At 33.0% G+C, this 218954-nt stretch overlaps 5 protein-coding genes and 1 long non-coding RNA gene across 9 annotated transcripts; 4 read left to right on the forward strand and 2 right to left on the reverse strand.

Moving 5' to 3' along the window:
- Positions 1-7731: 7731 nt before the first annotated feature.
- On the forward strand, positions 7732-13188 carry LOC114324887 (protein MIX23). Its single transcript, XM_028272785.2, has 3 exons — positions 7732-7878; positions 9164-9430; positions 12981-13188. The coding sequence occupies exons 1-3, from the start codon at positions 7834-7836 to the stop codon at positions 13080-13082; spliced, it is 414 nt and encodes a 137-aa protein (XP_028128586.1). The 5' UTR covers positions 7732-7833; the 3' UTR covers positions 13083-13188.
- Positions 13189-22624: 9436 nt separating this feature from the next.
- Positions 22625-141435, reverse strand: LOC114324884 (phosphoinositide 3-kinase adapter protein 1). 3 transcript variants are annotated; one of them, XM_028272781.2, is made up of 17 exons: positions 141248-141435; positions 88425-88544; positions 76159-76303; positions 70501-70737; positions 69104-69318; positions 52726-52861; positions 46736-46974; positions 44265-44443; positions 42890-43186; positions 39186-39330; positions 37541-37731; positions 32434-32506; positions 31535-31690; positions 30091-30653; positions 27283-27417; positions 26480-26558; positions 22625-22850 (listed from the first exon to the last, which is right to left on the reverse strand). In XM_028272781.2, exons 2-17 carry the CDS (start codon positions 88432-88434, stop codon positions 22723-22725), a joined length of 2928 nt encoding a protein of 975 aa, XP_028128582.2. In that variant the 5' UTR covers positions 88435-88544; positions 141248-141435; the 3' UTR covers positions 22625-22722. The 3 variants fall into 3 exon arrangements, with proteins under 3 accessions (XP_028128582.2, XP_028128583.2, XP_028128584.2); XM_028272782.2 differs by lacking the exon at positions 141248-141435 and adding an exon at positions 137509-137639; XM_028272783.2 differs by lacking the exons at positions 69104-69318; positions 70501-70737; positions 76159-76303; positions 88425-88544; positions 141248-141435 and adding an exon at positions 65269-65287.
- Positions 76791-78834, forward strand: LOC126892935 (uncharacterized). Its single transcript, XR_007701047.1, has 2 exons — positions 76791-77108; positions 78671-78834. It is a non-coding gene; the product is annotated as an uncharacterized LOC126892935 (long non-coding RNA).
- Positions 141436-150238: 8803 nt separating the features above from the next.
- On the reverse strand, positions 150239-150505 carry LOC114324882 (60S ribosomal protein L23-like). The gene has a single exon (XM_028272779.2). The coding sequence runs from the start codon at positions 150476-150478 to the stop codon at positions 150239-150241; it is 240 nt and encodes a 79-aa protein (XP_028128580.1). The 5' UTR covers positions 150479-150505.
- A 12144-nt stretch (positions 150506-162649) lies between these two features.
- LOC126892706 (zinc finger MYM-type protein 1-like) lies at positions 162650-163588 on the forward strand. Its single transcript, XM_050662338.1, has one exon. It carries the CDS (start codon positions 162650-162652, stop codon positions 163586-163588), a length of 939 nt encoding a protein of 312 aa, XP_050518295.1.
- Positions 163589-169625: 6037 nt separating this feature from the next.
- Positions 169626-215217, forward strand: LOC114324888 (J domain-containing protein). 2 transcript variants are annotated; one of them, XM_028272786.2, is made up of 4 exons: positions 169635-170008; positions 187254-187355; positions 198446-198562; positions 207568-215217. In XM_028272786.2, the coding sequence occupies exons 1-4, from the start codon at positions 169922-169924 to the stop codon at positions 207784-207786; spliced, it is 525 nt and encodes a 174-aa protein (XP_028128587.1). In that variant the 5' UTR covers positions 169635-169921; the 3' UTR covers positions 207787-215217. The 2 variants fall into 2 exon arrangements, with proteins under 2 accessions (XP_028128588.1, XP_028128587.1); XM_028272787.2 differs by lacking the exon at positions 187254-187355 and having other exon boundaries at positions 169626-170008.
- Positions 215218-218954: the final 3737 nt, after the last annotated feature.

Here is a 218954-nt window from a genome sequence, read left to right on the forward strand (position 1 = left end):
GGTATTTAAATTTATATAATTACATAAATAAGGACTTTAACAAAATTACCTGATGTGAAATTTATAAACGTATCTCAGATTACCGTCATATATGGATATTCCACCCATAGGCGCCCATACACACGGGCAGGGGGGGGCCGTGGCCACCCCCTAGCTTTTCGGGAAAGAACAAAAATTAAATTTATATTACATAAACGTATTTTTGTCAAAAAATTATTGGATAATTTTGAGAGATAAATTGGAAACAACATATTTATTAATAAAAAAAAATTCTTATATTGGGTAGTTATTAATAGTTTAAGAAAATCTTTGTGTCTGCGACAGTGGTCTATATAGAATGTGCATAATACACATTTCCCACAATCACGGTATGCTATTAACGAAAACATTGAAAGAGATTAGAGGCGTGGGAAACATATATACACTGTAATCGACACCCAAAATTATCAATTAAATGAATCATTTATAATACTGCAAAAAAAAACCATATCAGCAAGAAATCAGATCTCTGACCGATAATCTTTGAGAACTGGTATAAAGTACTAATTATATTTTATATTTCGAAATAAATTCATACTGAAAAATAATTTTTTCAAAATTTATTGAACATAGTCAAATTTTAGTTTGCATAAGTATTTTTTTAGTAAGTAGATTATTTTTAAAGTGTGCATTATGATGAACAGAACAATTTTATTTAAATGAAAAACAGGTGATCTTTCATGATTAATGAGTGTTATATACATGGTGTCCCAAAAGTAGCGGAAAGGTCGAATAATTCGCGAAATGAACATCGGATCGAAAAACTGAAAAATACGTATTCAATAATTTTCAAAAATCTATGCGATGACACTAAACAAGTCCACCACTTCAACCCTTGGGTGTGGAGCGGGGGGTAACTTTAAAATCTTAAATGGAACCCCTAATTTTTGTTGCAGATTTGGATTTTCCTTGTAAAAATAAGCAAATTTTATTCGAGCCATTTTGAGAATTGTGGATACATAGCGCTATAATCGGAAAAAACGGTATATCGTGATACCATAGCAAAATTATAGAAACGGTATAATATCTCGAAAAATATACTTCCAAATAAAAACTAAAAACACGTGTTTAATATTTTTCAAAAATCTATAGAATGACACCAAACAGGATTTTTCATTCCACACTCTGGAGGTGGGGTGAGAGTTAACTTTAAAATCTTAAATAGGAACCCCCGTTTTTTCTTGCAGATTGAGTTTCCTCCTCAAAAATAAGTAACATTTATTCGAACTTTTTTAGAATTGTTGACGGATGGCGCTATATTCGGAAAATGCGATTTATTTGCGCCATCTATCAACGATTCTAAAAATGTTTGGAATATGTGTGCCTTATTTTTCATAAGGATTCTAAATCTGCAAAAATAAAGGGGGCTCCTTTTTAAGATTTTAAAGTAAAAAGTTGGTTCGACACATACTCATGGTTAGTCTGCTCGCCAAAGTTGAAGGGAAGGCTTTGCAAGCATTGTATTCTTTTCAAACGTGTTTTAAAGAGAGGTGCAGCTTTTGAGGTACCCATGACATTTCCATTTAAAAACTTGGTCTAGTGTTTAAATGTACGAATAATTTCTCACAACAGGGTTCAAACTAGGTTTTTTAGGTGGTTTAAACTACAGTAGACTCCCTCTATAACGAGAACTGAAATGGTGGATTAATTATCTCGTTATAAGTAGATCTCGTTATATCAAACAATAATAATATTGAAATGTTTTGATGCCTCTTACGTAGTTTATTAGATGTCGATGGTCAACCTGAACAGTGAACAATATGAGACTTTGCCGCCATAAATTGTAAATTTCCTGTAGTATTCAATATCGGTCGATAAACAGGCAGATGTTTATTACAGGTGGCCGAGTTTATTACGGCACTGGCCTCGATAATAAGACAGATGTTGGGCATTTCTATGTACAGGTAGTTGGGGCATTTATTTATTTATGACCATTACAACGCTAAAAACAGGTAAAAACAAGTATTCTTCGATTTAAATTTTCCTTGTTATAACCAAATATGCCTCGTTATAGAGCGTTATAGTTCAATAGGAATTTCATGGGACACCTAATGTACCTCGTTATAAGCGAAACCTCGCTATATCCGTGTTCGTTATAGAGAGCGTCTACTGTATATATTGTCATCCGAAAAATACAAAATGTAATGTGCAACATCTTCACGTTTGGCCCCCCCCTAAAAATTTTTATATGGGCGCCCTTGATTCCACCTTTAAAAAACACACGCGCTCATTTTTTATCACCTTTGTAACAAAAAATATGTAAATTTAAAAAATCTAATTTTAATATAAAAGCCAGAATTTATGTTAAAGATGTTTTGTATAAATTTAATGTATTGATGGTGCTTTTAAAGGTATTAGAAAATGCCTGCATTTTTTATATTTTGTGTTTTTATTTTCTTTACATCCCAAAAAAACCAAAATGGTGCATTAAACAACATTACCAATATTACTTAAAATATACCTTATTACCAACCATAGACGGATGACACAACCGAGAAGTCCAATCGCCGACCAAACACGGCCTGGACCGACTATCCCAACCACTTTAGAACGCACTCTCTTATTGGGTGACAGAGGTCATGTGACCAGTGCAATGAAGTGCATCATTCTCCTTAACAGCGTTGCCACATTTAGTAGATATCTACTGTTTTGGTATATTTTTGATATTATTTAAAACATTCTAGTAGGCAATGTTTTTTATTAGATGTTTGGTATATTTCAATATTTTGTTATCACTAAAATAAAATTTGCTTTTTAATAGTATTCACCCCATTTCTAAATTAATTTTCAGACATTTTGTTACAATTTCCCAATGTCATTCCGAATGACACCGACAATAAGATTCAGGACGTATGTGTGTGTGTGTGTGTGTGTGTGTGTGTGTGTGTGTGTGTGTGTGTGTGTGTGTGTGTGTGTGTGTGTGTGTGTGTGTGTGTGTGTGTGTGTGTGTGTGTGTGTGTGTGTGTGTGTGTGTGTGTGTGTGTGTGTGTGTGTGTGTGTGTGTGTGTGTGTGTGTGTGTGTGTGTGTGTGTGTGTGTGTGTGTGTGTGTGTGTGTGTGTGTGTGTGTGTGTGTGTGTGTGTGTGTGTGTGTGTGTGTGTGTGTGTGTGTGTGTGTGTGTGTGTGTGTGTGTGTGTGTGTGTGTGTGTGTGTGTGTGTGTGTGTGTGTGTGTGTGTGTGTGTGTGTGTGTGTGTGTGTGTGTGTGTGTGTGTGTGTGTGTGTGTGTGTGTGTGTGTGTGTGTGTGTGTGTGTGTGTGTGTGTGTGTGTGTGTGTGTGTGTGTGTGTGTGTGTGTGTGTGTGTGTGTGTGTGTGTGTGTGTGTGTGTGTGTGTGTGTGTGTGTGTGTGTGTGTGTGTGTGTGTGTGTGTGTGTGTGTGTGTGTGTGTGTGTGTGTGTGTGTGTGTGTGTGTGTGTGTGTGTGTGTGTGTGTGTGTGTGTGTGTGTGTGTGTGTGTGTGTGTGTGTGTGTGTGTGTGTGTGTGTGTGTGTGTGTGTGTGTGTGTGTGTGTGTGTGTGTGTGTGTGTGTGTGTGTGTGTGTGTGTGTGTGTGTGTGTGTGTGTGTGTGTGTGTGTGTGTGTGTGTGTGTGTGTGTGTGTGTGTGTGTGTGTGTGTGTGTGTGTGTGTGTGTGTGTGTGTGTGTGTGTGTGTGTGTGTGTGTGTGTGTGTGTGTGTGTGTGTGTGTGTGTGTGTGTGTGTGTGTGTGTGTGTGTGTGTGTGTGTGTGTGTGTGTGTGTGTGTGTGTGTGTGTGTGTGTGTGTGTGTGTGTGTGTGTGTGTGTGTGTGTGTGTGTGTGTGTGTGTGTGTGTGTGTGTGTGTGTGTGTGTGTGTGTGTGTGTGTGTGTGTGTGTGTGTGTGTGTGTGTGTGTGTGTGTGTGTGTGTGTGTGTGTGTGTGTGTGTGTGTGTGTGTGTGTGTGTGTGTGTGTGTGTGTGTGTGTGTGTGTGTGTGTGTGTGTGTGTGTGTGTGTGTGTGTGTGTGTGTGTGTGTGTGTGTGTGTGTGTGTGTGTGTGTGTGTGTGTGTGTGTGTGTGTGTGTGTGTGTGTGTGTGTGTGTGTGTGTGTGTGTGTGTGTGTGTGTGTGTGTGTGTGTGTGTGTGTGTGTGTGTGTGTGTGTGTGTGTGTGTGTGTGTGTGTGTGTGTGTGTGTGTGTGTGTGTGTGTGTGTGTGTGTGTGTGTGTGTGTGTGTGTGTGTGTGTGTGTGTGTGTGTGTGTGTGTGTGTGTGTGTGTGTGTGTGTGTGTGTGTGTGTGTGTGTGTGTGTGTGTGTGTGTGTGTGTGTGTGTGTGTGTGTGTGTGTGTGTGTGTGTGTGTGTGTATGTGTGTGTGTGTGTGTGTGTGTGTGTATGTGTGAAAAAATGGCTTGGATGCGAGTCCGTTAGCCACAGATTTTTATTTTATTTTTACCTCAATTTATTAGTTTTGTTATATTTATACGTAATCATTTAAGTGAAATATCATTTCACTTTAATATAATCATTTAAGTAAAATACGTATAAATATAACAAAACTAATAAATTGAGGTAAAAATAAAATAAAAATCTGTGGCTAACGGACTCGCATCCAAGCCATTTTTTCACACACACACACACACACACACACAAACGTCCTGAATCTTATTTTCGGTAATGACATTGGGAAATTGTAACAAAATGTCTGAAAATTAATTTAGAAATGGGGTGAATACTATTAAAAAGCAAAAATGGGGTGAATACTATTAAAAAGCAAATTCTATTTTAGTGATAACAAAATATTGAAATATAGGTACCAAACATCTAATAAAAAACATTGCCTACTAGAATTTTTTAAATAATATCAAAAATATACCATTTAAATTTAAATTTAAATTTAAATTTAAATTTAAATTTAAATTTAAATTTAAATTTAAATTTAAATTTAAATTTAAATTTAAATTTAAATTTAAATAATATCAAAAATATATATTCAGGACGTAGATGATGATAATAGATGGAGAGAGAATAGACAAGGCGGAAACGGCGGGTTCGTTGGGAAAATATTCCCATGAGATATTTTTGCATAATCACATTCGTGAGACATCCCAGAATAAGGTTCAAGAAGTCGCCCACGAGAAAAGTGGGCCAATTTTTTTTTAACAATTTTTTTTTAATCAAATTGCAAAAATAAATATTTTGGCCCGGACTAATTTTTTTTTAGATTTTTTGGACCATTCTGGACAAAAAAGGTCTCTTATAATTTTTCTCTAAAGTTGATCTTTTTCGAGTTAGAAGCAAGTTAAAATTTGAAAAACGCGAAAATGGTCATTTTTATGGCCTAATAAGTCGGTCAAAAATTATTATTTTTAAAGTCAGAAAGTGACTAAATCAAAGTTTAAAGTCACCGTTACATGATCCCGAAGAAATCTGTTTCATTAATTTACTACTAAGCTGTTATTTTTAATTAATAACAATGAGTGGTTGTATCGTATTGACGCTGCTGTAAATGTGAGTGCGAGGACTGCTGGAATAGCTTCTCTCTCGCACTCAGCATTTACAGCCCCGCACACGTGAATGGCGCTTATTATTATTACTTAAAAATAACAGCTTAGTAATAAAATAATGACGAAAATTTCTTCAGGATCTTGTAGGGGGGGCTTCAAACTTTGATTTAGTCATATATTGACTTTCATAATAATAACTTTTAACCGAGTTATTAAGCCTTGAAAATCGCCATTTTTCGTTTTTTTCAATTTTAAATTGCTTATAAGTCGAAAACGATCAACTTTAGAGAAAAATTATTAGAGACCTTTTTTGTCCAGAATGGTCCAAAAAATTAAAGGAAAAATTGCTCGGGCCAACAATATTGATTCTGGCAATTTGATTAAAAAAAATTGTTAAAAAAAAATTGGCCCACTTTTCACTTGGGCGACTTCTTGAACCTTATTCTGGGATGTCTCACGAATGTAATTATGCAAAAAAATTTCATGGGAATATTTTTCCCTTCGAACCCGCCGTTTTCGCCTTGTCTAGAAATGAAACTGGTAAATACCAGATCTAAATAAGGAAATCTTCATATAATTGGTTTGGAGAATTTTCAAAATGATTGTAACGCTCGGTTTCATAATCAGTTTTTTAAATTTTAAGTAAGTTGGTACCTCTACCTTTATCACAATTCATATATGGGTAAATGTCAACTTTAAAGTGAACTTTACTTAATGTTTACTTTAAGTTGATTATGAAATCGGGCGATTTTGACAGGTAACCGTTAACACAGATTTTACTGTACCTATTTACAGGGCCTAAAAAGAATCTACTGATTTCTATTGATTTTTTGAAAGCAAAACTACTATCCGCTGCAAGATAATTCGGATGGAATTCAGACAAAATATGTACAAAAAGTACATATTTTGTCGGAGTTTCAGCCAAATTATCTTGCAACGGATAGTACTGAAAGAGTAAGAACTGGCCTGGCAACCCTGTCTAGCAAAGCTGATACAAATCTTATCAAATCTACTGATAAAACAATGGACAATGGAGAAACCAGCTAATAAAAAACAAATAAACAGGTTGTTAAATAAATCGAAAATTTCCAGCAAAATAAAATATAAAATAATAAGAAAAAAGTAAGGTTATAAAGTAAATTCTTTTTTTGCTCCTGAAGTTGCCGTAAACGTGTCACATATCTATAGAACTATACGTAAAGGCCCTGTGGTCGTGAGAGACAACTACCTAGTCGGCCAGAAAACCCATGGGCGTAAATTAGTTTAGCATTATAACGTTTTTAAGTAGTTGCGATTGTTGAAAAAACTTGACTGTGATATGTAGTTGTCACAATAGTAATAACTTAGTTGCCCATATAACTAAAGATATTACTTAATGTTGTAACATCGTAATGTCAGTCGGGTTAGGGGTCGTTGGCCGAAACAACTGAAAATTCTCTCGGGCAACGTTATATACAGTGCATTTGTTTGTACTGACAACCAATGCGTCGAAAAATTGCTACTTGGGTTATAATTAAAACAATATAATAACTGATTAAACTTAGTTTGACGACCAAACTCCTATATGTTGCTGCTTTTTTGCAATAGGTTTTAAGAAATTATATCAAAACAAATTTTGGTTTCTAAATATTATAGAAGGTTTTTAGGATTATATGTATCAATACAAATACATTATTACGCCCTATTCAAAAAATGTTTCTTCACATAATTTCATTTATTATTGTCATATAGTCAGGTAGGTATATTAGAACAAAAAAATATTTTTTCATATGTAATCACCGGGGGACTGCAGACGTTCGGATGCAATTAGTGTCTTTTTTCCAAAGTAACAATTAATAAACTACCTACCTATATTATAACTATCTCACTACACACACTACAGGTACTATTCCCCTGAGCTCGTTATAAGTTTATGTAATTAGTAATTACGTGAATAAAGATTCAACACCAAGACCAGAAAACAAACAAAAAAAATTATTTTTTACCAATTTTTTTACACAACTTTTTTAAGTTTGGATTGCCGCTGGATAACTTTCGGGAGTGTCTACTCAAACAAAAATCCGGCAGAATTCGTAACGAAATTGAAGTTATTATACATTTATTCAATTTTATACAATAAATATATTACAGTATTTGTTGTTTAACCTTTTTGTTCGTAAAACTATTATTTAATCCCCTTTTTTATCTTAATGTTGGATAATTCACTACCTAGTAATTTTAATTATGACATTTCAAAAAAAGAAGACGAAAATTGATATGTTTTGAGGTTGAGGTTAGATAACCATTTTTGGTTAAGTTAAATCCTTTAAATCTTAAATTATTTTTAACTCAAGAAGTGTACTATGCCCTCTGCTATAATGGAATGCCCAGATATTGGTGAATTTGAGGTAGTTTTTCTATCGTATAATATCGTATTAGTAGTTCATTCACTAGGCCTGAAATAACAGTACAATTTTGTTTCCCAAAAAAAGGATCAAATACTTCCTGTAACATAATGTGTAGTACATAATATTCTTAAATGAAAAAGTAGGACATTTTTAAGTATATGTTAAATTCAGGATATTTTGTATTATTTCTACAAATGAATGTTAAGGAAACCAAGTTCATGATTATTTTAAGCAACATTCAGTGGGAAGGCTAGATAACCAGGGAAAACAATTCTTCTTCTACGGCACTATAGCCCAAAAGCTTTGGCCTCCTTTATTTGTTGCCTCCATACACAGATTCCTAAAAGGGCTTGTGCGTCGCTGTTTACCGTGTCTTCCCAGCGCTTTCTTGGCTTTCCAACCGGTCTCTTTCCCTGCATTCTATCATTCAGTGCTCTTTTTGGTAGCCTATCCTCTCCCATTCTTATCACATGCAATGTTGTATTCTAATGAAGTCTGACAGGGGTGTTTCCTTATAAAGTTGATAAAGCTTGTTGTTGGCTCGCCAATAAGGGAAAACAATTAGAAAGAGTGAATAACTACAAATATTTGGGAACCTGGGTAAATGAAAACAATGACCAAGGTAGAGAAATCAGGACAAGAATTGAAATTGCAAGACAAGCATTTATAAAAATGAAAAAAATGTTTGGTAAGCAAGACCTTCCTCTGGAGCTGAGGATAAGAGCTTTAAGATGCTACGTGTTCTAGTTGTTCTTATGTTCTGTTGTATGGATGGAAAGCTGGACACTAAAAGTTAATAATATAAAGAAGTTAGAAACATTTGAGATGTGGTGCTATAGAAGTATTTTGCTACAAATGAAGAAGTGTTAGAAGGCTACAAAAGGACTGTGAGGTCATAAAGAGCATCAAAACAAGAAAGCTGGAATATTTAGGCCACATTACTAGAGGTACGAAATATGAGACATTAAGGCTCATAATGCAAGGTAGAATTAAGGGTAAACGATCTATAGGAAGACGAAAAATTTCCTGGCTGAGGAACCTAAGAGATTGGAATAGTTGCAACTCGATAGATCATTTCAGAGCAGACTCCAATAAGGTATGAATAGCTGATGATAGCCAACATCTGATAGGAGAAGGAAATACAAGAAGAAGTATTATTTTTTCTTATCTCCGTCTTGTTTTCTTCTTAAAGTGCTTGTTTTGATACCTACGGTAATAGTTGTTCCTACTGTTATAAAGAAGTTCATTATTTCATAATGTAATATCTTATTTTGTTTTGTTTTAGGATGCTTTAAAAGCTATGAGAAAACCACATGATTTGATCATAAACACAATAAATACCGTAGTCCCCACAGATTCGTTCCATGTAGATCCTGTTGAGTCTTGTAAAAAACTGTACGAGAGCTTAGAGACTGGTAATAAACAAAGAGAGGATTTCATAAAAAATTGTATTACAGTAACATCAGAACGAGTTAGAAAGATGAAGGAGCAGAGAGATAGTAATGCTAATGATATACAATTATCAAAACAACTTCGAACCGAACAAACTACAGTAAGTTCATGAAAGAGTAGGTTGTACAATTAGTACAGTTTTCTCTTGTTTTTATTGTTTATTTTTCTTGTGTTTATCAAATAAGAAGGACCTCAGTCTTTTACACATCTGTTCTTGGTCTAGGAAAGTTGTGTAGAATCATCATCAATCAGCCAATGATGTCCACTGCTGGACATAGACCTCCCTCAGTTCTTTACACTGGGCCACTTGTAGCCAATTTCCCGCTACTCTTTTTATGTTCTTGGTCCATCTAGTTGGTGGTCGTCCTCAGCTTTTATACTTTCTGGGCCTCCATTCCATGATTCGTCGTGTCGATCGTCCATCTTGTGTTCTAGCTAAGTGCCCTGCCCAATTCTACTTCAGCGTTGTAGCCCTTTCACTAACGGCTTATGTGGAATGATGAAAGCAATTTCCAATGTACCTAAGGTGATTGCTTAACATCTGTAAGACTTTATAGATGAGCGGAACACCCCCAAAAAACACTTATTTCTCGAGATACTGACCATGGACAGGTGAATGGCCAATTTTAGTCATACTGTAAGTTTTTTATGGTGCTGAAAAACGAAAATGAGGTTTGTTTTGAATTTCATGTGGGGGAACATTGTCAAAATCGCAATTTTACCCCAAAAATAAAAAAAATAAAATCACGTTTTTTGCGTTTACCTCGCTACAACTCTGTTCCATTTTAATATTTTTTTCTGAAATTTTTACAATATATAGCTCTAACATTTCTGAAGACAACGGTACCTATTTCAAGCTTTTATTCTTATTCTGATAAAGGTTATGAATTTTTCAAAGGAAAAGGTGCGGATTTGTGCATTGCAAAGTTTAATCACAAAAGTTGTGTGACGAAGTTTAAAATTTAGCTTCTTTATATTTATTCTAAATATTTATGTTAAAATAGAGAGTACAAAGAAGTTTTCTGGTAAGTTTTAGATCAAAATGTTTTATAGAAAAAAAATAGTGCAACTTTTAATGTCGACATTAGAAATCCCTAATATAACGCTTATTTTTCGAGATACTGACCATGGGTGGTGAATGGCTAATTTTGGTCTTAGATTATGTTTTTTACCATTTTACGGTGATGAAAACGAAAATGAAATTTATTTTAAATTTTAGGTGGGGAATATCGTCAAAATTGCAATTTACCCTAAAAATAAAAAAATGAAATTACGTTTTTTTGCGTTTACCTCGCTACAACTCTGGTCCGTTTTAATATTTTTTTCTAAAGTTTGTACACTATATAGGGTGAGGCAGATAACTGGCGTATTAGAATTATCTCGAGAACTAAAGGCAACAGAATCATGAAAATTGGATTAAAGCGGTTTTAAAGGATGATCTATTAAATGAAAATATTTTCATCTCTTCTCAACTTCCGGTTATACTGGAAGTTGCTTATAACTTAGTTTTTTTAAATAGGACACCCTGTATATTTTTACATTTTTAAATTCTCCTCAATATCTTCTTTTTTAAAATATGTGGTTTTGTAATATTATACAGGATATTTTAAAAGATATTTACGTTTTTTTATTAATTTCGTAGCATATTCACACCCTGTAAAATTGTAATAATTTGACATTAAAAACTCTGCTTACGTTCAAGTGATTTTTAATATAGTCTACTATTGTTAAGAATCATTAGTATAGCTAATTTTAAAATTTTAGTCTTAAATGGAACACCCTGTATTTTAGTATTGTAATAAAATGATATTTTATGGTACTTTTTTATTTTATAAGTATTCCCTATACCTAATTGCTTTAATTTGTAAGTTATTGGTGATTCAAGCTAAACATTAATTGCAACAAAAAATACGTAAAATTTTATTAGGTTGGCCGTGAAAAAATTCAGTCACAAATAATTTTTCGGAAATAAATACATATTAATCTAGTCTAGACCGATCCTTAAAATTACCAATAATGATTGAGCTATCAAAATACCTACGTAGTTAAGATTGTTGGTGTGATTAACAATTAAGCACAAATTAAAGCAGTTATGTAAAGGGAATGCTTAAGAAATAAAAAAGTACCATAAAATATCATTTCATTACAATACTAAAATACAGGGTGTTCCATTTAAGATAACTCAGAAAATACTCATTCCAAGTTTCGACCAACCCTGTATACTGAAATTAAAAATTTAGCTATACTAATGATTCTTAACAATAGTAGACTATATTAAAAATCATTTGAACGTAAGTAGAGTTTTAGATGTCAAACTACTACAATTCTACAGGGTGTGAATGTTGCTACGAAATTAATAAATAAACGCAATTATCTTTTAAAATACCCTGTATAACATTACAAAACCTCATATTTTAAGAAAGAAGACATCGAAGAGAATCCAAAAATCTAAAAATATACAGGGTGTCCTATTTAAAAAGACGAAGTTATAAGCAACTTCCGGTATAACCGGAAGTAGCAAATAGATGAAAATATTTTCATTAAATAGATGACTCTTCAAAACCCCTTAATTCAAATTTTCATTATTCTGTTGCCTTTAGTTCTCGAGATATTTCTAATAGGCCCTTTATTTGCCTCACCCTGTATATCGCTTACTTTTTTGAAGACAATGGTTTCTGCTTTAAACTTTTAGTCTTATTCTAGTAAAAGTTATGAATCTTTTAAAGTACAAGGTGCAGATTCGTGAATTGCAAAGTTTAATCGCACAATTTGACTGACAAAATTTGAAATATAGATTTTAAATTGAATTCTTTTTTAAAACATGAGTACAAAGAAGTTATCTGTTTGTCATTATGTGCGAAGATCGTCTAACTAAACAGATTAACCTTTTGACATTTTTAACTATGTAAATCAAATTATTTTGATTTTGAATTGAAATGATTTAGAATTGAAAAAATACAACAAAACATAGAGTAAGAAAACAATATATTAGGTGAATATTGATAGAAATTTTGATGGTAATCAAATTATGTAAATAAAAGTATTACATACTACTTATGTATTTTGGTAGGTTCAAGGTAGGTATCGGAGCCCGTATAACGACTAATAAATTTCGCAATCACTTGCGTCGTGCAAAGTGGCTATGTTCAAATATCATAACAAAATTTGATCAACTATTTATAAAACACTTACCAGTGAAAGATTCTTTAGCTTTGAATAAGCGAGATCTGCGGCACTCATATCTACTAGTCACAGTTTGATGAGCTTTATAATATGAAAACTATTTAAAAAGGCAGTATAACCATTAACTAACTTTTTGTTTGTTGTTTCTCTTCCTACAAATTTTAAAACGCAACAAGCATACATTATAACCAAACCACAGTCCCACAGCTGTCATATTGGATAATTTTTGTCATGTCATTTGAACATCCAATCAGAACAAAGTTATAATGCGCATGCGCCCGGTCGCTAGGTTTTACCATATAAAATTTCACCGTCATTACGCCCGTAAAGAAGTATAACTTCAAAAAAAAAATAAACTGTATCCTATGCCTTTTTGATATAAAATTCAATAGTATCATTTACATAGCTAATTATCAGTTATTTCTTTCTTAGTGATTGTTTTTAATGTTTTTCTTTGATTTTTTTAGCTCAGAGTCCTTCAAGTAGAGTTAACAGTAGAAGATTTAATAAGACAGCGAACTGCCAAAGTATTTAACGAAAAATGCAGGAAGTACTATAAACCATTGTGATGTTTATATAGGATTCAAAAACCTCATAAAAGTAGTTTTCATATTTGCGATTTAGATTGTCTTTTCAATTTTATACAATAGTTGTTAAATAAATGATGAAATTGTTTTTATCTATGAGGCTATCAGAGCAACAGTAGCCTAAGCACAAAAACGAAGTTTTGGGATAAATGCAATTTTTACATTCGTATTTCCATTATGTTAATGGGATGGCGCTACAAATTATGTATTGTCAATGCTCAATTTGTGTCTTAGGCCACTTTTGCTCTGAAAGCCTCATTTTTTTTGTGGAAAATTTTCTTAGTCTCTACAAATCAACTGCTCAGTTTCTACTCAATTTGGTGTTATTGTGGAAACTATTTTTTATGTGGGATCACGGTAGACAGAGACCGGTATGCCTAAACGCACACTAGCTAAGGAGTGACGTCACGTGAGAAGCAAAGTTTCTATTAGAATACTAACGCTTGCCCTGTTAGTCGGTTAATCTATATAAATAAAAATGAATGTTTGTATGTATGTATGTATGTTCCGTATAGACTCGCAAACTATGCATTTGATCGTATGATGACCTTAATCAAAGTTGTTGTGCATGAACCCGGGATGGTTTCTGAAGTGGTACGGTCTACCTAAGTGAAAAGGGGGCTTGCCCCCCCCCCCATTTTTTTTTAAATTTTTTTTTCTTAATTTTATACGACGTAGAACCAAAATGTACATACAATCCTAAATTTTCACTTTTTTATCTTCAACCGTTATTTTTTAATAGCCATTTAAATATTTATACATCTATATATACAAAATTCTCTTTCGCAGTGTTTGTTGCCATACTGCTCCGAAACTACTTTGCCGATTTTTATGAAATTTGGCAATTATACTCCTTGCTGAATTCGCTAACCAACGGTATATAAATCGTCTCTAGCTCAATTAGTTTCCGAGATAACAAAACGAGCCCGTAGGACAACACGAGAGCACGAGAGACGACATTATAAGCACACGAGAAGAATGAGCTAGAATTGTACTAACACCCGTGAAATTATGAAGTTTTTAATTTTTCGATTACTATTTTTAATGTACAAAAAATATTTCAAAATTTTGCCGAAGTACCATGTCTCTGGTATAATAATCAAAATTTTGTCGGAGGCGCATATCTGGTATAATCAAAATTTTGGCGGATGCTTTTGGTGGAGGCGTATCTCTGGTATAATAATCAAAATTTTGGCGAAGGCGTGTATCTCTGCTACAATAATAATTTTTTCCCCAAAAAACTGGCGCAAGAACACTTCGCTCTCTGTCTCAATAGGTCCGTCCGTCAGTTTACTCTTCTTAATGCTTTTAAAATTTTATCAAAATACAGAAGCATAAAATCAAAAGCTATTGTTGATCAAAAAATTTTTCTATAAAATATTTTGTAGAACACCTACGTTTTTTAGAGTTATACAATTATTACAGAGAAAAGCAACTGCCGAAAGGCCACATTTACTCGAAGTCAATTGCTCGAATAAAAAAGAAAATTGTATATCTAAAATATTTATTCACAATAGTAGAAAATATAGACATAAGAAAGATAGTATAATAGAACAAATTATATGATATTCCACGTATATAATCGTATATTAATTTATGCTGAAAACATCTTTATTATAAATCTTAAATATGTTTGAGCTTTGGAAATATAAGAAAAATAACGGCAGAAATTTATTTCCGCTCTAGAACAAGAACAAAAATTAAATGAACTAAAAATTGAACAGTGTGGTCCTTCTCAGAGGCATTTTTCAGTATGTCACAAGTGACCGCAAAAAAGGTCCGTGATAATACACATTTATAACATTTATTATAATCTGACATTTAAGTTAATTGTGACAGTTGTCAGAATCGTAATCAGCCAAATATGAAAAGGGTATTGCAGTTTAACCCTTTAATTTGCAATTTGGTATAAAAACAAATCAATTGTGTTTATTGCATTTATAAAATGGTATTTTCTTTTTCTATTCGTAAATCATTATTTGTTCGATTATAGCGCCATCTATCAACAATTAGAATAAATGTTATAACAAACTGTGATCACGAACGTACCCTTTTTTCTGTCACTTCCAACTTAATGCGTTAGAAAGAAATCGCAAAACTGTGATGCACTGAAAGATGCCTCTGAGAACGAGTATCCATAAAGTGGCAAACAACCTCAAAATGGTCATAGAAGATATAGAGATAGTGTTGATAGGTTATTGCGTTTAATAAACAATTACATATTATGAACCACAAATTAATATCTGTGATTATATACGTGGAATATCACATAATTTGTCCTATTAAATGTACCTCTCTTATATACCTACAAATTTTGCATTATTGTGAATAAATATTTGAACATATAATTTTCTTTTTTATTCGAGCAATTCATTTTCGAGCAGTTGATTTTGAGTTATTGATCTCTAGCAATTGCGTTCGACCAATTGATCTAGAATTAAAATTATGACACATTATCTAATTATGACACATTATCTAAGGTGCAACGAAGTTCACCGGGTCAGCTAGTATTAAATATAAGCATGAATATTTGGTATTTTATTTTATATGGTGTGTAGTTTACAATTTTTAACATTTTTTTAGGTATAGGTTTTCTGATTAATGAAAAATAAAACAACTATTTTAGACATTTCAACGCTACATAAAGTATGTATATTCATATTAATGTAGGAATATAATAATGTTTTTTCAATTAATAAGCATGTAAATGAATTCTATTTTATACATATTTCGATGGTCGGATTCATTACTAGAATATTTCGAAAATCGTGTATTTTGAACAAAGTAGGTAGAATGGTTAAATATTAAAAACACTTTACGAATTACTTAACTAACGTTTACAATAATTAGAGGTTACAAAATATCTTCAAACGTTCATTTGCATTTTCTAACATTAGCTTACTTTACAATGTTCCAATATAATCAGAGATGTAACCAGGATGATCCTAAGGGGGGTTACAACTACTTGATGGTCTCTAAGGGATATGGAATAGTAATGGTGTTAAGCGTATTGAGCTCAAAGTACGTTCAAATGAGGGGGTTATAGCTCCCAAATCCCCCCCTGGTTACTCCTATGCCAATAATGGATCCGGCCGACAATTTATAATGCAGATTTAGTGCACATTTATTGAATACCTATTTATTCATTATTAAAATTTATTTCTTGTAGTTAACAAACTTTGATATTTTTTTGTCGAGTTTTCTTTGATAGTTACTCAAACTAATCTTTCTGTTCATTTCTCTTAATCTTATAAATATACGGATCCTACTGAGGCATAGAAGTACCTCAAATGGTATCGTGATATTCACAAGTCGAGCCAAAGTTTTCTGTGCCAGCCTTAAAAGATTTTAGTTTTTTTTGACACAGAGCTTCCATGGATTGTACAAAACAGTGATTCCATTTTTAGTGCAGCTTTCCACAATTCTTCGTTTGGGTACATAAGAGAACCTCTTGAGACTGTCTGTAGCCAATCTGGTTCCATATGTGTCTCATAGGTTTTTGTAGAGTCTCCTAAACTATATTTATGCTTGAATTTGTATGCCACAAAACCAGCAACATACTTCAAAAATGAATTTTTTCTTTCACCTCATAATTTTCTGCGACTTTCAAAATGTCATCGTCAGTTCCTCCAGGATCCTCCTCCAAGTAGTGAGCTTCTATAAATTTATTTTGAAGTATTTTGTCCTATTCAGACTGAGATTGTTTCGAACCTTCAGTTTTTTCTATCAAATTAGACAGAATTTTTTGTGTCAAGCAAATATCTTCTGATACCGAAATATCGCTTGGCAATTGGGGACTATCTATTGAGCTGTTACTTACGCAAGATTCAGTAGTTTCAATAGTATTGTGACATTCTGTAAAGATCGCCGCCGAATTTTTTCCTAAAATATACCACCTTAATCTATATTTAAAATCTATTGGCGAAGGATGATCGTTTGCACCACCCATTCCTCGAATATAAGAAAAACAGTTTTCTAGCACGTCCTGATTCAGCTTCGATGTAAAAATATAATCAACGTTGTATTTTGCTTGTAGGTAAGGAAGTAACTCTTTCAGAAATCTATTAGTAAGCAATATCCCTTTTTGAAATTGAATAAGTCCTTTATGACTTTATGATGTCATCTTGGCGCCGGCATGCAACCACCCATTGCTTTACAAACTCTTCATTTTGAGGACATCGAAAGTATTTTATGTCTGATCCTTTCGTCACCCGATTATAATTCTTACAATTAGCTGCGGCACAACCCGGCATGTCTTTGTAAATACATAAAAACTGAACAAAACAGACTTAAATAATAGAAAAAGATAGAAAACGAGAACCTTTGTAAAAACAGTTCATCTACCGTACGATACACAAATAGATCAACCGGGACACGGGTGGTTCCTACATCTGGAACCTGTATTGTTGCTTCGTAGGTAACATCATGCGCGTCGGGGTACACATTTTGATTTATTAACGAGCATACCGGTCTCTGTTTACCGTGTGTGGGATATATATTTTCTCCCTTCCAATTTTTGCATTCAGGCCTCTCTATTACTATCTTAACCTTCAGCCGGGTGCTCCGCAGTAATTTGCTGGGTAAATTCAATTTTTGAAGATATTCTTCTTTAGCGGCGAATCGATTGAGGGTAGAATTTGATTGATCTCCGCGCATGCGCACACCGACAGTATGGTATTAGTGGTTATACAGGCTCTGATTGGGTGTTGAAATTTTGAAATGATCTGTCAATAATTGTTCAATATGGAGATTATCGGTAAACAAAAATATTGTATATTAGTTTTTATTGATGTGTGGACAGAAATAAAATCAAATTTATAATTATAGTGACTTTTTAAATAGTTTTGAAAAGCCGCAGGTACGTAATTCTAAATGTTTCAGTTGGAAATACCTAATAGTTTCAATACCTATCTATTTGGAAAATGTAAACAAAATAATGTAGTTACCTATCAGTAGGCAATGCTTTAATTTACATAATCTGATTACGAACAAACTTTCTACAAATCTTCATCTCATATATTGTTTTCTTACTCTATATTTTGTTGTATTTTATTTCGACAAAAATCAAACTAATAATTTTATTAAATTCATATAAATTTATGGTGTAAACGTTTAGTTTGTGTATATTCCCACATGACGTACACGCGAATGTGGTCTAGTTTGAAATGCCGTCAGCTTTCGTACGGCGCGGTAGACGTGAAGTGGGTTCGAGCCCCAAGCAAGTTATTATTTTTTTATTTTTTTTTATAGATTTTATGATTGTAAGTATATTATTATATAATTTTTGAAGATATTCTTCTTTTTTGAAAGTGGTAGATAAGAAAGTTAGTTTGATTTTTAAATAAATAAATACAAATAACCTTTTAAGTATATTTACTTCGTTTAAATTACCTATTAAATAATAGAAGAATATCTTCTTACATGCGTAGAAAGTACACACACATTCTTTTTTTCAGGTAAAATGTCAACGGGATATGATATGTACGTGATCTTTTTAAAATTCCCTTATTTTGATTAATCCTCAGTGGGTAGCCATCATCGTCTCGTGAAATTCAAGTACAATTAGTTATTTATCGCACTTTGTTGTGAATAGTGCATACTTGCACGTGATATACAGTCGGAAAAATGAAAGAATACCCATGAACGAACATATAAAACACGCTGTATTTTCCTGTCACCGTGTCACAAAGAAAATTGCCCAGCGCAAGTCCATGTAATAATAATTATTACATGGACTTGCGCTGGCCAATTTTTTGTATGACACGGTGACAGGAAAATACAGCGTGTTTTATATGTTCTTTCATGGGTATTCTTTCATTTTTCCTACTGTAACCGAGTTCCTGTTCAGGATGTTTCCTAAGCAACCAGTTCCTCAGCAATGAGACGAAAATCCTGCTAAACGTGGTAGGTATATGCTGCAATTGTCACAGGGAATAACAAATTACGTCATATGCGTTTGTGAAATGTACAAAATGTAGTGAAATTGTAAACTTGTAAACGATATTCTAAGGCCCGGTCTTTTTACCTCCGAATAACTAGTTATTCGGAGGTGAAAAGACCGGGCCTAAATCTAATATTGTATGTTCAGATTGTAATGATCAAATAAATTAAAGTTTTTTTTGTACAATTTAGTTAAATTAATAAAGATTTTTTATTTTTTGACAAAATAAATAACGATAGAGATAATCAATAATAAAAAAAGTGTCGAAATAATAAGGAACTACATGGCAGCAAACTGCTGCTGCGCGCCCGACGTTGTAATTTTTTAAGGCGCGACCGGCCGAAGGTTAATGTTATTTCTTCTTCTTTGGATGCCGTCTTCTTAGCGAAGGTTGGCGATGACTTCTGCAAAGTCTTCTCTCTTTTGGGATTTCCTTATTAGACTTTGAAAGTCTAATCCTGTCCATTATTTGATGTTGCGCAGCCAGGTCATTTGTCGTCTACCCGGGCCGCATCTTCTTTCTATTTTCCCTTCTATAATAAGTTGAAGGAAGTTATACCTGTCGTGTCTATGTTATTTCTAAGATATCATAATAATATGTGCTCTCCAGTGCATTGTATAATGGGTTTTTTACTTTCCATAGAGTATGGAATATTCCAAAAATTGGATGAGCTTGCAATGTATTTGGAGGTGAACAATGTTTTAAGAGGGGAGAAAAGAAAACTAAGAAAAATATATGTCAACAAAAAACTCCTAAGGCGCAAAATATTGATCCAGTGCTATTTAAATGCATTCTTTTTTTTTGAAGTTATACTTCTTTACGCGCGATATGAGGGTGAATTTTTATATGTTAAAACCTACGATCCCGGCGCATGCGCATTATAACTTTGTTCTGATTGGATGTTCAAATGACATGTCAAAAATTATCCAATATGGCAGCTGTAGCGCAGCTGTGGTTTGGACGGTTGACGGTTTGGTTATGTATGGTTGTTGCGTTTTAAAATTTGTGGGAAGAGAAACAACAAAGGTTAGTTAATAGTTATACTGCCTTTTTAAATAGTTTTCATATTACATTTTTGAAGTTATACTTCAAAATGTTTTAATTTATGTATGTATCAGTCCAGAAAAGGTGTGGAAAGAATATATTAGTGTTTTTAAATATATTTTTCTACAAACGTGTTAAAAATGCAATTTTTAGGACTCCATAGGAGCGTTAAAAATGCTACTTTAAGGCACTAGTGCTTTAAAAATTTTAGGGCACTGCAGTTAAAAGTGAATTGTCAAATTGTGACACGTCAAAATATTTATATTTCATTTATTAACATTAATATTAATAATACAACTTGCGCAATTTGAAAAAGGTGGTTTAAAAGGTTTTTTATTATAATTTTGTGTCTTTGGATTTGTCTTCCTTGATCGTAATATAAGAAAAACATCTATTTTCATATATCACTTGTCACCGTGATGTATAATTATGTATATCTGAAAGGTAACTAGCATGCGGCTTGATGGCCTTGTTGGTAGAGCATTGGACCAGAGATCAAAAAATCGCGAGATTGCGAGTTCAAATCCCGGACGATTCATATTTTTTCTTTTTTTTTTTTAATATTTGGCATTGTTAAGTTTTGGTTCATTTTTGGTAATTATTGTTAATTTTTTGTATTGTAACTGTTAAGTAGGTATATTTATTTCGTTGACATTATATTATAATAGAAGTATAACTTCTTACGTGCGTACAAAGTACACACACATTCTTTTTTTCGAATCCTAAGAAAACTAATAAATATTTTTGGAAAATTTAAACGCAGAATGAAGGATTACATATTACCGAGGGCCGAAAATCCAAACGAAAAATTTCTTTTAATTGAAATATTTAAAATTAAAAATCGCACTAAATTTTTTCTTTTTTTTTTCACCCCTGCTGTAACTTATTAAAATAAACATTATATATAGAAGTTTTCGGTGACTTTCGGCCTTCGGTAATAATGTAATCTTTCATTCTTAGTTTCAATTTTTCAAACATACTTGTCAGTTTTCTAAGAATTCGAAAAAAATGAATGCATTTAAATAGCATTGGACCAAGATTTTTCGCCTACCCCCCAAGAGCAGAGAATTGAGAAGGTTTTGTCAATTTTGTCCTTGAGACAAAAATCAAATCTTCACCCCGAGGGACAAAAAGAAGAATTGTGATGGAAGTGGGATACTCTACAATTTTACATATGGCACCGGTGTGGCATAAAGTAACGAACAAACTAATAAAGAGAAGGCTCAAAGAAAAGCCCTATTAATGGTCGTATACACTTATAGAACGACCTCGACGGTAGCCCTACAAGTTATAACCGTGGTACCACCAATTAAATACACACCTGGAGGTAAAAGTGGGTAAACGAGTGGAGGGCTGCATGGACAAAGATTCTTATCCAAATCGTTGGGGAGTGGGTGGAGTGTAAATATAAAAACGAGAACTACTTCTTCACACAATTTCTTAGGGACACGGGTCATTTAGAGAGTACATCGAGACGATAGGCTAGGGAATAGATGGTAGCTGCGTGACTGCGGAATAAGAACGTAGCAAAACACTGTATGTTCAAATGCAGCAAGTTTCCTTTCCACTGTAGAGTAATACGAGTTTAAAGAAGTGCTAGGAGAGAGACAACAGAGGTCTATATAGTTCATGAAAAACAAAGAGAAAATCGAAGAAAAGAGGAAGAGTGGCTGCGCTCGCGAGTGTACGATCTTGAAAGACGCGATAATACATGCAATGACAAAACGCAAGTCCGGCTTTGTATATAAATAAATGAGCAGAGCGTTATAACACATGAATAATATCCATCCCCAGAGACCAAGGGGAAGCAAGAGGGAAAGAACCGGCGACAATACATATCCGGGAGAACAACACGTATTTCAAAAAAGTAAAATAATTACTAATTAGATCACCTCAAAGAGAGAGAACACATAACCAAATAATAATAATTAATATGGATGAAATAAAGGTAAAATTGCGTGAATTTAATAAAACTCTTAAAGAGGAAATGGCAGAAATAAAACGAGAAATTAAAAACGATATTAAGGAAATCCGAGTGGATATAAAGGACCTGAAAAAAGAGATACAAAAAAGCAAAGAAGAAATGGGATCTATGGTGGAAGATATCACCCAAATAGAGGCGGAATGGGATAAAGAAAAAGAAGCATTACATAGCAGAATCAAAGAAGCTGAAGACAAAATGGAAAAAATAGAAAAACAAAAAATTCGAAACAACTTCTTAATTAATAACTGGAATCATCATGGGTCCTCAAAATGAGAGTGTACTTAAAGAAGCTATGGAAAAAATGATAGTACAAGAACTGATGCTGAAAACCAAGATACAGAAGGCCCATAAAATCGACCAAGAAAGATGCGTAGTCGAAATGGTTGAATGGGGGGACAAAGTGAAGGTACTAAAAGAGAAAGCAAAGTTAAAGGGGAAAGAGTAAGAACAGTAAATTGAAAGTGATTTAGAAGATAGGCAGAGTACCACAGGGGAGAAGATCGCCCAAGGGGGAATTGAGAATAAAATAAATGTTAAAAAAAAGAAACAACAAATATATCCTAATTTGTTTATAAATAAAGTACATACACATATTTTCTTATAAAAAACAATTACGAAACAATAATAATAATTAATACGATATAAATACTGGCTATAATGGTTTTGATAATGTCGGAACTTTAAAGTTCATATATTCGTGAGTAGTTTGTGTGGTCTTTGAAGCTTCAATGTTGGTGTATTCATTGCCGAAGCTTTCTTGTCTTTGGTAGTCCTCAAATCCTATAAAATAAATAGTTTGTTTTTATAAATATGAAATATATGGAAACAATTTGTGTATTGTGTGCAACAAAAAAGGTTATTTTTATTTCAAAATCATTACGTTAATTATCATTTACGATTATTTATATGTAAAATACTAATTATTTCGACAGTTTTCACTGTCTTCCTTCACTCGATCATCCTCTCCAGTTCTTTCTCTTTTGCCAGTCCCCTTCCTGTAGATATATTCTTTCCATTGCTTCGTCTACTTCATCTCTGAAAGATCTTCGGGGTCTGCCTCTTTTCTTTCTTCCTATCGGGCTCCACTCTGTTATTTTATTTATCCAACGGTTTTGGTCTGCGCTTCCGACATGTCCGTACCGGGTTTATCTTGTGACGATAATATAATTTTATCGTCTAGAGTACGCCAATGAATTAAGTAAAACACGTTTTTGTACTGTTTCGAACGATATAAAAATCGGCTCGAAAAGCCTAGTTGATTATTATTCTTGGAGCGTGATCGAAGAATAATAGACAACAATGAGGTACAAGAGGTGAGTTTATGTAGGTAGTATTTCCCGATTATTTTCCGCTGTCGTTTTGGCGAGCTGAGCGAATCCGACAATTTTCTTCTTACCTATCCTTTTACCTATCCTTATATGAGCGGTGATCGTATATCCTTTAGACGTCTTTCCAATCCGGCGAGGTGAGCGGGATCTCCTTTCTCCCCTTTCCTTATACATTCATGTCGTATTAATAAAAGTAATTCCTTTTTCGCGCGATCGTCAGAATCATTCATTCATGTACAAAATATCGTCACATCGGCTCGAACAGAAAGCTCGATGCGTAGAAATTATAAATATATTTTATTAACGAACTTAATGAGTAATTAAGGCTAATTATCGTATCTTCTGTTTATTTTAATTCCGAATAAAAATGTTTTAAAAAGCGAACTCTTTTTCTTCGACTGATAGTTACCTGGAGCAACGAAACGCAACGACCTCGTTACAATCTCTTCTATTCGATGTAGTCTATTATATCTGAGTTCATTCTCATTCTTTTCTTAATCTTTATGTTATTTATTTATTGTATTTCTTCTTATTACTCTGCAGCTTCTCTTTAGGAATTTCATCTCGGTTGCTCTTATTTTGTTTTTGGTTTTATTATTTATTGTCCAATTTTCACACTCACAAAGGAGGATACTTCTTGTCATGGTATTATGAATATATTCTTATTTTTGTTTTTGTGCTGATGTTCTTAACTCACAGTACCGGGTTCAATTTTCGTATGCAGTTTCTTGTTTGTCCTAGTCTATTTTTTATATCTGCTTCCGTTGTTTCTTTGTTTGATATTATGAAATCTAAATACTTGTCTGTTCCTTTGAATTGTTACCTTCGTGTATTTTATTTCTGTATTCTCCGTTGTTAGGTATTCAGTTTTCTTTAGGTTTATTTCCATCTCATTCTTTGTATATTCCTGTTCCAGTTTTCTCGTCATAAAACTGAGGTCATCTTCGCCTTGTACGATTACTATTTGGTCGTTAGCAAAACTTTAGACCAGGGCGCATCTGTAAAAATATTAGTACATTTGGACGTTGAGAGGTGACTCAAATTTTTTTGCAGAAATTGCTTGAAAATAACTCATATAATAATATTTGAGTTAGCCTACCTCTAAAAAAAAAGGTCCGGATTGTTTAAATAATCAAAATGTCAAAAAATGAAGGAAAAATTCGATTTTTTTCTTCGTTTTTGTTGATTATAACTTTAAAAGTATTCATTTCAGAGAAAAGTTGTATTGACGTAAAAGTTGAGTAATTAAATTTCCTACAATATAGAATTAGTTAAAAATTTAAAAAAATAGTCACCCTTGTTGCAAAATAGCAAAAATTGCGAAAAAAACCATACAAAAAGTATTCGCACTTTACGTTTTTCAACCATTTATGCTACACTTAGGACCTTCATATTTCAACTAGAAAAACTTTATGATACAGTAAAACAACACTGTAAATTTCATTAAGATCGGTGTAACAGATTTTGCAAAATAAATTTTGCAATCCAGGTTTCGCAAAAAAAAATCATTTTTTCAAAATGTTACAGGACTGAAAATAAAGCAGATAGCAAGCTGAAATTTTTTTGCGTATAGAAGTGTACTGTACATTTCATTTGCAATTTTCAAAATTAAAATCGATTAACTACCACGGCGTCAGGAATTTTTTTAAATAAACATTAATTTTATTGGTGCTACGCGCAGGACAGCGGATAGTTTGCTCTGATTGGGCATTCCAATGACCTTTGATAATTATTGATACATTTTAATTTTTATTGCATTTCGATATAAATAAATAAATTTGTTTATTGCAAAATAAGAACACATACTCTATCCTTCGATATAACACTTTTTTTAGCAAAAACTTTGTTCATATTTTAACTTAGAGAATAAAAGTTTATTGTTTTTAAACATATGCAATTGTTTAAACAATATTTCACAAACAATAATAAAGTTAGTTTGATTTTTGTGGAATTAAAATATTAAAATACAACAAAATGTAGAGTAAGAAAAAAATATATTAGATAAAGATTGGAAGAAATTTTGGTGGAAATCAACTTGTGTGAATCGAACACCGCTGTCCTGCGCGTGGCACCAAAAATTAACGTTTATTTAAAAAATTTCCTGACGCCGCGCCGTGGTAATTAATCGATTTTAATTTTGCAAATTGCAAATGAAAGGTACAGTACATTTCTATAAGTTAAAAAAAATTCAACTTGCTATATTCTTTATTTTAAGTCCTGCAACATTTTAAAAAAAATTAATTTTTTTTGCGAAAGCTAGATTGCAAAATCTATTAAACCGATTTTAATGAAATTTACAGTGTTGTTTTACTATATCATAAAGTTTTTGTGGGTAAAATATGAAGACCCTAAGTGTAGCATAAATGGTTGAAAAACGTAAAATGCGAATACTTGTTTTTGTATGAATTTTTTCGCAATTATTGTTATTTTGCAACAAGGGTGACTATTTTTTTTTTAATTTTTTACCAATTCTATATTGTAGGAAATTACGCAACTTTTATGTCAGTACAACTTTTCTCAGAAATGAATAGTTTTAAAGTTATAATAAAAAAACCAATAAAAAAATCGAATTTTTCCTTCATATTATGACATTTTGATCATTTAAACAATGTTCCGGACCATTTTAAGTGGGAGGATAACTCAAATATTATTATTTGAGTTATTTTTAAGCAATTTCTGCAAAAAAAATTGAGTCCCCTCTCAACGTCCATCTCAAAGCAGATGCGCCCTGGACTACTTAGGGTATATAGATATTCGTTCCTCACTGGTACAGGTATCCATTCCTTCGCACTTTCTTTTCCATGGTTTCAGGGTTTTTTCCAAAAATATTTTGAACAGGGTAGGGGATGTGAAGCAGCCTTGTAGTAGTCCCGTTGTCGTCATAAACAGACTGCATAACCTATTGCCCGTTTTGATAGATACTGTGTTATTCTTCTAGAGTGCCTTTGCTTTAAGTACTGCTTTTATTAATATTCGTGGTCTTCGATGTCTTCCATTGCTTCCCATAGCTTATTAGTTCTAGGTATCGAGTCATATGCCTTAAGATCTATTTATACTAGGTAGGTATATTATTGTTATTACCTGGAATTGGTAATCCTGATGGAGGATATTGTATATAAAAGTCATCTGGAGAATCTAGGGAGCCCACAAGAGATGATTCCTGTAACAGAAATATCACTTTAGTGCTTTTTAACGTAAAAAGTTGTATTCTCTTAATAATATAAGCCAAATATTATGTTTGTTGAAAATAAATTAAGAAATTAAATATTTTATATGAGATTAAAGTTAAGTGGAAGGCAGAAGAAAATATTAAACAGAAAAATTACACCATATTATACTGTAGACTCTAGAGACAACAAGCAAGGGGGAAACGGTACAACATTTATGGTCAACAACAAGATAAGGGACAAAGTTATAGAATTTAAAGATATAAATGTACGAATTTCATACGTAGAAAACAAACAAGCCAATATAATAATAATTATAAACCTATATCCACTAACAGAAAATGCTCAAGAAACCGATAAAATTGAATTTTATAAAAAAACTGGAAGAATTATATGAAAGATTACCTAGAAATGACAAGGTACTAATGATTGATCAATTCAATGCAAATAAGGCAGGTAAAGAAAACTCAAATCAGAAAGTAGTAGGGAAAAAATTGTTCATGAGGACACAAACGATAATGAAAGAGTAGCAGCAATAACGCAGAGGAAATATGGACAAATATAAAAGAATCAATTTTAAATTCAGCAGAAGATGTGCTAGAGCAGAGAGAAATAAAAAAAGGAGAGAATGATTCGATATACGAAACCAAAATCAAACAGAAAAACCAAGCAGAAAATAATTGCCTGTAAAAAATTTTAAGCAACGTTTAGACTTACCTCTATTAATTGGTAACTGTGATCTATGGGTAACTTCTTAGGTTTAGGTATCGGCAGTGTATTATAATTTAGCTCCATTACTGCCTTATTGAGATCATTTCGAATTTCTTCTTCAGAATGTTTTCCCAACATTAACTAAAAAAGAAAAAAAATAGTATATACAAAAAGTAATAAAGAATTAAAGCAAAATACTTTTTATTTTCCTAAATATGCATGTGAGTTGGTGTGTGTATGAATAGGGTCGTATACGATTTGGCACGTATGCGTTTTGGGTGTATAGGAATTGGGACTCGTTGAATTGGCTATCGACGAGTTGGATACAACGACTGATGTCGTCAGGTTGTCTAAGTTTTATGGCGATCGCTAATACCGACCACTGTGTTGTAGCTTTTTTGAAATAGGTGTCGCCAAATGAAAAGCTAATAATTACTTTTTTTAACTTTAAAATATATTTTAATCAACGCTTTAAATAAGTAATTTTTATCTTATATAAAACAATGAATTGTTTTATAAATTAATTTACAGAGGTTTTAAAAGAAAAACTTTAAATCAATAAATTGATTTTTGTTATCGAAAGTTCTAATAATTAGGCAATCCATCATACATATTTTTGCAATTTACTACTGAAATAATTAAAAACAAAAAAAAAATAAATCCTTTGACCAGGAAACAAGCAAAATAGGAAGAGGATATCCGAAAAATAACTCATACGTGAAAAATGATGAAGTGAATAAATGAACCGAATGAAATAAATGAGAAATGGGCAATCTAATTGTAGAACAAAAAGGGAGAAGAAATGAAAACAATCCATGAAATTGAATGTGATCATATAGTAGTAGAAATACATACAAAGGAAGAAATAGAAAATGGAATAACGGAAGTAGAAATCCACAAAGAAAAGCCCAGCAGTAAGAGAAATATCGGCGGGAATGATAAAAGCAGAAGAAAAAAGGCTACATAAAGAGATACATAATCTGACATATGGGAAACAGAAAAATGCCAAGAGAGTGGGCCACACTAAGAATATTTTTAATGTTTTTAAGATTTGCCAAGAATACAACAGAAAATCAAAGGCTATAGTCCATGAAAAAATTTTGGTATATAATTTTTTTTAGAAAATCTATTTTTTTTTAGTTTATATGATTCATCAAATGAATATCAATTGCGGCGACGCTACAGTTCATAAAAAAATGTTGGATTAACATTGAGAATTTACAGTTTTAAATGTGTTTAGATTTGCCAAAAATACAACAGAAAATGAAAGACTATAGTCGATGCAAAAATTATGGTATAAAATTTTTTGTAGAAAATCTACGATTTTTAGAGTTTATACGCTTCACCAACAAACAAAGAAACAACGCAGGGTATTCTTTACCACTGACAGTTGAAGCTTTTTGCCGAACGTCAAGAGAAAAACAAGATATCGATGTATTCCTAGACTCAACTTTTCCTGTGATGACAGATTCTGATTTTTGAAAAAACGCTCAAACCGATGCGAAGCAATGGCCCGACCAGAGGGCAACACCAATTCTCGATTCCTCGCGGACTGTCTGAGGTCTGCTTCGCGGGTTTATGTCAGGCTTCGGGTTTGCGATGTTTTCTGAGTCGTGGGATTAAGTTATGGTTGTCAATCGATGATTAACTGGACCTATTCACAGGAATAAGGATTGTTATCAGAATTTCTTTGTGGACGCTAGGTGTGGTTATTATCTCACCCAGGGTTCAATGAGATTAAGAACCTCAGAAAACGAATACGATAGTATACGATACTCATACTACTGGAAGGCTCACAAAATGAAAACGTATATAAAAAGACAGACTTATATGTCTAGGGTTAATTTCTGAGAAATCTTTTTATACCAGTAGCTACATTTGAATTACTGAAAAATGCTAGGAAAATTATGTTCTTGAGAAAACTTCAATTTAAATTTTAACTATTTAGAATGGGAAATAAGCCACAATATTATTAAAAAATGATTTTTATTAACGTTTCGACGCCCAAATCGGGTGCCGTTGTCAAAATACAAAATACTATTAATATAAACAAAAATGTTGTTGCTTAGTAAAAAAATTCTTCTAATAATTTATTTAATTTGACTCATTTACATCGGCAATTCAGATACATATGATACATTTTAAAGTAGAAGACTTTAAAATGACATTGCCAATATTTATGAGTTGCGTTCCTGGGACGACTTTACTGAAAGATAGTTCATTCGATTACATGAAATCAACCCCAACTCAAGAATATCCGTCACAAAAAAATCATAGCATGTGATCTGTCTTTAAAAAGACAACCACATGCAACGGTGACATTAAAATTCTCGCGTTAGAGATGTAGATTTATAATATAGATTCCGTTGCATGTGGTTGTCTTTTTAAAGACAGATCACATGCTATGATTTTTTTGTGACGGATATTCTTGAGTTGGGGTTGATTTCATGTAATCGAATGAACTATCTTTCAGTAAAGTCGTCCCAGGAACGCAACTCATAAATATTGGCAATATCATTTTAAAGTCTTCTACTTTAAAATGTATCATATGTATCTGAATTGCCGATGTAAATGAGTCAAATTAAATAAATTATTAGAAGAATTTTTTTACTAAGCAACAACATTTTTGTTTATATTAATAGTATTTTGTATTTTGACAACGGCACCCGATTTGGGCGTCGAAACGTTAATAAAAATCATTTTTTAATAATATTGTGGCTTATTTCCCATTCTAAATAGTTAAAATTGTAAAGATGCCACAAGAAAATAGCTTCAGAACAACTTCAATTTAAATGAAATTTAAACTTTACTTACCGCTCTTTCCTCATTATCTGATAGCGTTCCACTATCTCCTAAGCTACACGCGCTGATAGAACTAACCCTTCCCGAAGATCCCGAACTCGAGGTACTCAAGCTCCTAAGAGGTCTATTATTGAGAGAAGAAGAATCTGAGTTAGCGGAAGAATTGATCTGCTGATGGTCGTGCTTAGGTTTAGAGAACAACTTTCTCATCCTTTCAAACGGTGTGGGTTTCTTCATGGCAGTCTTCATTTTGCTTTGGATTTGATCGTACTTTATCCTCATCTCCGTCAGTTGTTCCTGTTTTTCCTTGAAGGACTTTTGTACGTCATTCCTGTTCTTCCATTCTTCGACAAGTCTCTCAGCTTGAGTTATGGAGTGGATGTTGTTCTTGAAGTCGTTTATTATTTCGGCGAGTTCTTTTTGGACGCGATCCTCGACATCTTCAGACTTTTTATTTTTTCTCATACTCTTATTCATGGCATCGATAGATTCTTCGCAAATCGTTATTATTGGTTCTTCTTTATTCACGGAGTTATTTCGTTGTAGTAATGGTTGCTCCTCTTTTGGAACTGAAACTGTAAATGAATAAATATGAAATCAATGGGAAAAACCCAATAGTTGGCTGTATACCATAGTTTAAAAAACTCATACAGAAGTAAAAACTTCAACTTATATTCTGGTATAACATCGTTTATTTAAAAACTATCTAAAAAGTCATCCAATTGGATTGCAAAACGTTTTCGTTCTAATTCAGAACATCTTCAGTGCATTCTGCAGAGTAGTTTGAACCAGAATACAAGTTGAAGTTTTTACTTCTGTATGAGTTGAATAAATATGAATATTTTACAAAATGAAAAAGACTATGAAAATGAAAGACCGTTAGTATTCCATTCTGTTTCAGAGCCATCCTCTTAGGTACGTTTCACTCTATTTTGATCATCAGAGAGGCCTGTGGTTTGCTCTGAATCAAATCGAAAACCAACTGTCTTACTAAGCAAAATTATACAATGTAATTTGCTTGTAGACCCTAAAGCGACATCTATTTAACACAATGAGAAGTCCTAGATCCGAAATGTTTTTCGTTGGAACCAACATTTCGGTGACAACCTAAATCCTAACTTTCTAAAATGTACAAAGCGAACGAAAGATAAAGAAGCATACTAAGGGGAATCTAAGATTGCATTCCACAATCCGTCAATTTATCTAGGTAAAATTTCATCGAATGTTGATTAGATAAATTGGCGGGTTGTGGAATGCAATACTAGATTCCCCCTAGTCTGCTTTATTTATCGTTCGTTTGCTTTGCAAATTTTAGAAGGCACGAATTCAGGTTGTTGCCACAATGTTGGTTCCAGCGAGAGAAATTTTTGATTTTTTGATCTAAGACTTCTCATTGTGTTAAATATGTTACATTTTGTAAGTTAAATAATATGAGAGAACTGAAGATGTAATTTACCTGGGGTATGCATGGGAATATATTCTAAATTTGGTTGCCATTCATTACTAGAAGTGGACGGGAAATTTAGATTATCATCTTTTATAACTGGTCGTGGAGCAGGGCAGATTTTGTAGAATTGCTGCATACTTTTTGGTACCATATATCCGTCGCATTCTGCAAGAATCAATTGTTAGATAAAAATCCACGAGACAAATAAAATTCCTGTAGCTAAATGTATACCATAAATCACAAAAATACTAGATACTTTGTAAAAGGTATATTCAAAAGTCCTTAAATATGGGTTACATTACATCACAAAACGTATTCGCATTAAGGAATCCATCATCAGTGTTAAAAAAGCCAATAATGTGCATGCATGAGCCACCAAAATATTTTGGGTAAAAACCCTTTTTGAAAAATATTATTATATGCTACATTATTTTTAATAATATTTTGTGATGTTGCAAATATTCCTGGATGTTACCCAGGGCAACACAGAACCCTTCCCACGTGGTTGGAATTTAAGGAGGATTGAAACTTCCTCTCATATTGGAGTTAAAACCTCCTTCTTAAATTCTAACCACTTGGTAAGAGTCCCGTGTTGTCCTGGGTAATATCCAGGAATATTTACAACATCACAAAATATTATTAATAATATGTAGGTAGTATGTATATAATAACACTTTTCAGCATTTAAAGGGTTTTTACTCAAAACATTTTGGTGATTCAGACCGGGCATGCACATTATTGGCTTTTTTAACATTGATGATGGACTTTTTTAATCCTAAAACGTTCTGTAATGTAATGTAACCCTTTTTAGGGACTTTTAAATATACCTTTTACAAAGTATCTCGTATTTTTGTATAAATCAAGTGTTAGATAATCTCAGAGTTTGACAAAATGGCGTTCTAGCTTACCTCTGTCTCCTGGTTTTGGCGTTAGGCTCATTTCCATGAGTTTGGCATATATACTTGTGAATTCATTTATATTCTGAAAGAAGAAGATAAACGTTTAAAATATATCAGTAATATATTCAATATTAATATTGTTTTCTGTTTTGAATAAAGGTAATTAAAAGAAGTGTAATATTGGTGGCAGAATTGGGATTAAAAGAGATACTAGGTAATTGTTCTTCTTGTAGTGCCTATCCGGTTCGGATGTTGGCGACTATCATAGTAATATATACTTTGCACAGTGCAACTCTGAAAAGGTTTGCTTTGTTGTGTTGAACCACGTACGTAGATTTTTCAGCCAGGAAATCCTTCGCCTTCCTGGTTCACGTTTTCCTTCTACTTTTCCCTGTAAGGTTCTTCTGGTCTAAAGTAATTCTGTTCTAATTTTATTGCAATATTTTTGAAGTTATACTTCTTTACGATCGAGAGTGAAATTTTATAATGCCGGGCGCATGCGCACGCAGACAGTATGTAGTTCGTTGCTAATCTTTCAAGATATGTATGTATTAGCGCTGTCAGCGCAAAGAAGTCACTAAAAGGATATATTACTGTTTTTTATAGTATTATAGTATTTATTATAATTTTTGTGTCTTTGGATTTGTCTTCCTCGGGAATAAGATATTTTATAATAATAGTAAGTATATTTAAAGTATTTTTGTATACTTCACTTTTGGTCTATTAAATTTGTCAGTATGTATGAGAAATCTTGTAACATGTCAAAGCAAAGGGGGCATAGCGCAGTGGTAGAGCGTGCGACCGGAGATCGAGAGGTCCGGGTTCAAATCCCGGACGTTTCATATTTTTTTTTATTATTATTTTTGGTATCGTTTTAATAAAATTTTTTAAAAAAGTGGTACGTAAGAAAGTTAGTTTAATATTTAAATAAAATACAAATAACCTGTTAAGTATATTAATTTCGTTGAAATCATATAACAGAAGTATAACTTCTTACGTGTGGACAAAGTTCACACATATTCTTTTTTGTTCTTTGGAATAATAACAATGTTGTAACAATGTGTTGTAACATGTATTGTAACATGTGTGTAACAATGTCAAATGTCAATAATGTATTCTATACCTATATATTATTATAACAAATTCTTATTGATAGTCATTAGATAATACGTAAACCACACCACATTTATTTATATCATCTAACACGGCTATTAAAACTGCTTTAATTAAGCAACTATAACAATGTTCTCCAAAATCGATACATCAGCGCAGAATTAGGTCAAATAGTGAATCCATGCTATCAGATATCAGTCACAAAGGCTCTATTAAAGGACTTTTTAATTTAATCTTGATTAGAATCTCTGAAACTATCCCTCACTGATTATCGATCCAAATTAAAAGGCGGGAGGAGATGAACTCTTAGATATATGCAAAAGCGACTCAGTTTAAAATTGGCACTGGAATGTAATGTGTTACTGTTATCTATGAGTTGGAATTATTGTTTACTATTTTCAACAAAAACTTTTCGTTTATAAATTCGCAAAAGTGTGTGTGTTATTGCGTTGCCGTTCCTGAAATATCTAGAGGCCACCTAGCGATGGATTCCTATGTAGTTTTGTCTTCTGAATCCAAATTTGAAAACGGCATTTCGCTATCTCTAACCATCTTCGAGATATCCTACCTCAAAGTCGTCATTGTGACGTCACAAGCCTCCTTTAAATTGTCATTTTCTTCCGACATAGAAACGTCAACTCTACTTTGTTTTCATTTGACGCAACTAAACGTCAACATAAAATTGAAATGTCAGATAAACAAATTTTATTTATTTATGTTAATGTAATGTTAAATTACACTTCACTATTTTCAAGGAAAACTGTTAGTCCATTGAAATGTTACATTTAGTGTGCATTTCTTAGAGGAGTCAATTTTATTTTTTTAATGTGTAGGGGGGTTCAGTAGAAGCTTAAGTTCAAGTTTTTGGGGTTGAGGCCCTTGTACCCCGGCCGCCATCTTGGAAAAAGAGGTGCAAAGGGCTTTCGCGCTGTATCTCGTAAACTAGCTACCCTACAGAAAATTTAATTTTACATAAAATGAAGCAAATTAAATTTTCCACAATTTTATATCTATTACTTTTTATCGTAAAATGACCAACAAAAAAGTTATAAACAAAAATAAGAGAAAATTTTGTAAAAAATTTCCTTTTATAGGTTATAACTTTTTTTACGTTCATTTCACAATAACATCATGTAGCGATTTTGTAGAGGATTTTTCAATAAACAATTTTCACTATAAAGTTGTTTAATTTTATTTATTATCTAGGTTTTACAGCGCTCCAAACTTGACCAGATTCTCGAATTCTCGTAGAAAAATAATGCTTTTCTATCTATATATTAGACGAGCGGCATTAACCGTTATGCCAACCACGAAAATCAAATTTAAGGTGAATGATCAATTTTGGTCTATTTTTATGTTTTCGAGGTCGCTGAATCCGAATATGAAGTTTATTTTTATCTGGAGTTGGTGGAACATGTTAAAAAAATAAATTGTATACAAAAATGCCAAAAATCAATTTTGATGATTTTTCAAATTTACCTCGCTGTATCTTTGGTCGCTGTAAATATTTCCTTTTAAAAATTTTACTGTGTCATCTTTGAAGTATGTAGATAGCAATGAAATTTGTCCAAAATGTTTAAACACATTAAAAAAGGAGTTGTTAATTTATTAACATTTTGTCATCATATTTCGTTAGTTTCATGTTTACTTAAAAAAGTTGAGTGACAAACTTTTTAGTTTATAATTTTAACCAACACAACAATAAAATATAGTTCATGAAGAAGTTTTTTGGGAAATTTTAAGTCAAAATATATAATAGGAAAAAAGTTATGTTACTTCATATACAAGCGGCACACCCAAAAAACGCTTATATCTCGAGATCCTGACCACGGTGTGGTGAATGGCTAATTTTTATCATACTTTATCATTTTGATATCAAAAATCGTTTTTTTTTGCTCTGATTAAGAATTTTGCATTTTGCGGTTGCGTCATTCTTCTTCTGAAGCGGCGAATTTGTCCTCAAACAACTTCTTGGGCCTTTTCTATATATGCTTAGAGTTATAAGTTTTATAGTGGGAAGTAAGGTCAAAAACAGATTAATAATAGCATAGGAATGTTAAAATCATAATAAATTGTATGAATAAAAAATATATATAGATAGAAAAGTAAGCCTAACTTTTGTTTTTATTGTATTCCTATGAGCATTCGAGAATCTGGTCAAGTTTGGAGCGCTGTAAAACCTATATAAATAAATATAATTAAACAACTTTATAGTGGAAATTGTTCGCTGAAAAATCCTCTACAAAATTGCTAAAATGTTATTTTAAAATGAACTGAAAAAAAGTTATAACATTCAAAAGGAAACTTGTTAAAAAAAATTTACATATTTTTGGTTATATCTTTTTTGTTGGTCACTTGACGATAAAAAGTAATAGAAACAAAATTGTGGAAAATTTAATTTGCTATATTTTATGTTTAATTAGATTTTCCGTAGGGTTGGTAGTTTACGAGATATAGCGCGAAACCCCTTTGCACCCCATTTCCAAGATGGCGACCGGGGGACAAGGATGGCGACCCCAAAAACTTGAACTTAAGCTTCTACTGATCCCCCCTACACACCAAAGAAATAAAATTGACTCCTCTAAGAAATGCAAGGTACGGCCTAAAAAATGTAACATTTTAATGGACTATGTTTATTTTGTATTTATTTATTTTTATTAGATATCAAATCTATATTATACGAGGTATGTCAAAAAATATGAAGTTCGATCAAGATTAAAGTGTCTTTATTTTTCACAATATTGAAAAGTGTTATTATAAAAAGTTGTTTGGAGTTAAAAACTATGTTGTAATATGCAATTACTTGTATATCCTTCTAAAGATAAAAAAAAAATATTTTAAAATTTTTCTCAAATTACGAATACCAATATCATTTTCATTCATAACTCTTTTATTATTAATTTTACGGAGAAAAGTTATTCTTCATAAAAATATTTGCATGGTCTAAAATCTAAAATGCAATCATCATATATCAAATTTTATCAATTTTATTCGAGGTATGTAAAAAAATATGAATTTCGCTCGAGAGTAGAGTACCTTTATAGTTCATAATATTTAAATTAGGATATAATTGCATATTAAAACATAGCATTTAATACTAAACAACTTTTCACAATAGAAATTTTCTATATTATGAATTTAAATACGTAAATAAACAAAGTTTTCGTTATGATAATGCTCGCATTTTCAGCTTGTTTTTTATTTAATTCACTTATTCTGAGTTCAATTATTATTATTACATTGTCATGTTCGTCTGTCTCGTGCTACTTAATTCAGTTATCTTCGTTAGTCTTCAGAATTTTTCTCTTAAAGTTTTTTCGTATGTTCTTTATATCTTACTTTAGATTATTACACCATAATGTCAATGATTACTTAGAGTGTCTCTATGATGGAGCTTGCTGGGCATATCCTAAGAGATGATTCTTAAAATACGAGGGAAAATAAAAAGTTATTATGATAAGATATGACGCGAAAGTAAACAACAAAAATGAATTTATTAAACAATTAATTAATTAGCAATTGCCTTACAATTAATTAATTAACAATTATATGTCGACTTTCACTAATACTACCACCAATACTAATAATCAAAAACCGCTTCAGTGGGCTTATATAACGAGAACAAATGTTCGCGAAACATCTATAGAGCGTTTCACGTTAAGAATAGAACATTGCGGAGATAGCCCCACGTAGTTCTTATGAATGATAGAAGCGCGCCGATGCCACGCTGTACTGATTAGAATGAATCGTATATCGGCGGTCGAGTAGCTACCCGTGCCCGAGAGGTTTGGCAACACTGATCTCCATAAATGTAACGTTGTATTCTTAATGCGAAACAAAGTATAGTGGAGGGACAACGGCCAAATCCATACAAAAATACGAAATTCCAGAAAATCACCTTTTTATCTCTCTTTCGCACAGGAGAGGTTTCTCGACTTTCTCTAACGCATAGGGTCGCAATGAGGGATTTGTGACTCACTACAATATTTTTAACAATACTTACGATTACTCCTCTAAGCATAGTTGCCATTTCAGAGAATCCATTGGCTTCCGCCATCTCCAGAGGTGTTAAATCATAAATGTTCCTGATCTCGTACGCCACGTCAGCACCGGGACATTCTAGCAGTTGCAAGGTTAGTTTTTCCAATCCAAATTTGGCAGAAAAGTGAAGAAGAGTGGGGAATTCTTCGTGACCTAAAATATAGCGATACATATGTATTTTTATAATTATCTTGCAACAAAAAAACACTAAATCTACTGAATAAATCTACTTTTTATTACATCAATTAATGCAAGACGAAATGAAATATTAATTTAGGTGTTGGATTACGTTGATTAGTTGTAGTTTAATATTATAACACAAAGGAGAATAGAGAACAGCAGGGAGATACTGGATTCCATCAAAATAAGAAAACTTCAATACTTGGTTTATGTAACACGTGGTGACAGATATGAACTTCTAAAATTAATTATTTAAGGAAAGATTCAAGGAAGGCGCAGCATAGGTAGGAGAAAAATATCCTGGCTGAGAAATCTCAGAGAATGGTTTGGATGCAGCTCAACTGAACTCTTTCGGACTGTAGTGTCGAAAGTGAGAATAGCAATGATGATTGCCAACCTTCGTCGCGGAGATAGCACGTAAAGAAGGAGAAGAATTTTAACACTCAGTATAACACATATTTAAACCTCACGTTAAACTCTACTCAATGTCAATAATCAAGTAAATATGAACTCGATTGGCATTGACCGGAGCAGTGCGTGATTAAGCAAGAGTTTATTGAATATAAAAAGAAGCTCCTGTGATATAGTTTAGGTATTATTATATTTGTTGTAAGTAGTATTGCAACATGCCTTGGGGCAGGTTGATACATTGTTGTTGTTTGTATTAATAGTTCGAAGACCGGATAAATAAAGTATAACATAATCAGATGGAGTAGTATTTATTATACCAAATAATTAATTAAGGACTAAAAGGCACTGCACCTAACCACCAACATATTTATTTATGACAGAAGATCGAAATCAGAAATCAGAAATTCGATATATATTCGATATAATTAGAATAGAGCAATCAAGAGCAGCCTTTTAAAGATGAGGAAATTTCTGAGTAATCAAAGATTCAATCTGCAAATCCGATATGGGATTGTAAAATGTTATCTCCACTCTATTCTTCTTTATGGTGCCGAAGCTTGGACTATTAGTGTTGACTTAATGAGAAAGCTAGAAGCTTTTGAGACGTAGGTTTTTAGGAGAATTTTAAAAATACCGTGGACCGATCACATTACGAAATGGTGTTGCGCAGAATGCGAAGAGATAGATAACTTTTGACCACCATTAAAAGGAGAAAAACGGCATATTTCGAGCACATACTTAGAAATGATAAGTAGGAGTTGTTACAGCTAATTACGAAGGGTAAAATCGAAGGAAAAAGAGGTCCTGGTAGACGATACTAAATATCCAGGCTGACAAACATTCGCGACTGGACCGGGTTAAACACAGACGCTTTTAAGAAAAGCAAAAGATAGAGACAAATTTGCAATGGATCTAGTCAACCTTCATTCGTGGAGTCGACACTAGAAGAAGAAACATGCATGACATATTGAATCCGATTCCAGTGGCGTAAGCCTGCCGTTAATATATTTACTTACTTCTTTTATACCCTTGGGTTGCTCCATTGACATGTCGCTGCTCGTAATGGCCCAATATATTAAAATGTGGGGGTAAATTCCTTTGAAAGTTGTGTACCAACCAGTTATCAATGTTATCTCTCTCTGACGGACTAAATCCTATCGACTGAAAATTTACAAACAATAATATGTAATATGTAATAGAAAAGCAAATTTACAAACATTTCATTTACAAAAAATATTGAGGGTCTTTCTACTTAATCAATCCCGAATCTTAGTTTATTTGCCAAATTTGAGTATTTTATAACTGTATCTTTTTCTTAAGTTGCCGTCTTTTTTCGAAAGTTGGCGATCTTCTTCTTCAGATGTAAATCCACCAATGGATGTTAGCGATCACATTTTCCATTAACTCTCTGTTTCTTGGAATGTGTATCAGAGATTTTATTTCGTTAATCCCTGTCCATTGCCTTATGTTTCGGAGCCAGGACATTTTCTAGCGTCCTATTCCCTTCTTGCCTTCAATTTTACCCTCGATTATAAGTTGAAGGAACTGGCATTTTTCGTTTCGTATGATGTGACCCAAATACGCCGTTTTTATTTTCTTGATAATTTCGAAAAGTTGGCGTTCTTGGTTGATTCTCTTAGTACCGGCGCAAATTGATCCTAAGCGAACACAACCTGGCACCGGCGAGGTGCGTAGAGAGTTCTGCGCATCCTAATATCAATGAATACCGTGCCAGGTCTACACATGCGAACGTTTGTCATCGAAACACAGTTTTCTGGTGTCGTGGGACGCGTGACTCAATTCTCAGTTGCGGTTTTGTTTGCGAGATGGACGTTGAAAAGCTAATAGAACTCGTTCGGAATTACTCTTATTATAAACAACACTGATTGTGATTGGATTGTCGTTGCAAAAACTGCTTACCTATTACATATATTTATATCTTGTCTACATATTTTATTTTTAAGCATGAACAAGCCCGGTATGATGACACATTTTATTTGAGGGTTGTGCGATATTCACAGATATGCTTAACGGTTTTTAATGATAATGTTGTGTAGATTTAAGAAATGAATGATATTTACAAAATTTTTATACCTATAGAAAAGGGATTACGCCATCATTTGTGACATTGTATTTCTAGGCCTGGATCCCGCGTACCAACAAAAAGTTGATTAATAGCAAGCTGAAAATTTGTTAATAGCTTAACGGTGTCTCGTCAGACAAACTTTGAGGTACGGGAACACTGAAACAGGGGAAGTTTTAATTGTGGAACAGGTTAAAAATTTGGAACGTCAGACTACAAAAACGTTCCATATATTTTGTCGGACAGAACTTCCAATTGATTTGTTACCATTTCATTAAACTCTCATGGAAAAATTAGACTGGTGTTTATCACTAACTAGGCATTTTAATGAGTGAAACAGGAAGAACATGTCAAATAACAGGAATCATGTTGGTTAGTAATAGCAGTCTGATTTTTGAATGAGAGTTTAATGATAGGGTAACAAATCGATTGGTTGTTCTGTCCGACAAAATACATGGGACGTTTTCGTAATGTGACGTTCCAAATTTTTAAACTGTTCCACTATTAAACCTTCCCCTGTTCCAGTGTTCCTGTACATCAAAGTTTGTCCGAATAGACACTGTTAAGCTACTAACAAATTTTCAGTTTGCCGGATCCAGGTCTATAAAGTATGTTTTGCTTTTAAAATAAAAGGTGTCCTTCATTTTGTGTAGGTTCATTTAATAAAAATAAAAGTTAAGTTTCTGTAATACTTAAGAGGCGGCATTTCGAAGACCTGCATCATATTGAAAAGATGTACCGCACGGCTCTGTAGTTAGTGTGGCTTTTGCCAATAAATCAAAGTTATGCGTTTACAAGAGCATATTATTTGAAAAATAAGGAGTACCATAATGTGTCATAATTACAATCTCCTTTATACAGATCAAAAAATATATATTAATGACACTGTTATCGACAAAGTCGATCAATTTTAAACTTGTCATCATATATTTATTAGACTTTTGTTTATCGTTAAAAATTAAATGATGGTTGTGAATTGTATTTTTTGTGTTATTTAATATTTTAGCAAAAACATAATCAGCAAAAATCTTATTTAAAACATGCGAACCGTTTTTGCAATCACAATCAATGCAGTGTTTAACTTATGCTTGTTATTATAAAGGTATGTAGAAATAGAATACTCAGTGTAAGATATCTTTTTATGCACCCGCTTATGATCAAATTCGATGTTTTCGAAAGTCATACCGCTACGACTACTAGGGACGTGTAAGATATTTTTAAAACGTTACTAGTTACATGTACGGAACTACCGTTTTTTAGTTGCCTACTCAATTCAGTACAAGGATCAGATACATCAGTATTTTGTAATCAGTATTTGTACTCAGTACCACTGAGAACCGGTATCAATAGTAACCGTTACACGTTTGCACTTATTTTGCCCGTCTCTATTCGTTACGGCGACAGTCGATGGTCGGGTTAGCTTGTGTTTAATATGCGGCACGCTAGAAAAATAACTGCACAGGTCACCGGTCCCACCGGCGCAGGTTGTGACTCGCTTAGGTTCAATATGCGCCGGGACTTAAGGACATCTACATTTGTGACTTTCGCCGTCCATGGTATCTTTAGGATACGACGATAAAGCCACATTTCGAAGGCTTCTAATCTGTTTATAACTCTCGTTTTGAGTGTCCAGCTCTCTACGCCATATAGCAGCACCGAACATAGGTAGCACTTACTAACGTTAGTCTCGTTGAAGATCGAACTCTGAACAGGTCAGTACCTTGCTGAATTTTACGAAAGCTTGTCGAGCTTGTTTTGCTTCCCTGTCCGATGCCCACTCTTCAAAAAGCCACGCTCTCAGGTATTTAAATTTGCTCACTCTTTCAATGGACTTGGCATTCAGTATTATGGTGGGGTTTTTAAGTGAATCCAAGTTTCTGGGGATGATCATGAATTTGGTCTTTTTGGTATTTCCCATTCGCTTACTGTATTCTCCGATTATAGTGACAAGTTGTTGAAGAACGACTATGTTGTCACAAATTAAGAGACCATCATCAGCATATCGTATGCGTTGTTGATCAATACTCCATTCCCTTGGATTCTCATCTCTGCATCTTCCAAACACTCTTGAAATATGGCTTCTAAATAAATGTTAAATAAAAGAGGGGAAATCACACATCCCTGTCGAACACCTTATAATAAAATAATGTGGGGAGAGCTACCCTGGTGATGGTGTTGATTAACTTGAAGACACTATTTGCTCATACTATATTTATTTAATCACTGCTAAATATATCAGTAACGATTTGGTGTGCAACGTCTATCTGCTCACTAACTTGTCTCAATATTGAATGAATAAGGATTGATTAACGAATAATCTGTAATACTTTCTCCGTATCTATAAATAAACTTGTAATTATTTTTATTATGATTGCTGACACGATTCGACCATGAAATATTCATATCAAAATAGCTGACAAGAGCGTTCTCGAAACAAGTGCATTATATTGGGAAATCTGTGTCACCTTGTTATTTTACAACAAATAGTAATGTTTGTTTTTAGACCTTTAAAAAGTAAATGGATATGAATTGCTCTTGTTTTGGAATGCTAATATAATTCCTGTACAACCGCTCCTTACGTTTTTGGCTAAGCCACAAAAAAGGTTTTTTACTAGTAAAAACATGAGAATTACTTACCTGGCACATAAAATCTATCGGATTATTTACATTCCTGAGAATTTCTTCCAGTTCTCTCAGTCTGCTTTCGCATTTCATAGGTCTGCTGCCGATGATGTTTCCATTTTTTTCCACTAGGATATTAACGATAGCAGTGATTTCTGTAAGCGATTCAGGCATCCAGAACTTTAACAGGTACGGGTTACGTTTCTTTACATTATTTATAACGAAAAGTTCTCCATTTTTTTCAACGGAAATTTTTACCACGTCATCTTTTTGAAGCGGGAAAGTTAGTATGACCAATACGCTGTTTTGGCCCTAGAAATAATCAAAAATATATTAAATATAAATTTAATATAAAATTTCCTTTATAAGAGATATATTTATTTAAAAACCATTGAAGGGCTACAATTATCACAGAACGTTTTCGCTCTCTAAAAAGAGCATCATCAGTGTGTGTTGTTCAGTCATGACATGCTGAGCCACCAAAAATATATAGGTTAAAATCAGTATGTCATGCCTGAACAACACACTCTGATGGTGCTCTTTTTAGAGAGCGAAAACGTTCTGTGATAATTGTAGCCCTTTAAAGGCTTTTAAATAAATATAGTACCTTTTATAAAGGAAATTTTTCATTACATTTATATGTAGTTAATGGTATACAGCCAGCAACAGAAATTTTCTTTGTGGATTTCAAAAATATATTGTGATTTTTTGGAAAAAAAATAACTTTAGAAGCTGTTACCTATATTTATTCAACTGAGTCAAGTGTTATTGGTAACCAAAATGGAATTTGTCAGAAGGTGCACCAAAAAGAAAATGAAAACGAAAATGAGAAAAATGTACAACAGGGAAAAAATTACAATTAAAAATTGACATAATAGCAGATTGATCCTCGTATTCTATTCAGAAGAACATTGTCTTTCATTAATGAAATTCAACGGGCAGATGGAGGATTTATATTCAAAATGGCTCAGCCTGCCATATAGTGAAATACCAAATATGTAACATCATGGTTGAGGAAAATAAATATTTCTGTTTTGAAATGGCCTGCAAATAGTCCTGATCTATCATTCATCGACATTCTTTGGCATCAGATGAAAAAAGAGCTTTGAACTATACCAGTTCGCACAATTTCTGTATTAAAGGGCAATGTTTACGGAATTTAGCACAACTTTCAACCAGATTATTGCCAAACATTAAGAGACTTAATGCCGTTTTAAATTGTAAGATAATGGTAACACTGAAAAATATAGCGAGGACTACATAGCAAAATAAATTGAAACTTGATATAAAAAAAAGAACCCAGAACGGTCAACAAACCCAGCAGCCATTCATGTGTTAGACCAACAAAGTTTTTTTACCCCACGTATAAATAAATGATACATCTACTTACTTGACGAATCTTCTTGGGACTAATGGAAAAATACGATTTATCTTGCGAAATTATAGACATCTGTTGTTTCCAAACTTTCGACAAAATTGTCATTGCTTGTCCTAAAAATTCTTTGGTAAAGTTCTCATCTTGATCATGTCCCACGCATTTTCGATGCCATTGGAAATATGTTGGCAATACTGGAAAATAAATTAAGTACAAAGTATTAGTAGGCTATAACATAAATTATCAATAGACAAAATAAAGAAATCAGTACGTTAATATCGTATACGATTTTTTGTTTATCTGTAGTATCTTTATAGTAGGGGAGGAAAGTATGCTAAATTTGCAGGTAGGTACTCGAGCGTTATTGGGTTGTGAAGAGTAGATCCTTAAAAGTTAAGTTGTCCATAAAGTGGGAGACTTTCCATTTTTTAATTTAATTTTCCATTTCCAAAAATCGTTTTTCCGGTTATCGCGTCATCTATCCATAATTCGAAAAAATCTCTCGAATAAAAGTTGCTTATTTTTTTAGAAAGCATCCAAATATGCAATAAAAATTAGGAGCTCCTATTTAAGATTTTAAAGTAAACCCCCGCCCCACCTTTGTGGAGGGTCTAGTTTGGTACCATTCGATAGATTTTTGAAAAATATTGAATACAGACATGTATTTTGCAATTTTTCGACCTGATGTTCATTTCGCGGGGTTCGTATTTAAAATTTTAAATTTACCCCCCACCCCTCTCTGTGGGGGGGGGGGGTCGTGTTTGGTACCATTCGATAGATTTTTAAAAAATATTGAACACGTATTTTTTAGTTTTTCGATCTGATGTTCATTCCGCGAAATATTCGCTTTTTTTGGTAAAACCTTGTGATGCCCCCATTTCCTTCCTCAAATCCGTCAGATTTTTAAAATATACACTGTTTTGCATGTTCTTAACTTACCTTAGCTTAATCTGACGATTTTGAGTTTTTCTGAGAATAGATTTTTTCGGATCCCCCTTAACGAACTCCTCTGTATTAAGAGCCAATATATCGTAGATGTACATTTACAGGGTACAAGGTTTCTCCCCATGTGATAATCTGACGTGCTCGAGTAACTACAAAAATCCCCGCTTGTGCTCCCCTACCATAAATTAAGATTCAAAATGATGCAAGAAACAATACCCGAGATAGAGAAATAATACAATCAACAAAAGAAAAAAACTCAATACTAACGAAAAAGTTAAAGATGTGAACAAAAGAGGAAATATAGAAAGAAGTTAACGAAATACATAAAAAAAAACGAAAGTTTATATGTAACACAAAAAACAAATAAAAACATCTAAATCATAATAGAGAAAAACTAATAACTTAAATGTGTTAAGTAACTGGTGAAAACGGCAATGAAAGAAAAATCAATGTTGAGGTAATTACATAAATACCTATTTTTGATTACTATTGATTATGCCACCAGTAATACAGCACCGTTCTCTATACCTGGCTCCTTCGCCAAACTTTCAAAAAAAAATTATGTGAAAAGTAGACCAGAGAAGAAATTTCCGGATTTAATGCAAAAAATGTAAAAACAAGTAATCAAATTATATTTATTATTTAATTAAAAACTTCCAATAGCTTATATTGAATTATAAACTGTATAAATGTAGGTAACGTTGAGAGAGACATTTCTAAGTAGGTATATTTTAAAATTATTTTAGTCTTTCCAATGTACTTTTCACGCGTTTTATGGTAAAATTTAAGCAAGATGTAGATCCTTATCAATAAATATAAGTGTGGGGGTTCAAACAAATAATCCTGGACAAAAAATTTCCACAAATTATCCCTGGACAAAAAATCCCCAGACAAATAATCCCCGGACAAAAAATCCCGGACAAATGATTCCACAATTTTTTTTTGGATAATGGCAATGTTTTGAACATAGTTATTCAAAGCAGAGTTAGCAAAAGATTTAAGCGAATAATATTACAACATGATTTCCACAGCCTTAGCTCATTCCCCATATCTTCCACGATTTTTGAAAAAACTGACACTCTTTTGTTATGTAAAATTTGAAGTTTTCGACATGGAATTGGAATTCAAAATTTGATAATCGAAATATCAATTCATGCTTAATATTAACTGCTAATCAATATTTTCGTGCGGTTTCATTGCTATAACTTTATGCATTGAGGCTGAAAGCATTTGAGTCGAAGCGTTCACGGGAAAAATTTTAGAAGACTTTTCGGCAGCAAATATTTTTTGAGAATTTTTTGTCCGGAATTTTTTGTGGGGATTTTTTGCCCGGGGATTTTTTGTCCAGGGATAATTTGTGGGGATTTTTTGTCCGGGATTATTTGTCCTAGCTTCATAAGTGTGTGTCTTCTTTTTACATTATACATCACTAAATCTAAACATTTTTGGGCAGCAATCGTAAGTCTCCTTAAAATATAAAGATCTTTTACTATAGACCACGATCACTTTCTACTACCTACGTTATAAGAGTTAAAACTTACCTTTTTTGTGGACTTCATTGAAATCATCGTCAGTTACACCCAAGAGTAAAGCAAGCGTTTTCTCAGCTAGCAGTATTTTTTCAAGAAGCATACACTCCTCCGAACGATCTGCTACGATTTCTAAAAAGCTCGGGCACATTACCACGAGTTGAAGTTTAACTGAAGTCGCTCTGGAAATGAAGTCAGCATGTTCTTCTTCAGTCTTTGAGATTATTTCTTCTAGTGATGAATGCTGTATCCTGAAAACATTAAAGACTATGTAGATTCCAGCATATATCACTGGAAAACACATGACGGTTGAAAGGTAAAAGGTGGTAACCCGCAAATCAACTTTTTTCAGGAAGTATAAAAGACGCTTTCCGTTTAAGTAATTTCATGAGGAATTAACCTAATAATTTTTTTCATTAATTTATAGATGAATTATTGATCTACAAATTAATAAAAAAAATACTGGGCTAATTCCTCATAAAATTACTTAAATGGAACGTTTTTCCTACTTCGTAGAAGAATTAAAATATGCAATTAAAAATAGTTTATCACATAAGCTGTTCTTTAAAAACTTTTGTTTACTTACTTTAAAAAAAAAACTATTGTCATTTTTAGATTCAGTGTAAAAAATACTATAATAATGAGTCAATAAACCTTATATTTTGGCAAACATTTATTTTTTGGCCAATGGATTCAGCGATCTATTAAAATACTTACTATAGAAACATTTATGGATGAACCAATATGTGAAGAGACAGAAAAATTTGAAATTATTTTTTTACTAAAACCGTATATTCTTCTTCTTACTATTTATAAGTAATTCTGCTTGTTCATTGGCGGATTGATACCTCTATGGAAGGTTGTCACTCCATCTTTTGCGCGGTCGCGACACTTCTACTGATTGGTTTATCTCTTGATATTTTGACCACAGGTGTCTTCCCTGTTCTGCTTATGTGGTTATTCCATTCTTTTTTTCTATTTAGTGTCCATTCCTTTATACACTGTACGTTACATTGTCTTCTAATGTCTTCACTCCTATTTCGATCTCTCAGCGTATTTCCTGAAAATCTTCTCAGTCCACTCATCTCTGCCGTTTCCAGTAGTCTTTGTGTTGTAGCTGTATCGGGTCTTGTTTCTGATGCATATGTCATTATTGGCCGTACACTGGCTTTATAAATTCTTGACTTCATCTCAGTGTTAATAATATGTCGGTTTCGCAATCTATTAAGACATCCTGCCAGTCTATTTGCTTTTTGTACTTGATTTCTCACTTCTTTGTCCAGTCTTCCGTATATTGACAATTCCAAGGTATTATATTTCCATTCCTTGTTCAATACTGATCAATTTCTATTTTACTTCTGATTGGTTCATTATTGATTACTATTGTCTTAGTTTTCTGAAATGAAATTGTCATATTTAATTCTTTTGTTATGTTAAATCTGTGGACTTACATTTGTAGACTATCTTCATCTTAGGCTATCAGTATTGCGTCGTCTGCGCAACAGAATATATTTACTTCTTTGTTTCCCATTCTGTATTCTCTTCCTTTGTTGACGCTTTTGATGATTTCATCCATAATTAAGGCTACGGGTACATAATTCGCAAATATTTTACGTGTATCCCTACTTTTTCTGTCTTTACACGGCAAATTACGTGTAGTAAAATTCACACTGGTATGGATATGTAAAAATTACTAGAATGTCATTCTACTTGAAAATGTCATCATTAATTTAAAGAGGTGGGTTTTGAATGTTCTTGGATAACTGTTATTTTTATAATTGCGAATTATTAATTCAGTTAATAAATGTGATAATTTTTTCACTAACTATGTATTCGGTGATTGTAATAATTTATTTGTACAACAAAGACTAATACTCAATCGAGAAAAGAGGAAAAGTGTTAAAATGATTTTTTAATAATTATATTGTTATGGAACGCTTACAATTTTGAACATCTTTAACAACAAAATACTTGGATCACAGAATATATTATCCTGATGTATTCTCTGCCTGGATCTTCCACAAATAATACACAATAAATAACTTTTTATTAAGTTCACGTCTTAAATCAATTATTTATCAAATACACTATATATTAATAGTAGAAAGGGAAAGAATAGTAGAAAAAATATGTTGGAACATGAAAGGAAGCCCTAACACAATTTGGAGAAAAATGGCCAATATTATTAGAGAGACGGCTATTGAAATACTTGGGAAAACGTCAGGAAAGAAGTTTGAAGATAAAGAGACTTGGTGGTGGTCAAATGAAGTACAAGGAAACATAAAAGAGAAGAGAAAATTATATAAAAAGTGGCAAGAAACCAGATCGGACATAGATCTTCAAAACTATATGGTCGCCAAAAAGAAAGCGAAAGTAGCAGTAGCAAAAGCTAAAGCAGAAGCGTATTCAAACCTATACGATCAACTTGATACCAGGGAAGGCGAAACGAAGATATATAAAATAGCCAAACAGAGAGCAAAGAAAGCAAAAGATTTTAATCAGATTAGATGTATCCGAGATGAAAATAATAAAATACTAGTTCACGAAAGGGATGTCAAAAAGAGATGGAGAAAGTACTTTGACAGCTTATTAAATGAAGAATTTGACAGACAGCCTGTAGAGTCAACGGAGACAGTAGCAGCAATGGTCACCAAAATAACCAACGAGGAAGTGGCTCAAGCGCTTCAAAAAATAAAGAAAGGAAAAGCGGTAGGACCAGATGATATTCCTGGGGAAGTATGGAGAGCATTGGGAGAGACAGGAACAAGGTGGCTAGCAGGTCTATTTAATAGAATTATGGAAGTTGGACAAATGCCAGACGAATGGAGAAGCAGTATACTGGTACCTGTTTACAAAAACAAGGGAGATATACAACAATGTACAAACTACAGGGCTATAAAACTGCTTAGCCACACCATGAAAATATGGGAAAGAGTAATTGATAGACGGATACGTGAAGAAACCGAAATATCCGAGAATCAATTTGGCTTTATGCAGGGTAGATCAACAACAGATGCAATTTTCATTATAAGGCAGTTGATGGAAAAATACAGGAGTAAAGAAACAAACGCTCATATGGTATTCATTGATCTTGAGAAAGCATATGATAGAGTTCCTCGAGAGATTCTGTGGTGGGCACTCAATAAGAAAGGAGTCCCTGGTGAATATGTAAAGATTGTGAGGGATATGTATGAGGGAGTAACGACTAGTGTTAGGACAGGTGTGGGAGAGACTGATAAATTTCATGTGAAAGTAGGATTGCATCAAGGTTCTGTGCTTAGTCCGTATTTATTCTCATTAGTTTTGGACCAGATAACAGCGAAAATACAGGGTAACATTCCATGGTGCTTAATGCATGCTGATGATGTCGTGTTAGTAGGAAATAGTGAAAGAGACTTAGAACAAAAACTGGAACAGTGGAGACAAGCTCTGGAGGAAAAAGGTTTAAAACTTAGTAGGACAAAAACAGAGTATTTGGAATGTTCATTTAAAGATGGAGCTACTACAAATAAAATGGTATCTTTGGATGGTGAAATGATTGTAAAAAGCAATAGTTTTAAGTACCTAGGATCGGTATTACAGAGTAATGGAGAAATAGATGGAGATGCATGCAGTAGAATTAGGGCTGGATGGATGAAGTGGAAAGAAGCGAGTGGTGTGTTGTGTGACAGAAAAATTCCAATGAAGCTGAAGGGAAAATTCTATAAAACAGCCATAAGACCAGCTATGATGTACGGAACTGAATGTTGGGCAGTGAAAAAGAAAGAGGAACAGCGAATGCATGTGGCGGAAATGAGAATGCTTAGATGGATGAGTGGAGTGACAAAGAAGGATAAAATTAGAAATGAGTATATTAGGGGAAGTCTAGGTGTGGCACCAATTGATGCCAAAATGAGAGAGCATAGGTTAAGATGGTTTGGTCATGTTCAACGTCGAGACGTTAACCACCCAATACGAAGAATAGCTGAAGTGCAGATTCCTGGAAGGAGTAGGAGAGGAAGACCAAAGAAGAGCTGGGGGGAGACGATAAGGCAGGACATGTTGGTAAAGGGGATTAACATTGATATGGCCCAAGATAGAATTGTGTGGAGAAATGCAATTAGGGAAGCCGACCCCGCATAGGGATAAGGCAAAGAGAATGATGATGACTATATATTAATAATATTTAATCAATAACTCAACATATTCCCGATGCAATGTCAAATATTTAAAATTGTCACTGATTGTCAGTGTCTGACTGACAATATATGCTGACAATATTATATTCGGCTCAGTGCGTTGTAAGACAAAGATAGATTTGGAAAATATTACCACGGCATTGTGTTCATTTTTTTCGAATCCTGAAAAAACCAATAAATATTTTTGAAAAATTTAAACGCAGAATGAAAGACTAAATTATTACCGAGGGCCGAAAGTCCCTTAGAATAAACAAAAAGTATATTTTGAATGATATATTTGAAATTAAAAATCACACTAAATTTTCTCTTAGTTTTTCACCCCTGTAACTTATTAAAATAAACATTATAGAAGTTCTCAGGGACTTTCGGCCCTCGCTAATAACGTAATCTTTCATTCTGCGTTTAAATTTTTCAAAAATACTTATTAGTTTTCTCAGGATTCGAAAAAAATGAATTCCCATTTGAATAGCATTGCAGCCAAAAATACGTACCGATCCTCTTAAATTGAAAAGCATAGGACTTAATGAATCTCCCTGTCTTATTCCGCTGCCTATGTCTATAGGTTCTGGAAGTTGTCAATAGTTGTTATATCTAGGGGGACTTCTCTACGACAGAAGATGGACTACATCTTTGTGTCTTACTCTGTCAAATGCTTTCTTCAAGTCAATCAGACATAGAAATGCTGGTCTATACTCTAGTGATATCTCAGTAATTTGATTTATATTATAATATTGCGAAATATAGGATCTTGTGAAACAGAAATACGTAGGAGAATAGGCATGGCCAAAAACGCTATGAGTCGATTATCGAAAATCTGGAAAAATCGCTCCTTGTCGAAGAACACCAAAATAAGATTAGTACGTGCCTTAATTTTTCCCATATTTAATTACGGATCCTAAACATGGACAATGAAATCGGACGACAGAAAAAGGATTGACGCCTTTGAAATGTGGTGCTGGAGAAGAATGCTTCGGATCTCATGGACGGAACAGAGAACAAATCACTCAATCCTCCAAAAGCTTAATATTCAGACTCGACTTTCCTCTATTTGCCTCTCCACCGTCTTAAAATTTTTCGGCCATATTACAAGAAGAACTGATGATATTCTTGAGAGACTTATAATTTCGGGAAACGTTGAAGGGCGCAGAAGTAGAGGTCGCTCACCTACTCGATGGACGGATCAAGTACAGAAAGCCAGTGGAAAAACATTCTCTGAATCCAGGAGGGAAGCTCAGGACAGAAGCCGATGGAAAGAGATAGTTGCTCGTATTATAGGGAATCACGATACTCAGCAATGAGAAAACAACTGAGGAGGAGGAGAGGATAATATTGCATCTGTACACGATCTTCCAGTACGAAGACCCTGTTGTTCATCTGCTAAACAAGATCTTCTGATTCATTAGTTCTTGTAAAGTTTTAGGGTAGTATTTAACAAGTTGATCCCTCTGTAGTTTTCTGTCTGCTTTTTGTCTCCTTTTTTGAATAGTAGAATTAGTTCGCTCGTTCTCCATTCTTCTGGTATTTTACGGAATACCGTATATGCAGAGATAAAAATATTGTAGTAAGGAATAAATCTTTTTGTGTATAATTCCCGTGAAAGAATATCATTAAGTATTATTTTGTTTCCGAGCATTGTCTAAACAAAATCGGCACTTTCTATAAACAATTTTTATTCACCCTAAACCGCATGGCACTTAAATAAATACCCCTTATTCCAATTTAATAGCAAGTTCCACCAGAGGCTATTTACTGAATCAACAAAATTTTCAAATTATCTTGAGAGTAATAATAATAAGCCTAAGGCCCTTTTGTCAATTTCCTTACCTAAACGGCTTCCTATTGGCGTGTTTACTTATTTGCTGAAAGTAATTGGAGAAGTAATCGACCCACAAGGAGGCTGCTTCGCTTTTTTCTACGGATATGATCAGAATGTCGTCCATATTGATGTTTTTCGGGGTGCCTAAAATATACAGCTTGTTAGAATAACTAAGAATAAGTTGATTGATTATGATAAAATCTACAATATAAGTAAAGGAAAAAGAGATACGCCAATAAAAAACATAATTCGTAAATCAAAAATGAATAACCATTTTCAATTTGGTTTGACCAATATTTTCAGAACATCCACATATTCTCTTTTCTAAACAAATTAAGACATTTCGGATCGACAAAAACGACCACTTCCTCGAAACAGTTAATCAACGATGGCCCGATTACTACTTACCAGATTTACACCGATGCCGATGGATCAAAACAAATTCGTACAGGTGCCACTTTTTATGATCACAGTGCAAAATATCATGAAGAGTTCAGACTACCAGATGAGGCAACAATATATACAGCGGAAATGTTTGCAATAAGTGAAGCTCTGAAATATATACTTAGAACTCATAGACCTAAAAGTATTATATTTACAGATTGCAAAAGTGTAGTCGAAAGACTAGAAAATATAAGTGCATCTAAAAATTTAAATCATCTAGAAGTAGAAATACTACAGACCAATTACCAAATACTTAGCACGCAACGAAAGGTGATAATAGTTTGGATCAAAGGACATTCGGGTATTCAAGAAAACGAAATTGCCGATAAGTTTGCAAATTCTGCCTCAGACTTAGACAGAGATTTTATTAATCTGTGTATTCCATATACTGATTTGAATACCACAATTAAAATTCAGCTAAAAAATAAATGGCAAGAACTGTATGACAGCAAACAAACAGGATTAAATTATAAATCATGTCAAGTTCAAATCCCAAGGCTAAGATGGTTCCACAACCAAAACAACAGGAATTTTATTATTACTATTAACAGAATAACAGAATAAGAACAAACCATGCAATGTATGTCACCAAGCTATAAATGTAAAATTGGTTTAGTTGATAATTCCTCATGCTTATGTGGTGAACTGGGAGACTTAACACACATTATACTTGATTGTCCATTAAATAGTGAAAGCACAGATAAATTTTATAGTGAAGTAATTAATAACAAAATTAGCTTGACGATTAATTTAAACTATATAATTTTCAATAAAAATATTAATATACTGTATTGTTTATATAATCACACCAAGAGGTGCAAAATGAAACTGTAAATTGCTAACAATGTCTTATCGTTAGCAATTCTGCAAATAATTCCGTTAGCAATTTTACAACACAAAACAAAAAATTGCACACATTACCTTTTACCAAATTAATAATTTATCCACTATACACTATATAATCGTAAAGAAGGATGATTTTTTTTAATTAGAAAAATATGTATGTGTGTGTTTATATATGTGTATGTATGTATGTGTTTATATATGTACACCTATGTGTGTGCATATATATCTAGGTATAATATATTTTTATTATGTTAAATATATGTAAATGTTTTATACTTATATACCTATTCTAGTTATGTAATATTATACTTAGATGTAAAAATTGTCTGGCTAATTGGTCTTTACCAAAGCCATCAAATTGAATAAAAAAATAATTGCTTTGAAAATGGTTTGAAATTGAAAATGGTTATTAGTCCAGGGCGCATCTGTTTTGAGATGGACGTTGAGAGGTGACTCAAATTTTTTTGCAGAAATTGCTTGAAAATGAATCAGATAATAATATTTGAGTTATCCTCCCTCTCAAAAAGGTCCGGAACATTGTTTAAATAATCAAAATGTCAAAAAATTAAGGAAAAATTCGATTTTTGTTTTCGTTTTTTGATTATAACTTTGAAACTATTCATTTCTGAGAAAAGTTGTACTGACATAAAAGTTGCGTAATTAAATTTCGTTCAATATAGAATTAGTTAATAATTTAAAAAATAGTCACCCTAGTTGTAAAATAGCAATAATTGCGAAAAAACCATACAAAAACAAGTATTCGCATTTTACGTTTTTAAACCATTTATGCTACACTTAGGACCTTCACATTTCACCCAGAAAAACTTTATGATACAGTAAAACAATACTATAAATTTTATTAAGATCGGTTTAATAGATTTTGCAAAATAAATTTTGCAATCCAGCTTTCGCAAAAAAAATTCATTTTTTCAAAATGTTACAGGACTGAAAATAAAGCAGATAGCAAGTTGAATTTTTTTTTGCTTATAGAAGTGTACTGTACCTTTCATTTGAAATTTACAAAATTAAAACCGATTAATTACCACGACGTCAGGAAATTTTTCAAATAAACATTAGTTTTTGGTGCTACGCGCAGGACAGCGGTGTTCGATTCACACAAGTTGATTTCCACCAAAATTTCTTCCAATCTTTATCTAATATATTATTTTCTTACTCTATATTTTGTTGTATTTTAATATTTTAATTCCACAAAAATCAAACTAATTTTATTATTGTTTGTGAAATATTGTTTAAACAATTGCATATTACAGTTGAGTCCGTGAGTCTTTACCCTTCCGTCATCATTTAAAGCATACGAAATAAGTCGGAAATCTATTTCACGCAACAACAACTGACAGAAAGTGGCTACTGTTCCGATTACGGGTTTTATTATAAAATTTGACGTTATCAAATATATAGAATGTCAAATGTAATTTTTGCTTCAAAATTTTTGTGCAGAATTACAGCTACATTTGAAGTAGCTTAATACATTCTTTTATTATTATTGATTAATAAATAAATAAATAATTTATAAAAAAATTCAATAACATATTTTATTTTTGTTATTTTATTCACTTTGACGGAAATCTAAACACAATCATTTCTTTACTGTGTGAATGACGTTAGCTTTGTATGTTTTAAATATTAATTGCCAAAATATAATTATTTACCTTAAAATTTCAAAGTCCAATATAAAATTAGTTGTGAAAATAACTGTTTGTGTAATATAAAGAAACTTCAAAACGCAAAAATTCGACAAAAACAGCAAAAAATTTAACTGACTGAATTTAACTGAATCGTCTTTTTTGTACCTATCTCTTTTCAATGCATTGAGTCTAGATGGTTCATAAAAATAACATATGTTTTTACTTAATAACAAACGGCAGCTGGTTTGTCATGAGTTTCATGCGTGGAAGAGAATGATGCTAGATAAAAAGTATGTGTTTTTTGGTTTTATCTCGCCAGGTATTAATGACGCACTGGTAAAGACTCGCGCACTCAACTGTATGTTTAAAAATAATAAACTTTTATTCTCTTAGTTAAAATATATGAACAAAAAAAGTTTTTGCTAATTAAAGTGTTATTTCAAAGGATAGAGTATGTGTTTTTATTTTGCAATAAACAAATTTATTTATTTATATCGAAATGTAATAAAAATTAAAATGTATTAATCATTATCAAAGGTCATTGGAATGTCCAATCAGAGCAAACTAAACGCTGTCCTGCGCGTAGCATCAATATTTAATGTTTATTTAAAAAAATTTCTGACGCCGTGCTCTTGATCGATTTAAATTTTGAAAAATTGCAAATGAAAGGTACAGTACACTTCTATACGCGAAAAAAAATTTCAACTTGCTATCTGCTTTATTTTCAGTCCAGTAACATTTTGAAAAAATGATTTTTTTTTTCGAAAGCTGGATTGCAAAATTCATTTTGCAAAATTTATGAAATCGATCTTAACTAAATTTACAATATTGTTTTACTGTATCATCAAGTTTTTCTGAGTGAAATATGAAGGTCCTAAGTGTAGCATAAATGGTTGAAAAACGTAAAATGCGAATACTTGTTTTTGTATGTTTTTTTCGCAATTATTGCCATTTTGCAAAAAGTGTGACTATTTTTTAAATTGTTAGCCAACTCTATATTGTAGGAAATTTAATTACGCAACTTTTATATCAGTACAACTTTACTCGGAAATGAATACTTTTAGAGTTATAATCAAAAAACGAAGAAAAAAATCGAATTTTTCCTTCATTTTTTGACATTTTGATTATTTAAACAATGTTCCGGACCTTTTTGAGAGGGAGGATAACTCCAATATTATTATTTGATTTATTTTCAAGCAATTTCTGCAAAAAAATTTGAGTCACCTCTCAACGTCCAAATGTACTAATATTTTTACAGATGCGCCCTGGTCTATATTCATTTTTGATTTACATGTTTACTCTGATTGGAGTACGAAGGGAACCATTCTCGTTGACACTTTACCACGCTGAGCAGATGGGACGTGAATTATAAATGGTAAAATTCCCTCGCCTTCCTTAGTCTCAGCATCCATAAGGCTTGCAAATTGTAGAAGCCTCGGAGGTGTAACCAGAGAAGGTTCCCATTGTTTTCAGTCCGGTAGAATGTAGAGTAACAGTTTTTGGTGTTTTATGTGCTATTAGAAAACTTAGTCTTTTGTAATTCGTAAACTTTAGTACCAAAAAACCCCTTAATACCTTTGGATTCAGGGGCCATGAGTTCAAATCTCAGCTGTAGGAAATGTTTGATTTATTAAAAATTAATAAAAAAAGATCGATTCTATCCTTCACCCTTATAGGTATTTCACTAAAGAAACTAAGGTAGAAGCGAGAATAAAGATCTTAAAGAATAGACCATCGCCAGGTACTGATGGAATACCGAACGAACTGCTGAAATGCAACCGTCGGGAGCTCACTAATTATCTGACAACATTGTTTAACAAAATCTTAGACAAAGCAGAGATACCACAAGATTGGCACACCAGTATCACAATACCGATTTTTAAGAAAGAACTAAGATTATGTCCGGACAACTACAGAGAAATAACTCTCTGAAATATGACAATAAAGTTATTCACAGGCATACTCAAGAATAAATTGGAATCACAGATAAAGAACAGAGAAGAACAGCAGGGATTCAGAAAAGACAGGTCGACGACCGACGCAATATTTGTCATGAAACAAATGAAATAGAAGTCGACAGAATATAATAAATCCGCATATATTTGCTTCGTAGACCTAACGAAAGCATTTGACAGAGTAAGACTTAGCGATATATTACAGAAAATGAAGCAAAAAAGGATACAGACAGACATTGCGGAGTTCATAAAACAACTGAACAATAACAACACTACAAAAATTTAAACAAACGACACCACTACGGTCAAGATATCAACACCAAGGGGAATCAGGCAGAGAGATAGCCTCAACCCATTTCTATTGAATATGCTAATCGATGAAATAATAGAAGATGTGGAATCGCTACAACTATGATACAGACTCGGTCACAGTAGAATCAGTATAGTGTGCTATGCGGATGATACAGCCCTGATTGCAGAGGATAAGGATGAACTACAAAGACAACATTATCGATTCTACCAAGCATGTCGACGACTCAACACGAACATATCCACGCAGAAAACAAAATACATTACCATTGCGAAAGATCCAATTAGACGCAAGCTCGTGGTAGAGGCTAAACTGCTAAACCCATAGAACAGCTAAACCAGTTCAAATATCTAGGTGTAGATTTATCAATTTATCATGACCCAGCCAGAGACCTAAGAGGACAAATAAACAAGGCCGCAGTCATGTCCAGATGTTTGAGAGATGTGGTCTGGAATAACCCATGTATGAGAATGGATAGCAAAGTTAGAATTTATAAAACTTGCATCAGTCCTATGGTATTTAATCCATATTAGTCCAGAAAGCCACTGCGCATTCGCTAGGAAAAATATTCTAATTCGGATTTTTGCACAATCTTACTCAAAAAGAACTCCTTTTAACAAATTTGCATGTTGCCAGGGCCAAAAGGTGGTCAAAAATGTTTTAAACGTTTTTTTTTTGTTTTTTTCCTAAAATTATTTTTTTGCATGGAAAAAAGTTCTTTTCGGTTTTTGGATCATTCCAAACAGAAAAGGTCTTTAGTGACTTTTCTCTAAAAATGATAGTTTTTGACATATAAGCGATTAAAAATTAAAAAATTGCGAAATCGGCCATTTTTAACCCTCAACAACTATGTGAAAAACTGAAAATTTGAATGTTGCCAAGGTAGGTACATATTCTTTAAACATCGATTGATGAAATCCCGAAAAGTTTTTTGCAATACAATATTCGAAACTCCTTTGTTTTTTAATTTCTAATCAAGCGTGCGCGACACTATTTTCCACCGACATGCGACAGTATGGTGCAAATGAAAGGAATAAATTCGTTATTTCGTAAACCGGCGACTTTAAGGAAAAATCCCGAAACAAGTCAATTTTTATTTTTAAGTTATGATATTGTGGCATATATGGTATAGGTACTAGTGACGTTGGAAAGGAGTAAATAACGAATTTATTCCTTTCATTTGCACCATACTGTCGGTGGAAAATAGTGTCGCGCACGCTTGATTAGAAATTAAAAAACAAAGGAGTTTTGAATATTGTATTGCAAAAAACTCTTCGGAATTTCCTCAATCGATGTTTAAAGAATATCTACCTACCTTGGCAACATCCAAATTTTCAGTTTTTCACATAATTTTTGAGGGTTAAAAATGGCCGATTTCGCAATTTTTCAATTTTTAATCGCTTATATGTCAAAAACTATCATTTTTACAGAAAAGTCACTAAATACCTTTTCTGTATGGAATGATCCAAAAAACCTAAAAAAACTTTTTTCTATGCAAAAAAAATAATTTTAGGAAAAAAAAAAACGTTTGAAAAATTTTTGACCACCCTTTGGTCCTGGCAACATGCAAATTTGTTAAAAGGAGTCCTTTTTGAGTAAGATTGTGCAAAAATCCGAATTAGAATATTTTTCCTAGCGGATGCGCAGTGGCTTTCTGGACTATATGACCATTATGACCTATGGTATTGAATCAAGAGAAGACACCAATAAAACCAAAAGTATGCTACGAACAGTCGAAATGAAAACACTAAGAATAGCAGGGAAGACAAAAAGGGATAGAATACGAAACAACATCATCAGGGAACAGTGGGAACAGATGGGGTAGGCAAAGACTACCAAGAATTGCGCTAGAAGGAATACTAGCTGGCAAGCGTCCACCGGGGAGACCGCCATAAAGATGAAGAGATAGCTGGCAGTCTACCTCTCAAGAAATACTTCAACGTCGGAATTAACAGGTCGACAGATCTACAACAAGTATAAGAAGAGAATAAGAAGTTTCTGTCCTTATATTATTGGTACTCACCAGAGGGACTGCAGACGTTCGGATACAACTAGCGACTCCTAAAGAAAATGAAGTCGGCTTTTCAAAGTAACAAGACATTTACTAAACACACACTACATACTACATTAGGTATCTGATCGCAAAATCAACTGTACCATGACAATGGCCATTAGTTGTCGAGGCATTAAGCTAAATAAAAAAAATACCAAACACGAAATTAAAAAATTACAGGCTTCATTAATTAAATAAATTAAGAAAAACTCCATCTAAACCATTAATTGAGGATATCTATCTATTTATCGTGTCATATCAATCCATCTTTAGCCTCCCCTTATGTCTATTGCTCGTCACTCCATCTCATCTGATTTCTTTATTTTTCTCTTCCGTATTTTGAACGAAATAAATTAAGATGCTAGAAACAATACCCGAGATAATAAATAAATATAAAAAATGTAATATAAAGAGAAAATACAATAAACAAAAAAAAACGAATCGAAAGGAAAGAAAGATCAATCAATACTAAAGAAAAAGTTAGAGATGACCAAAGGAGGAAATATAGAAGTTAACGAAATACATAAAAACATACGAAAATTTTAATAACAAAAAAAGCAAAGAAAAATATCTAAATCATAATAGAGAAAAATTAATAATTTAAATGTGTAAAGACTCATCAAAACGGCAATAAAAGATAAAAATCAATTACTATGATTATTTCATTCATAGGAGATTCTGACCAATAGAAAGAAAGCTACAGAAATCTGAATTAAATCGATAATTTTTGATAATCTCCCGTCGTTAAGTATATTACGTCAGATGCCCTTCGTTGCTACGAAAAAATACATTCAGTGACATTCATGACAATTAATGTTTTAAAAATTATAAAAGTGATGACTTTCAATCGTCAAATATTTATAAAAACTGTGTGTTTAATGGTATTTACATAAATAAATTACAATAAAATTTTGGTTTTGAACAGTTTTATTCATGAAATAATCGCAACAAATTGCACTCGACCTCTCGTGACACTTTGACATAATTTCACTCGCCTTCGGCTCGTGAAATTAAAACTGTCAAAGTGTCACTCGAGAAAAATTCAATAATTTCAGAGCTCTTGTGGAATTACTACCGAGAATATCTATTTTTGATAACTATTAATTATGCAACCAGTAATACAGTACCTTTCTTTATACCAGACACCTCCGCCAAACTTTAAAAAAAAATTATCTACAAAAGGTGGATCGGAGAAAATATTTCCGGGTTTAATGCAAAAAAATATGTAAAAACAAGGAATCGAATTATATTTACTATGTAATTAAAAATTTTTGATTACTTTTATTAAATTATGAACTGTATAAAAGTAACGTTGAGGGAGACATTTTGTACCTGAGTGTATTTTAAAAACATTTGAGTCTTCCCCATGTAATTTTCACCCGTTTTATTGTAAAATTTAAGCAAGTATGATATAGATTGCTATCAATAAAAAATATAGAATTGTATTCCTTATTTTTACATTATCTATCACTAAACCTGAAAATTGTTGAATATATAAAATATGGTCCTGTTTAGCTTCAACCTTTCCACTTCTCGTTTCTATTAGATTTTTATTTACATGAAGCATTTAAGATGAACTACGAAATAGTAGTGTACATTAAAATATAATGACAGCTGATTATTGAACTCCACAATTCACATTCAGGTCATACACTCAAAAGTTTAACCACAAAAATAATCGCTAGGAAAAATATTGGAAACACTAGAGAAACTTTAACGAACAAAAAAAGGACTACTTACTATCGATTAAATTATGTTTTTTTTATTCGTACAAGACCCACCTTAACTACAAAAATGTTATTTACAATATGATTTACAACACAGATTTAGAAGGTCTTAACACTATTCATTAATAACAATAACTAATATAGGATAATTACTATTCAGTAAACTTAATTTCGATATCAGGATGTTATTTACTCATGATAGTTACCTCAAATAAGTAATTCTATTGTAAACATTTGAGAAATGATTTTAAGTACGAAACGGGAATTAAACTGAATCACTGAATTATTTTTAGACTTTATTGTTACTGCAGTATAAAAAAGTCATTTCAAATATTATCGCAAGAGAATGCAATATGATTCAATTGTCCACAATAATTATAAAATAAATTGCTAAAATGAAAATGAAATACCAAATTTTATGTCAAGATTAATAAAACGCTAAACTGGTGATTCAATATTATTCTGAAGCTATTTCCTTGTGGCATTTTAGTAATCGACTATTCTAAATGGGAAATAAGCTACAATTTAACCAAAAAAATGATTTTATTAACGTTTTGACGGCCACATCGGATGTCGTTGTCAACATACAAAATTTATGGTATTTTGACAACGACATCCGATGTGGGCGTCGAATCGTTAATAAAATCATTTCTTAAGTTAAATTGTGGTGATTTAATATTTATTTATATACAGGGAGGGTGAGTTTTTAGTGTGATATTTGTGGATAAGTCCATTATGGTACAGAATATTCAAAAGAAATTTTAGAAAAATGTAATATTGTAACTATTGACAGGAAATAATTGGGAAGCTTTGAATATAACAAAGAAAATCATTAAAATGCTATATAGGCCTGGATACCGCGTACCAAAAAAAGTTTATTAATAGCAAGCTGAAAATTTGTTAATAGCTTAACGATGTCTAGTCGGACAAACTTTGATGTATGGGAACACTGGAACAGGGGAAGTTTTAATTGTGGAACGTGATTTTAATTGCAAAACTTGTTTATCATCCTGACAAAATTATGATTGTGAAAACTAGCAGGTTGTTTTTAAGTTTATTCAATAGCAAACTTTATATAATACGTATATGAAAAAATGTTTGTCCGACAAATATGTTGGGCATTTTAATAAGTCCGACATGTAGAACATGTCAAATGACAGGAATATATTGGTGATAAAAGCAGTCTGATTTTTAGATGAAAGTTTAATGTCAATTGGAATTTCTGTCCGACAGAACACATGGGACGTTTTCGTAGACGTTCAAAACCTGTAACCTGTTCCACAATTAAAACTTTTCCTGTTCCAGTGTTTGTCTAGACTAGGACAGTGTTTGTCCGACTAGACACCGTTAAGCTATGAACAAATTTTCAGCTTGCTATTAATAAACTTTTTTTGGTACGCGGGATCCAGGTTTACTATAGTAACGAAATATATGGCAGAAAAATTTCTCTTTGCAATGAACTTGTTTTTTAGAGAGAAATTAGAAAAAAATGTACATAGAGAACTTCTAACAGAACAATAATGGGTTAAAGATCTAATAAAATATTTTAAAAGTGTTCAATCAATTTACCACTGGCCGCAATCATATCACAATATGATAAGAACGCTAATAGATCAGGGCGCATCTGTAAAAATATTAGTACAGTTGGACGTTGAGAGGTGACTCAAATTTTTTTGCAGAAATTGCTTGAAAATAACTCAAATAATAATATTTGAGTTATCCTTACTCTAAAAAAGGTCCAAAGCATTGTTTAAATAATCAAAATGTGAAAAAATGAAGGAAAAATTCGATTTTTTTCTTCGTTTTTTGATTATAACTTCAAAAGTATTCATTTCCGAGAAAAGTTGTACTGACATAAAAGTTTCGTAATTAAATTTCCTACAATATAAAATTAGCTAAAAATTTAAAAAATAGTCACCCTTGTTGCAAAATAGCAATATTTGCGGAAAAACCATACAAAAACAAGTATTCGCATTTTACGTTTTTTAACCATTTATGCTACACTTAGGACCTTCATATTTCACCCAGAAAAACTTTATGATATAGTAAAACAATACTGTAAATTTCATTAAGATCGGTTCAATAGATTTTGCAAAATAAATTTTGCAATCCAGCTTTCGCAAAAAAATTCATTTTTTCAAAATGTTACAGAACTGAAAATAAAGCAGATAGCAAGTTGAAATTTTTTTTGCTTATAGAAGTGTACTGTACCTTTCATTTGCAATTTGCAAAATTAAAATCGATTAACTACCACGACGTCAGGAATATTTTTAAATAAACATTACTTATTGGTGCTACGCGCAGGACAGCGGATAGTTTGCTCTGATTGGGCATTCCAATGACCTTTGATAATGATTGATACATTTTAATTTTTATTAGATTTCGATATAAATAAATAAATTTGTTTATTGCAAAATAAAAACACATACTTTATCCTTTGAAATAACACTTTTTTTAGCAGAAACATCCTTTGTTCATATATTTTAACTTAGAGAATAAAAGTTTATTATTTTTAAACATATGCAATTGTTTAAATATTTCACAAACAATAATAAAATTTGTTTGATTTTTGTGGAATTAAAATATTAAAATACAACAAAATATAGAGTAAGAAAATAATATATTAGATAAAGATTGGAAGAAATTTTGGTGGAAATCAACTTGTGTAAATCGAACACCGCTCTCCTGCGCGTAGCACCCAACATTAATGTTTATTTAAAAAAATTCCTGACGCCGTGGTAATTAATCGATTTTAATTTTGCAAATTGCCAATGAAAGGTACAGTACACTTCTATAAGCAAAAAAAATTCTTTGCTTTATTTTCAGTCCTGCAACATTTAAAAAAAAATGAATTTTTTTTGCGAAAGCTGGATTGCAAAACTTATTTTGCAAAATCTATTAAACCAATCTTAATGAAATTTACAGTGTTGTTTTACTATATATCATAAAGTTTTTCTGGGTAAAATATGAAGGTCCTAAGTGTAGCATAAATGGTTGAAAAACGTAAAATGCGAATACTTGTTTTTGTATGGTTTTTTTCTCAATTATTGCTATTTTGCAACAAGGGTGACTATTTTTTAAATTTTTAATCAATTCTATATTGTAGGAAATTTAATTACGCAACTTTTATGTTAGTATGTACAACTTTTCTCAGAAATGAATAGTTTTAAAGTTATAATCAAAAAACCAATAAAAAATCGAATTTTTCCTTCATATTTTGACATTTTGATTATTTAAACAATGTTCCGGACCATTTTGAGTGGGAGGATAACTCAAATATTATTATTTGAGTTATTTTCAAGCAATTTCTGTAACAAAAAATTGAGTCACCTCTCAACGTCCATCTCAAAACAGATGCACCCTGGACTATAAAGCGTTGAGTATTTAAGCATAGGCACCATAAGAAGAAGAAGAAGAAGATAAATTGGGTGTGATCAAAAAAACGTGATCTTTGTTAAGTAAAAACTATAAAAGTCTTTCAATTTCACGTAAAACGAATAAAAGGTCCTTTAACCATAAAATTTATAAATGGAGTAATACAGTTACCAAGAAAATTCAAAAGCTGCTTACCAAAACAACAAAACGCAAACGGAAGCGCACCGTCGCGAACGCTCTAGTCACAACACGTCCCACACATCAAAATCTAATTTAAACTAATTGTTTAATTGTCTTTGCAAAGTTCCGTAGGTATAAAATGCACAGGTAACAGGTAGCTGTAACGGTATCCCTGCCACAGGTTATGGCCCAAGAATATCAATTCATATCGTTCTAAATCTGTATGTAATAACCGATAGGTCAGCCACGGTTAAAATATATAATTTTATTAATATAAAGAACTAGAAGCAACAAAATGAGAATAATTATAGATAAATCCGAAACATGTTGAGTATGCTGTAGAATTTAAATGTTATGAAAATGTGTCCAAACATTCTGTTGAGATGGGAAGAAAAAACCATGTATGTAATACCTATACTAACTGCTCGCTGCAATCTAAAACTGTTCCCCCAGTGCTACTGAGAAAAATGTTTGTAATTACGGTAGGCATCTCTTTCTACAATAGTGGGGCTTAGAAATGAATGTGAAAAAAACTAAGTACCTACCTATAGGAGCTGAGTTATCCAATATCGAACTAGAGGATAATGAAGAAATCACATCCTGTAGTAAATACACGTACCTGGGAGTAATCTTCGATAGAACGGGAAAAGACGAAGAGGAAAGACGTAAAGAAAAGAGTAACACAAGCTAGAAGAACAATTGGCGGCCTAAATGGAATTTTTTGGGGCTCCGAAATAGGAGTACAGCGAAAATACAATATCTATGAAACACCTATTAAAAGCAGCGTACTTTACGGAGCAGAAACTTGGAGGATAGCCTAGAACAACAGAAAAAAAAACTAGAAGCTGTAGAAATGGATGTGTTTAGAAGATCGTTAGGTATATCCCGCAGGGAAAGAGTTCGGAATGAGGAAGACGACGAATTGGAATAGATGGTTATATAACAAAAGACATTGAGAGGAAATAGTTGATTTGGTATGGTCATGTTCAAAGAATGGAAGACACAAGATTGCCCAAAAAGATTATGCAGTGGGTACCACCAAGCCGCAAAAAACGAGGAAGACCCAAAAAGACATGGAATGAAGGGGTAACCAACGCAATGAGTACAGGGGATCTTAGGGATGGCCAATGGGATAATAGAAGGACGTGGAAGTTAGGCATCGGACAACGTCGAAAGACGTTCTAAAACCGATATAATAATAAGAGAATGTGTGTGTTATTTTTTGTTGAATAGTTGGTGGTTCAACATGTGAACAACTCAATTTGGGCTCAAATAGTACCCTGGGCAGAATATATGTGATATGTTTAATTTCACAATTTTAATCAATGTTTCCATGACTGATCAAGTTTAAAGGGTTTTTACCCGAATATTTTTGTATTTTGGTGGTTAGAATGTCAGCATCTTGTCAGCACTGATGATGATCTGTTATCAGATCGAATACTAGTTCTGTGATGTATCCCTTTTTAGGGAATTTTAATAAATATACCTTTTATAAATGATTTTACTTGTTTTTGTAATATATGGGATACAGCCAACTACAGGTGGACAATTCGATGTAAATATCAGGATCGAATTGTTTTCTAATGCCCTTTTGTCCGATCGAAGATGGTAAATCAATGGTTGAAGTGCGGAGTAAGAATATGGTTTTATTGACAGCTACTGATAATTACACTATAGTTGTTGGTGAGGTAACTTTCTATAATAGCTGTAGTAGACAGCTACAGATAATAATTACACTCGCGCGGTGTAACTTCGAACAACGACTTACGCACTTAATGAGGTAACTATTCTAAATAGACTGTGACTCAAAATAGCCCCTTTGGCTAATTTATAATCTCATTAAAATATACAAATCATCAATAACTTGCGTGGTAACAAAAACAATGAACTTGCAAACTACAGTTTAATCTAGCTATTGCAAAACTTAGGAAGTTCAAATGGAAATATGTACCACGATTTGGCAATTTATTTAGGTTGCAAAAGGTTCACTGGACTCTAATAATTAAAATATTATTCGATATGTTTTCCCAATGTTTCAATTATACACGGTGAAACTATAAAAGTTTAGGAAGTTAAAAAAAAAGAATGTGTGTGTGTGTACTTTGTACGCACGTAAGAAGTTATACTTCTATTATATGATTTAAACGAAATTAATATACTTTATATTTATATTTTATTTAAATATTAAACTAATTTTAATACTTACTACTTCTCAAACATTTTTATTAAAACAGTGCCAAAAATTAAAATAATAAAAGAATAAAACACACACAAACAAACACATTGAAAATGCCACAAATGATTTCTGAACATTAATTGTCGGAAAATTTTTTAACTAACTACGTATTTTCTGAAAATAAAATTATATAATAAATATACTTACAATCATAAAATGTATAAAAAAAAATAAAAAAATAAAAGTTTTTATTGGGATTCGAACCAGCTATCAGCGCGGTTGGTATGTTGGGGTTCATTCGCCTTAAACGCTTCGATACGGAGGCAATGTGTTATTATGTGCGAAGATCGACTAACTAAACGGATTAAGCTTTTGACATTTTTGAATTAAATTAAATTATTTTGATTTTGAATTGAAATGATTTAGAATTGAAAAATTACAAGAAAACATAGAGTAAGAAAACAGTATATTAGGTGAACATTGATAGAAATTTTGATGGTAATCAAATTATGTAAATAAAAGTATTACATACTACTTATGTATTTTGGTAGGTTCAAATAGGTAGGTACCTATGATACATTTACAATTATTACGTACCTGTTGCTTTTAAAAACTATTTAAATGTCACTACAATATTATAAACTTTTTTGTTTCTGTCCTCACAACAATAAAACTAATATATTATACATTTGATGGATTAGACCGTTACTTGAAGTTCATTTAATCTAACAATAAAACACTGAAAACTTTTGTTTTCTATACTTCCACAAAATTTATTATTTACAACTATATGACTACAGCTGTTTCGGCAGAGTGCCTTTCTCAAGTGATATAATTTACAATGTGTTTGCCTTTTTAAGTCTCTAACTGAAGAGGTTGAGGAGTGGGGAGCTGTTTGTCTCGAGTTGGTCATTCAGAATTATATCTGTATTTTTCAGTTTATTAATTTCCATAGATTCTAAAAAAGATAGCTTAACGCCTTTATTTTGGATATGCAGAATTTGAAACCCTTCATTGAAAGAATGATTATGATCTAGAAGGTGAAGTGCGTATGTAGAAGTGTCTGTTTTTCTATTGTTGAAAGCCCTTTTGTGTTCTGCTATCCGTTTGTCAAAAGTTCTGCCAGTTTGACCGATGTACGTTTTCGGACAGTCAGTTTCTGAATGACCAACTCGAGACAAACAGCTCCCCACTCCTCAACCTCTTCAGTTAGAGACTTAAGAAGGCAAACACATTGTAAATTATATCACTTAAGAAAGGCACTCCGCCGAAACAGCTGTAGTCACATAGTTGTAAATAATAAATTTTGTGGAAGTATAGAAAACAAAAGTTTTCAGTGTTTTATTGTTAGATATTATACATTTGTTTACCTTCATATTGAACAATTATTTATTATTGACAGATCATTTCAACACCCAATCAGAGCCCGTATAACGACTAATACCATACTGTCGGTGTGCGCATGCGCGCAGATCAATATAAATTCACCCTCAATCTCAATCGCGCCTAAAGAAGTATAACTTCAATAATGTGAGATTACGAATTAAGGGATTAATTTGAGATTGAACAACAGGAAAACTTTTTCCTCGTGGATTTCTACCTTTTTATCTTTAATAAATTTTATTTCTATTAAGTCGTCAATGATTTTATAACTATTCAAAAACACTGTCTTACCTTTGCCACTTTTGATGCATCTCTTTCTCGGATATGAAGCCTGCCTCGTCGAATGAATTTCCACTTCGACTTCTTTGACATTTTTAGACAAAGTCGTGCTCAAATTTGTGTCGCTTTGTTTGATGGTTTGTCTATTATCTACAGGAGCAGCAACAAAAGTGCCGATCGAATGCCTTCTTTGACTAGTTCGTTCCATAGGAGTAAAATTGTGGTATCTACCATGTAACAAAAGTATAAAGATATGTAATGGGTATAAAAAATGGGAAATAATTTGAAAAAATATCACTTATAACACAAACAGTTACATGACACCTCGTAACGCGGCAGTTCGTTACCCCATAAATTCGTAACGCCATCAATTCGTAACGGCGACATATAGCGAGAATGTCAGCATAAAGGAAGTGCTTGGTTTCAGTCGGCGTAGGTTGGTCGCCTGTATATATATTGAAGAGCATTGGTGCTATAACATTTCCCTGTGGGAGGCCGTTCTTTTGAACTCTTCACCTACTTACTTTGCCCTCCAGCATAACGAAAAAACGTCTGTTTTGCAGTAAGGAATATACGTCTTAACCTAGATGGTGGTCATTGAGAGTTTCGTATAATTTGCGGAGCAATGTTTTTTGCCTTACTGTGTCATAGACTACTGTCAAATCTACGAAAGCAGCCCCTGTTATAAGTTTTTCTACAAAGCCCTCTTCAATGTGTTCTGTGTTCTGTTAGTGCGAGGACTTGACCGGTGCAAGATTTGCCTGGCCTGAATCCTCCTGGTTGTGGAATGAGGTGCTTGTCGACATTTTTTTTTCTATTGTGGTGAGTATGAGTCTCTCGTAGAGTTTGAAAAAGTGACACAACACCTAAATAGGTCTGTAGCTACTGGGATTTTCTGGGTCCTTTCCTGGTTTTAACAAGGCTATCACTTTAGATTTTCTCCATGATTTTGGAATTTCACAGCACGTGCTATAGAGTTGCAAGATCCAGTTTTTTGCTCCTTCGCCTAGATGCTTTATTTGTTCACTGCATATATCATCCACACCTGCAGCTTTCCCGTTTTTAACCAGTTCATACCGTCGTGAAGTTCTTTTAGTGTAAAAGGAGTTCCTAGGTGGTTTATCTCCTGATTCAATCTTCTTCTAGTATTTGAGTCCTTATATCGGTTATTAGTTCTTCCATTTATAAGGAGTTGGTAGGAAATATTGGTAGGAAAGTATGCAAAATACATTTTAACCAGACAGTGATGCTAAATTGGCTAAAAAACCTATATGTTGGCGTTACGAATCATACCGTTACGAATATGTATAGTTACGAACTGTCGCCGTTACGAGCTGACGGCGTTACAAATTGATGGCGTTACGAAATGTTGCGTGACGAGATGTCATAAAACCAAAAAAATTATTCACCTTTCAGTGTTTTCCGAATCGAAAACTTCATTTTCGGAAAATATATCGACGGGTTCTTCTGAAAGAGTCCTTGGTAGGTAACTCAAGTCGGTGATAAAATCCGATTTTTGGCTTTTGATGGAACTGGACCGACTGGGTGGTCCTTTGAAGGATAAATCAGGTGCGATATCGCTCAGTCTTGGCTCTCCTTTGATTAGCAGTTCTTGATTGGAATCTGCAGAGTTTGAACTTACGGATCTGAAATGATGAAAATTAATCTACTTCGAAGATTTTTAATAGTTTTTGCATAATAATATTGCAATCCAGGATTTGCAAAAACTGCAAATTTATAAAATTATGGGCCCAAATGAGCACTTTAATGTCAATTTTTTTACATATAAAGAAAGGGCCAAGTTTCAAACCCACTTTCAAAAAATGAAATTGGCCAACTAGGAGGGCCTAGAAAATTTTTTAAAGGTATGATGATATGAGTAGCCCTCCGCGCGCCAAGACCATTTTTTAAAATTTCATATGTTATCTTTTTTTTTTTCTAATATAATTTAGGTTATTAGACTGGGATACAATTTGACGCTGAGGGGTCGATTAGAGTATGTGAACGAGACAGGTCGACCTCGGATAGTCTTAGGGCTTAAAAATAAGACAAAACATTAGGTATATATTATATACTAAGGATTTCCACAGTTTTCACTGTATTCCTTCACTCAACCGTTGTCTCCAGCTCTTTCTGTCTTGCCATTCCCCTTCCTGTAGATTTCTTCTCTACATTGCTTCGTCCACTTCGTCTCTGAAGGATCTTTGGGGTCTGCCTCTCTTCCTTCTTCCTATCGAGCTCCACTCTGTTATTCTATTTATCCAACGATTTTGGTCTGCTCATCTGACATGTCCGTACTAGGTTAATCTCTTCTGTTCGATCTAATCTATTATGTCTTAGTTCACTTCCATTCTTCTCTTAATCTCTATCTTATTTATTCTATCTCTCCTTGTTACTCTGCAGCTTCTCCTTAGGAATTCCATCTTTGTTGCTCTTATTTTGTTTTTGGTTTTATTATTTATTGTCCAATTTTCACAACCATAAATGAGGATACTTCTTGTCATGGTATTACTTCTTTTCATGGACTTCTTGTCAGGTTACAAACCTAAACTAATATCTATTTATTATCATTATCTCGGTTATTTATAAAGTTCTTCGCCTTCCGGTTCCCAGTTTCCAACTTCGTCGGTCGTTTCATTCGCCAGGGTGAAGATCCCATTCCTATATTGCCTTGTTGTTTCGGCCTTACTCTCTTATAGCTTCTGATATCGGTATAAACTTTGACAGAGTTGACATTTCAACTCCGAATATGTGTTGTCTTGTTTGAGCCGTCCTGTATCCTTGGTTTTCTTGAAGCTAGGGTTCTTCAGTCTTTAGTTTCAGTATTCTATTAACGATAGAAACATTTAATCGATTCTAATTACTGAGATATAGGTATACTACATTCGCTCTCGCGAGATTTTTTTTGAGACATTCGGAATAGGAAACGTACAACACAAAAATTCCTACCTCACACTATTAACTGCTAAAATCAACTCAAATCAACTTAATCGTTCATTAAAAAAAGAAGAATTATTAGAAATAGTGGGAGTGTCTACTAATCTCATAAAATTTTGTGAAGTTTATTTCTACAAAATATTTTTATTTTGTACAATAAATAATTTTCTCATTTGCTATCAATACATTATAATGGTTTACATAAATAAATATTGATTGGCGTAAGGTTTATGTTATTTTTATGTCTGTTTACTATTAATAATATTGGATATGAGCAGGTGCGTTGGTTTTGTAGTAATTTCCAGTCACTTCTGACAACTGAATTTTTCAAAAAAGAAATTACTAACGTCAGTGTCAAAAAAAATCTCGCGAGAGCGAATGTAGTATAGTTGAAATTTTACAGTGAAATTTAAAGATCAAGAAACTTCTATCCACATGAGAGCTTATATAGAAATTTCCTGTATATCCCTTAACACTCTAATATGTGCAAATATTTACAAATTTGACTGTTGATGTCTTGCTTTGAAAAATCCCAGAATTTTGTTTTAAAAAAATTCGTATGCATACCAATTCTTTCTCTATGTTTATCGTTTTTACATCAGATGACAATGATGTCTGCCATGACGATGGTGTTGTCTGCATATGTAATAACATTCCTTCATGTGTTGTTATGTATAATATTTAGTAAAAATAACAGTAATAATTTGATACTTTTGATGTTTTTTATAATGTATTGTTTTCGATGGACTTTTAAACATCTCTTACTTGATATATGAACTAATGAACTTTTATACAAATTATCTTTAGTCATATCACAATTATTACAACTTTTCTTGGTACTTTTTATCTATGGCATCTATCTATTTTATCCGTTTTTGGCAGTAGATTTCTTTCTTTGTTACTTCCATTTTCCTTTCCACTGTTTATTTGTTGATGGTACGTGAACAGGATACTCAATACAAAATCCAATAGAAGAAGATATTAGAAATAGATTCGAACAAACAAGATCTTGTATAAGACAACTCCATAGTGTAATCTGGAATAAAAACATCAAAGAAAAAACTAAAAAAAAAAAAATGAAAAATAATATATCAAACAATAGTACGAAATATCATGACATACGCAACAGAAATTTGGATCATAAACAAAAAAAAACGAAGCATTCTGGCGACCGAAATTTTAATAGTGGAGTTGATGCTGCGGCCTGACGATAAGAGACAGGATATCAAAAGAAGAGATAAAGAGAAGAATAAAAGTGGAAAAAGATGTCCTGCAGTATAATATATCAAAGAAGTCTAAAATGGTATAGGCACGTACGTAGAGCAGAAAATACATGGATAAACAAGTTTGCAGAATCGAACCCAAGAGGAACAAGACGGAGAGGACGACCGAGAAGATCATGGAAAAATGAAGTCAATGAAGCCATGTCAAAGAAAGGGTTGGAAGACGAAGGCTGGGAAGATCGTGAAAAATGTGAATGATCTTGAAGTACGGGCTGACGGAAGGGAAACGGCACTAGCTATAGACAACCCTTTATATATATATGTACTTTTTATATTATCTTTGTATTTTTTATTTTTAATTTAAACTGATCCTAACAAAATTTAGCGCACGTACCAGTCGTATTATAGAATTTTTCTAGGCGGAGTATAAAGGCTCTAAGTTGTGTTTTTCCAATTATTGCTATTTTTCAAACAATAAACATTAAATTTTCAATTTTTTCTAGCTAGTCAAATTTTTACCTTCTATAATTTTCTTTTTGTTTGAGAAACATCTCTCGAGTTATAGGCGAAAATATGGGCGCAGGCAGCAAAAAAATTTAGATTTCTTTCAATTTTTTTTAAATAAAAAATTAAGCACAAGGTTTGCGACTGGGGCATATTATGATTAATGATACCGAGGTACGTCCTAAAATGATTCCTTCTTCTTCAGGTGCCATCTCCGCTACGGAGGTTGGCAATCATCATAGTTATTTTAATTTTTGAGGCAGTAGCTCTAAAAAGTTGTTTTGAGCTGCATCCAAACCATTCTCTAAGGTTCTTCAGCCATGAAATTCGTCTTCTGCCGATGCTTTTTCTGCCATCTATCTTTCCTTACATTATGAGTCGCAGGGTGTCATACTTCTCGCCCCGCATCACATGTCCGAGATACTGTAGTTTTATTTCTTTAATTGTAAGTTCAACTTCCTTCTCTTTACCTATTCTTCTCAGTGCTTCGTTGTTCGTAACTCTATCTACCCAGGAAACACTCATAATTCTTCTATAGGTCCACATTTCAAAGGCGTTAAGTCGTCTCATTGTCTCTACATTTAACGTCCATGATTCCACTCCATAGTATAGTACACTGTATACGTAACATTTTGTTAGGCGTACTGTAAGAGCTAATGTTAAATCTTTGCTACATAGGACCTTTTTCATTTTCATAAAATTAGAACGTGCTTTTTCGATTCTGACTTTGATTTCTGCAGTGTAGTCATTATTTTCTGTTATAAGTGTTCCTAGGTAAGTGTACTTTTTTACTCTTTCAACCTGCTGGCCCTCTCTATCAAGATTTCGTTATTATTATGGTTGTTTTTACTAATTTTCATAAACTTCGTCTTTTTGATATTGAGAGAGAGTCCGTACTCCCTACTACACCTTACTATTTTACTCATGAGTCTTTGCAGGTCTTGTAAACTATCAGCTATTTTTACTGTATCATCTGCATATCTGATATTGTTAACTAAGACTCCATTTACTCTTATGCCGACTGTTTCATCTTCCAGAGTTTTTCGCATTACCTCTTCAGAATAAGCGTTAAATAATAGAGGTGATAGTATGCAGCCTTGCCCGACTCCTCTCTTTATTTCCATTTCTTCAGATGTTTCTTTTTTAATTCTTACTATTGCTCGCTGATTGCAATAGAGGTGTATTATTAGTCTTAAATCTCTTTCATCTAGGTTTTTATTTTTTAGGATTTCCATGAGTCGATCATGTTTTACTTTATCAAACGCTTTATTGTAGTCTATAAAACAGACGTGAAGAGGACGGTTAACATCCAAACATCTATGTGTCAGCACGTTGAAGGAGAATAATGCCTCTCTGGCACCCATACCATTGCGGAAGCCATATTGAGTGTCACTAATATCCAGCTCCAGTTTAGAGTGTATTCTGGCGTGGATAATTTTCAGCAGCAAAATGATTCCAGTGAAAAAAAATTTCTCATATGCTCAATTCAAAACAGATCCCTCCTGAACTATACGTAATCTCAAAATCTAGTCAAAATTAAATAGCTTTTACTTGTTTCTACAACATGCAAATACCTGAGAAACTGGCAATAATATTTTGACATACAATTTCACATCTTTTCAGCACTAGATAATTAGTAGTTAATGAGAAAAATACACTGTTAAGAAACAAACAAACCAAATTAAAAATTTCCACCTCGTCTTCCACCTCCAAAACATATTCCGGATACGAATAAAGAGATTCAACATTAACTCGCAAGTGCTTACGGCTTACGGTATATATACAACTTTATCACTTCCTGTACTTAAAATAGTCTCTACATACATACGAAAACGCAACTTATCGCAAATTATAGGCACGTGTCCACATAATGGCAAGGCAAGTTGGAAGAATTCAAATTTACTAAATTGACGTTAGAGGTTGTTGCTTATTTGTAAATGAGAAGCGCTTGAAAATTATGTACCAACTGGGTTGTTTGTTCGGTGTGAATGGGTTACAGACGCCTCAGCGGCTCTTATTAGTCTAATCTGCAGCTTAGTTTGAGCTGAAGTTTGACAAAATACTTTGCAGTTTCTGTAAATACGAGGTCATTAAGATATAATGTAGGAATTGTAAAATATTGTCAACATATGTTGATATTCTCAAATGTGATCCAACCAGGAGAACCTCAGAATGTTGTATAAGTCAGAATCTCAAAACAAATTGGGTCTTCTTATCGCCTTTAGATTTAGCGTCCACGATTGAATTCCATATTGTAGGACATTGTATGTACAGAACTGGACAAAAGCACTTCCAAATAAATTATATCGATCTAGAAAAGATATAGGTTTGCTTCTAACATTTTATTATAGACATATGCAATAAAAAGTTATCATTTGACATAGATTAATTTATATAATTTACCGTAAATACATCCTTCGTTCTTTGTACCATGATCCTCCTCTTGGAGGTGTTAATTGTTTGATAAAAGACGTTTCCGTACTACCCCAAGTCTCCTTCCTCTCTGATGGACGGTTGCCATTCGCCATGGAGAAGTATGACGGATTATCTGAAAAGAAAAAGACGTTCAGTGCTTAAAAATAAAAGGGTGGGGTTTAAAAAGACACAGATTTACAGGGAATAGTTCAAATATGATTTCAATATATTAAGGGCCATTTAGTTATTCGGGAGTTTTTGGAGGTCATTGAACACGAATGCGCCTTCAGAACCAACGTCCCAGAGCACCTGGTGCCCAGTGTCACAGCAAAAGCATGTCATCTTCTGGAGTTTCGAGGGTTTTCAGCACTAAATTGATACAAACAGATTACACAATTGGTTTTTGGAGTTACTGAACACGAATACGCCATCATAACTGATACCCGGAACACCCGGTGACCACGGTCATTCCTAAGGCCCGTCATCTTCTGGAGTTTCGAAGGTTTTCGGCCTTGAATACATGCAAATATATTACTAAGCGATTTTTAGGGACGCTGTATACGAATACGCCATCAAAACCGACCCCCTGACCACCTGCCCAAACAGCACAGTACGTTTTGAGTACGTACAATTTTGGTACTGTACGTACATGATGTAAAATGTACGTTTTAAGTACGTACACTGGGGTACATACCAGTACGTACAGAAGAGTACGTACTAAGTACGTACTATTACGTCTAAGTATGTACCATGAGAAAGAAGAGCTATGTCAGGTTATGTTAACCTAACCTAATTTATTTGGTTAGGAACTTTCCTTCCACCTCGAGTGCTCGAGTACAGTTTTGATGTGATAATTCATTGCAAGACAGTTTCTTTAGATTTTTTTTTACTTATTTTTGGTGTTGGAGCTTAGTGTGGTTTCCTGTTATCTTATTGAGGTGAGTGTTTTTTAACTTATTATAGTCATACTGAAAAATGTATTTTGTGGGCGAGGAAGTTAGATAAATAAAATTAAATAAAAAATAAGTATATTTAAAACAAAACCATTTGGCAAACTTTAAGAGTCATAAGTTTTGCTTGTTTTTGTACTTCAAATATGAATTTTTTTTCATATTGGTGAATAAAAAGGTAATTTTAACAATTAATTCATCATTTAGGTATCTATTTTAAATTTTAGACATGTCATCAAATAGTAAACATTACAAAAATGCTACAAAGCAATTGAAACGATTTAAGGAAATGAATGTGCAAAAAATATCTAGTTTTAATATTTCAGTGAAAAGTGAAATAGGTACTAGTTTAGATAATAAAACTATGGATATGACAGACACTAATGATAATTCAATGGATGTTTTTGAAAATTTAGAACATCATCCATTATCACACTCTCTTTCAGACACACTCTGTTTTGAATATGAGAATATATTATTAGAAGATGAAAAATGTATTAGTGATACTATGGATGATACTACATATATTAAAAGTCTTACCAGTAGCTTATCAGAATGGTGCTGTAAACATAATATTACACATGTGGCTATTAATGACCTGTTAAATATTTTAAAACCATATCATCCTGAATTACCCCGAGATGCTAGAACTCTGTTACACACTCCAAGGAAAACTATTCTACAACCAATAAACTCAGGTCACTATATTCATTTTGGATTGAGAAATTGTTTGCAAAAACTACTTTCTCAGTATTCTGGAGAAGAGTGTCTTGATACTGTAGAAATTTTAATTAATATAAGTAGATGGTCTTCCACTTTCAAAAAGTTCATCCAGTCAAGTGTATCCAATTTTATGCAGTTTATATCCGAAACAGGGGCCAGTTGATATAGTTGGTATATATCACGGTTATGAGAAACCCAAAAATTCTAATTTATTTTTAGAAAAATTTGTAGAAGATGCCATAGAAATAATTAATAATGGTATGAAATATGAAAGTAGAACTTATTTTATTAAAATTAAAGGTTTTATTTGTGATGCTCCTGCTAAAGCATACATTACATGTACTAAAGGTCATTCTGGTTACATGTCTTGCAGTAAATGTGACATTGAAGGGGTTTACACTAATAGGATTTGTTTTCCTGACACGAAGAATTTTCATTTGCGCACTGCATAAATTTGACTGTATTTAAACTACATTTGACTGTAATTAAATGCATTATGTAACAAAGATATGTACTATACAGTTAACTATAATTTATTGGGCTTAAAATAAAGCATTTAATCGTACTAGAGGGACATCAGTCTTAAAACAGATTTTTTTAAATTAATGTAAAAAAACAACCCACTTCTAAATTTCTAAATATTTAGAGCAGTTGCAAAAATGAATTGATTTTCGGAGACACACAAGGCAGACATACATTTAGCAGTATTATTTATTTATATGGGTGTATTTCCATGGGTTAATTAATGCTTCAGTTGATGATGGTTGGGATAAAATATTCTTTATCAAAAGTATCCAGTTTTATAATTTGATATTCTTTCTTTATAGAAGCTGCAATAAAAAGTCAAAAATGTAGTGATAAGAAGGTGGCGGAGCAAGAAATTGGACGATGGTTGAGGAGAGCCGGGGATCGCTTAAAAACTTTCAAGGAAAAGGAATCAGAATAAAAATTGAATTTATTTTTTTTTAAATAATAAAGATATATTCACCTATATTTACTTTTATTTACATAAATCATCATAAGTGTGTATAGTATGTACATAATATTATGTATATACAGTGATGAGCGCGCTAATAACCGGCAACATAGCACAAAAGATGGAAAACATATTAAATTGTGAGATAAAAAGAAATAAAACTAGTAGAGTTGTTAAAATTAGCGATAGTAACATATAAATTGATATATTATATTGATTGTTTCCCACCTTTAGACGTATCAGAGGAGTATGTCAACTAAAACTGTCACTGTGACAGTGGCATTTCTCAAAATCGTCCGATACGTCTAAAGGTGGGAAACAATCTATATAATGTCAATCTACAAGTTACTATCGCTAAATTTAACACCTTCACTAAGTTAATCTCTTTTTATTTCACAACTTAATATGTTTTCCATCTTTTGCGTTATTTTGTCGGTTATTAGTGCGCTCATCACTGTATAGTATGTACTACGTACATACCTTCAATATGTATCTACTAGGTATGTACCTTCAGTACGTACTAGGTACGTACCGTCAGTACGTACTAGGTACGTACCGTCAGTACGTATTAGGTACGTACCTTCAGTATGTACTAGGTACGTACCATAATTTGGAAAATGTACGTCTTATGTACGTATTAAGTACGTACTTCGTACAGCAAAGTACGTACATTGTACGTACTTTATGTCCCATCAGTACGTACTTAGTATGTCTTATGTACGTACTTGTGCTTACTGGGTGGTGCCCAAAGTAACTTCTGACACATGTTATCTTTTGGAGTTTGGAGAGTTTTTGGGCACCGGTGCACCAGGGGTCAGTACTGATAGCGTATTCTTGTTCAGCGATCCCAAAAACCACCTAGTAATCTGTTTGCCTCAGTAATCAGACCTGCACTAACATATGGATGCGAAACGTGGACCATGACCAGTGCAAACGAAGAAAAGCTCAGATGTTTTGAACAAAAAATACTTAGAACAATTTTCGGACCTCACCAAAAACCAGTATAGGATCAGAACCAATATCGAATTAAAAGTACTCTAGAATGGCGCCGATATTGTCCAAGAAATTAAATCACAGCGATGGGCACATTCGATGAAAGCGAATCATAAAGATGGGCAAGCCACGTGCATAGACTTCATAACGAGAGACTTGTAAGACTGGTATGGGAGGAGATTCCTACAGGAAAAAGACCACTTGGATGTCCCAGAATGTGATAGGGAGATAACATCCAAGCAGATCTCCGAAAATGAACGTTCCATTTCACCCTAGGTTGATGGAAGACCGAACAAATTGAAAAAAAGTTGTACAGACAGTCAAGACCCATCATCCAGGATTATAGGTTGCATCAATTTATGTAGTACCGAAAACCGTCGAAACTTCAGATAACGTGTTTTAGCAGTGAACCTGGACACTCAGATGTTCCGGTGGTAGGTTCTGATAGCGTATCCGTCTTCAGCGACCCCAAAAACCCCCCCGAGTATCAAACTCTGGCCCTTAATACACTTAATTTAAGATGTTTATTCACTTTTGGATGAATTTTATGAACATTAAAATGCAACTATTTATGCATTTCCACCCATTTTTATACAGTAGACTTTTTTCCTGATATCCTGAATACAATGCAACAAGTTGCAAGTCTCCAAAAAAAGTATTTTAAAATATATTTATTTTGTGCTAAATGCCCTGGTTTATTACCAGAGAACGGCAGTTCTCGCCAGTGGCGCACACCTACACCCCCTACACGCGACACTATATATACACGAAATTTTCTATTTTCTAAATCTGATTGAATTGAAAATTGGGCCAACTCCCATCTTAAAGTTCAGGAAAAGACTCACCCATTCATATGTCAACCATCCATTTTGGTCCAATGGTGTGGATTTTACGGCCCTTCCTATTTAGGGTCTGTTTTTCGTTCTCGTCCCCAAAATTCCCAAAAACTTCGAAAACTTAACTCCGACCTTTGCGGCTTCTAATAGAAGCGACCATTATCTTTCCAACGCATGTCTAATTTTGAAAATCGGTTATACCGTTTAAAAGTTACCGAGCTCAGAAATATGAGTCAATTTTTATTTAAAAAAGGGAAAATGTTTGTGGATATGTATGTATGTATGTGTGTGGAAAAGTTAAACCGAACTGAATTTTTTTCTGTATTTGAAGAGGGGGTGAGGGCCGGTTCAGAACCGGTGTAATTTGTGAGTTTTGACTACCCATAAGCCAGCTATAGGACTTGGTAGGTACAAAACGGCATATTTTTTGGCGGTATATATCTTCGGTTCAAGAAAAGACAGGAGAACAGTAAATACACCAAATCAATAGCGTTAAGCTTTCAAATGGTGTCTAAGCTGTCAGGATCAGACATACACACGGCTCAGTATAGCCGAAAAACTGAAAAAATAAACTTTGAAAATTTTGGATTTTCGACAATTACTCAAAATTTCAACCTACGAATTACGCCAATAACTGAGCGTTTGTAGAAGGACTCTAGACAAATCTAACGGTGTATACCTTATATCCGGGAAAATTCGAATTTTTAAGTTATAGGCTTCATAAGTATGATCAAATCTATTTCTTATGGGAAAAACGATTTTTCAAGCTCAGTAATTCCTGTAATAACTTCAGTTATCATACTTGACCTTAGATGCATAAGATACTACTTGTCAATAAGTTTCAAACTCATGCTTAGTGAACAAAATCGGTTAAGCCGTTTAGAAGTTATTAAGCTACAAAAGTATAATCCAATTAACGACTATTCCCTAAATGGTTTATGTAGTTGTAGTGGTTACGACGCTAATTTGATCTGACAACGGGCAATCCGAGTTCATTTACCGGCCATCCCATAATTTTTTTCAATCTATTTCGAATAGAAAAAAAAATCTAGTGTACATTCGATGGACACTAGATCATTTGGGAGATAATGCCACAAAGGCAACCATTTATAAAGCTTAACGTGTAATCGAGAAACATTGCATTCAACTTTATACATTTAATTTATAAATAACTTTGAAAAACTCCTGATACAAGAATAAAAAACCGCTAAACGCCGTAAAAATGAGTGGCGCTTACAATATTCCAGCTACAAAAGATCTGATATGAATATTACGTATCGCGAAAATGTATTTTCATTTTGATGCAAAACAAAATTCTAGTTTTATTTTAAAAGATTTTTTCATAATATTTGCTAAATTTGAAGTAAACGCGCCACAAAAGAGTTTCAAAATTCAAACTGTATCAAGGTTACTCTTTTGTGGCGCGTTTTACTTCAAATTGGGAAAATATTATGAAAAAATCTTTTTTAAAATAACACTAGAATTTTGTTTTGCATCAAAATGAAAATACATTTTCGCGCTACAGCTGGCCACTCACTTACGGATATCGAAGAGGCCGGGCGACTGACAGGCGGTTAATTGAAGCCAAAATCACCACATACACGCAGTTTTCGTAAAGGCGTTGGCACGCTCGATCACAAAACTGCATGTGTGTGGCATCTCAACTGAAGTTCACTAACTTAACTACTCAAATAACGGCCTTCAGTCCTGGCCTGCATGCCACGGACTCTTCGATATCCGTAAGTGAGTGGCCAGCATACGTAATATTCATATCAGATCTTTTGTAGCTGGAATATTGTAAGCGCCATTCATTTTTACGGCGTTTAGCGGTTTTTTATTCTTGTACTAAATTTACAATCAAGATGCAGTAGAAATAATGAAATAAACAAACCAAGACACGTTAAATGCTACTAGGAGCACTCCCGAATCATAATTTACAATGTATAAACTTTTGAAATCCCAAATAATGATTTCCAAAGTTTATACATTGTAAATTATGATTTTGGAGTGCTCCTAGTAGCATTTAACGTGTCTTGGTTTGTTTATTTCTACTGCATCTTGAATGTAAACTTAGTATAGTATATAGGTCTAATATCCGATACTATTGCAACGTACTAATTGCAGCATATTAGCATTCAACATAGAAATCGCCAATTTATAATTGAAAATAATTTGTAAATGAGTAACCACAAACACAACAATGAAGATGCCATATTGATGAAAGAGTTCAATTATTGGTATACACCGAGTACATGGCTCGGATACTTATAGATCTGTATAAAAACAATTCTTAGAAGCAATATCACATTAGAATGAATCGATAAAGGAGTCACACGAGTCAAGATGCATTCCACGATTGATTTGGAATAGATGATTCAGGATCCATTATGTAATAATATTTGAATAGGTACTTTTTGAATCCTTATATGAATGAATATTCATTGTTTATTATTTTAGAACCAAGGACAATTTTTGTCGCTTGATGCTTTTGTAGAATGTATCAGAATACCAATTAGTGATGCTGCTTAATTTCAGTGGGTCTAAAACAGTAACAGTTTTTTAACACTGATGGATTTTTTAATCCGAAAACGTTCTGTTGTGTATTTTAGCTGTTATATGACTTTTAAATATACCTTTTACAAAGGATCTATTATTTTTTATTTTTACTATTTCTTTCCTGTCTTGTTATAGTCGATACATTGTCTATTTTTAAAGAAATTTTATTATACATATTTCATACGGTAAACAATAAAAATCAGTCTTATTGTCAAGCAGCTCGACGCCAACATTTTATTTGCAAATCATGTTTAGTACTTCCTGTATACGATGCACATCTTCCTCATCGTTATATTCATTCACTATATTCTTTAATAAATCAAAATGCCCGGCATAGTAAATAATAATCGCAATTACCCACGTATAGTAAGCTTCGACCATTGAAAAATTATATTGACAATATCCGTTCAGTTTTATATACGGCAAATATTTTATTTGTTACAACAAAGTAACAAAATAAAGCACGAGAAACTAATAGAATATTAGATAGGAGAAGGTATAATTCGAATAAATGAAATTTATTGAAGTAATAGGCAGATATCGAGCACCTGGTTTGTTAAATCTTGCCTAAGTATACTTTCGCTCCTAGAACATCTTCAGGGGCATTTCTTCAAATCAGAAAGGTATCCTATTAGAATGTGATATTTTTGTTTGATTAGAGTGATGGCAAATTTAAACAAGTAACATTTAACACACACTGGACGAAGGACAAAACAGTGTAAATAAATTATAAATGCCGATACTACATTTGTATGTCACATATGGAGGAATAATATGGATTGTTGATCATGATCATGAATCATAAAAGTAATCATGAAAAATGAGCACCAGTGCATGCCATGAATGTGACATTTGTTTGATGGGAATGATGACAAATTTAAACAAGTAACATTTAACACACACTGGACGAAGGACAAGACAGTTTAAATAAATTATAAATGCCGGTACTACATTTGTATGTCAGATATGGAGGAACAATACAACAATATGGATTGTTGATCATGATGATGAATCATAAAGGTGGAAGAAACAATCATGAAAAATGAGCACCAGCGTTTGGCATTTGCATGTACGATCTTAGCAAGATCCGCGAAAGAATTAAAAAGAGTGAAGAAGAAACTTATTGAAGAAGCACTGAAATTCGGATTGAAGCTGAATGAATATAAAACCAAATATGTATATGGTCATGGGAGAGACAGAAGAAAACAACAGAAAGATTTTAGTGTGAGGTCTGTAAGTGGTAAAATAGTTTTAAAAGGGTGCACAATTTGAATACCTGAGTGTAGTATTCGATCAAAATGGAAAAGAGAAATGGGAGCTCAATGCCAGAATAGCAAAAGGGAATAGAAAATTAGACAGTTTAAGAGCCCCAATGAATTTAAAATACGTTTCTAGACAATGCAAAATTCGAATGTATAAAACAGTAAATTAGACTCAGAGTTATATGCCTGCGAGGCATGAGGCATGGACATTAAATAAGAAGGAAGAGGATACTCTGGAAAGACGGGAAAGAAGAATATTGAGATGCGTATTCGGAGAAAGGAAACCAGAAGACGTGTGGAAGAGAAGAACCAACAACGAATTAATGGCTTTGTACAAAGAACCTACCATCACTAGCTTCGTCAAGTCGAAAATGATCAGACGGTTAGGCCATGTAGAAAGAATGGCAGCCAACATAATGCCTAAACTAGTTATGGCCAGAAAACTAATCGGTCTCAAAATAAGAGGTAGAGCCAGAACGAGATGGATTAATAGAGTAGAGAAGGACCTCAAACACGCGAAGGTGAGGGACTGGAAAAGAACAGCACAAAACAGAACCGAATAGAAAAATATTCATCATCTCCTTCACAGTAATTAAGAATATTTTGTATATATGCACTTCTTCTTCTTCAAATGCAAATCCACTAATGGATGTTAGCGATCACATTTTCCATTAACTCTCTGTTTCTTGCAATGTGTACCAGAGATTGTATGTCGTTAATCCCTGTCCATTGGCTTATGTTTCGGAGCCAGGACATTTTCTTGCATCCTATTCCTCTCTTGCCTTCAATTTTACCCTCGTTTATAAGTTGAAGGAACTGATATTTTTCGTTTCGCATGATGTGACCCAGATATGCCGTTTTCCTTTTCTTGATAATTCCAAAAAGTTGGTGTTCTTGGTTGATTCTCTTAAGGACATCTACATTTGTGAATTTCGCCGTCCATGGTATCTTTAGTATACGTCGATAAAGCCACATTTCGAAGGCTTCTAATCTGATAATATCCCTCGTTTTGAGTTTCCACATGTACTTAAGTTTGAGTTTTGTTTTAAATAATTAGTTAATCTTATGATTGTATTTTATAAAAATGACCTGGCTTATTGTACGTATCAATAAGTATGTTTTGAACGTATAGCGCTTAAATAATGACATCAAATTGAATGATACACATATCCGTCCGCTCTCCCTGTACGTGATATCTAAGTCATATTTATATTGGACATATATTATTATTCTCGGTAAAATATTAAAAATGTTTCCAAGCTAGCAGCGTCAGTGTGCCGCTCGTAAATTATAAATAAAATTGATATTTCTCTGGGCTGTACCATCCCCACGATCGCGGGGTTATCAACGCTTCAACGCCAACCAGCAGCCAGCAGAAGCGCTGTTTCAAATAAAAAATATAAATACTGAATGAATACTAGTGATGTAAACAAAGTAGGTACCCGTTACAAAGTAACGGTTATTTATCCAATGGCCAATGGACCGATTCCTCGTTGTTAGAAACACTCGTTCCTTTTGGTATAGAACAAAACTTTTGGTACAGAAGAATACAGGGGAAAGACAAGGAATGTCGCGTTTTTATGAATTTAGGCTTTTCTCACCATATGGTAGCAAAAACTGAAGACTATCGACTGGGTTATCGATTCAGGACAATAACCAGGAAGGTCAGGTCTATATCAAGTTTCCAAAAATTTGTATATAGGCAAAGAACGAGGAAAGTCCATGAGCTACTGAACAACGTCTCTGTCACTGAATATATCACCAAGTCAGGGTACCTATCTAAAACTGATCAAATCGACCAAAAAGGCCTTCTATCAAAATCGTATGGGAAGCTCTGAAAGTGTTGCAAAAGAAACTTGGTCCATAATAAACGTTCTTCGAAATAAAACTCACAGCTCAAACATTTTCCCTTCCTAACCTTGAAAATCTAAATGAATACTTTGTTAATTTGAGTAAAAATATAACATCAACTATTCTGCCACAACAAGATCCCATTTTCTATCTCCCTAATTCAGGAAAAGTCTCGAATTTATTCTTTATAAGACCAGTTGATAAGTCAGAACTGACCCAAACAATCAATCAGATCAAAAGCAAATCTTCCTGTAGTCATCATCATCATCAGTAGCTGGACAACCCTTTTTGGGTCCTGGCTTGTTCTAGGATTTTCCGCCATTCTGTTCTGTTCCTTGCTTTGTTCTTCCAGTGGGTAATCTCAAGTGTTTTCAGATCTTGTTCCACTTGTTCCATGTATCTAAGTTTGGCCTTCTCCCTACTGGTGTTTGCTTCATTAGATGTTTTGGTGTTTCGGTCTCCAACATTCGTTCAACATGGCCCATCCAGCGCAGACGTGCGATCTTTATGGATGTTATGACGTCGGGTTCGTTGTATGCTGCGTATAGTTCAAAATTATATCTTCTGCGCCATACGTCATTTTCTTTCACCCCCTTATATATGTGTCTAAGGATGTTTCGTTCAAACGTACCTATAAGTTCTCATCGCTTTTCGACAGTGTCCATGTCTCTGATCCATATATAAGGACCGGTTTTATCAGGGTTTTGTATATTTAATCTTCCTGTAGTACTGACGGACTATCCATAAAAATTTTCTCAAATCTCCCAGAAAATGTTTTAGATGTCCTCGTCTCACTAATTAATGATTCTTTTGAAAAAGGTAAATTTCCAGAGTGCCCAAAGACAGCCATCGATATTCCTCTTCATAAGGGTGGTGAAAAATCTAATTCCTGCAATTATAGACCTATTTCATTGTTACCGGTGCTCTCCAAAATTATTGAGAGACTCGTAAAAGCCCCTTATACCCTTTCTCGTTGAAAATATTATTTTATCACAAAATCAGTTCAGTTTTTTAATAAATGTACCACTGATGCCATGTTTTCTGTACTATATGGAGTTAATCAAGCAGTGAACAATAATCTTTTGTAAATCTTGTGCAAATCATGACATTTTGATAAAAAACTAAATTTCTACGGAATTCGACGCATTTCTTTGAATTGGTTCCAATCTTAGTGGATAATAGAAAACAACTGGTTAGAGCAAATGATACAGACTCTAGTCTCAAAAACATTGTATGTGGGGTATTACAAGGTTCAGTCTTGGGGCCTCTACTTTTCCTTATCTTTATTAATGACATCACTAATTTGAAAATCGATGGAAAATTTTTTCTGTTGATGATGCCAGTATTACCTGGAGCAACTCAACCGAGGTATTCAAGTCTCTGTTTCTTAATTGTGAAAGAGATTTCCTCTTGTTTTTCCATTCGGCGCAATACCTCTACGTTGGTGGTGTGAGTCGTCCAGGATATTTTGAGGATACGTCGGTACACCCACATTTCGAATGCCTCCTGCTTTCTCATTAATGTTTCAGTTATTGTCCAGGCCTCTGCGCCATACAGCAAGACTGGAAATACATAGCATTTTAGCAGCCGTATTTTTAATGGGACAGATCTGTCTCAATGGGTGAATATATTTCTCATGTTGTTAAAATGTTGCTCTGGCCTGTTCAATTCTAGATCTTATTTCGGTTGCTTGATGCCATTTTGAGTTGACGACTGTTCCAAGGTATATATACGAGTCAACGTATTAAATTAATTGGTTTTTTATTTTCAATTGTCTAGCGAGTTTTTGAGTGTTGCTGACCAGCATCTATTTTGTTTAATTTATGTTGAGGTTAAGTCCTCTTTAGTCTTTCCTCACTCGCTCTGTGTACCCTGTCCATAAGATGCTGAAGTTCATCAGTACCTACTACTGGCAAGTACTTCTGTATCGTCTGCATATCGGATATTATTTGTCAATTCTCCATTGATTTTTATGCCTTCGTTTGTTTCATCCAGTGCTTTTTTAAAAATATTTATAAATTAAAAAAATATAAAGTATCGGGTATTGATATTTGAAGTAACGAATCATTAAAAGTATGAAAAATTTACATCTCTGATGAATACTCACCAAAGTCCATTGTTGTGTAGTTGACGTTGGGACGATGCGTCGCTTTATTATGTTTATCAGACCTGGACCTGACTAGAAAGAGTCATTTGAGCTTCCTTCTTTCCTTGACGGATACTGGAGCTGAAACAACAATAGAATTGAAGATTAGAATATTAAGTAGCTATAGCTGGCTGATATAAACGTATAATGCTAATAGGTGCCGGATGAATATACTTCGACTGACGATACAGGGTCGTATAAAACTAACCTCTCACAAAAAATGTATCTTTCTGTACGTATTGTATTCATGTAAGCAACACCCTTTCTACACTTCTTCAAGAAATTAACGCACCACCTTAAAAATGGGTCATTTTGATGTCTCGAATTTAATAAAAACCTGTTGTCCGATTGAGGTGATTTTTTTTAAATATGTTATAGCCTTATTCTTTAACAATATCGCTGTAATAATATTGTTGCCAGACAGGTAAACTGTCATTGTTAGTACTGAAATTACATCCCCCTTTAGCCTCATATTTTCTTAATATTCTGTTTTTTTATTCAATCGCTTATGCTGGATAATAAAAAGTTAGGTACTTTAACAACTAGCCGTATTTTTCATCAAAACAGGGTATTTTTATATAAGTATGGTAAACTTTAAGAGGTCATTTTTGCATAAAAAATAATGAAAGTTTGCTTTATAAACATTATCATTCTCTTTGCCTTATCCCTATGCGGGGTCGGCTTCCCTAATTGCATTTCTCCACGCAATTCTATCTTGGGTCATATCAATGCTAATCCCCTTTACCAACATGTCCTGCCTTATCGTCTCCCCTCAGGTCTTCTTTATTATTCCTCCCCTACTCCTTCCAGGAATCTGCACTTCATATATTCTTCGTATTGGGTGATTAACGTCTCGACGTTGAACATGACCAAACCATCTTAACCTAAGCTCTCTCATTTTGGCATCAATTGGTGCCACACCTAGACTTCCCCTAATGTACTCATTTTTAATTTTATCCTTTCTTGTCACTCCACTCATTCATCTAAGCATTCTCATTTCCGCCATATGCATTCGTTGTTCCTCTTTCTTTTTCACTGCCCAACATTCAGTTCCGTACATCATAGCCGGTCTTATGGCTGTTTTATAGAATTTTCCCTTCAGCTTCATTGGAATTTTTTTGTCACACAACACACCACTCGCTTCCATCCAGCCCTAATTCTATTGCATGCATCTCCATCTATTTCTCCATTACTCTGTAATACCGATCCTAAGTACTTAAACGATTGCTTTTCACAATCATTTCACAATTTCGCCATCTAAAGATATCATTTTATTTGTAGTAACTCCATCTTTAAATCAACATTCCAAATACTCTGTTTTTGTCCTACCAAGTTTTAAACATTTTTCCTCCAGAGCTTGTCTCCACTGTTCCAGTTTTTATTCTAAGTCTCTTTCACTATTTCCTATTAACACTACATTATCAGCATACATTAGGCACCATGGAATGCTACACTGTAGTTTCGCTGTTATCTGGTACAAAACTAATGAGAATAAATAAGGACTAAGCACCGAGCCTTGGTGCAACCCTACTTTCACCTGAAATTTATCAGTCTCTCCCACACCTGTCCTAACACTAGTCGTTACTCCCTCATACATATCTCTCACAATCTTTACATATTCGCCAGGGACTCCTTTCTTATCGAGTGCCCACAGAATCTCTCGAGGAACTCTATCATATGCTTTCTCAAGATCAATGAATACCATATGAGCGTTGGTCTCCTTATTCCTGTATTTTTCCATCAGTTGCCTTACAATGAAAATTGCATCTATTGTTGATCTGCCCAGCATAAAGCCAAATTTGTTATCGGATATTTCGGTTTCTCCACGTATCCGTCTATCAATTATTACTCTCTCCCATATTTTCATGGTGTGGCTAAGTAATTTTATAGTCCTGTAGTTTGTACATTGTTGTATGTCTCCCTTGTTTTTGTAGACAGGTACTAATATACTGCTTCTCCATTCGTCTGGCATTTGTCCAACTTCCATAATTCTATTAAATAGACCTGCTAGCCAACTTATTACTGCCTCTCCCAATGCTCTCCATACTTCCTCAGGAATATCATCTGGTCCGCATAGTTTGCAAATACTTTGTTTCCGAGATAGGAGGTGTTGAGATTTTTCTTACAAACTGACGATTTATTTATTGTTTTAAATCCGGTTGAAACATGCAAATGAAATTTGGTGGGTTTTAAGAGGTAGTTATTGTGAATTTTTTGACATACAACTAGGAATTAAGGGTCATATTACCCGTATGCGCGCCAATGGTGAATATTAAACTCCTAATTGTATATCAAAAAATGCGCAATAACTAGATACCTCTTAAAACCCACTAAATTTCATTTGCATATAATAACCGGTTTTAGAGCAATAAATAAATCGTCAGTTTGTAAGAACAATTTCAAAACCCCCTATCTCAGAAACGAAGCATTTGCGGATATACGTTTATAAAGCAAACTGTCATTATTTTTTCATGCAGAATTACCCCTTAAGTTTGCCATACTTATTTAAAAACACCCTGTATTGACGAAAAACAAAGCTTATTAGTACCATTACTTGTTGCTTATTATCCAACATAAGCGAATGGATCAAAAAACAGAATGTTAAGAAAACATGTTGGGTTTTAATTTCAGTATTTTATAAATGCTAGAGTTTTCCACAGAGTCACGCGAACTTTGCGAAAAAATCACAGGTTGATTGGTGTTACAAAGGATTTTTCATTAAATTTTTGTGATTGATGGTATACCTACAGTCAGCTACAGGAAAAATTCTTTCTTTCCTTTGTGGATTTAGAATATTTCTAGTGAAAACAAAAAGTCTTATTTAACGTTATTTCAGAAATAATATTATTTTCGGCGGTCTTGAAAGAAATGCGAGAAGGTATAAAAAAATTGAGTGAACGTAAATATGTAGCCCATTTTGTAATTTGTTTAATGGTTTCGTAGAGAATAATAATACGAGTATGTCCTTTGATCTTCTTTGAAAAATGTAAAATTTCAATTGAATTTGTTCCAGCGTCGCGCGTCGTCATATTATTTTTGCCACCTTGTTTTCAAGTAATAGATTTTATTCATCTTTATACTTTTTGGTTGTTATCAAAAATGTCAACATTCTGGAATTAACTATAGGCCTGGATCCCGCGTCCCAAAAAAAGTTGATAATAACAAGCTGAGAATTTGTTAATAGCTTAACGGCTTTATTTGTTAATAGCTTTGATGTTTGGGAACACTGGAACAGAGGAAGTTTTTAATTGTGGAACGTAATTTTAATTGTGAAACGTGGTAATCCTGATAAGTTTATGATTGTGAAAACTAGCAGGTTGTTTTTAAGTTTATTCAATAGCAAACTTTATATAATAAGTATGTATATGAAAAAATGTTTGTCCGACAAATATGTTGGGCATTTTAATAAGTCCACATAGAACATGTCAAATGATGGGGATTATATTGGTGGTAAATAGCAGTCTGATTTTTGCATGAGAGTTTAATGAAAGGGTAACAAATCAATTGGAAGTTCTGTCCCACAAAATAAATGGGACGTTTTCGTAATCTGACATTCGAGACCTATAACCTGTTCCACAATTAAAACTTCCCCTAGTCCAGTGTTCCCGTATATCAAAGTTTGTCCGACTAGACACCGTTCAACGATTAACAAATTTTTAGCTTGCTATTAATAAGCTTTTTTTGATCCAGGCCTATATACTTAATGTAAATTTACCAATTTAAACAAAATAAAAACATATTGACTGCTAAGTAATATAAAATCGAGCACTGTAGTCAGTGTCAGTAGTCGATTTCAATATTTATGGCTTATTTTTAAAAACGGTCTTTTATAGCTGGAATTTGTATATCTCTAGGGATATTTATGTCAGGAGCATGGAGCATGGTGCATCGCAGATGTTCAACACGCTTCAAAGAAATGCCCCTTTCATCTTCAGGTTCGGATTCCTACTCAAACGATTTATTAGACAAGAAGACTTTTTTAAATATGTAAAAAACTAGTTTCAGTTTCAATAAGTGACAAATGAGTTATTTTTTGCCAGAATTTTGAGATTTAACTCTATGGAATTTGTTTATTAAGAATATTTACATTAATCACGATGATAATGGATCAGATTATCAGATGGTACCAAAATGGACGAGTTCTATGCTCAATTAAAAGACACACTAGATATAATAATTAGAGAAACAAATCAAAGAGTTCTAATAACAGGAGACTGAAACGCTAAGATAGGAAATGATATAAATAAAGGACAGATATGCATGGGAGAATATATAGAAATGGAAAAGAGAAATGGAGATAGAATGATCCAATTCTGTTTTGTCAATAATATGAAAATAGCAAACGGATGAGAACTACAAATAACTCAAAGATATACCTACCTTCATAGCTGAAGGAAAAAGAGCATCATTTATATAACATATTCACAAGAGCTAGAAACGACGACAAAAAAAGAGTATTACAGTATAGCGAGATAAATAAAACCAAAATAAATTAAACAAAATAAGGGATACCTACCAAAATAAAATAAATAAGATATACTAAAAAAATACGAAAAGATTAAAAAAGAGGGCCCACTATTCGATAAAAAATAAAGGGAGTAGTAATATACGAATCAGTTAAAGAATCCTGTGGAATTAAGAAAATAATGAAAAACCAAAAACGAACAAGATGGTGAACAAACCAGGTAAAAGTCGCTATCACTGATAAAAGAGAATCATGGAAAAGATCCGTGCAAACAAAGGATCCAAGGAACAAAAAAATATCTAACGATATAAATAAAATTTTCGAGAAAGCGCCTATCTTGACGCACTGTGGTACGCCTCAGTTGACCAATTGGCCTTCTTCATGTTCCTGTACCTTCATTTGTCCACACACGACACCCACGCATAACCATCATATTGCCGTACAATTAACACGACGGCCAATTTCGCGAAATGTCAAACCCATATCTCTATAGGCAACACAACAATTATTCTACTCCTGTCAAAATCGCTAACATGATGGTAATTTTGGTGTCTTCGAACTTGAGATATTTTTTACACTGAATACAATATTATACTGATGAATAATAACTAAAAATTTCTGTACCAATAGGTTTTTATAAATCGGTCTCTTCAGAAAAAAATTTAAAGACAAAACTTTATTTTTACAAAAAGGATAAAAGATAAAACGTTGATAATATGGTTATCATAGCATGCCTTAAAAAATATAGTCATTCTGTTGCCAAAAAATTGTGTTCAATTTCTTCTGGGTGTAACACTTCTAATGTCACTGACATATTTGAAAAGTCTTGAACCAATGGTATTGAACCTTTCGATACGGCTGGAATTCAAAATATCGTAATCTAAAATTGAACTTACGGCAATATCGATTCAAAACTTATTTTTAGATACGTTTACTGCGAAATGTTTTCAGTTTTTTTTGTTTCGTTTGTTTAAAAACACATAACCGCCTATTAACATCGTCTTGAGGCGACTATTTTTAGTTGAAGTGCCTAAAAGCTGCAACGGGTAGTGGATTGTGTTACCTCAGGATAATGACTGTGTACTAGAACAAGCATCAATAAATACTCATTATTATACATCAGTCTTGTACAGAAAACACGAAGAGTCGAATTTTTTTGATGTTAAATATCTATGTTGTGCAAGATGATGAAAAGGTATATCTGAAGAACTTTTATAGGAAATATTTTAAGTCTTCTTCTTCTCATATCCTTTTTCTCTCTATCTCCTTCTCTCCTTTTTGGCCATCATTTTCATTTTTCATTGGTATTATTTTTGAAGATATTCTTCTTTACCGGCGAATCGATTGAGGGTAAAATTTGATTGATTCCCGCGCATGCGCACACCGACAGTATGGTATTAGTTGTTATACGGGCTCTGATTGGGTGTTGAAATTTTGAAATGATCTGTCAATAATTGTTCAATATGGAGGTTATCGGTAAACAAAAATATTGTATAATATTAGTTTTTATTGATGTGTGGACAGAAATAAAATCAAATTTATAATTATAGTGACTTTTTAAATAGTTTTGAAAAGCCGCAGGTACGTAATTCTAAATGTTTCAGTTGGAAATACCTAATAGTTTCAATACCTATCTATTTGGAAAATGTAAACAAAATAATGTAGTTACCTATTAGTAGGCAATGCTTTAATTTACATAATCTGATTACGAACAAACTTTCTACAAATCTTCATCTCATTATATCGTTTTCTTACTCTATATTTTGTTGTATTTTATTTCGACAAAAATCAAACTAATAATTTTATTAAATTCATATAAATTTATGGTGTAAACGTTTAGTTTGTGTATATTCCCACATGACGTATACGAGAGTTTGGTGCAGTTTGAAATGGCGTCAACTTTCGTACGGCGCGGTAGACGTGAAGTGGGTTCAAGCCCCAAGCAAGTTATTATTTTTTATTTTTTTTATAGATTTTATGATTGTAAGTATATTATTATATAATTTTTGAAGATATTCTTCTTTTTTGAAAGTGGTAGATAAGAAAGTTAGTTTGATTTTTAAATAAAATAAGTACAAATAACCTTTTAAGTATATTTACTTCGTTTAAATTACCTATTATATAATAGAAGAATATCTTCTTACGTGCGTACAAAGTACAAACACATTCTTTTTTTATTATTTTTTTCTGCTAGTACATCATCTGCGTAGAGTAAACTCTGTAATTTTACTGTTTGCACGTTCCTGTATCCATTTATTCTGACTAGGTTGTTACAGATATTTCCAAATTTTCTTCTGACACTCGAATCAAAAGCTGCCTTTAGGTCGATAAAGTATAATTCTTCTTGTCCTATTTTTCTTCTATTATATTTCTTAATTGTTATTTGTCTGCCTATCTGGCCTAAATATATATTTTTTATAACTAGCTTGGTCTAGCTAGGCATATTGCTCCGTAGTTTTTCCCTTTTTTATGTATTATTATGATTAAATTATTTTTCGATTCATCGGGCATCTTTTGATTTTTCTTTTTTGATACTTCTTTGCAAATTATCCACAGCCATTGCTCTCCTTTTCTTCCTAGATACTTTATCATTTCTGGAGCAATTATGTCCTCCTCCCCACGTGCTTTTCCTGTTTGATTATATTTAAGCCTTCGTCCATTTCCTGTCTTGTTATCTCCGGTAAGTTTTCCACTAATTCGTCTTCGTCTAAGTATTCTTCTGCCAGTAGTTATCCCCAAATATCTCTGTATATTGTTTTTTCAAATTTCTAATATGTATTTCTTTTTTCTCCGTTTTTAGTTGATTGTTTTTGGGTTTTTATTGCACTTATTTCTTGTCTTTTGTTGCCTTTTGACCTTTTTATACGAGTCCAGAATTGTCTGTTATTTAGTTTATATCCTTCGTTCAAGCAACCTTTAAATTTTCCCAGCTTTCTCTTTTTGCCATTTTGACTGCCGTTTTAGCTATGTTTACCTTTGTATTATATTTCTTCTTGTAGCATTCTATAAATGTTTGGATGGTACTTCTTTCAGACTGGTTTTCTTTTCCTTTTGTAATGTTTTTATTTATTCACTCCACCATTCTGTCCTGTTAAAATGTTTGTTATTTTTTTTATTTCGCATACTTCTTTTGTCTTATGGGTTATTGTGCTTTTGAATAATTTCCACTTTTCTTCGAGATCTCTTTGGATTTCTTCACTTTCTAATTGTTGGAACTCTTCGTTTGTTTCGTGTTAGTATTTTTCTCGTATTTCTTTGTTCCTTACTTTTATGTTGCTAGATTTCCATACAGAGTGTTATCTTTTTGTCTTCCTTCACTAATATGCATTCCGATATGATTAGCCTATTCTGTGGTCCCATTTCTGCTTCTCTTCTCCAATTTATAAGTTCTTGGTTTCATGTTTTCTCAATATTTATGTATTCTAATTCGTTGCTACTGTATTCCTCTCCATTAATGTATAATCTATTGTATCTCAAGTGTGCTTTGTATCTTTTTGCTCTAGGAAGCTTGAGATGATCCACCCGTTTTTTTCCTTTGTTCCTATGTGTCTTTTGAGAAGTCCTCATTGATGAAATCTTTCTACCTTCTTACTAAATTCATTCATTTCTATTATAACTGGTCTTTCTTTTTCAAATTTGGTTTAAATTTTTCAAAAGTCAAATATTTCTTATATTTTCTAAACAACACAAAAACTTGGTTCAATGGAATTTGTAACTCCTCCTGGGATTAGTTTATAGGCATATCAAGTAGCTTACAAACTACCACAAGCTCGGACAACAGAGATAGGTTGAGCAACAAGCCGACGGACGATCCTGGGATACATACCCTGGGATAAGGACTGAAAACCGAAGAAGAACAATGCAAAGGAAATGATTAATGAATATTGGCGAATGGAACGTACAGGCAATATCCAAAACAATAAATGAGAGTAACAGAACCAAAACCAAAAAAGGGCAAGGTTCAGAAAACCAGGACTTCTCAAACAGACGCGAAAAAAGGGAGGATACTATTAGAATAGATACAAAATGATGTAAGAATATAAATTCGCGAGGCAATATCTCAAAGAGTAATTAAGATGAATTTGTAAATATTTAGAATCAAAATTCCAGTATTCGGAATTTATAAATAACGAAATAATTAAAATAGGGACTTATCAATAGAAACTCTGTTCCAAAGGTATTCCATATTACAAAAGAACGAAGAAGCTAGTGGTTTTCTTTAAGCAGTCCTGACTTTTCCAAAAATAATCCAAACCTTTTGCAATAATTAGTCAGGCAAATTATGATTTAAATCACTGTTAATTCTGTTAACGCTGTCTAATTTTAAGTGTGAAGAATTTCGCCTTCGAGATGATTCATCGAAAAATTGTGACACTGAAGGAGCAGAACAGATAATGACGCCTTTATGTCTATCCTGAAATAATTAGTATAAACCATGAAACGGCTGGTGAAATTTAGGTATGCTGCCAACAAGAAAAAGTCCATTGACCAAGAAATTATTTTGAAATATGTATTTTCTTTGGTGTCTTTGGTTTATTATTAGATAAGCGATGTTTTGGAAGACGATCTATATTAATACATCTGATAAACCTGAAAAGAAACACCTTCTTAAAGATGCGACAGTTACTCACTAACCGTAATCTTGATCTGTCTCTACAATACCACATGATAAAGTGCAATGTATATAGTGCACTATTACACGGCATGGAAGCTTGGACGTTAACAGTTAGCTCGTTACGAAGTTTAGAAAAATTTGAGATGTGGGTATTTAGTCGTATGCTGAAAATTTCATGGACCGACCGCGTTAGAAATCAAGAAGTTTTAAGGTGTATCGGTGTATGAATAGAGAACGTGAACTCATACGAGATTGTCAAGAAACTAAAAACATCTCATCTTAGATACATATTTAGACAAAGGTATAATTTCCTTCAGCTTATTATAGAAGTGAAAATGGAAGGCAGACTCGGCTCGGGTAGACAGCAAACGACCTGGCTGCGCAACATCAAATAATGGACAGGATTAGACTTTCAAAGTTTAATAAGAAAAGCCCAAAATAGAGAAGACTTTGCAGAAGTCATCGCCAACCTTCGCTAAAAAGACGGCACCTAAAGAAGAAGAAAGATAAAGCTGTAAGCTAATCATGGCCTTGATAAAATATATGATGTGGTACTCAGAGAGGTTTTTCTGGTGGGTACTCATTAAGACGTTCTTATGTATTCTTATTAGTGTTGTATCAAGTAACCGAGTAATTTCATTGTTTAATGTATTCTGATGAAGTGGTGTATGCTGGTGACGTGACCTGGGTTAAAGGTCTGCCTGTAGATATAGAGGTTTGCTACGAGTATATCCAATAAGTAGTCCCTGACCAAACAGCGCGATACAGGAGGGTGTAATGGGTATACCTTAGGAAAGTATATCTTCAAACTCTTCACTCAGATCTTCGGTAATAAGTACTATATCGTCGGCAAAACGCAGATGATTGAGCGTTTCCCCATCTATTTTATTCCTCTATTGTCCCACTTTAGCATTTTAAGGGCGTATTCGAGGACCGTTATAAATAATTTAGGTGAGAGAGTGTCGCCCTATGTCACACCTCGCTTATTATGACTTACCCCGTATATAGATAAATTAGGGAAATAATTAAGAAGATGTCCTTAGATTAAATCAGAGTTAAATGCGGTACATTTGATTGTAATCCTTAGTAATATCTGCATTAATTCAACCTACTTATGAAATGTGAACCAAATTGTTTCAATAGAATGATTGTTTAATGACAATATAAATTATGGTACGCAAAGGGAGTAGGTATAAAGTTTGACAAGACGTTTTCTTGAGTTTCGTCGTTGTCTATCGCTGTAAAATGACAGCCTTGAAAAAAATATGCAAATATTAGTAAACAATTTCAGTATATTAATAAAAACATAAGAATCTATGTAACAAAAGGTTACATTTTTGTTTCTTAATGTCAGGTTCCAGAGAACGAAGAGAAATGTATTACAGATATGGCAGATGAACCCTACCAGATGTGTCTCCCTATCAGAAAAGTAAAAATTACCGAAATCGAAGAAGTAATCAAAAACCTAAATACAAAAAAAATTCTGGATACGACCTTAGAACAGGACTAATACTTAAAGAACTGTCCTAAGATCGTACTACTTTCCCTCCCAATGGAAGTTAACTCAAATCATCCTAATCCATAAACCCAACAAAGACTCAACCCAACCTTCATCCTATTGCCCTATTAGCCTACTGCCTTTATCCTCCAAAGTATTTGAAAGGCTTCTCTTGAAAAGAATAGACACTTAATACAGAGGAAAAGCTAAAATATGTACCACATTATCAATTCGGTTTTCGACAACAACACGGCACAATCGAACAGATTGATAGGGTAGTCAAAACCGCAAGAGATGCTCTAGAGAACAAGAATTATTGTAAAGCAATATATCTGTATGAACCATATTTAAAGTCACCTATAAAATATGGTTCAAACTGTGGAGAGTAAAAGTTAATAGTTCCAAGTTAACACACATTACATTTAAGTACACTAAAGAAGGGGATCAATCCAGCTGTAACCTTTAACAACACTCCACTGTCAATAAAAAGTGACGTCAAATACTTGGGGATTTATCTAGACAGCGGCCTAACATAGCATAAGCATATTTGGAACGAAAGACTGCAACTGGGACTCGTCTATAGTAAGATGTATGTACTGGTTTATGAATCAAAAATCACGCCAAGTCTAGACAACAAACTGCTTATCTACAAATGTGAAATACTGAATTCTATCTGGACGTATGACATCCAAATTGAAACAAGCCTACACAAGATTCAGCGCTTTCAATCAAAAGTTCTAAAGCAAATATGCAAAGCTCCTTGGTACATTTCCAACAATAATATCATAAGGATCTCCAAGTCGAAAACGGTCAAAGTAGAAATTATTTATCTGTGCTTCAAGTACCACAATACACGGCAGGTTCACCCAAACATATTGGTCACCAATCTCCTGACACCCCTACAGAAGAGAAGACTAAAAAGAGCAGACACTCTTGTCCACAACACTAGAAACTAATTGATTATTTTAATTATTATTGTACTCTTTAAATTAATTCAATTAATTAATACCCAACTAAATTAACTAAATTATTATTGTACTTTTATAGGTATTCACCACTGGGTGGGTTAGGTATTCACCACTGGGTGGGTGAATACTGGCTATGTCACATTTTTAAATGTATTGTTTATTGTTTTTTGTAAAACAGATCGCAATAAAATGGATGTCAAACAAAAAAAAATGTCCTTTACACTCTAAATAAATTTCTTTTACCAATAAAAAAGTTTCCCAGACATAAAAAACAATACTTGTTTTGATTGTCCTCATTAGTAGTGAAGAATCATATCAAAGTTTCGAGTAATCCAAATAGCTATCAATGCATGTCTTTTGTATACAGTATTTTCGGTCAATGTGTCTTGATGTCTCTCACTCAAGAAGTACTTGCTATTCCAGACCACAGCATTTTAACTGACGTCATAACCCAATGTATTCAACGACAATATACGAAATAAAAATAAAAATATATCTACATGATAAACGTACAAATGGTGTTCATTTTTCACATTTTATCCTCACTGGCCGATAATATATTCAAACTTTGATTTTGATGGATTCGACGGTTACTTTTGGAAGTTGTCATTCAGAATTATATCTGTATTTTTTAATTTAATTATTTACATAGATTTTAATAAAGATAGCTTAACGCCTTTATTTGGAATACGAAGAATATGATACTGTTCGTTAAAAGAATGATTATGATCTAGAAGGTAAAGTGCGCACGTAGAATATGTTTTTCTATTATGAAAGCTCTTTTGTGTTCTACTATGCGTTTGTCAAAGGTTCTGCCAGTTTGACCAATGTAAGTTTTTGGACAGTCACCACATGCCAGTTTCTATACACCACTTAATTGCTTTTTGTTTTGGCTCTTATCGCTCTTAATGTATTTGTCCTTCGTATCTTAATGTAATGTACGTTGTTGTTAGTTCTGAAAGCTGATGTTATTCCTTTCTTTTTTATGTGTTTGGCAATTTTTGTTGATATTTGGCCTGTATATTGTGATAGAGCTAGTTTTTTTCTGCGGTAGTGGGAAGACAAATTTCAGAGCTTTCTTATGTAGTTTTTGGTTTACAATTTTGTTAATTATTTGTTCGTTGTACCCATTGTTAATTGCTACTTGTTTTGATGTTCAGTTCCATCTCGAAGTTATTTTTATGGCATGGGGATTTTTCTCAATCTCCGAAATATGCTATGGTAGGCTGCTAATTTATGTTGTATAGGATGGAATGATGAATTGCGTATGGTTGTGTCAGTATGGGTAGTTTTATGAAATAGATAGGTTTATTTAAAAATTACTACACTACAAAACAAACATGAGTTCTCTGTATTTCGTTTATGAACCATGGACTCTTGGATTGGTCCATTATGGGCCATTCAAAATTTTTAGAGGAACCATTACCTAACAATAATTGGAAAAAGAAAGAGCTCTCTTAAATTGGTTAATAAGCAATATTCAATAGAGTTCAATAGAAGTCTGACAAACATACTAGAAAGGCTGAAAGAAAAGTGTACCATATATGGTATTAAAATGAACATCATAAAACATCCAAAAGACAACGAGACACTCCGTATTAATAATATCCAGATAGAAAGAGTAGATAAATACAAATATCTAGGAACATTGGTTAGTCAAAACGCAGAACAAACATAAGAGATTAAGCCGTATAGATATAGCAAAGGCAAAATTTGTGAAAATGAAACATCTATTATGTAGTAAAGACCTAAAAATGGATATAAGAATAAGGTTGTTGCGCTGTTACGTTTTTACAACTTTGCTCTACGGATCTGAGACCTGGACATTAAAACATTTAGAGATTAGTAAATTATAAGCTCTTGAGCGTAGGTGTTATCGAAGAATGCTACGAATATCATGGGTAGACAAAATTAGCAAAATTGAAGTCCTTGATAGGGTTAATATGAAGGAAGAAATTATACAGCAAATTAAAAGGTCCTCGTTATAGTATGCTGAGTTTGATTATACAGGTCAAAATAAAAGGTAAAAGAGGTGTAGGAAGAAATCTAAGGGAATGGTTTAGTCTGAGCTCTAATCAACTATTTAGAGCTGCTGTAAGTAAAATAAGAATCGCCATGCTGATATCCAACCTTCTATAGAAGATGGAACCTTAAGAAGAAGAATAGAGTTTCAAACGAATCCTGTTTTAGATGCCTCATTAGAATTTATTCTAGTTACATCTATTAACAAAAGTTGTTGAAAATTTGATCTAATTCAGTAACTATAGCTGGTTTTTTTGCAATATATCGCTCAAAGCAATCTTTCTGTTCCAATGAGCAACTTGGAAATCTTTGATGGAAACAACAAAGCACCAATACACACGCATTAAACATCTAACAGATCCTATTATTACATACAGTCATATAGGATAAAACTTAATTTTGCTTGTACTGTTTGTAATACGACCTCATTATGTATAAATATATATTTAATACTATGCTTAATTAATGATCTGTTATCAAATATGTCTCCTATGGAACCCATAAAGACGTCTAGAAATAAGGCCAGTCGCACACTATTAAAATCTTTTATGAGTTCAAAATCTTTTACACTTTTCACAAAACACATTCGTAGTTTTTTACTATTTTTCGTTCGTTTTAGGCTCGACAAAATTTAGGCTCTGGCCGAGCAGAGCAAAAGTATTATGAAATATGAAAATATTTTTACAGTCTATACAAGACGGAGGTTTATTCTGATATTTTAATTAGAATTCTTGTGTATTTTTAGTTTTCTTACTAATTAAAAAGGAAGTTGTGCTCCTAAATGCTTTAAAACGAGTGCTTATTATAAGTTACTGTATTATACAAACATTATAACTAAAACTTCATGAAAAATAATTTTATTCGTTAGTTTTCCACGTGCTCTATTGTGACACGTGTGATATTTGAAGGTGCATTTTCAGATTCAATAAGTAGAGCTTTTTTAACAGTGATACACAGGGGAACAGAAATCTGTTGTCTTAAATCTGTGACATGTTTTCAATTTACTTTTAAACTCTGGATCTAAAAAAGCTCTATGCCGAGTAAGAACAAATGACGTTAAAACCGTAAACACCAGAAATTACCACAAATGAAGAAGTTAATGTAAGTACACAGGAACTTCGAAAAACACTTAAAAAGCTGAAGAAAATACAATAAAATACCGAAAGAATGGAGAACGAACGAATTAATAATTCTACTATTCAAAAAATGAGATAAGACAGCCAAAAAACTACCATAGAGATATCAACTTGTTAAATAATATGCAAAAACCTGGGAACCTGGACTTCAGAAAATAACGATAAAACAACAAAAATAAGGGTCAGGGCAGAAATAGCAAGAAATGCGTTCGTAAAAATGACAACAATTCTCTGCCATAAAGACCTTAGATTAGAACTGAGAGTAAGAGCTTTGAGATGGTACGTGTTTTGGATACTGCAATTTGAAATTAAAAGCTGGAAATTGAAGCAAGAACACATAAGTAAGCTACAGTCATTTGAAATGTTACAGAAGGATGGAAGGACACAAAAGAAAACGAACACGGAAGTATTGCGAGAAATGAGCAAATAATTCGAAATAATATACAGGGTGTTTCGAATAGATTGGTCATAAATTGTACCACAGATTCTGGGGTCAAAAATAGGTTGATTGGACCTCACTTACCTATATACAATAGTGTACACAAAAAAGTTACAGCCATTTGAAGTTACAAACTGAAAATCGATTTTTTTCATATATCGAAAACTCTTAGAGATTTTTTATTGAAAATGGACATGTGGCATTCTTATAGTAGCAACATCTGAAAAAAAATTAAAGTAAAATTTGTGCACCCCATAATTTTTATGGGGGTTTTGTTCCTTTAAACGCCCCCAAACTTTTGTGTACGTTACAATTAAATTATTATTGTGGCACCATTAGTTAAACAGAATATTTTTAAAACTTTTTGCCTCTCAGTACTTTTTCGATAAGCCAGTGTTTATCGACATATTTTGAATATTTGTCGAATCCACCACATATTTGTATTATGGTTAAATACGATTATTAGTCCAGGGCCCATCTGTTTTGAGATGGACGTTGAGAGGTGACTCAAATTTTTTTGCAGAAATTGCTTGAAAATAACTCAAATAATAATATTTGAGTTATCCTCCCTCTTAAAATGGTCCGGAACATTGTTTAAATAATCAAAATATCAAAAAATGAAGGAAAAACTCGATTTTTTCCTTCGTTTTTTGATTATAACTTTAAAAGTGTTGATTTCCGAGAAAAGTTGTACTGACATAAAAGTTGCGTAATTAAATTTCCTACAATATAGAATTGGTTAAAAATTTTAAAAATAGTCACCCTTGTTGCAAAATAGCAATAATTGCGAAAAAACCATACAAAAACAAGTATTCGCATTTTACGTTTTTCAACCATTTATGCTACACTTAGGACCAACATATTTCACCCAGAAAAACTTTATGATACAGTAAAACAATACTGTAAATTTCATTAAGATCGGTTCAATAGATTTTGTAAAATAAATTTTGCAATCCAGCTTTCGCAAAAAAAATTCATTTGTTTTAAATGTTACAGGACTGAAAATAAAGCAGATAGCAAGTTGAATTTTTTTTTACTTATAGAAATGTACTGTACCTTTCATTTTCAATTTGCAAAATTAAAATCGATTAATTACGACGGCGTCAGAAAATTTTTTAATTTAAAATTAATTTTTGGTGCTACGCGCAGGACAGCGGTGTTCGATCCACACAAGTTGAATTCCACCAAACTTTCTTCCAATCTTTATTTAATATATTATTTTCTTACTCTATATTTTGTTGTATTTTAATATTTTAATTCCACAAAAATCAAACTAATTTGATTATTGTTTGTGAGATATTGTTTAAACAATTGCATATGTTTAAAAATAATAAACTTTTATTCTCTAAGTTAAAATATATGAACAAAGAAAGTTTTTGCTAAAAAAGTGTTATTTCAAAGGATAGAGTATGTGTTTTTATTTTGCAATAAATAAATTTATTTATTTATATCGAAATTTAATAAAAATTAAAATGTATCAATCATTATCCAAGGTTATTGGAATGCCCAATCAGAGCAAACTATCCGCTGTCTTACGCGTAGCACCAATAATTAATGTTTACTTAAAAAAATCCTGACGCCGTGGTAGTTATTCAATTTTAATTTTGCAAATTGCAAATAAAAGGTACAGTACACTTCTATACTCAAAAAAAATTTCAACTTGCTATCTGCTTTATTTTCAGTCCTGTAATATTTTGAAAAAATGAATTTTTTTTGCGAAAGCTGGATTGCAAAATTTATTTTGGAAAATCTATTAAACCGATCTTAATGAAATTTACAGTATTGTTTTACTGTATCATAAAGTTTTTCTGGGTGAAATATGAAGGTCCTATGTGTAGCATAAATGATTGAAAAACGTAAAATTCGAATACTTGTTTTTGTATGGTTTTTCGCAATTATTGCCATTTTGCAACAAGAGTGACTATTTTTTAAATTTTTAACCAATTCTATATTATAGGAAATTTAATTACGCAACTTTTATGTCAGTACAACTTTTCTCGGAAATGAATACTTTTAAAGTTATAATCAAAAAACGAAGGAAAAAATCGAATTTTTCTTTCATTTTTTGATATTTTGATTATTTAAACAATGTTCCGGACCTCTTTGAGAGGGAGGATAACTCAAATATTATTCTTTGAGTTATTTTCAAGCAACTTCTGCAAAAAAATTTGAGTCACCTCTCAACGTCCAAATGTACTAATATTTTTACAGATGCGCCCTGGTCTATAAATGTTTGACGATAGCTGAAAAGAAGGAGTTAATCCAAAAAGTAGAGGAAGGTGAGAAGAAAAGTGATGTTGCAAAAGAATTTAAGATTCCTCTGAGTACTCTCTCAACCATAATAAAGCACAAGGAGAAAATTAATGCTGTTCAAAATGCTGGAGTATGCAAAAGAACTACTAAAAGTGATTTTTCTCGTCTGGAAGAAAGTCTGGTCATTTGGCTAAGACAGTGTAGAGGACAAAAAGTGTCTATTAGCGGAAACTTGTTGAAGGAAAAAGTAAAAGAGTTTGCGTCTACTCTAAGCATCAAAAACTTTGAGGGCAAGTGAAGAGTGGCTTACAAATTTCAAAAAGAGAAATGGAGTTTTGTTTAAAAAAGTTTGTGGGGAAAGTGGAAGTGTTGATGATGCAGTTTGCTTAGATTGGCACGGTAAATTGAAGACCTTGATTAAAAACTATGATGCCGGAGACATTTTTGACACGGATGAAACTGGCCTATTTTTCAAATGTTTGCCGGACAAGACGCTTACTTTTAAAGATGAAAAATGTCATGAGGGAAAACATAGTAAAGAGAGGTTGTCAGTTTTACTTGCAGTAAATATGGACGGATCGGAAAAACTTAAACCCTTAGTGACGGAAAAGCAATGAAACCGCGATGTTTCAAAGGTGTGAAATCGTTTTCTACGGATTATCGTGCAAAAAGCTTGGATGACGACAGAACTTTTTAACAATTGGCTTTTAACAGTTAATGGGGACATGAAACGGCAAAAGCGGAAAATTTTACTATTTTTAGATAATTGCACTGTCCACAACAGTCCTCCTACATTGTTCAACGTTGAACTCTACTTCTTTCCGCCAAATACAACTTCCAAATTGCAACCATTGGACCAAGGGATCATCCATAATCTTGAGATGTTCTATCGCAAAGAAAATGTTAAGCTTGTTTTAGAATCTCTCGACAAGCAGCTAACTGCAAATAACACTATTCTGACAGCTATTTTACTGATTGACAAGGCATGGAGAGGTGTAACACCCATAACTATTCTCAACTGCTTCAAAAAATCCGGTTTCTTAAAAGAAGATCAGGAAGATCTTCCAAGACTTATGGATGATGAAGAACCTGAGCAATAGAACCATTAGTTGACATCAGCGGTGTGAGTTAAGGAAGCAACATCCTCATTCGATACCTTACAAACCTTCTGTCTACAAAACGAAAGTGATGAAAAAGCATTTCAGGCACTTTTTCTCTTAAAAAAAATATTGAGCAGTCTGAGCAGCAGCAATGTGCTTTGAAGCGAACCTGTATAATGCAGTTCTTTCCAAAGATTGATTAATTCACATTAGGAATACATACATGTATGTATGTATGTATGTACACGAATCTACCTCTAAATTTTTGTCATCGTTATAGAATATGTAGCAGTTAATAAATAATCAACACTTAATAATTCGAAGTTTTATTTATTTTCTCTCACAAACTTCGAACCATTTGATATTTCAAACACTCAATAACTCGTAATATTTTAAGAGTCCCTAGAGTTTCTAATTAACGAGAGTCGACTGTATATCATAATTTTAAAACATTTAAAGAGTTTTATCCACATATTTTGGTGGCTTACCATGTCATGAACCTTTAAGTATAACCAACTTTGTATTTTTAATCTTGGTCAACATTTCAATTTGACTTTTGCATTCATTAAAAACGGTTACACTTATTTCAGGTATCAGGACTGATGATGATCTTTTCAGATCGAAAACGTTCTGTGATTTTGATGTAGCCCTTTAATGGATTTTAATAAATATATTCCTTTTATATAGGATTTTAATAAAAAAAATTTGTGATTGATTAATGGTGTATACATCCAGCCACAGGAATTTTTTTCTTGTTGATTTCCTTTATATTCTATTTTGTTGTATAAAGTTCAATCGATTTTTAGAACCTTCGATTCTAAGCAGAGTCTAAAACGGTCTAACGGTTAGCGGAAACGCTATTTAAAGTTTCAAGACGGATTCGAACTTCCGGCACAATCGAACAATACTAAATCCGTGTAGTTTGAGGAATACTGTTCTCACCTAGCAATCGACTACTGCCACATGAAATGTGGCTGACTTTTTTAATTGCTGAGCACGCCTGCATAATATAGCTAAAAATAAATCAATATAATTGTTATAGTAATGGCGTAGGTACTCGATAGTAGTATGTGTATTGAAATTCACGATTTAATGGTGTTTTGTGGTTATGCAAATGCATACAAGACCATAATTGCGATTTGTGACGTGCGTGTAAAAATATTTTAGTCGTTGTTTATTAAAATTGTAAATATTGATACATGGATGGACCAGACATACTGCACGAAATAATGACGGAACTCTTCAAAAAATGCATGGTGCAGAGAGAAAAAATATCAGAAGACCGGAGTTGTGTATACATTAGTTCGATTTACAAAAAAAGAGACAAAACGTTATGTAAAAACTACAGAGGTGTAAGTATAATCAAAGCAATGGTGAGGTTGTATGGCCAAGTATTAAAGAAATGGGTAGAATTAAAAATCCAAAAATCCAGTACATGGAAAAACAAAGTAGTTTTCGCGCCGGTAGATCGTGCGCAGATAATATTTTCGTGATGCTACAAGTAATATTATTTTTTTTAATTTTTTTTAACACCTGTACGATGTTTGCATACTGCTATCTGGTCAAAAATGACCAATTATCAGTTATTCTCTGACCTAACTTAATAACAACAAATACTTAAATCTAGGGGCATACCCTACGGCTTACTCTTATTATATCCATCAACTAATGCACTACAATTAACATGCAATAACATCACAGCACTATGCCCTGCTTTTTACACTAAACTGTTACACATTTACACTAACTCAAATGGTTTTGTCCTCATGAGTCTTCTTTTTAGTTCAGTGTTGTCAAGAAGCTGGATTGCCTCGACATTCACATGACTATGCAGCCTCTGCTCGTGATTTGCTGCTGTCCTCTTGATTACTTCGGTCACAGTTTCCATACCCAGGTCCTGGTGGAGCATCCGTAACAGCATACCCTTGCTGTTACGGATATACCAAGGAGCATCAACAATGTTCCTCAGTACTTTGTTTTGAAATCTCTGGATAATATGTAGGTTACTAGCTTTGGTGCAGCCCCAGAGTTGGCACCCATATACCCATACTGGCCTCAGTACTTGTTTATAAATGGATAATTTATTCTGAATGGATAATGTTGAATTTTTTCCAATCATCCAATACAATTTCTTATACCTCATATCTAGCTCCCCTCTTTTCTTTTTGACATGGACTTTCCAGCGCAGTCTCGCGTCTAAGGTAATGCCCAAATATTTTGCTGATGTTGCATAAGGAACTTGGGTATCATTTATTCTAACTGGGAAATTTTCTATTTTTTTATTTGTGAAGTTAATGTGTGCCGATTTAGACTCATTTAATTTTATTCGCCATTTTCTGGTCCAGGTATGTATTGTATTTACTGAGAGTTGCAACGTATCAGTCGCTTCTTCACTAGTGTCTCCTATCGCTAGTATAGCTGTATCATCAGCGAAGGTGGCAATAGTGTTCTGTTCTAGTTCTGGAATGTCACACGTATACAATAGGTACAGGACCGGACCTAATACGCTCCCTTGTGGCACGCCAGCTTTGATCTCCCTTATACAAGTAATATAATAAAGAAAAGAAAAGCAAGGAATCTGTCTACTCACCTAACATTTATTGATCTGGAAAAGCCTACGATAGGGTCCATTAAAGAAACCCTTTGAAATTTTGACAACGATAGGCGTAAATATGTGCGAGCAATTAAAAATAAGTATCAAAACCTCAAAAGCTGCGTTAGGCAGGGAAAAAAACTATGCCGAAATCATTCCCTGTTACAAATAGTCTGCGGCAAGGGTGCTGCTTATCGCCATCACTATTTAAAATATACATTTAGAAAGCTCTGGAGCAATGGAGGAAATCGGTTGCTGGGATGGGAATAATAAATGAAGAAAACTGCTTAACAACTTTGTTATTTGCTTATGACTAAGTAATTCTTGTCAACGATGAACATGATATGGATTATATGCTAAGAAAGTTACAGATCGAATATGAAAAATGGGGCCTATGTATGAACATGGATAAAACGGAATATTTGAGAATAGGAGAGGAAACCGAAGATCCGGAATTAGAGTTAAGCAGTATAAGAAAATGTAAGGAATATAGATATTTGGGAAGCATAATATCAGAAGAAAGAACTACAAAAAGAGACAGCATAGGATACAAGGAATGAAAGCAACTCGTATTTTAAATGGTCTATATGGTCTAACAAGATGAAGCTGAATACAAAATTAACAATCTACCTAACAATTGTAGAACCTATGGGACAGAGTGTTGGCAAGTCACAGGAAAGGAAAGAAAAAATAAAGAAGTAGCGGACATGGATTACTTACATAGAGTATGCAGGGTATCTATGTGGATTGGAACACGTACCAAATGAGGAAATAAGAAGGGTATGATAGAATAACCAGTGAAATGACGAAAAAAATGAGACAAAATGTAATAGAGTTATTACTAAAGGTATTTAATGACATATAATATGAAGAGAAGAACAGATAGATACCAATGGACTGGCAGAAGGCTCAGATAGTACAAATTTATAAAAAGGGCTAGAGAACGGATTGCAACAACTACAGAGGAATAACAGTCTTAAACACTGGCATGAGAATATACGAAAAAATACTGAACAAAAGAATATCCAGAAAAATTGACAATACTCTCGAGGAATCACAAAGCGGATTCAGAAAAGGCAAAAGCACCCAAGATCATAATATATATTTACAATCAAACAAATAACAGGAAAATATCAGCAACAGAAAAAATTACGTACATGGCGTACATAAACCGTGAAAAGGTATTTGGCACGGCTTTTGAAAAACTTATGGGAAATATTAGACAAGAGAGGTATTAGTAACAAAATGATAAAGGTAATTAATTAATTTACAACAATATGAAATCTGTCATCAGTCGAAAAAGAACATCAAAATCATTATACTACCAACGAGGGTCTGAGACAAGAAGGAGTATTAAGTCCAACACTATTACCAGAGAACGGCAGTTCTCGCCAGTGGCGCACACCTACACCCCCTACACGCGACACTATATATACACGAAATTTTCGATTTTCTAAATCTGACTGAATTGAAAATTGGGTCAGCTCCCATCATAAAGATCAGGAAAAGACTCACCCATTCATATGTCAACCATCCATTTTGGTAGAAGGGTGTGGATTTTACGGCCCTTCCTATTTACGGTCTGTTTTTCGTTCTCGTCCCCAAAACTCCCAAAAACTTCGAAAATTTAACTCCGACCTTTGCGGCTTCTAATAGAAGCGATCATTACCTTTCCAACGCATGTCTAATTTTGAAAATCGGTTATACCGTTCAAAAGTTAGCGAGCTCAGAAATATGAGTCAATTTTTATTTAAAAAAAGGGAAAATGTTTGTGGATATGTATGTATGTATGTGTGTGGAAAAGTTAAACCGATCTGATTTTTTTTCTGTGTTTGAAGAGGGGGTGAGGGCCGATTAAGAACCGGTGTAGTTTGTGAGTTTTGACTACCCATAAGCCAGCTATAGGACTTGGTAGGTACAAAACGGCATATTTTTGGCGGTATATATCTTCGGTTCAAGAAGAGACAGGAGAACAGTAAATACACCAAATCAATAGCGTTGAGTTAAGCTTTCAAATGGTGTCTAAACTGTCAGGATCAGACATACACACGGCTCAGTATAGCCGAAAAACTGAAAAACTAATCTTTGAAAATTTTGGTTTTTCGACAATTACTCAAAATTTCAACATACGAATTACGCCAATAACTGAGCCTTTGTAGAAGGACCCTAGACGAATCTAACGGTGTATACCTTATATCCAGGAAAATTCGAATTTTTAAGTTATAGGATTCATAAGTATGATCAAATCTATTTCTTATGAGAAAAACGGTTTTTCAAGCTCAATAATTCCTGTAATAGCTTCAGTTATCATACTTGACCTTAGATGCATAAGATACTACTTGTAAATACGTTTCAAACTCATGTTTAGTGAACAAAATCGGCTAAGCCGTTTAGAAGTTATTAAGCTACAAAAGTATAATCCAATTAACAATTATTCCCTAAATGGTTTATGTAGTTGTAGTGGTTACGACGCTAATTTGATCTGGCAACGGGTAATCCGAGTTCATTTACCGGCCATCCCAATATTTTTTTCAATCTATTTCGAATAGAAAAAAAAATCTAGTGTACATTCGATGGACACTAGATCGTTTGGGAGATAATGCGACAAAGGCGACCATTTATAAAGCTTAACGTGTAATCGAGAAACATTGCATTCAACTTTATACATTTAATTTATAAATAACTTATAACTCCTGATACAAGAATAAAAAACCGCTAAACGCCGTAAAAATGAGTGGCGCATACAATATTCCAGCTATAAAAAATCTGATATGAATATTACGTGGCGCGAAAATGTATTTTCATTTTGGTGCAAAACAAAATTCTAGTTTTATTTTATTAGATTTTTTCATAATATTTGTTAAATTTGAAGTAAACGTGCCACAAAAGAGTTTCAAAATTCAAACTGTATCAAAGTTACTCTTTTGTGGCGCGTTTTACTTCAAATTGGGCAAATATGAAAAAATATTTTAAAATAAAACTAGAATTTTGTTTTGCATCAAAAAGAAAATTAATTTTCGCGCCACGTAATATTCATATCAGATCTTTTGTAGCTGGAATATTGTATGCGCCACTCATTTTTACGGTGTTTAGCGGTTTTTTATTCTTGTTTATAATTTACATGGATGAAATAATAATTAAAGAATTTAACATAAAAGTGAAAAAATGCATGTGGGTTATTGGAATTTAAAAAGAGTAGACATTTCAGAAAGAGAATTTGCTGACAATGTCTTCAAATTGGCTAAAAATGAGTAACAACTCCAAAGAAATATAGAAATATGGAATGAAATATTCCTTATCATAAAAATACTAAAATTTCCACATTTTCTAAACATCCTCGTTACTACATCTGATTCTATTTTGGAAGAGGCGATTTATAATTTCCACGGTGCAACTTCCGCCACAGTGAAAATTCTTGAGCTAATCTGTATACTGAGAAGTATAAATTATAAAATACGGAACTAGAAGGAACTCATTTTCGAGAAAAGTCAACAAACAATGGCTACACCTCGCGTTATGGTTATGGAAGTTATAAAATCTGTTTCCAGTTTGCTCCTCGGGCTATTTTTATGCAGCTGTTTTTAATCTCGCCAAAGCGAATATGCTACTAGAGATGCTTTCTTTCGATCGGATCTGGATTAAATAAAAATCATTTCGAAGAAAAGTTTATCTCAAGTGTGTTTTTTTTGAGGTGAAATACTGTGAGAATATACGGATGGAGACGTATTAATTATCAATTACAATTGCTTTCCCATGTTATTATTATTAGAAAATTATAGTAAATATGAATAATAAAGCTTCAAAAACACTCATTGTTAAGGAAAAAGACAAATCTTACATAAAAATTAGATAATCGAATAGTTGCAAGAATGAGCGAAACAGCAAAAAACATGTTACGGACTTTATTCTTAACCTTTAACTACCCGCGCATCAAGTTATAACATAACTACACGCGTGGCGTACTTTATACGCCACAAGAAAATACACTTAAAAACAGCGGATTTGTTATTTTTTTTTTTAAATACACTTAGTTGTTTGTTATAAACCTTATTCGGCATCAGTGACTACTTGGAGTTCCTTCTCAGTAAGCCAATTGGGATTTATAACTGGAATCATGGAATAAGTGGATTCCATGATAAATAAAATTACTAATAACAAAATTTTTGAAATGTGATTTTTTACAGGAGAAAAAGTATTGTTTATAAAGAAAAATATATTTTGTGCCATAATGACCAAAAAACAATTGAAATATGTACTTATATTACGACTTAGATTAATATAATCGTGGTGTATATTGCCCACCACCGGAAACAACAAATAATAAACTGTAAATTACGATCTTTCCAGAACGCCGATTATAACGAAACTAAAACCAAATTGTAAAGCACGTTCCAGTGATAGGTTAGGCAGGCCGCACATCAAAGAAACATGAAACGTAAATTACGTTTCATGGAAATAAACCACTGCTAAACAAATATATGTCCGGCCATTTATGAAACTCTCCGAAAATAAAAATGTGTCATGAGCATGAATCACATTCGTTTCATTGGTAGGCGGACTTTGAGATTTGTTTAGCAGTGTTTTCTTTTCATGAAACATTTTTTCGTTTCATGTTTCATGTTTTTCGTTTCATGTTTCTTTGGTGTGCGGCTTGGCTTAGAGAGATAAACAAGGTCAAAAATTAAATTTTTAAATATATTTGCAGTAGAATTCTTATATCTGGCGTACAAAATACGCCAGCGCGTGTAGTTAAAGGTTAAACATGTTAGTGTTAGAGAATTATCCTGGAATTTGACAAGTTTTTTGATTATTAAAGAAAATAAAAAACAAATACAACCCACGCAGTAGCAGATTTGGAGGTAACAAAAGATCAGAACAAAAAAAACCAATTAACATGCATACCTACCCTCAAGACATGAAATAATGGATACCATTAAAACGCAGAAGAATAACATAAAGTCCCAAGTATATAAAATTCTCAAAATTTTAGGATCACTGATAGATTTCATAATATTGTTTTGAAGCCATGTCCTTATGGTATCTTATGTAATTCACTGTTTTATTTGGGAATAGAACCAAAATTCTAGTTTGAAATTAAGTTATTGACGTTTCGACTTCCACTTAGGAAGTCGTTATAGAAGTGGAAGTCGAAACTTCAGTAAATTAATTTTAAACTAAAATTGTGGTTTTATTTCAAAATAAAACAGTAAAATAAATTTCATCAATTAATAAGACGTGTGGAATACAGATGAAACTCCAGGAGACTGGAGAAAGGAGATTATATGTCAAATCCAGAAGAATGGTGATAAAAACTGTATTACGTAACGCAGGTTGGGGGGTAGGGGGGTCAAAAATCTTCAAAAATTGCGTTACGTAATACTTGAACACCCCAGTACGGTGCGTTACATAGGGGGTGAGGGGGGGTCAAAAATCGCGTTACGTAATACTTGAACGCCCCCTAGATTCTGATCAGGATTGTCTACTATTTACCAGCTATTCAATGTAAAACAAATATTAGCTAAAGCCCGGGAGCACGATATAGATATCTCTACCATATTTTTGTAGATTTTCGACAAACCTATGACAACATAAATAGAGATAAAATATAATTAATTATAGAAGAATTTGTTATACCAAGAAAATTGGTGAAATTATTTCAAGCCTCAATGACTTACACATAATTGGCAGATTCCTTCCAGATATCTAAGGGACTAAAACAAGGAGATATGCTGGCCCCGTCAACATTGCTCAATAAAGGACATTCAGTATAAAAACTGCCTTTAAGAATCAGTTGCAATATTCTATATCGATTTCCCCTAACCATATGTCCCAGATAAGACTTTTCCGGTGTTTTACAGTCTTTAGCAGTTCTCTTTGTTGACCCACCTTAGCACTTCTTCATTAGTTTTTCTGCTGTCGAAGGTATCTTCAGCATCCGTCTATGAATCCACATTTCCAATGCTTCAATTCTCTTCATGATCGATACTTTTGTTGGAACGAAACATAACACTTAACCATTCTTTGTCTTAGTTCCTAACTGAGATGACTATTGCAAAGAAATTACTTCATTTTCATAAAAGTAATTTTAGTCATTGCTAAATTCTACGTTGTATTTCTATGTCTAGATCTAGCTGGTTCGTTACCACAGTTCCCGAATAAATATGTCATTTTGTGAACTTTCTCAATCAATATTATCTGACAGAATTACTGTATCGTCTGCGTATCTCATCACATTAAGTAGTTCCCCGTTGATTTTTATTCCATATGGCTGCATCTCAAGTGCCTTTTTAAATAACTGGTCCGAGTAAACATTGAACAATGTTGGCTACAAAATGCAACCTTGTCTGACTCCTCATTGTATGGAGATTTCATCGATGTAGTTATCTCTAATTTTTACGATAGCAGTTTGATTCCAGTGCAATTTTTTTTCATTCTAGTGAATAGCATTTACTGAAAAATTGTTACAAATTAAAATAGTATAGTAATAGATTTAGCTATCTATCTTTAAAAAAGATGCTAAAAATAAAACACGTGGGATAAGCTGGTAAAATAGTAAATGCAGTAGGATAAATTAAAATAGTATAGTAATAGATTTAGCTTTATCTTAAAAAAGGTGCTAAAAATAAAACACGTGTGATGAACGTTGAAATACCACGTTGGTACACGAATAAATATATTGGGAAAATCCAATCGATTTAAAATGAAATAAAGTCATGACCTAAAGATATCACATTTTAGTTTTTATTTGTTTCTTATTTTAACATCTTCTTCGTAAGTGGGTTATTTTGTTATCAAAAATTTAGAACAAACTGGAGCATAAATAGGCCTGGATCCCGCGTACCAAAAAAGTTTATTAATAGCAAGTTAAAAATGTGTTAATAGCTTAAAGGTGTCTAGTCGGACAAACTTTGATGTATGGGAACCCTGGAACAAGGGAAGTTTCAATTGTGTCATCCTGACAAGTTTATGATTGTGAAAACTAGCAGGTTGTTTTTAAGTTTATTCAATAGCAAAGTTTATATAATACAGTAGACTCCCTCTATAACGAGAATTGAAATGGCGGACTAATTACTTCGTTATAAGCGGATCTCGTTATATCAGAAAACAATAATATTGAAATGTTTTGATGTCTCTTACGTCGTTTATTAGGTGTCGATGGTCGACCTGAACACTGAGACTTTCATCGTAAATTGTAAATTTCCTACAATATTCAATATCGGTCGATAGATAAACAGAAATAATTTTATGACAGGCGGTGAAGTTTATTACAGCACTGGCCTGGATAATAACACAGATGTTGAGCATTTCTATATGCATGCAGTTGGGGTATTTATTTATAGCCACTACTGCACTAAAAACAGGTAAAGAAACATATTTTTCGATTTCATTTTTCCTCGTTATAATCAAATATGCCTCGTTATAGAGGTGTTATATTTCAATAGGAATTTCATAGGACATCTATAGTCGAGGAAATGAAGCTGAAAAAATGGCAAAACCTTTTCGGCTTGCATCGATTTACATTAAAATTTGGGATTAGGATCATCTTACCCTGTACTTCATATTCTATATCATGCTTAAGGGCGTTGATTATTTTTAGTGGTGTAAACTACCCCTTATTGTCAAAAATTATATAAAAACATTGTAAACTTTAATATGGGTAAAATTTGGGTTTGATTGGTTAAATAATGATTGTTTTATACTTTAGGATATAATATCATAATATTTCAACCCTTAAAAACCACCCTTCTATACAGAAAAAAAGATGAATTAAAGACTTACAAAAACATTTATTTACGCAAAAATACGAATTAACAAATATGCACAAATACAAATACAAATATGTAGTCTTTTAGTCATATTCCAGTATACGAACCGGTTCTGTGGTATTATACATACATTGAAAATTATCCATAAGCGGACTATCCGAATTTTTCGAAAAAAAAAAGTTTTATAAACATAGCTTTTTCATTTTTGGCGATAAAAAGTTTTTTCAAAAATGACTTTGTAGGATTTTTGAAGAGTTATAAGACTGTGTTTAAGGGATTTAAAGAATAAGGGGGTGTTTGCTCGTAAATAGAGGTTTTAAACAGCCATATCTCGCTAACTATTCACTGTAATGAAAATCTATGCACAAGGGAATCTTGGTTATTAAAAAAGCTACAATTTAGTAATCCATAATTTTTTTCGTATCTCCAGTATTTTCGGAGATACCTATTTTGAAAAGGTGAAAAATGGAAAAATTTTTCTTTCAACTAAATTTTTCTAAAATTACGCTTTTTGAATAGGTCAAACTTCTTAAGTGTATTGATAATACAAATATACAAGGAATTACAAAAAGGTGAAGACCAATTTTTAATTAGGAGAGTAGCTAGGGGGTTGTTTTCACTGATTTTTTCATAGAGAAAAGCAGGTACCGAGCTTTTTTTTGATCATAAGTCGCTTAATTTTCAGGCTAGAAATTTTTTATTATTAGTTTTTAAAAGGGCTAACTGTATACTTGAAAAAATATTATTTAAGTTTTCCTCGAAAAATGCAAAGTTTTTCCGTTATTTTACTTTGAATATTTCAAATTATGCATTTGACGAAAAAAGCTAACTTTTAACTTGCCGTATCTCGGTTTGTATTGGTCTTAAAGATATTACAGAAAAATAATTTGGTTTGTGTTACTAAAAGATACAATTTTGATATCTACAGTTTTTTTTATTAAATGCATATTTTTCGAGGTATTCTCAAAAAACCCTCTAAAAAGTCGATGTTTTTATCGAAAAACTGTTACTTTCAAGCGCGAATAACTCGAAAAATATTAGTTTTACGAAGAAAATGTAAAAAACATTGTTTTCTTAGAATTACTTTTTACATCGATTTACATGGTTAAAATGTAATAAAAAATTCTCGCCCCCGAGAAGGGGTGGAAACCACCCCCAAGGGTTTAGCGTACAGCGGCATGATATAGAAAATTATCCTTTGACTATTCCCTACCTTCTGTGAAAATTTCAAGTAAATCCATACTGGACGAAAAAACTGCGAGCCAAAATGCTTAATTTCCTCGATTACTAGTGTACCTGGTTATAAGCGAAACCTCGTAATATCCGTGTTGGTTATAGAGAGAGTTCACTGTGTATGAAAAATTTTTGTCCGACAAATATGTTGGGCATTTTAATAGGTCCGACACGTAGAACATATCAAATGATGGGTATTATATTGGTGGTAAATAGCAATGTATTTGAAATAATAAGTGAATAAATCAATTGGAAGTTCTGTCCGACAAAATACATGGGACGTTTTCGTAGTCTTTCGTTCGAAGCCTGTAATCTGTTACACAATTAAAACTTCCCCTGTTCCATTGTTCCCGTCGTACATCAAAGTTTTTCCGACTAGACAACTTGCAACAAATTTTCAGCTTGCTAAATAAACTTTTTTTTGTACGCGGGATCCAGGCCTAAAACGAGAACGGACGTGAGAAACTGATTATTGGCGCATCTCTAAAAAATTCCGCCGCGTGATATGAGGAGGATACAGACGAAAGTTGTTTTCCATTTAAAAAATTTACAAAATAAACAACCGCCAGCGTGTGCTTCCAGTTGTTTGAAAAACCCGGTAGCTCTGCTTTCGTTTATTTTTAACTCTTTTCAAAGAAAATATTTAGTTCATGCGGTGTTAATCTATCAATTGTTTACCAGTCAATTTTAAAAAATATATTATCAATATTTCTTCTTTGTCTATTTTACATACGAAATCTCTAAACTGTGGATGATGTAACCAACATACGAAAGAATTCGTTGCGGAGATTATTATGTAGGACAAAACACGTCATGTTCTACTAGATTGTTCATTTGTTATTTCGTATATTGTCAAATGTTATTGTTTCTTACTTAACTGTTACTTTTTGGAGTAGATATCCTATCACAACATTGTATATCTTCAATACCTTTATTTTTCATCTTCAAATGTTATAATTTCCAAAAAGTGTCACTCCAAAGCTACATGAGGACGAATTACAATTCATCTTCTTCTTTCGGTGCCATATTAGGTTCCACTCTCTATCTATATATCTACATAGCCCATGTTATCCATTTTAGGATGCAGGCCTTCCCTTCTTGCCTCCATTTGTGTCTGTCCTGAGCTAACTCATCCATCTGGGACCGGGTTGCCTCTTTAAGTCATCAACCCATCTCATCTGTAATCTTCCTTTACTTTTTTTGTATTCGTATGGTCTCCAGTGTAGTATTTCCTTGTTACACCTATCGTCTCTGTATCTAATGTTGTGCCCTGCAAATTTTCATTTAGATTTGACTACTTTTTCTCTTACCCCCTTCAACTTTGTACTATTTCGAATCCACTCGTTTCGGTTTTTGTCCTTCAAGTGTATTTGCAACATCTGTCTTTCCATTGCTCTCTGTGTTTTTATCCATATTATTTTTGGTTAGTGTCTAAGTTTGCGCTCCATACGTGATTACTGGTAACACACACTCGTTGAACACTTTAGACTTAAGATGTTGTGCAAATTTCTTATTCTTCAGGATGTAGCTCAATTTGCCAAATGCCGTCAATGCCAATATTATACGTCTTTTAATTTCTTCTGTGTGATTTTCTCTGCTCGCTTTTGTTACTTTTTTACTTTTGTTACTTTGTGTAGCTTTGTTGTTCGAGTCACATCTTCGTTATGGTCTTCCTTTTTGGCGTTCTGGTACAGCTGCCCAATTCGATGTTATTTTCAAATTACAAAAAAGAGCAATAATATATCTGTTTGGCCTCAGAAGAACAACACATTGTAGAAGTTACTTCAAAGATCACAGAATTTTAACTCTTCCATCTTTATACATTTTAGAAACTGTTTGCTTAATTCGTACACATCTACATGTCTTTCCACCAAGACCTAATCATGACTACTTCACGAGAAATTCTGCGTTTGACGTCTATATGCCGACCCCGTCCTCTGAGTTAGTAAAGAAATCTATATTATATTCCGCAAAAAAACTTTACAACCATCTCCCTCAACTACTTAAATCTGCAGCATCTTTCCCCAAATTCCGTAAACTGACAAAAGCCTACCTATCCGAAAGACCATATTATGCAGTTAGTCAGTTAGTCCATGTGGTGAGACCGCTCCCGTCTGAAAAAAATTTCTGATTCGGTTTCTTTGTGGATTCCTATTCAAAAATGTCCCCTTTAAACAAATCTGAAGGGTGCCGGGCGGAATTTTTGGGCAGAAATTGTTTAAACAATTTTTTTAAACAAATACAAAAGATCATGTATTTTTGCTCTGAAACATATATTTTTAGATTTTTTGGGTCAGTCTAAACAAGAAAGGTATCTTGTAATTTTTCTCAGAAATTGATAGTTTTGGAGTTATAGGCGATTTAAAATCTGAAAAATGCGAAAATACGCATTGTCGAGGCTGAAAAACTCATATTTAAATTAGTATTTTTGAGATTGCCAGACACTTAGATTGAAGCCTGAAGATTCAGCTTCAAGATTCTGAAGAGTGATCGCGTCTAACTTTAATTTATACCGTTGTTGTTTAATTGTTAAATATGCGTGTTTATCCGATTTTTTTGCCGGTGCGGCTCGCTCCATATCAAAAATCTCCTATTTTTCTCCGAAAAATATTTTTTCTAGATTCTTTGTGATATTCTGAATAAAATAAGTTTCTTGCCATTTTTCTCAAGTCAATAATTTTTAAGTTATAAGCGATTTAAAATCCGAAAAATGACAAAAAACGCATTTTCGGATTTTAAATCGCTTATAACTTTAAAACTATTAACTTTTGAGAAAAATGCCAAGAAACTTATTTTATTTAGAATGTCCCAAAGAATCTATAAAAAATATTTTTGGGAGGAAAATAGGAGATTTTTGAAAAGGAGCGCGCCGCACCGGCAAAAACATCGGACAAACACGCATATTTAACAATTAAAAAACAACGGTATAAATTAAAGTTAGACGCGATCACTCTTCAGAATCTTGAAGCTGAATATTTAGTCTTCAATTTAAGTATCTGGCAACCTCAAAAATACTAATTTGAATATGAGTTTTTAAGCCTCGAAAATGCGTATTTTCGCATTTTTCAGATTTTAAATCGCCTATAACTCGAAAACTATCAATTTTTGAGAAAATTTACAAGATACCTTTCTTGTTCAGAATCACTGACAAAACTCAAAAATATATGTTCCGGGGCAAAAAAGGTATTCTTTTGTATTTGTTTAAAAAAATTGTTTAAACAATTTCTGCCCAAAATTCCGCCCGACACCCTTCAGATTTGGGACATTTTTGAATAGGAATCCACAAATAAACCGAATCAGAAATTTTTCCAGACGGGAGCGGTCTCACCACATGGACTAAGTAGAAGATTTTCTTAATCAATAACTAAGAAATTACAGTACCCTTTGCACAAGTAATTATTATTTTCATCTATATTTGGATGTCATATGCAGCAGCTTAACTTTTAAACTTAATTACTAGGTAGACTATGCAATTTGCCATTTATTTAATTTTTTAAATTTTGCAGTTGATTAACTGTTTAACTTCATTATTATTATTTTTTTTTTAATTTATACTGACGATTTATGTAATTTTAGTAAATTGAATTGTTATTGTTTTGTTTTCTTGACTTTTTATAAGCTTTGTCGATAAAATTGTACAATTTTTCATGACAATAAACCATATTTCTATTCTATTCTATTCTATTACTTGTCCCAAATACATTCTCGTACTTGTTCTATTTCACTTCCTCGAATTGTGATAGAAGTATCTTGATTTGTGTTTGTCATCGTCTTTGTTTTGCCGTTGATTCGTTCTTAAACCTACTGTTTTTGTCTGGTGTTCTACTTGTTCGAACATATCTTTCACTCCTTCTTTACTGTTGGCTGTCAGGACGATATCATCGGCGTATTTAATTTCTTGTAATAATTTATCATTGTATTTTCTTGCATACGTCTTCTAATACATGATTGAATAGCTTTGGTGATATGGTGTTAACCTGTCTTATTCCTGATTTTATCGTGATACATATATTCGTACATATATTCGTTATACATATATTCGTGCAGTTTTATTCTGGTTGTAGTATTTCTGTAGATGTTGTCTAGTTGTCTATTAATTCTGTGTATCGGTAGTCTATTCTGCTACTGTGCAGTCAGCTTTTTATAGCCCAGTGCTCAACACTGTCAAAAGCTTTTTCAAAGTCAATGAAAGCGATGAAAATCAGTATGCTATATTCGTTGTTTTTTTCTATCAGGCTTTTCATTAGCAAGAGATGGTCACAGGTGCTAAAACCTTTCCTAAATCCTGCTTGTTCTTTTGATTAATACCCGTCTAATTTTGAAGTTAAGAGGTTCCCCTAACGTTGGCAATTCCATTGTCGAGTTGTTTACTTCAATATCTCTACCTGCATTATCTTCTAGAGATCTAGAGTATTTGTGATTTCTTATTGTACAGGCAGGCATATGGTTCGCTAAGAGACATCTTTAATAGGAACATCCCGATAGCTATGAAACGGACGACATTTGACCAATGCGTTCTTCCTATTATGACATATGGAGCAGAAACTCTCACGCTCACAAAAACAACAGCACTAAGTCGAAATGGAATTGGGCAGGCCACGTAGCAAGACTAAAAGTCTCAAGATGGACCAGAAAACTAATTGATTGGCGACCAAGAGAAGACAAACGCAGCAGAGGACGACCATCAACAAGCTGGATGGACGACATTAAACGAATGTCCAAGAAATGGCAACTAGACGCACAGAACCGTGGAGTGGCGAAAAATGGGAGAGACATGATGATGATTGTACAGGCCAGCCACTTCACAAACGTTCTTGGGCGTATTGAACTTGTTATGACAGTTAATATAACGATTTAAATTGGTAATGTAACATTGTCAAGATGACCAATTATTGAAGGTAACGTTATACTGCATATTACTGCGATCCAATGAAATGTAAATGTTATGTTATTGGTCTGTTAAATAAAAGTTTACCAATCCTGGCTATCTCTGCTGTTTACAACACTGTAACAACTCATAGCAATATTTGTCTGATGTGTAATATACTGTACATTTGTTGCTGTTAACAAACGTGTTCCCTTCCTCTTATTGCATTTGTTTTCTTGTATTCTCCAGCAAAACATTTAATTCAATGAAGGCCTCCATTCATTTCAAGATTTCAAATTAAAACTATGTATCTTTTAAATTCTATCTTGCAGTATAAAAAGGCTTCGTAGAGGATTTGGGTTCCAAGCGGCTGCCTCAGTAAGAGACGTGAGTTTTTTGTTAATTACACTTTTACTGTTTCCTGATTCTAGGACGGCCATTCACATTAAATCTTTTAAACACCACCGAAGATAACTGTGTACAAATGAACCATTCTTTAATTAAATTAAATGTCTGCGTGACACGAATGTTATAAATTCTGTATTTACTGTTTTACTAAATCATGAGCTGATGTTTTGTGATTTACAAATACGTGCATTAAATCATTTTGGTAGGAGAAACAAAAAAACGAAAAACACACTGAACACCGATTCTAATTTATTTTAAAAGTGTATTTTTAGATTTTTTTATATTAGAGTTTTCATTTTTGTTGAAGACTCGATATATTCAAGGACCTTCGGACGACTTTATGCCAGCTGTTATGTTATGTTGTAAGCAGCAAACAATATTGAAAAATATCATTAACTTATCTTGTATTAATAGAGAGGAAGAAACAGTAGATATCTTTACAAACCACTCCAAAAAATACTTCGTAAATGTAATCAAGTTATCAAAGCAGTCCAAAGACTGTATGTATAAATTTCAATCAACGGTATAATGGAACGAGTGCAAAAATTAAAACTAGATCAAGGATGTCTGAGGGATTTAAGGTCACGAAAAGATTAAAGCAGGGTTGCTGTATTTCGCCTACCTTTTCAAAATTTATCTGGAACAAGCACTCAAGATGTGGAAAAGAAAATGTAATGGCATGGGAATCCCTTTTAATGACGAGATAACACTATACATATACTTTATGTTTCGCTGATGACCAAATTCTGATTGCTCAGGATCATGGCGCGGAAGCTAATAGAAGAATATTACAAATGGGGTCTGGAAGTCAACATTAAAAAAACTGAAGCCATGTGTATTGGAAGGACAAAGCAGTCCATCCCATTAGACGATGGGGTAGAAATTAAACACTGTGACGAATACAAGTACCTGGGCATGACGATAAATAAAGATGGAACACTCGATGCTGCTATAAAAGACAGAAACATACAGGGTAGAAAAGCCATATCCATGATAAACGGCATTCTGTGGGACCAAACAATATCCAAAGCGAACAAACAGCTCATATACAATACCATACTTAAAAGTGTAATCACATATGGCAGTGAGTCACACATACAATAATCGATGACATAAAAACAAAACAAATTTAATAAATTTAATATGAGGCGGCCATGTAAAGGGAATGCCAGATGACAGGATCCCTAAACAGATTTTTGCGTGGACACCACAAGGGAGAAGAAAAAGAGGAAGGCCGAGAAGGCTGAAGGGAGGGAATTGAAAAAGATTTAGAGGAAAGAGAAATCCCTGCAGCCCTGTGGTTAAACAGAGGAGAATGGCGGTTAGGAGTGGGAAGGCGTCGAAGAACGCTGTAAACCGATAGTATGGTAGTAGTAAATTCCCATGTCATTATAGATAGAAGATGGAAACAATTGGAGAACAGTACTTAAGTGATAAAAGGCAAGGATTGAGACTCTTCGATACCGAGAATAAATAAACAAAGCCACGTATATCTTCACATATATAAGCCTTCTTCTTCTTCCTTTGGCATCATAACCCTGGATGATTCTTTGAGAATAACTATTTTTTGAGACATTTAGTTCTATAGACTATCCGTATTTTCGACGATAGAGAGGATGTATGCATAACAGTTAAATTCAGCATTTATAAAGACCGTATTTTCTGAATCCAAATAAAAAAATTTAAAATTATGATTAATTTCGAAAACAACAAAAGTCCATAAAATTAAAAACTTAATGTCAAAATAATTAAGTACCATTAATAGGCTATTGATGATGTACTATAGAAAGGAACTACAACGTTAACGGGGTTTTATTATTTCATATGGTCAGTGAATCTCTATATATGAAAAAACCGCGGAGTGCTACCATTTAAAGGGGTGCGTTTTTGAGAAATGGGTGAATTAGTCCCTGGGCACAGGTTACATTAGGGTGAGTTCTATGCACTTTTGGTACAAACACGTCTACATAAAAATTGTTCCTGGTTAAATTTCCTATCTAAATATAACTTTTTAAAGTCAAAGATACTTTTTTTTACAAAAATATATTCAAAAGAAAAAGCACAAAGAAACCCAAAAGAAAGAAATTTTGTTTTTTGTCCCATAACTTTTGTCCACGGGGATATAGGTATAGACATTGCTTCACAGAAAAAAAACTTACATATTTTCTCTTTAAAATTATGTTTGGCAGAGGTCATTAGGATTTACAGTTTTCGAAATATGATTTTTCAAAGTTCGCCACTCACAGCAATTTTGGGCAATTTTCCTTGTTATTTCGCAAATATTGTTCTGTAACTTTTTTCTACGTAACTTTAGGCATATGTAATGGTACATGTAAGAGGAATAGAAATCAATTACCTTTAAAATGTTCTACTGTATAATGTTGTACGACTTCTTTTAAAGAGGTTATATTTTTCAAGATTTTATACTTTTAACGAGTTTTTATATTTTTTACGATTAATATTTAAATTTCCCATTATAACTTATTTTTTCTACATTTAGGTATATTATATTAAATAATAAAAAAGAGAGCTTATTTTGTTTACTTTAAAATGGTGTAATATAAAAATTCTAGGATCATTTTTTAATAAGATATGCTTTTTCAAAATGTAATAAGTACTTGCAACGATTTTTGATTTTAGGACTATTTTTTAAATTTCTCATTATAACTTTTTACGTGATTGTGTGTTATGATTGAATCTTATTTTTTATAAGTAATACTTTGGATCCACTTGACTCGGCCGGGCAAACTTCAAAATATGGATTAATTCCAATATTTACTGTCAAAGCTCGTGCACCACAAGCTTTGCTTGAACAAATAGCATGTAAATGTACCAAAGAATGTACAAAAAACTGCGGCTGTAGGAAGATAGCAATTAGTTGTTCAATATTCTGCAAAGGGTGCATGTGCATGGGTACTAATTGTGGGAACTCTAAGATAACTGAGGTGTCAGAGGAAGATATTGAAGCTAATGCTAACGAAGAGATCGAATTAATTCTAAAAATTTTTTAAATGTCAACGTTTAAATAATTTTAACTGAAGTGATGTTTTCTAAGACTAATGTTTATGTAATTTTTGTAAAAGATAGCCCTCTTTATTGAGGAATATATAGTATATTCATGTACAAGACAAAAAAAAATTATAATGAGAAATTAAAAAAATAATCCTAAAATCAAAAATCGTTGTAAGTACTTATTACATTTTGAAAAATAATATCTAATTCAAAAATAATCCTAAAATTTTTTGTAATACACCATTTTAAAGTAAACAAAATAAGCTTTTTTTATTATATAATACTATATATACCTAAATGTAGAAGGAAAAAAATTATAATGAGTAATTTCAAAAATAATCGTAAAAACTGTAAACAATAATATTTTAGTATATATAATATAATATTATATTATATTATATATTATATAATACCTAATATAATATTATATAATATATATAATATATTATATAATAATATTATTTTATTTTTATATATTATAAAAAATCGTTAAAAGTATAAAACCTTGAAAAACCATAATCTCTTTAAAAAAAATCGTACAACGTTATACAGTAGACCATTTTAAAGGTAATTAATTTCTATTCCTATTACGTGTATTGCATATACCTAAAGTTACGTAGAAAAAAGTTACAGAACAATATTTGCGAAATAACAAGGAAAATTGCCCAAAATTGCTGTGAGTGGCGAATTTTGAAAAATCATATTTCGAAAACTATAAATCCTAATTACCTCTACTAAACAATATTTTAAATAAGAAGTATGTAGGTTTTTTTCTGTAAAGCAATGTCTATACCTATATCCTCGTGGACAAAAGTTATGGCACAGAAAACAATATTTCTTTCTTTTGGGTTTCTTTGTGCTGTATCTTTTGAATATATTTTTGCAAAAAAAAGTATCGTTGACTTTAAAAAGTGATATTTAGATAGGAAATTTAACCAGGAACAATTTTTATGTAGATGTGTTTGTACCAAAAGTGCATAGAACTCACCCTAATGTAACCTGTGCCCAGGGACTAATTCACCCATTTCTCAAAAACGCACCCCTTTAAATGGTAGCACTCCGCGGTTTTTTCATGTATAGATGTCCATTGACCATATGAAATAATAAAACCCCGTTAACGTTGTAGTTCCTTTTAGCTATCTTATTTTGAATATAATCAATAGCCTATAATTCTTTTTTTTTTGTCTTTTAGAAACATGCATAATCCACAATACTTATATAAAATATAGTATTACCTCAAAATACCCAACTATTAATGGAAAGATTTTTACGGCTTCTGAAAAATTTATAACATGTGCTGTTTTCGAAATGACCGATTCAATTGCTAAAAAATATGTCATCGTTTTGGTGGGAAGACTTGTACATTTGGATAAAAAAATTGACGTCAAAACAAAAACAACACGTCTTGTTCCCAGTACAAAACGTCTCATATTGTATACATACATTCAAATTATATTATACAGTTTTTTGTCTAAAATCAATTATCCTTCTGAGAAATATCGTGCACTAAAACAGGAGACTGATTAACTTGCGGTCGTAAATTCTACACAAAATATCAAATTTCATCTCAATCCTTTCGCGTCTACAGAGTATGTTTGTGTAACCAAAAATAGATTAACAATAGAAACAAGGCGAATATATTTCATTATAACCTTCTCAAGAATACATGTCAAAATATATATATGCCTGGATCCCGCGTACAAAAAAAAAGTTTATTAATAGTTCATAAAACAAGTTCATTGCAAAGAGAAATTTTTCTGCTATACATTTCATTAATATAGTAGACCTGGATCCCGTGTACCAAAAAGAAGTGAATTAATAGCAAGCTGAAAATTTGTTAATAGCTTAACGGTGTCTAGTCGGACAAATTTTGATGTATGGGAACACTGGAACAGAGGAAGTTTTAATTGTGGAACCGGTTGCAGGTTTCGAACGTCAGACTACGCAAACGCCCCCTGTATTTTGTCAGACAGAACTTCCAGAACAAAGATTTGTTACCCTTTCATTAAACTCTCATGCAAAAATCAGACTGCTATTTATCACTAACATAATTCCTGTCATTTAAAATGTTCTATGTGTCGGACTTTATTAAAATACCCAATATATTTGTCGGACAAAATTTTTTTCATATATTATATAAAGCTTGTTATTGAATAACCTTAAAAACAACCTGCTAGTTTTCACAATCATAAACTTGTCAGGATGACAAGTTCCACAATTAAAATCACGTTCCACAATTAAAACTTCCCCTGTTCCAGTGTTCCCGTACATCAAAGTTTGTCCGACTAGACACCGCTAAGCTTTTAACAAATTTTCAGCTTGCTGTTAATAAACTTTTTTTGGCAAGCGGGATCCAGGCCTAATACTAAAATATTACATGTGGGAACTTTGCATTTGATGTATGTAGAACAGGGCATTTAGCACCAAATAAATCGATTTTTAAATAAATCATCTAATAGAGACTTTCAATTTTTCGCATTATAGTCAGGACAATGTCAAGAAAAAAGTCTACTGTAGAAGAATGGGTTGAAAATGCATAGTTGCATTTTAAAGTGCATAATAGTGAGAAAAAACAGAAGCTGACGTCCTTAGCATTGTTTATGGGCACCAGGTGCTGCAGGAGTCGGTTCTGATGACGTATTCGTATGACGTCAAAACCCACCTCCTGTAATCTGCTTGCATCAATTTAGTGCTAAAATCACTCGAAACTCTAGAAGATGACGTGACCCTCTACACCAGGTGATTCGGTTGTCGTTCTGACTGTATATTCGTTTTCAGCAAGCCCAAAGACCTCCCTAGAAATCTGTTTTCATCAATTTAATGCCTAAAGCCCTCGAAACTCCAGAAGATGACGTGCCTTAGCAGTGACGATGGACACCAGGTGCTCCAGGGGTATGTTCTGGTGGCGTATTCATGTTCAGCCAACCCAAAAACCCCCGAGTAGCAAATCTGACCTTTCATATGCTTATTTTGACATGTCTATGCAGTTTTGGATACATTTTATGCAGTTTAAAATGCAATTATGCATTTCCACCCATTTTTCTATACTTAGTAGACTTTTTCCTGACATCATCCTGAACACACTGCAAAAGTTGTAAGTCTAGGTGCTCTATATATACTAAGTAATAAATGGGGAAAAGTGTAAAAAATTAAACAAGACCTGTCAAAAAGTGATGAAAACAAAAAGTATAAAAAGTGGGGGAAACCTGTCAAAAATAGATAAAACATATAAAAAATGGGAGAAGCTGTAAAAAAATAAGGGAAAAGTCGTGAAAAAGTGGTGAACAGTTGTAAAAAGAGTTAAAAAGTGGGTCATAGATTTACAAAAGGGTGAAAAATGGTCAAGAAGTGGACAAAATATGTAAAAACTGGTAAGCTTCACAAATGATTGATGGTAATTTTAACTGCTGGATTATTGGAGGGTTATTTCGAATAACTAATTTTAACATACTCCGAAACAAATGCATTCAATGATTAATGATGTTAGGAAGTCCAGGAAGTGAGACGGAAACTAAAAATCAACGAAGCATAACATCATTTTGTTTTCAAACTTCTGCAATAGTAAAGATTTATTATTTCTTTATGCATACAAAGACTTAATGAAATGTAAGTTACTGAATCGTGAGTCTAAGCTTAAAATCTACAAAACAGTAATTAGACCACTGGTCACATATGGATGTGAAACGTGGACCCTCTCAACCACTGATGAAAATCAACTGAGACTATTTGAGCGCAAAATACTAAAGAAGGTATTTGAACCAACACATTGCTGCGATGGAAGTCACAAAGACTAAACTGGCTTGGTTAGATAATCGAGCTGTAAAATGCCCCATAATATGGATGCCCCAAGGAAATATAACAAGAGGAAGGCCCGGTAAAAGATGAATAGACGACGTAGAGAGAGATCTTAAAACCATGAACATCAGGCAGTGGCGAAGGAATGGGCAGAATGGAAGAACATTGTTAAGCAGGCCCAGACTCACAAATGGTTATAGCGCTATGGGAAGAAGAAGAAGAAGAAGAAGAAGAAGAAGAAGAAGAAGAAAAAGAAGAAGAAGAAGAAGAAGAAGAAGAAGAAGAAGAAGAAGAAGAAGAAGAAGAGTTATTTTATGAATAAAACACATTTTTCAACTTTTATAGATCAAAATAAGCCGCAATGTCACAGTCAATTTTTAATTTGCCCATTTCACTCTTAAACTTGAAATTATCTTTTAAGAGTAAACAGTAGCGATCAACAGGTAGCAACAAAATATAACTTCGGGAGATAGTATCATAAACTTTGGCAACAGTGGTAATCTTTCACATTATCTAAGATTAATATTTTGACAATATCATAGTCGCGCTAAATGGAAGTAATAGAAAACAATTTTATTATTAATAAATAGATATTTATAAAAATAAACCAAAATGGGTGAAAATTTTATGTTAAGATAAGTATTTAGAAAGATATTTGCATTAAATATCTAATAATAAAACAATAATAAATAATCATTTTTTGTTGAGAAGCGAAACAAATTTCGATTTTCGCATAATTTTGGCACGGTTTTTAATGGACTTTTTACTTGGAAGGTTTCACTTTATTTTTCGTTTGATTTACTTTTTCCATTTTGTTAAACTATTGATAATATTTTTAGAATAAAAAATCCTGCTAAAACTTTATATACTCGCATTAGAATTCGAAATATTTTTACGTAAAATATACTTACCTACCTACATATAACTAGGGCCGGTTGTTCGAACGCTAATCAACAATGATCATTATCAAATAATTAATTACTGTCAATGTCAATTGTTAAAACATAATTAATTACAATTCTGAGACTATAATCAATTAATATAACAATAATTATTAACATAATTAATAATAAATTTCATAATTGTAATTAATTATGTTTTCAGCAACCCAAACAAAGTTGACATTGACAGTTTTGGTGACAGTAATTAAATATTTAATAATGATCATTGTTGATTAGCGTTCGAACAACCGGCCCTAAAACTCACAATTAACAACAATCTATTCTTTCAAAGAGGCCAACAACTTATACAACAACAACAAATATATAATAAATTAACTATCAATAAACACTACTTTCCTATGAAACAACAAAAACGAACTCTTAAATTAACACACTACTGCACTGAACAGATATCGATAAAGATGACAGAACAGATTAGAGAAAATCTGACGCAGGTTTGTCAAAATGACAGTGATAATTTCTCTATGTTGCCTAATTAGTTATTTAGTTATAATATGTTCGATTTCTTGTTAAAAAGAAAAAATTTCAATAGTTCCAAGATTACACAACATCTAGGCATGGGATAAAAAAGTTTATTTGAAGAAAGTTTTTTCTTCTTCTTAATGACGGTACAGGCTCCTTTTTTCAATATTTTATTTAGTTATAGAGTAATTTCCACGTACTAACATATTTCTGAAATTGGGCTCTGTACCGCCATTCTTTATTATACACACACCGGCAAAATTAGCCGAACACCTTAAAAATGGGACATGTTTGATGTCTTGAATTTCCTTAACCACTGGTCCGATTTGAGTGATTCTTTTAGTGTGTTATAGCCTTATTATTTAAGAATATCGTTGTAATAATATGACAGGTAAATATCATTTTATACCGGGTGTACCAAGCATAATGTGTTTTTTTCTTAAAGTTTGGAACACCCTGTGGAATATTCTAGCATATGTAAAATATTAAAATTAATACTCTATTGTAGACTTAGGCTTTCTTAACATGTTAACATTTTCCTTTTCGATTCATTTACTTATGTAAGATAATAAAAAAGTTATGTGCGTTAACAACTATCCATGTTTTTCATCAATAAATCCTCATAGTAGGGGAGGAAAGTATACTAAATTTGAAAATTTGCAGTTACTCGAGCTTTATGGGGACCTATTGGATTGTGAAGAGTATGTGCTAAAATAAAAAAAGGTTAAGTTAAGTTTTCCATAAAGTGGGGGACTTTTCATTTTTTAAGTTAATTTTCCACTTGAAACAATCATTTTTCTGCGATTATAGCACTATCTATCCATATTTCGAAAAAATGTGTCGAATAAAAGTTGCTTATTTTTACGTAAAGAATCCAAATCTGAAATAAATATTGGGGGCTCCTATTTAAGATTTTAAATTAAATCCCCCACCCCACCTCCGTGGGGGCTCGTGACACCCCACGGAGAGGGGTAAATTAAAAATATTAAAAATGAATAACCATTTTCAATTTCGTTGTAAAACGAAAACACAGCCGAACCATATCCTAGTGCACCCCTACCGGTTTCGAAACTTATTAGTCTCTCATCAGGAGGCACATATGCTGCTCTCCCTGATCCAACCAAAACAAACCCCAGCGTGCAGTCCCGGATTGCAACGAACGAAATGGCATAGATGCCCTAGCGGTAACTGCCTAGCAAAAAGACTAAGTTTTCACTCTAATGGCATATAAAACAACATAATGCTATTCTACATCCCACCAGAATGGAAACAATGGGAACCTTCTCTGGTTACACTAGAGAAGGTGTAACCAGAGAAGGTTCCCATTGTTTTCATTCTGGTGGGATGTAGAATAGCATTATGTTGTTTTATATGCCATTAGAGTGAAAACTTAGTCTTTTAGTCTTTTTAAAAATTTTAAATACGAACCCTGCGATATTTCGCGAAATGAACATCAGATCGAAAAACTGTAAAATACACTTATTCAATATTTTTGAAAAATCTATCGAATGGTACCAAACACGACCCCCCATGGATGTGGGATTGGGGGTTACTTTAAAATCTTAAATAGGAACCCCCAATTTTTATTGCAGATTTGTATCCTTGACGTAAAAATAAGCAACTTTTATTCGCAACATTTTTTCCAATTATGGATAGATGGCGCTATAATCGGAAAAAACGATTGGTGGAAATGGAAAATTAAATTAAAAAATGGACAGTCTCACACTTTATGGAAAACTTAACTTAACTTTTTTTGGTTTTATCACCCACTCTTCACAATCCAATAGGTAACAATAACGCTCGAGTAATTGCAGATTTAGCATACTTTCCTTCCCTACTATGAGGATTTATTGATAAAAAACATGGCTAGTTGTTAAAGCACATAACTTTTTTATTTTCCAACATAAGCAAATGAATCAAAAAAGAAAATGTTAAGAAAGACTAAAGCGCTGGTTTCTTCGATATGCGGTGCCGACAAACTGCGACCATAACACTGCGATGAATGACGTCATAAAAAACTGTACCACGTAAAATAATAGCCGTGGTTTCCAAGGATGCGTTGGAAGCCACCGCTTGCTGAGTTTGCACATTCCATTGCCGCAGTGAAGAACCTTGAATTTTTCACCGTAATCTGACGTAATTCATCGCAGTGCTACGGTCGCAGTTTGTCGGTACCGCTTTCGAGGAAACCAGCGCTTTAGTCTACAATCGAGTTTTAATTTTAATATTTTATATATGCTAGAATATTCCACAGGGTGTTCCGAACTTTAAGAAAAAACACAGTATGATTGTAACACCCGGTATAAAATGACATTTACCTGTCTAGAAACAATATTCTTACACCGATATTCTTAACTAATAAGGCTATAACATACTAAAAGAATCACTAAAATCGGACAGCAGGTTTAGGAAATTCGCGACATCAAACATGTCCCATTTTTAAGGTGTTCGGCTCATTTTGCCGGTGTGTGTATTTTATGAATAAAACACAATTTTCAACTTTTATAGATCAAAATAAGCTGCAATGTCACAGTCAATTATTAATTTGCCCATTTCACTCTTAAACTTGAAATTATATTTTAAGCTCTTCTTTTTTAAGTGCTCTAAGTCTTTTAGATCTCTCCAGTAACCTACATGTTGCATTGTTAAATTAACCAACATAAGCGTATATTAAACAAAACAACCGTAATTCCTGTTAGGTAATACATTGACAGGAAATAGGACCTTAAAGACAAAATCAGATTAATCACAGTTGCCTTTCAGTATTTACTCAAAACGAACCAGCTTTGGTGTACAACACGTGTTATTGCAGACAACAATCCAATTAGAGGCTCCCCACATTCCGTTCATATAATGCCCACAGGTTTAATAAAACAGGAAATGAATAAGGGCGTATTATACAATTTCTAGATTAATCCCATTGTATAAAGGAAACGTACAGGGCTGGAAAGGAGAATGGAAATAATTTGACAAGTTGAACAGCGCCTTTAAAGTTGTTCCAACGGATCTTTGCACAAACGTAATGATTGACTTATTTGCAAACAAGTTAGACAAAAATATACGTCGGCATGTACTATCAATGTCAATGTAATTAATGGCTATTATCCTGGTTGACATATTTTATAAAGTTATTTTATTGAAAAGACAAATAATCAGAAGCATTAAATATTGGTGGAACTCTGAGATTGAAGAACTGGTTAGAGAAAAGAAGGAGCTATATCTAAAATGGCTAAACACAAAACAAGATGAACATCTCAGAAAATACAAAGAAAAGAAAAAAGACACAAGGCGAAAGATCATGCAAGGAAAAAGAGAACCATGGGATAAAAAGTGCAAAGAAATAGATACTTATATCGGAGGTAGACAATGCAGTGAAGCATGGAAATTCATTAACAATGGAAAAGTCGATAAAAAATCCTACAACCCAATACAGCTAGTACCAACAAAAAAATGGATAGATCATTATAAGAATCTACTTACCCAAGAAAAAACAGAAAACAAAGATCAAGTTCAAAATGAAATAAATATAGAAGGCGAACAAGTACTAATTGATGTAGCAGTAGTGACTAAAGCAGTAAAACAGCTTAAAAATGGAAAATCCCCCGGCCCCGGAGGAATATCAGCAGAATTGATAAAAAACGGAAAGCAGAAATTGTTTAGATCTCTTGCATACATATTCACAAAGTACGTCAATAGAGAAAGCATCCCAGAAGAATGGAAAAACAGCTTTCATAACATCGATATATAAAAAAGATAACAAATTAGACTGCAATAACTTCCGAGGGCTATCAGTAACGAGTACGGTAAGTAGGATCTATGGAAGAATAATCAGAGATATTATCGAAGACGAATACAAAAACCAAGAGGAAGAGGAGCAGAGCGAGTTTCGAGCTGGTAGATCTTGCACAGGTGTTCTAGGTGTTCTGCTTGAAACAAATTATAGAGAAGAAACTAGCACGGAATAGATCAACATACCTTACATTCATAGATTTAGAAAAAGCATATGATAACATACCTATCTCGAAACTATGGCAGGTACTCCAGGAAACTTCAATCAATTGTACACTCATAAAGGCTGTTTAGAATATATACAACAACATGGAAGCCCAGATAAAATTAGGCAACAGAATATCGGAACCATTCAGAGTCAATAAAGGCCTACGACAGGGGTGCTGCATATCACCGACACTTTTTAAAATCTACATTGGTAAAGCTCTCCACCAGTGGAAATCGAAATGCAAAGGAATGGGCATATAGGTGGACGATGATACTTGTTTGTATACCCTCCAATTTGCCGATAATCAAGTAATATGAGCAAATGACAAAGAGGATCTCGAGTACGTGACACTAAAATTGAATGAGGTATTTGAAAAATGGGGTTTGATAATGAACATGGAAAAGACGGTGTACCTCTGCGTAGGAGAGGAAACTACTGACCTGCAACTGGAAAACAATAAAACAATAAAACGATGTGAAGACTGTAAATACCTGGGAATAAATTTTAACAAAGAAGGAACGGATGATTCAGAGATAAACAGTAGAATAAATAAAGCTAGAAAATTAATTAAATCTCTGAATGGAATTTTATGGAGTACCGAAATAGGAAAACAAAGAAAATTGAGAATATATGACACAATGATAAAAAGCACACTGCTGTACGGATCTGAAACTTGGTGTCTGAAAGAACATCAAATAAGGAAAATAGAAGCCACAGAAATGGATGCACTAAGAAGAGCAGCTAGAAAAACGAAACTTGATAGGGTTGGAAACAACACAATTAAGGAAGAAATGGGTCTAAAAGAAACTGTGACCGACTGCATAGATAGAAAACAACTTATATGGTATGGGCCTGTTCAAAGAATGCCAGAAGAAAGACTACCAAAGAAAGTAGCAAAATGGATACCACCGGAACACAGGAAACGAGGAAGACCAAAGAAATCGTGGATGGAAGGAGTTCGAAGATCAATGAGCGAACGAGGATTGACAGAGGACGATTGTAATGATAGGCCGCGATGGCAATTGGGCATCGGACAACGTCGCAGGACGTTCTAACCCGAATCTATATATATTTTATTGAGGTGTTTGATCTTTTTTCGCTATTGAGGAGATTTATGGACTCAACATTAAACAGCTTGAGCATCATAAGGACTATTACTAATATAAAGATAAAAATAAAACGGTAATAAATAAATTTAAAAAAAAAAAGCAAAAAGTTAAACAGTAATCTCGAAAAGAAACAAATAGGTTTCCGTTAGACAGAACTATAGCCAGACTTATGTAATATAATAAATATAACGACAGGTAGGTTAAAAAATATTACTCCTCTCATTAGTTTAAAAATAAATAATTACCTGAAGTAATCAAATAGACGAGCAACAGTTGTTGAACAATACTCTTTCAACGATTATGTTTGAAAATAAAAATTACGATGAAATGTAGAAATGTACTTACCAACAAAGATTAAAAGTTTAAATAATATGAAAAACCATTTTGCACCAAAACTATTATTAAAACATTACCATACACAACTTGTAACAAGAGCTATTAAGATTTCGATTATCAAATGAGAAGGAATGTTTGAAACACACGCATAAAATAAACCAAGTATCATAGATATTGTGAAACAAATTATAATCAATAACTATATCGCTACTACTTTTGACCTGTACTTGATTACGGGAAATGAACTTTTTTCCAAAAAAATGCATGAAAACAATTTTAACACAAGAATTTAGCAACATAAGATATTATGGTCACGACTTTGTGCTGACGCCCAAAATGTATAGTATCTACAGAAATTACAAACTCATCAATTTATAGCCCCCACTAATTATTAGACCCTCCGGATATAGCAAAATGGTCACCGGTATCCATTAAAAACCTTTACACTGAATACCTGTGGTGCTTGAATTGAAAGACACTGGTTTCTAATGTGGAAGATTACCTAAACACAATATACAAGAAAAGGGAAAAACGAGACGGCCACAACTATAGAGAAATAGCAAATAGCACTAATAGGAAAGTACAGTATCCACAAAAACAAATATATAACAGAAAAGAGTGTATAAAGGAAGAAAAGTATATGTTTTGGATTTATAGATCTAGAGAATGCTTTCGACAAGCTTTCGAGAAAATAATTATGGGATATACAGCACAGAAGGAACAACACCAAGTGGAAATATTCAACACCAAGCGAAAAAACTATTTGTTGGATATAGACAATATTATAAAGAACAGAAATCTCAGAAAGGACATTTGCAGAGGACAAATTAATGATGGCCGAAATTGAAAAACAACAACAAAACAGTCTAGAGGTCTGCGGTAAAACGGGTATGGCAAATGAGGATATAAAAAAAAGATGAAGATGAAAAGTAGACCAAGGTAAACGTAGGAAAAATCTGGGGGGCAATAAATCTGACAGGTGATGAGAAAAAATGCAAAAAAAATTTATACATATTAAATATAATAAAGAAACAATCTCAATTGTGAATTAATATGAATACATAGTAACTTTTCCTACACAATTAATTGGTAAAGGGCAAAGGCAAAAATAATCAAAACAATATGGGATATTATGGGATACCAAACCTCATGGGTAACTCTGAGGTAGTTAGTTCAAATGATATAGAAAAAAGAATAGAAGGATGAAGAATAAAGAAAATAGAAAATTTGAATAGGAAGACATCAAACATTATTTGGAAACTTCGCGTACCAAAACATAAACCAAAGCATAAAATAAAAGAGTATTATTTATCAAATAGACCTCTAAAGCTGATTTTTTATAAGAGTTTAATAATGTTAATTGATTATCTAGAAAGATTAACAGTACATAAATCTTTGGTTTTTATAGATATAGGTGCAGTTTATAAACTAAAGTTTATTCTTAGCACAGGTTTGTATATTTTTACCTAAACATTGAAAACGAAAGTATATACATTTAAAAACCGAAAACTTATAATCACAGAAGTAGGTACATAATCGTTTCTTCATCATCAATTGCTAAAGGTTATCAATTATCTGCTTTAGTAATACTGCCGGAAGTCTTAATATGATAACGCCGTTGTCCTTCTCTCTGCACATATAAATAAGACGAACATCTTCGGTTCAATCAAAATGAACAAAATGTACAAAGATCTTTTTCTTTTGGTACCTATTCGTTTCGAATATTGGAGATCATTATGATTATAATTATTTTATTAACTGATACTTTAAATAGTTGTTGTTGTGGAATTAGAAACAGAAATTAAACAGTGAATAATAAGGGCGAAAGCAGCATACCTTAGAATGAGACCGATTTTCAATAGTCGAGACATATCATTAAAAACAAAATACCGTCTGTTGAAATGCTACATATTCTCAGTGCTGCTCTACGGAATGGAAGCATGGACACTAACTGTTGCATCTATGAATCGGCTCGAGGCTTTCGAAATGTGGTGTTATAGGCGCATCTTACGTATATCTTGAGTTGACCGAATTACCAATGTGGAAGTCGTGCGTAGAATGGGGAAAGAGTGTGAAATTCTCATAACCATAAAAACAAAAAAATTAGAATATCTAGGACATGTAATGAGAAATCAAGAACGTTAGGCCTTCTCCAACTGATTCTCCAAGGGAAGGTAAATGGTAAAAGAGGACCGGGAAGAAGACGCATTTCCTGGCTTCAAAATTTACGTAAGTGGTATAACACGACTACCACTGAACTGTTCCGCGCTGCGGTAAACAAAGTCAAGATAGCCATGATGATCGGCAACATCCGGAACGGATAGTCACTTTAAGAAGAAGAGTTGTTGTGGAAAACCATTTCCTCAGGTTCCTTAACCATGATATTCTTCTTCTCTTTATATCTCGCTTTCCGAATACTTTGCCTTGAAGGATTATTTTCAGTAATCTGTATTTAGTGTCGTTTCTCATTATGTGTCCGAGATATTATACCTTTCTCTTTTCAAATGTAAACATGACGTCTCTCTTTCCCCATTCTTCGTAGTACGGTCCCGATGGTTATCTTGTCCGTCCATGATATCCTGAGGATTCGCCTGTATAGCCACATCTCGAAGGCTTCAAGTTTTTTCTCCATCGCTTCAGTGAGCGTCTAGGATTCACCTCTGTAGTACAATATTGAGAAGTAATGAACATAATAAATAAAAAACAAACGCAATTGTGAAATAATATAAATAGTAACTTTTCCTACACAACTAGTTGGTAAAGGGCAAAAGCAATCAAAACAAGACAAAATTATGGGATAAATACCAAACATCATGTTTAGGTAACTCCAAGTAACTCTAAGGTAGGTCAGATAATAGAAAAACGAATAGGAGAGCGAAGAACAAAAAAAAAAGGAAATCTGAATAGGAAGGAACATTTCAAAACTTTGCGTATCAAAACGAATTATCTATCTTATCGTATCTTATAATAATGTTAACTGATTGTCTAGATTAGCAGTACATAAATCTTTGGTTTTATTTTTGGTTTTAAATATGGGATATTTATGGCTAATGGCTTTAGAGAAGAATGCTGAGAATATTATGGACAGCCAGAATCACCAACAATGAAGTTCTAGGAAGAATGAAGAAGGAACCGGAGATTGTGTTTACCATGATCAAACGCATAAAACTGCAGTATCTGGGACACGTTGTGAGAAATCAGCACCGTTACTCCTTGCTGCAGTCCATATTGCAAGGTAAAGGTAAAGTCAAAGGTAAGCGAGGATCCGGTAGAAGGAGGATATCATGGCTGCCGAATTTGAGAACATGTTTTAAGAAAATCTTAATGGAATTGTTTCGAACCGCAGCGAGCAAGGTTATGATTGCCAACATCCAAAACGGATAGGAACCAGAAGAACAAGAAGAAATCTTTGGTTTTTATAAAAATACATATACAGTTTATAAACTAAAATTTATTCTTAGCACAGGTTTGTATATTTTTACTTAAACATTGAAAACGAAAGTGTAAACTGAAAATGTAGATATACATTTAAAAATGGAAAACTTATAAGTAATCAAAGAAGTACATAATCGTTTCTTCATCATCAATTGCTAAAGGTTATCAATTATCTGCTTTATTAATACGGCCGGAAGTCTTAATATGATAACGTCGTTGTCCTTCTTCACATATAAATAAGACAAACATCTTCGGTCATGACATGTGCGCCAATGCACAGAATAATAAAAATAAATTTAAAATGCAGACTTACCCAAGTATTAATCATTCACAAAAACTGAAAAACCGCCCTTTTCGAGAAAAGAGAAAAAACACTTAAAAGATGCGAATAGAGTTTTAAAATAAAACTGACGTTTGCAGTTGCACGCTGAGTATGCTCTGGCGGTACGCGATGCGCGAGACTTGAGAGACTTCCTTCCACTCCAGACTAGCATTAGCGGGAAGCGGGGCACGCCGCACGAGTCTTTTATGAATGTGTTTGGGATTTGGATGAGCGTGGGTGGGTGGGGGACGCCGCATCTCGCATCTGTAGAAATACAGACGTTTCATTGAAGGGAAACGTCCCTATTATAAAATCTGGTCTCTACTAACCTGAGATTGTTGAAACAAAGCCTGTTTTCTAAGCCGGGATTAGTATGATTGGACGCCCGTGCTGTTATATGATTTTTAGGGACTTTTCATAAACAACCCAGAGAACGGTAGTTCTCGCCAGTGGCGTAGAACTCCCTACATGCGACACTATTATATACACGAAATTTTCAAATTTCTCAGTCTGAATTGAAAAATGGACCAAATCCATAGCCTCCTACAGTTACTATCCACAGCCACCTACCAGTTAACTGTAGGAGTAACTGTAGGAGGCTGTGACCAAAACTTTAGAGTTTAGAAAAAGACTAGACCATCCATTTTGGTCCAAGGGTGTGGATTTTACGGCCCTTACCATTTGGGGTCTGTTTTTCGTTCTCGTCCCCAAAACTCCCAAAAATTTCGAAAATACAGGGTTTTAGTATATAAGTATGAAATACTTTCAGGGGTGACAATTTGTTCGTTAAATGTATGTTCGCAAATGCTTTGTTTCCGAGATACGGGGTGTTGAAATTTTTATTTGAAACTGCCAATTTTTTTATTGCTCTAAGACCGGTTGAGCTATGAAAATTAAAATTGGTCGGCTTTAAAAGGTAGTTATTGCGCATTTTTCGACATACAAATAACAATTTTGTATTCATCATTGGCGCGCCTACGGGTAATGGTCTGAATTTTTTTAAAGAAAAAAAGTACGCCACTGAGATATTTCAAATCTAATAGTTATTTATGAAACAGTTCGTGAAGTATGCTTTTTGCGAGCGCATGCGATTTTTAGAGCACGAGCGACAACGGAGCGAGTGCTATACATCGCGTAAGTTTGCAAAAAGTACTTCACGCACAGTTTCATACAATATTTTATCTACGATAAACAAGTAAAAAACCTGTAACTATTCGTCACTGGAATTAATTTCTATTCTACAAATTTTAGAACTTTGACATTTAAAAATCCTAACTGCATACTTTCAAACCACAAAACTGTCAAAAATTTTGTTGTAAGTCATTGCTCATATTATCATCACCATGACAACGCGAAAGTTAAGGATATTTGATTATATGAAAGTGTGCCAAAAAACCCATTGAAAGTGTGCGAGAAAGTAAATCCCATTTAAAATACATTGTTACTTCACGTACACTTTAAACCCTTCACGCACTGCTATCTATAATGACAGTTTTCACAAACTAAAAACTTATAGGTACATAATAATATGACATAGAGTAGATAAAATTATTTTTGTATTCCACGTTTAATTTATGATAAAGAACTTTTCTTGTCTTTTTTCCATAATGTGTACCGTTTTTATGCAAAAAATAAAACATATTTGCCCGTATTTTTCATTTCTTAATATGTACATTATCAAGAACTCTCCAACATAATAATACCAAACTAGACAATACTAGACAATAACAGAAAATATTACTAAAAAAATTATAACTAGGTGCAAAGCTACAACAAATGTTCACAATTACCTCCTTTTAAGATGACAGAATAATTTTATATTTACTATTGGCGCGCGAATAGGTAATCGTCTGAATTTTTTAAAGAAAAAAATAGTACGCCACTAAGACATGTCAAATTAAAAATCATTTTTGAACTCCTCGTTCAATTTACGACAAAAAATATTTCGTGCCTTTTTTCATATGAGGAGCCATTTTTATGCAAAAAAATAAAACATCTTAACGTTTACGAAGTATTTGAAATAAGTTTCTATGCATTTGGAAACTCCCTCGCGTACGCGCGCCAATGGTGAATATAAAATTATTCTGTCACATTTAAAGGAAGTAATTTTGAACATTTGTTGTAGCTTTGCACCTAGTTAAAATCTTTTTAGTAATATTTTCTGTTATTGTTCTAGTAGTTTGGTATTATTATATTGGAGAGTTTTTGATAATGTATTAAGAAATGAAAAATACGCGCCAAGATGTTTTATTTTTTTGCATAATAACGGTGCACCATATGAAAAAGACAAGAAAGGTTCTTAATCTTAAATTAAACGTGGAATACAAAAATAATTTTTATTTTGAAATATCTCAGTGGCGTACTATTTTTTTTCTTTCAAAAAATTCAGACTATTACCCGTAGGCACGCTAATGATAAATACAAAATTGATATTTGTATGTCAAAAAATGCGCAATAACTAACTCTTAAAACCCACCAAATTTAATTTTCATAGCTCAACCGGTCTTAGTGCAATAAACAAATTTACAGTTTGAAATAAAAATTTCAACTTCAACACCCCGTATCTCGGAAACGAAGCATTTGCGTACGTTTATAGAGCAAACTGTCATTATTTTGCCATGTAGAATTGTCCCTAAAAGTATTTCATACTTATTTACTAACACCCTGTATAAGTCCGACCTTTGCGACTTCAGATAGTAGGTATTGACCATTACCTCTCCAACGCATGTCTAATTTTGAAAATCGATTATACCATTCAAAAGTTACCAAGCTCAGAAATTAATATGACTCAATTTCTATTTAAAAAGGGGAAAAGGTTTGTGGGTATGTATGCATGTATGTATGTATATGTGTGGAAAAGTTACATCGATCTGATTTTTTTTCTGTATTTCAACCGAGGGCCAAGACCGATTCAGAATTGGTGTAGTTTGTAACTATTGACTACCCATAAACTAGCTATAGTAAGCTGGCAAAAAAGTAGTCTAGGTAGGTAAAAAACGGTTTACATTAGGTTTACATTAGATGAAGCAGACGCTACTTGTCAATACCTTTCTAACTCATGTTTAATGATCAAAATCGGTTAAGACATATAGAATGTATCGAGCTCCAAAGTATAATCCATTTAACCATTATCGCCGAAATGTTCTAGTTGTAGTGGTTACGACGCTATATTTGATCGGGCAATCCAAGTTCATTTGTCAGCCATCAGAATATTTTTTTCAATTTATTCCGAATAGAAAAAAATCTAGTGCACACAAAGAATTATATTGAAAAAAAAAAGAATGTGTGTACTTTGTACGCACGTAAGAAGTTATACTTCTATTATATGATTTCAACGAAATCAATATACTTTAGGTAAACAGTTTCTCTACTACTTTCCAAAAATTTTTATTTCCAAAAATTAAAAAAATAAAAGAATAAAACACACACAAACACATTGAAAAATGCCACAAATGATTTCTGAACAATAATTGTTGCCAAAAATTTTAATTAAATACGTATTTTCTGAAAAAAATTTTATAATAATATACTTACAATCATAAAATCTATAAAAAAAAATAAAAAAAATGATATAACTTGCATTGGGCTTGAACCTACTTCCCGTGTATCCCGCCGTACGAGAGTCGAAGCGATTTCAAACTGCACCACCTTAGCGTATACGTCATGTGGGAATATACACAAATTGAACAACTTTTTGACATTTTGTTTATATGAATTTTTATTAGTTTGATTTTTGTCGAATTAAAATACAACAATATATAGAGTAAGAAAACGATACATTAGATGAAAATTTGTAGAAAGTTTGTTCGTAATCAGATTATGTAAATTAAAGCATTGCCTACTAGGGGTATAGCATAGCAAGTACTAGGTAAGTACATTATTTTTTTTACATTTTCCAAATAGGTATGAAGATAATTTTTTATTGGAATACAACTGAAACATTTAGAGTTACGTACCTGTGGCTTTTCAAAACTATTTAAAAAGTCACTATAATTATAAATTTGATTTTATTTCTGTCCTCACAACAATAAAAACTAATATATTATACAACATTTTTGTTTACCGATAACCTCCATATTGAACAATTATTGACAAATCATTTCAACACCCAATCAGAGCCCGTATAAAGACTAATACCGAACTGTCGGTGTGCGCATGCGCGCAGGTCAAATAAATTCACCCTCAATCTCAATCGCGCCTAAAGAAGTATAACTTCAAAAAGTGTGATTATTGAAGTGTGATTAAAGTGTGATTAAGTGAATTATATTGAAAAAAAAAAAAGAATTGGGATGGCTGGGATATGAACTCGGATTGCCAGATATACAGTATGTCACTGTAAGTTGTATCCATATGGAAAAGTTTTTTATTATTAATTTTACAAAAAAAGTTATTCTTCATAAATAGCTCTGCATGGTCCAAAACCTAAGATTTAACCATCAAATATCAAATTTTTTTAATGTTATACGAGGTATGTCAAAAAGTTTGAATTTCACTCAAGAGTAAAGTAGCTTTATTTTTCACAATATTGAAAATTGCTATTATGAAAAGTTGTTTGGAATTAAAAACTATATTCTAATATGCAATTACATCCTTCTAATTAAAAAATTTATTTTTGATAAATTATGGATAACTAACATTATTTTCAGTAATTTTAATTCTAATAACTCTTTTATTATTAATTTTACGAAAAAAGTGATTCGTAATAAAAAGTTCTGCATGGTCTAAAATACTCTAAAACCTAAAATACACCCATCATATGTCAATTTTATACGAGGTATGTCAAAAAAGATAAATTTAGATCAAAAGTAAAGTACCTTTACAGTTCGAAATATTTCAATAAGAAGGATTTAATTACATACTGAAACATGGTTTTTAATTCTTAAAACTTTTCATAATAACAATTTTCGATATTGTGAAAAATAAAGGTATTTTACTCGTGAGCCAAATTCATATTTTTTGACATACCTTGTATAAAATTGATAAAATTTGACATAAGATGGTTGTATTTTAGCAGAACTTTTTATTAAGAATCACTTTTTTTCGTAAAATGAATAATAAAAGAGTTATCAGAATTGAAATAACTGAAAATAATGTTATCCATAATTTTCCAAAAAAAAAATTTTTTTTCAATTAGAATGATGTAGGTAATTGCATATTAGAATACAGTTTTTAATTCCAAACAACTTTTCATAATAGCAATTTTCAATATTGTGAAAAATAAAGCTACTTTACTCTTGAGTGCAATTTAAACTTTTTAACATATCGTATAATATTTATAAAATTTTATATCTGATGGTTGAATCTTAGGTTTTGGACCATGCAGAGCTTTTTATGAAGAATGACTTTTTTTCGTAAAATTAATAATAAAAAAGTTTTCCATATGGATACAACTTACAAGGAAATACTGTATAAGTTTAGTGTCGTAAAACCACTATATCATTTGGAAGATAATGCGACAAAGGCGACCATTTATAACGCTTAACGTGTAATAGAGAAACATTATATTCAACTTCAAACATTTAATTTATAAAGAACTTTAAAAAACTCCTGATACAAAAATAAAAAACCACTAACACCGTAAAAATGAGTGGCGCATACAATATTCCAGCTACAAAAGATCTGATATAGTCCAGAGAAATAAGATTTTTCTCGTGACACATCCCCTCCAGGCCGAAACCAAATTTTTTGAGTAGTATGGACATCTATTATAATAACCTATGTTTCCTGCAGCCGATTTTGATGATATACATAGTTATAAACAAATGAAGATCAAAAAACGGTAAATTTTCGCTTTTTTCGTCTTTAACCAAAAAGTTAAGAATTTTAAACAAATTTGAGAGTAAGAAACTCATAAATCGTCTAAAAAATTTCAATATGGCGTTCGCTGAATATGTCTATCCTTATTAGTTGCTTAGAAAATTGCAAAATAAATCATAAATTTTGAGTTTTTATAAAATATTCTTAACTTATCTAAAAATTAACTTAGAACCTTCTTATTACACGAATTGCTGAGACTTCTGGTGCTTAAATTATATTTTAAATTTCAAAGCAATTGGTCAAATTGTCAAATAGTTTAAAAGTTATTTAATTTGTTTATCCCAAATTCATTTTTTTTTGCAACACTATAAGTCAAAAAATTATGAGGTTACAGTAAGACTTCTGACAGTTTATGGAAGAACATTTATACTATTGACTTAATTAAAAAAAAATGACAAAAAGTGATTTTAAACAGTGTAAAATTGTTTTGCTTACTGTTTGCAAATTTTTGCTTACTTATAAACAATTAGAATAACTTTTTAACCGTTACCCGTAGAAAAATTATTTTTTCATATTTGGAAAGACTGAATTTTTATACACATTTAGAAAGAAAAACAATTGTCCTAGGACAATTAGGGACGAAGTTAGCCCTCCCTTTTTTTAATTGACATGTTTTTGCAAAATAATTTGGAAGTATTTAGAATTATTTTTTGTCATTTTTTTTTAATTAAATTAATAGTAGGTACAAATCTTCTTCTTTAATAAACTATCCAAAGTATTAGTGTTCATCAACTTCATCATTTTCTGACTTATAGCGTTGCAAAAAAAATTAATTTGGGATAAACAAATTAAATAACTTTTAAACTATTTGACCAATTGCTTTGAAATTTAGGGTATTATTTAAACACCAGAAGTCTCAGCATTCCGTGTAATAAGAACGTTCTAAGTTAATTTTTACATAAGTTATGAATATTTATAAAAACTCAAAATGTATGATTTATTTTGCAATTTTCTAATTTCACTCTTTTCACTCTCAAATTTGTTTAAAATACTTAACTTTTTGGTTATAGACGAAAAAAGCGAAAATTTACCGTTTTTTATCTTCATTTGTATATAATTATGTATATCATCAAAAACGGCTGTAGGAAACATATAGGTTATTAATATAGATGTCCATACTACTCAAAAAATTTGGTTTCGGCCTGGAGGGGGTTGTGTCACCAACAGGATATTTTTTCCCTTATTTCTCTGAACCAATATGAATATTACGTGGCGCAAAAACGGATTTTCATTTTGATTATTATTAATTAGGGCTATTGTTAATTAGTCAAATAGAAAAAATTCTTAAAGTAATAATATTGTAATAAACTACTGTAATCCCATCAGGAAACGACCTGGATTAGTCACAAGAGGCCAGGTCAATTGTATAGTACTATAAATAAATAAATAAATAAATAAAATTTCATTTTGATGGAAAATAAAATTATATTTTTATTTTGAAAGATTTTTCCATAATATTTGCTAAATTTGGAGTAAAACACGCCACAAATGAGCTTCAAAATGCAAACTGTATCAAAGTTCCTCTTTTGTGGCGCGTTTTACTTCAAATTAGGCAAATATTATGGAAAATCTTTTAAAATAAAACTAGAATTTTGTTTTGCATCAAAATGAAAATACATTTTCGTGCCACGTAATATTCATATCAGATCTTTTGTAGCTGGAATATTGTGTGCGCCACTCATTTTTGCGGCTTTTAGCGGTTTTATATTCTTGCATAAAACTACACAATGTTTTTTCTGCTATTTTTCAATTGTTATATCATTCTCTAACCCTTTCCTATATTATTATGGACGTTTCTATTCATATCTGAATACAACACCCTCATAAATTTTTAAAAGATTTTATCTGGTGTAGTCAACATCAGAAGTCTGTAAAACATCTGGGCACTCTAGTACCTGTCCCTGTCCGGTAGCACGAGGTCTGCAGATGCAGGGGTGTAGAATGGAGGGTGGTGCGTGACATACATAATATTCAAAACAGAAGCGTCTTCAACTTTTATAAATAAATCTTTTGAAATGTAGGCAACCAATATTTCAAAGTGAGTTTTATTCTTTTGTGGTAATAAATAAAAATTATTTCACGTCCTTCATAGCTACAAAAATTATGTAGATAACATAAAAGACTATTTTATTACAATATTGTGTAGGCTTCTACTTTTTTTGTAGTCGTTTTAACGTTTTTTTCTTCATCTTTCTTTGACGTTCGTAACGTGAGTCTTTATTAATATGGCATAAACACCAAAAACTACCAAGAAGCAAGTCGTTTTCTAAGGTGTTAACCTATGGGACTATATACCAACTGGAAAAAGCTCCTGAAAACTGCCTTGTAACGATGTAACGTGTATTCCTAAACGTTTAAATACTTGAAATGAGCAGATATTTGTTCTATGCTGATATATTAAAAAAAAAGAATGTGTGTGTACTTTGTACGCACGTAAGAAGTTATTCTTCTATTATACAATTTCAACGGAGTAAATATACCTAACAGGTTATTTGTATTGTATTTAAATATTAAACTAACTCTCTTATCTACCACTTTCAAAAATTTTTTATTAAAACAACCAAAAATTAAAAAAAGAAAATATGAATCATCCAGGATTGGAACCCGCGACCGGTGCGACCTTCCAATCACTGACCCAACGCTCTAACAACTACGCCACCAGAGCTTCTTTAAATGACACGTAAGTTTCGGATATAATTACACAACACGGTGACAAATAGACATATAAAAAAGTTATACCTACATAATATTTTATTATCTTACTACAGAGAAAGACAAATCCAAAAATTATAATAAATAATACACTTCTTACTAAAAACACTAATATATTATTTTAATGACTTATTTGCGCTGATACAGATACATACATACCTATCTTGAAAGATTAGCAACAAACTATTACTGTCTGTATGCGCATGCGCGCAGATTTATGAAATTTTACTCTCAATCGCATCGCGCCTAAAGAACAATAAATTCAAAAAATTGTTGGTTGCATCATATTATAATGATCGAATTTAAGAATTGTGAGAAAATCTTTCTTTAATCCTTTTAGTACACATGGCTGATCCTTTCATTTCACCTTTGTTATTAACTATAACCCCAGCATATCTTCAAAGTAAATGAAGACACCATCCTTCCTTCTGAATGGTTTTCAGCGCCTGATGACTACTGCGGGCATGACTTTTTCCTGAGTTCTGGTTTATCCTTTTTGACTGTGGCTACAATCATGCCCCCAGATCCTGCAGCTGGCAGACGGTTAAGTCGTCCACCAATATCTTGTACAGCGCTAACATATAAATTCTTTGCTCCTGTGTTATCTGCACAATTAGTTACTGCTCCTACAGGAAGAGCAAGGGAGATCCTAAACTTTGCTCCCGCGGAACCACCACGTCCTCTCTTGAACATTTTGTATTGTTGAAAGAACTTATTTTGACAGATTCACAATCCTTTTAGTATGTACATAATTGGGAAGTATCTTAGGAAAACTCTAATGTTGTATTCTGATAAAAGAATAACTTAATAATAAAAATATATAATTTTTATCATCGGATCTTGTGATACTCAAGATCGAAATACATAGATGGAAAATTATGAGGAAGATCTATGTCCAGTGGTGGACAAGCGAATATCGAATGATGATGATGATAATTTTTATAAGAATAAAACCTCTGGCTGTCCAAATTTTTTACCATCTACTTTTAGACAAGAGTGACCAGTAAAGCAAAAGCTTTCTTAGAATCTATGGAAATTAATAAATTAAAAAATATCTGAATGACCAACTCGAGACCAACAGCTCGCCACTCCTCAACCTATTCAGTTAAAGACTTTAAAGTGTAGACTAGGGTGACCAAAGTCCCGTAAAAACGGGATTGTCCCGTTTTTAACGATTTGTGCCGGAGTCCCGAAAAAGTATCTCGGAATGCCTAAATGTCCCGTATTTGCGTTGGGTTGAGTTTTTGTATCTGACTATATTTTTTCTCTTTAATTTTTCTTCAATTTCTGCATCTGTTTTCATTCTTATTTCTCCCTCTTTTGTTACATTGTGGACCAGTATTGTTCTCATTATTTTTCTTTCAAATTTCAGAAGGCTATCTTCCTCTTTCTTGTTAATCGTCGTTATTTCCATCCCATATGTAACACCATTTCTTATTAAGGTCTTATATAGGTTCATATTATACTTAGAGTCTTGCTTCTCAGCAGATTTCTACCGTGTAGATGTTTTTCTGTCCTTCAGAATTCTTTCCTCTGTTCTCTCTTCTTCCGATTTTCCCTATTTTTAGTCCTAAGTAGCTAAAGGTGGATACAGTTTCAAATTTATGGTTCTGTGTTATTAGATATTTCTGAGTTGGGTCATCTTTCCCTATCGCCATGTATTTTTTCTGTGAGCTGGTTTATCTCTAGTCCTATTATTCTCTTCGCTTCCTTATGTAATTTTCCAACTGCAAGTGTTATTTTCGTCTTCGCTGTGATGACTGAATCATCTGCATATCTTACTATTTGAAGTTGATCTGTAATAAGGTTTTTTTTGCAAAGTTTGTCATCCTTATGATTACAGATTATGTCAATATCTGATATTGCCAATATCAGATTAAATACTGTCGGAGAGATAGAGTCACCTTGTTTCACGCCTTTGTGTACATTAATCTCCTTAGAAGTTGTTCCGTTGTAACTGATCCTTGCTCTGGTGTTATTTAGGCAAACTGTTAGCATATGTCTTAATTGTTCTGGGATTCCAACATTCTCTAGCTGCTTCATTATTTTTGTCCGATTGGTTGTATCAAAAGCGCTTTTGAAATCCATGAATATTAGGTGCGTTTCTCTGTCGTATTCTTCCGATTTTTGAATTATTTGCTCCACTGTATATATGGAATTAATCGTCGACCTCCCCCGGTCTGAACCTGTTCTGGCATTTTCCTAATATTCGTTCAGTGCATGATTTAAGTCTTATGTTTAGTATATTTTCTAGAATGTTATAATATGTGTTGTTTAATAAAGTTATTGCTCTGTAATTCTCGCACTCCTCTAGATCTCCTTTTTTATATATAGGTACCTACTATAATACCTGCGTTCCAATCGGCTGGTAGTCTGTTTTGTTCATATTTGTTTTATTAGCTGGTTTATTCCTTTACGCAATTCTCATCCTCCGTATTTTATTCCACAGATATTTCATCTTCTCTGAAAATGTTTTCTTCGTCGTTATCTTGTACGGCCTTACATCTTCATCGAAGTGTATTTTCTTCAAAGTGAATACCATTTTTTCGTAACATTCTTCCCATATTTTGGTGATCTGTCTGTCCTGAAACAAGGTTTTTCTTTTTTTGCTTTTTAGTCCTCTTGTTTTAATGCTGGGCTTATTTTTTGCTGCTTTGACTTTTTTGTAAAATTATTGTTGTATTTGATAATTTCTTCTGTCTTTTTCAATATCCTCCAGCGACTTTTTATTTGTTGAGTTGGCTTTGTTTCTCGATATTTTATATTCTCTCCTGTTTTGTTCTGACGGGTTGTTGATCCATGCCATTCTGGCGGAGTTTTATAGTTTTCTGTTTCGCAGTCTTGATCGTACGTAAATTACACATTCAAAAGTAAATTGAAAAGGATTTATAGGTCCCAAATTACCTAAAAGACCATGTTTTAATTTCCCCTACCTGTTTGGTTATCGCTCCAAACCCTCCTTGGCGGTGGCGCACCCAGGGGGTTTTCGGGGTTAAACCCCCCTGGGCGTATGAAAAATATACAAAGAATCGTAGGAAAATATGTCTTTCACAAGCAATACAAAAAAAATTCGACGCCCAACCAACCCTCTCCCCCCAGAGAAAAATTCTAGGTGCGCCACTGCTCCTTGGATGTGTCCCGTTTTTTTCAAGTTTATGATTTGGTCACCCTAGTGTAGACGCATAGTAAATACACATCACTTGAGAAAGGCATTCTGCCGAAACAGCTGTAGTGACATTAATTATAATAAAAATGTGCAAATAATTGAAAACAAAAGTTTTTGGTGTTTTATTGTTAGATAAAATAAAGAATGTTTTGTTGGTTTGTAAGAGAATTTTTTTTTCTGCCTCTGAAGTTTCGTATCGTTACCAGCACTTTATAAAAACGTCAAGTGGAGTAAAATCTTTGCAGAGAACAAAGTGGGTAGGAGAAAACCACAATCGACGTAAATCCGGACTTTTCTTGTCTCTGAGGTATTGCGAAAATCATTGCAGACATTCTTCTGTTTAGCTAAACAGTGGTCGCCAAAAAATGCCTCTTTTTTTAGATGTCTCGGTATTACGAGGGCAATGTGAACAGTTCTCGATCTGGTAGTTACGAAAGTTCTTATTGCTTATTTAAGAGAAAAAGTAAAATAATTTGAACGATGAGAAGATTTGGTTGTAAAATATTGGATTGTTAACCCTTTCATTGGATTTACCCCTCCTTACATTATAATTTTATATTAAATATATTTCAAGAATAGCCTTTTTGAAAAAGAGGAAATTTCTGAGTAACCAAAGACTCAATCTGTAAATCCGATATCGGATCGTAAAATGGTATATCCACTTTATTCTTCTTTATGGTACTGTTAATGTTGACTTAATTAGAAAGGTGAAAGCTTTAGAGTTGTGGCTTTTTAAGAGAATTTTTAAAATACAATAGACCGATTAGTCTAGGCGCCAGAAAAGTCACCGTGTCCTTTTAAATTCTGATAGACAAACTCCACGGTTTCTTATGGATTTTTGGCTACTGATTACGAATTTCGAGGATGGATTTCAACCCGAGTGATCAAAAAATTGTTATAAACAATTTAATTGTTTATAAATTGTTTATAAGGCTCTGGCTCATAAACTAAAAGAGATAAAAAATAATGTTTCAAATAAAATTTGTTCCTTACTAAAAAACAAAGAAAAAACGTTTACTAAACTTAAATAAAATAATTAGAACTTAAGATATTGTAAAATTAGTGCACAATACAAATTGCAAATTGCAAAATAAGTATTTTTCGAAGCTTTATCGATCGTAACTCGGCTTCTACGCATGCAAATGACTGAGACTTAGAAGGTCTCGTTTTAAAGCTTAATTAATAATAGGCTTTCAAACAAAGTTTGTTAAATTATTTTATCTTCATTTGTTTTAAAGGTATACCCGTTTGAAGTTGTAATTTTCTTAAAAAATTGTACATTCATTTGTTTATAAGGCTTTCAAGCAAATTTGAGCTATAAACATTTATACTTTAATTAACAATAATGATAGAAGAACTCAAAAGAAACAATTTGAGCTTAGGAAAATGCTCGTAAGTTTATTTTTGGCCAAGATATCGATATTTTAATGGCGCGCTATGAGGCGCAACATCGGCTCACAGTCAAGTATTTTTCGACGCTTTATCGATCGTAACTCGGCTTCTACGCATGCAAATGAGCCAATATGTGATATCCATATAAAAATGGATCGAGTTGTTTTGCAGCATCAGCATTGCATATAAAACTAGCATTTATGATGTGGCGGCATACACACAATTGACGGGCCTTGATGATGCTGCAAAAGAACTAGATCCACTTTATATGGATATCGTATAGAAATATAGATAGTTAGACTCTGAAGCCCCAAAAAGTTTTAGTTTTACTGCCTACAAGAACAGACTTAGTACCACCATGTAACTGTAAAAATTTCTCTAAGAACTTATACAGATGTAAAAAAGCTGAGATTCCCTGTATATCTCTATGCAGATGCATGAAAAAAATGTTTGTAAAAATAGTATTAATAAATAATATCAACTTACTTTTTAGTTATATTTCTGAAATATTAGTTTTTAATGTTTTTTTTTCTCCTTTAGTACAAAAAATAGAAGATAAAGTAAATAGAATGAAAGGTGATACGAGGTACAGTATGATGATTTAATTATAAGAATTATATGATAAAATTTTATAAGGATCTTCAAAAATGAAAAATGAAGATAACGTATGTATACATAGAAATTATAATGTGCATCGAGAAGTTAGCGCGTGAACCTTTACGTGGTGAGCCGATCTTGCGCCTCATAGCGCGCCATTTAAATATTGATATCTTGGCCAAAAATAAACTTACGAACATTTTCGTAAGCTCAAATTGTTCCTTTTGAGTTCTTCTATCATTATGTTAATTAAAGTATAAATGTTTATAGTTCAAATTTGCATGAAACCCTTATAAACAAAATAATGTACAATTTTTTTAGGAAAGATATAACTTCAAACGGGTATAACTTTAAAACAAGTAATTTAACAAACTTTGTTTGGAAGCCTATTAATTAAGCTTTAAAATCAGACCTTCGAAGGCTCATTTGCATGCAGAGAAGCCGAGTTACAATCGATAAAGCTTCGAAAAATACTTATTTTGCAATTTGCAATTTGAATTGTGCACTAATTTTACAATATATTGAGTTCTAATTGTTGGATTTAAGTTTAGTAAACGATTTTTTCTTCGTTTTTTATTAAGGAATAAATTTTATTTGAAACGTTTTTTTTTATCTCTTTTAGTCTATGAGCCAGAGCCTTATAAACAATTTATAAACAATTAAATTGTTTATAACAATTCTTTGACCACTCAGATCAAAATCCACCCTCGAAATTCGTAGCAGCCAAAAATCCATAAGAAACCGTTGAGTTTGTCCATCAGAATTGAAAAGGACACGGTGACCTCTATTTGGCGCCCAGACTAGATCATATTACGAACGAAATGGTGTTGCACAAAATGGAAAGAGACAGAGAACTTTTGACACCATTAAAAGGAGAAAGACAGCATATTTGGGGCTAATATTGAAATACTTAGAAATGATAAGTACGAGTTGTTGCAGCTGATTATGAAGGGTAATATCGAAGGAAAAAGGGATCCTGGTGGACGACAAATATCCTGGCTGAAAAATATTCGCGACTGGACCGGGTTGAACACGCAGACGCTTTTGAGAAAAGCAGAATATAGAGACGAATTTGTAATGGTTATAGCCAACCTCCATTAGTGGAGTCGGCACTAGAAGAAGAAGAAGATATTTGTAGGAATTTCTATGTCCTTGTCCCTACTCAAGAACATATTAACATACACAGTTTAAACATAGGCGTAACCAGGGGGTGGTTTTGGGGGTTATGACCCCCCCCCCTTTTGGATGTACTTTGAGATTTATACGCTTAACACCATTATTATTCCATACCCCCCAGAGACCTTCAAGTAGACGTAACCCCCCCCCCCCCTTAGGATCATCCTGGTTACACCTCTGAGTTTAAACATATATAGCGCTCTCTGCATATTTGTATCTCTTGCTAAAAATAGGTCTTTGAATTTCAAAGATTTAAAAAAAATCACTGGGTGGTAAAATGGTACATCTCTGGACAGGGAAAAATACAGTTCGTGAAAAATTTGTTACCTAATTGATAATATAATTGTGAAGTTAAACAATGAAACAATAAAAAATTGAGATCTTAGGAAGAGAGTAAGATCAAAAAGGCCTTTCTAAATATTGACAAAAGACCTTATGGCCGGTTTGCGGGATGCAAAGTAGTCGGGGCACACTTTAAACTATTTTATTTGTTTATTTACAACAAACTACATATTAAAACAAGTAAGAAAAACTATGGCAGTTCTTTTCGGAGTTTCTGAATGTGTTCTGACAGACGTCGGTTAATCAATCTCCTCTTCTTTCCCCAGTCGGTCAACACATATGTGGTCGTAGGTTAACTGTCAATCTGCCACAACCTGTACAGCCATTCGAAAATGAACTTTTTTGTTTATAAACATTTTTTAATTTAGAAAATCTCATTTTCAAGAAAGTAGCCTGTTGTACGTTTTCATCTACAATGAGAATTTTTGTTCTTGGTGTTTTTCACAATACCTATTGAAATGAATGAAAAAAGTCGTTTTTTTGCTCAAAGGACACCGCACACATCTTATGGAAAATAGAATGTCACTCAAATGAAATAAAATTTACATGAATAGATGCGTCATTAAATTTCAATAATTTAATACTATTGCGCCAACTCTGTATTTTGATTAACAAGAGCGTAAATTGATAAAAATATAAAGGGTCAAGTTTTCAATCCTAATAGCAAGATTAATGATATTAAAAAATATTACTAAAAGATTTTTAAATTGAAAACTTATTGGTCCATTTATTAAGATAGTTTTGCCTTCGCATTGCAACTGAATAAAAATGGTATACATTTTTATTGATAAAAATAAATATAAAATCAAATAGGAATGTACGTGTGTCAAAGAGAGAAAAAAGATCTTGGGATTCGCTTACTCCATAAATCTTTCTCGAGTAATTAAGGCAGAGGCTTACACTTTTCTTTTCCTATTATTATTGATGATAAAGTAGGTATAATTTGGTTAGTTGTTCCGCCTCTAATGGGGTTAAGCTAGTGGTGAATATACTGTATTCAATAGCCGCTAGACTAATGTTATTTATGAATGCCAGTTTTGTGGACTTCAAAATGCGATTTCAATAAACTTTAATTACAATTAACGCACTAATTAAGCAAAATTCAGAGTTGGCGCAATGGTATAAAATTATTGAAATTTCAGGAAGCATCTATTCATGTAAATTTTATTGAATGATGTGTATGGTGTCCTTAATATAAAACCATGACGTAATAAAAATTTCGTTACCCAAGAAATGGTACGCCTTTTCTATTGACTTCCGCCAGATATTCCAGTAAAAAAACGGCCAATAATTGTTCGATTTTTCAATTGCTTATTCGACTCCGTTTCCTGAGATATACTCTCATCCTACTGGCCTCCATTAATCGCACCTTGTAGAATAGACCCTTTAAAAAAATAATTAGACCCAAAAAATCCAATCTGGTTAGTTCATTTTCTTCACCTCATTCCTCATTCTCATTCCGTCCAATTATCCTAAATGAATATGCAGCGGCTAGCAGCTAATTTACATGAGACTCTCGAAATATTTCCCCGACATAAACCCGACAACGACAAAATAATAAGCAAGAGCAAGATTCTAACTCATCTCCGGACAACTCATTTTATTTTTAGGATCCTCACTACAAGCGTTTATAGCCGATACCAACTCCTAGATGTACATGTACAACGTACGAATGGATTCAGTGTCGCACCCAGGGGGGTTTTGGGAGTTAAGCCCCCCCCAGGGCATATAAAGAATAGTAGGAAAATGTAACTTGTCTCACAAACAATGCAAAAAAAATTGGTGCCCAAGCCAACCCCCTCCCCCCCAGAGGAAAATTATCTCCTTTCAATAGGACTCTGTCCTGTTTCTTATGTTACAGTCTCTGCTGCGATTTGGAGCTCCAGCTCTCGTAACATAGTTTTTTAAATCTTCCTATGGGTCGCTTGGTGTTGGGCTTCTGTGTCTTCGCCCATTTCGCTATACGTTCAGGGTCCATCCGATCTACGTGGTCTCTCCACATGCCTCGTCGTGTTCTTTTCCATGTCATTACATCTTGAACTCAATGAGTCTTCGTTTCGTATCCTATCTCTGAGTGTGATACCTCTTATGGATATTAGGGTTCTCATCTCTGTTGTTCTCATTGTCCGTATGTCAGTACATTCTCCGTATGTCAGTACGGGTCTAACACATGGATTATTATTCATTTATGAATATACTTAAAACATATAATTTCCTTTAAAACATATCTAAATTTTAATAATTTTATGATAAAAATTATCTTACACAACAATATAATATTAATAATATCTAATTGAAATATGGTTAATTGTAAAGGTACCTCTTGAGTGAAATTCATTTTTTTTATATTCCTAGTATAAAATTAATAAAATTTGATATAAGATTGTTGCATATTAGGTTTTAGACCAAGCAGAGCTTTTTATGAAGAATAACTCTTTGTCAAATTAAAATTTTCAATTATTTTTTCATTTAGAAGGATGTGATTGCATATTAGAACAAGTTTTTAATTCCAAACATTGTTTTATGATAACAATATTCGATATTGTGAAATATAAAGATATGTACTATTGAGCCAAATTCCTATTTTTTGTTTAACAAATTCCTATGTTGTTTTGAACAACATTGTTCTCTAATCTGTGCCCATATGTATCCAATTGCCAAACCTCCGAAAAAAATTATGGGATATACAAACAATTTTTATAACAAGACTAATGTGTATCAAATACGTCTATAATTTAAAATTATTTTTGATTATACAGAGTCACTCGGAACAACATAGTGAATCAAAGTTGTGTTTTTAAATGAAACACCCTATATATTAAATCATTTTTTAGCGATATTAAGAGTTTGTATAATATTTTATAGGTTTACAGTTAATAATTTTCGAAATATTTACACTTTTATTGAGAACAAGCTGAAAATGCGAGCATTATCATAACGAAAACTTTGTTTATTTACGTATTTTAATTCATAATATGGAAAATTTGCTATTATGAAAAGTTGTTCAAAATTAAAAATTATGTTTTAATGTGCAATTATGTCATTCTAATTTAAATGTTGTGAATTATAAAGGTACTTTACTCTTGATCGAAATTCATATTTTTTATATACCTCGTATAAAATTAATAAAATTTGATATATGATGGTTGCATCATAAATCTTAGACCACGAAGAGCTTTTTATGAAGAATAACTTTTCTTCGTCAAATTAAAAATAAAAGAGTTATAAATGAAAATGTTGCTGGTATCCATAATTTGAGAAAAATCTTCAAATATTTTTTTCCATTAGAAGGATGTAATTGCACATATAAGACCATAATTTTTTATTCCAAACAACATTTCATATATTCGGTCACAAGCGCCGACTACGTGGGTGCTGCGGGGCCCGCGCCCCGGACAGGTAAATCTGTCCGGTGCGAAGCACCGGTCGCCGAAGGAGTTGAATTTTCGGTCGCCGCACGATACATGGAGAGGAAATTTTCAAGGCTGCCGTCTGCCGATCTCCCATTATACCGTGAAACCCCGTCTCGCCCGCCCACTCCGCGCGCTTAGGGCTGAATTCTCGGACGTCGTTCACTTGCTCGTTCTGTGTGTTTATTCTGTTACAAGACAAGACCAGTCGAATATATTTCAATTTGTCACGCATTTTGTTTACGGTGCGTTTTTTTCTTTGGTGAGGGGACGTGCCGTCACTGTACATATATTAAGGCAGGTAACTACAAAGGGGAAATAATTGAAGCGTTTATTTGAAAAATAACACTTGTCGAAGAATTAAAATTTTGGCAAATCAAGAAAAACTGCCCAGCTTCAATTTATTTCAAATCTTACTTTTACTAAGATATTCATTGGAAGGAATGTGGATATCAAAATAATTGTACATGTACAAGTTGATTTCATATTTTTATTGATATATTAAACAAAAATCGGTAGAAACTTAGCAAAATATATCATCTATAATATTCATAATATTAGAGGTATTGTGTTGAACAGTTTCTGCCATGCTGAACTAGTTTTCTATTACAAAAGAAACAAACATCACCTGCTATTAACAAAGAACGCACACAAGTGATAAATTTATAGACAAATCATTCACGCTTAGCGATGACCGTTGATTAAGATGGGACAAGCGTTGCTTTTACAACATACCGCTTGGACATCTGTTGTTTTTCTAAAACTATCCGAATATTCTATGTAGTTTACTCCCGACATTTGGGATTTTTACACACCTGAATGTGTGAGATCGATAAAAAAACTACTATTTTATGCGAACAACATATAATTAGGAAATGGTTGAATGCTCGAATAAATGAATTTTAAAGTCAAAAGGCAGATATTGAGCACTGAATTTAATTAAATCTTGCCCAAGTATACTTTCGCTCAGAAGAGCATCCTCAGGGGCATTTTGTCAATAAAAAGAAGGTATCCTCGAATGTCATTTAATTATTATAAATCATTTTGGTGGCAAACTTAAATTAACAACTAACTACACACTGAACAAGGGACAAACATATAAATTAAATTGCCAGTAGGTTCTACATTTTAAATATGTAATACTTAAAATTATCTGATATTTAAAATGTAGACCCTACTGGCAATTTAATTTATATGTTTGTCCCTTGTTCAGTGTGTAGTTAGTTGTTAATTTAAGTTTGCCACCAAAATGATCTATTATAATTAAATGACATTCGAGGATACCTTCTTTTTATTGACGAAATGCCCCTGAGGATGCTCTTCTGAGCGAAAGTATACTTGGGCAAGATTTAATTAAATTCAGTGCTCGATATCTGCCTTTTGACTTTAAAAAACAACATATAAAGACAAATTTGCAAAAAATGGACATGCGTTGTTTTTCAAATAAACGCTTCAATTGTGTATTAAAATGCTTTTGTTTTGTGACAACACGAATGAAGTGTGAAATTTCCATTCTAGATTCCTGATCACTAGAAATGGATAAGTTCATAATACGTACTCCGATACAAACTCATCAGGCTACGAGGAATGAACAACCTGTTCCAGTTCCATCGACATCTGTTGAGAGTTACAATGGTAGTAAAACCATAACGTCTAGTGGAAAGAAGGGCAGACAGTTTCGTGACACGTGGATTGTCACTTATGCATGGATAACAAATGACAGTACAATCGATAAAATTTTTTGTACTATTTGCAAAATAGCAGCCGCATTGAAGCTGCCAATAGCATCGACTGAAATCAATTCGCAGAGAGTCTTATCAACTTACGTTACAGAAGGTTTCAACCCGTGGGGTAAAGCGTTAGAGAGATTCAAGGATCACGAAAAGTCAAAATTTCACAGACATTCGGCGCTATCATTGAGACAGAACGATCAAGGCTTGAACGTCGCAAATATGTTGTCAAAGTCTAAATTGAAAGACATGACCGATGCAAGAAAATGACTTCTCACAATATTTTCCACTATTAAATACTTGACTGTTCGGGGTATTACCGTCAGAGGACACTTCGATAGTACATCAAACTTCAATAATCTGCTTCATTTAAGAGCTAACAATATTCCAGAACTGCAATTTTGGTTGGGCAGAACAGGATATAAATGGTTATCTCATGTTATTTCGAATGAAGTAATGTCCATTTTATCGAATGCTCTGTTCAGAGAATTATTCATGATCGTGTCCGTTCGCCAGAATTTTTGTCAATAATTGCTGACGAAACATCAGACATTTCAGTGAGCGAACAAATGTCTTTCTGCTTGAGAAGCGTGAATGCTTCCTTGGAAGTTGAAGAATATTTCATCGGTGTGCACGAGACTGAATCCACAACTGCAGATGTTCTCTATAACATGATTAGAGATGTTTTGTTACGTTGTCGATTGGAGATTGGCAATTGTTGGGGACAGTGCTACGCCGGCGCAGCGAATATGAGTGGATGTGTCAATGGTGTTCAAAAAAAATTCTTCTCGATGAGCCACGTGCTATATATGTGCACTGTCACGCTCATAGAGTGAATCTAGTCGTTAAAGATTCCTTCCAGAAAATCTTGCATGTCCGTGATTTCCTCTCTGATATAAAAGACATTATGACTTTCATTCGAGATTCTCCGAAAAGACTCAGCCATTTCAAGCTATTTCAAGCCTCAGATAAATCTTCAGCTCTTTGCCCATTTTGTCCCACTCGCTGGTGTGTGAGAGTTTTAAAGAGTTTCTTAAAAAATTACGAGAATATGAGTGAATTCCTGGAACAGCAGAAATCGCAGCCAAGCGATGGAGGATCAAAAGTTAGCGGATTCCTCAACAAAATTTCGGATTTCGGATTTTACTTCCTTCTTAAGTCTATAATACTTATATTCGAAAGAATAGAGACATTGAACACGATCCTGCAAGGACAAGCACTTGATTTTAATAAAGCAACCAAACAAGTAGAAACTGTGAAAACGTTTTTGCTGTCGATTCGCAATGAAGGCAGGTATGGTGAATTGTGGAACAATGTTAAAACAGAGTCTGAGCAATTGGATTTGAACGAACCAATATTGCCCAAAAGAAGGAATGTCTCAAGGAAAGTAGATGACATGAGACAAACCGAACACAATTTTGACGATGTTAAACAATTTTACCGCCAGATGTACTATGAAATTATTGACATGACAGTGACTAGCTTGACGACAAGATTTGAGGGGGATACATTGAAGCATCTCAGAAAAGTTGAGGCATTTGCGCTGGACAAAGCGGAAAATGCAAATGATGTGACATCCTTCTATAAAGAAGACTTCGATGGCGATAGATTGGCCCTTCATAGAAACATGTTATTGGATATTACATCACAGCGAAATGTCGAACTTGAATCTATACAGGATATAGTGACAAATCTGAGCAGTCATAGCGAGCTTTATGATATTTTACCTGAATATTTAAAATTCATAAAGTTGTTGCTGGTAATACCAGTCTCATCATGTACGGACGAAAGATCTTTCTCGTCATTGAGAAGATTGAAATCATTTTTAAGATCAACAATGAGCCAGAAGAGATTAAATGATGTATTGATACTGAATGTTCATGGCGCCATGATGGAAAATCTCGATTTGGAACAACTCTGCAATGAGTTCATCAAACGGTCCTCTGTTAGGATGAACTCTTTCTCATTGTTCGATCCTAGAGAAAAATGAAATATAATATTTTACAGCTGTTGTCTGTTGTCTTATCATGTTCTATTGACTAATGGCAGTTTTATATGTATTAGTTTTTTTTATTAGTGTTATTATGTTGATCATGTCGTGTTTATGTTTTTCGTAGATATAGGATATAGGTATGTTTACCAATTTATCTATCTTCATATTTTTAATTCAATAAACTTTAATAAATTAGTCGAATATGTTTATTTTCCTGAAAAATTTAGCTACCCAGCCCACCCTACCTTTTTCAGCACAAAGACAAAAACTTCAATCGAAGGTGAGGTGCACCGGACGGAATTTCTAAAAGTCGGCGCCGCTGTATTCGGTACAACTGGCTAGTGAATTTAGTCAGTAATTTTGCCAATTCGACAAAATAATAATTACTAAATAGTTAATAATTACTATATAATTAGTAATTTTGCCAATTTCAGCAAAATTGACAAAAAACAAAAACATTACTCGGCCGTAAAGGGGGAGGCCGTATACTCGTATAAATCTTTCTAAAGTTGATAAATTATTGCTTTCAAAATATACTCAAATTGTATTTTTGAACATCTTATTTTTTTATATAATAATTAAATTCACTATTAAATGTCATTGATATTTTATTAATATTTAATTTAAAATTTAGTTTGACATTCTCGAAATGTCAAACCCAAATGTAAATAATAATATACTTTAAACAGTTTATTTATATTTTATTTAAATATTAAACTAATTTTAATACTTACTACTTTCCAAAAATTTTTATTAAAACAATACGAAAAATTAAAAAAATAAAAGAATAAAACACACGCAAACACATTGAAAAAATGAAACCAAAGAAATTATTTCTGAACAATTGTTGAGAAAATTTTAACCAAAGACGTATTTTCTGAAGAAAAAAAATATAATAAATATACTTACAATCATAAAATGCATAAAAAAAATACAAAAAAAAATAAAAATTTGCATTGGGAATTGAACCTGCGTCTATCAGGTTTATATTATTTTGAACTCACCCCATGTAGAATTTAACTACCGAGACATGTGAATGAAGTGGAAAGATATACCTAGCAACTAAACGTTTTAAAAAATTTTTGACAGTTGCTTATTCTGTTAGTTTAATCAAATAAGTTTGATTCTTGTGGAATTAAAATACGACAAAATATAGACTAAAAAAGCAACATATTAGATGGAGATTTTTGTTGGTAACCAAATTATGTAAATCAAAGCATTCCTACTACCTAGGTAGGTAACTTGCTTTTTGTCACTGTCTTCACAACAATAAAAACTAATATACACAGCATTTTGTTTATCCAGAATCTCCATTTGAACAATTATTGACAGATGATTTTAACACCCAATCAGAACCCTCATAACGTTTCATACCATACTGTCGGTGTGCGCATGCGCCCAGCAAAATAAAAATTTACCCTCATGCCTAAAGAAGTATAACTTCAAAAAAAACTAGCCTACTTACTATAAACGATTTCAGCTGACGTTTAGTGTGTCGGCGGAAAATAAAAGGATTGTGACGTCACATTTTAGACTTTGAGATCGATTATCTCGAAGACGGTTAGAGATATCGAAATGCCGTTTCAGATATCAGATTTGGATTCAGAAGAAAAAACTACATAAGAATCCATAGATAAATCTGATCTGAGTATTGCAGGAGCGGCAACGCAATAACACACAGACTTTGCGAATTTATAAACGAAAAGTTTTCGTTGAAAATGGTAATATTTAAAGAGCTGTGGTTTCCAAAGCAACAAAAATTTAAATGACATGTAAATAATTTAATATCTTTGACATAATATAGTCACATAATACAATAGATACTGTGATCACTATTTGCAAATAAAATTTTTTCTCTTTTTTTAAAAGGTACGGTTGTATGTACCTAGCATGTTTCGTTTTGTAGATATTTAACAGAGAATTATAGATTTTACGTTTTTGCTGATTTTTTATGAAAAAAGAAATTTGCAAAAAAATAATTACATATTATAGGAGCTCATCGGCTTGTTATAAATGCTTGTAGTCACGACCCCAAAAATACAATGAGTTATCCAGAGACGCAAGTGATTCTACGTCGGTTCTGGCTGGATTTCCCCATCGATTAAATACCCAACCAAGCTCGCGCATGCTTCCACTCGTCCGTGCTCTTAATATTGCAACAATTTGATATTATCAACTAATTCTTATAAACAAAACTAAAAAACTTTCACTTCCAGGTACCAGCCACAAACAAATTTATTTTACATTACATTCTCGCTCGATACGGTGTGCTTCTGAAAGGAGGGAAATCAGTGGGAAAAGGTGTTTCTATATTAGCGCATTCGAACTATGTGCGACCTCTCCGATTAAACCAAGAAGTGATGGCTACCGAGATTGTATTTAAGACGAGAAAGGAGAATCATGAAATCAGTTCCTCGCAGTGTACTGAACCGGGAAGAACTCAAACGGCAGATATGCAATGGAATGAATTGGAACTCTGCCGAGGTGGAAGCGCTCTGTAGTGAAGAGACGTTTCGCCAGAACTGTAATCCCAGCGAGTTGTAGCTGCCACCTCCGATCCGGAGCTGGCCGGTGCGTCAATGCTTGATTATAATGGCACTGGATTGAAGTGTGATGGGCTACGAGTCTGTCTGAGTGTGTAATTATGTAGATAGATTCCGTGTAGCGTGATTGCTATTATATATACTGTGCTATGTATTGTATTATTCTAATATTGTTATTATGTTTTTGATGATAGTTGTAAATACAATTTCATTTTTCTTTTGCAGACGTCCATCTAGGGAACTTTCTCCGGAACTAGGCGAAGATAGAATTATATTTTATTTTGTTATTTTTAATTTTAAACTGTATATAAATATCCTCAATACATTTACTTTACTCCAACTCAGTGGCGGCTCGTGATTTTTACAATAGGGAAGGCTATACCTAACTCTAAAATATCTAGACAAATTTGCACTAACAAAAAAATGCGCCAAAAAATGTAATGTAAGGCCCCATTTTTTGACCAGTTTTTATTTACATTTCATAATATCTTCATAATTTCATAATATCATATCATTTTAAAAATAATTAGTCTAATAGTATGGTATAGTTAGACCCAAACCCAGACATCCAAAGTGAAAGTTATCCTCTAACACCAAATTGTTCTATATGGTCCACATAATGTTCAGAAAAAAGTCACACCATTTTGAGCGTCGGGTTTGGGGGGAGAGGGGGGAGAAATCTGCAAATTCGTAGTTATTTAGGTTTTTCGTCAATATTTCTAAAACTAAGCGGTTTAGCATGAACAACCTTTTACACAAAATTGTTCTACATTAAATTTGAAATAAAAAAGGCCCTATGCATAGCCCTTCTAAAATGAACGGTTCCAAAGTTACGGAGGTAGTATAGTATAATTGGTCCAAAAAAAGGCCTAACTCAGACATCCAAAGTAAAAGTTTTCCTTCAACACCAAATTGTTCTATATGGTCCACATATTGTTCAGTAAAAAGTTACACCATTTTGAGCGTCCCGTTTGGGGGGGAGATGGGGGAGAAATCGGTAAATTAGTAGTTTTTTAGGTTTTTCGTCAGTATTTCTAAAACCTTGCTTTAGCGTAGGGAATGTTCTTTAGAAAAATGTTCTACATAAAATTTAAAACAAAAAAGGTTCTATACATAATTGTTATAAAATCAATGGTTCCAGAGCTACGGAGGGTGAAAAGTGGAGGTTTTCAATACTTTTTATATTTACCGATTTCTCCCCCCTCTCCCCCCCAAACCCGACGCTCAAAATGGTGTGACTTTTTCCTGAACATTATGTGGACCATATAGAACAATTTGGTGTTGGAGAATAACTTTCACTTTGGATGTCTGGGTTTTTGGTAAAGTTAAATCATAAATATTGCCCAAAAAATATAAAAAGTATCGAAAACCTCGATTTTTCGCCCTCCGTAACTCTGGAACCGTTAGTTTTATAACAATTATGTATTGAATATTTTTGTTTTAAATTTCATGTAGAACATTTTTGTATATAACATTGTTTACGCTAAAGCATAGTTTTAGAAATATTGACGAAAAACGTAAAAAACCTACTAATTTACCTACTTCTCTCCCATCTCCCTCCCAAACCGGAGGCTCAAAATGGTGTAACCTTTTACTGAACAATATGTGGACCATATAGAACATTTTGGTGTTGGAGGAAAACTTTTACTTTGGCTGTTTGGGTTAGGCCTTTTTTTGGACCAGTTATACTATACTACCTCCGTAACTTTGGAACCATTCATTTTAGAAAGATTATGCATAGGGGCTTTTTATTTCAAATTTAATGTAGAACAATTTTGTATAGAGGGTTGTTCATGCTAAACCGCATAGTTTTAGAAATATTGGCGAAAAACTTAAAAAAACTACGAATTTACCGATTTCTCCCCCTCTCCCCCCCCCCCCCAAACCCGACGCTCAAAATGGTGTGACTTTTTTCTGGACATTGTGTGGACCATATAGAACAATTTGGTGTTGAAGGATAACTTTCACTTTGGATGTCTGGGTTATGCCATCTTTTGGATCAATTATACTATACTATAATTGTAAAAGTTTAATACCAAAGTTTGTGTCGTTTATTTGTTACCAATTCCATCTTTGTAAGTAAATACGCATATCAAAATAAATACAGATTTGAGTTTTGCAGTCCATACAGGTTGAAGGTTAATATTTTTTAAGATACTCAACTGAATTTTTTTAATTCTAAACGCGGCCTACTGAGAGTCCAAAAACACGGTAAATTACCGATATTTTGCTTTGCATTACAGATATCGGAAAAAGTTATTTGAACAAGTTGTTCCAAATAAAATTCTTACCCCAAATACCAAATTTCATAACAAAATTCGCACTTTTAGTTTTTTCATTATTTTTAGCCAGGACCCTAAAATTTGCCAACGGCAACGGAGCCGAGAAGCTAGTTAGCCTCCGTTGGTAAATCTCCGGGCAGCGTGAGATGGCACCGTAGATGCCACTGTTAGGAGACCGGGTCTCCTTAAACGCCTGCTGCGCTGCGCGGAGCATTAGCAACGGAGGCTGGTCGGCTTCTCGGCTCCGTTCATGCATCTCGGGATAACCCAGGGTCCTGTCTACAATATTAATAAAAAAACTGAGACGCAATCATGCGTTCTAATGCTAATGCTCCGTGCGTATGGATATTTAGTGATAATATGGAATTTACACGTTATATAATAGTGAGAGTGCTTGTTGTTTTTCGCGATTCAAGATAAACAAAACAGTGTAGCGTGTGTAAAAAAATTATGGGGTTGTTAAGCTTCCCTTGCCTCCTCTGACGAGCCGCCACTGCAGTCTAACCTGTGTTTTACTGAGTCTGTTGTCCTGAAAGAGCTACCCGTCACAGGCAACAACCCGAAACAACAAGACAGTGTGCGATGGCCGAAAAATTGATACCAAAATCAATTATTTTGACAGATTGTACGAATAATATTAAGATTGCCATTTAATCTTCTTTTAATCATATTTTAATACTTATTATATTAATTGATGAATTGATGGATTCGACCGTTACTTGATAGAAAACAAACGTTTTCAGTGTTTTATTGTTAGACTTATTATATTATTCCCGGCGAAGACAAATCCAAAGACAAATTATAATAAATATATTTTTTACTAAAAACACGAATATATTTTTTTACACTTTATTTGCACTGATACATATATATGTAACTTGGAAGATTTAGCAATAACTTCATATCGTCGGTATGCGCGTAGTTCATACTGTCGTTTTTATAAAAATTCACTCACAACATTTTTCCCAATCGCGCTTAATGAAGTATAACTTCAAAAAAAATTTTCCAAAAAAATTAGTAAGCAGGTATAATCTGGTTTTAGAAAAATACAGTAGAATATCAAATATGAAAATAAAAACGTAAATAAAACGTAACTAGCAGCCATCGGCTCGCTATAAATGCTTGTAGTCAGGATCCCAAAAATACAAATAGTTATCCGGAGATTCTACATTCTCCGTCGGCTGGTCTGGATTTCCCCATCGATTACATTCCCCAACCAAGCCCGCGCATGTTCTTTAACATTCGTGCTCTTAATATTGCAACAATTTGATATTATCAACTAATTCTTATAAACAAAACTACAAAACTTTCACTTCCAGTTACCAGCCACAAACAAATCCTATTTTACACTACATTTTCGCTCGCTCGATACGGTGTGTTTCTGAAAGGAGGGAAATCAGTGGGAAAAGTGTTCGCTTTTTTTGAATTAGCAGGTGTTTTGGGATAGGACATCGGGTCAGTTCACTCGGGATTTTACAGTGAGCGGCAGCAAACAGGACAAGAAGATGACGAGTGTCGGGGATATTTTGGATTATAAGAAAAAAGATGATGAAGATTATTATTCCATATTGGGCTGTGATTCGAATTCTTCGGTATGTATATTAGTTTCATTCATAAAACTGTTTTATTCTCATTTTTTTTAAATATAAAACTTGTCGAGTACACTAGAATTGACAGTTTAATAGCGTAGGCGCAAAATTTCAGACCAAACCTTAAAAAAACTAATAAATATTTTTGAAAAATTTAAACGCAGAATGAGAGATTACATTATTACCGAGGGCCGAAAGTACCTTACAATGAACAAAAAGTTTCTTTTGAATGAGATATTTGAAATTAAAAAACACACTCAATTTTCTCTTTTTTTTTTTCACCCCTGTAACTTATAAAATAAACATTATAGAAGTTTTCAGGGACTTTCGGCCCTCGGTAATAATGTAATCTATCATTCTGCGTTTAAATTTTTTAAAAATACTTATTAGTTTTCTCAGGATTCGAAATAAATTAATGCATTTAAAAAACATTGGCCCGAAATTTTGCGCCTACGCTCTTAAAGTAAACATTTATAACATTAATTATATTAATAGCTAAGCCTGAGGAATATTTTATTACATAAAATCGACTATTAACACCTGAATCTTCATCGTTCGGGTAACTATAGCATGTTATTATGCTGTGTTTTTAAACCAGGAGGAGTAATTCCAATTTACCGCGCCGTAATGTTTCTTTGTAATTGGTCCAACCTCAGGCAAGTTTACTCCACTGTTATGAAATTTTGACACTATTGGCATTTCTTAGGTTAATTAAGTTATATCGGTTATTTTTTGTGTTTTCTGCGTTATTCCTTTAATTTTTCAGATTTTTAGTCTGCTTTTATACAGGGTGTCCCGAAAATACTGGTCATAAATTATACCACAGATTCTGGGGTCAAAAATAGGTTGATTGAACCTCACTTACCTATATACAATAGTGCACATAAAAAAAGTTACAGCCCTTTGAAGTTACAAACTGAAAATCGATTTTTTTTCATATATCGAAAACTCTTAAAGATTTTTTATTGAAAATGGACATGTGGCATTCTTATGGTAGTAACATATTAAAAAAATATTAAAGTGAAATTTGTGCACCCCATAAAAATTTTATGAGGGTTTTGTTCCCTTAAACCCTCCCCAAACTTTTGTGTACGTTCCAATTAAATTATTATTGTTGCACTATTAGGTAAACACAGTATTTTTAAAAATTTTTTGCCTCTTAGTACTTTTTCGATAAGCCAGTGTTTATCGAGATATTTTGAATATTTGTCGAATCCACCACATATTTGTATATGGTTAAGTACGATTATAGAGAGCTGTTAAAAATCTGAAAATTTATTTATAATTTACATTATTAGGTATATTTTGAAAAATAAGCCACATGTCGATAAAAGGTGACTTATCCAAAAAAGGCTAAGAGGCAAAAAAGTTTTAAAAACACTGTGTTTACCTAATGGTACCACAATAATAGTGTAATTGGAACGTACACAAACATTTGGGGGGTTTAAAGGAACAAAATCCCCATAAAATTTTTATGTAAACATATTAAAGAAGAAGCCGCATCCCGATAAAAACTGGCTTATCTAAAAAATACCAAAAGGCAAAAAAGTTTTAGAAACGTTGTGTTTAACTAATGGTACCACAATAATGAATTAATTGGAACGTACACAAAAGTTTGGGGGGGGGGTTTAAGGGAACATAACCCCCATAACATTTTTATGGGGTGGACAAATTTCACTATAATTTTGTTTTAAGATGTTCCTGCCATAAGAATGCCCCATGTCCATTTTCAATAAAAAATCTCTAATAGTTTTCGATATATTGAAAAAAATTGATTTTCATTTTGTAACTTCAAAGGGCAACTTTTTTTATGAGCACATTTGTACTAAGGTAAGTTAGGTTCAATCGAACTATTTTTGACCCCAGAATGTGTGGTATAATTTATGACCAATCTTTTCGGAACACCCTGTATAAAAAAGCAATTGTTTTTAGAACTCTTTAGCGACGTATCATGACACACGTCCAAAGTCAAGTAATAAATTAGCTAAGTCATTAATTTTACATTAATAGGGAGAAAAGCTCTTCTAGTTACCCCTAAAATCAGGTGGTTTAACTACATGAAGTAATACTGAGGATGACTCATTACCCAGGGCATCCAAAGTAATGTTAAGCACAAAGCCTCCCCATTCGGTATGTCCTTCGATGGGGAGGGGTGGTGGTATAGCTTGGGGGTCAGATAGGTACCATTCCATTTAACGGATAGATAGGACACTGCATTACGGAGTGTAACTGGTTTGATCTTCTGACATGTGGGTCCCACTGTTCAAGACTCAGGGCTTCACCACTGTCGAAGGCCGACATGATTATGATCAACCAGAAAGAGGGTGTATTTGGTGATTTTTCTAATGACTTTCTTGGGTGTGAATCTGCCTTTTTAGTTTACTCCTCCTCGTTTAAAACAAAGCCTAGTCCATTGTGGTTATATCATCTCTTGTCGTTTCCCCATTACTGAGGATCTTGATTTCTTCCAATATTCCTAACAATGTTTCTACATTGGTCTCTATCTTCAGCTGCTCTAGAGCTTCGCAAAATGGTTATATCATACAGTATATTATTATCAGCTATGATAGAAAAATGAATTGTATTTCCAAGTCATTGATAAACAATAAAAACAATTCGAAGAAAATTGATGATAATTGTTATAATTTTCTTTGTTTCACTTCACACTGTGTTCTTATTAAAATTTACGAATATTTTCATAATTCTGTTTTCTTTTTTTTATACATTTTTGTTCATTAAGTAACTTGGAAATCACAGTGGAATGGTTAGTTAAAATAATTGTTATTTAATTTTATTGCCAAAGTCATTTTCGGTATTATTGACATCAGCTGGTTACTATTATCTTATTTTTAAAGATATTTATAACTAAATGGTTTTAAACCGTGTAGAAACTTTTGGCCTTGAATAAATAATCAAAACTTACCAGCTATGATTCAATTTTTACAAGGTGTTACAAAAATGTGGTTTAGGAGTGTTTGAAGGATGCAAACGTTTTTATTTTCTAAACATTTTGACAAGATCCAGATATAATAATTAGTTCGTGTATATTTCAAATATATCACAACAACATAGGGTCTTCTTCTTCCTTGATATAAGCAATTTTGCGTGTTCATTGGCGAGTTTTTACCTTTATGGAAGATTGTTACTGGCATCTATTGCGCGGGCGTGCTATACTTCTTCTAGCACGTAGTATTTTTTTTTCTAATTTGTCCCTTGCTATTTTAACAAAGACTTTGGTGTCCACCATTCTACTGACGTGATTGTTCCATCCTTTTTTTGTCGATATTTCGACACCCCCATCGAACAAGGTTGTAACTCATTTTTAGTGATTTTACAGGAGAGGCAAAAAACTAAAACAAGATTTTTTAAAAATATGTAGCGACATGATTAGACCCTTTTACACTAATGTGATATGATATTTATAACATAATAAGGGATTACTGTGAGATGTATGCTTTGTAATTTTATTAGCTATCGAGAATCTTGAGTTTGATTGAGATACAGCCTTGAGATTAAACATGAGTATCCGTAGAAAAAGGTTGTAACTCGCCTAACAACCATTTTACACTCTCCGTGTTAATTATTTTCCCGTCTAACTATTAAAAGGTTGTATGTTTTGAGTTATTTGCAATATAGCTAGGAGAAAATGAGTTTTTCTGGTATATTTAAACAAAATATCAACTCACAGTTTACACAATTTTAATTGGAAATTCTAAATTTTACAATAACAATATTCTATCACTATGAAAAAACCAGGGTATAAAATATCTAAAATTTTTCGCATTTTTATTGCGTATCTGTAAATATTTAATTTTAAACCATTTTACTTTATTACTTTACTCTTTTACTATTAATATCTACTTCAAAATTAACATGTGTGTCCTTAAATGGGTTAAAATTTATAAGTTGCTTCTGATTTATTTCATTAATTTACGGATTTAGGCTTGCCTGATGATTTGGCATATCGTATCATGGTTATCCATTGGTGTGGAGCATATACGCCGCAAATTTCTCTCTGTTCTAAGCTTGATAAATTAATTCTTCATTTCCTATTATGTGGGTCCAATCTCTGATGCTTCGTAGCCAAGATTTTTTCTTTCTTCTTATACCCCTTTTACCTTCGATATTGCCTTCTAATATTACCTGGAGCTGCTCAAATTCCCTATCACGCATTATGTGTCTTAGATATGGCGTATGTCTAATTGTGATAGTATTGACCAGATGAGGACATGTGTTCGTTCTTTTCAGTACTTCTTCATTCGCAGTTCTGCTGGTCCAGCTTATTCTTAACATTCGGCGGTACATCCACATTTCAAATGAATTCAATTTGTTGACGTCATACAGTTTTAATGTCCAGGTCTCACAGCCATATAGTAATAGAGATCACACATAACACTTTAGTATTCTCAATCTTATTGTGACTGATAGCTTGGGGTTACAGAGCATTTTACACATGTTCATGAAACCAGGCCTTCCTATTTCAAGGCGTCTTCTAATTTCTTTTGAGTGGTCTAGTTGACTATTTAGCTCTCTGCCCATATACGGGGTGGACCAAAAGTCATGTCCATCAAGTTAGCAGAACACAATTATTCTTATACCATAATTAAGTGTAAATTAAATGCAAATTTAATGTTCTAAGAAAAAATTTATTGCTCTTTTCTCTTAAAAGTTATCGCATGTTCTGCTAACTTGATAATCAAGCTAGCAGAACAGTAGTTCAAAAATTGATTAATAATTTATAATTGAATGCCAAAGTATTCTCTGAATTTAATGTAAATTTAATGTTCCAAGAAAAAATTTATTGCTCTACTTCTTTAAAAGTTATCGCATGTTCTGCTAGCTTGATTATCAAGTTAACAGAACATGCGATAAGTTTTTAATACATCTGCCGCAAATGAACAAACTAAAGATAAATAAATTATATTTTTGTATTTTCGAACTTGTATTTTCTGATTTTGTATTTTGAACATTATTACGTTTAAAGATATTTTTGTGTTATATTAATTTTTTGTGTGTAAATAAAAATAAAAATTGGCTTTATAATTTTTTATTGTTTATTATAATTGTGGCTAACGGACTCGCATCCAAGCCATTTTTTTTTCACACACACACACATTGTTTATTATGTTATAAAATAACTTATTCATTTTTAAAGTATTTAGACTTATAATACTTTGTATCAAATAAACCTGGTTTTAACCAAAAACCTGGTTTTTTTGGTTTTTTGAAAAAACCTTGGTTTTTGCCAACCCTGATCCTAGGTATTTTATTTCCATTAGGAATTTCCAAAGATTATTCAATCCATCGACCTCCATCTTACTGGTTCTTTATTGATTAATATTTTTTCGTTTTTTGAGCTGAAATCGTCATGTTAAATTCTTTTGCTCTTGTCTTAGATCTGTAAATTAGTCTTTGAATACTATCTGAGAGTGATTACAGTTTTCCAGCTTATCCTGTACTACTAAATCTTCGTGCTATATGAAGGAATTACTACTGTAGGTTTATATTCATAGAATATATTAGAATTAAAGCCAAAGAATGGAATTCCTTTCCATTGAATGAATAATGTGATAGATTGGGAAAAGCAATGGGATTTTATTTGCCCATCATCTATTTCTTGAATATTCAACAGAGACAAGATAATTTTGTAACAAGCTGTTTTGATTATTGAACTGTCATTTAAGAATAAATTTTTCTGCCAAGAATATTACCTCTTTAATGTAAAGGTGGCTCGATATATATTCTTCCAAAAGTGCTGGTGTAGGAGTAGATTTAAGGGCTCCTAAAACTTTGTATTTTCAATCATTTATCAAGTATATCAATTGAACCTGATTGACCCAATAAAAGCTGGAAATGGGATAAGATAGGGAATTCCTTGAGTCCTTTATTGTTCAACCTGATCACGGATGAAATAATAAAAAAAGAAAGAACTAAAAAAAGATGCCACATGGGAGAAAAACAACTTAAAATAATCTGCCATTTAGACGGTGCAATATTAATCTCTGAAAGTGAAGATGATTTACAACGTATGCTGCATCAATTTAATTATAACCGCCAGAAAATTTAACATCTTAATTTCCCCAAAAAGGAAAATGGTTATCATGGTTTATAACAACAAGTGATCTTGTTTGAGTGAGTTTAAATATCTAGGCATCACACTATCTAGCTACGAAAAGCTCGAAACAGAAGTGGAAGATCAAGTGAATAGAGCAAACAGAGCCGTAGGTTGCCTGAATGACACAAGATGGAGAAATAAAAATATCGGAAAAGAAATGAAAGGCAGAATTTAAAAAACAGTCATCAGACTAATAATGAGATACGCGGCAGAAATACGACCCGACACAGAGAGGACAAAAAGATTGCTCGAAACCAGTGGCGGCGCCTGGTGTAAAATATTGGGGGTGCACACATAATGTTAACAAAAGACCTTGAGACCCTATTTCCATAGGTAAAGGTTTTTGAGTGTCTTCAAATTGTAAAAATCAAAGGACCTTATTAAAAATTACAATAAATAATGTATTTTATTGACTTAAAATTATAATTTAGTGTTTAAATGTTACAAGCAAGTTTTGTAACGAAAGTCAGTCGCCTGTTATTTTTTAGATAAATTTTTCACAAACAAATTCAATAAAATTTGCGAGTGCAGTTAATCGATCCTGGCCCATAGCTATTCTAAGGAAAGTTTTGATACGTTTCAATGCAGAGAGACATCGTTCTGTTTCTGCAGTTGTCACTGGCATCGTAACAAGTACACAATTGGAGAATTCCAATCTGGAATTCCAATTGGATAGTTAAAATCGTATCTTCTATTTTATTCATTATGCTTCCTCTTCTCCAAATATGTGCTTCACACCTACACAATTTGTAAGTTTTTACCCAAATCTCCATTTTAAATAATCTATAATCCCGACATTTGCACTTTGGTATATTCTTAATTAACAAATTTGGTTTCGGCATTTTTAATTTTTCTTCTAAATATAATGAAGAAAATTTAATTGATTTTAAATATTCCACGCTAACATTTACGTCCACAAATCCTTCCATTCTTAATATAGTTCCGAAATTCGAACTTCATGAAAGCAAAATTTAAACATACGTGTGCCGTGCACGTTGAAAACACCAAAGCTCATGCCATAAGATCACATCCAACTTGTGATCCTGTGGCCATCTAAACTTGTGGGCTATAGCAGAGAATGCTATAGTGGGTAGCGGGGTGGGTGGTAAGTTGTATTTTGTCGTATGAAAAGTCATTGGGATAGGAACCACTGTGTGAGCGGTGAACGCGGGGTTCTGTCTAAGGCCTCGCATCCTTGAACTTTCTCCTTTGAAATAGAATAAAAATAATTAAATGTTACCTATTAGATACTTATAAACTCCTTGGATCTGTTATTTCGAATTTCAATTACTGTATAGTTAGATTAAAATGTTATTTATAGAATGATAAATATTACATATATGAATGTTGGTGTGAAAATAATTTTGGGGGTTCACGTGCACATGTGCACTTATGGAGAAACCACCACTGCTCGAAACAGCGGAGATGAAAACCCTTCGGAAAATCGATCGGAAGCCACTATGGGACATAGCTAAAAGTAAATATACACGACGACGATGCAAGGTGGAGAATATTATTAACTGAGTAAGAAACAGAAGAGTAGAATGGAATGACCACATAAGCCGAATGACACAAATAGAGTAAGTAGTAAGGACAGTGAGAGACGGTTCCCCAATAGGAAGACGATCAGTGGGAAGATCACGAAAACGACGGAACGACAACTTATGGACGCGAATTGAACATTGACATTGAACAGACCGACTTATGTCTATACACAAAGAATAAGAAGTACATATATATCAATTTGTGTTTTTTTGTCAAAAAGCTCGGCAAAAATATAGCTTGACAAATTATTTGCCCACTGACCGTCCGTTGAAAAGAAATTATAACATTTTATGCTCAACCGAGTAAATAATTTAAAATTGGAAAATATCAAATGAAGTTATGCATGAAATTAGGTTATAGGCCTGGATCCTGCGCACCAAAAAAAGTTTATTAATAGCAAGCTGAAAATTTGTTAATAGTTTAACGGTGTCGTATAGTCGAACAAACTTTGATGTACGGGAACACTGGAACAGAGGAAGTTTTAATTGTGGAACAGGTTACAGGTTTGGAACGTCAGACTACGAAAACGTCCCATGTATTTTGTCGGACAGAATTTCCAATTGATTTGTTACCCTTTCATTAAACTCTCATGCAAAAATCAAACTGCTATTTATCACCAACGTAATTCCTGACATTTGACATGTTATACGTGTCAGACTTATTAAAATGCCCAACATTTTTGTCGGTCAAACATTTTTTCATGTATTATATTTGCTATTGAATAAACTTAAAAATACCCTGCTAGTTTTCACAATCATAAACATGTCAGGATGACAAGTTCCACAATTAAAACGTCCCCTGTTCCAGTTTTCCCATACATCAAAGTTTGTCCGACTATACACCGTTAAGCTATTAACAAATTTTCAGCTTGCTATTCATCAACTTTTTTTTGGTACGCGGGATCCAGGCCTATTACTAATCAATTTTTACTCTCTATTTTTAGTTTTTTCATCGAAAACGATTCGCGAATTTATTACGTTTGCTAATTTGATTGAAAATGCGGACAGCAGTCAGTTGCAATAATCTAATATTTGCGTTTTATTTGAATTTACATAAATGTGAGGAGAAATTTGTTTAAAACACACATAGAAAGAATAATTGGAAAATAGTGTAGAAATCAGGGTGGTTTCATAATTAGTAAATCGAAAATTCATTAGATTTTTATTAATAAAAACACACTCGGAAGGCTAAGGCCCACGTAAATCTGTAAAACCAGAATAATTTTGAAGGATATTAATCTGTTAAAGTAGCTCAAAACGATGAATTCAACAAAATTAGCGCAATATGAACTACCAACTTTAAATGACTATTTCTCATAAAATATTTTTTTTACATCTTAGTTAAAAATTTATAATAACGTCTTCAACATCTCTAACTTTTTTGTATCCAACAAAACAGGATACCTAGTTATTTTTGTTAAAAAATTGATCTTGAAAACGCCCTAAAGCTTTAAAGCTGATACTTTTAAACTTTTAAGCAGACCTACGAGCTAACTATAATAATATGTAACTAACTAACTGTCGTCAGTTTTAAAGTGACCTTTTTGTGTGACTTAACTATTAAAACTTTCCTGTACTGAATATTTCCTCATAAGTATATTAAAATTGTTGTTTTAAACTTTTAAGATCATTTTCCGAGATATTTCGGTAATTAAGTTCGCCTTAATAATTCAATCGCCTCTGAAATTTTCGGTAAAATGCGGTAAATTCCTGTTCCAAGTATATTTTAGCTCTTCACGCTTTTTAGTCATTAAGAGTAAATCTTATAATATGTATTACCATTTAATTATCTTTAGGGCTACAGACTTGTCATCTTTTCATCTGTGGGTAAAGTTACCGTAAGCAGGGGTGAAATTAAAAAGCGTTTGAAGGGGTGAGAATCAGTAAAAAAGTAATTGAAACTCTCATCTTTCATATACGCTTAAACTATTATGCGAAGAAATAAAAATAATATAAAAATGTTTTCATTCGACCCCTGTACCTAAAATTGTATTAAATTATATAGACAAATAAGCGTAGATAGGTGAAACTGGACTGGGCATAAGGGAGCTATGAATTCACCTGATAATGAAACGATTAACTAAATAGGTACTTATTAACTATTCTAAATGGGAAATAAGCCACAATTTAACTAAAAAATTATTTTATTAACGTTTCGACGTCCATATCGGACGTCGTTGTCAAAATACAAAATAAAAAAATAAAAAATTTTTTAAATAAATTAAAACGTTAATATCATTGTTAAAATCATTTCTTAGTTAAATTCATTTATATTCAAAGGTAATACCACGAGTCCTCTAAATTTTATCGATAAATTTTTTTGTTTTCACGAAAACTTCTTTATTTGGTAAAATTACGAAAACAAACCGAATGATAAAATCACGAGTCCGAAGGACGAGTGATTTTATCCATTTCGGTTTGTTTGAGTGATTTTACCCTAAATAAAGAAGTTTAAGTATGAAAACGAAAAAATTTATCAAGCAAAATTTAGAGGACGAGTGATATTTGAAAAGATTATTTTGTGAACCAATATGTGTTATTAGTAAATACGGGCATCTGTGAAATATTTTTAAGACAACTAGGACCAATGTCTTAAGTAGGTTATAGATAAATTATTTTATGAATTAAAAATGAACCAATTTATTTATTATATTGTTAATACATAAAAAACTGTTTAAATCGAAAATGAACAATTATTAAAAACACAATTTTTATAACTAATATGAGATTTTCCAATGTCGTTCGTAACGTCTAATCTGTCGTCACTTTCAGTATCATTAATTACAGTCGCAGTTGATGTACTGGCAATGCACTCAGTTGTAGTAGTTGTTCTAAGTTTATTAATAATTTTTTTATGATGTTCTTCATTAACTTGTAAATAAGGTTTTAACGAAGAAGCTGTGGCATGTCCAGTTATTTTTATTGCCTCCTGTTCTTGAATTCCTGCCTTAACAAGATGAGATACTACACTGGATCGGCTTGAATGATTTGTTATTTTTCGGTTTTGTGTGTCCAATCCGCATTTTTTTGCAGAGTTCTTCAACCATTTAGCTATTTCATTTGGTCCAATGGGAGTATTTTTATACCATATTCCATTACCTGTTTGCCAGTATGGATTTGGGGTAAGGAAAAATCTATCGCTGGTAATATTTTTACCACGCTTCTCCATGATTTTTTTATATAGTCTTACTGGGCACCTTTCTGGATCTGTAATGTTTGGTGTCAGCCATTTTGAATCCGATCACTTTTTTTGACCACCTTGGCATGTTTTGGTAAAAATTGGATTATATTCAATCCTTCCTGTTTCTTTGCCGGCATTATTTATTTCATATTTGAAATAATCAATTCTACAATGAACACCCTCACCACCGCGCCATGCTAACTCGTAAGAGACAACATGAAAAAATTTCATCTCTAATCCTAGCGGATTATTTTCATCGTACGAGTCTATAATACTCAAATACTCTTTTTCATCCAGCGCTATAGCACTTTGTTTTCTTTTTTCGGGACGACTTTGTAACTCTTTCCTTTTTGCATTTCTCGCGTCTCTTGCCTTCTTAAATTCAATGTCGATAAACGGGTTAAAACTTATATTAAACTCTGAAAAATATTTTTCTTGAATCATTTTGGCTGTTACATTCCAAACAGTTTTAACAGAGTATTCCTTGTAATCTTCACCATTGATTTTCTTCATATTCATTCCCCAATCTTCAAGAACTTTTGCAATTTCTTGAATACTTGTATTATCATTCAACTGATAGTTCCTTACTGTGCAAAATTGCTCAAATTGTGTCCAAACAGACCTTTTTGTCTTAATTGTATTTGAGGCGTATTATTTTTTAACAAATCTTTAATTGGTTCATGATTATTGTCACCAAATCTAACGCTAACGTCCATTTTGTTTAAATTAAATTATGACGATGTTAAATCGCGAAAATTTAAATCGGTCAAAATTGCGCGGCCTACTTGCTTCGTGGTCTTACCCAGCTACGCTGGGTGAGTTCACCACAGTGCAGTGGTGTAACTGGTTTTGCCTAACCCCCAGGTGAATGCATTTTATTTAATTATTATTCACCCGTGTTTTTGTAATAATAAAATAGGAGAATGTAATTTTAGAACTATTTTACTAATTCTACTAATATAATGCGTATTTTAAAAGTAACTATTGTTCCAAAATATTACGTTGTAAATATTCGAATCCTTTTATGTGATAACACTGGTTTGTTGAAATCGGCAACAAAATAGAAGAATTAGTTCTGTGTTCTGTGTACGGTTTACATCGGTTCTGTTTGACGTTTATGAAAAGTTTAGAAATACAAATCTATGTACCAGGGCTGTTCATAGATTAAGTTAGTAAACACAGGTATTATGTACGTATTATGTGAAATTTAGGGTACCTTAAGTTTTATCAGGGAAGAGACTGTTTTATCAAGGAAGAGGCTGTTTTATCAGTATTACACTCAATGATTGGCTAGAACGACGCGTGGTGATTGGCTGAAAAAGCAAAAACATCAGAATATGACAGGTGAAGAAAATAATCAGTTAAAATCATTTTTTAGTTAAATTGTAGCTTATTTCCCGATAGAATGGTTAATTATAAAAATGCCACAAGGAAATAGCTTCAGAACAACATTACAAATACTCATTGATGCAAGACACTATTCCAACCCTTTAGATGTTAGGTCTTTCAGAAGAGCAAACGTAGATAGTGACCACTATTTGGTTAAGTTAGGATTTAAACAAAGATTATCCAATAAAAGCAAATAGATCGGAAAAGAAAGAAAGAAAAAATAAATATATATTCACAAACTAAAAGATCTGGGCATAGCAAAAAGAGAGCAAATAGTAATAATAATAAATACTAATATAAATATAATATAAATAATAATTACTAATAATAAAGTAGAAGAAACGTAAAGATATTAACCAGCTATAGCATACGAGATATTCTATTGCAGAAATTGGTTAAAATATTGGGCAAAAGTAGGGCAGAAAAAAGAGTCAATGGTTTGATAATGAGTGCGAGTTGGCAACAAACAGAAAAAATGAAGCACTTCAAAAAAACTCTTTTAAGTTTTAGGGTCCTGACTACAAATAATGAAAAAACGAGAAGTGCGAATTTTGGAATGGAATTTGGTATATGTAATAACTTTTTCCGATATCTCTAACGCGAAGCAAAATATCGAAAATGTACCCTCTTTGTGGAGTCGCAGTAGGCTACGTTTAAAATTTAGCGCAGCTGAGTATTTTAAAAAATGTGAACATTTAACCTTTATGACTGTGCAAAACTTCAAATCTGTATTTATTTTGATAGCTAAAATCTGTAGCCTAGTTTCAAAGATGGCCAACTCCATTGCACTTCCACACAATTGGTACTGTTGAATTTTTTTTGTTGATTAATAATTATTTCCAGAGCATCTTGGAATAATAATATTTATGCTTTTTACTGTAGTTAAAGGGATATTTAACGTTGAAATATGGAGTTGGCCATGTTTGTAACCAACATGTGGAGATAGTCGTTTTTGTCACCAAAAATATTGCTGATGGTGTCGCTCAAACTTGAATTAATTGGGAAAATGTAGTTTTGTTCGCCACTGACAGTTACTGACTTTTGTTTCTTGGTAAAAATTAACTTTTTGACTTGTGAAATTTTGAAAAGAAGATTTGCTGGATCTTTAACACAGTTTTTAGCTTCTGACTTCCAATCTTAGTTGGTCCAGTCTTTTCCTAAAAGTTTGACTGTCCCATGCTTACTAAACTCTGAATGATACTCTTCAAGCTGCACAATTGTATCTCTTTTCTTTACACTTCGTTCTATGCCACCAAAAATTCTATCACTAGGCATATGTGAGTGACCCGTAACAGGAAACACAAGCTCCACTGTTGTGATTGAAGTTTTAGTCCTGTGCAGCCAAGCAATGCACATCGTTAATACAATACTATTCTTGTTTTGGCCTGGACACCCATCAGCTACCAGCCTTAAGGTGTCTTTTCCTTCAAAGTAACCAGATTTAGATCTGCACTCAAGTTCTTCAAATACAGCAGAGGCAATTTCATTCGAAGACTTTTTCATTTCGTGTTCGGCCCAACAGTAAATTGATACATTTTCTTTGCGTAATGCTTCGGTTCCAGTAGAACATCCAGAAACTATAGTCAGATTATAGCAGTATAACTGTCTTGAATAGTACACACTCTGAACTGGGAGTTTTGGCAGAGGCATATTTTTTTGCATATCGTACGACATTATAGCAACATTAGGTTCATCTTTTTTCAAAAGGTTAAAAAACCCTTTAGCACGAGTAGTGTGAACAGTGTACTCTGCTTTAAGCGTTTGCAATATTGCCTCATTTTTTTTCAACTTTAATTTTTTCTTTGTATTGAACACAGGTTGAACACACATCTGTCGAAGGACTTTTAAAGCTAATGTTGAACCTAGTTACGAATATGTGTCGAAAAAACGACTCTTTAACTTTAAATTAGTAAAACTTTAAAATACTATACAATAAAACAACACCAGTCACAACACACCAGAATAGCTCAGTTTACTGCTATCTTCTGTTTCACCTAAGGCGGTGAAGTCACGTGACAGAATGAAGCCGTCTGATTGGTGCTTTGTGGAGATGGCTGTTTTTGTCACCAACATATTTCAGAGCCGGCCGATTTTGTAACCAAGGGTACTATTCAAATGCAGTTTTAAAATTGTTCTGGCCATTTTTGACACCAAAACTCTTTAGATTTGGATTCATCGTGTTATTTTACACAAGAAACAGTCAACCTTTGAATTTTCAAAAAAATGGAGTTGGCCATCTTTGAAACTAGGCTACAGAAATATAGGGCTGCCTTCATCTTAAATGCGACCCACTGTATAATATATTATATCATTTCCTTTTGTAAATAATTTATTTGGTTGTTGAACCATAAAAGGATAGACGTTCTTGGACAAAAATTTAATGATTGTTATTATTCGTTGAAAAACGTTTCTCCAATGTTTCTTTTCTTCTTAATAACTTTTTTCCAATGTTACAATTTGACCTGCTGTAGGTACTACTTTTCTTGACTAACATTCCAACTGATGAAATATGTTTTTTTTATTTAATTTGATGGCTTTAGCAAAGACCAATTAGCCAGACAATTTTTACATCTAAGTATAATATTACATATCTAGAATAGGTATATGATACAAGTATAAAACATTTACATATATTTAACTAACATAATAAAAATATATTACTCTGAGATAGTGGAATAATTTTAGTGGAAATCAGTTTACAAACGTAACAGTAAACACGGCTACATTTAGGACTGTATAGTAATATAATAAAATTACTCGCGAATAATTTTTCCCCATTAGCTTTCATTTTATAAAAAATCGCACTTTGCGCAAATCTCTGGTTTTACTATTATCCAGTTGTGTCACACATTCCTAATTTTGTCAATATATTGATTCGGTCGATTATTTATAAAATATTGTTGAAATTCCCGATTTAAATGTTTTGGCCAATCCCCTATATCGCTAGGAAAAGAGTTATTGATATTGTCGTTTTCTATAGGAGATGACGGAGATGTACTTGTGACAGGTGAAGTCGCTTGAAAATCAACAGTGGAATCATCATTTATCATTTTCTGTTCGTGAAATGAAATAATTTTGAAAATTTATTTTGTTATTGCAATAAAAAATGTTTTTTTTATCTTTTTGGGCCCCATTAAAATGCGGGCCCGAGGCAGATGCTTCACGGGCCTAGTGGTAAAATAGGCCCTAGATAAAAATGAAACAAGAAAATGTTAAAGTCTCTAAATAGTAGCGTTCAAGAATTTATGTCAAGAATAAAAAGTTGTTGAGATATTAACATTGAAATTCTTCATGATACAAACTCAGTTTTTAATAAATGGACACAACCTTTCAGCGATCACTTTAATTTAAATTATATTGAAGAAGGCGACAACATAGAAAATCAATTAAACATACACCAGCAACTACACATATGGAAGCACCAACAAGAGAAGAAGTGTCAAATGCCATCCAAAAACTTAAAGAAATAATAAAGCCCCATAAAGACCATATTTTGGCAGTAATTCATAAACTGATAGTAATTAAATGGCATAAAGAATTGATACCAGAGGAGTGGCTAGAGGGCAAATGCATATGCCCGCTGCATAAAAAGTGATTAAGTTGATTGCAACAACTATAGAACACATAACAAACAGGTACATGGTCTTCAAAAAGATCTGACAAATAAAAACCTAAAACTTGCAGTAAAGCTTAACAAGACCTTAATAAGACCGGTCTTAATATGCGAAAGTGGAGCTTAAACATGGACAATATCCTAAAACAACGAGACACTACTTGGTATCTTTGAAAGAAAAATACTTCGAACGATTTTTGGGGTCGTAAATGAAAATGGTCTATGGTGTCAAATATATAATTTTCTATTATAGCAGCCATACACACATTCCGATATTGTGAAATTTATTAAGGTGAATAGACTAAGGTGGGCTGGACACATTGCTAGGATGTCAGATATTTAGTACACCAAGAGATTGACATTCTCAAACTCAAAGTACAGAAGAAGTAGAGGATGACCTCGCAGAAGATGGATTGATGATGTGGAAGAAGACCTTAACAGTTCTAAAGGTCAGAAGATGGAGGGAAGATTATTTTACCCTGGATAAATTTCAGTAAACACACATTTATTACATACTTAAAATATATTCAACTAACATAATGCTATTTATTATTAATTTTGATGTGTTAAAATACAATTTTATACATTTATTTTAACCTTTTGGAGAACTAAACACTGAAAAAATATTGTTTTATAATATTTCTGCCCATGTTATTTTGTTTTAACCGCTTTCAAGATTTGTTTCTATTTTAAATAATAATTTTTTGAGGAATATTGAAATTTTTACTTTATCATATAAACCAAATTTTAAATCGAATTAGTAAATAAAAACCACTCCATGTAGTTAGTTGTTATTTTTAAATACAAGTAAACATAAATTTTCTTGGTTTTGTTATTTTAATTAAAAATAAAAAACAAAAAAGATTGAAATAATCAGGATCAGTTGTGACGCCCCAGATTTAGTCGCGCGAGGATGAATAGCGACGGAGCTTATAAGTTGCCACCACTATTTTCGATTCGTTTGATACATATACGAGTGGTCCAGGACCGGATTTCGGAGGTGCGTGTCAGTGATGGCACAGCTGAACATCGATCGTTTGGTCTCGCCAAGCTGATCTGTTTAGTCCAGTGCAGTCACAAAGGTCGATTCAGTCACCAATGGACCTGCCGTTGCCTTCGTCGCACGGTAGACATCCAATGGTTACTTGAACGTCCGCAATTTTCCAAATTTGGGGTTAACGGATGGGTCGCTTAAAATTTATAACACCTCCATAATAGGCACTGCAGAATGGCAGTCTGCCATTTTTTGATTTTTTCAATCTAATTCATTTTTCTACATAAATAATATGAATCACTAAAAACCCAATTTACGTAATTGAAAATTATTAGTAAATGGTCTGCGTCGTTAAAAAATAATGGTTTCTAAAAATAATGGAATTGAATTTAAATAATGTTATGTTTTGCAGGTGGAACAAATAAATGCTGAGTTTAAAATACGAGCTCTTCAATATCACCCTGATAAAAATGCCGGAAATAAAGAAGCAGAACAAAAGTTTCAATTACTAAATGTAAGTGTCCAATTTATACATGGTTAAGGTTTCTTTTGTTTATTGTGGCATGCTTTTTAAAATTTTCTTTTCTATGCTTGTCCCTCTTTATAATATTCATTTAACAACTAAGCTCTTCTTCTGATTTGTGTATATGAGAATACGAGGGTCAAGTAAAAAGTTCGGGTGCTACTATAGTATGCGGTCTACCTGTGCATATAGCTCTATTATACACTCACCGGCACAAAATTCCGCCACCCAAAACTTTTGATTAAGTTTGACAATCTATAACTTTATTATTTGTACTTAGATTTTCAAGATTCTTGCATCAGTTTGTAGGTATATGTATTGACGTCGTTTTTTAGTATTCCGGTAACAAAAATTTTTTGCTTAGATGGCATTATACGGGGGTGAATTGAAGCGTTGCATTTTCTCCTAACTTTAAAAAATTCTGTGGAAAAATTGGGGGGCTGATTTTGTTTCATACTCCTTTTGTATTATCCTGGAGGTATCAATAACGTTTTGTTTTTTGAATTATCCGAATATCTCTTTTCTTGTAAGAGCTGTAAATAAAAACACTGCTTTGAAGGTTTTTTAATTAAAAATAACAAACGCACTAAAATTGACAAAACAAAACAAAATTAACAACAAAACCAAACAATTCAATAGCGGCTATGTCCACCTCTTGTAGCAACGACTGCTCGCAATCTGTTTGGCATCGAATAAAGATGTGTTATCCTTGCCTGGGGAATAGCCCGATATTCCTCTACCAGGGCCATAACTGTACCAAATTTTCTGGAGGTCTAGGATGACGGCGAATAGCTTTTTTTAATTCATCCCATAAATACTAAAATCTGAAAATTCCTGAACGATTTACGCAAAATAATGAAATGCAAGAAAACTCCCCATTCAATGGACGGAGGAAAGTAGCAAGATGGGAGTGGACAGCCTTTCTGAAATCGTGCAGGTACTCTACAATCATTTAAAAATAGACTTTTCGAATTTTACAACTTTATATTGAAAAAGAAAGAGATTTTAAATTGACTGGAACGAAAGAAAAATATCCCCAATTCAAATCCTAAAGATTTTTTACTTTGACTAACAATTTTAGTTATCTTGTTTTTAAGTATGTTATACCAAGTATTCACTGCAAAATTATTGTTTTTATTTTATTATCATCATCAATCAGCCAATCGCGTCCACTGCTGTACATAGGCCTCCCTCAGTTCTTTGCAGTGTTCTCTACACTGGGCCGCTTCTAGCCAGTTGCCCGCTACTCTTTTGATGTCATCGGTCTATTTAGTCGATGGTCATTCTGTTTCTTTTATAGTTTCTAGGCCTCCGCAGCTCCATTCCGTAATTCGTCGCGTCTACCGTCCATCTTGTGTTCTAGCTAAGTGCCTTGTCCAGTTCCACTTAAGCGTCGTAGCTCTTTCGATCTTGAACTCCTGATCTTTGCCTGATTCGTTCGCTTGTTATGTGGTCTCGAAGGCTCACATTCAGCATTGCACGTTCCATGGCTAGTTGTGTAACTCTTAGTTTATTTGCGGATTTTTGCGTCAGTGTTAAAAGTCTCTGATCCATATAGGCGAGCGACACACCCCTAATTTGAGGCTTAGAAATCGAAAAAGCGACCATGATAGGTGAATGGCAAATTGTGGTCATTCGTTATATTCTCGAGGTCGCTAAATCCGAATATGAAGTTTATTTTTATCTAAGATTGGTGGAACATGTTTAAAAACCACATGTTAAGCAATAATGCGAAAAATCAATTTTGATGATTTTTCAACTTTAACTCGCTGTATCTTTGGTCGCTGTAAATATTTTCTTTTGAACATTTTACTATATCATTTCTGCAGTATTCAGATAACAATGAAAAATGTCCGAAATATTTAAAAAATTTAAAAGAGGAGTTGTTAACTTTTAAACATTCAGACTTCGTTAGTTTCATGTTCACTTAAAAAAGTTGAGTGACAAACTTTTTAGTTTATAATTTTAACCAGCACAGTATTAAAACATAAATCATGAAGAAGTTTTCTGAAAAATTTGAAGTTAAAATATTTAACAGGAAAAAAGTTATGTGACTTTATATATACGAGTGGCACTCACCCAAAAAACGCAAATTTCTCAAAATACTGACCACGGTGTGTTGAATAACTAATTTTGGTCATATTTTATGTTTTTGATGGTGCTGAAAACGAAAATGAGGTTTATTTTGAATTTTAAGTGGGTGAACATTGTAAAAAACGCAATTTTACCTTAAAAATAAAAAAAATTAAGACACGTTTTTCTTAAAGTTAAAAGTTGCACCATTTTTTTTCTTTAATAGAATAAAAATTTTTATGCGGGCCGCATATTCAAATGTAGCTTAAATAGTTGTCTTCAGTCTGTTTGCATCCATCCCTGGACAAAGGTCTCCCCATGAGTTCTTCACTTCTCTATGTTTTGTGCTATTTAGTGCCAGTATCTGCCCATTTTTGCTTTGACGTCGTCTAGCCATCGTTTTTGTGGTTTTACTTTAATATGACCGGGCTCGTGTGGTCTCCAATGTATAATGTTTCGCGTCCACATGTCATTGCTTTGTCATGGCCAGTTCCATTTTATTTGCGCAATTTTTCCAATTGCCTCTTCCACCTTCGTCCTGCGTCACACGTCCTTATTTTCGTTTATGTCCTTTCAGCTTAGTCCTAACATAGCTTGTTTGATGGACCTCTGTGTTGATCTTAATCTATATTCATCTTTCATCTATTTTAAGGCATTTATAACCTCCTCGTTAGTAATTTTGGTAGTTCAGATTTTACATTTAATATTTCCATATTGCGGTTTTCTGGTTTTTCTATGTTGAACGAGTATAATTCTGTATAAATAGTAATATTCAATAATATTTATTAAATTATTTTTGCCATTTATATCTGTTATCAGGTGTATTTGTTGTCGGTCTTTCCTATTTAGAGTTTTTAACACTTTCATACTCTTGATTTTCCCTATAATATTTTCGATATGTTCGGTGTTTTAGTCCCTGATGTCTTGTCTGATCCTTTTTTTTTATTGTCTTTTTAAGTGCCTTATATTTTAGAGAATTTCGGTCCATGCAACTGTTGTCCTTAAGCGTCTGTTATCTTTCTGTCTTTAATTTATTCATCATCATTCTCTTTGCCTTATCCCTATGCGGGGTCGGCTTCCCTAATTGCATTTCTCCACACAATTCTATCTTGGGTCATATCAATGTTAATCCCCTTTACCAACATGTCCTGCCTTATCGTCTCCCCCCAGGTCTTCTTTGGTCTTCCTCTCCTACTCCTTCCAGGAATCTGCACTTCAGCTATTCTTCGTATTGGGTGATTAACGTCTCGACGTTGCACATGACCAAACCATCTTAACCTATGCTCTCTCATTTTGGCATCAATTGGTGCCACACCTAGACTTCCCCTAATATACTCATTTCTAATTTTATCCTTCTTTGTCACTCCACTCATCCATCTAAGCATTCTCATTTCCGCCACATGCATTCGTTGTTCCTCTTTCTTTTTCACTGCCCAACATTCAGTTCCGTGCATCATAGCCGGTCTTATAGCTGTTTTATAGAATTTTCCCTTCAGTTTCATTGGAATTTTTCTGTCACACAACACACCACTCGCTTCTTTCCACTTCATCCATCCAGCCCTAATTCTACTGCATGCATCTCCATCTATTTCTCCATTATTCTGTAATACCGATCCTAGGTACTTAAAACTATTGCTTTTCACAATCATTTCACCGTCCAAAGATACCATTTTATTTATAGTAACTCCATCTTTAAATGAACATTCCAAATACTGTGTTTTTGTCCTACTAAGTTTTAAACCTTTTTCCTCCAGAGCTTGTCTCCACTGTTCCAGTTTTTGTTCTAAGTCTCTTTCACTATTTCCTATCAACACTACATCATCAGCATACATTAGGCACCATGGAATACTACCCTGTAGTTTAGCTGTTATCTCGTCCAAAACTAATGAGAATAAATAAGGACTAAGCACCGATCCTTGGTGCAATTCTACTTTCACCTGAAATTTATCAGTCTCTCCCACACCTATCCTAACACTAGTCGTTACTCCCTCATACATATCTCTCACAATCTTTATATATTCGCCAGGGACTCCTTTCTTATTGAGTGCCCACCACAGAATCTCTCGAGGAACTCTATCATATGCTTTCTCAAGATCAATGAATACCATATGAGCGTTGGTCTCTTTATTCCTGTATTTTTCCATCAGTTGCCTTACAATGAAAATTGCATCTGTTGTTGATCTGCCCTGCATAAAGCCAAATTGATTATCGGATATTTCGGTTTCTTCACGTATCCGTCTATCGATTACTCTCTCCCATATTTTCATGGTGTGGCTAAGTAGTTTTATAGCCCTGTAGTTTGTACATTGTTGTATCTCTCCCTTGTTTTTGTAGACAGGTACTAATATACTGCTTCTCCATTCGTCTGGCATTTGTCCAACTTCCATAATTCTATTAAATAGACCTGCTAGCCAACTTATTCCTGTCTCTCCCAATGCTCTCCATACTTCCCCAGGAATATCATCTGGCCCGACTGCTTTTCCTTTCTTTATTTTTTGGAGCGCTTGAGCCACTTCCTCGTTTGTTATTCTGGTAACCATTGCTGTTACTGTCTCCGTTAACTCCACAGGCTGTCTGTCAAATTCTTCATTTAATAGACTGTCAAAATACTTTCTCCATCTCTTTTTGACATCCTTTTCGTGAATTAGTATTTTATTATTTTCATCTCGGATACATCTAATCTGATTAAAATCTCTTGCTTTATTTGCTCTCTGTTTGGCTATTTTATATATCTTTGCTTCGCCTTCCCTGGTATCAAGTTGATCGTATAGGTTTGAATACGCTTCTGCTTTAGCTTTTGCTACTGCTACTTTCGCTCTTTCTTTTTGGCGACCATATAGTTTTGAAGATCTATGTCCGATCTGGTTTCTTGCCACTTTTTATATAATTTTTCCTTCTCTTTTATTTTTCCCTGTACTTCATTTGACCACCACCAAGTCTCTTTATCTTCAAACTTCTTTCCTGACGTTTTCCCAAGTATTTTAATAGCCGTCTCTCTAATAATATTGGCCATTTTTCTCCAAATTGTGTTAGGGCTTCCTTTCATGTTCCAACATATTTTTTCTACTATTCGTTCCCTGAATAGACCTTCCTTCTCATCTTTTAGCATCCACCACTTGATTTTTTGTGGTCCTCTCCGATATATTTTTTTTTATTTTTTCTGTCTTTAATTTATTATTTTTCATAAGTTTGTTGATTTTTCCTAAAATTACATTAATGCATTGACGGGCCGCGCAAAAAGTTTCAAAGGGCCGCATGCGGCCCGCGGGCCGCATGTTGCCGACCTCTGTTCTAGACTATGGCTTAGTTTCCCAAATGCAAATGCAGCCCATGTAAGGCCTATTCGCATCTGTATTTTTTCATGTGTTTGATTGTCTCTGCTTATTTTGATCTCGTGTCCCAGATATTTGTAAATGTCTGTTGTATGGTATTATTGTCAATAGTTATATTTCCACTAGTTACGAGATTTGTCACAAGTTTAGTTTTCTCAAAGTTTAGTTTTAATTCTGCTCTCTCAGACAGACTTTTAAGCGAATGTATTATAGAAACTATATCCTCCTGTAAGTTCTCTGCGATTTATACATCATCCGTAAAGCCGTTGATTGATGTAAAGCTCAGATGATTTAATCTCTCCACATCTATATTGAGGGCCATATCTTGCCATTGAGTGTTCTTAAATATTGACTCTACTCTAGCTAGACCTACCGTGAACTCACTAACAAAGAGCTCTCATTTATTTAATAACATGTTGAATTTGAATTGTTAATTGTAGCAGTTGGTTAATTGAGCAGTAGGTATACGCTCTGGCCCTGTTTTGAAATGAAACATTATAGTTTCTTTTAAATTTTACTATCAGAAATTTTTCTCTTACAAACATCTCCCATTTTCTTTAATGAAATGTTGAATGGTTAATTCCAACTTCCAACATAAGGTTTTTGTGAATGAAACTATTAGTTGACCTGTAAACGTCTTCTATCCAGATGTTGCGAGATCTCAAAATTGTCGTCTTGTAAATCAGAAATAGGTGGTAGCAACGACCACATGGCAAATCGCACAACATAAATACCTACATTTCAAAATTCATTGCCAGCCATAGGCGCAACAAAATAAATACAAAAGGGCACCAGCAATAGTTTTGTGCTTTTATGATAATTGACGTTATAAGATACAGAGTCTCCTAACCCACAAATTTACCAAAACCTTACATTAAAGTTATCACTTTTTCTTCTTCTTTTTCCTACTTTATAAATAGGCTCATGCCTGTTTTACTTCGGTTTAATAGCCTCAATTGGCGTTGTCTGACCACCTTTTCCTCAGTCGTCCCAATGATCTTGGCGATCTATCTCTTGCTATTCGCATCTACTATTCTATTTTCTGTCATTCTTTCTATGTGTTGATTCCATTCTATTTTTCTTCTTTTGATCCACATGTGTCCACATTTCCTCTACACCGCATCTCGCTCGTATTTCCTCATTCTTACTCCGTCTTTTAGAGTTTGATTTGTTATTTTTCGTAAGATTTTCATTTCTGCTGATTCCAGCAGTCTTTGTGGCTTCGCCGTATCTGCTATTATTTCTGCTGTGTACGTCATTATTGGTCTTATTGTTGATTTATATCCTAGTTTTTGTTTCCGTTGTGAGGTATTTGTTCCTCCAGATTGTGTTGTTGAGACATATTGTTGCTCTGTGCGTCATGTTCAGTTGTTTTTGTACTTCTTCTTCCACGTTTTCGTAGCTTGACAGTTTTATTCCCAAGTATTCCGTTTCCATCACTTGTTCTGTTATTTTGTTATTTAAGTACGACCAATTTACATCGTCTTGGTTCCGCTGATATCACTATCGATTTAGTTTTCTCTGATGAGATCACTGTGTTGTATATGAGCGCCGTGTCTTGGATTTCTTTAATTAATCTTTGTAGGCCATCTTCATTTTCGGCTGTTATTATGGCGTTTTCATCGTTGCATATTATCTTTATTTCCTTTTCTCAATAGTCAATTCATCCCTTTTTGTAAAGATTTTCCATATAATATTATTATTATAATCTATTATAATTAACTCCTGAAAAAATATATCAGAATTCCATATTATTCAGCAAAAAATAACATTAAAACCTCTAACATTAACAATGTAACTCAAGTTTGAAAACGGTTTTTCTCATTTGTTGCGTTTTGGCAACAAATGGGTCTTGACCGGTTTGGCTATATCCTTCTATTCAGATCTCTCTTCCATGTCGTGGTCCCTTATTCACCATGAAGCTATCGGAGAATGTGTTGTTGATTTTTATGTTTGCTTTGATGTTGTTATAGCATTTTTGCACTGCTTTTATTAAAGTTATATTAATAGGGAAATTTTTTCAGGACTTGCCATAATTTACACAGTAGTTTTACATATTGTTTCTTCGAGTTTTATTTTCAAATTGACAATGTTTGATTCTACCCTGATATTTCAATTTGATTTAAATAATACACGGGGTATATCTGATGTTTTACGATCTGTTATACAAAATATGTATTTCATATATCAATCCTTTCAAGCATTATGTCCAATGAACCCAAAGGTTATTTTTACGAAACGAACTGTTTCCAGATTTTTCATTTATCTATCTACATAGCTGCTCCTTCATGGAGCAAAAAAATGATATCGATTTTGTATTCCATAGTTATCTATTTTGAGAGCACAGGGAATGTTTAGAGCACAAAAGAATGGAGCCTGCATTTGCGATATGAGTGAGCCCATTTGTTTCGGCTCAGTGAAGCCCCCACTCAATAATGGCAAATTAAATCATGGACTTTTATTGTTGCCGTATCGTTTCTGTGCACTGAATGTTTCAATTTTTCTAAATTAATTTTTCTCTCGTTACGAAAATGTGAATTAAAAAGAGAATCAAGTTCAAAAATTAGATCCTACGTTTTCATTAGGAGAGAAAAACAACTTAAAATAATCTTCTGTGCAGATGATGCAATACTAATCTCTCAAAATGAAGATGATTTACAGCGTATGCTGCACCAATTTAATATAACTGCCAACAAATTTAATTTAATATAAAAATAAAATAAAAATTCCATTCTTATTCAATTGCAATGCGCAGGCAAAACAATCCTATTTTTCACTTAGAATACGGAGCGCAGTCCAGCAATCTGAATCGACGATTTTCGACTCTTGTTGGAGTCTCATCGGAGAGAACGTAGGCCTGCTACTCCATACTCTAAGTGACCAACACCGAGAGTTTATCCCCCACACCGCAACTGACGTGAATGTACTAGGTGACTAACGTCATCTGGCAATTGAAAGATGAAGTAGTTTTCAATCCTAATAGCAATATTAATAATATTTAAAAATATTAAAATATTACTAAAAGATTTTTAAATTGAAAACTTATAACACCTCCATGGCTTCTAAAATTTGCAAACCAGATGGATGCTGAAGCGAAGAAGACAAGAGGGAATTCAAAAAATTTACAATTCACGACCCATCTGTTCAGCTGGTAAATTCCAACAGAAAATGGACCTAGTTACTCAAAGAAGTAACGACCAATATAAAAATAAAAATCTTTTTAAAAATCTCTTAGGTCCGTTTCACCAACAACAAATAAATCAATGAATTATTCGTCGAATAAAATTTATTAGACGTTTAAATTTATATTTTGTTTCAATATAATTTTGATAATTTAAAGTTAAACTGGCGAATTTACTTTCTTCTAAATATTTACAGCCAATTGCAACAACTTGCCAATTTGCTCGAAGAGTAAGTATTTTTTTGATAAATAAATAAAATAAGTCTTATTTGACGGTAGTAAAATAGAGAAATGTCAGTTTAATGGTCGAATAACTTTAATCATAGAATAAACTACTATTTGTCGTTGGTGAAACCGGCCCTTTTAATAATAGTAATACATATTAGTAATATTACTAATTTTAGTAATATTTTAATATTTTTAAATATTATTAATATTGCTATTAGGATTGAAAACTACTTCATCTTTTAATTTAATATAACTGCCCCAAAAAAGACAAAATGCATGGTTATAAATCCAATAAGATGTAAACTGGAGCTGGAGGGTCAGATAATAGAACAAGTGATGGGGTTTAAATATCTAAGCATCACACTACGGACAGCTTGAAACAAGTAGAAGATCAAGTGAATAAAGCAAACTGAGCCGCAGGTTGCCTGAATGAAACAATATGGAGAAATAAAAATATCGGAAAGAAGTGAAAGGAGGAATTTACAAAATAGTCATCAGACCAATAATGGCATATTACGCAGCAGAAACACGACCTAATACAAAAAGGACAAAAAGAATGCTAGAAACAGCAGAGATGAAAAATCGATGGTTAGACAATATGGGATAGTGGGATAGAGCTAGAAGTGCAGATATACGACGGAGATGCAAGGTAGAGAACATTAATTATCATCATCATCATCATCACTGGCTCGACAACCCTTTCTGGGTCTTGGCCTGTTCCAGGATTCTTCTCCATTCTGATCTGTTTCGTGTTTTTTTTCTCCAGTTTTTTATTTTTAAGGTTATTATATCACTTGCTATTTGTTCTAAATATCTCAGCTTCGGTCTTCCTCCTGTTCTTTTTCCTACTGGCATCTATTTGAGTATATTGTTTGGTATTTCGCCTTGTTCCATTCTTTATACATGTCCCATCCAACGCAGCCGTCCTATTTTAATGAATGTTATGATATCCGGATCCTGGTATATTTTGTATAGTTCAAAGTTGTACCTTCTTCGCCAAATTCCGTTTTCTTTTGTGCCCTTTATGTGTCGCAAGATTTTTCTTTCAAAGGTGGCTAGCAATGTTTCCTCTCTTTTAATGAGTGTCCAGGTTTCTGAGCCGTATGTGAGTACCGGTCGTATTAAGGTTTTGTATATTTGGCATTTTGTTTTTCTTGCGACGTTATCTGATCTTAGTTGCCGAATTAAGCCATGGTAACTTTTATTGGCAATAAATATTCGCCTCTTCACTTCCTCCGCTACGTTATTATCAGACGTGACTGGGGATCCCAAGTATGTAAAGTTTTTTACCCCCTCAATGTTATATTCTCCTATTGTTATATTTTGTGGCTGCCTTATTTCTGCGTTTTTACTTACCTGCGTATATTTTGTTTTGTTCTGGTTGATTTTAAGACCACTATTTTGTGCAGCTCGTTCTATTTGATTGAATGCCTCTATCATTTCTCTTCTTAATCTTGCGATTATATCAACATCATCTGCAAATGCTAGTATTTGCACGCTTTTATTAATGATTGTTCCTCGAGTATTGACTGTTGTGTTCCTCATTATTTTCTCCAGTACGATGTTGAACAAAATGCATGATAGAGCGTCTCCCTGGCGTAGTCTCTTTTTCATATCTATTGTTTCCGTTAGTTCGTTTTGTCTCCGGATTTTACTTTCTACTTTTAGAGATTCTATTATCAGTTCTATTAGTTGTGTTGGTATATTAAATTCTTTCATTGCTTTTATTAAGAATTCTCGGTTTACATTGTCATATGCGCTTTCGAAGTCTATGAAGAGATGATGTGTGTCGATGTTATGTTCACTTGTTTTTTCGAGGATCTGTCGCAGAACAAATATCTGGTCTATTGTTGACTTCTGTCTACAGAAGCCACTTTGCCATTTGCCAACTATTTTTTCAGCGTGTGGTTTAAGTCCTTCATAAATGACGTTGGACATTATTTTGTATGCTGCATTCAGCAGCGTGATTCCACGGTAGACAACATTAATAAATGGGTAAAAAACAGAAGAGTATGATGGAATGACGACATAAGCCGAATGACAACAAATAGAGTAGGGACGGCGAAAGACGGTTCCCCAATAGAAAGATAAAAGAAAACGATGGAATGACAACTTACTGGAGGCACATTGAAAAACAGACAACAGAGTTATGTCTATACAAAAAGAAGACGAAGAAGACCCTTATATGGTAGAAAGGTTTTTGATAATCTATGTTGTTTTCTATTTTTTCAGCCACTACTGCTTTTATAGTAATTATTTTTTTACAGGAAGCAAAAGAAGTATTGACTGATGCTCAAAAGAGGTTAAATTATGATAAATGGAAGAACAGTGGTATAGCCATCAGCTACAAGCAATGGTTGGGAATGAAGGAACACGTACACCAGGTAATGTTTTGTTTAATTTTCAGAGGTTTCTAAAATAGTGCACTTTACCACTAAGATTGTTATTTTGAAGAAGAATTAAAATTACAATGTCAATAATGTTAAACGGCCCCAAAGAAATCATTCTATTCTTGTTTTTGACCTTAAACGATAGCACCATTGTCCTGTGGTATATATGGTCCATATTACTAATCGAATTAGATTAATTATTTATTAGATTTCAGAATAGATCGAATCATATTTTTTCATATAAGAATTAGTTAACAATAGTATAATTAGAAAGAAGAAACTCCATTTATATAGAAACTCGACATCCAAAATTAAAAGAGGAAATAAAATATCAAAAGGTTTCCCGGTCACTAAAGGGCTAAGGCAAGGATGCTGTATATCGCCAGTATTATTCAATAAGTATGTATATTGATGAAGCCCTTTGATAATACCTATATATTATATACCTACGAATTGTATGAATTTTAGCATTTTCCCAGTCCACTCTTGGCTTCTATTTTCTCTTCGATAATAATTAATTTCAAAAGCTTTGCCCAACTGTTTGTTATAAAATGCCTAAGTTACTAAGTATTTCTCTTTTTTATGTTAAAAGTGAACTTTGTTTTTTTTTAACGATAATGAAAAACAGTTAGAAAAGATATACAGTAAAGGGAATTATTATTTACACGAACCAAGACAGAAAAATATGAAAACACACTTTTTAAGAGCGTAGGCGCAAAATTTCGAACCAATGCTTTTTAAATGCATTCATATCTTTTAGAATGCTGAGAAAACTAATAAATATTTTTGAAAAATTTATAAGCGTAATGAAAAATTACATTATTACCGAGGACCGAAAGTCCCTTAGAATAAACAAAAAGTTTCTTTTGAATGAGATACCTATTTGCAATTAAAAATCTCACTAAATTTTCTTTTTTATTTGCATCCCTCTAATTTATTAAAATAAACATTATAGCAGTTTTCAGAGACTTTCAGCCCTCGGTAATAATGTATTATTTCATGCTGCGTTTAAATTCTTTAAAAATACTTATTAGTTTTCTCAGGATTCGATAAATATTTATAAAGCATTGGTCCGAAATTTTGCACGGGCCTCTCGGTTAAACGATTTCCTTCAAAAGTAACAAATTTGAAAACGTCCACAAATAAAAACCAGAAAGAAGTATGGGATGTACGACTTGCCAATACCTACTTTATTCATTCCTTCTTTTGTCTAAATGTACACATGCGACATTCCTATTAAAATCCTCCATTTTACCTTTGAATTCAGTCCTTTCAACATTATTTACGGATCAGGTATTTCAAAGAAGCTTATGAACACTAGAGTCGACGAATGCGAGTCAAAGGAATGTTTTGAAAAGGGTCCTAAAGTTTCCCTGTTAGACTAGTGAAGGAAGGAAATGGGATGTTTGTTTGTTTTCGTTCCAATTTCTTTCAAATTAAAATAGTTTTCCACAATAAAGGGTCGTTTATGTCATTGCTTCGTTTAAGTTCTTTCATTTTATTGCACAAATGTCATAAATATTCAATTACTGCTATTACTTACATTTTTGTACGAGAGACGAACAAAAAACAATGATCACAGAGAAAAAAATAGACATAAGAGACAAAGACAAGAAACACGTAATAAATTACATGAAGAACAATAAAGCTGGAGGACCAAGAAGAATTGTGGCGGAGCTAATCAAATATGGAACAGAGAAATTAAGAAGAATGACATGCCGAATCGTGGAAAGAGCAATAAATGGAAAGGACATTCCTAAACAATGGCAGGAAGCCTAAGCCTACATAACATCGATATACAAAAAAGGGAACGAAAAAGATTGCGAAAACTACAGGGGAATAAGCGTCATCGCTACAATGGGAAGACTTTATGGCAGGATCCTAAGGAACAAAATAGAGAAAATTATAGAGGAAGCAAAACACTAAAATTTTTAGTTCCAAAAAGTAAGAACCAGACAAGATAGACCTTTCTTTGACTATTAAATAACCTAAGAGCCAAGAACAAGAAAATACAAAATTACGCCTTGTTAGATCATTAATATTTCCTATCAACACCTACGCTTCAGAAACATGGACCATCAAATTAGCCGATTTGAACCGTATAATGGTATTTGAAATGTGGACGTACCGTAGAATGTATCGCATGGCATGGACCACACATCGCACAAATAATTCAATACTAGAAGAAATTGACATAAAAAGACTTACCACAACCACAACTATATATTTAACTAACAAAAGATTCAGAGGAAGATTTTCAGCACGATAGCCGGAACAAATAAAGGTCAGCGATTTTCTCACAGAAAAATTCCTGTCTCCTCCTAAAACCAGGAAAACGACGACATATTAATCATCTGCTTCTCAAAGAAATGATAAAGACATTAAAAATTTGAGTAATTGAGTAATAAAAAATATGTTGCATGTGTTATATATTATAAATAATAAGTTATATGTTATAAAAACACTCCAAAACCGATAACTGTTCTGATAACTACAACAGAACAGACAACTATACAGAAAATCACCATCACCTGTTTGCTTCTTCTTCTTATGGTGTGTTAGCGACTTATCTAGGTCTTATCTAGTCTAGTGACTTATTAGGTCAGACGTCTGTGTTTTGCGGCATACAAAAGTTCGCCAGTGTTATGTATGCCTATGCCTGTCCAGTCCTTTATATTTTGCAGCCACGACATTTATTTGCGATCTACTCCTCTCTTGCCTCAATCTTTCCTTGGATGATTAGTTGAGGTATTGCGTATTTTCCCCTCTCAGGATATCTCCCAGGTATTCAATTTTTCGTGCCTTGATCAAGTTGAGCAATTATCTCTCAGTATTTTGCTCTTCTTAAGACCTCCTCATTTCTTACCCTATCTCTCCATGGTATGCGGAACATTCCTCGCAAGGTCCACATTTCGAACTGTTTTGAGCTAGAAATAGAAATATGCTTTATTGTTATGAAAAATTTAACAATTTTATAGACAAAGCTTACAAGAATCATAAATAAGAACAATAACAAATACAATTTACTAAAATAATATAAATGGTCTATATAAATAAAATATAATGAATAGAAACAAAAAACAGTAACAATCTATTGCGAAATTTAAAAAAAAAATTGCAAATTGCATAATCTACCTTAAGAAATTTAATAAGTTACGTTAAGCTGCTGCATATGACACTCAAATATAGATTAAGATTACACTTATAAATAAGAATACTATACTTTCTTAGTTATTGGTTAAGAAACTCTGCTGTTGAATAATATGGTCCTTCAGATAAATAGGCTTTAGTCATTTTACGGAACTTGGGAAAAGATGTTGCAGATTTAAGTTGTAGAGGGAGATGGTTGTAAAGTTTTTTTGCAGAATATAATATAGATTTTTTTAATAACTCACTGGACGGGATCGGTAAATAGATGTCAAAGGTAGAATTTCTGGTGGAATAGTCATGTCTTGGTCTTGCTGGAAAGACATGTAGATGTTTACGAATTAAGCAAACAATTTCTAAAATATATAAAGAAGGTAGTGTTAGAATCCTGTGATCTTTGAAGTAGCTTCTGCAATGTATTGTTCTTCTGAGGCCAAACAAATATCTTATTGCTCTTTTTTGTAATTTAAAAATAACATCAGATTGGGCAGCTGTACTAGAACCCCAAAAAGGGGGAGACCATATCGAAGATGTGACTCGAACAAAGAAAAATATGTTATTTTGGAAGAGGCTAAATTCATTTCCTTCGAAACAGATCTTATTGCAAAGCAAGCTGAGGATAGTTTCTGGCTTAACACATCAATATGCACCATTTAAGGTTGCTATCTAAAAAAATACAAGAAACTTTACAGAATCAACGATACTGATCTGGCTGTTATGAAGAGGTAAGGGTTTAAGAGCTCCTTTATAGGATAATGTCTACTAATAGGTTTTATCTACTTTAAAAGAGAGTAAATTTGTAGATCAGAAGTTATAGTAACATGAAGAGTTGCGATATTTGAGTTGCTCCAAGTGATACTGGTATCATCAGCAATAAGAAAAACTTTTTCCCCGATTTTTAAGCTATTGATGTCATTAATAAAGATAAGGAAAAGTAGAGGACCCAATACTGCACCTTGTGGTACCCCACATACAACATTTTTGAGACTAGAGTCTGTATCATTTGCTCTAATCAGTTATTTCCTATTATCCCAGTAAGATTGAAACCAGTTCGAAGAAATACCTCGAATTCCATAGAAATCTAGTTTTTTATCAAAATGTCGTGATTCACACAATCAAAAGCTTTGGCATAATCACAAAACAGTGGCAGTGTGCAGATTATTGTTTAATGCTTGATAAAACTCATGTAGTACAGAAAACATGGCATCTGTGGTATATTTATTATTTAAAAAGCCGAACTGATTTTGTGATAAAATATTGTTATCAACGAGAAAGGACATAAGTCGGGTTTTATGAGTCTCTCAATAATTTTGGAGAGTACCGGTGGTAACGCAATAGGTCTATAATTGCAGGCATTTGATTTTTCACCACCCTTATGAAGAGGAATAATGATGGCCGTCTTTATGCACTCTGGAAATTTACCTTTTTCAAAAGAATCATTAATTAGAGAGATGAGGACTCTCAACACACTGTCTGGGAGATTTGAGAAAATTTTTATGGATAGTCCATCGGTACTACAGGAAGATTTGCTTTTGATACTATTGATTGCTGGATCAGTTCAGATTTATCAATTGGTCTTATAAAGAATGAATTCGAGACCTTTCCTGAATAAGGGAGATAGGAAATGGGATCCTGTTGTGATACAATAGTTGATGTTATATTTTTACTCACATTAACAAAGTATTCATTTAGATTTTCTGGGTCTGGAAGGGAAAATGTTTGAGCTGTGTGAGTTTTATTACGAAGATTGTTTATTATCGACCAAGTTTCTTTTGCAACACTTTTAGAGCTTCTCAGACGATTTTGATAGTACAATTTTTTTAGCTGATTTTATAAGTTTTAAATAGATTGCCCTGTACTTGGTGATATTCAGTAACAGAGACGTTGGTAGTAAATTTTTTGATGTACAGTAGTGAACGCATATTTTTGGCTGATATGGGGACACCTTTGGTAGTCCAGGGTTTGTGATGTTTTGGCTTAATTGTGATTAAAGGAAATGCTTTATTGAAGATACAGACAAGCTTATTCAAAAAGTCATTGAAATTATTATCGACGTTCATAGAAGGAAAGAGCCACTCAGAGGTTAAACATAAATTTTGTAATTTACGAAAATCCCGAGCGGAAAAAATCCTGCCTAAACGTCGAATTTTCGAAGAGGGCTTGCTAAAGATGTTAAACTTCGTATAAACCGCTTCATGATCAGATAGTCTCGCATTAACAGTTGTAGCACAGACATCACGGGGTGAGAAATCTGAGACAATATAATCAATTATGGTAGATGAAGTTTTTGTAATCCTTGTAGGAGAATCAACGTGCATTGTTAGACCATACGATTCAAATATGTTGACCAGTGATATTTGTGTAGCACAAGCAGCAGCATAATTAATGTTAAAGTCCCCGCATAAAATTTTTCTGCTTTTATGGGGCAGATCATCTAACAAATTAAGCAGGTTCTGAAAAAATAGTTCCACAGAAGAGTCAGGCGATCTATAAATGCAAATAATACTAAGGAAACTAAGGAAAACTCAAAGAATGCATCGCTTAATAGAAAATCATATTTTGTTACCAGAGAAAAATCATTATTTGTAGAAAGAATCAGGGTGCCTGACGCTTAACTTGGACGATCGTACCTAGCAATAGTAGAATATTTTTCTACAAAAAAAGGCTCGTTGACTTCAAGCCAGTGCTCAGTAACCACAACTATCGGAGGAACGAATATTAATCAGAACCATGCTAAAGTTGTTATCACTAAAATAATTTGAGGATTCTAGACTCTCAGAACACGTCGTGATGTTTAAAAATTTCGTTTAGGAGAGACAGCGGAATAGTAATTTCGGTGACATTCTCTTGATTTTTGTAAATGGATAATTCTTTCAGAAGTGAGAAAGGACCTAAAAGCAGCAAGATCAGCTTCCACCTCATCTGGACCAATTCTATAGACTTCGTTAAATTCTAGAATTTTTCGTAGATCTTCCGTCTTGGTAGGAAGCCCTTCGGAAGCCAAAGACAGTTTAACGCTTCTGTTGGTAAATCCATCGTAAAATACTGAAGCAGGTTGGTCGTGTAGATAAGCAATATGAAGTTTAATGGCTTCTAAGATATCCGGTTCCCTTAATCTGGTTAGAAGATACCGACTATTAGAGTTGTTGGTTAATCTAACTCTTGGTGGAGTCAAAGGATCCAGATTTATAGATGGTTCTAAAGTATCTTTCTAAACGAAATTAAGCTGATTGCAGTTATCCAAAACTTAACATTTTCCTCACATTTTACAATAAATATTGCATTTACTCATGATTTGATTTTCGAGTACATTTCACGTATACAATTGTAAAAAAATAAAAGCTAGAGCTAATAGGACAACAAAGTATCTTTAATTAAATTTAAATAAAATGCATTTTAACTTGCTGAATATAAGCGTGGAGTGGGCATTTAATCAATATAATATAGAAAAGGCTTCGCAACCACTGAAAATGTATGCACGGAATATTACATACAATACGGCAAAAATAAACGCAGCTGAGCAAAATTGAGAAGATAAAATATTCATTTGTTTACTCCGTTTGAAAATTATTGAAAGCATAGGTTTATGACACAATGGTGGTCAACGTAGAAAAAGAAGAATTTCAAAATTATTTAAAATTTTATTGACCCAAATATTACAGCAATTTTTAATAAACCAATTATGTAGGTAGCTAACTAATCAGTTTAAAGGAGGAGTAAATTTAAATTTTGAACAGTATAAAAACAAGAAAACTAGAATAACACATTTGACCAATGTGTGTTACCTGTGATGACCTACGGTGCCGAAACTTTGACATTGACAGCTACAACTTCTAAAACGCTGCAAATAGCTCAGAGAAAATGGAAAGGTCAATGCTGAGTATATTGTTTCGTGACCGAGTTAGAAATGAAGAATTAAGACGAAAAACAGGAGTTACCGATGTAGTTTCCCGAACTGCTACCCTGAAATGGAACTGGGCCGGACACGCCGCCAGAATCAGTGATGAAAGTTGGACGAAGAGATTACTTGACTGGAGACCGAGATTAGACAAAACAAGTAGAGGAGGACCACTTACTCGTTGGACTGGCGATCTAAAGAAAATGTCAAGAAATTGGATGCAAAGTGCTCAAAATAGAACACAATGGACACAAATGAGGGAGGTCTATGTCCACCCCGCAAAGGGCCGGGTGATGATGATGATATTTGAAGCCGTCTACCATTATTTTCGTCTTGTCTTTATTAATTTTAAGACTAACTTTATTGCTTTCTAGCCGCACAGTTCGCAAGAGATCTAGCATTTCTTATAATGTAGTATATGTAATTATCATCATCATCATCAATGACGTTACAATGTTTTGTGAGTCTTTGCCGCGTTTACTAAAGCCTTCCATGTTTGTCGGTCTTGTGCCACTCCAGATCTTCTCTGAAAAACCTTTTCACCTTTTTCTAGGTTTTTGAAGTTATACTTCATTAGGCGCGATTGAGAGTAAAATTTCATAATACTGCGCGCATGCGCACACAGACAGTATGGCGTTTAGTTGCTATCTTTCAAGTTATGTATAAATATATCAGTGCCAGAAAAGGTGTGAAACGAATATATTAGTGTTTTTAGTAAATATATTTATCATAATTTTTGTGTCTTTGGATTTGTCTTCCTCACGAGTAAGATGAGTATTATTAAAACATTTTATTGTATATTTATTATACTTCACCTTGCCTGTTTGTTAACGTGAATTGTCATTAGGTACGTCCGAAATGATATAGACACAGTCCTCGTAGCGTATTTGGTATAGCATTCGGCCAGAGATCGAGAGGTCTTGAGTTCTTGAGCAATCCTATACTTTTTTTTATTTTTTTTTGAAAGCACAAAATTAGTTTGGTGTTTAAAAAAAATTAAAACAAACTGTTTAAAGTATATTTATTTTTAAGAAATCATATAATAGAAGTATAACTTCTTACGTGCGTACAAGGTACACACACATTATTCTTTTTATAACACGATTGTCGTTAGTGCGTATCACATGCCCTGTCTATATGTGTCTATTATCCTTTATATATCTACTCTAACTCGTTATTGTATCTGCGCCTCCATTCGTTTGTCACACTGTCTCTGCAAGGATTTTGAGGCCATATTATATCATTTGAAGGATTTTACGTTCCCCCACCAGAAAATTATTTACTTCTGTTTTGTTAGTGTCCACCTTTTGCTTCCATACGCGACTACTGGTCATATTACCGTCTTATCTATATGTATATGTATGTATATCTGGATTTTTGCACCTCATGAGAGAAGTTTTGAATTCATTAGATGTTGCATTGCAAAGGAAGATCTATTTCCTGCCATTATTCGCGTTTCAACTTCTCGATCTATTTTGTTGTTATTGGTGATTGTTGCTCCTAGATATTTATAATTTATATATTGTTCTTCGTCTTCTTCTGGTGGTACTACAAACCCGGGTGGGTCTTGCCTGACTGCACTACTCGCTTTCATCTCGAATAGTCGTCCGTGATAGTTGGGTTAGTAGGTAGCCCCACTGTTCTTAAATCTGACCATGTATTGTATCTCGTGGTCGTCCTTCTTCCTGTGGAGGCTTCCTCCCAGATCAACTTGGCAAGGCGGTTATTAGGGAGTCTATGGACATTTTAGACGCTTAGATTTAATTTCTTGGACTACGTCGTCGCTCGCCCTATACATCTGCTTGACCTCAGCATTTGTTATCATTCGGTAGCGGTTGCTATTAGGGTCGTGATAAGGTCCAAATATTCTTCTGAGGATTTTTTTCTGAGGATCTTCTGAGATAGTTATATATAATTATGTTAATTGTAAATTATATTTTGAATTTTTTTTTAGTCCATGCACTGGAGTAACCTGAAAACCAAAGATCGCATGCTAGAATCAGGCGGCAATTCCGGCCCATCTAGCCTAGGAGCTGTGGGTACTTCACCGGCTCATCGTAGAGCTTCTGAGGGTGGTGCAAATCTCCATTGGGGCGGCCGTGGAGGAGGCTCGGCCTGGGGAGCGGACCCTCCCAGCGAGGTCGTCAGCAAATTTCGAAACTATGAGATTTAAACGATGGCTCTCGATACTCCTTAATTCTCGTTTTCAAATGAATGTCACAAATTGAAGCAACAATAACAGATTCAGCAATTTATACAAAGTACAAGAAAAAATCGTTTGTTTCAATTTAACGGCTTCAAATTGTGGCAACAATTGTGATAGTTTGTTTGTTTTTTAAAGTTGTTTAATTGTTGTTTAAGTTTTTTTAGAAAGTTTTTTATTTCGTAACATAAGTGCTCTGACAAATTTTAAACCTTCTCTTTTTCTGAGGTCTGTTTGAAAAATTGTACGATATATAGACAGAATTTTTAGTAAATTATGTAATGTTTTCAATTTCATTTGAAGATACAAGATGTCTCAACGTTGATGCTTGAACATTTGGTTAAGAGGGTTATTACAGGCATAGTCCTAAGGCGGTCCGATAAGTATTTAGCCTGTAAAAAACAAAAATTTTGTAAAAGTGGTGATTTACTTCCGAATATGATCTCTTTTTAGCTCAATACACTTGATCCAGCGATGCTCCATCTTATTTAACCTGTCTGAAAAAAACATTTTCTCGAGGTCTACAAAGTAGGCTTCCGTGGCAGCGATGAACTCATTTAACTTAAATTTCTGACCGGCAACTGACTTTTTCAAGTTTGGAAACAAAAAGAAGTCACACAGGGCCTAATCTGGAGGATACGGTGGATGGAACAGCAATTTGTAGCCCAATTCGACCACTTGGCCATGGCGACGGCGGAGGTGTGATTAAATGACATGCAGCTAAGTACTTATCAGACCATCCACGTATTGTCGATTTATGCCACAGCGGTAAATCTTAATATATGCAGAAACAATCTTCCAAAAATTTGGGATTTACCTCCATCTATTTCAATCCATTGTCAGGGTTTCATTTAAAAAAAATTATCTGGTACACCATGAGAAGTTGTCATTGTAAGCGTCCAACATATTCAACTTGCTCACCAAGTCAAAGAAATTTTTGAGACATTTTGTACATCTTTTTTGTGATATTTACTATTATTTTTACAGAGCTCACTGGAATGAAAATACCACTATTACTATCCAATCTGTTTAGACGTCTTTTAGATATAATATTTTCTTTTCAAAGCTAATTTTACTATTTCTTTTTCTTAACGTATTTTGTTCATTGTTCTCTCAATATGTAGTGGAAAGCAACTATTCAGACCTAAACTATAAACCAAACTATTTTTAAACAAGATAAATCAAATGACAAAACTGAAGTATGAAGAAATACTGATTAACTTTTGGGTTTGAGAAACAATCAAAAATCTGTATTCTGTGATTGGATGTAATTATATAAATACTTACACAGAAATAAAAGCAATACTGAACAGAAAGTTTAAGTTTTTATATTTCGTTGTCGAATTGAGTGTATAAGAGGAGGGAAGAAGGAGGGAGTTAGAATTTTAATAAATATAGTGTACACCACCATTTTATGTCCATCAATTTAAACATTCAAACATATAATGCTCTAAACCACTACAGTTCTTCTATTTAATGTTTTTGTTAATGTTTTCTAAGAATGTGTAAATTATAAATAATAGCAGTAGAGACTACCTATACCTACCATGTTTTCAGTGTTACCATAGTTATAACTTTATTAACCACTAGCTGAAAACTAGCTCGTATAAATTTCCACATCAAATTCCAAAATATCGTTTATAAGAGAGCAGGGTAAATTTTTCGGCATTTAATCAAAACTGAGTCTATCTAAATGTATTTTTTTCATTTCTACAGGACAACTAAACACTTTAGTGACGTATTTCTTAATTCGGTCCAAAATCATTTCCATTTACGTTCTGCAAAAGGAAATATGGCTCTTTATAAGAGGTCAAAGAACGGAGGTAAAGAAAGTACTTAATCCAACCAAAACACATAGAAAATGATACATGGATTGACTATTTAAAAGAGCCCTATGCAGAGGAAGAACAAATGACTCTAGAACAGTGTTTCCCAACCTTTTTTGTGCCATGTCCCACCTTTGCTTTTCTAAAATTCTCATGCCCCCTATGTAACAATAATTTTTAATATAAAAAATTTAATTGTTCACTAACGAAACTTAATGATAGACTTAATGATTGACTAGAAAGACAAAGATTTTATATTAGGTTCGAATTTGGTTAGCTTCAGTATCAAATTTCCACATTTTGCCATTTTTCTTGTCAATCCATCTATCCATTTATCAATCCATCAGCAGCACAAGATGCAAGTTATCAATACGGTCTCAATGTTTCTCAAAGTTGATTTAGCCATTTGCACTGAGAAATTTTATGTTTTCAGCTTTTCAATTTCAAGTTGTTTTTCAATACCTTCACTCATTTCGTCTATTCTTCCACTAACAGTATTTTACTGAATGACAGAGCTTTTAGATCTTTGTTATCTTTTCCAAGAACCATTTTAAGAAATAATGAAATTGATGGTTTTATTAACTTCTCTCCTAACAGTTTTAGCGACGAATAAAGAAATCTGATAACTAGCCCCAAACACACGATTATTAGTTGAAATATGAGAAGTAAATAGAAACTTTAATATTCTTCACCGAAATCTAGCATTGCATTTAAATGGCCCGGAAAGAAAGGGTTAAACTCGTGTCGAGTCCATATTGGAATTGCCCCCTTAACAATCAAATGGCCCCTCTGTGGGGCGTGGGCCCCACGTTGGGAAACACTGCTCTAGAACCAAAGACACCAGAGATTACCACACATGAAGAAGTTAATATAAGTACACAGTAAGTTCGAAAACACTTGAAAAGCTGAAAGACAGAAAAGCTGAAGATAAAGATGGAATACCCAACGAATTACTGGAATATTGTGAAGCAGCAATGACAGAACAATTAACAACATTAATTAACATAATTATGAAACACAATAAAATAACTGAAAAATTGAGAACCAGCGAACTAATTGTACTTACTATTCCAATAAAGATATAAAAACATCCATAAAACTAAGAGATATCAATCAACTTGTTAAATACTACCCTAAACAACTAAAATTTTACAAAAACTAATGAATCAGAGGATAAGTTTAGCAGATGAACAACAAAGTTTTCGTACTGGAAGATCGTGTACAGATGCAATATTATACTGAATTACTACTATGTAGAATGATATTACTAGAATTACACTGTCGAGCTACGGAGACAATTATGTAACAAAATAGAGAAGTTCTGTTGGAGTGAAAGTAAAGAGAAAGATATACTCCAACAGAAGTAAGGAAAAAAGAAACTGAACGAAACTAGATTTAGCTAATGGGACAAAAAATGTGTGGCTTCTACGTTGAGAAGCCGAAGTAAGAAAATACTAAGAAAAAGCTGAAGCAATATGTAGGGGGAAAATGATAAGATGTAGAAATAGATGGACTGATTATAGAAGTATAGATAGACAGAGGCAAACTAAAGGGAGTTAGGCTAGCTAGAGATGCAAGAGAACGACAACTTGACACTCAAGGATGGATACGGCCAATTTTGCATGCCTGTCGAAGACGGTAGCTCTAAGTAGATAGGGATGAAGACTAAGAAAGGAAAATACTACTAAGATAAGAATAATGTTCTGGAAATAAATAAAAGAGAATAATTGCTAAAGAAGAACAAATTAAATAACACTAACAAATCATGGGCGCCAAGAAAATGATCTTCCATCACTCTCCCAGGTATCTTACTCTGCTGTCAAATATTAAATATGTATAGGTATTAAAGATATAAGTAAATGTAAATATAAAGGAATATAAGAATAAATGATATACAAAATAAGTAAATATTTATTAAAAATAACTACTAGATGTTTGACAAACTCTGAGTTAAACAATGCATATACTGTGACTCTAACATGACAAAAGTTATCGTTAAACAAGTTATGTTCAATCATTGAATAACTAACTGCAGGGCACCTGAGTGCCAACATCCATAATGTAGATATTTTTTGGAGTAAATTTTATGGACCTACTATATTTAAAGCTACCATGGGGTTAAAACGATTTAAGATTTGTTCGATTTGATGATAAGGACACGAGGTCTGAACGAAGAAGGAACGACAAATTAGCAGCAATACACGATGTGTGGAATCAAGTCAACAAAAACTTTCAGAAATACTATTTATCAGGAAACAACATAACCTTCCAAATGTTTATTACTTGTGAATAAATATTTTTTCTAAAAAGTTTTCTTGGATTTCATTATTTTCTGCAAATCCTTCAGGTAGATCGCACCCTCGAGGTAGACCGCATACTGTAGTAGAATACTTAATCTAGACAATTTAAATTTAACTTTAATAAAAAATCAAAAAGGAATATTAGAAATATATGGGTAAATAATAGTAATAATAGTACACTCAAGAACAGTGGTGGGCCCAACGGACCCGAGTTGCCCGGTTACGTAAGTAAAATGTGTTGCCCGGATAAGGGTAAAAGAACCTTTGTGAGTAAATGCATTCTTCTTCTAGTAAAATTTGTTTTGTCTTTTGCGAAACTAGCCTTTGTTGTCTTTGGTTTGGTTTCTTCTGGACATAGAACCTGGCTGGTTCCACGTTTAGAACTAACTGTTATTTTGATCTACGTGTAAAGCGTTGAACCTACAATCTCAAAAAATCGTTGGTACTTGTTTTAAAACGGCACGAAGATTGCTGATTAAAAACTCGATATAACATTTAAATCAACATTTTTTTTTATTCACCAACTTTGGATAGTTTCTGTTAGGAACTATTTTTCAAATCTTTCGACAATACTGAAAATGTTTTGCCCTGTCCTCATAAACTTAGTTGTGAACCTTCTTTTTATGTAAACCCACCTTTAGCTTTTGTCATTATTCAGTGTTTCAGTGTTAAGCCGAAAAACGCGTTATATTTGTTGGCCAAAAGATTATGCCAAAATATATATGTAAACACTTTTTCTGACCAAACTTATTATATGTAAAAATATTTAAAAGGATATATAATATATATTTGAGAAATGCATGTACTTTTTTAAATCCTTTACAAATGTACGATGTTTAAAAAATATAAACAAAAGGTAAAGGAACAGTACTTGAACAGAATATGTGATAGTTGATAATGAATTTACGAAATTTTCACTAGAATATAAATCTGGTCTGTTTGGCGCCCAGAATTTTGAAAATATCGAGCATGATTTAGTGAGCAGATGCTAATGAGGCTCAAATTTGTAAAAAAGACAACAATAAAGAATTATTCGAACCATAAATATTGATCTTTTACCTTTGAACTCTCGAAAAGAATGATGTGACTTTAGGTACCTCAAAAATTTAATATTTCTAGCTTTATTTCTATCAAGCACGGATTATTTTCCATATATTTCAGTTGAACGCCTTTTTCACATAAAAATAAAACCAAAACAATGTACACATTGAGAATAGGCGATTAAAAGTCAATTCAGTTAATAATAGAAAACAAAATAATTCAACGAAGTGAATTAAAGAAATGAAAAAAATGGTCAATAGCCATCGATTAGCTAAGGAAATATGTAAATACATTTTACCGTTGAACCTCAATCAACGATTTTACTTACACCCTTTAGCTAAGAAACGTTTAGAGTGGACAAAATTTATCAGTCTTTCAAGTAAACAAAATAATATTTTATGGCACTTAAATATTTAAAAAAGAGATGAATTAGTTTTATTTTTATGTGAAAAAGACATTTTTCATTTCTACTCGTTAATTTCAGTCCGTGTTTATTAGCAACATGAGTGACTGATAGCTGTAACATTTCAAAACCTTTTTTCAACTGCTATAAAAGTAAATAGTTTATATCTAAATAAATATTATATACAAATTTATCCAGAATTAAGCCACATATGGCTCTTACTCCCTCTAATGGGAAAATTTACTTATCACAGGTAACCTCTGTATCAAAAGGATTACGCTCTGATGAAGCTCTTTCCATGTTATGGCCCGCGTACATCAGTGTATTTTTGCATTCCCCGTTGTCTTCTTATTTGTATCTCAAGATCTCTGTACTTAGGGATCTTCTAGTAGATATTTTTGTTAGGTATCCGCATCTCAATTAGTCTAGTTATTTTGTTAACTAATAGTATGAGATCCGGTCTATTCTGTTGGTTTTGTTGGTTGGTCTGTGAGCACAGTTCTGCCCCAGTATAGCACGTAGCATGTCATTTTCAAGCATACTATCGGGGACGTATTGGAAATAAGCCGGTTGGATACCAGTTTGTTAGTTTGCTAAATAGTTCTTTATAATCAGAACAAACGTCTAGCAGATCCAGTAAGATGCTAGATGGTTTTTTGGACTTTCATATCGGCATTTGTCCTTTTGGACCTGATGATCTTTGACCTCGTGGTGGAAGAGAAGCACATAGAGCTTTCCTATCCAGCGAAATTCCTTTGAAAATAAAAAAGAAATAAGTTTACAATCAGACAATAGGCACTTAGAATGTGAGAAGTTTCTATGAGTCCGGTAAGACGCATAACACCCCACGTAAGATGATAAGGCTCAATATACCAGTTCTTGGGATAAGTGAGATACGCTGCTCGGGGACAGGTAATCTATTCTGGAGAAGAAGGCAATAACCACTGAAATAGCGTGGTACAACGCATTTATCGTGCGTAAAGTCTCTAGTATGCTGTATGGCATGGAAACGGTGGACCCTTACATAAACACTAATTAAATGGTTTTAGATGGGATGAAAAAGAGCACAGAAATGACGACAACAATAAATTTCCAAAATTACAATACGAGTATTTTGGCCATGTAATGAGACCTCCAGAGAGGTATAACCTTCTACACCTCATAGGGCAAGATCGCCGGAAGAAGAAGCCCAGGTCAAAGAATAACATCCTGGCTGCGAAATCTCTGAGTGTGGTATCCGCTTAGCTGTTTCGATCTGTAGTAAACAAAATTATTATTGCCAATATGACCGTCAACGTTTGATAATCGGACAGGGTACTGACAGAAGAAAAAAAGGTCTTTGACGATGTATTTCGAGTAATTTTTGGTTAGAGGAATTTGATCCTCAAGGACGAGTAGGAAACCCTTCGTTTATTGGACACTTCTTCTCTCCGCAATCGGGATTTCGCTCATGTAGTGGTTTGCCCATCCAGATGAGCATTTTTCTTTCTTAGAAAGGTGGTTTATGCGCATTTCTGATTCCCTGAGTTTAAACGGTGTTGTGTCATCTAATGCGCAAATTACGCAATGTAAAATAGATGACTTAAACTTGCAGAAGAACATTATATCACTATTTTTAGATTATATATTTTATAGGTTAAAAAAGGTTTTGGAATGCTAGTTTACGTAAGTACTAAGAAAAGATCGATTCGATTTGATTGTATCAAGCAGGGTATGCACAACATTTCCATATCTTTTAACCTGTTAAATAAATGTATTTTGATAAATGTTTAAAATATATAGATATACATAGATATTAATAAATGTTGATTCAAATAAATATTTACTGTGTTGTCGTGTTTTATTTACGTACTAGTGACTTTGTCCGTTGCCATGCGATGGGGAATACAATCAATTGCCTTCTATAGTCACTTTTTTCCACTCAATTTGTGACATCTTCATGTTTTATTGTATCTCCTTTCAATTTTTTCTGACACCCTTCATTTTTTCTGATTCCTTCAATTTTTTCTGGCATCCTCCAATTTTATCTGATACCTTCCATTTTTTTCTGACTTTTATTTTTTTATATATTTTTTTATTTTATAATTCGGGAAGGACTGGATTGATTTGGCTACTTTTGATTTTGAAATATTTGTAAAAGTCTAAGGAAGAAGATCTTTACAATATCCCATCAGCAATCAAATTTTATTAGTTGTATAGGAAATGTGGAAAAAATGTGTCTCTTTCTCAAGAATATCTCTATTTTTGACAGTATCGAATATTAGACAATAATTATCGAATATACAGAAAATAAAATTATAGTTTTATTTTGAGAGATTTCTCCATTTGCTAAATCTAGAGTAAAACAGGTAACAAAAGAGTCTCAAAATGCAAATTGTATCAAAGTTACTCTTGTGGTGCGTTTTACTTCAAATTTGGCAAATATTATGGAAACATTTTCAAAATAAAAACTACAATTTTATTTCCTTATCAGCTTGTTTCTAGCTGGAATATTTTGTGTACCACTCATTTTTACGGCTTTTAGTGGTTTTTTATTCTTGTATGTATTATTTATTTATTTATTTATTTATTTATAAAAATCCAAACAGGTCCTAAAACCTTTTTACATGGACAGTTATAATCATAAACTTTATATAACAAATATAACTAATATATACAGTCATTAGCACAACTATTGATAGGCAGATATAGAAGACTTAAACACAAAAACAGCTAGACTAATGATATCTATTATCCATCTACTAGTTTAAAGTGCTCTTGCACTATATGTCTATAGCAACCAACTGACATTGTAAAATCAATATTTTTTACTAAATTTATATTGTTCGCTAGTTTCAACATGGCCTCTAGAGGAGAGCAAACAGATGTTCTTATTTTTCCAAACATTATACATGAAAGATTTTGAAACTTCTCTATATTATTAAAATTTTGCAGTGAAGTCAAACGCTGATAGATGAGGCTATCTATATATTCAGGAAACTGCAAATATTTTAACCATTACAATTTTTTCTACACATTCAAAGTAAAAAAAGTTGTAGTAATTACCAAGAAGTTCTGTGTTTTCCTTGAAATTTTCTCTGTCAGGTAAAGTATGAACTAAATCCACAAATAAACTTTGCTTTAAGAGCACCCGAAGTCCCATTTAACGACAATGTTAACATTATGTCACATAGCCCTGTAACCAAAGGACTTAGATACCTAATTTTTGTGATATTTTGAAACTAGATGTATTTTTTAGTGCCCGCGCAAATTTTTGTAAAGTTAGAGTAAACGTTTAAATTTAGTTAAATACAAAAAAGTTTATATTTTATTTTTTATTTTACTTGTTTTTGTATATTTTTCAATAAAACTACGCGACACTTGATATTGTCTATCTACAACTACTGTAAAAATTTGAACCTTCTATCTTCCAAGGATCCAGAGATATTTGACATCAAAAATTAAAAAACTACATAATATAGTCCGTTCTTTAACGGTAAAATATTGCAAAACCTTTAAATTTTAAAGAACCGCTTGTATTGACATGAAATTTGGCATACACATAGCTAATAAGCCAAAGAAAAAAATTGATATTGTGCCGATATGTATGTGCTTTTGCCCTGGGGGTGCTTTTCAACCCCTCTTGGGGGGTGAAGAAATATTCGTCCAAAGTAAGTCAGGAAATGGATAAACTGGCTAATTTTAAGTAACTTTTGTTCTAGAGTTTTTTCATTAAGTCAATACTTTTCGAGTTATTTGGTGAATATGTTCATTTTTTCAACAAAATAACCACGATTTTAGACGGTCTTTCGGAAATAACTCAAATAGTAAGTATTTTTTTGAAAAAAACATTCTTAGCAAAAATATAACTTATAAAAAAGTGAAAAAAATGGTGTATCTATGAGGTCTCTAAACCTAGTAGAAGCAGAGTTATAGCTAATGAAAGATAGGTTCATATTCGTCAAATTACAAATGGAATACTTTAACGTGAAGTAACCAAAAATGAAGCACATTTCGGGGAAAACTCATTACAACTTATTTAAAGTGTTTAAAAAAAGCTTCATTTTTGTTTTTAAAAAAAAAATTCTAGTATCAAAAGTAAACAAATTACGCTCAAAATAAAGTTAGTCCCTTTTTGTTTTGGTAAAAAAATCGAGAAAATCACCCCCTAATTAGTATCTTAAATTAACTTAATCGTTACGAATTCACAAGTTTCTTGACTCGTATATGTATTGTTTATATGATCTGTAAGTTTCATCGTTTCAAAGACCTTATTATTGAAAGGGCTATAGTTAAAAGGGGTTGAACGATTCACTGATCACGAATGTATGCAAATTTAGAAACACCAAATCTTAATCAATTTTTGTCTAACAGAAAAACAAAAAAAATACATGATATTCAGAAAAGCAATGCTGACTTTTTTTGTTTCTCGAGATTTTTGGTATCTGTAACAATTTTTAAGTTATTTTGAAAAAAAAAGGATATTTTTCAAAATTAAAATTTTTAAAATTTTTACTTTAAAACCAAATTTTTTCAAAAATAAGCACTTTGAATCGATGAAACTTACAGATCATATAAACACAACATAAGTTAAATAATTTGTGGAGCGGTAACGATTAATTTCATTTAAGGTGCTAATTAGAGGGTGGTCTTCCCGATTTTTTTTTGCCAAAATAAAAGGGACCAACTTGATTTTGAGCGTAACTTGCTTAAATTTAATGCTAGAAACTTTTTGTAAAAATAGAAATAAAGCTTTTTTTAAACACTTTAAAAAAGTTATAATGGGTTTTCCCCAAAAAGTGCTTAATTTTTTGGATATTTCACGTCGAAATATTCTATTTGAAATTTGATGAATATGAATCTATTGTTCATTGGCTATAACTCTGGTTCTACGAGATCCAGAGACCTAAGCGTACACCACTTTTTTTACTTTTTTATAGGATATTTTTTTGCTAAGAACGTTTTTTTCGACAAAATATTTTTTGAGTTATTTGCGAGAAGCCGTCTAAAAATGTGGTTATTTTGTTGAAAAATGAACATATTCACTCGCAAATAACTCGAAAAGTGTTGACTAGGCGAAAAAGCTCTATAGAACAAAAGTTACTTAAAATTAGTCAGTTTATCCATTTCCGGACTTATTTTGGACATATATTTTTTCATCCCCAATAGGGGGTGAAAGTCACCCCCAGGGAAAAAGCACACATCGGCACAATATCACTTTTTTTCTTTGACATGTAAGCTATACGTATGCCAAATTTCATGTTAATCCAAGCGGTTCTTTAAAATATAGAGCAAAAACCGTGAAAGAATGCACTAATAGTATTCGGGAAATATCGCAAGAACATAAAATACGCTATAAAGCTACCAGTACACGGTAAGTTGAGTGCAGCCGTTCAAAAAACAAATAATTTTGTAACCATGGATATTTTATACTATACATATCGTTGGAAAGAGAAGATTTCAGAGAATAATTTTCAATCATAACTCAAAAAAACTTAAAAAATTCAATTTTCGGACTCGGGTGCCCAATCTTAAATTAAATTTTCAACTAAAATACAGGTTCCACGGTACTTTAAAAACAATAAGAGC

Source organism: Diabrotica virgifera, chromosome 9, assembly GCF_917563875.1.
Source record: "Diabrotica virgifera virgifera chromosome 9, PGI_DIABVI_V3a".
Classification (NCBI taxonomy): Eukaryota; Metazoa; Arthropoda; class Insecta; order Coleoptera; family Chrysomelidae; genus Diabrotica; species Diabrotica virgifera.

Bases quoted from the DNA above. Each gene is read 5' to 3' on its own strand.
- LOC126892706 (XM_050662338.1), top strand. From the start codon at position 162,650: ATGAGTGAATTCCTGGAACAGCAGAAATCGCAGCCAAGCGATGGAGGA.
- LOC114324884 (XM_028272781.2), bottom strand. The intron at 69,319-70,500 runs GTGAATAATTTT...GTTACATGGTAG, and splicing joins GATTCGGAAAACACTGAAAG to ATACCACAATTTTACTCCTA. The intron at 44,444-46,735 runs GTAAGTTTTAAC...TTTATTTTCCAG, and splicing joins CAATGAAGTCCACAAAAAAG to TATTGCCAACATATTTCCAA.
- LOC114324887 (XM_028272785.2), top strand. From the start codon at position 7,834: ATGCCCTCTGCTATAATGGAATGCCCAGATATTGGTGAATTTGAG. The intron at 7,879-9,163 runs GTAGTTTTTCTA...GTTTTGTTTTAG, and splicing joins CAGATATTGGTGAATTTGAG to GATGCTTTAAAAGCTATGAG. The intron at 9,431-12,980 runs GTAAGTTCATGA...TGATTTTTTTAG, and splicing joins TTCGAACCGAACAAACTACA to CTCAGAGTCCTTCAAGTAGA.
- LOC114324882 (XM_028272779.2), bottom strand. From the start codon at position 150,478: ATGTTCAAGAGAGGACGTGGTGGTTCCGCGGGAGCAAAGTTTAGGATC.
- LOC114324888 (XM_028272786.2), top strand. From the start codon at position 169,922: ATGACGAGTGTCGGGGATATTTTGGATTATAAGAAAAAAGATGATGAA. The intron at 187,356-198,445 runs GTAAGTGTCCAA...ATTTTTTTACAG, and splicing joins AAAAGTTTCAATTACTAAAT to GAAGCAAAAGAAGTATTGAC. The intron at 198,563-207,567 runs GTAATGTTTTGT...ATTTTTTTTTAG, and splicing joins TGAAGGAACACGTACACCAG to TCCATGCACTGGAGTAACCT.